We start from the raw sequence: 264,743 nt of genomic DNA on the forward strand, positions 1-264,743 counted from the left end.
AGTCCCATGAACATGACAGCCTATTATACATAGACTATATATAATAAGCTATACACAGCCTATTATTGACTTTTAAAAAAAACAAAACAAAACACCAATGGCTGAAAACACATGACCTTTCTTTGAGTGCACTGTCACATTCATGCTTCTAATTGTCAATAAGTAAAGTCCAGTCCCTCTTTCAAATAGCCCATAGAAAGACTTTAAGCTTCTCTGCATGCATAATCAATAAGCAATGTAATTTCTAATGGTTTAAATGTGTGCAATGTAACTTTTCTGGTGGGAGACTTGCCTCCATGAAGATGGCCAGGCTTTGCATGGAATGTTCCAGAGTACTGCATTAAATTCAGCCAGTGGTCAGTCAAGCAAAAGGTGAGGGAACAAAATGTGGTGTGGGGTGGTGGTCCCTCATCTTTGTGATGCTACAACAAAACTTGAGGTGTTATTATGTGTGAAAATGGGTTAACTAATCATTTGTTTTGGTCAAAAAGGTGGGAGATAGATAGGGTGCACGAAGTAGATTAGTTCTAACCAATGATAAACACAGAAAATACCAAAAGGTTTACAGTAGGCTAAATTAATAAGATTCTTGACCATGGAAGTATATTGTAGATCCATGATTACAACACTGGCAGAGGATCCCTACTACTGAGTGTCACACTTTGAGAACTATTGGTCCAGATATGGCTGTTTTATATTGGTCTTGAAAATAAATCTTCAATTGATCAAGTGGAGACATCTGGATTCTTGTTAGAATGTATGAGGGTGCGAATATAGACATAAAAACAGACATGCTCTCATGAGGTCTCTCTAGCTTTGCATCGAGGGATCCAGTCTCTTCTTAAATTGTATAAAGTAGTGCGCCCTGGTTGATTTAATCATCACATTCCACAGAGCTCAAGAAACAGACAGTAAAGGTTTAAGTTTTGTTTTGTTATGTTTTGTTGAAAGTCTAAGACTTGTGCACCGCACACTGATTAAATTAATGCTTCTCAGTTAGAGGTAATGCAGTAGATTTTCAGATTAGGAAACAACAAAAGCCAACAACATCTCGTCCGCAAAGCACCATCGAGAGGAAATGGCGTACATCCGCCATAGCAGCTCAGTCAGCCTTCTTCCACCTACGCTCAAAGACACACACGTTCAACTCTCTGACATCCAGGTGCCTAAGCACTACATGCTTCCTATAACTGCGTCAGTATCACACTGCACCTCACTGTTAAATAAAGTAGTTATTGTTGGGCATTACTTTATGTTCTTGGGACTAGTTTGGTATTGGAGTAGAACTCCATATTCATCCGCCGGTGCTTGAGTGTAGCACGACAGTACCCGGATGAAGTGTCATGGCCGCCGTCGCTGTGGTTCCACAGAGAGGAGAGGAGCAAGGCGAATGTCTCAGCTGGAGATTTTTCCGTGCTCAACATTGTTTTTACAATGTAGGACGACAGCGCCACACTACCTAGACCTACATCGAGTTCTTCGTAAGATTTGCTTGTTGTTCCATAACTTTAAACATGTTGGTGTGGGCGGGGGGAATGTTAGGTGTAGAATAACTAACTAATAACTATCGCTTTAATAAATGCCTGTCTTCATGATAAAGCCACTTCCTCTTTCGGGACGCGTCTCTATTTCTCTATTACTCATTGATGCAATGTCTGTCACCATTATCAAACTCAGGCATAAACTATGTAACCAAGAGTACATAAAGTGCTATCAAACAGCATTCAGACGATACGTGAAACAGTTTTAAGTTTTTGTCCGCATCAGGGAGGCATCTTCACCTTTAGTTGAGAAAGCTTCAATAGTGTTTCTGCCAGGGTAGCCCCTGTCTCACTGTCCCATCTGGGCTGTCCCAGTAAATCCTACCTGTGTGTTGACCCACACAGAGTTGCCATGTGAATTTAATCAGTCATTACTGTGTTATTATTTTACATGTGGCCCTTATGGCCATGTCTACCATTATTTTAGATGTCAGTCAATGAATGTGAATAAGATCCAAGTACTTGATTATGTAATTACATTTGTAGAGTTCAGTATACAGGCTGAAGTGGTTAAAGCCTAAAATCATGGCAGCCATTTTTTTCCATCCAATATGGCTGCCGCTCCACAGAGCTCACAGCTGACAGCAGACAAGAGACTCGATCCAACTCATTTTCTAAAAGCAGGATCCACAGTTGCTGCTATAGGTAGGTGTAATATCTCATTAACCTCAGAGAATACAATATTTTTACAAGTGTTTACATTGTGTCCCCATCAACTGAGGAAGTGCACCAGTGACTAGATTACAGAGACCCTGAATAGCATCCTGCAATCTTGTATATGTGCAGTTGGAAAAATAGTCATAACCATCAACAAAACATTCTGAAGGCCTATAATAAAAAAGAAAGTGGAGGGGATGCAAAATGATTACTAATAAGTATATGTTTTGTTGTATTATAGTAAGTTAAAGATGAAACTGTTGAGTTTGAACAAAATTTTTGGTTTTGTGTATTTTTTACTGAAATAACACATAATCAATAGGAAAATCTTGCTTTTGCCCGCCATTTAGGACTATGATTGACATAATCATATTATAGCATCTAGATCTCAACAGATTTAGAGTCAGACTTTCCTCAACAAACTTAAAATTATATATGTGTGAATTTAAGTGGGATTGAGATAAATCTGACATGTTGCTTTATTTATGTCACTACATTTTTCTGTGATCTGATCCAGTTGTTCTTGTTCATAGGTGCAGGTCCGGGGTCTGCAAAATATTTGAGATCTGTTGTCTGAAAATACAGGTAACGACTTCCAAATATTTTTTGTATATCTCTTTGATGCTAAAAAGTCTGCTGTTGACTCTTTTCTGCTGTTGGATTTCTTCTCTCCAGGATTTATCCCAAGGAAATGTAAAACCGTATTAATGAACATTAAACCTAATCTACCCTTCATGGGTTCAGTAATAATCAGAAATGGTTTTTTTTATTAAAAGAGCTACTGTTTCTATTGAGTTTTATTTTTTATTTTGTGAGTTTGATGACAATACTAAATTCCATATAATTATATAGTATAAGAGTAAAAAAGCAAGTTTAACATATCCTTTAAGAACAAATGTTATATGCTGATATTTTATTCATGCTGTTTCAGATATCTGTGGATCTAATAGTATGGAGGATCACATAATAACTCAGGATTCTGTCAAAAGCTGTGGGATTCTTTCAAAGGAGGACGAACGGGAAAAGATGAAGGACTTTGTCTACAAGCATTTCCGAGAGGTTACGGATCACCCTGTGCTGATGGAGGATGGAAGTGCTCGGAACGACAGGATAGTGCGGAGCAAAAGCCACTGTAGGGTTCAGCAGGGGGCATTTTTCTCTGGAAAGATTCTCAGTTTTGGATGTTCTGTGTGTAAAGACTGTTTTACTTACAGCCCCAATGACCTTCTAAAACACTTCCGATTAGCTCATAGAGGCGCCCTTCCCACTTACCCGTGTGATCTGTGTGGCTTTGTCACCAATGAGTTCTCCGTCCTGCAGCGCCATCGCATTGAGCATAGGAATACTCTGGTGACCTGTGAGCTGTGCCAGGATGGCGTTCAGTACTCTCTGCTCCTCCTCACCAGACACTACACCATGTGTCACAGCCTAAACGGACACTTCACCTGTGACTGGTGCCACTTCTCCACCGTGGACGCAGGCACGTTTGTGCAGCACATCCATCACCATAAAGAGACCTCCTGGAAGTGTTCAAAGTGTACACACTTGAGCACGAGTGAAGCAGAACACCAAAAGCATTTGAAAGGCCACTCTGGTACATTTCCTTTCACCTGTGACGTCTGTGGATATGGAACTGCAAAAAAGGAATACCTCAAGAACCACATAGCAGCTATTCACAAATCAGAGAAAAAGAGTGTCTGGACTGCTATTGAAGACAATGGGGATGTAAATTCACCTGCAAGTCTCAAACTTCTACTTAAAAAGACCTCGCCTCCATCTGAAGAGTCAAAGGAAGATAATCAAATGTCTAAAGTGAACATAGTTTCTGGTTGTAAAGCTCACACAAATGACAAGCTACTATCAACTGTGTCTTCTGATGAAGCAAGCCAGCTATCTCAAGATGCATTGGCAAAAAAGGACAATAGAAACACCAAAAACTGCAATAATAAACTAGAAACATCAGTAGTAGATGTGTTACATGAGGCAGAGCACTCTCAGAGCTCTGACTCAAGTCAAACCAGCCCCAATGGCATGACTGTTGTCAGAGTGAAAAACAAACTGTCTCTTCCTCCTAACTGCACCACCAAAGTCATTGGTTTTAAAATGGTAGATGGTAAAAAGCACTTAGTTCTTAAAGTGATACAGGCATCAACAGCCTCAGATTCTTGTGCCCAGCAAGATCACGGAGAGTTCCCCAATGGTAGAAATTCAACACTAGACAGCCTTCAGGCAGATGATATAATGACTGTAAAGGTAAAAGTAGAAGAGGAAGAAACATTGGTTTCCAATTTAGATTCAAGTTCAAATGATACATATTTTAGTAATCATGCATGTAGTAGTTCCATTTCAGAGGAACATCATATAACAAAAAATCAAGATCAGGATACCAGTCGTTGTCAACCACCCGCTTGCAGTAAAATAACCATTAAAGACATAAATTCTGTTACCACTCAGCTGCTTAGCAATGCTACAAATTCCTGTGTTTCTCCAACTATAGCATCAAAGAATTCTCATCTTGAAAATGGTGACTGTATAAATGCATTGTTGTCTCATACATTAGCAACAGACAAACATGTCTTTGCAGGAGACTCATCCCTAGACACTACTGCTACAGAAAGAGACCAACATTTAGTTTCAGCTTCTTCCAGTTCCTGCAGAGATACAGGAAATAGTTCTATTCCAACACAAGAGGTCTTCACATTTCATAATTATTCAAAGGAGACCACTAGCTCTTCGCCCGATTTTGGCCCCAGCAGTCACAGTTTATTTGAGCTTTCAGCTGAAAAGGAAGTGTCACCACAATTTAGGTTGGCATTGACTGAGTCGTGTGAGACAGAGCAGGCCAGAGTGGAGGCAGATGTAGATGTGAATAGGTGTGAAGAAAGGAACAGAGGGGGCAGTAGTGATATAGAAATAGATGGGTGCATTGCTGATGTAGAACTGGAGGAAAACCCAGAGTCTGTACTGCAAGATTTTAACATTATTAAAATTGAAGAAGATAACATTCCCATATCTAACCCACCATTAAACCATCTCAGTCCAGCAGCAGATGAACATTCTGATACTGTTTCAACCCAACAACCCAATAAAGAAAAAAATGATTCTGCAGGTTGTTCAGAAAACACTGACATAAAGCAAAACAAAACAACATTAAGAATCCTTCAGTTGCCAGAGGGCAAGCAATCAGTGTTGTTGAGGACTGCAGAAAGTCGCTTTGCTGTGCCAGTGCATGTCAAAGCATCACCAGGGTTTAAACTCATCACAAATTCAACAAATCCCCAGATCAATGTGTCCTACATGAAATCAGCAGGTGACAAAACGGCTAACTCTGGGATTGTGCTAGGTTCAAACAGCAAAATAATAGGTGTTCCTTCAGGGAAAGGTGCAGCACTTCTAACTGCATCTAAACAAGGCATTGCCAGTTCCTCAAACCACTACCTAATCACATCAGACTTGAAGCGCCCTTTACTCCTTCCTAGAACATTAAATAACACACCTGCTGACAAAACTACAAAGACTTGCTATGTGCTGCAAAGGTCATCATTACCGGTGGCTCAAACCTCCCCTGCTCCAGGACTTAGACTTGCCAGTACACAACTTTCTCTTAACTCTCGGCCGCTTCTGGCTATGCCAGCAAGTTCAGCAGAAAGCACTGGCAATCTGCAAAGTGGTCGGCAAACATTCTTGCTTCGATATGTTTCTCCTAATAAATCAGGCTTACCGGTGTCCAATGAGGAAATAAAGGGGACAAAACCTGCTGGACCACGTACTCAACCAAATGACAATGCAGGGAACAAATTATTTTTTAAAATTGTAAGTCCTCCAAATAGTCTTCTTTCTAATGCCTCCCCTGTGTCTCGCAGTCACCCTCTACTTTTGGCCACAAGACCTCAGACACAGTGTTTCTTGCTGTCCCCAAACAGTCATTCTGCTGGTATAAAGAAATTTATTGCAGTACAAAATGCTTCACAGGGCATTGTTAGAAAGGCAAGTGTTTTTCACTCTCCAGTGAAGGTTCAGCCTAGTGAAGCTGATAAACCTATTCTAGCGCCTCGTCCAATTCGACCACCAAGTCAAAGGAAGAGACGTCGGAAACTGCTATTTGATGAATTGCCTGCGACTAGCCATAAAGTACGAAAGCTCTCCAACAAAGCTTTGCCCGAGAAGGAGCCTGTTGTTTTGTGGAGCCCTGTAGCCAAAGACCAAGAGAGGACCCTGAGGCTCTCTCCCCTGAGCTCTGAGCAGCACGTTAAATGGCCTAGACGATGCCAGCCTGTGGTGGTGCTCAATCATCCGGACGCGGACATTCCTGAGGTAGCTAGCATCATGAAGGTGGTTCAGCGGCATAGAGGGGCTGTCACCAAAGTCAGCCTCTCTCAAAAAACTATCCAAGCTCTCATTGATCTTTCAGCCACAAAATCCTCAACCAAAGATAACTCATCTCAAAGTGACTGCCCTCAGCCGCGCACAGTGCAGAGCTCTGTCCGTGAGCGGTATCTTCTCAAGCTAAAGTTGAGGAGAAAAAGCAGAAAGAAGTATCGCCTTGTGCGCACGGTTCCGGACCCACAGCTCTCTGTAGTGTTTACCTGTTGGTTCTGTGGCCGCCTGTTCAACAGTCAGGAGGCTTGGATTGGCCACGGCCAGCGCCACTTGTTGGAGGCCACAAGAGACTGGAACACTCTAGTGTAAACACAGACATTTGTAAGGACCTAAAATTGTCAAATATCCTGTACTGTAAATACTGATTTTTATTTGATTTTCATCTTTTCAACAGTGCATATTCCAGTAAATTATAATGCAAATGAAAAGTGTGGATGTTGCATGCATGCACAGGTCAGATTTAACTGAAATCATGCCCTCTTTTCAGAGCACTGTTAAAGAGGGACACATTGTTAATATGCACATCAATACACTGCTCAGGTAACTTCAAATTCCGGTCTATTTTTGCTAAACGTGGCTCTACACCATGAGTGTTACAAACAATGTGTAGGTCCTGTTTAATTTACATTCCCATGTCCTGCCCCTCAAGTGGCCACATGGACCACACACTCTGATTGCAGGGTACAGACTCCATGATCTGTTATTTATTCACTCACTCTATTTTACCTTTTCTTTATAGTAACTGTAAAATCTACTTGCTGTAACGCCCTGTAGCTGTTCAGTAAATGTATAATTTTATAGTATTTGTTTAGTGGCAAGATGCTTATTTCTCATTATTTCATGGTTGTTTACCAAAAAGGTGCTGTTGTAATGAATGTGTCATTCCCCAATATGCAAAAGTGTACTAAGCAGTGGGAAACACTGCAGCCAATGCTCTCCCCAATCTTCCGAACACTATCCTCTATTGTCATTTCAAAGAGACATCCAGGGCTCCAAAAATCCCTCCTCAAACCCTCAGCATTGTTTGTTGGCGTTGTTTGTTGAGGTAATTTCCAAATGTAACAGACACGCAAATAGACACTGCTTAAATTCTAAAAACAGTGTGATGTGTCCTCCACCCCGCTCCTTACTGACTTTTATTCCTCACTGTTTTGTAAGGTGATTCTGCATCAGAGGGGGTTTACCATACTCATGACAGCTGTCAATCACTGTTGCACTGTAACTGCATGTTATCTGCCCACTTTTCCAGTTTACTATTGATCTTTTAAGAAGCAAACCTCCAATTGTTAATCATCATGCTTTTTTTTTTGAACTAGGTTTGGTTTATGGCAGTGTCCCTAATGGCAACGCATACCACCCAACTCTCCACTGGAACTATAAATTAATAATGCACAATCACTATTTGAGTAATATGTCATGGTCACCACTTCTTTTAATTCAGTTATTTAAAAATATTTCGTAGCCTAAACCTAAGCCCAGATATTTTATTTAAAAGTCGAAGAACTGGGACAAACATGACAACTATGGGACTATGTTCTATTGCTCATCTTCTATCTGTGAACATGCACTCGAAGAACATCACTCAAAACCAAGACATTACTTATTCTGCAGTGCTGTTTAGTTTGGTGAAATCAAAAAAGTTAATTAAAATATTATTCTGTATTTTGTATACATTTTTTGTTTGTTTGCCTAAATCATTTTGGAATTCTTTGTTGAATTTGAATGGCCAGTCATACATAATACATTGTATATATTGTTCAGTACAAAATCTTTTGATTTTTAAATTACTCCACTAAATGAGAGTTTATCAGGCATGGTGAGCAGGTTCTTTAAAAAGCAGCCTTTGACTTCTGAATGGATGTACGTGTTTGTGTCCACTCTGAGGTGTAGCTTGTCCTTCTTTGTGCAGGTACCTCTGTCCTCTCCAAGTGCCTCTGCGTCCCCTGGACTGGTCGACATGTGTTCTGTATTTTGTCTGACCTTATGCTCTTGTTTAATAAATGTACAGATCTCCCTACGTTTTTGTCCAGTTTCATGATATACCTAAAATTTTCAACTTTATAATACAGATGGTTTTCCTCTTCTTGTGACTAGAAATGTCACAATATCAAATTTTAATCTAGCAATAATTGTGAGAAGAAACTTTTAAATCAGGAATTAGTGACGCCATGACTAAGTAACAGCGAAATCCGTTTATCACTATAATACTGTATATATGTGGGTTGCTCTGTAAATCTCACTTTCTTAAATTAATGCAACATAAACAGCCAGATATAAAAGCCATTAACCTTTTTACAGTGTAGACTGAGTTGAAATTAAGCATTTGTTTCTAAAATTCTCATGCTAATTTTTATTTTGTACTCTTATAGTTATTTTATGGTCTGACTATATTTAACAGCTCCATCTTCCACAAAATTAAGACCTATACATCTTTAGTGGAAGATTATTTAGCCACCAGAGGGCAGCGCTTGAATTTAAAATATTAAAATCAGGGGCACAATCTGGGTGCGTGGTCATCTGCAACGTCACGGGGGCCCGGGGCAGGTGCAGGCAGAGGACCCTGTGTGGAGGCCTCTGACTTTAAATGGGTCATATCAGAGACACGGGCCTGATTTTTCTGACTGCTGATGGACGGGTTTAAACCAGGAGAGTGCATGTCTGTGCACAATGTGTATACATAACATACTCAGTCCTTCAGGCCCTTACATTGTAATGAGTGTATGTCTATATATTACCTACTGAATGTAGGATGCAAAATGAACACTTAATTTGCCTATAATATTTTGTTTTCCTGTTTCATATAAATGAATCAGTACACCAATAGTATCACTCTTGTCAAATTTCATTTAAATTTAAATCATTGTCAGATAACCGTAGGCCATAAATCTTAAAAGCTACATTATAGAACACAAATGAGACAATAATTCAAGTTGGTCACAGTGTGCTTTATTATTTTATATAAAAGTTGTGTTCCAACTGATCAAACAGCTGTTTTGCATAGAACCAGCCTTCAGGTGACCTCAGAGCTTTCTTATGATACACAAATTGTAGTATATATATATGTGTGTGTGTGTGTATGTGTGTGTGGGGGTGTGTGTGTGTGTGCGTTTTACACAACATGTAACATGGGTCTAGAGAAGTACCACTACAGCACAAGCCATGGACTCTGACCTGCTCCCTTTACATGACCAGTGACAATGGTAAGAACAGCTGCTGGATGTGGGCCTTCACACATTTGTGCTATAAACCTGAGTTTAGGGATTGTATATCGCATCAGTGTATTGTGTATCGGCACAGAACAGGGGTGGTGCACAGTGCACAGCAGCGGCGGATCCAGACCAAACTGTCTAAGGGTGCATTTGACTTTCAAAGGGGTACTGTTCCATTAAGTGTCATTATTTATCCCACCTCAAATGAGGGTGCAAACTTTCATAAATAAGGTTGAAATGCACCCTTTTGCATCCCTGTAGACCTGAGCCTGGCGCATAGTGAAAGTAAGCTGTGAGGTACAGTTCAGAAACACTGGGGACAATGGGATGTCACTGTTAGCATCAGGAAAGTGTACAAAAATTACTATTTAAATTTTTATGTTCAGAAACAGATGCAACACCTCATTAAACAGTATTAAATATGCAGACCACAGAATGCACATCACATTAATATGCTACTAGACGCATGCTCTGACTGACACATGTGCATGTCATAAACACAGAGAACCACTACAATGTCACAGAACAGAATGACCTGCACTCACCCAAGGCTCTCCTCACTGCTGTTTTGTGAACATTATAGTTGAATATGTGCAGCCTTTGATTAATATTTAAATTTGGGAGTTGAAGTAAAATATAGATGAAAAACATGAACCTTTTAGATAAAGCTAAGACTATTTTTAGCAGCATGAGTGCTGGCTCTATTTTGGTTTATCTAAGTGCAAAGAGAAAAAGACCATTGCAGGTCAGTGCACTCGAGCATTTCTCACAAATGCACTGGCTGTCCCAATTTCATGAACTATCCTTAGATCTGTGTTTCAGTGAAAGGAAAGTTTAGATGTAAATATGTCAGCATACAAATGTCAATACATATGTTAATATATTGTATGCATTAGATGAGATGAAAAGATCTGGTTGCACAAATTATTCTAAAAGAGCTAAAAGTAGTTGAGAGAGGGAACTTGGTGCCTGGGGGCTTTAACTTTTAATTTTTCAAAGTCAACAGCCTTTCTGTAACCAATCTGATGGAGATGTGTGGATAGATGGACCTGTTCTGTAAAGATTTCTTCCAAGTTTACACTGTTGATGATCTGCTTAACAGCATCTCACACTTCACTGTCCAATAATAAAGGAATAGAACAGTAGCAAAGGACAAATGTGGCGTTCCATGTGCACTATAGAAACATGCCTTGTGATGTCGGTTCACTAGAGTCTTTTACCTTTGCTTCCATTATGTTTTGCATGTCTGACAACAGCACCACTCGAGGTCAACAGCACCCACCTCCACTGTAAACAATGTTGGTGACGTACTCTCTATGTTATATTTCTCATAGAATCCCATCTAGGCATATGTAGTATAAACAAGATCTAGTTATCTTATGATGTACATGGGACTGCCTTTTTCTGTTGCAACTTTACACAGAAAAGCCTTTTAATTTGGACCACTTATGGTTTATGGCTGATGGTTACTTGAATTTGCATTAGTAGAATAGCACAACTTGAGTGTTCAGCAAATGAACTGGGCTCAGGGAGGCAGAGGTGTAAGGTCTTTAGTGTATAATGACCACTGCAGTTTACTATACAGTAGTCTCGTTCTTCCACGGCCCTGTTCTTATGTTCCCCGTGGAGTCTGATCCAAAAAGTCCATCTTCCTGTAGACTGCGGTTCCGGCCAATGGGTCCACGCCTGCTCATGGTACCATGCTGCCGTGGAAGTGTATTTCTAGGAAAAGATTTTGGTTCAACTTCTACACAGAGGCGGTTCTGTTTGTCTGAGTTCTGTGGTATGCTGCTGTAGGGCTCCATGTCCTCTGAACAGGGCTCCTGTGGTCCATACAGGTGCCACTGACATGTGTGTGGGCTGTGAGAGGGCAGCAAGAGGCTGGCACAGGACGTGATGCTGTCGGCCATATTGGGACCATGGCTGTGGAAGGATGTGGTGCTGTCAGCCATGTTATGGGCATGGCTATGGCAGGAAGTGACTGAATCCTGTCTCTGCAGCAGCAGACTGGGGTCGGGGGCACTCAAGAGTGAGTTGTCCATGCTGGTGGAGTTGAAGTGAGAGCGGTAATCCTGTAAGTACGGCCGGGGGCGATTAAAGGAGCGAGATTTGGTGCGGTCCATGAGGCAACTCTGTAGGGGCAGCACAGGTCGTGGGAGGTCATCCTGAAGTGTGTCTGGGCTGAGAATGGTCCCACAGCACTGAGGGGAATGGTTAAGTTTGGGACTAGGTGGAGAGTAGACGGTCTGTATGAGGGGAGGAGGGCAAGAGGAGCTGATCTGACAGATGGGCTGATGTACCTCATCTGCAGGACCCAAAACTGCTCCATTTTTACCACTATCCTTGTCCTTGGTGGGGCAGCAGGCCCACCAGCGGTGCCACACATCATCCCGTTTAGCACAGTGCTGGATGAGGAGGAAGAGGCCCAGTGTGACACAGAAGGCTCCATACAGACAGCTGAAGACCATATCCAGGAAGTGTCCCAAGGACACAGCCAGTGCCCCAAGCGCCCACGTGGACAGGAACAGAAAAAGAGTGAAGGCTGTGGCTCGCAGCTGGGATTTAAAGGAGTGCTCGTTAGCCAGCATGGAGATACCCGGAGAGAAGGGCAGAGGGTCCCCTGTGATCCCTCTGGAGTCCGCCTGCTGTTGCTCCTCGTTCAGGAGACACAGCTCATACTTCCTTTCAGGGTGACGTTTGAGCTGAATATAAGTGCACAGAAAGTACACACACATGACCAGAACCACCAATGCCACTGGACAGAAGAACCCTCCCAGGCTGGGCTCCCAGGCCATCCAACAACTGAATTAAAACAAGAACAGAGACACTCACTAAACAAGTAGTGTGGTAATGCGGCAGCAGGCTCAACGGTTAGAGCACTCATTCACCAACACACAAGTTGGCGGACCCCTTTCTATAAGACACTTTATCTAGTATGAATGAGGTGAGTGAGTAAATGATTGTTGGTGGTCAGAGGGGCCAACGGCACAAATTGGCTGCCTCGCTTCCAGCAGTCTTTTCCAGGGCAGCTGTGACTACGGGGGTACTTTACCACCACTGAGTATGGAATGAATTAAAGTGTAAGTGTAAGGGCTTTGAGAGGCTTACAAGTACATTGCAATGCATTATTTATTAATATTATTCTAAAATATTAAGATAACAAAAATAAGTTTTATATTTCCTGTGTGAATAGTCACTTACTATTGAGCACCATCACGGCTTCCATAGTTGTTGAGATCAAAAGCAGCTGTCACTCCTACAATTATCAAGGGGAACCCATCACTCACAATGTAGAATCTGAAACACATAGTGATGTGTATTTTAACACAGGTTGAAATATTGTCTGCTCCAAAAAAATACATGATTATGATGTATAATGAAAGAAAGCTGTCCTTCCTTATCTTACCTAAGTATTGTGGGTTTTGAGTGGGCTTTGGCTGTACCAGTCCTGTCTGCAGCCTTCAGAGGGTCTTTAGAAACATCTTTATAAATGTTTCGAGCAGTAAACATCAGCCACAGCATGGTGGATAGAGATGCATACTGCAAGAGAATGCCCACCTGACAGAGACCAAACAGACATTAGAGTTCACAAATATTATCCGAGCTGTTTCAAAAAGATAGGGGATATTTTTATGTTACTGGTCTCACCATCTGACAGACAAAGGGCATGTTGATCTGATTGATGCCTCCAGTGAAGATTCCAAACGTAAGACCAGTGTGGAAGAGGAAGTTTAACAGCATGTGCCACCCATTTCTGTTGATGCGGATCACACTGTGGAATATACAGTGGAGACGATGTGTGACAACAGGCCACAATTTACACTATTCACTCATAAAAACATGGCAAATAATAATAATAACCAATATTTAAAAGCAGTAGCATTAGACTGTCATATGAGTGAACGACCTATATCTGAAATTCGCGAGTGCTTTCCCTTAGGTCGTTGTAGTCTTGAACCAATAAAATAATAATAGCCTCCCTCTTTGGCAAACATCTTTGTTTTGCTGTATTGGACTATTAATCATTGATAAATACTTCAGTAAAACAGTTGAGCAAAAGTGACTTACAGCAGGGATGGGCAGAGCCAGTTTTTTCTAGTCCTGATACCTGTTATTAACTGATTATGTATGACATTATGTATAAACATAAGTGCAAACTACAAACTATGACATATATAGAGTAAACAGTGTCCAGCTTTTAGAACATAACAGAATGTATCAGTCTTGGGGCATCTCTTTGTGTGTCCAAAACATTAGTGGCTGAACATCGTTTTATTACTTTTGACAGTTACTACACTCACCACTGTGATCTGCACAGCAAGGTTGGCTAGCCCTCACTGCAAACCCACAGACTTAAACACACTCACATCTTCATTTACAAAGCTATACTGGCAAACCTTCCACAGTTTCTCACCTCCCTGTTTCAATCATCATCATCATCATTATCACCAGGTCTCAGGAAAGACTGACCATAGCAGTATCACAAATCTACACGGAGCAAGGGAAAACTGTTTTTAGATTTTAACTGTACATTTTACTATGCATTTTATTAATTGATTTTTTTAATGTTTTAATTGTATTCAGGACTCCCTTGAAAATGAAACGCAATCTCAATAGGACTTCCTGATAAAATAAATAAACATGGTCTTAGAGTCTGGGGCTGGCCTTCAAAGGAGTGGGTGGTGTCTTACCTGTGATGCACAATATAGGTGAAGATGGACACGAGCAAACACAGCAGCATAACAGCGGTGCAGGCGTATACCACCGGGTGCAGGTAGTCCCCGGGGTATGGCGGGAAAGAAAGCACCCGCTTTAGGTCCTGCAGGAGAAAAACATTAAACAGGCTGTAGTGGAGTGGCTCACTCCACACTCCACATATGAGCTTTAGAATCTCTGATTTGCATTTAAAGATGACACACGCAGACAGACATAATGAGGCCACACGCGTGTGCAGGTCCTCAGCTGATGCTGTGCACTGTAAGTGTGGTGTTGACATCAGGGCCTTAAAATAACTCTATGCACATCATTAAACATGGAAAAGGCTCTGACGGGTCTCTGAGACTGCCACAAGCACCATCTCAGAGCCAGAGCAGCCCTTTCAGAGTTAGAGGCATTACATTTTCAAAAAGGTCAACTGAAAGTCCGCTTTTGTTTAAAACTAATCATGTGAGTTATTTTTTTTATTTATAAAGCTTGACAGACTTCCTACAGTAGTCACAAACTCACACACTACACAATACAAAAAACGTCTGTCTCCTGAAGGCTAACTGATCAGTCCAAGCCAGTTTATGGTAGATGATACATGCTCAGACAAGACAAGCTCTGACAATATTATGTTACAATTGATGAAAGTTGCTTTAGTATGTGTTTTGATAGTAAGGCCACAAGTTCTCCATGCATTTCTTTAACTCACTTTCTCCTGTTTTAAGGTCTTTCTCACACACCTGTTCCACGCACCCCTGTCAGACAGCGTGCACGTGAGTACTATGAACTCTGAATGATGAGCGGGGACAGTGGTAGGGTGCAGACCCAGGGGCTGAAGAGTTTCATGTAAAGCTGACCTGAATATAGTTGGCGTCCTAAGCGCGTGCATTCCGTGTGTGCGTTTGTGTGCGCGCGCGTGGGGGGGAGGGCGTGTGTGTGTGTGTGTGTGTGTGTGTAGGGGTGGGTGTGTGTGTGTGGGGGTGTGTGTGTGTGTGTGGCAGCCAGGCCGCGTGTGGGGGCAGCAGGCTGACTCAGAGGCTTCGAGTGCCCACAGCCAACTCTGCTCCGGAGCTCTGTGTGGAGATGCCTCTACAGAACACATATCTCATTGCGCTCCACTGAACCACTATCTATTAGACACAGCATGGCTGACTAACTCTGAGCTCCTCCACGCACTGAAAGCCCACTGCTCCAGCCGCCACCATGTCCTCATAAATAATACGGAAAAGGCAGAGGAGTATATGACTTGTTGATGTTAATAACCATTGTTACAAGAGGCCAAGAGGCTTGTCACATGATGGCTGAAATAGTTGAGTCTAATTGCTATATTACAGTGTTTACAAATTCAAATTGAGAAAAAAGCTCCCACCACTGCAATCTCAGCAAGAGCTTGTGAAGCCTGACAGGCTGGAGGCTGTTGTTAGCTTATAAGCTTTTAGTCTTTGCATCATGCTCTGTCCACCCCCACTGTACAGACATTTAGGGCCTCATATCAGTGACAAATAGCGGGAACATACGGGCGCACACAGAGGGGTCTCCACCAGTCACACCCTGAGTGGGACAGTACATGTGCCTCCTATGCACCTCATGATGAGGGAATATAACCTGCAGCAAAGGTCACCGCATTGAACTGCATGGTTTGACACAAGCACACACACAAGAAAGAACAGATTTAAGCAGAACAGCAGACAACACTACACTCACCATCTGTGTTAATGGATTCAGTTCAGCTCTGGAAAACTATGTCTTGGACCATCCATGGGGGGCTGGAGCAGCAGATTCCCGCTGCCTCCATCCTAAAAGCACAAATATACAATCAGAATTGTGATCAAATCATAGGCTCATATAAATGGGCTATCTGAACTTAGAGCATGGACAATGTAAATAATGCAGCTTAAATGCAGGACGATGCTGTGTGTATTCAATTGTGTAGAGAATGTGCCAAAATAACATAAAATAAAAGACAACATAACTTTCACATTGATAGTGTACTGAGGTATGTGAAATAAACATAACCGGAGATGAACCCTCACGGGCGTTTAGTTTTACGCGCCAACATGATGCTCGCGGAATGTCAGCAGCCGCAGACCATCTCATGAATATTGTCCAAGCATTCACAAATGGAACTTGAGAGAGAAGGCACTTACCTGCGCGGCAGGACTGCTCTGGTCCAGCGGAGACAGTGGAATGACGCTCCTCCGCTCTGCCGCGCGCACAGCATCTTATGACGTAGCTGTTACCCACGCGGCACGTGGGACAGCCTCGACGCCACCAGGATGCTCCCATCACCCGCCCATTTAGGCTATTATTCAGAAAAAATACTAGGAACTATTGAACTGCTATAACTGCTTGATCAAATCTCCACAAACGGGCATTGAGAAGCAGTGAATGTTCGGGACCTAAGTAACCAAGAAAAAAAGAGTTGTAATCTATCCACGCTCACAACAGCGCGCCACATAAAAACAAACACCAAGACGAAAAAAGGTGTGTGTAGTGTGCGTAATTAGCGCTTGTGTGTAATGCAAGAGTTTTGCAACATGATTATTTATGTTCTAGGCCTATAGGCTACACTCGCAATAATAAGGACACACACCAGGGGCCACTGTCCACCTGATTTATCCGCCTGTTTATCGAGCCTATTCATTCGATGATAAATTGGGCAGTACGACAATAAAACACCATTACAGATGAAACGATGGGCCAGTAGTAACCGCCCGGTCCCGTCTCCATCGTCCTAGATCCGACTGGGGAGATGTTGTCATGGCAACGCGTACACAACAGCCACAGCATGGACAAGTCTGCTGCAGCGAGACGCACTAATAAACATCTGTCAAAAGAAAGTGATACAAGGATGAATGTAAGTCATCTCAAGAACAGTCATTTTATCTGCTTAAGTTAGCCGTATTTCATAAAAGAATCCTCGTCACTTTGTCTAGAAAGAAGAGTCCTTTCCGTTTATCCAGTGGGGCGTGATGTCGCTGGAGCAGCTTGAAGTCGCGCTGGGACAGAGCGAGGAGGAGCTGCACTTGTGAGCAGGCTGCAACACATCTCCCACTGCGGAATACAGTTTAGGACTTTAGTCATTAACCATAGACCATTTAGGGTAATGCAGCTAATACAAAGCCTTTGGCAATACAAAACTAAATCAATTCAGTCGTAGGGTCGTGAGGTCAGTTATTTGCTTGAGAAGAGTAGCAGCCTAAATGGACCTATTTCACTTTTTAAAAGTAGCTATAGCCAGTATATCACATTTGTATTGTACTAGACTGACCTAATAACTTCATGTGTAGTAACGTGTTTCTTTGGTCTATTGTTGAGGCTTTGACATATTGTTCGGGCCAACTCAAATTAGAGATTTATATGACAGTTTGTAAAATACATTGTGCCTATCCACAGACTTCTGTCAGACAAGCTGGACCTGGCCAACTCACATGTCTGTATGAGGGAGGCTGCCCTGCTGCAGTACTACCTCCAAGGCATGTGCTGGGCCCAGGACGCTCACCTCAGCCCCCTCCAGACCTCTTTCACTATGGCAGTGTTGGATACACTGCTGCACAATGTCACAGGTCAGACAACCTTCGTCTCAAGCCTTAACCTTGAGGAATATGATTCAGGGTTCTTGCATGATCTGTCTTAAGCTAAATGCTTGATCTCTGAAATGCTTATGGATAATCCTAGATGGGAATGTGTTTTTGGGTCAGACATGAATCTTGAAACAACAAAAACTGTTTGTGTGGAACAGAGAAGGGTATGGATTTTGTCGACAATGTGTTGGAGTTTGCTAAAGCATTGGCTGTAGCCTGTCATTGCCCCCCTGGCGCTGAGGGTCCCTCTTCTTTCCTGAGCCCAGAGGAGGTGCAGAGCCTCATCAGATTCATCAGAGACAGGTGTGTATCAGCTGCTCCTTCTGAGAGTGTAGCCATGTACTGTAGGTTCATGGAGCCACCTGATAATCACAGACTAACAAACATTTGACTCTGGTTAAAGCACTACCGCATAAGACTCTTGGTGGAAAAATGTGGAACATTCTCTATGGTGATAGATCCATTTTTTCCATTATTAGGAACATTCCAGGCAAAGCAAACTCCATGCAGTGGGGCTTTAATCACAAACATTGTTGTGAATAAGTATAAAAAAATTTATATTTGTGGGATTGTTTGTTATTGGAAACATTAGCAAGTGTCTTCAGGTCAATATTGGTTGTTATCATTTAATTAAAGTTATTGTTTTGTTTTGTTTTTTTATTCAAATAAAAGTTAATTAATTAAAGCAACATCATGCAACTCTCTGGAGGTGGCACTTGCATGTGTCCATGGAAATGGCTAAAATTATACTTTGGAAATTAAAATCACACTTCCGAACTTTCTCCATGCAGATAGATGAGTTTTATGCCATACTATGGACGGTTATAGCCAAAGGAACATAATTTTTATGGAGACAAGGTAGATGAGGCCTCCTCCAGGCCAAGTGAGAGGCAAGTTCTTCAGTGCAAAATAATATTTAAATGTTTTTACTGTAATCTATTTTTTTTGGCAAAAAAGTTACATGGTGGGTCTTAATATTTGTTAGGGGAAAGACATTGTTCTGGATTATATTTGTGTCGACTCCTCCCACGTCTACAGTTTGTTTCAGAAGTACCAGTTGTTCAAGGCTCTGAGCTCAGGGCAAGAGGAGCTGCTGCTGAGCATTGAGGTCAGACCCATGTCACTCTGAACTGAACTTAAGTTGAGATTTATTGTTGTTGGGATATTACTGATGATCATAGAGTATGTACATTTTTTGATATCTTTGTTATATTATGAATAATGATGTCATGTTTACAGGAGACAGTGGATGTACTCTGCATTCAGGATGCTCTTACAGCACTGGAGGACGGTACCGCCACACACCTGGTTACCCCTGAGTCTGACATTAACCAATAGCAATAACTATTTTCAGATGACATTGCTGATTTTTAGGTATACTGACAAAAAGCTATGTATTTGTGTCCAAGAGAAATTTATTAAAAACATATTTTTCTGATGACAGTCAAAAAAATTCTTTATGGACATTTAGCTTGTTATTTGCATTACAGTTTAACAAGCCACATCTCGATGATATGACTCACAGTTTACTGACACATACAGTTAAATTTAGTACACACCTCCAAAATCTTTTATAATTTTCCACATTTTCACACTAAAATATATTGATGATAAATTCTTTTTATACTGTATTTGGCAACAGCTACACAGCCGGTATTTTAAGTTGTAAACTTAAAATACATGCATTTGGGGGTAAAAGGCCATCTGATCTGAAACTACATGGACTCTCTCAAAAATATGGGCAGACTCTGTTCAAAGAAACATAACCTTTAATTGACCACACTTTCTCGATGTTACAAAGTAATAGGTCATCCTCTATCTGTAATCGTTCACAAATGAAGGTTTTCTTATCCAGTGTACCCAGGCCTTATCTCTTATTAATCCAATTCTCTTATGATTCACAAAATTGTGTTAAAATTTTCACATAGTTCCTTGTAATAAATATATAGACTGGTTCATTTAGTAAGCTGGATACAAGTCTTTCTCCACTGTACACAATTAACCTTTACCGAATAACCCACACAGTACCTTCTGCTTTATGCTCCCATGTAAATCTTGCAAAATAAGGCAAAAAACACAAAATTGGGTTGACTGGAGTGACCAAAACCTTAGAGTACCACTAAATGGCACTTATTCATATGCTTCTCCATGCTCCTCTTGTGTGAGAATGTCTCTGGGCAAAGCTGGCAGTGGAAGGGCCTCTCTCCAGTGTGTACGCGCATATGGCTCACCAAGTGGGACTTCTGACAGAAGCATTTCCCACACACACTGCACTGGTACGACTCTGCGTGCACCTTCATGTGTCGGATCAGAGTCTTGGTCAAAGAGAAGGCCCTGGGGCAGCAGGGGCACTTGTAGGGCTTCAGCTCTGTGCCTGCCCTAAGATGGCTGATCTTTTTAGACAAATTCTGCGAATGACTTGATGGTTGGTTGGACCCTGCACAACGCGCTGCTTTGGACTTTTTGAGAGTTAGATGTCTGTGTTCAGGAGAGATTGGCTGGACTCTGAAGAGACATAGTGGTCGTGGAGATTCACACGTCAGAGCCGCAGAAGGTCTGGGCTCACCTCTCCTATCTGCTCCACAGTCTGTATGCACAAGGCTGCTCTCTGTGGTTCTGTGGGACTTAGAGGTGCTCTTTAACTCATGTTTTTCAGGGAGTGTGTCTGTAGAAGCTGCAAATTGGTCCTCTACATGGAGCTCCCAACACACTTTCAGATCTTCCACATTGGATTGAGGTCCCACAGGCTCTGAAACACATTTAAAACAGCTATTTCTTCATATGAGACATAAGTATGGGGTAGTCACAGAGTGGCGGTCCACAAATGAGTCTGTATTACCTCCATGCACTGCATCCAGCTGCTGACTGTCCACCACCCATTTGGTACAGGGCTGTCCATCCGGCAGCAGAGTCTTGTGCACCAGCCGCAGGATCTCCTCTGCTGCTGCTGACAGACACTCAGTGACCAGAGCACGGAGCAAATCCATCTGCACTGCACTGCTCATCCTGCAGGGGGCGGCCGTCACTGATACTCCAAAGGTTTGTACTCTGAACTGGCCTTAGAAACAGAAGAAAAAACTTGCAATTTAAATAAACTGAACTATTTTAAATTGTTGTGATATAAATAAGGTATCTAATTTAGCAATAGGCTATATTGTTGTGTGAATTAGGGCCAAAAAATACAGTGACTGCCTTCACTTCACAGACGCATATTAACGCAACGCCAGGTAGACAAGCAGTACATTTTAAAGTGCATAAAATACATAAGGAACACGTGTGCTTTTCCGATTTTGTTCCCCAAAGTCAGAATCCTTACGTTGCCTCTCCGCGTGTGTAGCCTATGATCACTCCGAGGTTTACAGAGCAGCGCAGTCCCACGGATTCCCTTGTCCTGCGTCTATAAAGACTGACTGACTTTACGCTCTAGCAACAACCAATTATATTACTGATCCATGGCAGGTTGACAACAACAAAGCCAACGTTCTTCTTCTTGATTTACGACAGATGAAGCATGTTCAATGCAATGCTGCCCTCCACTGGATACAGAAAGAGGATAATAATCTATTTATTTTTAAGGACACTCAAAGCACTCGCCAGCCAGAACGTCTGCCTGATAAACAACCCAAATTACAACCTAGATAGGTACAATAGCACACCGAATATAGGCATCATTAAACACCATCATACAGCCTAATCCTTGCTTTCTTGTGTAAAGATGTGTAGAGTGGTGTTATTTTCTGTCACCTAAAAGATGACAGTCTTGCATCACATGTTTCATTCACTCAGCCGCTTCATTGGCATGCTGGGTGAAGTGTCTTGTCCATGGGCCCTCTTTGTCAGGGCTTTGAAACGGTTTAACAGTGCATGCGGAGAGCATATCCAAGTTAACATGCAGATATGTGGTGGGGTTACATACTATAAATATAGTCTGTAAGGTACTGTGTGCGTCTGCCATGCACTGATTACGGATCTGTCTTCAGCTGAGTCGTCCTCGGTCAGAAGGAACAGGGAAACTCCACTTGAACAGTTCAGAGATGTTTATTTAGGAGGAGGGAGCAGGTGACATCAAGGTAGTGATTATTACCCCCCCAGTGAAATGAGTAGAGAAAAAATGGCATGCTATTACACAAAAGAACCATAGTTGGGCGCTCCAACACAATAAATTAACTTACACGCAAACCTGGAGTGTTCGTAAAAATGCAATAATGGCCGAATGGGCAAAACTGTCCAAAATGAGTCAATACATTATATACGAATAGCTGCAGAGGAGAATATTGGGTGTTTTTGCAAATAAACTGTCAATATACAACATTCATATTCAATTAGAAATAATACTTGCACCGTATGACCACACAGTACTCGTACACACAAGATAAAGCAGGATGACCTGCGAACAGTACGAGGCTCCGCTCCTAACACCGTGACAACACTGCACGGCACACCGAATAACAGGTGCATCATGGGTAATGTAGTCCACCGGACTTTTTAACAGCCGCTCCTGTATTTGTAGGGCAAATACACACATGCAAAAGTCCACTAGTTTGGAGAAGTGCTTCCCATGTTCTCAGGCACTTCTGGAAGCTCCACTAGGTTGGTTACATGGCAAACATAAGTACTGTCTTTAACTTTCACCTCTGTGGCTTGAACAACACCATCTGATCCTGGGAAAACCTTGGTGATCATGCCAACAGGCTACAGTCCTCTGAGATTTGCAATTACATTAACATAACAACCTGTCCCACAGCAACATTGTCAGTAGATTTCTTCCATTTCTGTCTCAGCTGAAGTCCAGGCAGATAGTTCTGGACTAAGTGCTTCCAGAAATGGTCGCTGACCACTTGACTGTGTCACCATCTCCTGTTAGACAGAGCATCAATAAGAGCGCAATAAACCTGTGTAAAGACATAAGAAAAGAGTCAAGGCAAAGCAGGAGATCCAAGTGCACGCATCAGTTGGTGAGGCACTTGTAGACGGCCAATCTTAATCATGTGTGGGCCAAGGAGTCTACACCTGTTGACCAGAATGGAGGATTGTAAAGTCACAGCCACGACGGAGGTCAGCCATTTTGGAAGTGAAGGAGAAGCACGCCATCTTCTGCAGTGCACACACTGGTACTGATGTTTCTTGATGGCCTGACGTCCTCTGATAATCCAATAGGTGCGGTGTATCTCTGCATACAGTCTTTCTGCACCACGGTGAAAGAGCTGAGCATCATAATGCTTTGTGATGAGTTTAGGCAGAGGGTGATCTGCTGCCAGCACAATCGGGTGAATGCTGTCTGTCTGGGTTCCTGGGACATCCTGACACAGATGGCTTCCACCTCTGATCAGACCACTGAGGCTGTCATACTCATTAAAGAGAGCACTCAGACGGCTGCTTGAGTGAACAGGGTGGCCTGCTTGGAGGGCTTGGATCTCCTCTGGGCAACTGTTGGTCTGTGCGGCATGGAGGAGCTGTATCTTTGCCTCTAGACGTTCTGCTGCAGTGAGAGGAGTGGCCGCCCCATGCAGGGACTGCTGAATGGCCAGGACCAGGTTGTCCAGTGATGTGTATTGTGCTGCATGGCCGCAGAATGTTGCCTTCCTAAGCTCCTCACTGTCATTTTCTGCAGGATCTGTTGGGGGCTTTGGCTACGTGTCCTTGGTCCGAGCCAGGAAGTGTGGGCCTTGTGACCAGCGGACGGGGACAGTTAACTCTCCCAGAGACTTGCCTCTAGTGATATCATCAGCAGGGTTATTGTCAGAATTTACATAATACCATAATACAAGAGCTGACGGTCAGCTCTTGGATCTCACAGATTCGAGTTCCCACAAATACTTTGTAGTGGCAGGAGTTAGACTGCATCCACTGCAGCACCGTAGTGGAATCTGTCCACAGGAAGACAGACTGTAGGGGGATGGTGAGCTCTGTTTGGAGCACCTTGGCCAGTTGGGTTCCAGTAAGCGCAGCACACAGCTCCAGTCGGAGCACTGACACCTGTTTGCGGGGCGTAACCTGGACCATGCCATGACAAAGGAGGTGAAGATGTGCACTAGCTATCACCCTGAGATAGACTACAGCTCCATAAGCCCTCTCAGAGGCGTCACAGAAGATGTGAGCCACATATGTCACACTGTTGCTATTGGGAGGATGAGCATAACAGCGGAGCATGGTGGTGTGCTGGACATGTGACAGTTCACTCTCCCATTCAAGCCAGGAGTGGAGCAGGGTGCCTTGTAAGGGATGTCCATTCCTCTCTCCGTGCTCTACAATCAATTTACTTTTGTGATGTAGGGGCAGATATAACCCAGTGGGTCATGTTGATGGGCCAATATTTTGTACACATTATGCAGTGTAACAGTGGTGTAAGACACCAGTTCTTGTATCCCAGAACATCAGTTGAGCAGTGCCAGCTGAGGCCAAATGTTGACTCTTGAAGTTCAACCACAATTCACAACTGTCTGACCTGGTGGTACTGTGCAGATGAGCAACCACATCAGGGATGTTGCTTGACCATTGGCGTATCTCAAATCCACCACGGAGGAGAAGCTCTCTCACCCTGTCAATGAGTTCCTTAGCCTCTTGTGGGTCAAAAAGGGACTGCAGGCAGTACATATATAAGCTGTACTTGAATATAAGATGCAGGTTTTCTTGTTGTAACATGAGATATTTATACAGAAAGTTGGTAAATTATAGGTATTCAGATTAATTTGTGGTTGTTGTAAAACCATGCACCGCTGCTAGAAAGCTGTGCAATCAGCTCTGCAAAATGCTATTCAGCTAGCGCTAACCTAGCGATAGCAAAGTTGACACAAACACATACCATTATTCATACAAATCCAAACTAACACAATAGTTTATTTCATAAGGTATGATACTTATGATGGATATTTTCGGCTCAAGTTCGGCAAACAAAGCAGGATGGTTGTATCACAAACTTGCATGTAAGTTGCTCGTGTTCGCCCTCGGGGGCCACGACTTTTTTTCAGCAGGCTCTGCAGATTAGTGTCTCATCACCTTCATGGTCTTGTTTTTCAAAGCCATAATAATTCAACACATGAAACTTCACCTTCTTGAGTGGAGGATATGTCATTGGGATCCAGATACACTGCCTGCCTAGCCATGATGGTGACGAAGAACCATTCCCAAATCAGAATAAGCACAGAAGCTCACAAGTTTCATTGCTATGATAGAAGGCCCCTTTGTGGACAAACACCAGAACTAACATCCAAATATTGTATTAAAACCATAAAAATTAGGCAGCCTGGTGCTGCAAAGGTGATTATTATCATGTGCGATGATCACGAGTATTAAAAAATGCCACGAACGATTAATTGCGGACCTTTTTATCGCGATTAGCAATATTATCATATGTCGTCCCATCCCTAGTTCACATAGAAGGCTGTGTGCACAGAGTTATAAAACATCCTGGTAAGTGTCTTTGTGCCCCCTCACATGGCTCTATAGTGCAAAAATAGCACAGCAGGGGCTACACATGGTCCCAAATGGCAGAAGTCTCCACTCAAACACGTCTGGAGGCCACTTTGTTTCACCATCTCGCCACAGGAAGCGGCTGTCCGGAAGCAGTTGGACCTGGTGAAACACAGCTTTGATGTCTCTGCTCACAACCACAGGACACTACCGTAAGTGAAGTAGTACACTAAGTAGTGTGGGCCCCAGTGTAGGCCCTGGCAGGAGTGGTTGAGGATAGTCCCTTGGAACTCAAAGGAGAAGTTAAAAAAACACTCTACCCTTGTTGTTATGATGTACTATGTGGTATAGCACATACCAGGATTCAGTAGAGTTATGAATCTTTTCTAGAATCAGTTTAACCAGCTGGAGTCCACTAACCTCTTGATCTTCTGGTTGTATGTGATTGCTAGATCAGGGGGGTCCTAGCTAGTTTACAATCTATGGATCTCAGAAGGCCTTTAACTACTTCGGGAGAGATCTCCAGCTGTGGGAAATCTTTCCTCCGGAGCATATCGAGAGTGGCATATCTCTCTACTCCATATAGGGACTCTGATGGTTTTCCGTCTTCTTTAGACTGTGACCTCTTTCTTTGGCCTGTGGAGGGGAGTGTCTAGTTGTACACACATTTCAGGTTCTCACAGAGGGACTCAGTAGGAGAAAGGCATGACAGGTTCAGGCAGTGCACCTCTCCTTGCTGTGTGGGCAGATTGCTGTGTGGGCAGCTAGGACCCTGGATGGCCCATCCAAGCTTGGCGCAGATTGGCACAGGCCCATGGGCTGGCTCACACAGCAGGACAGGAGTGATGGTCAAAGGCAATTAACACCAAAGGCTGTACTTGTGAGAAGCCCTCGAGCTGCACACACTGTAGGTTTTGGTACTTCTTCTTTAAGAGCTCTACTGGGCATGACTTTTCAGTTAGACAGAACAGTGTGGCTGTGAAGGCACATGTAGTCTTGTAACGTGTTCTTAGCTTGGCCTCTGGACAGAGCTGAAATGAGACGTAGGCTCCCTTTACCTGGATCATCTCATGGCAGATAGTTCTCAATGAGAGTGTCTCCTCCTCCAACTTGAGGCCCAGTGAATCGACTGCAGCTGGGAGGATGATAGTATTCTCTGAACCATCATCTAAGAGAGCAAATGTGTCCGAGGACTCCCTTGCGTGGTGCAGCTGGATGGGCACAACTTTGAGCATAACACGGCCTGAGTGACTGAGAGGACCCAGGAACACTCTGCTAGTGCTCACTGTCGGGAAATTAGGGTCCTGTTTCTTGGCCTCTGCCAGGACATATAGTACTAATAAGTGCTGGCCTATACAGCTTCTTGAGCATGCACTGCTCAGGAGTGTGTTTACTGCCCGAGCACCAGCATCTGGATTTCTCCTTTATCCAGGAGGCTTAAAGTCTACACAGCCACTGATGTAATGCTCTGTCCCTTCACAGTAAGGGAAATAGGGCTTAAACTTCAGCTTCTGTTTAGAGGAGGCTGAATGAGGAGCTTGTGCCTTCACCTCTGTTTTGAATTGTACTTGTGCAGGGTCTGAGCCATAATAGATGGAGGTTGACTTACTCTGTGACATGGGCCCTGCGGTGGCTCTAGGATGGCTCCTCTCTTGGCGTGGCCTGTCTGCATGCTGAAGCTGTGTGGTTTGTCTTCACAGCAGCAATACTTGTGATTTACTCTCCACCCATTCAGAGAGGTCATACATGTACATGCAACTGACGCCACTCCAGATGATGCCATGTGTGATAGGAGGGAGCTTAGTGAGTACTCTGTCCACATGTAAACCACACTAGAGCTCAGTGGCTGCCACATCATCCATGGAACTGAGGAGGCCAACCAGGCTAGATATTGCAAGGGAGAAATCTTCAAAGGCTTGAAGGCTTTAATATGAGAGCAGTTAAGGATGGCACTCAGATCACTCTGGACTAACTGCCTCAGCTGTCCATACCTCTGCTCCAGAGCTCTCACAGCAGTGCTGTAGGGAGTGAGGTCGTGAATGTTAACGACTGCCCACCTGTAAAGCACATGGATGGTCCAAGTGATCCAGCAGGATGTGATATTTATACTCCTCTGTGAGATGAGCATGTGGCCCTAGTAAACTGTCCAGCCCCTTCTTCCACAATGGAAAGTCATTCTCTCTGCCCAATTTGAATGTCACCATCTTAAATTTGGGGATGCCATATGAAGAAGCTACTATCATCTCCATCAGATTAGCGTGGGTTACATCTGCTGGAGAAGGATGATAGGCAGCAGGCTGTGGTGTGGAGACAAAGGCCAATGGATATGTAGAATAGTAGTGACTGGCTGCATCAGTACAAGGAGCTACATTTGACAGGTTATAGGTAATAGGCTGCTGTGCCTCTTCCTCCAGTTGTGGATAATATAGGGATATAGATTGGTCTACTTGGGTGACAGGTTGATGCTCAGGATGGATAACATGACTCACCCCAGCGGGTGGCCACAGCTGTGGTGCAGGCTGAAGCATATGCTGAATCACTAAAGGTGCTCTGGGCTGAGGAGCAGGCAGAGTAACAGGCTGAGGAGCAGGAAGAAGAGCAGTTTGCAGTGTGGTCGAGGCAATGACCGAAACACACTGGGCTGATATGCAGGCTGTGGAACAGGTTGGATCACTGGATTAACCCCGGCTGGACTACAGGACAGGCAGTGAAGCTGGTACAATAGCAGGGCTCATAGGGATAGGGGCAGGCTAATTGACAGGAGTTGCCCTTGGTCACACTGTAGGCTGCACTATGGGACTCAATGGAGGAGCTAACAGGAATGCAGTCTGGGCAAGGCTCATACTTACAGCAGCAGGTTCAACTTGCCTTAAGAGATTCAGAAGAGTTCTGGTATCCTGCCTGGGGGCTGGTACCGGTACATTCAGTGGTGCTGGTTTGAGTACAAGAGGAAGAGAAGCACGAAGGTAGTGATTATTACACTGGTAGTTGTGTGTGCGGGTTTGTGAGTGTGTATGCGTGTATATATGTATGTGTGTGTGTGTGTGTGTGTGTGTGTGCTTATCTGAAAAGAAAAGACAAAAATATATATGCATTAGAAACACCAATAAACTACACAGTTTGAAATGAGTAGAGAAAAAATGGCATGCTATTACACAAAAGAACCACAGTTGGGCGCTCCAACACAATAAATTAACTTATACGCAAACCTGGAGTGTTAATAATGGCCGAATGGGCAAAACTGTCCAAAATGGGTCAATACACTATGTACGAATAGCTGCAGAGGAGAATATTTCCTGTTGCAAAAGGATGGACAGTGGATGGACACAATTGAAGCGTTGATACGAGGTACGTGCAAGTGGAGCACTGCACTAAACCGATAGCATCGAACGAAAAAAAAAAAAAAAAAAAAACATTTTTAAAAAAAAAAAAAAAAAAAAAAAGATTAGGCAGTGTGTACGAGGCTCCGCTCCTAACGCCGTAATAACACTGCACGGTACACTGAATAACAGGTGCATCATGGGTAATGTAGTCCACCGGACTTTTTTAACATAGTCAGATAATTTAGTTATTACGTTAAACATTTGTCATTTTTGGGTTATTCTTCTGGATATTTGTTTTTATAAAATACCAATTGTAGTACCATCCTTGAAACAGAAATGCTGGTGCCTGCCCCTCAGAGTGGGTCATCAACACACATACTTAACTCTAACCTTGATCCACACAGTTAGAGCCAGAATAGAATCATGTTTTGAGACAATGGGGGATCCTGTTCACCACCATACCAATGTATTATACTTTCCATTTTCCTTTTCCATGTTGATATAATCATAATTTCAATTGTTATGTGAACTTTCTTCAGTCATGAGTCATGAAACAAACAAAACAAAATCTGACTCTAGATACTCAAAAATTCAAAAATGTCACTGCAGGGAATTGCTAGGCCTATTTAGGCTGATATACTTAATGATACAATGTCTGTTCTAACAAGATTTTTTTTTTTATGTTTGAAACATTTAACTTTTGCAAGAGGTGAGAATTCACGCTTCACAAGGAATGAGGAAAAGGACATCCTGTGGAGCCACAACAACAGGAAGAGTTAACACCACCCACATCCAGTGCTGTGACCATGCCTATGCTTATACAGAACCATACTTTCCCTCCTCTGCCCAGAGGGAGGCATCTCAGTGGAGGGGTTGATGCCATCACAGTTGTAAATCTGTAAATATAAGGTCTAACTATCTATTTGCTCATGATAAAACACTGCTGGGAGCTGAAGACACATACTCAACAATGCTCTGCCCCAGGGGTGAGCAATTCTCAAGGCACTTGCTCCCTAAAACAAGGAGAGATGGAACCCACATGAACAATTATCACACTGTAATGACGCAGGAACTCAGTCTGAGGCCAGTGTGACATGAAGGTACTAAACGGAACGTTTGGGAAATTAATCTTATGGCATATCCCATCCCTCATTCCCAGAGCAGTACTTGGGTCACCTCTCTGCAGTGTCCAGAGACCTATCTCCAGGTCTTGAGCTGGTCAGTTGTCAGTTTTGCCTTCCATAGATGTTTAAGCTTGATGAGATAAATTAAAGCAGTGGTTCTCAACCTGGGGGCCGCAAAATTAATTCGTGGGGTCCCCAGATTATATGGGGAAAAATTTAGATTGTATGCAATAGCCTCAAGGAATAGTACCCTTCAAATGCAGTGGTAAATCTTGATTCCTCAGTGTTGGTCTCATATCTATGCCTTTGTGCTGAAAATAAAATATTAGGGTAGGGTAACCTATTTTTTGGGTTTGAGAATGCCAGTGGATGTCATTATGGGGGTTGCCACTGAAAATGGTTGAGGACCTCTGAATTACAATACTAGAAGGGAACACAGATACAAGGAAGAACATGCAAAGTCGAATCTGTAAGCTCCCCTGTTTTATTCTTATTTTAAAGCCGTTGGGTTGGGGGCATGGAGGAATCATTGAGAAGCCTCCTGGATCAGTGTGTGGAAGCGACAGCTGCTGATTGTACTACAGTGGGTCACATGACCACCTCTGATCCTCCCTCCGCTCCAGCTCTAATGCTGCATACAGCCCACAGAGCAGATTAGAGCAGGCTCACGTTCAAGCAGCACATGAGCTCAACACAACAAGCTCAGCGTTAGAACCAGAAGAAACAGACACAAGAGAGCCAGGAGAGAGGCAGGAGACAGGCTGGGGCAGAGGAGCCATGCACTGGTCCTGAGCATCATGAAGCAGGTGACACTCTTTCTCACATCCACCTCAAAACTGTTACTATTTATTGTGTATGTGGTGCATTGCATGTTATTATTGTGCTAATGTTTACAAAGGAGTTCTTTTTGGGGTTATTGGATGGGGTCTTGCACCTTGGGTATTGTACTGTACATAAAAAAAAACTATTAAGTGTTTCATGCTCTAATAGTTTCATTGTTTTTTATATGACAATAATATCTTGATTCTTGAATCTCACATGTTAAAGTAGTGAGGCCACACACATCAGATGTGGGCCCTGCTCTACATGGTTGGTGCTATGGTGTATGTAAATATTTTCTGAATTTTCATGTTTTTCAGGTTCTAATTTTAATGTCTTATTTTGAGGACTTTTGCCCATTCAAAAGATATAGTATTTTGTTTTGATTTATCAATTGCTCTGGCAGCAGTGCTAGATTTTCATCATTCTGAAACCCATGGATAGTTTTGTGGTCAGTTGTTTAGCGGCAGTGAGCTGTGTGCATGTACGCGTGAAGGGGTTCTCGGTGGCAAAGCTGGTGAATGAGAGGATATCCTGCTACACACTGGAAGGAGGGGGCTGTGGAGGGGGGGGGGTCTTACTCTTTAGGGACACCTTTTTGCCCATTGATTTATCCCAGTTTAACATACACTCACCATGTTTCTATCTTTAACAGCTCACTGTTATCTGCAACATTTTGAGGGCTTTTCTCTGTTCAAAACATAAAATATTTTTTTATCATTCTAAAATCCATGGATAGCCTGTCCTCTGTTCCTATATCCTTTGCTTCTTTCTCCTCTGAAACCATTTCTTGCGTGAAAAACAGATTGAAAGTGAACCAGAGAGGATCCCCCATCTAAATATAATGTCATCAAACGACTCATTAGAAAGACATGTGCTGGTAGTGAGAGTATAGAACCAAAAGCAGTAGTCTTCAGTATACCTGCATGACATGACAGATCAAATGCATTAACTTAAAGATTTGATTACATTTGTTCACTAATGATATGCTTAAAAGGAGCAGAACCAATTACTGGGTTTCACTATTTAGATGATATGGAGGTTAGGCTAAATAACATGAATGTTCTTATTAAACCCATTCCAGTCAGTCCATTCCATCAGATAGAGGGACATCATTACATCACAGATTATGCAAACAAGGATCACAAGGTTACACTTGTCCCTACTGCTTTTCATTTTAGGCTCTACCAGAAACATAAACCCAATAGATCTTAGCATTTCATTTTATTTATTTATTTGCAGGATGGATTTTGGTTTAACAAACTTTGTGAGAGTTAGAAGTAACTAGAAGTAACTGTCCATCCTATTATCTTTGGGCGTCCATCTTTTTCTTCAAATCTTCTGTTTTGAACTATGAATGTAAAATGGCCAAATAATAGCAGAAAAGATGCTGGGTTAAGGTTGCACAGAAAACAAACAATAACAAAAAAGAATGATATCATATTGGTTATTGTCCAGGTTTATTGTAAAACTGTTCTATGCTTTTCTTCAATTAAGCAATTTTTAGCTGTACCACTGTATGTGCCAAGAGCAGCAGAATGGGTCTATGAAGCCTGTGCACTAATTGTCTTTTTTCAGTGCAATCTTTGTGTGTGATATCTTTGTTCTTGGTGTTTTAGTTGTAAGTGCATTAATAAAGGAGGATGTAATGAGCAGTACAACTCTATAGTGAACAATGTGTCTGTATGGCACAGCTGCACCATGGCTGTGGTGCCACGGCTCTGCTGGTTCTTTTTCTTTTATTACAGTTAAAGCATTGACTTGTGTCTCTTTGTGAGAGCTGTGGATCCAATTATACTTCTGTGTTTACTATAAGTCTTGGGCACCGTTTAGGAAGGGAGAGGTATTCTGTGTTGTCATTAATTCTAATCTGTGAGCTAAGGCTGTAGTCCTTTAGTTGTTTAGTTGATTAATCGGCCATTGGTGTTTTAGTCTACCAAATATTTTACGACTTATTATTTTATTAGAATTGTAAGAATTTTTATGGACAACAGCAAAAATCGGAAGGCAAGGAGTAAGTTACCTAGAGTTTTGAGAGTGACTGGAAAGTTCAATGTACTTTTTCACAGCACAAGATCCAACATAATTTCAAGAACTTTTGTCAGTGCAACGCTGCACATTCTTCTAGATAAATAATCATTGCACAAGGTGTATCTAATGTCGATGAAAATCACAGTGGCTTTTTTAAAATATATGAAATCATACATTTTTTTGAGAAACTAGTATTGAGAATGGGTTTTGAGTAATCAGAAATGAAATGTAATTTATCAGGCTTTCAGAATTACTCAGCAGCCAATCGTAGTGAGTATTGTATGACATCATCACATTGTGGCCCATGTGCAGCTCTGGGGAGATGTATGTGCCATTTTCTGCTCTGCTTGTTTGAGCTTTAAATAGGACAGTTTAGCCTTGTTCCAGCTCCGTGTGAGTTTGGGTCTCTGGCTCCTGAGCATTGTAATGCGGGGTTGTATGCACATGTGGGCAGTTGTGTAACACCCTTGGGACTGTGCTGAACTGTGACAAACACTGCTGCATGATCAGAAGTGCTCCATGTCCCCACTCAGTCCACTCACTGGTTTGAGACTAAGTACATCCAAAAGCCAAAACAAGGGTAAAATTCTACAAAGCACATTTTTCAACTCTGACCAAGAGAACACAGAAAACTTGGGTTAAGGTTAAATGCATGACTTCTTTATCATCGGGATTATTGTCATTATTAATGGGTGTGCAGTGAGCAGTGAAATAAATGGGAGGTAGACGTTGATTCATTCAGTAGGCTGGTCTGGTCTAGGCAGCACCCTCTAGTGTCTGATTGTGTTTCTGCGGGCCACAGCAGATTACATGGATTAGACAAATCTCTGTAGTGCCGTAAATAGATAAGGGTGAGTGTTGCCTCCCCCACATGCACGCAGCACATACCCTCTCTGGTGAGGTCGACAGATGTTTGACAGTTTAAGACTTTAAATCCAAAAATGAAAGATTCCACTCTTCACAAACATAACACAGCCCCGTTGCCCTGGATATAAAACATATATATCACAGAATAAAAACATTGTGCGCACACATTTACTCTACATCTATTACACAGTTCAGTTGACAGAATCGGGCTGACACGGGGCGATCTGTGTTTTCATTGTTCATGGCTTCCTGATGATGGGTCACACACCGCGTGTATTAGGAGAGTGATGGGCTGACACTGTCAGTGTACCCTGCTGTGGGATCACAGAAGGATTAATTTATTCCGTTAAGGGCTGGTTAGCCTAATGTGTTCACCAACACATAATCACTGTCCTGTCCCAAAAACATGCGGGTCATGTGACTATGTCTTTGTTTGGAGCAGTGGCAGCAGCGCGAGCAGTGGATTGTTGTAGCTGATAATTAACAATATGCGTGCGCGCGGAGGGGATGGAGCAAATCATAAGAAAGAATGCTGTTGTTGGGTTACTCCACCGGATACTTTATCAGTAAATGTACCCTTGCCTTTCTCTATGTGTGGGTTTGACAAGAGCGTCGTGACGCGCTGTGATGACTGAGCGCACTGACGCGACACGTCGCGGGGAGGTAAGGACGCTGCAGCGCAGAGCGGTCCGTGTGAACCTTTACAAAAGTGTCAGGACGTCTAGCCTTTGTGACAATGCTCTGGTTCTTTTGAAGGGTTTCTGTGTCCGCTCTACTACTGCGAATCCAATGAGTGGAGATGGAGTTGTTTTTTGTCTTGTTGGGATCCCACCTGTCTCTGAAGTAAGTCCGATAACAACGCGCGCACGGGGCACAATATGAACATAACATTTACCGTCCACCTTAAACATTTCGACCAGGTTCACGTGGAATCAGAACAGGCCTACTCATGTTTACTCTGAACAAAAACAAACCACAGGACGTGTTCTAGATGGGCTATTTTCTTCTGTGGAAATGATTGGTAAAGTGAAGTGTTATGTTTTCTTTGAGAAAGAATGAGCTCGTATAAAGACGTATTCGATTCAGTATACTTATAATACTATTATATTATATTGTGATATACCTTTTTTTTAAAATTCGCTGCAGAAGTACTGTAATGTTGTGTGAGTGCTGGGAAAGGCGTGCCCTGGAGAGCAGCCCACACAATGATGGTTATACATTCCTCACATCAGGGGAAGACTTCTTCAGGATCTGGGGCCATGGCAGAGTCAGTGCTCTGAGTGTGGTGGCAGAGGGGTGCGGCTGAGTGGGCACTGGGCACTGAGACAATGAGAATTCAGAATGGAATGCATGGACCTCCAAACTGCAGCCCACACGCACTCCTCACAGAGTGACCATTATGGAGCACTGCTGCCTCCTGCTTGGCTCCACTGCACATCTCTGATACACCCACTGCTACTGGGGCTCTGAGAGGGTTCTACTTCTGTGTCTTTATAGTGAAAACATATGCTGTTTACAGGTGGCACTGGTGTTTTGACTCTAGCGAATTGTGACAAGAGGCACATGTTTGAAACTCAAGTGATACTGTGACAGAGCATCACTTTTCACATCTTCTAATATCACTTTCATCTAATTGTAAACAGGGACTGGATCAACTTATCTTGGCATGTTATGACACTGTAATGATGGGTTTATTGTTCATGTTCATTTACTCATTATTGGTCCTGAGAAACAGCTTGAACAATGGGCAGTGTATTTTACGTTGAAATTATGAAGTAATGTAACATGAGGGCTGTCCCACTGTGGACCGCTTAGTTTTACTAGACCTTGGCCTTAGACTGTCATAATATTACTTTAGTACTGTTTTAGTATGATGCATGATGATTTTTTTGTTACTCAAGTATTCTTGGGTCTCGTCTGAAGAGCTGTGGTGTGCTGTTATTGCTTTAGTTTTTTCATTGTTTTACTTTGTTGGCTGCTTTTGCTCAAACTCATCCCTAACCAAAAGTAGATCTAGACTCATTTGTGTTTGTCAGAGCGTAGCAAAATGCACTGAGGCTGTGCATATTTTTAGCTCCATCTTCACAGCTGACTAAAAATAGGTCGTTCTCTCGGTTTCCCTCAGCATCAGCAAATGTTCTCACAATCTGTCATATTTGACGATAAATGGTTATAAATGGTTTGATTTTATGTAAGAATTATGTTACCAGCACAGTGGTAACATCATTAGTCCATAAATTTATCTGTGTGCGTAAAAAATGGATAAAGGTGTTAGGCCTAGAATTACCCAGATCTGTTTTTTTAATGAGAAAAGCTCCATATCACAAGAATAATAAACACTTGATTCAGTTAATTCAAATGTTGTTTGATGACATGGATGTAAGCTGTTATGCACACAGTGGTCATGTGGTGGCCCTGAGCACAGGCACTGAGAGAGGGAAGAATCAGGGCAGAAGAGATGTGAGTCAGTGTACTTATTTTTACCCCAACACAACATCTATGCCCTCATACATTTGGCAGAATTTATTCAGCAGCAGAGAATAACAGTAGTGTTTTCCTTGCGCTCCTGTGTTAAGCAAAGTGTTTTTTTGTTTTTTTTCTTTATTTTCTATATCCTGATGGACCAAGGTATTATAGATGTCTAGTGTGACAGAGTGGGGAATGTTCCTCAGCTGTGACATTTGGCTGAGTGTAAGTGGAGGTGACAGGCGATGCTCTGGAGAGAAAAGGACAGAGTGAGCGCTGAAACAAGCAACAGAGAGGGGGAGATTTCACCCATGGGAGAAGGAGCATGCTCTGCAACATTACCAACAAAGCACCAAGATGTCTTCTCCTGCAGCCTACCCACAGCTCAGACCGATAACAGCATCATCCAGAGGCAGCGCCACTGATTCGTGACAAAGGTGTGTGAAGACTCAACATACTCAGTGGAGTGTATTGTGGACACAAAGAACTCACCACTCGCATGGCTGAAAGAGTGATTTCCTGTTGCATAACGACATGCTGGATTTCTCAGGACTGCTGTGGAGCAATTCAAGAAAACCCACCTATGTTTTAAAATGTTTTTCTTGAAGAACATTAAAATAAACCAAGATATTTTCTTTACTTTATGCATGGTCATGTCCGGTCTTCATGACAGAAACAAGTCAGAAACAGAAGATCATGTCCTCAACCTCCTGTGGAGAAGGAGCTGAGCCTTTCAGACAGTTGTTTTGTACTTTGTAACTCCAGGATCAGTTGGATTTTACATGATAACCCACATAACAACTAAGGATGGTATACGTTTGTTCAGATGTTTGTGAAAGTGTCCAGACTGGTATGTGAGTGCATAGACTGGACTGGTACTTGTGAGTATGCTGGCGGGTGACCTGGCCCCAGCTTCTTTGGGACCACAGTGGAGCTTCCAGTGCTCAGTGGGAGTGGACTGTAGTGATGTAGAACCACGCTGCATTTGGTTGGCTGCTCTGAGCGCCTCACCATGTTTTGAGCCCACTCCTCCAAAGTCATATCAACTACAGAGGTCCCGCAGACTATTACCAAGCCATCACATCACAGGGGTGAGTTAGGGCTGCAAATAATCATTTCAAGATCTTTTCTGTCTTTGCTTATATCCTAGAATGGTGTAATAAACTGTTTACATTTAGCAATTTAGCACCACCTGAAAATTCTACACTCTAATATACTGTCTTTACATCTAAGTAACTAAAATAATGAATTAAGAAAATGTATCCAATGCAGATTTGTCCCTGGTTCTCTAGTATTATGAATGTGTGGTCCAGCTCTCACATTTTCTTTGCTTTTGAAATATTTGGTCATTTTGGCCCTGGCTCTCTGTACAACAGTCCCACATCTTGGTCTCTTTTTCAGTTATTTAATTACAGGCGATTATTGTCTTTGTCTGAGTAGAAATATGAATACTGGTCTTGTTTGATGTGGTGAAGAGGAAAAGTCTTCCTTTGGTAAATCTTGGTCCAACCATCATGCATCTGTTCTCTGTGCTCTGTGTGAACACAGTGTCTAAATAAAAGCACTGGAGCTTTGAGCCTGGTGGGTGCTGGTGTGTGTGCCTTTTATAGTAGCACTTCAGCACTTATTTGTTTTTCTTAGTGCACTGCACATTACCAAGGTCCAAAGTGAACTAGAAACCTAAGCTCTTAAAAGTACCCTCTGAGCTCTCCTTAATGGGCAGGGCCCTACACTTCCTATGTGCACAAACACACTTCCTGTTATTTCACCTATGCATAGATGTGAGTGTGCATTGTTTTATATACAGCTCAGTACTAGTGCTAAATCATTCCTTGTGCTCAGCTCAACATTTGGTGGTTCCCTGCTTTCATTGTCTTGCTAAAGTCTCAATCAAACCAGTATACACCAATAATACAGATTATGAGGCTTGATTCCTGTTGTTATTAATAGGTATCATATTTATAACTCAATGTTGGTCAATAAATGAATAGTTCCAGACAATGCTCTTTGGAGAGAGGAACTGAGTCATATGCATGACTTTGGTGCTATTCTGCTCACATTGGGCATACACCCATTTCCTTTTTTCTCCTTCTTTTGTTTCCACACAGGTTAAGGGGGAGAGAGATGGCATTACACTCTCCAATAAGAACCGACGGCGCCCCCTGTCTTCAGGCGAGGTAGAGGGCTTTTCATGGCGAGCACCCAGGACCGTTGTGCTCCAGAAAAACTCCCAGGGCTTTGGCTTCACTCTGCGCCATTTTATTGTCTATCCACCGGAGTCATCCCTCCACTCTCTCAAGGTACATACTGTCCTGATTTATAGTGATTAAACAAATAAACACTAAATTAACATCAAATTAACAAATTAAGACAATCAGCCCAGTTTATTTGACAGTTTCTTAAATGGTGGGTTTCAACATTCTATAGGCCGACGTGACTTAATACAGGTGGAAGGGTTTCAATACAAAGCAGACCAAAGATGTGAAGCAAAATTATTGCTCTGTGATATAAGTAACATTAATATCTAACTGTCTGTGTGTCTGGACAGGACAAAGAGAACGGGAACACATCAGTAAAAGGTGAGAGTTTCTGGTCATACTGAGGAAGAATGAATGTTTAAATACTAATTATTGAGACATTTGTAGGATGTGCACACTCACGCCTGGAGCCCATGGACACCATCTTTGTGAAGAGTGTTCGGGAGAATGGTCCAGCTCAGACGGCGGGACTGTGCACAGGTGAAAGACAGAGGCAGCATTATACTGTACTATTTATATAACTGTATAATATATTTGAAAATATATTTGTGCTTTTAGGGGACCGCCTGGTTAAAGTCAATGGAGAGAGCATTTTGGGCAAAACTTACTCTCAAGTCATTGCACTCATTCAGAACAGGTAGCTTAAAACCACATGCAAAATAAATTATATTAGAACATAAAATAAGAGGGTTGGCCACAGTTCTTTGGCTTTGGGTGTACACTGATAAATGCAATTTTTCTGTTGCAGTGACAGTGTTCTGGAGCTGTCCATTGTGCCCAAAGACCAAGACATTCTACAGCTGGTAAGTGTGACTTAGCAATGCACACACAACAGACTCAAAATAGTTATCCCTCTTGATATTAAATTAGGAAAATATTACTGTAGATACTAAATTTACAATCATTTTAACTGAATACACGTATAGTACTGTGTGCCGTCTCTCTACAGGCTTGCTCACAGGACTCCTATCACAGGAGAAATCATCCCCACAGTGGAGAGGTGCACATCCAGCAGGGACCCCCACCTCTCTGTGACTCCTGCTCTAGGCCCCGCCCCCTCAGCACACTGGACAACTGCCCCTGTCGAGCCACCTTCTCTCCCCTGGACAACTCAGACACTGGTCAGGACTATGCAAAAAGTACAAACAAGATCCGCTCTTCCTCTACTTTGAACGCTTTGGAGTTTCACTTTGCAAACCACCATGCAGCCATTGCCTCAGCAACCCTCCCACCCCCTCGTAAAAGTAGTCTGCCTGCCTCTACACGGGCTGAGGCCCTGTGCCGACAGGCTCTGTCTGAATGGTACTACAGTCAGGCGCAAGCGGCTGAGCACTTGTCCCCTCGCAGCCGTGGAGTGTCCCAGGACCGGCTGGCCGGGCTGGGCATAGCACTAGGAGTGGAGCCTGGTTTTGGCGAGCCACACCACACAGAAAGCTTACAGCACCATCGTCAGGTGGCTGCAGCTGCATTTCAAGACCCCTATAGACTAGGAGGTGGTGGAGATGTTCCTGATACAAGAGGTAAAGCATGCTCCCAAAATCTGTTAGCTGCCTATGCAGACTATGAGCACAACTATGGCCGCTCTGTGGAAACACTGAAACACGCCACCACATTAGTATCATCCCACAGCCAGCTCCCCCAGCAAAAAGATCCAGAGTTCCAGAGAGAACTGTCCACCTCTGTGGCCCCCACAGGCCGACAGGGGCGTCAGCAGGTAGCAGAGCCCCAGACTCCACGCACAAATGAGGTTGGCTACAGTAGCTACAGCCCATCCTTCAGCACAAAGAGCACGTATCTGCTCCAACATGCCCATACTTTCAGAGAGGACAACCACAATACAGCTCACCTGAGTCCCTGTGACAGTGAGGGGTCCCAGAGGCCTCTCTCCTCCCCTGTCCTGTCGCCTGCAGAGGAGGAGTGGACAAGACCCCTAAAGCAGGAAGTCATCATGAGGAAGAAGCCCTCTGCCACGCAGAGCTGCAGGACTAATGGCAGTCTGGCACAGCAGGCTTTCGACTCATTGTCCTCCATCCCTTTCATTGGTATGTCCCCTCTGTACCCTGTTCCGTCAGACCACCATAGCACTGTAGGATCCTCACTTCTCATAAACTGTGTTGTTTCTATGTTTATATGAAACTGTTGCTTCCTTCCCATCGCTTTTAGGCCTAAAATCAGTTTGTCTGTTCAATCCTTCGCATGAAGGGACTCTAAACATGTTCCTTCTTGTTTGTTCTTGTATATGGTGCTCAGCCAGTATGAAAAATCGCCGCTCGTCATACCTCCTAGCCGTCACCACAGAGAGATCCAAGTCCTGCGATGAAGGGCTCAACATTTTCAAAGACGAAGGCCGAGTTTTCTCGTAAGACACCTGTACAATATTTAAAATTACAATAATAGAAATTTCATTCTGTCTAATAAATGGTATTGTGCTTCTTTTTAGAAAACTTCCAAAAAGAGTGAAGAGTTTTTTCCTGGATGGGGTGAGTTGGAACGATGTACCTAAATTGTTCAAGTGGATTGAAACTGTGGGTTAAATGGGTTAAACCTTTGTTTGTGCAGTCTCTGGACAGCCTGCGTGCTCAGGAGGAAGCCCGTTCCAAGCGCCATTCCACCTCTGAGCTTGGCACCACTGTGGTCAGCAATGTCCGCAAAGAGGGCTGGCTGCACTGCAAACAGGTGCTCAGTGAGAAGGGCAAGGTATGACTGTGTCACTATAAAAAAAGTTTTTTACCAGTACAAGTAGTGCCATATTACTTACTAAAATGTTCCTTATGGTTTTTGTAGAAGTTGGGGGGTGGTATTCGGCCATGGAAGCGTGTTTTCTCAGTGCTGCGTTCACACTCACTGTTCCTCTACAAAGACAAGAGAGAGGCAGTCCTTCACGGGGCAGGGGCCGTCCCAGGACAAGAGGAACATTCTCCAATCAGCGTCCGTGGCTGCCTGATCGACATTGCTTACAGCGAGACCAAACGCAAAAATGCGCTGCGCCTCACCACTCAGGACTTCTGTGAATACCTCCTGCAGGCCGAGAGCCGCGAGGACATGCTCAGCTGGATCAAAGCCATCCGAGACAACAGCAAGAGTGACAGTGAGGTGAGGTGTTATATGTCTAATGTATATGGTGAATATATTGGCCCATAACCAACTTTAAATCATTGGTCATTTCTGTGGTTCAGGAGATTGGATTCTCGAGACAAGCTCTGATTAACAAGAAGCTGAATGACTACAGAAAACACAGGTCAGTCTGTAGCATAGAAGTAAGCCTCTAGAATGGGGATACAATTTATATTGTAATTGTTCATGATAAAAGATTTGGCATCATCATTTACACTTGAATGTCCGTAACAGTTTTTGTTCTATCTCTGTGTAAATAGTTCCATAGCATTTCCAAAAACTTCCAGATTTGTTATGAAACTTTTAGTGTAGATCTTGCCTCAACCATTAACTACTTTTTAAAAGTATGGAAGTCAGGTGTAATTACTGCATAATATTTGAATGAGCTGGGCTAATGTGTACTTGTGTGTGCAGTCTGACAGGTCACAGGCAAGACTCCTCTCCCAAAAGCCATCGAATTGTGCCGCCTTCGCTTCTTTCCAAAACAGACAACAAATCAGGTAAAAGTGTGGTGAACATTGATCGGGGGGTTGGACCCTAGATCATGTGAGGGTGGGCGGGGCCTCTAGATCAGGTGGGGCATGGTCTGTGACTGAGTCAGCATCCCACTGAGTTCTCGTCACTTGTCTCTGTTGCAGATGACAAGACCCCATGGGGCATCAACCTCATGAAGAGAAGCAAGAAGAGCAGTAATCCCAAGGCTTTTGGAGTGCGGCTGGAGGACTGTCAGCCTGCTGTCAACCATAAAGTGAGCACTCATATAAATGCATACAACTATATCTTGCACTGTTGTTGGTACATAAAGTCACATAGTTTATATTGTGCAAGTGAAAAAACTTGCAAAAAAAAAAAAAAAAACTAACAATGGGAAATGTTCTGTGTTTCTCATGCTCATATTACTTACATACCTGTCTGTGTATTTGACCTTTAATTTAAAATCCTCTTTTCCTCTCATTTTCTCAGTTTGTGCCTCTGATTGTGGAGATGTGTTGTGCTGTGGTAGAGGCCATGGGTCTAGAGTACACCGGGATCTACAGAGTCCCAGGAAACAATGCGCTGGTGTCCAGTTTGCAAGAGCACCTCAACAAAGGGCTGGATATCAACACGGGAGATGAGGTGTGGACAGTTAGAACCAACAGAAAAATTACACCAACATTAGACACAGTTTTAAAATGTGAGATTTTCTCTGTCCATCAACACTAGCACAGTCGCATCACAGTATCCTCATAAAGCCCACTCGAAAGTTGTAGAATATGTTTTGGCGGTGTAGCAACATGTTTATCTTATCTTGGTAAATGTACACAAATGTACAAATGTAAACACATTTGAGACAATAATCTGTCCTGCCCTTTGTTTTAGAGATTCCAGGACCTGAACGTCATCAGCAGTCTGCTAAAATCATTTTTCAGGAAAATTCCAGAGCCACTATTCACAGATGGTAGGTGCAAAACTAACTCTATGCAACTTCAGATGCACATTTTGGATGTTTAGTTAGTTTTTTTTTGTTTTGTTTTTTTACTCTAATACAATGGGTACTGAGGCCTATAACACATGCACAGTAATGCTCTGAATTATGTGAAAACTGTGTGCACTTATTTGATATATTTATATAAGCTAACTGTATAGAGTCACAGGGCTTACAATAATCAATGAACTTGAGAATATGACACACTCACAAGGTTCAGGCGCATTTCCTATTCATTTAAATAAACGTTAAACCATACCAGTGATTGTGTCTGTGCTGTCCTCTTATCTAGTTTATTAACTTAATAACTGCACATCCAATGTGCCTGCACCTAATATATAACTGTAAATACTTTAATATTTCATTATTCTTTTTGAGTATAGATAAGTACAGTTCCTTCATTGAAGCCAATCGGATAGAAGACGCAGACAGCAGACTCAAAACTATGAAGACCCTGGTCAGTGTAATTTACAACCCTAAGCCCTAGCCCTTTTTAAAAAATCTCTCTTAGTATATTCACCTCAGTCTGCTTTATTTAAATCAAATACATTTTTGTTCTAGATCCACAGTCTCCCAGATCATTACTTTCATACTCTCAAATTTTTGGTGGAACACCTCAAAAGAGTGGCTGATTATTCAGAAAAGAATAAGGTACGGCTTCAATGGTCACTAACTAATTATGGAGTGAATAACCTGTGTGAATGGTTTACAAATACCTGGTGGTCTTGAAATCATGTTAATGATGTTAAGGAATGCAAGTGTAAAACATAAAAAGTATGTGTGCCATTAAAAAGACACTTATTTATTCATGTCTTAAACCCTAACATAAATGGAATAGATTCTATGTAGCCATAAATACAAGGGTCCAAAATTAATTTTGTGTGTGTGACCACTTTTGAGATGGAGCCCCGGAACCTGGCCCTGGTGTTTGGACCCACTCTGGTCAGGACGTCCGAGGACAACATGATGGACATGGTGACGCACATGCCTGACCGCTACAAGATCATAGAGACTCTCATTCTGCATGTAAGAAACTGTCTTATATATATATACCAATGTGTGTGTGTGTGTATATATGTGTGTGTGTATATATGTGTATATATGTGTGTGTGTGTATATATATATATAATATATATATATATACACACACACACACACATATATATATATACATATATCTATATATATGTGTGTGTGTGTGTATATATATATATATATATATATATATACACACACACACACACATATATATATATACATATATCTATATATATGTGTGTGTGTGTGTGTGTGTGTATATAAAATATGTTGATATCTTGACCTTGGATGAGTGCATTGTGTCCCCTCTCTCTATGTTTGTGTTCTGAGACAGCAATACTTTAAGACAATTTATGTTTACGATGTATGATGGTGATGTATAATGAGCATTGTCACACTGCAAACAAAGTGTGTCTTTTTATATAGAGTATGTAAAGTTCTAGTTTCAACTGTATAGGCGTGTGTATTTATTCAGTGCAACTGTGAATTCAATAAAGTCTGCCACCCCTTTCCTCCTACCTCATCCACTTATATTGTTGGTATCTGTGTTAATATATGTGCATTTGAGTCCCTGTAAGTTATTTGTGATATTGTGTCTAGAAATTTAAAAAAAGAATACTGGGGAATATTCTTTTTGATTTTGATTGGAGTTCATAATAACTGTTGACAATTGGAATACACTTTCATCCAGTCTGTTAAAATGTTGCTTTGTGTTTCAGTGTGACTGGTTCTTCTCGGACGGACCTATGGAAAAAGAGGAGAAGGTAAATGTGACAGAATAAGCCCAGACCTTTAGTGCTGTTTGGCGTCTCACTGTTCTTTTGTTTGTGAAGGCCCCTGATCACGAGAGCGACTCTTCACCAGTGCCCAACATCGATCACCTGCTGTGTAACATCGGCCGCACAGGGGGGCCAGGAGACTGCCCAGGTGAGGGTCTGCCCTACACACACTCTGCTTTGTGAGAACAGCACACACTGGCACAGTGTTCAGAGGAATGAGACAGTTGTGTATCTTTAATGGTTTGTGTCCTTTTCTGTGCGCTGCAGCTGAAAAAGTGGAGGCACCACTGCGGTAGGACCTCTGTGTTTGTGATTCTGTGCCCCCACCTGAGTGTTTTTACATTGTTGTCCTGTCCTGAAGTCAAATGTGAATTCTGACCATTTTATCCAATGGGTGTAATATTGATAGACATGGAAAGCTTCAATTATAAATAATACATATTATATTATGTCTTCTTTAGTTTGAACAAGACAATCATTTGTAAACCTTATAATTTGTTCAATTACATTTTCTTCATGTATTTTAATTTTATAGGGAAAAACAAAAGGTGATAAAAGTTGAGTGGAACAATGAAGTTGTTGTTGAAGTGAACAATTTCAATATATTCTGGAGGTTTAGACCTCTAATCATTGACATCACTTGTTCCTGATTAGAAGGACATTTTGAGGGCCTCTATCCATTAAAAATATATATGTTTTTATTTGAAACTGTTAACTGCTATGACAACTTTCCTCACTTGAAACCCATATTTTAAACGGGAATAGTGTCTATCAATAGTTTACCATAACCTATGCTGTGAGTGATAAATATACTGAATAGTCTCTTGGATCTAATATGTTTGTATCTTTCTTCTAGATTCCACCATCGATTCACTTAAACTAAAGGTAATCAAAACTTTGGTGCAACTCAGCAGTACATATAGAAAAGTTCTGTAATACAAACATGTTTTACAGATTTCTTTGAGCCCTAAGAAGGACCCAAATGCCAAGGAATTAATCTCTGCCATGACCCGCAAACGCAAGATATCACCTGACCATCTTCCAGGAATCAGCTCAGAGGAAAACTTGGAGCATGAGCCAGTCAAATCCAGCAATTTGAGGAGACAGAATGGAGAAGAGAGAGACAGCATTGAATCCAAGAGTGAGGTCCAAGGAGGAGGAGGAGAGGAAGGTCAAACCTTACAAGAGGGCAAGGATCTGGAAGAGGTTTCCAACAAAGAAGAGGTGGAAACCGAAATCAAAGTAAAGTATGAAAAAACTGACATAGCACAGCTGGAGGCACTGACAGTGCCCAGGCCACTGAGGCCAATTGTGGGTGTGAGGAGGGGGCACAGACTTCTCCGTCCTCACAGTTTCCACCTCCTCCAGGCTCCACCTGAGGCTCCTGCCCCATTGCACACATATCCCTCCAGAGCAGGGGGCCCAGCCTGGGTATCTCGCTCCAGGATCCCTCCTGCTCACACCTCTAGTTTCTATGGGACCCAGTCGGGCAACTGGGCTCCAGCAGTTCCACTGCGCTGTAAGAAAAGCTTCACTGCTCGAACGAGGGCTTTGTCCATGACCCTAGAGCTAGAGGGTAGAGCCAGAGGCTGGAGAACGGACAAGGTGGAGGTCATACGGGTCAATGAGAGCGGAGTTCCACAGGGATCAGCTATTGCAACAGTGTCTTATCAGGAGACCCCTCCAGTTCCTTGGATGGTTGTAGGGACTTGTCCTTGGTCAGACCCCAGCCCCTCCAGGTCCTCAGTGGTTCTAAGAAGACTCTCAAAACCACAAGAGCAGAACCAGAGATGGCGGCGCCACACAGTGATGGTATGAGCTGCTGCAATACAACACACCAAGATTTTAATCCAGGTTTGAACTAAAACAGCCAAATTTGAACTTTAAAACTCTCTGTCTCTTTTACACAAATAGTACTGTCAGTGACCAGGTTAGCCACAGAACAGTAACAACAACCTGCCCACTCTTGTATAGTGGCAAACTCCCTCTGTTCTGGTCCTGCCATGGCCTAGCAGAGTCCAGGTCTGGGGCTTCTGGAAGCATGTTGTAAACATCCTGTGATCCTCTATTGGCCTGAGACTCTGTAATATTTGTCTGGTTATATACCTGCATAGGCCAATTACAGCATTATATTTAAATTAAAGAAACATTGTACAAGATGTTTTACATGACTATGCTTAATTGTTTTGGCTTCTCAGAGTAATGATTCAATATCTTTAGTTGATCTACTTTTCCAACATCTTTCCAAAATGTCTGCAGCTAGTTCAAACTATGACCATGGCTAGTCTAACTAAATCTATGCAGGCCGTCAGGCTCATCAGTGTGTTGTTGCTGCCCACAGTAGCTTTCTTCCCATGTGTTCTGGACATAACCCTCAGATCATCCCAGTGGAGTTAACCTAATGCCGTCTGCCCAAAGGTTGGGGTCAGTAATAGATGTACTAAATATTTGGGACAGTAAGGACACGAGGCAGCTATGTGAAGTCATGCCAAATCAGTTTTCTATCCTTTGTACAATCACTGTGCAATGCCAATGCAAGCCCCAGTGACCAGTGCTCCTTCCATGTGCTGAACAGTGTCTGAATATTGTGCTCTGTGCCTGGGCCTGTTTTGTAACCCTTGTAGAAAGCCTTGAGAAATTAACCTATTGTACTATGTAAATGTTATACCTGTATATAAATATTAAATTATTATTATCTTTGGCTTTTTCAAATTATTATTGTTATGACTGTTTTTTTGTTTTAATTTGTCAAGTTACCGAATGCTCACCAAACCAATAACACAAAATGTCTTTAAAAGGCAAACCTAAATTAAGTTGAACATTATTTGTTATATTTTTTCAAATTAACATTTATTCAGCAGTGCTGAATACTTCAAAATTACACACACAGTGTGTAATTTTGAAATATTCATGGAAATGTTGTAATGAGTATTCTTAGAATATACTGTGCTTGTTGACACAAATCAGAGATATTACAGAACTACCAGCCACATTCAGCTTATTGCAATGGCCCTTTTTAAAACTTCAATGGTCAGTGATATAAATGTCCAAAAGTTATGACTCAATCATTCATTACCTATAATGGTGAACATACACAGACTGTTTAAATGGACCAGTCCTTTCAGATTAATGATAATATGACTGTTTCATGAAGAGATTCTTCTTCTGTGATTGCCTTTTCTGAGAAGGGAGAGCAGCCCTTGAGCGACGAAGGGCCACACCAGGAAGGCCAGCAGTGTTGGGAGGGACACATCAAAAGGCCACCACTTCTCCTGATTTAAACCAAATCATAAATCAGAAGAGCAAAGAAAAGAGAAAAAACATAAAATAAAAGCATAAAATAAAACGTGAACTTTGCCTAAAATGTACTATGAAAACCGTGATAAGACATAAAGAAACCAAAAGATGCACTGTGTAACTTTTTCTAGTCTGGTGTCTGCCACCCACTTGTCTCCATGGAGATCTTATTGCTTTGCCCGGAATGTTACACAGTATGGCAGTTACTTCTACATGCATTTTTTTCAATTACAGGTGATATTATTGCTAAGAAAATCACTTGGAAAAACAAGACTGGGGCCATTTCTAAACAGATCTAACTTGGCCCGGAGGCATCACCTGTTTGTCTCCACTAAGGTACTTTAATGCCATATTGTGGAACATTCTAGGCAAAGCAATAACATCTCCACTGGAAAGGTTACATAATGTGCCTTTTTTCTTTTAATTTAAGATGATTTAAACTAGTACAGAAAAACAATATTTTCATTTAGACTACTATCATTACATGTGGCAGAAATACTGTTACATGGCAAGAGCAAGGTTTCAAGACATCAAGGATAAACTACTGACTGCACAATCAATATGAACAAGTTGTAAGATATAAATAGAAAGTCTTACCTCACACATACAGCCTGGACAGTGCCAACATGGAGTCTCCTCTGACCCCAGGGCCTAAAACAGTCAGTACGTTAAGTTAAGTCAATATATCAGTTGACAACATCACAGTCAAGCAAATGTATGCGATTCTCACATTTGATGCTGCCAGCCGCTCCAACATCTCTAGACGCTGCCCCACACTCTTCATGTCTTCTCTAAGCCTGTGCAGGGCCAGTACAATCTGCTGCTGGAGCTGAGCCTCATGGCTGCCCCAGGATCCTCTGCGGTCCCCTCCATCGCCTCCATCACCCCCTCCATGCCCTCCACCCACGCCCCTGTTGCCATGGGGACCCAGACGCCTCATACCGCCCTCTGCCAGTCCACCTGCAAAGACCACAGAGGGTTAGTTACATACACATAGCTACTAACTATACCCTCACTACTGATGTGTAATGTTTTCACTGATTCTTTACATTGCTGATATGGCTGAACGATTTTGGAGAAAGGGTTAGCTGCAAGTTGTGATTAGATTTGCAAACTATGCATTAATACTAAGATTCAGTTCACATTTTAAAATTGTCCAAGATCATTAACATTTTTAGAGAAGATAAAGTTGAAACCAGAAGTTTACATACACTATAAAAAAGTGTATACGCTACACTTTTTTCTCACTGTCTGACATGAAATCAGACTAAACTTTGCCTGTTTTAGGTCAATTAGGATTACCAATATTATTTCTATTTACTAAATGCCAGAATAATGAGAAGGATTTTTCTAGTTTCTTCAAAGTCAGAAGTTTACATGCATTTCATTAGTATTTAGTACCATTGCCAACTATATGACTTGGGTCAAATGTTTGAGATTTCCTTCCACAAGCTTCTCACTGTAGTTGGCATGAATTTTGGCTCATTCCTCCTGACAGAACTGGTGTAACTGAGCAAAGCCTTGCTCTCACAGGTCTTTTCAGGTCTGTCCATAAATTTCCCATACAACTGAGATCAGGGCTTTGTGATGGCAACTCTGAAACATTGACTTTGTTATCCTTAAGCCACTTTGTAACCAGTTTGGCAGTATGCTTCTGATCATCCTGGCTGATGTCTTGACATGTGTTAATCTTTCCTCAAGAAATCTGTTCTGTAAAGTGCACCAGTCCCTCCTGCAGCAAAACAACCCCACAACATGATGCTGCCACCCCTGTATTTCACAGTTGGGATGGTGAGCTCAGGCTTGCAAGTTTACCCCTTTTTCCTCCAAATGTAATGATGCTCATTAAGGCCAAACAGTTCAATTTTATGTTTGTTAGACCACAGGACACGTCTCCAATAATTAAGGTCTTTGTCTTTGTGTGCATTTGCAAACAATCTCTTTCTTTTGGAGTAATTCCTGGCAGAGTGGCCTTTCAGCCCATGTTTGCACAGTACTCGTTTCACTGTGGATAATGACACTTATCAGATTCAGCCAGTATCTTCACAAGGTCTTTTGCTTTTGTTCTTGGTTTGATTTGCACATTTTGGACCAAAGCAGTTTCATCTCTGCTACACAGAACCCGTGTCCTTCCTGAGCAGTTTGGTGGCTGGATATTCCCATATTGTTTATACTTGTGTATAATTGTTTGAACAGATGAACGTGGCACCTTCAGGCATCTGGAAATTGCACCCAAGGATGAACCAGACTCGTGCAGGTCCACAATTCTCTTCCTGATATCTTGGCTGATTTCTTTTGACTTTCCCATATGTTACACAAAGAAGCAGTGTGTTTCAGGTGTTCCTTCAAATATATCCACAGGTGTGTCTCTAATTAGCTCAAATGTTGTCACTAAACCTGTCATTAGCTTCCAAAGACATGGCATCATCATCTGAGTTTTCCCAAATAGTTTAAAGGCATAGTAATCTTACTGTATGTAAACTTCTGACTTTGAAGAAAGTAATAAAACAATTGTCTTAAAAATCCTTCACTAATTATTCTGGCATTTAGCAAATAGAATTAATTTGGGCAATGCTAATTTTCCTAAAACAGGAAAAGTTTAGTCTGATATCATGTCAAGCAGAAAGAAAAAAGCATATGTGTCTTTTTATATAGTGTATGTAAACTTCTGGTTTCCAGTATAAATAAATTGCTTAACTGATTAAAGCAAATCAATTCAGAAAAACGGCAGGATTACAGTGAAGACATGCGATTTAATTGCAAATGAAATTCTATTATTTTTAAATGTTTGCAATTGCACCCAATCATAAATTGTGATTCCAACTTTTTCCACTTGTTACAATTATGGTTCCCCCCCTTCTTTTTTAGATTAGTAAGAAAGAAAGTGTAATTCTGAAATTCTATCCTTTGCACAAAACATTCAATCACCTATCTAAGAATGGAGGATAACCTAATAGGAACACTTTTATTTCATTGGATCTGTCTTTTCTTGGTATTTCCTGAAAATAATTCACAGGAGACATGGCCTATTTCCTCTGAGCACGTAGCCTGACTTCACAAACCCTGTCTGATCAGCCTAGTTAAGTACATCTACGTCCCGTTTGCTTCAGTAACATCCCTCTGCAGCTTACGTTCTCTCCAGTGAGAAGCATCTCGTCCACCATCCCGGCTTCTCATTGGTCCTCTTTTGTCCCGGGCACCCTCTCCTCCCTCACCAGCCCCTGCCTGTCGACCGTCTGCTTTCTTCTCCACTAGGCTCTTAGGGTGGCTCTCATAGAAGCCATTTAAGACCTGCAAAAATAGGGACATTTAGTACATGATGTTCAGGTGATACACATTTCAATGTTGACCAATACGTTAAATACATAATATCACATTTTTTTAGAGCCTAGCTTACAATCTTGATTTTATCACAATTTATGAGCATGACAGGCTGACCAATAGGAGCTGGCGTAGAAAAGAGTCTGTGTTTGAGTATAATGCTGCATTAAACAGAAGCACTATATCACAATATGAAAAAAAAAATATTGTCACAGAAGGTGAGAGATATAAACTATAGCAATTGTTGTTTTGGTAAAATGCTAAATTATATTATTGGGTTTATAGTCACCTGATTAAACAAAAAATATACATAAAACATATTAATCATTCAAATAAGTCTCTCAAGTTATCAAACTGCCTAGCCTACACTTTTGTTACCTTGGTGTCTAGCTGCTCCACTGAGTCACAGAAAATCTCACTCTCAGAGTCGCTCGTTAGGACCAGAGGCTCGGACAGGCCCGAGTCTGCAGCACACAGGAGTACAGGTGAGAGTGGTCCTTCTACTGATAAGACTTATGAACATTAAGAATAAAACAAAAACGGATGTTTTAGACACATCCTTCTCTGCTTTATTATAAAAGCACCACTGAGTGACAAAATCTGACCACTGCACACTGTCAAACATCTAATAATTAGCAGCTTTCATCTTTGGTTTGTTTTTACTTCATCAACATGATGACCTATCCTAAGCCGCGCATACTCCCAAAAATGTATGCATTAACAATGTAAGGGTTTGTGAGACAGTGTCCCCAAGATAAACTGTCATAAAACTAACCCTAGCTCATGGGATTCAGACACCTGAGGAGATGAGCTGGCAAATCTTACCATGGCACACACTGTCAATAAGAGGTGCAGTTTCAGACTCATCTTTGGCTCTGTTTTTTTCCGTCAGTTCTGTAGAGACACAAATCCATAAAGTTCATAATCATTATGTAATTTTTGTGTATGCTGTATGAATTGTACTAAAGCTGAAGTTATGTAATCATTGTACAGTTGTGACCTTCTCGTAACACAAGAAGAGACTGTGGGGGCCTGGGCATGTCGTGGATCACGTGGTAGAGCGGCTCAAAGTGGTGGAAGAGAGAGGCTGTCTTCTCATCCATTGGCATTGTGTCAATGACCTGAGTCAGCAGATGCACAGTTAACACACCTCTCCTATTTACTGCATTTTTAATTTAAATGTTCATGAATATTTTAGAATATTTAACAACAAATAAAATACAAAATAAACAGACCAACAAGACAAACAAATGTCACAAACAATAATACAAACCAAAACTATGCCCCTGCTCAACTAGCTGTTTACTGCACTATTAATACACTTTTATCATGACAAATACCTCCTGAGCAACATTTTTCATCTCATCCACGTATGCCGCCATGGCACTTTCTCTCTCCATCTCGCCCAATTTGTTCCATGCATCCCTGCACAAACATAATGGAGAGGACCTCATGAGCTTGTTGCATAATTGAGACTGGGAAATTATGAAAGGGGCTCTTGGCAAACCAACCATTTGTATCGACCAACAGGGTCCCAGAAGCCTGGGCGAGGTACTTCGCATGGTCCACACACAGCCTGCTTGTACAGACTGTAGAAGCGCAGCATTACCTCGTATGATGGCCGGTAGCAACCTGAACAACAGCAACAAACAGTATTGGGCCTTACTCTCATACTTTATAATATACAGCAGTAATGTTTAAGCTCACACGCAGAACATTTACTTAGGGTAATTTATTTGAGAAACTATTTAAAATGTCCTTCAGAGTAGTTTCCAGTCACTTTACTGTTACTTCTGCAATAGTTTTGAAAGAAGAGTTATATTTTTCCACACACTGCAAGTCTATAAGTGAACAAAGCTATATGTTTACACCAACATCTTTTTTTTTTTTTTTCTTTTGAAAATCCCATATTCGAAGTATTATGCAACGTTTTGATTATCTGACTATAGAGATCAACAACTGATATTACATAAAGACATACCCTGAGAACAGACTCTAAGGGCAGAACTGAGCAAATACCATTTTTGGGGAGGTTGTGGATGACATCCACGGCAGCCTGGAAGCGCCGCTCGTGGTCGAGTACAGGCTCCGCCATAGTTGGTACAGGCATGACACAGGGGAGGCCTGAATGGAGCAACTCATTAGGCCCTAAAAGTAAACAAACAAGATAAAATGATACAGTTGATATGTGTAACCGAGTGATCAGTAAATTGTAAAATTGCGGTAAGCCGATGTGTATGCAATCATTAACAGACTGTACACGAACCATGCAGTAAAAGAGTAATAAGAGGTAATAAGCATAAAATTAATTCTAATCAAACACCTAACAATACAATGACTCTAAAGGGATTTAGAGAGGTAATGTCAAAGAGCAATGAGTTGTCCTTCATTTGCTGCCCTCCAGAATGCAGTAACTCGTCTTAAGTCCACAACTACCATTAACATCAGCCTGACTCACTGTCTGACGATTTCTTTAAAAACGGATGGAGGTAAAAAGTAATTGCACAATACACAATTGCACAATATTAAAATCTCTTGACTCGGTGTTTAGCGTATGGTTTTAGCTTGTGTGAGTAATAATCACTGACATTATCTCACCTTACTCGCTGCAGGGTTTGTTTCCAGTCATAGCTGCTCAACCCCACAGTTATAAGCTCTAAATAAGCAGAATGAATACACAGGGAGGTGGACGGCCTAACTTACACTTTGAAAACTGTTTGAACTTCAGCTGATTGATTCTGTTTACGCGTTTATAGTCGACACTTCCGTGTCTGTCGCGTCACGTGACCACCACGTGACTCAAACTCTCATTACAAAGTTATAACATAGGTTAATGGTCAGACTCTATTTAACATGACCATAAAATGCAACTACAGGATTATTTTTATGAATGAACAACATTTTTTTTTTTTTGTAGGTTTAGGGGTTAGTGCCAGTAAATGTAATATAGTGAGCTGAAAAGATTAGTCTATAATGGAATGAGAAGAAGAGACAGACCATGCACCATGGATGCGCCTCAGTTAATCCGTTTTGCATTTGGTCCACGCTAGAAAACAGGAAATACTTCAGAATAAAATACTAATATACACTGTTCAATGGCCTGTCCAGGAGCCACGAACCTTTTACATAAATCTGTGTCAATGATGTAACCACAGATGATGTTGATGATGATGATGATGACGACGACGATTATTATTATTATTATTATTATTGTTGTTGTTGTTGTTGTTGTTTTTGTTGTTGTTGTTGTTATTATTATTATTATTATTATTATTAGTAGTAGTAGTAGTAGTAGTAGTAGTAGTAGTAGTAGTAGTAGTAGTAGTAGTAGTAGTAGTAGTAATATTGAGTATAGCTGAATAAATGAACAATTGCAGAAAGATTGGCCTAGAACACTCGAGATCGTTAGGCTGATATTATTAAATAAGGCTCTTTACTTTCAAGGATATATATTTTTAATTACCGGTAACCCTAACGTTTACCGTTAGGGTTAACGGTAATTCGTTTAGGCTAAGTTGTTATTGTATATTTTTCAATCTTTAATAAAGGCGCAATCTGTTAAAATAAATCAAGTTTGCCTCTCGTTCTCTTGGATTATATTATTGTGAAAGCCCAGTTCCGGATGCGCTGAGTTGTTGAGGTTGATCTAGTGGCTGTGCGTAAATCTTTGACATCAGCTGTGGGTTTGGCTTCTATAATAAAACCCAGGGCCCCTACACAAGAGTCGGGGTTCCGCGGGGACCTCATGCGCTAGCTCCAGCACACCGGACCTCAGCGAGGCTGCATGGTTTTCAACGGCGCTTTCTCTACAAACAGACACGCAACCAGGAATAATGCTGGGAAACAAAAAGAAAGCATCAGCCCTTAAAGACGGCACCGGGACGTCCCAGAAGGCCATTGATCCTCTACGAAACCTGGGTGAGTGTTCGCAGTGACGGGGCCCGTGGAGCGGAGAAGAGCTGAGTTTAGTCCCGTTATCTTCCCCGCCCCCTTGTTCCAGTGCCTCTGATAAGAATAGGAGCAAAAGACGACAATTGTTTGAGATATTCACATCCAGATTGGAAATGCATTCTAGTTTATTGTGAGTGAGTGGCCCTTAATGTAATTTAAGACTGTACGCTGTATGCACAACCGTTCTGTAGAAATGGGGCGTCATTGGGTAGAATAACTGTTGATTAATTTATTATTTTGGCTATGGCTTTCTCCAGTAGGAGTATTATAAATAATGCTTGTCTGATTAAAAAAAAAAGCATACAGAAATGAATGCAACAGAGTAGAAAGAAGAGCGACCTTTCCTGACAATATCTTAACACTGATAGTCACTTTAAAACATTTCCCAATACATTTATATCACATAATTATCTTATTCATTTACTGGAAACAGCTAGTTGGGTTTGGAAACAGCTTAAAGCCAGAACAATATCATAATTTGATTGGAGTTTCCTATTTACTTTTTAAACTACAAACTACAGTGTGCTCCTTACATGAGTTTTCTTGATGAAAGCGTTTAGTTTGACCTAATGAGATGGTTCTTTGTGGTCTCTCAGAACTCCCTGTTCTGTTTTAGCCTCTGGTCTAAACCTTGTCATCAACGGCAGCAGAACCCCACCCCTCAATATATGAAGTGGAGCAGGCGCTGTAAGGGACCCCTCCTGCCCCCCTTCACCCATGTGTCTAAATCTTATGGAGAGCTCTGCCACATGAGAAAAAGTTGCAACATTTGATTTGAGTATTTGTTTTGTATTGGGAGTTTATTGTTTATTGTGATATTTGAATATACTTTTTGGCACAATAAGTTCAGTTAAATGCCAAAAAAACAACAAAACTAAAAATGTACATGGCCTCATTTACTACTTAAACTAAGTCAAAGTAAAAAAGGAAAATCATGAATAATAATAATAATAATTTTGTCCTACTTTCTAAAAACGTACATTTCTGTAACATCTGCAATATGTCTATTTTCTTGTGATATTGAGTACTGTGTCAACCAATATTGCAAAATTAATATTTTTTCAATATATTGTGCATTCTTACTCTTGTGTGTCCGTGTGTAGGAGTCCAGGATGATGAAGATGTGAAGCACATGCTCCAGGGGTCTAGTCTGATCAAGGTAACTGATATTAGGAGGTGCACTTTAAGACAATGCAAGTTTATGACTGTTACATATTTTCTGCATTCACACATTCAATTACACTTTAGGAACCTGCTGCTAATACCAAAATATGGCGTCATGTACCAATCATAGATGAAACATTCTGCACGTCCATGTGGAATCCCACACTCAGAACTAGTCAAGTGAAATCATTTTGCAGTTATTTCTGGATTCAAGTGACCTACATTTAACCAGAAGACAAATTTACTGTGGATGCATTTACATGGCCAATAAAAAGCTGATAAAAATAGGTCAGATAAACCCAATAATTACACCTGATTACTGGTATGTATTTACAACTGCAAAAGAGATCTGATAATGAAAAACACATGTGTTGGTTGATCAGTGGATTTTTAAAGTCATGTACTTGGAAGTGCAATGAATTTTAAGATAACTTTTTTGTATAATTTTCCTTGTCAAAACCTGTTCAGGTGTGAACGATTAGCAAGAAATCCAATTACTCACATAAGATGTCATTTATTTAAATTTCAAAAATCTCATCTCCATAAATTAGACAATGATCAGATTTTGGTGTGCACTGTTATGAATTCTTATGTAGAGTATGTTAAAATGTACAGTATATATGTCAGGTGCGGTCGCCTCACTGGCAGAAGCACAGGAGTCTTCGGCTGCTTGAGGATGGGGTCACGGTTTGGTGCCAGTCCCATAAAACGTCCAGTCGAGCCAAAGAGCAGCAGTCCTGTGAGTAATAATCATTGTTATTGTTACTTTGCTCTTTTCTGCACGGTCAACCATGCCATCCAACAGACTGTGTGAGGTCCGAGCCACAAAACCATCTATAAAATTAGAATTTCTCTGTTTTTAGAAAGTGCACTGAGAGACTGGGTGTGTAAACTAAAGCTGCTACTTAGAGCTAGTGCAGACCCGGCCAGGGTTAACTCTTGATTACAGAGGCAGAGTGGCTATTTCCAGCATAAGTCCCGAGTGATGCTTTGGCTTGATCGGGTAGATTATAGGAGATGCTGCAGGGAGTGGTTGGTGGTTGTGGCAGACGTAATGAGCAGATGTCACTGTGGTTCATGTACCGGCCCTGGAGTTCTGCTGCCTTCACTTTCTGCAAGTTTTCCTGACTACATCCTACATACGTACAGTTAAATGTAAAAGAACAATTTCAACAGTGCATATCAAATCAAGACCCGCTGATAACAAACATACACTACCTAACCCACAAACTTTAAGAAGCCTGCCAAGTTGAACAATAGGCCACTGTCTACATTTTCAGATATGTTTTCGTTAATGTAGTATAACTGAAAACAACATGGGTGTTCTGCACTCAGAAATGCTAAAAAACAACAATGTAAATTGCTACAGTCACATCAAATACAAACTGACATTATGAATATGTTATTACACACCTGTTGAACCTGAAGTAAAGCTAAAGTACCCAACTTTTACTCATAAATTTTTTTTTTCCTCACCACAATGTATATTGTAATATCAGAACTTTGTGACAAAAATCAGACCTCTACACTTTATCTAATTAGAAAATATTTTGTCTATTGAAAACTTGTAAAGAGCCATGGGAGTCCCATCTTTTTATCTCCATCTGCATAGCTATACTTGTGGCCAGCAAATTCATTCATACATATACTAGGGATGTGCCAAAAGTTTTGTAAAAGCTAGGAACAGGTTAAATAGATTTAAATATCTTGGAAAATAATTCACCCCAATGTTATGAGCATTAACAATGATATTTGTGACCAAAAAGATTTTCTTCCATCTTCAGTCTCTGTCTTGGAGGTAGAGTGTGTCCGTGAAGGCTGTCAGTCTGAAGTCCTGCGTCGCATGGTTGACTCTGTCCCTGAAAACCACTGCCTTACCGTGGTTTTCAAAGGGCCACGTAAAAGTCTGGACCTGCTGTGTGCCAGTCAAGAGGAGGCCCAGCGCTGGGCTCGGGGCATCCGCACTCTGCAAGAACGAGTGGAGAACATGACACAGAAGGAGAAACTCGACCAATATCCTTTACAACTCACTTGTTTGTGATAATCACAAAACATCTCGAATAGTTAATACTTTTTTTTATACCAGAAGCACCAAAAGCTCAGTTGGTAGAGAGTTTGTCCTCTGATCCAAACGTTATTGTTTCCAATTTCCACATAAAAATCATTGGTTGAGTGGTCAGATGGTCAGTGGTTGGTGGTGCGATTCCAGCTTCTACAGATAAATGCTGTTGTTGTGTCCTTGGGCAAGACCTAACCCTCCTAGACCCCAGTGTCATGCTTACACTGGTGTGTGCAAGTGTGTGTGAATGGGTGAGTGGTTCCTTGATGTACAGCACTTTGCGTGCCTTGAAGGTGGAAAAGCGCTATATAAAATTTCGACCATTTACCATGGCCATGACCAATATCCAGACCTCTGTATTTTTCAGTCATGACTTGACTATAAAATAAACACCTTAATGCCTTTTCCACCTGGATCCATGCTTACTTGAACCGAGCTGACCAGAACCATGATGATAAGATGAGCTATGATGAAGTGCAAAACCTACTGCAGATGATCAACATTGACCTCAATGAACAGTATGCACGTAGCCTCTTTCAGGTATTCACTCACACACTCTGTTGGGTTCTTTCTATACTAAAAAAGCACTTTCTGTAATGTTTGTTTAATGTTTGTGTTCTGCAGAAGTGTGATCGCTCGGCTGACGGGCGCCTGGACCATGGGGAGATCGAAATCTTCTGCAGGGAGCTGCTCAGGAGACCGGAGCTGGACGCGGTTTTCATTCAGTACTCTGCAAATGGCTGTGTGCTCTCCACTGTGGACCTGCGAGAGTTCCTCAAGGACCAAGAGGAGGACGCCTCTGTGACTCACGCTCAGAGCCTCATCCTCACCTACGAGCTCAACCCCTGGGGTAGGGCCATTTAAATGCAGTCCATAGGAAGGGCCCATGAGAATATGTGCAACAGGCAATTAAACTAATGATGGTAAAATGATATAATGTAGATTTATAGTTCTCTCACTAACTTTAGTAAATCATTCTTCATTCATCACGTGATCTGCTGTGATTTGTGTGATGTTATGTAATTCTGAAACAAGAAGTTTCAGTTCATGACCTTTCTACCCAGACTGTTCCCTTTTGAACAGTTTGCTTCATTGACAGGATCAGGAAGGTCATTTACAAAAGTAGATATATATTTGTGTTGTTTCATTTTTCATATTAACACTCAAGACAACAACTTTCAGACTTGTGGTCACGGACACATAAAAATAGCACTTGAACTAAAAATTTACATCTCATACAATCGAACTGCTAGATGAGTTTCACCACAAGAGGGCACTCTTTAACTCTTGCATTATTAAGTGTACCATTAACGTAATTACATTAAAAAATATATATATCTATTTATGTCTATTTACCCTTCTTTACTGGAAATATGAAACATGTATTTTGCTTTGACAGCTCAGAAGAACCACTTCATGACCCCTAATGGCTTCACCATGTACATGCTGTCCAAAGAGAACTGTGTGTTTGACCCAGCCCACGCTCGGGTCTACCAGGACATGAACCACCCTCTGTCCCACTACTTTATCTCCTCCTCACACAACACCTACCTCACCAAGGACCAGCTGACCGGAGACAGCAGTACTGAGCCTTATATTCGGTCAGTTAGAGACAGTTTGATCAGCACTTTCATATCCTTTTTTCTATTGTAAGTCTGTAAATCATATATGTTTAACAGAGCTTTGAACCAAGGCTGTCGTTGTGTGGAGCTGGACTGTTGGGATGGAGAGAAGGGAGAGCCTGTCATTTACCATGGACACACACTGACCTCCAAAGTGCCCTTTGATGAAGTTATTGAAACTATCAATGAGTATGCCTTCAAAGTGAGTGGAGGACATCAGTAAAAACTCTATCCATACTTCAGAGCATGTAAGAGACCCCTTATGTGTCACACAGGCCTCGCCTTACCCTGTGATTCTGTCACTGGAGAACCACTGCAGTGTGGAGCAGCAGACTGTGATGGCCCGACAACTGCGCACCATCCTGGGAGACAAACTGCTCACCAAGCCCCTAAAGGGCTGGGACACCCGCTACCTGCCCGCCCCTGAGGTAACTGTGCCCGTGCAGACATAGTCCCCACTGGTGTAACATTTATAATTATGTAACTATTGATTGCAAAAATCTTACTCACTTTTACATGTTTTCATTTGTAATACTCACAGTTATGTTTTTGCATTCCAGGATCTTAAAGGGAAAGTCTTGATTAAAGGGAAAAGGGAGAGTTCAGGAGAGGACCACTACAGTGCCTCAGACTTCAGCTCCTCAGATGAAGAGAGTCAGAAGGATGCCAGGTCTAAAACACAGAGAGTGGAGCGGAAGGTAAAAGCCTGTGTGTGGTACTAGGGCGCGACCTGTAGAATATCACAGTGTTTTTGTTTGTGACCTCAGCCAGCAGCCTCCAAACTGAGCCCAGAGCTGTCGGAGCTGGTGCTGTACACCCGGAGTGTTCCCTTTAAAGGCTTTGATCAGGCCGCCAGAGACCCCGAGAGCCATGTGTCCTCTTTCTCCGAGAGCGAGGCCTTAAGACTCATCAAAGAAACAGGTCTGACACATTTGAATCTCACATAAAGGTGCACCTGCTTGTCTGTATGGTGATGTTATTGCTTTTTAAAGGTATATTTGAGCAATAAAATTGTAAATAAATAAATGCAAGATAGATAAGTTTAGTGTCCTTCTGTGGAAGATTCCAAGCAGGTGGCAGACTACTACTACTCAGTCCAAATTTTAAATAAGGAAAATCATATTAATAATAAACCTTTTACAGGGATGCACTTTGTTCGTCACAACAGTCACCAGCTCAGCAGAATTTACCCTTCAGGCCAGCGCCTCCAGTCGTCCAACTACAACCCCCAGGACATGTGGAACGGAGGCTGTCACATGGGTTAGTAAAATACATATTATGTACATCATTTACAGACCTGTCGCAAATTTAAAAGTGCGATATATTGCTACAAAAAAAAACAACAACAACAGAAAACTACAAATAACAATGAAGATGATAACTACTACTTACTTCAAAATAATATTGTTCATCACACATTTATTGAACATGATATTGAAGTAATATAATGTAATTGTAACAGACTTTTTTTAGTATATTTTTGGTATATGAAAACATTTTGTGTGTGTTTTGTAGTGGCTCTAAACTTCCAGACTCCTGGTGAGCAGATGGACTTGAACCGGGGCAGGTTTCTCCAGAACGGTCAGTGTGGATACATCCTGAAGCCCCCCTTCATGTGCCAGCCAGACACGACCTTTAACCCTGAGAATGTGGGGGGTGGTCCGGGCCATAAACCATTCCTGCTCACTGTCCGGGTAAGATTTCTTGCTGTAACATAGTGTGTAATAACTGAATTATTAAATTTGAAAACCTACAAGGGAAATTACTTGGATACAGTAGCTCAAAAATACAATTCAAAAGCCCTTTGCTACCACTTTTATATTTACTACACTTTAATGAGTCTTGATAAAATATGAACAAAGATTTAAGACTTGTAATGAACATATAGTTTATTAAGAATGATTCAGTAACTACTTAATTAAAGGATTAGGGCTAGGAGTTAAAAATCAGGGGTTTAATTAAGTCAAAAGTTCAGGGGTTTAATTAAGTAGTTCAGGGGTTTAATTAAGTAGTTACTAAGATAATAAGCTTACTAATTCTTAATAAACCATTTGTTCATTATGAATTGAGTCTTTGTTCATGCTTTATTAAGGCTACTCTAAATAATAATAGTGATCAATAGTTAAAAATGTGTCAAATAAGGACAAATATACAGAAATATTTACACAGATTGTTATATATACACTTTGTCATTTGTGTTTTTTGTTGTTTTTTTTTAACTCCAGATTATTTCAGCTCAACAACTGCCTAAACCTGAATGGGATAAACCAACATCTATAGTGGATCCGCAGGTGTGGGTTGAAATACACGGCCTTCCAATCGACAACAATAAGAAAAAGACTACTTATGTTGAGAATAATGGTATGTATTAATACTGATGATTTTTTTAGCTACAACTTGATCTTACTTAACAATGTTTAAAAGAAATAAAAGTCTGAATTAATTTCTTCTGGAAATGAAATTACTTTTAAAATGCATCAATAAGACATCAACATGAACCAACAAATTTCCCAGTGACACGCACAATTTATTTTCCAGTCCTTGATCGGTGATATTTATTTATTTATTTGATTTATTTATTATTTTGCATACCCCGCCCCGAATTTACAATCACACATAATGACCCATAAGGCTGTTTTAGTTCATTAATTTTGTTTGTTATCTATTATGTTATGTAAATATCAGCTTTGGAGTAGGTTAAAATACTTCCTTTTCCAAACATTCCTCCAGGTTTTAATCCTCGCTGGGACTGTACCTTTAACTTCACGGTTCACGCTCCAGACTTGGCCTTGGTTCGCTTCATGGTGGAGGACCACGATTACACTTCAGCCAATGACTTCTTAGGACAATTCACTCTGCCCTTCATGAGTCTACGTACAGGTCTGTGTCAAAACTACAAACGGGAAGATTAATACTGGAAAAATATATATTAAATAAATTGTCTTAAATTCGGAATTGTAATGTTTTGAGAATTTTTGTCTAAATTGATTTAAATTGATTTAGATTTATTAAGACTGCATACACACTTGCCTTGATTTAATTAGGATATAGACCTGGTTTTGTCCTCTTCTAATCCCGATTTAGTCCTTGTCTAGTCTGGGTTTAGTCCGAGTTTATTCCCCCTTCTGAGGGAGTGTCTTAGCTACTTGGTGTGGATCTTTAGAATAGTATTTTAGACTGGTTTCATTGTGATTTCAAGAAAAAAAATGTCAGTAGGAAATATGAAAAAATACTTAAATGGGTCAACAAAACAAATAAAAAAATAATCCTGAACAACATGGACAAATATTTTTTTCTTAAAGAAAAAGTGAGTCATGAATAACAAAAAAAAATATTGTGTGTTTGATGTTCACCAGGTTACCGCCATGTACGCCTGCTGAAGTCGGATGGGTCCAGTCTGTCCCCTGCCTCTCTCTTCATTCACGCTAAAATCTCCCCGTGCAACATCAGCAGCACAAGAAGCCCCTGCAGATCCCCCATCAGGTCTCCATCCAAGAGCTCTGCGGCTAAGTCCTAAAGAGCAAAAGGACTTAGCAAAGGACATAACAGGCTCTGTGATGGATGTGATACACTGTGAGTACCAGTCCTGAACACAGGCCTGGCCAGCCAAAAATCTACACTTCTCCATAACTTGGAATATGTGTAGTATGGGCACAGATTTTATCTCTCCTCTTACGGTTCACCGGTGGATTAAACAAACAAACAAACAAACAAAAACAAACAAATCCAAATAAAACAAAATAAGGGGGACTGAAAAAGGAAAAAAAAAAGTATTTCAGCAGAATCAATGAGTGAAGTGCTAAATACTGTGAATCTAAAGTGAGAGAAGTTTGATTTTATTCTAACTGGCAGATGACCAAAGTGATCCTTCGTTCTCCATGCATCAATGAGAGAACGGAGAATGAGACATAGAGGAGGGGGTGTTGACCAGACTGAAGATCTCCTGTATAGAATATATAGAGAGAACAATTCTGGACCCAGACTACCTTAGCACTTCACCAAAGAAGATATTAATACTCTCTATGCCCATTTTACAGTAGTGGCCAATAACACTGATGTAATGAAAGAGGCAGGTCTGAACCAGGCACTGGCTTCAACTTGACCAGTTTAGAAAAACATGGCATGGTGCACTTTTCCATTTTTTCTTAAATTTCATTGAATATGAATTATCCAGAACATCTGATGAAAATTGTATTTTATTTATTTTAAAGGGATAAAAAAGGGATTATTTTATTTATTTTAAAGGGATAAAAAAACTATGAAGCCTAACACTGTCAGGTCATACCAGCTGTTTCCTGCTCTTAACTTGAAGGTCAGACACTTCACATACTCCAGTACGAAAGTGAAGCCATACAAACACACAGATAATGCAGTGTTAGGAGGAGGCTGTTATATAAGCATGATATTAATATTAATATGACTGTATTTTAAAAAATGACTATGAAGCAAGCATGACTCTAACTTTTACACTTGAACAAGTTGAATTCCAAGTAAAACAAACCACTAAAAGAGGCAGCTTCAGTGTTAAATCAATGGTTTACAATGTTAATATCTGACCTTTTAAGCTTTTAAACTAACTCTTTAGGATCCTGTTGCTGGTTTGAAATGCGCAGCTTATTGCATATTTGTCTTGTCATGTCCCTTTCCCTTTAATGGTCTGCTCTGTCGAGCTGTTGTAGAGATCTTTCAGCATAAAGTAGCAATTAGTAATTAGCTTTGTGGTGTTATGTGGGACCACAGCATGACAGAGGTAGCTATATTCTTTTAAAACTCAGTGCTAATGCTATAAGTATTTAGCAACTAACAAAGTATAATTTTTTAACCAGTACATTTGTCTATTGTATTCTATTCTTAATCTATCAATTATTAACTTTTCTAATGTTTGTAGTAGTTAGTTTTTTTTCCAATCAATAAATTGTAAATAGTCAAATATTAATAAAGATTAAATTAATATACAATGCAAATAATATAAAATAAAAATGTCTTGCAATGAGTTAATATAAGCAGTTTACATTAAAAATCTTTGCCAGTTTTTTAATACTTAGAGGCTAAGTGCATTTATAGTTATAGTTATAGTCTATAGAAATAAAGAAAATAAACCATCACACTGATAATCAGTGATATATCTGTACGGTCCAGTGCTGTCACATGTGTACTGAAAAAAAATCAACCGTATCACCTTTTAAGAGCCAAACTCTCATGAAATTATTTGATACTGATATGAAATGATCACAAAATTAAGCGATAAAGTTTTGATGGGCTTTGTGTTACATTTTTTGCATCAAAAGCTCTTTGTAAATAATTTAACATGTTGTTATGAGAGTTTTCCTGTTGCAAGGTGATACTGATGATTTTATATTTACACCAATGACAGCTTTACACTGTATGTATATGGACATATCTTGAGAAGAATAATTTATATATGTTTTATGTTTTCATCAATGGTAATGTTTCATCTGAATTACTGTATGGAGGTTAGAGAAAAGAAAGCACTTAGCAGGGAAGGAATACAATGTACTTTGGCTATTTAAAAGAAGTATTTTAGCTTTTATGAATATGTTTGAAATAAAGACAATCAACAGTCATGAAGCTGTCATCATCTGTTTATGGCAAAAATGTTGTTTGCACTTGCGTTTTATCTTCAAATAAAGATTATTTTCACTCATGTGTGGCTAATCTGGTTTTCTGTACTTGAGGCATTAGTCTAGAGTAAGTTCAGTTGCATTAATAAACAGCGTCATAACCCATAAATACATAAACACATGAACATTTAATTTATTATAAAATATCATTAACTTAGCCATAATTGTACTGTACTTATTTTATATCTAGCCGATGCATTACAAAAGGCACTTGAAATATTCTCACTGCTTATCAGAGTTTGTATGTACTTCCAATGAAAGTTTTAGGAAAGTGTTTTGCCCAAAAGGAAGTCCGCATACTCTTTCCTTCGAATAACTCTATGCATTTTGAAAGTGTTTGGTGTTGTCTTTGAAAAGGACATCATTTTCTTGGAGAGTTCATTAAAGGATCCAGGTGCCACCAGCTGCACCCGCATTGGTCCAATACTTCCTTTAATACGGAAAGACTTGTACACTGCAGAGTCCTGTTGCAGGCAAATGTCCAACTAGATATAAAAAGTGAGAAAATACATATATTGTTATTTAAAATATATTAATTTATAGAAATATTTAAACTGATTTGTTGTTAACCTTATAGCGCTGTTCTTCTGTGAGATTACGAACTCCTTTGAGCTCCAAAAACACCTGGTAATGAGGGTCTGAGCCACCACTGGAGTCACCTATAAAAATATACATACTATGAATGAATTCTTCAAAACTAGCAAATAATAATAATGCCTTTATGAGCTACTCAAAGTGCTACACTTATCCATTCATTCTTAACTAGTGGTAAGCTACATGAATGCTAACTTGAATGGCTCATTAATAAAAATACCAGGTGAGAGGAGCCAAGGACATAGTGACAGTCCATGGTCAGAATCACATACCTAAACTACTAAACTAAATGCTTAGAGGAAAAATGTCTTTACCCATAATTCCACTCTCAGCACAGCAGTAGTCGACCAGCTGAGCCCCAGGCCACTGAGAGAGCACCTTCTTTAAAGCTCCAAGGAACAAATGTTCAGACACTTTCTCCCCTCGCACATTCAACATCTGACCACGCCTGACAAATAGAGAGAAAGGAAATATAACTCTCGCTGTGTTTTGTAACTGTGTGTTTTAAACTGATCAAATAATTCATGTGTTTCATACCTGTACTGAAACTCAATGATAGGGCACTGATTATGGAATCCAACAACCTTCACAATGTCGCCAATGCGGTATCTGCAACAATGTAAAATTAAACAGTGCCAATCCTAAATGTACATTATTCATATGTGATATGTTTGCAAAAAACTAATGAACCTTACTTTTTATTTTATTCTACAATTCCAAATATAACAAAAATACAATTCTTCTGTATTTTGTATATTACAATACAAGAAGCAATAGCTATTTGAAAGACAAACATAAAAAAAATGTCATTCATAAACATATTTAAATATTATCTAACCGTAGTCACAGGCACTGGAGGATGGACTGTGGATCACTGAATACAAAACTGAAACTAATATTGTGACATCACATACTAAAATACACCTTTTATTGTATTTTGTTTCCACTTAATATGAAAGAAAAATGCAATAGTTATTAAAAAAAATATCTCTAACCTGTATAGCCCAGAGGCATTAGTGATGACCAGCTCATAGTTGTGGCTCTCTTTCACCTCCTGCATTAACAGACTGGGTGGGTTGTCCTGATCCAGACTGCTTTCAGGGAGAAACTCACAGAACATGGAGCGTGGGCACAGAAGGTAGTGTCTGCTGGGCTTCTCTGGCCACAGGTTCACCCCTATGAGGCCTGCACGAGAATTCATTCACAAAACAAGAGTAGATGCCTGTTATGTAATTTTCTTGCTAATCTGTCCCCATGGATATGTTATTGGTTTAGAATATTCCATAGTATAGTATAACATTAAACCCATCTATCTCCATCAAGACCAGCAGATGACACCAAGTTACAGGCCAGATCTGTGAAGCTGTGACCCTATTCACAATAACAATGTTTTTTTTCAGGGAATATCTTTAGCCAAAAATGTTGGTTACTGAATAAATTTCGTAAAGCTAAGTTTAAAGCCATTCTGTGAAACATTCCCGGCACTGGAATAACCCCAAGAAGGTAGTACACGGCCCCAAAAGAATAGTTAGTGCCCTTATAAATAGACAAGCTTTGAAAAATATAATATTATCTGTCACACACAAGTCTTCCTGTCTGTCACTAAGCAAATGTCTTACCTCTGAGCACACTAGTTACTGGGAGATTGTAACTGTAAAAAAATTCCATTTAGTATCATGACATCATAGTAGTGGCTTTTGTAAGCGTGTTCGCCAGATTCTTGAGAGTCAAGAATATGTTGTATTTTTTATAGTAATGACAAAGTTGACAATGCCTTTATATTCATCCCACCACTCCAAGAGCTACAGATTTTTATAGTAATTTTACCTGCTCCCATTTCTATTAAACAAATCCAACAGTTCAACACCTTCTGTAGCAGCGTAAAAAGGCGAGTAGAAGGGCACTCCTTGGCAGTAGCTGTCTCGCAGCATCTCTCCGTATATCTGATTGGAGCCAGAGTCCACTGCCAGCACCAGGTTAAGGTTGGGCCACAGGCGTTTTGCGATGCCCCTGATTCCATCCTGGATCTCCGCCTGGATCTGGGACGCCCTTTTTGGGTTCGGCTTCATCAGAGCCTCCAGTCTGGACCGCACTTTGGGATCCAAAGCCAGAGCTTTACTGACTGTCCCGCGCTCTATGTCCTCCACCAGCTCCTGCCAACGCTCCTACAGGAAAGCCAGGAGGAATTAGTTTGTTAATTCGCAGTTCATCAGGCAAAATAAAGTTAATTTTGGTCTATCAGTCACATCTTGGATTCTGTATTTCCCAAGTAGACAAAATGTGAGGTAACAGAAGAACCAAGAAAACAATATGTTATCAGCAATAGTTTGATCATTAAAAACATGTTGTATTAATAAATTTTGTTGTAAATTTAGAAAACTTAAGGTGATAAAGGTATTGCATAGTTCACACTAGCTACAGCGATTTAGGTCAGTGCTATAATACCAGTACTTGATATAGAGCAAAAGAAAAATTCAGTTATGAACAAAAGTTTTAAAGTGAAATATCTAAATACTTGATGTAATAATTTGAATATAGACGTTTCTGACATGTAACCACCAAATACTATCAAAAATTTAACTAAAGTCATTGTGGAAAATAGTGTATCAAATTGCTTTACCTGTAATGCAACACATGCATAAAAGATTGTTGAAGCAAAGTTGGACTCCAGAGTTCCTATGGTGGGGTCTTTCAAGGCAAACAGAAGGTGAAGATATAGTGTGTCCTTTTCACTGGGAACCTACGAAACAAAATGTGATGCCATACTTTTATAATGAGACTGTCTGTTGCCATTGTACTATATACAATAGTAAGTGTGTACGTATTTGATAAAATCCAACTCAAAGACCTCAATTTATATAGTGATATTTTGGAATAGGTGTGCAACTAAAATGTAACCTTGCACAGCAAGAAGGATTCTTGCAATATTTATGAATTCACAAACTCACAAAAGTCCATCTTGGTGTGCCCCCGCTGGTGCAATAGGGTCCAACAGGTGGTTGGTGCACCAGTCACAGAGCAGCACTGAGGTTTGTGTGGAAGTCAAAGACAAAGCTCTCAAGCAAACCAAAACAAACAGGCAACGCCGACAGACATACTTCAGCCTATTTTACTGTCAATACAGACTATTTTGTTTGTGAAAATCGTGCAGAAGGTAAATGGTAAATGGTCACATTTTTCTATAGCGCTTTTCCACCTTCAAGGCACTCAAAGCGCTTTACAACAAGGAACCATTCACCCATTCACACACACATTCATACACCAGTGTATGCAGACACTGAGGGCGAGGTGGGTTGAGTGTCTTGCCCAAGGACACAACGACAGCATTCATCTGTGTGAGTTAGAATCGCACCACCAACCTATGGATCAGTGGATCTGACCGCTCAACCAATGATGTTTAGGTAAGGTAAGGTAAGAGCTTTGTGCATTTTTGGATAGGGAAGATGCCTGTGCTTTTCTCTCAATTGGATGTAACAAAAGTTTGATTGATTTTTCATTCTGTTCTGCCATTGTGACACTTCAACCAATCAGGTTCAAATAATCTTTATGACATTCCGTGTTTTCCAGTCAATTTCAGTGAGTGTTATCCCAGATTGATAATGTGTAGAACTCAATTTGTGAGTGGTATGAGTGACACACATGACACACATATCAATCTGGCATGAGTCAGGTTAACTAAAATGTCCTAATGGAGTCTTTAAGTGTGTAATCATGTGTCACATTTCAAATTATAATGGCTTACTAGAGAAAACATTTAACAGAATTTCTTGTTTGCTATATTGAAAAGAAACAAAAGATGTATGCGTGTGGACTATATCTGGCACATAGCTATTTTATTACTATATTGTAAATGGTAAATGCTCATTGTAATTATTATTGCCTTATTACTGTACAGCATACGTTTTCTTGTATGGGCTGATGTGTGGGAACATAAATGTCAATGGCCTAGAAAGGTTTCCAATACAAGTGAACAATTAGTGATGTTTTTACTCTTACCTCAAAAGCAGGAGCTGGAGTTGAATATAAGTTGAGCATGTGGCGAGAGGAGGCGGGTGTTGAGGAGTTTGGACCAATAGGGAGACCAGCTTCTGACTGGCGCAGGGTAGGAGTGTAAAAAAACTTGGTGGTTCGCTGAAGGCTTTCTGTGGCAGGGAACGCTTTTCGCATGGCATCTAAACACACCGTCACTCCCTGATGGAAAGAAGTAGGATTAAATCTTATGTTTTGCTTAAAGATGATATCAATACAATTATAGAAAAAGGGGACATGAACTTTACATTACTATTTCACCCAGTCAACCATAAAGGTGTACTAGTTTCCACCAGAAAAATAATACAGTAACACGATAAACTATATATATATATATATAAAAAAAAAAAAGCAAAAAAAAAAAAAAAAGCATAGAATAAAAAACAAATGAAATGGCAAAAATTAAATTTGTAATTGAACTTACTTGTAGGAAGAACTCAGTATTGGTGTCCTTGGTGCTGAGGAGCATGGCACTGGCCCCTGATGTCCCAGAGGTCATGGCTAAAATGAGGGGCTTCCCAGAGATGACTACCTTTTCCTCTCCAGCTGCAATCCTCTGTATGAGCTCCCTGTAGTGCTCATATGTGGTGATGGGGTGACGGGCGCGAAACTCAGCAGAGTCTGGGTAGTGAAGTTAATTCACACAGTCATCTGAAAATGTCTTACAGTTTGGTGAAATCTTTTGTTTTTTCAGTTCAATAATTTCATGAAAAGAATGTGATTTCCAAATTGCAAGTTTGTTTAAACTTTGCAAAATTGGGAAGAGACAGAGGCCTGATTCAAACTGTTCAGTGAAGGGAGTGTATTTCATGTGTATATAAGGTTTTCTGCACATGTGCTGCTCCTCTACCACTGAGCGAATGTTAATGTAATAGAACATGTATGTTTTAGGTGATTTTTCTCATCATACACACAATATTATGTCTATATTTTAAAACTGCATGTCATGAATCAAAGAGCCAAAATTGAGTGAGTCAGTGTGTTTTCATTCTACTATGACTTTAGTAGCCAAACACACAATGACATTACTCAAAAGATTCCCACAAATATGAATCAAATCACACTTTTCTCTCACCTCTAATTGACTTAAAATCGTACTGCTTTCCATAAGTAGTGTCGCCGTGTTTACGCAGGCGCTTGAGCAGGGTCTCCTCCTGAACCTGCTCCACATTGCGCGTATCCTCCTCCATTTTTCTCCTCTGTCTTCTGCCCAACCAGCCCACGACCTTCAGCGCCAAATACTGACTCAGCACACTCCCCACAGGCCGCTTTTCAGCTCCTAATTTCGAGCTGATCTCTTTCAAAACCAATGTCATTCCGGCAGTGGCGCTCAGGGCGACAGCCGCAACAAGAGACGGTATGACTGAAGTTACACAAGGACATGACAAGTATTGGACAGAAGAGGGCGCTGTTAGTCAACATTTCATTTGCTCATAACTTTCTGTTCATCTTGCCATGCAGTGTTACAAAACGTCAAATATCTCAAACTATATTTATTATCAAAAACAATATTTCCTTTGTATACAGTATTTGGTGTACTTACTTTGGCCCTGGCCCGCAATAGCAATCCCAAAAGATATAATAGCGCAACAAAGAGCCAGAACAATATAAAACCAACTCAACGCCATTACAAAAACACTTCGAAACGAGAGTAGCAACTTTACTTTCTCACATGTTCAATCAAACGCACAAGCAGTTAAATTATAGGTTAAAATCGCTAAGGAAGTTACAGTCTCGTATCCATGGTTTAGTAGTCTACTTCCGTGTTTGGGTCACAACGACTTCACTGATTGGTTTAGAGAAGGATGACGTAAGCCGTATAAAGTTGTCCACAAAAATAAATTTGTTTTCATTAGGTAACATACAAGGTGTTTTTTGTTTTGTTTTTTTGTTTTTGTTTTTTTGCAATAAGCTAAATAAAACAACCTAGACCAAGCTTCACCATTAAGATGATTAATTACTGAAAATGAATGGTCTTTTATAATATTACATGTATCAAAATACAAATAGATTTATTGATGGACAAGCTCCTTCCCCGTCTTAGTCCACAGAAATTCCAATGTCAGATTTTTTTTTCAAAACCTGCAAGACCAAAAATTACATTAACATTGGTATCCATTTTGTCACATTAATACAAAGTATCTGTGCACTAACCTGCTTCATTTCCATAGTGACGGCTGCAACAAAAATCAAACAGATGATTATCAAAGCTGAGTATAATCAAATGTCAGATTATTAATAAGCCTAACCAGTCCAAGCCGATGTGGGTAACACTAAAGGTCCATCCACAGAGACTTCAGAAAGCAGCTCGGCCAGCCACAACACGTCATCTGGACTATCAACAAAAACCTCCTCTGACTCCTGCACACTCAAGTCCTCTGCAAAAAGATTAAAATGGCACATCATGTTTAATTTAAGTTTAAAAGTGAATAGAAAAGTTGATAAGCATTCAAGCTTCAACATCAAATCATCTCTGCCCATGTTCACAGTGATTTGCATATTGATTTGGCATTTATTTATGCCAGATGCCCTTCCTGATATAACTCACTATGCCAGCTTGGGACTGGCACGATACTAGTGAGTCCTTATAGTAAAATCATACTTTTTCACAATGCACCTCATTTATTTACCTAAACTTGGATTTATTTGTGAGTAGTGATTACAGTACGTATATTTTTGCTTGAATTCTAGTTTTAACATCACTGTATTTCTCTGTCAGAGGAGCCTACCTTCACAGTTCTGCTCCTCTTCCTCTTCTGTGACTGTTTCCAGTTCAATGGAGCCGTCGGTGGAGGAGGGCATTGAACAGTGAAGTTTCTGCATCAGAAGAGCTGTGTCACAGATGTAAGCCTCCCTGTACAAACAACAGGCTGAACAGAAAAAAATCATAAATGTTATGAGTGCATAATTCAGTCCAATTGTTAATAATTTTGTATGCTGTTAAGTGAGTATCTTTGGCCCTATCTTAAAATTGTTAAAATCATACATAACCTTATAGGATATTCTCCAGTCCAGAATAAAAAAAAAAAAAAAAAAAGTTGTGGGTTCTTGCTTCTTGCGTACCCCTTTTTTGGTAAAAATTTTCAACCCCCATGCATAATATACTAAATAAACAAATACAGAACTAGACACTTATATAGATATGCTATTCATTTCTAAAATTTCAAAATAAAATAAACTATTACCAAACTTGTTGACCCTTTAAATTCCTAATATGTTACTAATAAAGACACACTAAACATTCTATTCTAAACCAATTTATTTATAATTAATGCCCTGTAATAGGCATACAATTTGTCCATCTGCTTAGCTTGCTTATGCCTGGAAATAAATTTGTATTTTTATGATTTTACACTTTCATGTTTTAACCACAAGCAATTAAAGGCCTTATTTTGGTTTAAAAACATTTCATTTGTGACAGGCCTACAGCTTGTCATTGCATATTCCTGTGAGTTTTGTCTCCTTGGTTGGTGCTAACCTTGGATCTGCTCCATCTGTCGGACGTGGCTCAGTGCGTCTCTGACTGAGATGGTGAAGCGGTGACTGTTTCTGAGGTGCTTTAGGACGAGTGCGCTGTGGAGGGCAGACTGACTGTGAAACACCAACTTAGGCAGGCACAGGGAGCCCACTGCATGGATCTCAAACCGGCAGCCCTGGTGACAGACAAAGAAGTCCCAGTATTACCAATATTAGGGATGGCAATTTACAGGTCTGATTTAAAGGTGCATTATATAACTATTTAAAATGCCCATATTACACTATTTTTTGATCGATGTTATAATGTAGTTTCCTCATCAAAAAACATACATGGACCATACCTGTGTTTTGTTTCATTCACACACGTTTAACATACAAACTGTGTAAATTAAGGCTGGGTTCTTCTCTCAAACAGAAAACACCCTGTTCCACCTTGTGATGTCATGTGATAAATTAGGAAGTGCTCCACTGTGTTTTTAAACTCCAGTGGTGGAAGGGCACAAAGTATAAGTAGCAGTACTATACGTAATTAGTAATATATTAGGTACATTTTCAAGTGGATACTTTTCAGTTTTACTTAATCACATTTGAGAGAAAGTATCTGTACTTTCTACTCCACTACAATGTTTAACTGGGCTGAAAAGTATTTTTCATCATTGTCAGCACAAATCTTTATCAAAATCACTACATTTGAAGCCTTATAAGACCTCAAAATGTGCAAAACAGGCTCTTCAATACTTTTACTTAAGTCGTTTTTTTCATGTGATACTTTTACTTTTTCTTGCTCCAGTATATGTACTTTTACTTAGGTAACAAAACTAAGTACTTGTTCCATCACTGACCAACGCTGACAAATAGTAAATTTTCTTATTACAATAATAAAATCTGAAATCGGGTTCACCCCATACAGTCAGTGCTCGAATATGATGGACAGAACAAGCTCTTCTATGAATGTAGATAGCACTGAGACTCACTTGGAAAGAGACATGCTCCAAATCTGTCCAAGTAAACTCATGCAACAAACACTGTTTCCCCTCCACGTTCTGATCAAGAAATAAATTCAGTGTTAGCAGAAAAAAAACTTCATATCAAAGTGGAATTGCCTATAGCTTACCTGATAAAGGCAGACTCCATTTGACCATACACCAAAAATGATGGAAAATTTCTGTTCTTTCTTGTTCTGTGCATTCATACACAATTATTTCAATTTCACAAATCAATATCTTGCAAATGTCGGTACCTGTCTCATCTTGTATAGAGTCACTGGCACGTCCTCTACTGTGTTGGCCAGCTTCACAAACTCCAGAAGAGCCTCTCTTTTTGGCAATCCTCTCAGTTCTTCGTGCAACTTTGGACTGTGCTGCAGCAGGTAGTTTCTTCCTCTTTTTTTTATAAGCTTTCAACAAACCACAAAAATCAAATTACTTTTATCATCTCAGTGGCCCAAAAGATGTACGGTTTAGACACACAGGTACGATATTGTGACAATACTCATGGAAAGTCTACTATTCTATCAAAATCCCTGCAGATGAAAGTTTTGTTTAGTGTAACAATTATCTGCACAATTCAATAGACTAAAATAAATGTCATTTTTGTATCCATTTTATACCTTGCAAATGTAACAAAAAACAATGCAACAGTTGCTCAAACACCACATTCCTATAGGGTATTCATTCCCAACCTTGGGATTTCTCAGGGGCTCCTCAGGGGTTCTTAGAAAAGCTACATTATGAGAATTTTAATGAAAGCATGACATTTTAATTGCCTCTATGAAGTATTTTATAATCATTACTATTCTATACTATCTTTATTAGCAAGTTGTTTTGTCTTACGAGACTGTAGTTTATCAAGTAAGAGTATGATGTGGGGGTCGCCAAAGTATTCATGGATAAAATAAGGATGGCTGGGAGAAAAATGTTAGGAACCACTGATAAAGGGTATGCAAAGTGTTCTGTCAAAGGACACACCAGCAGGTACTGGTCAGAGCTAAAGTTTAACCCCAAACTTCTCTACCACATAAGCCACTGTCCTCCAAACTTTTGATATCACAGTATTGTCATACAGCCAATATATTTACGCCTGTAGTAATGAACTGACTTAACCAGGATTATGTAGTGGTTTTTACCCAAGAGGGGAAATAATCTTCAGGAAGAAAGTAATGTTTGTGTTTTCCTTGGATCTCGAAATCTCCGACTTCAGCCTGGAGCGCATGAGATGCCAGCTGGAAGAAGAGGTCCTCCTGCTGGCGGCTCTGTGAACGCAGCACCTTCTGTCGCAGAGCAGTGTAGTAAAGCCGCAGCTCCCTCCCGCTTCTGAAAATATATCAAATCAATCAACTCTACGGCACTAAAGCTGTGTTTGTTTTGAAATATTACATTTGTTTAGGCACAGATCCATTTGGAGTATATAGGAGTTTGGGTATACAGTTAGCCAATGAGGTAATAATACAAGAAAGCTAAATTTACTTTGAAAACAATACGAGGATTTTTTGTCTTCAGTATTCTATGCAAGCCAGTAAAATACATAGATGTTTTTTCTTTCTTTCTCTGACTCAAGGGATCTGTGAAAAAGTAGGCTACCATGTGTCTGTAGTATCTAAGCTACTCAAAATTCAAAAGTATTTGTTCACATTTCCATATAAGCCTACACCACCTCAAAATTGGGACTAAACCCGTGACTAAACCTGGAGTACACCTGGACTCATTCAGAAAGAGAACCAGACCAAACCATGTCGACACCAGACCAAGTATGAACACACCTCATGTCAGTTAATCTCACAATATTTCAATAATGAGCTAAAACTCGTGCATCTTCAGACCATTGGTGATAAAACTTACTGTATCAGTCGTCCACTGTCTAAATAGTACTGAACCCGCAGAAACAAGATGGAAGGGCCCTGATATAATAGAGTAGAGTTGAATGTTAATATAATGTATGTGTAATAAATAGTCAGTTGTTAAATTTCTGAAGCAATATTCACTCACCATTTTAGGCGCTTTTGTCCACCTTTGCCCTAAATACTTTGATAACTTTTGCTCCAAATCAATGAAGAGGTATTCATTATCTAAAAGCAGATACAAGCTTATTGATGTGTAGGGCTGTTGAAAATGCTTTGTTTGGTCAGCATTTAGATTAACTGAAAACATTTGCTTTAACCCTCCCACTGATTAGGCCTGGTCTCCCTCTCACCTCTGAGAATAGCCAAGCCAAAGATCTGCAGTCCACTGATTTCCAGCTGCTCCAGCACTTCAGACAACAGATCCTGGCCTCGACTTTTCAACTAAATATACACAAAAATGCAACTCAGTGCTTAAAATTCATCAATTAATTCATTAATTTTCTGCAAGGAATCAAACCGTTAATGGCCTGCAATGATTCAATGTCCAGCTGCTTATATGAAGACAGAATCATGTGTTCTGTGCTTTAATTACATTTTTGTTATTGAAAACATTAACTCTTAGTTTTTTAAAATATACTTATTTCATTTACATTGCTTGATAATTTACAGCTATTTCAAGCTAAAAAAACAAAACAAAACACCACCAAACTGATAATCAAATCTAACTGAACTGCACAAGAATAATTATGGATTTCTCACACCTTCCAAGTTGAGCCCTACTGTTTGGTTCTAATGCAATTTTACCAAAAAATCTCCAAATGAGCACACATACACTGTGCTTGAATAGTTGCAATAACAAACACTAAGGTTGCTGTTTTGAAAGTCAAAACTTACAGTCCACCAAATCCACCATCTTGCTTTATGATAAAAATATGCTACTCACCCCAGAGCTACAGTCCAGACGCTGCTTATTGGGTAAGAAGACACACACTTGATGCTTTGCCTTAGACTTCATTTTGTCATTCACCTCAATGGTTCACGGTCCTCATTTTATTCACTAGTGTCCTCCTACAGACTGGAAAAACAAGCCTACCTTTTATTATCAAAACAATGTTGAATTACACCAAATAAAGACGTAAGCCACATAATGTTGTTAGTCTGCTGTTCATTTATTTAAAAACTACATGTTGTAATGCCAATTGTGCTTTGCTTTGAAAAAGCAAAAACAAAACAATGACTGAAGCTGGTGATTCTTTTCAGTGTTACAAGTCTTTCTTCGTGTCTATTTCTTTTAATTTAAAAACTACAGCGATTTCCACACGAGATTAACTGCAACATGCACAACAAAAAATATGAAAAAAACAAAGAAAAATAACACTACAGTGCATTATAAAGGCACCTGCTTCACAAAACACAGGCATTAGTACTATACAGTAGTTACATATCATGATGTCAGTAATGTAAATAATAAGCATTTCATTGTAAATCTAGATCAAATTGTACCATCAGTATCCAACAATATTACATTGACCTGTAGAGGGCGTTATACATTCAAGAGGTAACAACAAACTGCTATCTTTCTGCTCACTATTCACTCTATAGACTGCAAAATACATGTACATACAAAAACCTCTAACTAAAGGCAGTCCACTGTAAAACATGCTGTACTTGGTGGTACAAGTGGTTGGGGGGCGCGATAGGGACATAGGCTCAGAAATGCGTTTACGCTCTTTACATTGTCTCTTCACTTCAGCATAAAAAAAAGCTTTGTGCGTAAGTTTGCTGCATTTAAATAACATACGTTTCATTTCATCAACATGCTATTCTTTTTATCATTTTGCTTCATAAATAGATGAGAAACTGCATTGAAAATATGCAGGAATATTAAATTAAATTTGAGAAACTTCAAGCAGTGTTTTGACCAGTTTTAACATAAATATATATATTTTTTAATCACTTATTGCCAGAAATCTTTTCAGTCCATCATTACTTCTTACCCTCAATAGACATACAATTTGCCAACACAATAAACCTCAAAGCTGTCTTGGATTGGGTACTGTACAATCACAATGTGAGTGTTTTCCACCTCCAGTTCATCTGTTAAACTGCTCTTCATGTCATAATGTTATGCTAGGACCTTCTCCTATATATAATCTGCAGCTGTGTATCAAGAAGTAAACATGTAAAAAAGGAAGGCATACAGTTAACTGTAAATGTCTGGAGAGTGTATCATATAGACAACCTCTTATTGACCTCAAATGGCCTTAACAAACCTCCACTCTTCACGTACCTGCCTTATTCAGTCTAAATGGTGAAGGCGTTTGCTGAAGGTGTTGTGAGAGAAAATGCTTCCCCTGAAAGGCAGGACCAAACAGTTTTGGATTATGACATTTTCTGAATGGTGTAGAAAACTTATGAGAAAAGGTGCACTTCTATATGTTTTGAATGCACTTTGAAATAACTTGACTTTTGAAGATTAAACAGAGTTTACAAAGCAGCACTGGCAAATTTTGTATCAAAATATTAGTTTTCCCATGACCTATAATTGTACACATGAATTAAATTGAAAACATTGTTCATATTTAAACACAATTATTTTATACAGTACTAGAGTGAATAAAATATTTAACTACTTGTGTTTCTTTCAGTATGCATATTTTATATTCATCTTGTATTCATGGGTTTCAATCTCCTGTTTCTAGGCAACATTTTGAAAACTTTTTATCATTGAGATGATATCATTTTTTGTTTTTAAATTGTTAATTGCCATCGAAACCTTCCTCATTTTTCGTCATTCTGAAACCCATGGATAGCCAGGAGGCATCTTGCTGTGTTGATTAGGCTAGAAAAGTGATACAGTTGACCTGCTCGAGTACATTTGTGATATTAAAACCTTATGACTAACCGCTTCAGCTCTACATCTGTTTTTTGACTGGAACAAAAAAGGAAGACAGCTTCAAGTCCTTCTGCTAACAGCGGAGAGGTGTTAGCATGTCGCTTAAAGGCACTTCCTGGTAAAGCTTTCCAGAGTAGCACCTGGGATTGTTTCAGGAGGAACCAGAAGAAGCCCTTGATTGAAGATCAGGAGGACCATGTCCCATTCACAGTAAGGTGAAGGCTAAGATGTACTGAAGGAGTTTGTTACGGTTGGCCTGAGGTAGGAAGGTGTTGCTCAGCTCCAAAGTCGTAATCTTGTTCTCTTTACGCTCCTTTAGGACCTAGAACAGAACATAGTAGATTTTAGACAGGGTTTCAGATGACACCACAATATTTAACATTTAATGGAGATGGGGACGGGTAAAATTGAGATTGCTAATATGCAGACTTTTGTTGGTTAAAAAAGTTCAAGGAATGGAAGTGAAGCACTTTCCAATCATGTTATGAAATGTGAAATATAAATATTATAATTAATTATAATATATAATAAATATATAATATAATTATTTTTACACCCCAACCAAAAACCCTATACAATTCGATAAATTCACCCCAAGTTCCTTGAATGTCTTCACTGTATTCTTCACCAGATAGTGAGTTGCACTTTCACCTGCACAGGACAAAACAATGTTATTTTATACAATTTCTAGAAAGTCTAATCTAATAATTGTGAGATCCTAACTCACCGTAAGCTGCCACCCCCCTCTCGGTGCGTGTGAGCAGGTATTTGAAGAGCCGCAGCGTGTACTCAGATTCGGCCATGGGCTGACTCAGACTGTGGACAAAGATGGCCGCTCCACCGTAGGCCTCCAGGACGGGACTGAGGAGGCGCTGGAGGAACAAGAAGAACTCCTGATGCTCTGCCGAAATGCTCACCTGTTCACAGGAGAATAGAGAGGTTAGAGTGATAAGAGTATGCTCAAATTGAAGAGAAAATGACATGATAGAGTGTCTACAAGATTATATTAGATTTGTTGTTTTGAAAGTATGCAAAATTAGAAGATTGAGTATAAAGTTTATATAATTAAAATGAATACAGAAAAATGTAACAAACAAACTTGCTGTGTAATCTTCCAAACAAAGATATAGGTCAAGGCCTGCACTTTTTTGTTTTGGTTGCTATATTTATTTTAGCACAATACTTAAACTTGAACCAAGACATCTAGAGTACTATTTTAACACATTTCTTATTATTTTTCTTATAATTTTCTTACCATTATAAGTTAATTTAAAGATTTCTTTTTTCATTCACCTAATTGAAACTGTAACATAATGATTTGAGTCTCTGACCTTTAGGTAGCGTATTCTCTGCTCTTCACCAAAATCGCTGTCTTCATCTTCCTCGTCACTTCTCCAAGAAAGAGGCTCAGGAAATTTCTTGGGCCACGGCTCCTCGGTGGGACTTGGGCTCAGTTCTTCTTGATCCTCCTGAAAGATAAACATTAATTTAGCTTACATGTTTTTTTAATGGAAATGTTTGTTTCCGTTTTGACTGACCTCTGCCACGTACAGAACTCCATACTGGATGAGTCTATTCACGGCATCAAGGAAAACCTGGTAAATGGTCACACACGGCTGTGGGACAAGACACGGAAAATGTCATAGTTATGCTTGAAAAAATTACATATTACACAGTTAAATAATTACAAGCATTCACAATTTAATTGATTAGGCAATTCATGTGTAATTGTTATAAGCATTCTTTTAGCCTTTTTTTGCGGCCATCAAGTTTGTAATTAGCATACATACACACATACACACATACATATATTTTATAACACAATCAGATATAGAGATTTGCAGCTACAGTCACATGACATACAGTTTCACAACTTGAATTTGGTTTTGTATCTACCTTAATTTACCTAATTTAATCAGAACAGAAGGAAAAACTCACCGGTGCCACATTGACTTCATTGATGAGGAAGTGGGACAGTCCGGCAGCTTTTCGGATCAGTCGCTCCTGACTCAAGAGGAGGTTAAATGGGCTGTCCTGTATCTGAGACTCGGACTCCACCAAAAGCTCCCTCTGCAATGCCAGGATACTGCAGGCTGCATGAAAGAAGGATTTTATTTAGTACCATTTTGCCTGACTCATAGCATACCTGACCATGCCATTTTCTTAGTCAAATTAATTGAGCAAATCAAAAAGATTTCTACAGCCAAGAAAACACAAACCGCTCTGTCTTCTTATCAATATTTTTGTTTTTTTTAATGTGTTTTTCCAGAAATCTTGAAAAATCACTTAGGTAGACGTTACTATCCGAATGAAAGTATTTACCAATGATTGCATCGGGAATGAAGACATGAAACAGGCCATTGCTGTAGAAGTTGAGCTCAAAGAGGGCATTGACGGTTTGGCTGGGTGCAATAGTGAACTCTCCATTACGGTTTGAAGCACTGGTGACATTCACACAGTTGCCCAGCAGGTGAAGCGCTCTCATCACCACATCCTCTGAGTTCCCTGAAAAGCCGAGGTCAAAGTCCCGGGACAGGATCTCCTCCTTCATGTTAAAGAAGTCCTCCACCAGTTTGGACAGCACCACCCCCTGAGGAAGAATACATCTCATAAGTGTTATTACACATGGGCAGATGTGGAGTGGCTTGATGCTGTGTGTTTAAATAGTGTCACTACAACAAAATGTACTTGACCTATACACTTTTGCTTTTGGGTTTTTTCTTTTCTGATCCTCACTGTTTTTATTTTGTATTTTGTGCTGTGTTGTGCCATTGTGCCATTGTTATTTTTTTTTTATGTTCTATAAAAATAAATATAAATAAATCTATAAATGATAAAAAGCAATAGCTGTATTAACAATGGTGGTAGTAAAAGGAGTAAGGGTAGCAGCATAAGGTTAATTTGGTAAACTTCTAATAAATTTATAATGTTTGCACAAGGAACAACTAGGCTGGAGAATGATTTATTTAAAAAGAGTACATCCTGCATTTGGAGTACACAAGTAACCTATTGAGTTTTGAACTGTCCCATATTTTTCACTAATCCTGTAGGGGGCAGTAGCTCACTAGATTCTGTCTGTAGCAGGTGGAGTAGTCTGTCACACTGAGCCTAAAATATAAAACAGAACAAAGAATGTGTGGTTAATGTGGGCTTACCTGTCTGTGTCTGTAGAGCAGCAGACAGGCGACGATGTGTGTGGACATGATGGCAGATGATTTATTCGCCGCTGCAGAAGACAAGAGCCAGAGGATATCTTGTCAGTGAACAGATGGACTTTCATATTAGGATTAAGTCCCAAACACTGGGGACAAATTAAAAAATAAGATCAAAAACTTTAGATTTGACATTTACAGATGTAAAGGTTGAGCTAAAGTACAGGTGCATAAAAATTATAATGACCCAAATTCAGCTTTCTTCATTGTCATTACAGTTATTACTGCTAAAATGTTACTGTAATGTATTTTAATTATACATGTTTCCCATTTCATTAAAAACAATGCATTGTATGTTATCAATTGGACTGAAATGTAAACGGTACTGCAGTTATTATCTTCAGAGTTTCAGATTCTGTGCAAAAATGCATAACATGGTTGTTTGCATTAATCCTATTATATATATATATATATATATATATATATATATATATATATATATATATATATATATATATATATATATATATATATATATATATATATATATATATATATATATATATTACCTAAGGCACATCTAGAGTGTCCTTATGTTAGTACAATATTTCTAATTAACTTCTTTAATATGAATCTAAAGCATCTCAAGTATGTGTCACCGTTACCGAGGTTACTAGAGTTCATCCTCCTCCCTTGTCGTACAGGTTTGGGGTGTTCTACATTAGTGAACACTGGTGCTGCATTCCACCCCTGTCCTGCTTCCCCGTCCTCCCCTGCCTCCCATTGGCTAAAAACAACATGCCATCCTTCAGGAGGCTCTGTGATTGGTTCAGGGGTAAAAAAAAATGAAAATGTGGGAGAATGCAGTGGAGAGAGCTGGGGAGAACCGGTTTGTGTTGTGCTTTAAGTGATTAAAGGGATGCGAGGGGAGAAGACTGATGCAGAGATCAATTTCAATCAATGATTACATTGACAAACCACTGTGGTAGTGGTATGTGAAAGCTAATAAAAATTTAATCATAAACAAAAAGCTAGGGATGGTCCATTATAGATTTTTTTAAGCCAATATCCAATGTTTGTCTTGCTGCTATGGCTAATTATTGCTCCAATCAATTTTAAAAATGGTGTAATCAAAAGAGCATTTGATACAGTTTTGTTATGAATATAGGTGCTTGCTTTGGCCTACAAAACTGAAAACAAAGCCACAAAAATACAGTGGCTTTATAAATATGTAACCCAAAATATAACTATAACTAATGCACTAACATTAATGTCTATTTTTTACAGTGTTTAAATAAATGTACATTTTAAAGATCTTTTTCCATGATCAAGCAGCCCTGATACAAACATGTATAATGCATAATAGGCTGGTAAATGCTTATCACTAGAATAATGCATGGATTCAATGACAAAATGCATTTAGGTGTATCTTAATCTTACTGTAGAGAACATGCTTGGCCAGGTTAGTGATCAAGTGCCGTCTAAAGATCTCATCAGGCAGCTCTCTGTTGTCCTGCTCGTCACCTTCACCATCGAATGGCACCGCATCCGGTCTGAAAACAAAAATGGACACTCAGCACGGCCGCTACAGAGGCACTGTGCAAGCTTCTCATATTTTCACCGCTTCCAACAACTGACAATGCATTTCAGGTTTGTCCTTTATGCCGTCATTTGGGTAAAAAGTAAGTAAAATTGTTTGTTTTTGTTAATACATTTTTATATTCCCAACCAGGAAAGGCAAAAATTTTTTTTTTACTTATTTATCCTTCAAATAAAACAACTAAATTGATCTTTTTAAAACTTGATCTTAGTTTAAAAAATGACAAATAATGAACTATAACATTGTCAGGTTGTACTATGTATTTTACAATAAGATGCGCTACAAATAGAAATTGCATTTGTCAGCAGTATTGGTATTCAGTATCTGCTGAATGACATAACTGACTCCAGCTGCTGCAAATTCCTTATTGACTAAAAGCATTGAGTGACAATCAGTTGAAATAGATCCAGTTAAACTAGATTAGCCCTTGTTATAATAGATTCCCTGATGTTTATCGAGTTATCTGATGCGTTATTAGTATGTCAACTTTGAAAACAGTGCTTTCATCATAATACAAGACACAAGACACATGCAGGCATTAGAGACAGACGTCTAGATGGGCAGTGAATGTTTAAACATACTGGGCTGATATGATACTGGGCATCAGGGTGTGTTCCAGGGACATAGGAGGAGGGACATGCCGGCTGGTGTGAGTCTCCAGGTATTCCTAAAATGAACAAAAATACACACATTTAAGCCAATGTTATCATGTAAATTAAACGGTAAAATTCTCCTATATTTTTTTGCAAGTTACATTTCACTACATAAAACTTTGCTAAAATGTAGAACGTATTTCAAAATGACCTTGAGGGAGAATGGCTGAATGAAATCCACTCTGACACATCCATAGTTTTTCCTCAGCATCCTGAACACACCACACGCTATTCCCCACAAGCTCTCATTCTTTTTGGGTTTGCCCTGGAGAAAGAGAAAAGATAGGATAAATTAAGATGTTTATGATTATGAAGTTGTTACATTGCAAATTTAACGTCAAATTTTTGTTGAATTAAGTCCAAAAAGTAAAAATAAATCCTATCATTCTGCACACAATAACAGTGTCAAAGGTCTTACCAGCTGCTCACTGTTGTAGTTGCCTTCGATGATGCGGTCGTAAGAAATGCCCACCGGGACCACTAGCACGTCTGGGATGGTCCCTTTGCACAGAGTGTCCACCACGATGGACAACATGCCGGCCCGAGCTGGTAACACTTTACCACTGCGAGATCGAGTCCCCTCCAGGAAGACCTCCAAAAACTGCTGTTGCCTCAGTAACTCCTCTGTGTACTACGGACACACATAGTTATTCATAGGAGAATATAGAAGAGACCGTGCCTTTTTAAACTCAACACAAATAAACATCATATATTCTACAGACTATAGTAGGGCTGGGTGATATAGTGAGAAAAAATAATTGTAATCTCATTCCTGTCACAATCTCAAATATCCTTGTATTTTTCTCTTCAACGTAGATCTATTTTCAAAATAAGACACTTTCTCCCACAGCTATTGGTCAGCCTCAACTAAGCTCTAAGCGAGTGACATTTCTGAACTTTCACAAGAAGGCAGATGACTTTAGTTACCTCTTAGATATATACTTATACTATCATAAGTTTACAAAATCAAAATGTTGATCGGCTCCAAGAAAATGGTTATATAAGCATATTAACTTAACATATTGCCCACCCTTAGACTATATTCAGACTGGATACAAGTCTACAGTGAGTGAACTATTTGACCCTCATAAAAGAACTGGGCTCAGGCCAAAAGCCGTGCTGCCTGACACCTCAGGTGGCTCGGAAAATACACACAGCTGCTCTTTGCTTAGACAATTTTTACAAAACAACATCCTGAAATAACTTGTTGGTTAGAACAGTTTAGTTTGAGCATTGGATTGGATTTGAGCTGGTGTTAAATGATTTGTCTATTTATCTTTGAGCTAGTCTTTTTTAAACTATTTAAAACAGAAAAAAACAAACTACACTTCTTGTTTTTGAAGATGACAAGCTACTGCGTGAAGAAAACCACTCGTGTTTAGTAAAAACTAGAATGTTCGGTTCCTCTATTTATATTTGACAAAGTAACAAAGTCATACAAACTTACTGCATGTAAAAGAGACCTGTACAAAACATCTTTCTTCCCATTATTTGTCTCCTCCATTCTCCTACGAATGAAAAATCCTCCCAGTTTACGAATAAGGGTGCTGAAAGTAAATTAATTAATCATAGCATCATCATATTAAATTAAATTGATATAAATATCATAAAATGCACTATGTATTTTGCTGGCTGCGTCTGCTACTATCACTTTGCCTGGAATGTTCCACAGTGTGCCAGTAAAATGATCTCCATGGAGACAAGCAAGTGACATCAAGGAAAGTTACGGCTCAGATATATGGTGAGACAAGCCTGTCTACAGTTAAACTGCTAGATGAATGTTTGTTACTGTATTTTTTGGCAATAAAATCAATTAAGCTTAATGTCTGACACATTAACATTTCAGACAACGTGATAACATCTTAGACCCCTCACCAGAAACGTTACATGGTGCACCAATATCACATGGACTCTGGGATTTTCAGGTGACTCTCAGTACTGTATTGACAGCTTAGTACATATTAAACCAAATGTGATAATTTTACCTGAGAATGGGCATGCTCAAGTTGTTGCCAGCTGCGATGTGTGGAGCTTTAACGTTATGACAGAATAGGATCAGCGTTATGAGCAGGTAGTCGATGTGCGATTTGTGCACCGGGAGGAAGACCATGGGCACGTTCTGCTGTAAGGACAAAACCACATCATTTAATTCAGAAATTGAATAGATCAAAGTGAGTAAATATAACTCAGAAATATGTAATTTATTAACATATTGAGTGACCTCTGAAGCAGCTTTCTTGACCATTTCTAGTTGGCCCTTGTGGATCTGAATGCTCCAGAAGAAACCATTGAAGAGCCTTAGTAGCACCCATCCAGTCAGCCTAAACAAAAATTGATGCTATCAGTAGAATGTAAAATGGTGTGATTTTTGTGTTTGTCAATTTGTGAAATACCTGATAAAAACAGGTGAAACATTGGCCACCATTTCTTGGAGGAAAGAACGGGCTTTTTGCTTCACTTTTTTGGCAGCTGCAGATGAGTTAGCAGCATCCATCTCTGAAGCTACCTCCACGATAGCACTCTCCACTCTAAAGACACAAAACAACAACAACAAATATATACAAATGGCAATAATTCAGCACTCGGTATGTAAATATGGGCCAATGGTAGGATACATGAGTATTAACTAGATAACACATTTTTTTAATGTAATATGTGATGATCCTTCATAGTATGTATACTGATGGTATACCTCTAGTCACCAGAGACCAGAGAATTTGATCAAGCTCTGACCTTCATTTGCATCATACCAGTTATCCACATAATTTACATGTATTTTGACTACAAAGTAACCAAAGAAACAAAACCATGATTGAAAAAAATGGGAGGGATTCACTTTTCGCTATATAACACCAAATTGACTCTTATGAACTTTAAGTCATGTTAGAATGGTGTTACCTCCTAAAAAACATACCTGGAGTTGTGTTTTGTTTCATAGATAACCCTGTATTATATGTCTGTCTACATCCAAAGCTCAGAATGCTCTGTTCCACCTGGTGCTGTCATGAACCAGTAGTTTTCAAGTTAACAGCTACCTTTTACCTTTGATTCAGTAGAGACGGGCAATTCCAGGGCTGAACTCATCCAAATGATTCTAGTGAAGGTGTATAGAGTTTAAAAACATATTGGAGTACTTGAGAAGGTGGAACAGAGAAGAACTCCGCCTACAAAACACAACTCCAAGTATGTTTTGAAACAACATTATAACATAGATGAGAAAATTGCCTAATATGGGCCGTTTCAATGTCATTCGTTGCTGTGTTTTGTCTGTACTTATGCGAAGTTTTTTTTCTAAATTGTGTTTTTATTTTTTAATGCTCTGTTAACAGGTGTACAATTATAAGAATACAAATTAACTCAACTAAATTTCGGCTACACCATCATAAAATTGAATGAATTAATGGGAACTTTTTGAACCCATGTATGTTTAGTATATAGGTAACATGTAAAGCCAGGCCTTTGTGACATGTATTGGGTTACACTGACACGTACCTGCTGTTGTTGAGCACATTGTCCACCACATTTCTGGGGAACATGTCCTTATTCACATCTCTTTCCATGACAAACAGCACATAGCTCAGCCTGCGTGCTAACCAGCCCCTCTGCCTATACACAAAGAAAATACGACATTACATTATATTAACAACCCTGGTCTAACATAGCTTAAAATGCTGAAGCCATCTTGTTTGGCCTCTTGAATTCAGTGACTGGTGTCATCTAACAAACAGTTTGAATAATTCAGACGTCTAGCTTTCCACTGAACAAGAGGCATTTATTATACACAGGTCAGGTTGTTGGGTAGACTTGTTCCTTCAAGCACCTAAATGACTGACTGGGCCGTGTAATTTTACAGCTGTCAGAAGCAGAGGTGTGAGAGAGAAGTGGAAGACAACCATGAACAGGAAGTTTGAAAATTTTAGACAGACAGTTTATTCCCTGTGTTTGGTTTATAGTGATGGGACAAGATTTTGTGTCACATTGAATTATCGCGCAAGATAAAATTGCCAGAAGGTAGTGCTTGTCCCATCCCTACTGGTTTATTATTAGCCCAGTGTCAAGTTTGTTCTAGAGAGATGATCTAATAATCTGTATATAAGGTAACAGACCGTAAACAGAACAATGAACTGAGAAATCGTCATCTATAAAAAACATCACACAACAATTGCTTCATGGGACTAACACCAAGCCACCGATTGCAATGATAAAGACGTGGTGCCTGTATTAACCTTAAACTCATATAATCTCCTACTGTTACTGCAGAGGTACCGTAAATTTCGGACTACAGAGCGCACCTTGATATAAGCCGCACCAGCTAAATTTGAAGAGAAAATCAATTTTGTACATATATAAGCCGCACCTGAATAAAAGCCGCAGGTTTTCATATTGTAACATGAGATATTTACACAGAAAGACGGTGCACCGACACGCTTTTTTTAAACTGTGCCTGAAAATTGGAACCAACACGACAACAACACGGGATGAACACATCTGCAGGTTTAGAAAATAAAGCTGCACCAACACGGAAAATCTGCTTTTATTTCCTCTGAAAACTTTTGCCGTCTTTTTACATTGACCAAGTTGGATTCATTGATGTCGAGCTTACGTGCAGTGGCTCTATTTCAGGGGTCGGCAACTCGCGGCTCCGGAGCCGTATGCGCCTCTTTCAGCCTTATACTGCGGCTCTGCGTGGCTTGGGAACTGACACACACACAGCTCACAGTCCTGCGTAAAGAGCCCTGATTTTCAGACGCTGTGCACAGGGGTCAGGAGCAACTTTGGCCCGTCCCTAATGACACACTAATAAGCTCGTCCGTAGATGTATCATGAAAATCCTGCTGGAAGTCGCCACAGAAATCTATTTGATGTAGTGATAAGTTTATTATCTGCTCTTGTCTCCGCGGTGACGTATCACGTATAACACATCAGACACGACGCACAAAAGTAGAGCCACAAGCGAGTGAAAATGAGCCAAAACAAAAGTCTTTGGAGATCTTTTTAACAAAGGGGAAAAGGACAACTGAGGAGCCAGAAGAGGAGACTACGACCTCCAAGAAAAAGAAAGATAAATTTAACAGACAATGCCTACTTAAAATCTGGGTTTGTCGCTACAGGTGACTCACGCACAGAGTCCGCTCTACGTAACATACGGGAAAAGCAAATAAGGCAATGAAACCTTCAAAACTGCTTTGGCACATGGAGAATAAGCACCTGGGATTAAATGATACGCTACGAGTTTTTTTGTTGTTTTTTTAAAGAAACTGCGGAGTAGAGTAGACATAATCACATAATCAGCGCGATGCATGATGCAGCGGTTTGGTGAGTTGTATTTTTTTAATGCACTTAAGTTGTTTTTGCCATATTTATCTGCCACGTGTAGAAGGCTTGTCCGTGAAAGTAAAACCTACATTATTCCGTTACATTATTGTTATTATACAGTGTTATCTTCATTTTAGATGTCAAAAAGTATTTGCGGCTCCCAGTGTTTTATTTTATGTGGAAAGTGGGTCCAAATGGCTCTTTGCGTGTTAAAGGCCGACCCCTGCTCTGTTTCCTTTCTGTTTCTTTATCTTAAAAACTGCATCATATCCATTTCATGATGCGCAAAATGATCGTTCAAAATCAAAACTAGTGAATTCTTCAGAGCAGAATCTTTCCCCACGTCTGTCTCACTTTTACGTTTACAGCTAGAGAGCGCCCCCCAGGGGCCGTTATCCAGTAAAATTCCATATATAAGCCGCACTGCTGTAAAAGCCGCAGGGTTCAAAGCGTGGAAAAAAAGTAGCGGCTTATAATCCGAAATTTACGGTATATACTCATTCACAAAACAATTTCACCTACACTGATAAACTGTGCTCGTTATTTCAATATAACACAAAATACCTGTCTGTACACGGCCATCTGAATTCACACCTAAATTATAAAACATTCAACATCTCTTTCATAGGTCAGTTTTGTACCTGGTGTGTGTCTCGTTGATGTAGATGACATTACGCAGCCCCAGAGAAGGAATGCTCGTGTTGAACAGTCTCTCCTATAACACAAACAGAAAGAACATTAGGATCAATCAATGTTAACTTTGATTGTCTGAAGGTGAACTGTACATTCATATAAACAGTCAAAATATTAAAATCCTTATGAGTATAATGAGTGAAGAGGTTTTACTGAGACTAAAAACAATTATCAAAAAGAGCCTGGTGAAAGTGCAAGGAATATCAGTCTAGAAGAATGTCATTTTGGCATTAACTTTGTAGATGGACAATGTGCTCCTGTAAAGATCATTTACATAATATTGAGTAATTCATACAGTATTTGTCATGTTAATCTTTTAATCAAATATGGTATTGTCACTTTTATTGATCTTTAATAAAAGGAAAATAATAGATTTAAATAGGGTGAACATTTCTTTTTTTAGTGTTGAGGTGCAGGGCCTGTTTCAGATGCGATTTCTATCTCTACTGTTATCCGAGCTAGGTATTAATGCACAAGGAGTACACATGTAACACTTTATAACTTTTAATTTGGATACAACACAAGCGGCACAAATATTCACTTTATCTTGCAGCTATCAGTTCCCATGACAGACTGAGCTCAAGGAAGCACATATCCTCATGTTAAAGTTAATTAGTTTTGGTGTAACTTTACCCAGCTCTGTGGTGTACAGGAGTGGCAGCAGCGTCCTACAAAGGGCCTCTTTCTGTTGAGTAGACCCTCCTTCCACGTGCTCGTCACACAGCGCAAAACAGATGGGCTGGTGCTACGGTCCTGTTACACACACAACACTATTACTAAGGGCTGAAATTTATATCAACATAAGACTAGACAAGGATGAGCTATTTTAGTTAAGCTGGAACATTTTTTTTGCTAATATTCAATTGTGACTTTTCTAAATAATATTGATCTTGAAGGAAGTCTGACGTATGAATTGCTCAACTAATAGAGGAATCTCATGCATTTCAGAACATGTTTGTAGCCTTGCAGGGTTAATGGGCTTATTCAAATTAGGACAGCTTGATATTTTGTTATCAGAGTGTTACTCTAAAGGCAATTTGCTAACTGCATAGTATTGTCTGATTAATAATCTCACAATGGGTAAATTGTACTCTCTTAATAGCACTTAATATACAATAAAATGCAAGAGGCAAGAACATCATATGTGCATGCAATTGCTATCAAAAGTATAAATCAGGGAAAAGATAAAATAAAAGCCATCACTGCCAAAACACTGAGAATACGTTACACAATAATAAGCAGGGCAATGATTATTCGACCCAAAGTCTGACACTGACCGAGTCCTCATTGGGGTGCTTCCAGTGGTTGCACCACTGCTCGCCGCTGTTCACCTGCAGCAGGAGGCCGTCTGACAGCTCCATGACTCCAGAGAGCAGGCCCCACTAACTGCTCAGCTGAAAATATAAAACAAACGTAATTATTCATGCTTTGTTTTTAATCAAGTTTAAGTAATTTTGCTATACAGCTTAGTTTTCTGAAGCATTCTTTTTTTATGTTAATCATTTTTGACAAGATGCGTAATGAACCATTTATACAGGCCGAGCAAAACATATTGCATTCAAACTTAAAATATCTTGAGTCCATTTTGGCAAAACCCATTTCTTTACACAATAGTGCCTCATTGTTAGTTTTATTTATTTTAAGCCGGATGCCCTACCAGATATGACGTTCTCTCTTATGTTGACTATTTAACGTCACTTGGAGCTTTGGTTATAAGTTTGATGTTTTGTAAAGCCAAGAGAGATTAACCATCTTGAATACATTAAGGGTAAGGTTGCATTGTTTTACCAAGAACTGGCATAGTCCTGACCAAACCTGCCAAGGATGGCTCTTTACACGCCCAAATACTGAAAGAGTAAAGTCACTCCTTTCTTTCTTAATGCCAATTGAGCAACACAGATATTAACACTGAATACAGTATTTCTTTGTGTTTCCTGCAGCAGTACATCAGGCATGTCCAAACTGTGACCCGGGGGCCAAATGCAGCCAAATCTTGGCCCTCAAGCTTCCAGTTGAATCGACCCATGTTACCTTTAAACAGTACTTTTTACTGTATTCTTCTGAAAATCTACTTTAACTAGCATATCAAATATTTAATGTGTCCCATTGAGGATGTAAGTATGAATAAAGATCTAGTGGTTCAGTCTAACTTGTAATAATAACACAGTATTCACTATATTGGCGACGAGTCTATGGCCCTCAACGTGCCCTCAGCTTTGTCTGTATTTTTATATGTGGCTCTTTATGAGAAAAGTTTGGACACCCCTGCAGTACATGAATCAGTTGAGTATTTTAATATATATTTTGAATAACCTACTGCTGTTAAATTAGGTTATTGATTTATCGACTTCTGATTTGAAGAATACTTATCTTCCCATCAACGTTCTAGGAAACAGCACTCCCATGAATTTGGAGTGACTCACATTTATGAATGAAAGTGCTCACACCCAATGCAGTGCGTCTGTTGGATAATGGACTGCACGCAACAGCTTTTCAGGAACATGCAGCGAGGGGGCATTCATGTTTTTAGACACACATATACCTGGCTCAGTGTGAGTAGTGGTCTTTATGAATGGATGCCCTTTGAGCCATTGTCCCGTTGTTGAACTGATGCTAATAGGTGAAACGCACACTGATGAGGCTTCTGGGTTTTCAACGGGTCAGTGACCGAAAGTACCTCTCAGTGGAGTGATCACGGCGGGGCAAATGGGGAGAGTTTAAACCTTTGTACTTTCTAATCTTAGACTGGAAAATGTGTTGATAATAATGCAGATTAGGACTTGCTTTTGTTGCAGTTCTGACGATAACCAAGTATACAGTCAATGGTTTTGCCCTCCACTGTTTAAAGCCAGTAAAAGGCAATGAGCATCCATGTAATACCCAAATAAGATAACGAATATTTCACCAAAACACGGGCAGTAGGTTAATCCGTCTCATACACACAGCCTTGTCTGCGGTAAGCGGGTCATACACTACTAGAGTGACAGATGGCCGCGCAGACAACAATAGCGCACTGACCGAGCAATCTGGCCAGCGTGTTGTGTTTGTCCAGTGGGGATTCTCATCACTTACACTACCACAATTATAAGCCTCAGTGATGAATAAACACAGCTGAATGGCGCTGCACTTAACAAGCACATGAGGAAATGGAAAATTGGACTACAATCAGTGACCCGAACGCGCCTTTACGCAGCGCTCACGCTTTCAATGAAACCCAATTTAGCCTGACCTTATGCGCAAGGGGCTAGTGCTTAACATTGAATGAGGACCACTCGAACTTCAATGTCACTGCACTGCCGTATAAACGATGTAATTAGAGCTATATTGTGTGGTTAAATGAGGCGAATAGTGTCGATATCACGACCGCAAGCCTCTTAACACAAATCCACGTCTTTCAACTAAAACACAAGGCGGAATAGTCGTTTATTTAGCACAGATCGAGTCGCATTTAGCATTAGCTTTGCGGCTTGTTCGAGTTAGATCGTCATCGCTTACCTCTAATATAGTGTTACGCTGACTCATATCTCAGAAATCACAAAGTCCACACGAATGTTCGGTACTGCAGCACGGGCCCGGTTTCATTCACCGGTGCCTGGTCGTGTTGAGTGGACTGGACACGGCTCCTCCATGCAGCAGAGGAGTGTGACAGACCAGGAGAGAGCGCTGATGTTTTGGTCGGCAGGCGGCAACGGAAAGACGTTGGCACAGTTACATCTTCGGCCAGCAGAGAGCGCTAGAGACGGATAAAAGCCAAAATCATGTACAGTATGTCAGTCGATTTTTATAACAGATCCACCACACCACCCTTGGAAGTATAATAAGATCATATTATAGATACATTATAGAGCTAAAACACAGATACATTTTACTTAAACAGTAGACATGAGCAATATAGAATCTTCTGATGCTTTGTTTCCATGTGGATATGTATACCCCATATATGAACAGTAGTCTCAGACAACTCTTACCCGTTTTCATTTTTTCTCTAAATCATTTTGAATTGGTTGCAAAAAAGTGGCATGAAAATAACATAATAGTATAATTATTTGAGTATTGTAATATTAACAGCTGAAAAAAAAAACAACAATCGTGAAGACTGAGCGTCACCTAACGGACATTTTTAGCATTACACTATTGTGGACCGTACTACTATATTTCCAGATGGGGGGGGCATGGATTTACTTTTTATGTTCAGGCCTATATTTCCGTGCTTCTAACATTATCTTTAAAGCCGTTTTCACATTCTGAATAACTTTATCCAATTAAGCATTAAATTACAGCTAAAATAAGTTAAAATAACACTAATTGGTGTGCGTTCACCTACCACAAACTAACTGTAATGGTAGCGCCTCTTTCTTTCTATTTCGTCTCTCTTCGTCAAGCTACTAGCTGCAGCCATGAGGTGAGCTAAATGTCTAACATTTACAGTGCTGTTTTTTCTTTAATACGACACTTCACTGCTGTTGTGTTTCGCAGGCGAAAAACAGAACTAAAATGGTCAGAATTTCACACATTTCAGTAAGATTAGTCGTCTACACTGTCGTAGATTAGCGGGTAAGCTAATGTGAGACATGTCAGAGCATAACACCGCAGTTCGGCCTCAGTGCAATCCAATATATTGGCGTTGTTTCATTGCACACGTGAAAGTACGCCAGCCTTTGATTACCAAAAACGTTTGTTGGTGATCTAACCTCCCAATCCATTCAGCCAATACTTGTATCATGTCATATTGTTAAGGTGTTACTAATGGTGTTTGTATGCACGCATTTTCCCTTGTCTTCTAATAAACATCTGAAATGATACCTCCTCAGACCATGGGCTCACCTGTCATTTTTCTTGTGTTCCCAGCATGCTCAGGCTCCAGAAACGCTTGGCGTCCAGCGTCCTTCGCTGTGGCAAGAAGAAAGTCTGGTTGGATCCAAATGAAACTAATGAGATTGCCAATGCAAACTCCCGTGAGTGATTATAATTGTAAGAAATGTATCTTTGATGGCATTTCTGAATGGCTGAATTTCCCATTTTGTTTGTGTTCAGGCCAGCAGATCCGTAAACTGGTGAAAGATGGTCTTATCATCAGAAAACCAGTGACAGTTCATTCACGCGCACGCTGCCGCAAGAACACCCTGGCTCGTCGCAAGGGCCGTCACACAGGTTATGGTGGGTGTCATGTTTTTCTTTCAAAACGTTATGGATAACGTGATTAGATCTCCTGTTTGTCATGCAAGTTTCATAAATTACGTTCTCTGCAGGTAAGAGGAAGGGTACTGCTAATGCCCGTATGCCTGAGAAGCTCTCCTGGATGCGCCGCATGAGGATCCTTCGCCGTCTTCTCCGTCGCTACAGGGAGTCAAAGAAAATTGACAGGCACATGTAGGAATAAAAAATTTACTTTAATCAAAAACATTCCTTAAACAGCAGACTCTTCAATCCACAATTAATGTGTGTACTTCTAGGTACCACAGTCTGTACCTGAAAGCCAAAGGTAATGTCTTCAAAAACAAACGCATTTTGATGGAGCACATTCACAAGCTGAAGGCTGACAAGGCTCGCAAGAAGCTCCTTGCGTGAGTTTTTTTTTCTATTTGCATTATCTAGGCCTTTAGCACATTATGCCCAATGTTTAAATTATTATTTTGACCTCATTACAGTGACCAGGCAGAGGCTCGTCGTACTAAGACGAAAGAAGCTCGCAAACGCAGAGAAGAACGTCTTCAGGCCAAGAAAGAAGAAATGATCAAGAACTTGTCAAAGGAGGAGGAAACCACAAAGAAGTAATTACATGGTGTATATTCTTGTGATACTCCTTTTGTTAAATAAATTAAGTAAAAAATATTGTTTGGTTCGTCATTTCTCTCCTTCATAGACTGACTTTAACTTAATAATATAGATTCCTCACAGTGACTCAGAAAAAGATTTGTAGTAAAATTTTTGAATGATGAATATTCTTACTTTGATGTACTGTACTCCCTTTATATTATATTGTTACTGTTGCAGAATGACTGTCTCGCTGTACAATCATGTACAGTGTGTTCTCAGTTTCCAGTGTGTGTTTGTTTACATTTTGAAGTGTGTGTGTGTTGATTGTTTGCAGTGTGTGGTTTGTAAATATTTATTTTGACCCATAGCACTTGTTTTGACTGTATTTTATATACAAATATACATTTTATATTGTGTTTTGATATGATCTATAAATGTACAGTAATAGAGCAGCTGGGTGTGCAGATACAGATTTCTCTCAGTGTGAGTTTTCAGTAAAGCCCTCGTTGATGTCTGTGGGTTGAAACATTCAAAAGTTATTGCATTTTTTCCAAACGTTCTCCAAATGTCTTCATTCGGATATGTTTGGAGAGGCCTGGACTTACTCATGATAAAATGATTGTAAAACTCATTTTTGTAGGTATTGACTTCAAATTTGAAATGTAAATGGTCAACAATCTTGTCAGTTGAGGTATGGTGTATTTTTGTCCCCAGCTCCCTACTGCAGCTTTCTACACCTTCATTTTCACAAATGTTTTTTGGTGAGGATGAGAAAACATTTTTTTATGTGTGTTCCCAAGTGTATAAATGCTCAGCAGACAAACTTACAGTGATTCTGACACCTGTGGGTAAAACTATAGGGTGTTACCTTTACAAAGACCCCAAACTTGTGCATTTACTACTGAGGGTTCAATAATGGTGATTATTTTAATTTGGAGAGGTCAGAACAAAGGCAATTTCACCAAAATGACCCGGAATGCTAAGGGGTTAATAATATAGATTCCTCACAGTGACTCAGAAAAAGATTTGTAGTAAAAGTTTTGAATGATGAATATTCTTACTTTGATGTACTGTACTCCCTTTATATTGGAACTATTCATCGAGACCACCAGTTCTCCCAACATTTGAAACCTCAACACTTAAAACTTTAATATGCATTCAACAGAGGAAATATCTCTAGCAAATTTTTGAGAAAACATTTCCATTACAATAACAAAAAAATGGTTATATTAATAACATGTTAACCTTCACATCAATTTTTTCTTGCCTTTTCCCTTTTTACCCTTCTTCTTGGCCTTGTTTTTCATGGCTTTGCGGATACAGTACCCTCTCCACCAGGCCTGGATCATGATGGCAGCTTTAGTTTTGAGCTGTAGTATCCTCCGCTCCTCTATCATATTCTCCTCTGCCAGCAGCCGTTTGGCCACTATCTCATTGTACTCTCCCTCCAATGCAGTGAGCAGTTTCTCCAGACTCCTCTGCTCCTCCTCAATCTTATGCAGCTCGGCCTCTTTCGCCTCCAGATCAGCCTGAAATGTCATAAGAGTAGATTTCATAACATCCCAGTTCATAATTTTAAAATGTTTGGCAATTTGGATAACCCCATGTTTTAAAACTTGGAATATAGTTTGAGTGTCCCACCTGGCTATGGATTTTTAATTTACCTGCATCTCTTCCATTTTCTCATCAAATTCCTCAATGATATATTCAATTTCTCCTTCTATCATATCAGTTCCCTGAGGAATAAAAGTGTGATAAAACAGTAAGGGGTATTATGTAACTTTTGGATGCAGGGTCTACCACCTGCTTGTCTTCATGGACATGTTATTGCTTTGCCTCAAATGTTCCACAGTGGTATTATCAAGAACTATGGAGACAAGCAGTTGATGTCACCAGGCCAAGTTACTAGTTAACTCCACAGAGAGGTTAACTTGCTCTGGTGAATATGTTTTTTCGTGGTATTTCTTTAGAGATAAAAACACCTTTAATTGATTCAAAGCTATATTTAACACCATACAGTGGAACATTCTCAGTAAAGTAATAAAATCTTCATGGTGGCAAACCCCCTTTAGAAAAGTTACACAGTGGACTTTTAAATTACCTCCTGAATGTCTCTCTCTTCCTCTCTGTCCTCCAAAAACAGCTTATTGAGCTGGGCATCGAGTTGTTCCAGTTCTTGTTGAAGGCTTAGCTGCTCTGGTGTGTTCAAGTAAGACTGGTATTGTTGATCTGTGAGAGGGGTCTCAGACATTTGTGGTATTTTCAACTTATCCATACTGGCTTTGCAGTCTTCTATCTGAAAAGCAAAGATGTAATTGCAGTTAGTCAATAGTAGTACATTACGAAACCTATTTAAGTACAGTTAAAAAGCTTTTACCTTTTCATCAATTCTGCTTATCTGTTTGGTGACACTTGCTATTCTCTCGTCAAGTGCTGCCTCACTTTTAGGATCTTGGAAAGGTTTGATCTTCAAAAGGGCTTCTTCTTGTTTCTCTTCTTCAAGTGTACAATGAATAATTGTTTTGAGATTTTCATATAACACCTGCTCCGCTTTCCCCATTTCTCCATCTAATCCTTGTTTTATCTGGGCAAAATCAACAGGAGCATCTCGAAAGCACCTTAACAGTTTTTTGTAGGACTTCTTAAATTCACTTTTAAACTGTGCATCACTACCTCCTTTTACTACCTTACGACCTTGCTCCTCTGCTCTCTCTAATCTGTCACATAGTAACTGATGCGTTTGAAGTGCTCTACACAGTGAAATGTCCTTGATGTCAGCCACGCGGTCCGGCTGAAAAGTCAATGCCACTTCCACTTGATTTAAGCCCTTTTCCAATATGCTTAAAAGCTGTTGTTCTTGTTTTAAGTGCACAATTTCTTTGGGCTTCTGGTTGAAAATTATTGAAGTCTTCCTCAAGTTGGAGTTTTGAGAGCCTGAAGGCAATAGATTTGGCTTCATAGGTTGTGTTATCACATCCCTAGACATGATAGGAGGTGGCTATAGCAAAAGAAAAAAAAAACATGGTTAAAATCTACAAAAAAATATTATATTACCACTACTATCTAATTCACCTAAGTACCACCCCACAAGAGGTAGTGATGTCTCTAAGTTATGTGGACAAAACCTTAAGTAAAGTTTTGAAACTGTTTTCAATTGTAACTTAGGTTAAATGGGCACTTCCCCATGTAGCTTGTAAGTTTGTAAGTGGAGGATTCAAAACTGTTTATTCTCCATGAAGATGTTGTTTTGCCTGGAATATTAAAATAAATAAATAAATAAAAAATAAACATAAAACTAAGCAATCTCCATGGAGACAAGTATCAGACTCCACCAAATCTAGGCTAATTTTTGGCCATTAAACTCCCTTTGTTCAATAAATGCAAAATAGATAAGTTAATAACATATTGTTGAATATTCCAAACAAAGAAATGAATGAAATGATTTTATGAGGCAGGCACGTGGTGGACCCCTCCACCTGAAAACTTGGCTACAGATCACACCTTTAGGCTAGGCTTGCTTATCCTCCTCACTCAGTTATTTAACAGTAATGCACAAATAAATATTTTAACATTAACAACCTGCATAAATTACCAAGTAAAAATACAACATTGACACGCTCACTTCCCTTACAGACCTTAGATTATCTCCGCTTGTCCAAACTTGCTGTTCAAATACCGATGCTAACCTGATGTGTGACCGTGTGTGCGCGTTGCTAGGATACCTACAACGGAAGAGTCTCGAAAAGCGTTGTCAAATCTAAAAATAAAATATAATAAACATTAAAAAAATAAGAAATAAATAAGAAAAACTGAACAATCATACCGTGTATCTTTATATAATTTTTATGTATGTTATTGGCCAAGTAAGAAAATATGCAGGACTCAGGAAGAGAAGACCCTGGCTTTTATTGTGAAATGTGGTCTGCTAATTTATTTACATTATTGAGTAGCATGTGCAGTTAAATCTAATAAAATGATAAAATTAAGAAGCTGAAAATGAACGAATCGACTTAAATACTCGGTAGACTTATTAAATCGCATATGAATAAATGAGAAAATAGAGGAAAGTACCGCTAGAGGGCAATGTCTTACAACTGCAAATTATGTTTTTTGTTGCTCTGCACAGTCACAGTTAAAAGCACATTCATTCATATGTGCAGTTATAAAATAGCAACTTTAATAGGAAAGTAATATGTTGCAGATTTATTATGTTGCAGATTTATTAGCCTTAAATTAATTAAGCAAGTAAGCTGGAAGTAAAATCCTGCAGATACAAGCCAAACTTTTCATAGGTCCAAAGTAAGTGCCCTCACAGTTTTGCCCATAAATTAGTTTTCAAAAGCCCTGAGGAGCAGAGCTGACAGCTTATGTCGCATAATGCTCTGTTTATCCTGACACCCTGAATTAATTTTCACACACTGTTTCCCATGCAGCACTTAGCTCATAATAAAATAGGCCATTCAAGTGGATGTAATGATTATATATGTGGAAGACAAAACCAATCTTTGGATATACAGTGTGGGAGCTCAGCGGGAAGGAGAAAACTGGCCATTTCACTGCCCTGTTAATGTATTTCTTCATTACCGGGAGGCACACTATTTCCTGAACCGTGAGTCTTAATGGCTTGAGATAGGGACTTTTATTATAGCTGGCTTTCAACCTAAAGAAAAAGACTATGCTGCAAAGTTAAAAATCTGTTCAGACTATAAGTTACAATTTCAGATTCCTTCACTAACTTCACTGGTTTCATATTGCATGTTTTTATTATAGGCTTTATTATCTTTCTGAATGACACTTTACTTGTACTTCTTTATAATAAAAGCTTTTAGAATTTTCAATGACAGACCTTATGCTGCAGACTAAAGGCTTAACCTAAACAGACAGAGACATATTCACTTCACATTATCAGCCTCTTTTGTTGAATTCTGTCTAAATGATGTTTTGGTTGGAGTGCACACGTGAGCAGGACCAGGAAGACAGATTTCTCTCCTTTGTCATAATTGTATTGCAGATGGCTATATAAAGAAACAGTTGCACCAACAATGGTACAAAAGCAAAAGCAACACACCTGCACACTCACTATACATACAGTTAGAGAGCATGTTTCTCACATCATGACCATGTTGCTTATGCATATTGTGTTCATTTGTTGTGCATTTATATGTCTTCACTGCAGTAGGCCTTAGTGGAGCTTACATATAAATGAACACTGTGTACACTGTGTCTGAACAAAAGGTGATAGAGCAGTGGTCACATGTCCCTGTGTACATTCAAGTAGGTATATGTCAGAACTTCTACATCATTTAAATGCCAATGTAAAACAAGTGTTTTGAATCACCTCAGTATTTACGATATTCTAAAATAATAATACAATTTTGCTTCTTATGTAGGAATTGTCAGATATGGATAATTCCCATCAATATTCGTCTCGCTGATGAGGCTGATATAGATTTTAAAATTAAGGCCCACAAATTGAAATGAAGTAGTTATGTTAAAAAAAGTAACTTTTCACTTTTGTAAAACATAATTAGGAATGTGTTATTAGGCTGAATCATACAGGTCTTACTGAGGTTTTAGCTGTCTAAAGAAAGGAAGTATCACATTATGCCGATGTGCTGATGTGTAATATAAGACAAAAATACCATTTTTATTAAGTCTCTGCATATTTCTATAGCTACATTTTAGTTATACTTTTTATTTACTTATTATTCTCACTGGTCAACACTAAACTTATTGTCTACGATTTTTTAGCTGATTTAGGATAATTTTGATGTGCTGAATCCAAAAATCACATTGGTTTTGCTCAATCAGGCCAACGATCTGAGCTACATATTCTAAGCTACATATTTGTTTTTGGACGATTTTGTTTACATGTATGAGTATTTTCACATCATATGATGCAAAATTCTGTTATATTTCTCGCTATAAACAAATTCTGAAGATTTTGCATGTGCCAATTTATGACTAATTGTTGTTGTTTTTTTTATATTACAAGTGAATGAAATGGCTTCGACTAGAAGATCTTGCAAAAATAAGCCTGACATATTTTGTTACATCTGCGGTGAATACACCAATGTTCCTAACAGGAATCAAGTCACAAGTTTCATAAAGCGTGCTTACCATGCTTATTTTGGGATTAAACTTGGTGACCAAGATGAAGCTTGGGCGCCACACATGGCACGCAAGTCATGCACCGAGTATCTACGTCAGTGGATTAAAGGCAAGAAGAGTTGTCTGAAGTTTGGAATTCCTATGGTTTGGAGGGAGCCGACATCAATAGCTACTTCTGGGCTATTGATGTGACTGGGATCAACAGAAAGAACCGAAGCAGCCTCAAGTATCCTGACCGTGAATCAGCACGTCGTCCTGTAGCTCATTGTGATGAAATTCCAGTACCTGTCTTTGTAGAAGTTCCTGACATCAGTGACAAAGATTCCTCCAGTGTGGTTTTAATGATGATGCTCCACATCCTTTTTCCCAAAAGGAGCTAAATGTTCAGGTTTCCTGAGAATCTGGGATCACTGAGTGATGAGCAGGTGGAGAGATTCCATCAGGACATAAAAGAGATGGAGACCAGGTATCAGGGACGCTGGGATGCAGTCATGATGGCTGATTAGTGTTGGACTCTGAAGAGAGACATCCCTGCTGCTGAGCATTCAAGGGGTTCATAAAAACAGAAGTTCATGTCCTGAATTTTGCACAATGATAACGTAACGTTCCAATTTACATGTACTTACCTTTATCAATTAACATAACGTAACATTTAATTAATACATTCTGTTAGAAAACTATTTTTTATCTCCTAAAACATTTTTTTTGGATGAGAAATATTAAAGAAAATCAACTGATAATGTCACAAAATTGTAATCAATTTAGTCAGAAGATCGGATTTTTCAAAATCAAATTAGCATAAAATCCTGACCTGACTGAGAAAAATGGATATCATTTTTGGATTCAGCGGTGCTAAATGGTCCTAATTCAGTTGAAAAAACACAGACAACTTTCAAAAATGTTTTGTTTTTTTTGTAACCCAGGGTAATGAGGTAAAAGTAGTAGTACTGTTATTAAGTAAAAAAAAAAAAAAAGGAATCTGGAATTACTTAATTAAATTCTTAAATGGATATTTTTTTACTTTTACTTGAATACATTTCAGAGGAGATATCTGTAGGTTTTACTCCACTACATTTTTGAACTGGACTGAAAGATAAATGTATTTTTATTACAGTTTGAGAGCTGCAGAAAAGACTGAGAAGTTTATTTGAAATATTTGACCAACCAAAACTATAACAACAACAGATACAACAACTACAAATAAACAAATATAAACAGCTAGAACAAAAAGATTGATTCAATTGTTTCTGTTGAGCAAAATTCAGCACAAATCTTTATCAAAATCACTACATTGGAACCTTTATTACATCTCAGAATCTGCATGAAATACTTTTACTTTGTACTCTTTCTGTACATTTTTAAATAGATACTTTAATTACTTTTTAAAGTTTTTTGAGTATTTCTTCCACCACTGGCTTCTAAAATCAAGCAACGACATGAAAAGTACTATACTACGCCTTATTACATGTATTTTTAGCTATGTTTTATTTCATCTGTTTAAGTTAATATGTGGTTGCTTTATATTTCTGTAATTGAGCTCATTTACTCTTGTCAGATTGGATTTTGAAAAACACACTCACAATTTCACTCCAACCCCCCAAAAAATCAATTTATGTAATTACGGCCACAGCACACACAGCGGCAAACTGAGCTGCACTAAACACTTCATTTCAAAATAAATGAGTCAGCGACGCCCAATTCATCAAAAGTCAATTAGTCCAGTTTTCTGCAGAGATGCATTTTCACACTGCAATTTCTTATATATTTCATACATTATATACGCAATATTTAGTTAAAAGCTGAGTTTCTAAAGGCGAATTGTCAAATCATGAGCCTTGGATGAGTGAGGAGGTGAAGAGAAGGTCAAAGAAGCGCCACTTGAATGAAGACGACGATGATGATTGTTTGTTTTTATTGTTAGTCATTTCCTGCACGTAAAAAAAAAAATAATTGCACTGTCTTTGAAAGCACAATCATTTACAATTATGAGAACTATTAACTTCAAAAGTATAACAAAGAAAAAGCAAGTTAGATCTTATCATTGTATTAACTATAAGCACTTTTCTAAAACTTAATTAACTGATTACTCTTTTATGCAGATTCTGGTTGGTTTGTTGGCAGTAGTCAAAGCAGAGACGTCAGACATTGGCATCGTGACAGCTGAGAGGTTAGTACATTTGATTCACAGCGATCCGGTGCTTGGTTTTCTATTGGCTATTACTCAAATGAGGTGCTACTGGTCATAAATCTATAGCTCAAGATTTAGACAGGCTGGAGAAGGATGGGTCAAATGCAAATATCAAACATGTATGTCAAATGCAAACATCAAAAACACGTGCTCTGCGCCATACATATGAAATTACAATCATTAAAACGTGGCTGACAGGCTCAGGATAATCTCTCACCATACAGCAGTGATCTATGCCAGTTTTCACACTGTACTTTTTGTGAGTCGCTTTGAAGATTTATAACCAAGCCTTCTTTAGTGCATTCTGCTGATTCTACAGTATTTTGTGCCTCTTCGTCTCTGTTTGTCATAACAGAGTACAGAGTTTTTGTTTGCTTGAGCAGTGCATGATAAAAATCTCCATTAAGAGCAAGCCACGCATCTTTTTCAAAACAGAATAGACCAATTATTTTGACAGCCTCGCGAATCTTAAAAGACAACGCAGGTAAAAATGGATTTCTTTACGTTTTTTGTTAGTATTACAAACATCTGACTCTAAAATAAGTCAATAAAATAAAGAATTCATTTACAACTGTACTTATTATTGTTATATAAATCTAAATTTACCATTCTGGATACATGCCTCTTAACCTTCATTGTAACATTGTCTAGACTAGGAGTGGCCTAACTAACAAATACGTTTTTTCCTTGATTGCAAGTTCTTCTTAAGGACGACTTTAAAGCTCAATCATCAGAGGAGCTAGAGTCATCAAATCACCCTCACACTCCTTTTTGATCACATAAATGTCCCATGTAGACAAGAGGCTCTTACAAACTCTAGCACTTAAGTTGAGAGGCGTGTCCTTGTACCTTTGTCCTAAACAGTAATTGTGTGGTTTGACCTTTCTGCAGTGAAGCCAATGGGTCATCAATAACATGCAGGTTTCATTATGGCTGTAAAAAATAAAAAAATGAAGCGTTGCAAGAGTCAAAAACATCCTTGCTCCCACTAGTGCCTGCTGCTGTTGTTGTGCCACTGGGCAGGACACGTCACCCTTGCCTGTGAGTGAATGGTCGTCGGAGGGGCTTATTCGCCTCTGAGTGCGGGAGAGTGAATGAATAATGCAGAATTGTAAAATTGAACAGTGACTTTGAGAAGTTTTGTCTGGTCAAAAAGACGTGTATTATGCAACAGTAACTCAATTGGTAGGAATTTGAACCACTGATACTAAGGTTGGTGGTTCAAATCCCGTTCTCGTCATAAATATCATTGGTAAAGCGTTATGGCCCATGGACACAGAGGTTGGTGGTGTGATTCTGGGTCCTACAGACGAAAGCTGTTATTGTGTTCTTGGGCAAGACACTTAACCCACCTTGCCCCTAGTGTCGGCGTATGAATGGGTGAGTAGTTCTTTGATTTAAAATGCCTTGAACATGGAAAAGTGCTATAAAAAACTGGACCATTTATCATTTACCATTAGTATAGTCTTGTGGAAAGTGATTACACACCCTTTTGCATTTTGGAGTTGAAAATTACTTTGTCTCTTCTAATTCCAATTTATAAGATGTTGGCTGTCCAGGAAAGTGCTAATGTTATACCTACAGGATATAGGAGTCTGTTTGTTACCTTCTTTCTTGGTGAAGTTGGCTGGAGCTGTTGAGGAATGTAAACAGAAACATCAGACAGCTCTTCTAAACCCGTGCACAGGTTTAGTTGTGGGGACCCTGAGGCAGAGCAGTGGCTGTGACAGACCTTGTGTTTCATTATTCATAAACCCCAGTGGATTTAGGAGTGTTTTTGTTAATTAAAAGAAACCAGCAGCAGCAGCAGCCTCACAGCAGCTCAGTGACGCTGCAGTTAAGACTGGAGCTTATGGAGCTGAATCAGGACTGAGGCAAAAGAAAAGCAGATGATACAGAAACATACTGTGCTTACCTTTTAAGTCGTCCTAAATATTCATCGCTCTAACTGAGTCACTGTATGGTGTTGTACTTGAAATTACACTTTTTCTGGTGGCGGTAGTAAGCAAGCAAGTAAGTGTGTAATATTGTTTCTTATTTGGTAGTCATATTTGAATTTAAATCTACATAGAATACAGAATACACTGGCTAGTTAAGGTTAAGGTTAGTGTGTACTTTATTGATCTTGTAGGGAAATGTGTCCTCTGCATTTGATCCATCCTTCAATGTCACTGAGCAACCTGTCAGGTGCAAGGAGTGCTATAACGCAGTGCCAGGGATCATCTCCAGGTCTTGAGCGAGGCTTGGTGTATTACATAACATTATATATAGACATAGCTTCATTCTGCTATTTCAATCTATACATATTTACAAGATTAGGCCCAGTAGATTTCTCCATATAAACAATTTGCATCTGACTTCTTCTTCAAGGTGCTGCTCCTTTTGTTTTCTAGCCCCACACAACTGTTCTCTGGTGACAGCCTCTTCCTCGCCTGTGTAATCAACTGCTATTTCCAGCATGTTTTTTTTCTTTCATGGGTTTGAATAGTTGCTGTGTTAACACCCTGTACACTGATCGCTCACCCCCCTATGAGTCTGTCCAGCTGCTGCAGAGGAGAAAACGCACACAAAACATCACATGACAGAGAGGCAACGTGCAACTAATCACACGTTTAATGATTTGTTATAGTCCATCTTCTGCTGCAGCGGTGATATGATGCTGGAGTTTGAGGAGCTAATCTAATCACTGACAAAAAGATTGTCTAGATGCATATTTCAACATGAGAAATCTTTAAATTGGCATATTCGGGATTTACTCTAACACACAAACTCTGTGTCTTGTCACTCACAAGTCAGCATTTCGTGAGTAAGTGAGGGCATCTAGTGTAATGTGATAAACCAGGATGGAAAAAGCCCCAAAAAACAAATAAATAACAGAATATTTATTTTTTTTAGGGATTTGTGTGACACTGCTGGGCCGGAGGCAGGTTTAACATAAATAGTAGGCCTGGGACATACAAAGATATATACTAATAGACAACAATATTGTCCAAAAAAATACAAAAATGCATGCTATTTCAACCATGACTTAAAGGTACACTTCCATCACAGACTTTTCTGTTGGAGGTCTGCCATCTGCTTGTCTTTGAGATGTTCCAACATGACTTTAATACCATATTGTGGAACATTCTGTGCAAAGCAATAACACCTCTGAGACAAGCAGGTGACGGACCCCCCACCAGAAGAGTTACACGTTGGACCCTTTATGGTTCGTGTATTGATTTATAAAGGACAATGCAAATTTGAGCTTCAAAGTCTGAATTTCACTGGAAGCTGTATCCTTCTCTGCCCATTTCTTCCGAGGCCCAAAAATCACATTAGATCTGATGTGATAACAGAACTGGGTCATGATTTGAGAAATGCTCATCTCTGCACAGAGCACACATAAACCACTCAGTACCAGTGTAGTTTATGGGCTGCCAGTAGTAGCTATTCTGCTGCCAATTAATCTTACGAATACTTAATCTCATTATTTACGGTCATTAGGAACGTGCGCGCTTCTCTGCAATGGCTGTGAAAGATCTCATGAATGTTTTTGGCTGCAATCGGAGACCATTTCTGTTTGGAGGGAAATTATGAATTTAAGTGTGAAATGACACAGTGGTAATAGGGTTAGTGAGGAGCCTGCACTTTGCCAAGCTCCAGTACAATTTGGTCTGATCCAAGAGAAAAGATGTGAATTCTTTTATTTTCTTCTTGTGCCATAGCCACTTTTGTTGAGTTGTTATTGCCTGTAAAAAGTATTTTAAAACATCTGTCCATCTGATCAACAGTTTTCCTACACTCTTGTATTGTATTTCAATGACTTAGGTGTGTTTAACCATGAAGAGCATTAACCTGCCTTTTAAATACAGAATACAGTAAATGGATCTGTTTCAAGCTTCTAAAAAATGATCATTAAATAAAGGAGTTGGACCTAAGACCTTTGGCTAAGAGACAAATAAACACTCAGAAATCAACAAAAAACAGAATACTGTAAGACACACATAGTTGATTTGACTTTATTGACTGGTGAGCATAACAGAGCAGCTAGCCATGCAGTGAACTAGCCTGATGGTGTGTACTGAGGTGAGCAAAGACCTGAGCCAATCTTCATTCTAGTCACTGAAGGAAATGTCTAAGATTAAACATACTCAGATCCAAGATGGCCGTTCATGTATATGTCTATTATGTCATAAGCACAGATAAATGCAGATAATGTCCATGTGCGTCTTTATTGGGAATACAAAATAAAGTGTGACTAGAACTGTGCATAGTATTTTGCCTTTTGTGCTGATGTTAATTGAAATGCATACATTTTAAGTGGATATGGAGCCTATTGTACTTTCAGAGAATGTAATGCCCTTATATGGCTCTGGAACAGCAATCTGTGATCAGAGCGCTACCAAGAGCCGAGTGCGTACAGTCTATGTACAAAGCGTTGTCATATTTACATTTATTGCCATGGGAAAAGCAGTCTATCTGACACTGTCTCATGTTTTATACCAAACCAAATGATGAGTGGTGCTTTTCCCATAAAGTTGCATTGTGTAACTTTTCTAGGGGAGGGTCCGTCACTTAATAATCTCCATATAACTGCTTTGCGAGGTATGTTCCGCAGTATAGCATTTAACTTATCTATCTCCATGGTGACAAAAAAGTGATGCAGCCTCGCAAAAAATGCAGGTCAGATCTGTAGAGAGGTAAGCTTTAAAAGAAAAAGCAAGACAGATAAGATTAACGCCATACTGTAGAACATTTCAGGCAGAGCACAAACATCTCCATGGAGACAAGCACCTGGCAGAACCCTCGTCTGAAAAGTTATAGTCCGCCTTTAAAATAATGCTGACTTTTTGCAAGCATCTGAGGGGTTGTTCCAAGAGTCATTCCGAGATTTGCCAGACTTGATAAAACTTGGCAAAATTCGGAATGACAAAGCAACTCCACAGTCTGCTGACATAGTATCAGTCCATAATGCCTTTCAGTGGAGCATTTCGATTTGATAAAAGAACCAGCACCAACAAAGCTAAGCATTATTATTATAGGAAAACAACGCAACAAAAAATAATATTTTTCTGTCAAAAAAGTGAGTGCTGGCCATCATATATTACAGTAGGACAAGAATTATTTGAGCCCACAAATACTGCAACAATCCAACTTGTGCAGGATTACTGACTTTTCATCTGGAGGAGCAGACATATGGCATCATAATAACATGTGGAATAACTGTGGAACAACCCCAGATGTGGAATGTCAACAGAAAAGAGCAAACGTCCACTGAAGTAATTCAAGCACATCAGAGATCCTAGATAACTGCCATCCTCATTCTGCTGTACACAATTAGACATGATAGGAGTATTACGGGACATTACATAGAGACAAACAGTGTTAGATAGATAGGGCTATAATGACAGGAAGCTGTTTCTACTGAAGCAGGGAGAGAGGGAGGGCTGTGAAGTTGGAGTGTGACTGAAGGGCACACTGAGGGTAAAATGCAGTCCCCAGGCTCTGGAGCTGTGAAGAGCAGAGTGGAACATCATATAATCACCAGAGATTTGAACAAAACGATGCATTTGTGTTGACTTTCATTTGACCATAGAGTTAAAGACATATGCACACGTTTCCTTATGTAGACATACATTAAGTACAAGCAAGAGCAAAAAACAACATACATGCTGGAAATCTTCTCAAACTGCGGTGTGAGGGCCTCATGTGATAAGCAGGCTCCCTCTGGTAAGGGATTAAATTTGAAATGTGGAGCTGATTTTTGGTCTTTCAGAGAATACCTGGTTTAGTGTCTGTTTAGTCCCTGTTTTATCATTTTTAAGGAAGTATTTCCATTATTCAATTATATTATGTATGCTTTGAATGCCAAACATCTTAGAAATATCTTCGCACTTGGTGTTAAAACTTTGAGGCCCACTGACATAAAAATACATAAATAAATACATGACAGTTTGATGAGATACAGTGAAATGCAGACTAACAAAGTCTCCACATCTCTTTAGTAACAACAGATTGACATCATTTAAGTCTTACGCAGGCCACTGGAGATGGCTATTGAGGTAGCCAGACTGTCCACTGTTCACGTGCTACATTTCTGTTGAGAATGCTACAAGAGAAGTAGCTTGAAAACACTGAAAATAAATCCCTTGGCCGACTGCGCTATTAAGTCTTCAGGCAGAGATAACAAACTTGTGGGCGGAGCTACGCTTTTGTCCACTCAAGCTGACGATGTTGAAATAGCTGGCTTCAGTGAGGTTTTCGGCTAAAAGCTCCTGAGGGGAGTGACCTTATCCGGGGTCATGGAGAGAGGTGTGCGCTGACAAAGTTTCATATCTCCATTACGTTCTTGACTGGGACCATGCCTCGCTTTTTCCCACTGCTCAGTCGCACAAAGCCTTCGATTTCCTCATTTTTCCCCACACAGATCTGCACACATCAGGGGGGACAAATAACATGATCATATTTTAACTCAAGACACAGTTTAACAAGCACTACACAAGATGACTGTTAACGTAATAAGCATTTACAGTAAGTACATTTGACCAATTAGCATCCAATAAACTATTGCTAAAATGACATGTTTAAAAAGTCAGTTGTAAGCAGAAAATGTAATATTGTATCAATTTACAATATTGTACATCTACATAGTATTATTTTGATCTATAGCCATTTTTGTCAGTAGCAATATATGTGTGGATACCGAGTGTGGGTATCAGGAACAAATACTTTAAGTAATATTTTTTGTTTCCTCTAACTTATGCAGATTTATTCATTTTGTACAGTGTAAAGTTTAAATTGGTCCTCAATACTACAGTTAATAAAGTGGCAACCTTTGGTAAATATAAAATATGCTCAATTATAGCATTTGGACTGAGGGTAAACGCTCTGAACACTGCACTCTATCCTCTGTAATTTCAGCATTTTCCTGCATCTATTTGCATCACATTACCTTTATGTAAGCAAGACAGCGAAAGAGAGAGAGAAATAAGGAGCAAGAGAAAGGGAAAAAGGTACATGTGTACATTGTGTACATTTTGGTTGAGGTGCAACATTTACACGAAGGAACAACTTTATAATATGGTAGAAAGATTAGTTATTAAAACGATTAAATAACGCATGTTTATTTGACTCTTCATACTAAGCAAACACTTTACCTTACTGACAGAAGCGTGACTACCATTTTGGGATAACTAACTCTCCAACCACCACCAATTATTCATTCACAAACCATATTCATACATAGACAAGTTGAGCAATGTGTCTTGTCCAATGACAAAACAACAGTATGTTCTGGCTGAAGTTGGGTTTGAACCACCACAATACTCTGTACCACTGTCACCTCTTAAATAAGGTACAGAGAGATAGATAGAGAGAGGCTGTTAGTGTTAGTGTGCACATTTTACCTGAGCTTCTTTGACACTCATCTGGCCTTTGTCTCGGTTGCCATGGAAACCAGCAGTGACCTTCCACACCCTCTCTCCGGGACGCACCCGCTGCACAAAGTTGGCTGGGAAAAAGCCCACCCTGTCCCTAATTTTCCCCTGGTAAACACAAACAAACGTGGAGACAACAGTTAGTCCTTGAGAGTTATAAGAATATGATTCGTAATGAGATGTTTAAAAACCCTTTGTACACAATCCATAACATTGACCTATTTAGTGAGTACACATCGTCTGAGGAGTGAAGCCCTTGACAACCTATAGTTCACTGTAATTTGCCTAATCAAATCTGAACTAGGCACCAATACCAATGCTGGTATCGAATACTGACGCTGATACTGAAAAATCTGATGATCGGGTATTGGTTCTATGATATCAGTTAAGCCGATATCCTGGTTTGGCCTTTAATTCTCCTTAATGAGACTATTTACAGGCTGATTTTGGCCCCCGGAACATCCTGTAATGTTTGAACCTTTGTTCATATGAATGTGTTCAGTAGTAATTTGAAACATAAATATCTCTTGTGCAATAAGTTAACTGTGTTTTAAGGAAGTGCCATTTTCCATCCCTACATTGGTAACAATTGGTATCTGGTATCGTCAGATACTTAAAATCAAAGTATCGATATCATATCAGAACAGAAAAAGCTGGATTGAGACATGACTTTTTTTTTTTTTCATCTTTCTACAACACTGCTCCATAAAGAAATTTTGCGTATTTGTGGAGCTATAATCCCCGGTATTGTTTGTTGAGACTATGGCGGACAGGAAAACAAAGCCCACGGGTACAGTGCCCACAACTGTACAGCTCCACATAATGCGGAGCTGTACAGTTGTGAGCAGATGCTTGTGGCTTGAGCCAAGAGCAATTTTGTTTGTAAATGTCTGTAAGTGTCATGTCTAGTGTATTTTTCTGTAGGTTGCTTCAATTTTTTAGGCATTCAGTTTAACTCTACTGTGTAAGCCTTTCATTGATGTTATAGCAATTTTTTCTTATTCATTCTGTAAGCAAACTGAAACCAGTGCTAATATCAGTAAGACTTTTTAATAACTGCACTATTGACTGGCTTAATAAAGCATGAAGAAAGACATAATTCATAATGAACAATTTATTAAGAACTATTTAGGGTTAGGTAAGGGGTTAGGCTGTAGGGCACTAATTAAGCAGTAACAAACCCTGAATCATTCTTGATAAACTGTTGTGCTTGGAGCTTATAAGATTTTTCTGGACATATTTTTGTCAGTAAGCAATATGTATATATTTTAGGAACATATAAATACATCCTATACATGTGTTTTTGCATCATCAATAATTTGTGGGTGGTTGTAACTGATATATTCAAGTCATTTTTCTTACAGCATTTAATACAGACACTATTTGACAGACAGGTGAAGGCTGAGCTCTCATCTCATTAAATGCAGTTTATGATGTGTCTTCTCTCTTTTCTATGGTAACCAGCTCAAACACCCACACGGCCGTCCTTCAGTACGGCTCTTGTCATATTGTTACTTAAGGGCTGCGTAATACATAAAAATGACTATAACTGTGAGTGGGAAGTCAATGGATGTATATTAAAGGTACTTGAAACAAACCCACCTTCCACCAGTCCTCATTGGAGTCGTCTGTGACTTGTATTCTATCACCAGGCCTGGAACAACAACATTTTTTTATGCAAGTGATATTTAGAAATTGCTCACATTTGTTTTCAATGTTTCTATATTGCACTGTATAAACTAAAGCAGTGGTTCCCAAAGTGGAGTTCGGAGGCCCCCCAAACGTTTTTATAGTGCACCTTTAAATATCACGTGCTAGTTTAACATATACATTTTTAGTAGTATTTGGATTCAATCTGTTAAAAGTAGGTAGGTTTATCCAAAAATGTTGATGAAAAACACATTAAAGTCGCAGTAAAACAGTCTAAAAATTGTAAAAATGCAAATCGTACTCTCTTTCTCTGCACACTCCATAATCATATAAATCAGCCAGTTCAAACACTAATTTAAATTTCATTATATCATTACAGGGAGTGCATAACTGTGTTGACTAAAGGCATGCTGCAGTCTAGATTAGCTCCGGACGTCCCACCGTGCTGCTGCCTCCCACAGACATACAAGTATAGAGTCTTTTGGTCAAACACAGCATGGCCATTTGTCCTTCTGGGCCCTCCTATCAGGCATACCCCCCCGTTCTCCCAACACTGCACCCCCCCCTCCACTGTCCCGCTGGGGGACAGATGGTGTGTGAATGTCAGTGAAAATGTGCCCAGGTAAGGTAGAATAATAGGATATTTGATTTTAAATTGTTAATTGCTATGGCAATGGTGCAAATTTTCATTCTCTATGGGTATCATTCTGATACCCATAGAGTCAGTTTTTTTCTTTTAAAGTGCAATGTGTAGTTTTTCTGGTGGAGGGTTTGCCACCTGCCTGAAATATTACACAGAGTAATTATTACATGTACTAAATTACATCTGTTTTATTGCTCATATATACCTTGAAAAACATGCAATCTTAATATGAGTGGGCTCGCCTCTCCACAGATTTGTAACTTGGCCGAGTGGTGTCATCTGGTTGTCTCAATGGAGATAGAAAAGTTTAACGCTGTGGAATATTCTATCTAAAGCAATAATTTCTTAGTTGGGACAAGAAGGCGGACGCTCCACCATAAATATTACATAGTGCATCTTTATCTTTGATTCTCTATGTTTCTCTAAACTAATAATTGGTGAGTACCCTATGTTAAATATTGTACTTACTGTAGCTCCAGGTCGTTCTTCTCTTGGGGCAGAAACTTGTACAGGGCTACATAGGTGTGGATGGAGTGGATCTCAACACGTTTAGGCGTCTGTAAACAGAAGCAGAACAATAATATAAAAACGCTCTCTATAATGCTTAAATGTACTTAAGCAAATTGTGGAAACACACATTTCAAGTATGTTTCAGTTATTCAGCTATTTACAAGTAGGCTATTTAGGTATTTGGTAACGCTTTGTCTAATGTTTATACTATCGTCAATGGGAAATTATTTATAATGGCTAATGGCAAGTTGAAGAAGTTAATTATATGCTATTTGTGGGATAACTATGCTAATTTGGACTTTAGTTAGTGAATTATAAATGCGCTCTAAATTATAGAAGTTGGAAAAGTCGTAGTGGTTGGGCTGACTGTAGTTTTTAATTTTACAATATACTTCAACTTTTTTAGATTTTACACCACTCCGCAGGCAGAGGATAGAGATGTTATAACAAGAGTCAGTGTCCGTTTAATCAAGAAAAAGCTGAAAGCGGAGACAGAGATGCTGACTACACACCTTCAGACTGACCCTGTCTTCTGAATCAGCCTTCTCACTTTCAGGCGGCGTGAGCACTGGAACATCAGATAGATAAAATAACACAGAAGAGAGAAAGAGAGAGGGATTATTGGACAAAAATGAGAGGAAAAGATAAAAAGCGATAGAGGACACACAAAGGACACAGACTGCAGCGGGGCAGTGGACAAGGTCATGTGAGGAGCAGAACAAACAGAGCGTCCCATCTCCGGGGGCGAGGGGACTGAGGGCACATTACTCGTGTGAAATTAGCTGAGACTGCACATTGTAAAAATAGGGATTAGATGTAATTGATTAAATGTGAGCCTGTACTGTCCAATCAATATAAAATGCAGTATAATTATTTTATGAATTTTACGCTTAAGATGGTCATTTTTTGTCATTACATGTATGTGCCATTAAAAGTACGTTCCACATTGAAATCGGGATTAAACTGGGACTTAATTTTAAACAAATTCTGGACTAAATTAGGACAGTACCAAACCAAGTCTTGGCCATAGTAGAGTTTGGAGTCTGACTGTTTGAAGTTGTGGACAGGTGTCTTTTATACCGATAACGAGTTCAAACAGGTGCCATTAATACAGGTAATGAGTGGAGGGCAGAGGACCTTCTTAAGGAAGAAGTTACAGGTCTGTGAAAGCCAGAAATCTTGCGTGTTTGTAGGTGACTAAATGCTAATTTCACCGAGAAATTTGCCAGTTAATGCATAAAAAAATCCTAAAATGTGATTTCCTGGATTCTTTCGCTCCATTCTGTCTCTCATAGTTGAAGTGTTACCTATGATAAAAATTACAGGGCTCTCTTATCTTTTTTAGTGGGAGAACTTGCACAATTGGTGGCTGACTAAATACTTTTTGCCCCATTGTATATTCTTGTCATGATGCGTGTATTTCTATTCCTGTTGTGCCTCCCTGTGTGCTCTCCCCCCTCCCTCACCTGCCTGAACCTGGAGCTGGGCGGAACTCTCGGCTCCTCCCGCGCGCACCTGTGTCCCATCAGGGTAATCATCACCACCTGGAAGGAGCTGGGAGAAGACACTCGGGGCCAGATTGTCCGTGTGTCAACGTGATGCTCCAGCTTAGTTTTTGCAATTTTGTTACCGGTCTGTCTGTTACTCATTGGATTTTTGCCACCTTCCAGATTCCTGCTCTCGCTCGTTCCTGCTCCTGCCTCTGCGCTCCGGTACAGTCCACCCCTCTGCCTTGCCTCCTGTCCCGTCTTGGTCTCTGGCTTGCTTCCCGCCTCCTGCCCTGTCTCCCGCTCTCTGGATTACTCCTGCTGGGTCTTCCCTGGCTCTGTCCCTGGTCCCGTCGCACTCTGGCCCTGGCTGTCTCCGTGCCCACTCTGGACATCCCTGCTTGGCTTGCCCTGGTCTCGTCCTGATCCTGTCCTCGTTCTGGTCCTGGTTTCCCGTCCCTGCTCTGCACTACTCCCGCCTGGTCTGCCTCTCGCTCCCTGCTCCCCGTGTGTGTTAAAGAGTGAATTTCACCATTTTGTAAATAAACACTGTAAATCTACCCTGCACATCTTTGTTCCTCCCAACCCCACCCGTTAAGATAATTCTATAAAACACAGACTAATATAATTTAAAACTAATTGAAAAAAATGATTCCAAGGATCCCAGATCAGATGACAAATTAGGTGTAGATTAGTAAACTAGATGTTATTTGGTTTTCTTTCCTCATGATTGGGATAAAATATTTAAGAATTGTCTTAAAGATTTATCACAGAATATGATAGTCACAATGAAAAGGATCTGGGGCATTTTCTATATACATTATGACAAATCACACACAATGTTCACTCCTGACTTACTTCCTGGTATAGACTCCTCTTCAGCAATTGGTTGGTTTTCTAGTTTGTCCAAAGCTTTTCCCTTGAATAAAATAAAGCATAAATCAGAATAATACAGTTACACTACAGTGATATATCGATGAGGATTTGATATTACACTAGCATCTTTACCTCGTGGTACGGAGACTCAGAGATGCTGCTGAAGCTCGATCGACTCATTTGTGCCAGAGACGTCCCGTAGCGCAGAGCCTCATATACAGGGTCAACAACACTGGTTTCTCCTTCTACACATAGAAAAGATATAAAATTATTTTATTATGACCACATACAAGTAAAGTGTACAGCTGTTATTAGTGGATCAATGGTGGACTATTCGTTTTTTTGACTATATTGAATAATCAGATGATGTCTTTTCAGTCCTTCAGAAAAGTACTAAAACGTGCCTGTTAATATTCAAATACTGTGCAAATCTGAACACCTATTTTTATATTATCTTGCAACAGTAATAATAATGCAATGGATTTATAGTGCCTATCAAGATACCCAAAACACTGCAAGAATTATTCATTCAGCTCAAACTCAGTAGTGGTACGAGTGAAGCCACAGCTGCCCTGGGGTAGACTGACGAAAGCAAGGCTGCCAATCTGCGTCAATGGCCCCTTTTGACCACTATCAAACACTCACACGTCACTGTCATACATAGGCACAGTGGGTGGAAAGTCTTGCCCAAGGACACAAAAACAATCAGCTAATGTCAGGTTGGTGTACAAGTACTCTAACCCACACGGGACCCCACAGCTGCACATGGAAGTAGTCTCCCATTCCAGAAATAAACAAGTCCAATCTTACTTGGCTTCCCAGATCAGTCGTTATTTCTTTATCAATATATTGCCCATTTCTCATCAAAAATGGTCTACAGTAGGGAGTAGGATCATGGGTTTGCCTATGTGGTCTGACCCAGCAGATAACATAACACATCCTGTAGGTTGTCTTCATTATGGCTGATCCCGGTCTGTGCAGTTTTCCAGGTCACACAGTTTCAAGTCAGTATCCAAGGCCATGGGCATAGTCATCAGTCATCAGTCATACCCGGACTCATATATTTATATATATTTTATTTTGTTGCTGGTGATAAATCTAGTTTTGGGGTCTATCACTCACCTTGGGCAGCAGGAGCCTCTCGGACCACGCCCAGAGGATCGATGCTGAGCAGAGGAGAGCTGAAGTTTCTTTTAAAAGCGCCACTCTGGTGGATTCAAATACAAGGACACAGAGGAGAATGTTACTCCAAGCAGAAAGAGGACAAACTGAAATCAATCAATCTGTTTTCACAAAGGCTGACAGAAATCTCTGTAGAGCTGGTCTTAACATGGGAGTTTCACTATTTTGGTATTTTAAAAAAGATGCTGTGTGTAGGAGGGAAAATGCATGTATATACGCAAAATTCTGAGTACAAACACTTGCATTAGCAGATGTATTTCAGCAATTATTTCAACATTTGTACTTTAACACAAATACTCAAATGCCTCTTTTCCAATATACACCCATTCATGGGTTTTAAATTTAAGTTTCAGGGGACATTTTGAGGACTTTTCACAATTTTTTATTTGTATTTTTATTTATGTATTTATTGATTGACCATGTAAAATTAGAACACAATGTTGCCATTTGATGCATTGTACCAGAGTTAGCCTTGGACTAATTTACATCTGCAGTACCCTGGCAGCAAAAAGAACAATCCACAAATCCACAATCCAACAAAACAAATGAACAAAACACAGGCAAGTGACAATGGGTTGAAACACAAAAATTATATATGCCTTAAAAACTTACACACACAGAGACACACTCACATTCATACATACAGAGCCAGAACCATTGGAGTGTAGACCCTGAAGAGATGAATGGTTACAGTTTTAGATGCTCTTTAAGTGCTTTTCAGATCTTAAAACCTTTGACTTTATGGAGTCCAGCAGCATGTTCCACTGTGTAGTGTAAAAAAGACCTTCACTGAAAAAGACCATGGTCCAAAGGTGGAGTGACGGAAAGGTATGATTCAGTCATGCAAAGAGGCTATTCTTTGTAGCACGATTTTGTTTAAATTGTTAATTACTATGCAAACCGTCCTCCTTTTTCATAATTCTGAAATCTATGGATATCCTATACTCTTCACAGCTTTCTTCCAGCCATTCATTTATAGTCAGGACATCCCATATTAGAGTAAGACAGAGTAAAACGTGTATTGCTTTCTATACACATATGCCAGACTTTGTCAGTGTCCCAGCTGTTACCAGGCAAATGACATTTCCAGTAAAGACATTATTTCTGCATTATTACACTAACCGCATTACATAATATAAAGTGCTGCCAATAATGCACTCTCCATTAGTTTTCACATTAGCTTAAACACCATTTCCCCAGGCTCCACTGTGTGCACACAACTTTTTATAGATGCAAGGAAACGCAAAACTGTCCGTCAATGTATTTTAATCATGTTGACACAGATATTTATAAGTGCCATAGATGTATTTTTAGGTGTTTATGTTAATGATGCATGTTTTAAAGATCTAATTTTAGCAGCTCTGAAGTTCCATTTTTCTCTTCATTTAACTTTTTTTTTATCTTTATTTGGAAACTGTCCTAAAAATAACAACAAAAATACTCAAACATGGTGAAAATAAAGTACCACTTTGGGGACAAAGACCACCACAAAGGCTTTGACAGATTCTTGCAATGGTAGGAAATAAAGCCCTGAATTTTCTAAAAGCAGAGATCTTATGTATCAGGGGTAAATGGCCTTTGGTGATTTCTTCAAAGTTTGTCTGCAGATTAGTTGGAATTACAATATGTAGCCTCATTGTGCACCAGTGACTCTGAAATCTTCCATGATTTTTAATAATTTAATCTCTTAAAATGACCAAATAATGCAATCAGTATTAAGAAGTATATTTTTAAAGGTTCTATATTACGCAAAATTGACCCCTGTGAGACTTAAGCCATGTTATAATGTTGTTACGTCCTCAAAAACATACCTGGAGTTGTGTTTTGTTTCATTCACACATGTTTGAGTAACACTTTTTGTTTTCAAATATTAAAATGCTCTGTTCCACCTTGTGATGTCATGAAGCAGTAGCTGGGCCCTTTAAGTATTCAAGTAATCTTATTTATTACATATAATCAACATTTAACATTTCCAATTGCTGCAAAATGAAATGTAATCTTTGTAGAAAGAAATGACCGCAAGACGTCATAACTCTTACATAACATAAATCTTACTAAAAGTCAAAACAATACAAAAGTCATTCAAAAGTGAAAGATGGCTTTAAGGTATTATGGCTACGTGTTGTACTGACAGACAAGCACTAGCCTGGGGTCTCTTTTTATCTTACCCTTAACACAACACCCTTCTGCTCCTTTATAGAACAAGAACTTCAGATATTATAATATATATGGGGCTAGAAAGTTTTTGTGACGGTGAAATATGTATAAAAAGTTTAGTTAGTCCTAATCTAGCTTATTTTGGTCATAGGTTGGTCTTGGTTAAGTTCTGAATTTGACACGGTTTAACAAACTGAAAAGTATACTGCGTCTCATATTGTGGATCTCTATAACACAGATCAGTGGACTGTGATGTATGACTAAATAAAGGTGAAAGACAAAGCCAGTTGAAGGTGACACAAGCTAAATTAGCCTGAGTAATTAAACCTGATGTCCCGCAGTGAGGGCGATGTGTGGACAATTTCCTGCAAAACCAATTATTTAGTGCAGACCTCAGCTGCCCACTGCTGTAATCAAAGTGCGATACATTTTTACATTTAATTATATCGATCCAGAGATGTTTGTCAGGTTTCCAAAGCAATCTAAGCACTTGGATTTGGAGCGTATTTAAAACAAATTGGTCATAAACAGGTGCACTCAGCAAATAGACTGAACGTGAGCCAGGATGCAGGAAATGCACTCATCATAACTCAGGTTTTTCTGTTTGTTGGCTTGGTAATCTGTTATCGGCAAGATAAATTTAAAAGTAACAAGAAATTCTGAATTCACAGGATAGATGGTATGACTATATAAAATCTACTGGTGTAGGCCGTTTAGTTGTTTAATCGATTAATCGTTTAGTTGATGGTGTCTTAGTCAGCCAAAATTTGTATTAGTCAACTAATAATTTTATTTAGATTATAAGGATTTATATAGGACAACAACAGAAATGAGAAGTTAGTGAGTGAGTTGGCTTAAGGTTTGGTATTTTGGTATTTATATTTAAAAAATCAGAGCAAAGATTCACAAGTAATTTTTTTTAACATATAAATACATTGTTTCCAAGTACTTTTTTGGATAAACAGTTGTTTTTGCATAAACTCCTGTGCAGCTGAAGTCTTGTGAGTGAGTTTGGGTCAGATACATGGAGATACGTAGTACTTTGTTGCGATGGTCAAAATTTAAAATAATGTTCCACGTTCATATATTATAACTACACGTTCTACTATATAGGTTTTATAGCTTTAATAAATCAAAATCCTAAACATTCCCTCTTCTTTGTCTGATTCGTGCTCCGATGAGTGCGCACTGAGGGAAAAGGGACATTGCTCTGTGGCGCCTCCTCTGGGGATTGTGTGCGCCCCAAACACACCGAATTTCACAGTGAATTAGCCGACCAGCTGCTACAGACAGATATTGATTTTCCTACTGAGTTTAGAGAAGAGGAAGGAAATGTAGCACCGGAGCAGAGAGCAGAGGGAGGGTGATATGTGAGAAGAACAGCACATGCCAGGAAAAGGACATAAAGGCAACACTTGGCAATGAACTTTTATCAGTGTCAGACTTCCCAGATTTGATGGTATTTTTAGCCATTGGACAATCTGATCCCACTGCTCACCCCTTCGCTCATATCTCCCTCTGCTCAGATGTTTGGCTCCATGGTAGAGGAGCACCTCACAAAAGGGCTTTATCCTCTTTTAGAAAACGGGGGATTTTAGGTTTAGGTGAAAAGTTAAGGCTATTTCAAAACTGAAGACATCACAGGGTCTAGATGCTCTTTGAGTGTATGCCTTTGTGCGGTTGTGCATTCCAGTCCAAGTTAGGAGTCTAGTGCCTTAGATAGTACACATGTACGCTGTTGTTTTCTTTATTTAGTTTTCAAATATATTAATTCAAACCAAGTTTCTTCAAGTATCTTGTGCAGTTCTAAAGAACAACTTGAGATTTGTATTATATTGTACCCCTCACCATAAAGTGATTATGACTTGAGAGCCTGCCGCCATATGGTTGCCTCAGTGTGGGCAGTAATGTATAGCTCTTAAGTACTTGGAGGAGCATATTGAAATGTGGTGCTACAATAACTTACCTTCCCATTACAAGGAAGCTGAGAGAGCTCAGAGGAGCACCAAAGGTGGGCAGCCAGCTTACAGGCTTTACACCGCAGCCCCTGCTTCGAGTTTCCTGCACAAATGAACCATTAACTAAAGTGAAAAACACACTTACATTGGCTTGACACCCATTAAATTCCACATTTGTTAAACCGCGCAATCGTTTATATATATCCTTGCCCATTTTCTCCCACAATCGTTAAGAAAGTAAATGTTTTATTGGCTGGTTCATGTATCAGTCTTATTTATTGTCTCTCCACCACAGCAATAGCAGTGAATTGCATATTACAGTCATTGATATTACATTTATTCAGGATTGTATAATCTTTTATAATCTATGAAGTTGCATAATATTGTGAAGAAAAATATAGTACATATTACACATATACACATTAGTTTGGGGGCCTGCATTATGTCATTATGTCCAGCCGGGCATCACAAATTGGAAAACAATCTCTCAGCCAATAATACATAATTGAAATCAAAACTGCACAATTTATCATAAGTGTGTAATGAGCCTCACCTTGGATGACGTGTTTGCATCGCTGACAGTTGGTGGCTCTGCGAAATACGTGCTCCTGGAAACAGTGGGTCTTCATGGGCTGCACTTTGACCTGGGACCCAATGGACGGGCTAATGGAGGGGGAGTGCGAGGAGAGGGAGGGGTTTGGGCTGGCGGAGGGGGACAGAGAGGGTGAGCGTTCATAACCCAGAGGAGAGTCCGAGGAGGGGGCAAGAGGAGAAGAGGCAGGGCAGGCCGTGGTGATGAGGGCAGAGGGAGGCCGTGTGTCTCCATTTCTCTGGAAGAAGTTGTCCACACTTTTGCTGCGCATAACCGACTTAAAGGACAGTGATCTCTTCAGCCTCTGCAACTGTGAAGAGAAAGTGGGAACAAATTAGGTGACTTTTATATGCTAACTTTTCTAATGTTAAAGCGTACTCGATTTTTGAAGCACAGACAAAGACACACATAGGCACAGACACCTTCATATAATTCTCACTTAAGTTAACTCCCACAAAATAACTGACCTCTTCTCACTTAACTACTTACTATTATGGTGACACCTGCTTGCCTCTATGGAGCTGTTATTGCTTTATATTTATCTACGATTTATTTCATGATCATGTGTTTATTGCTCTAAAACACCTTTTTTATTTATTCATTTAAAACAAGGACAGTGCACAGAAAACATTAATCTCAAAGAGGAAAGATGCTCTGTGCCAGATTTTGCTAAAAGCTATTTTCCATTTGCGGTCCTTGGGCAGGTACAGAAGAAATTAAAGAGTCTATTTACATAACAACATTACAACATTTCATCAATAGCAATGTTTCCTTAAAATAACCACTATCCAATTCATCATTAAACATTTAAAACAGTCAAAATTCATTAAGACAGTTCCCATAAATACAAAAATATATACCTTGAAAGAACTGTGAATGGGCTTGCACCGACATAACATGGCCTGGCGTTGTACTTTTCCTACTTGTTTCCATGAAAATAGATATATTTAATGCTGTATTGTGAAACATTCCAGTCCATGCGATAACACCTAAGAAAAGCAGGTGGTGGACCTTCTCATCTAGAGCACCTTTAGCGCTATTTCACAACAGACCTTGCGAATATTCAAATTAAATGTATTTCATTAATTTATAATGTAATGATTTGTGTTCTGAGTTGACAACTTCTTGGAACTCTTTATGTGTTGTGCTTAATGCAACTGCTTTTGTATGTGACACTTGGTTGCTCTGCCATGTTAATGTTAAGGTTCTATTCGTCTACTATAATATCTTCAGCTTCACTTCAGGGTCTCAAAATTAGTTATATTAAATTGATTGAGATGAAACCTAGCAACGCATATCGTGCTAACAAACATTTAAACATGTTAGCCTGTACTGAATGGTGCCACAGCTACAAAATGAACAACAAGTAAGTGTTAAACTGTTTGAAACCTTGAAGATTAGCTGATAGCATCCACCTCTGGCTGCCCTTGGCCTGCTTTGGCTCAATCCCTCTTTTCTCAGATCTCAACATTCTTCATCTCAGTCGATAGCTCTTAAAATTCATGTGTGATGACTTATTGAGCCCACCACATCTTTTCAGTGATGCAGCTGTATTTCTCTCTTCTTGTCTAACACTTCCTCCGCTGCTCCTGGGTACAGTAAATTGGGACTGATGATGACAAACAGTTAGTAGGTGAAGCCGGATCTGATATATGGGAATAATTACTATTGTGAGCTCATACATCAAGAGAATGGCCTGAAGAATGAGGCCAAGGATGTAACAGCTTCCTAAGATCCACCATTCAATTTACAAAGAGCTTGTTAGCTGTCGGAGAAGGGGTGTGGTCTTGAGAAGCTATTCTGCATAAAAAAGCACTATATGTAATATTTAAACATTTATGCTTGTAGTCATTTCTTTGGTTTGAACAGTTAGGCATAAATAAAGGGCGTTGTTCACTAATCAGCAGGGAGTATTTATCGGTTGTAAAAAAAATGCCATTGTGTCCTTGGGCAAGGTCCTTCAACCTCGCCTTAAGTGTCTAACTGGAGCAACAATATGAGTAACTATTGTGTTTCTAGTAGGGCTGAGCCATATGGTGATAAAAGGCAAATTGTGATCTAATCCCTGTAACAAATCTGCTATTTTGGTCATAATGTCAGTCATACCATGATTAACTATTTCTCTATTTAATGCAGCTGTCTGCTCACACACACTTTTCTCCACCCACTCCTCCTACTGGGTGGCCTCTTTCATGTTCTGAGTGATTGACACCTGGATTTAACCAATCACAGTGAAGTGTGAAAGTTCAGAAGAAAAAGACTTCATTTACCTCTTAAAGAAAATAGAAAAATACAACATGAATTGTGATAAAATAAAAATTCTGATCTTCTCCCAAGACAATATTAATGATACAAGTTTGCCATCCGCTCGTCTCTAGAAGCTGCTGCTTGCCGAAAACAACGTATTAAAACGCTCTGAGTCTCCTCTTCCTTCACTCTCCACGTAAAGTCACACCCTCTTCAGAGTGCTATCAAACACAATCAGCACGCATCCTGAAAAATACTACACTTTGCAGAATATATATGTGTGTGTGTGTGTGTGTGTGTGTATCCACTCAATGTATTCTCAATGGTTAATTTACTTCCTAATGCTACTATTTATTCCTTATTATTCATTAAGTGTGATCTATACCCTCCCAAAAACACAGCAGAGTCTTAATTGATTTGGTTGAAGACAACCTCTCTGCCATGATGCTTATTGCCCCTTTGAGCTCTGGAGTCACTCGTGCACTGCTCCTTGGACGTACATTCAATCAATAGCATTGAGCAGGTCCCCGCTTTTTCCCTATTTAAGGCACAGATTCACAGATACCAATTAGTTTGAGTGATGAAAAGAGTCCTCTTGGCTGACCCATTAGAGAGAGGCACATGTAAAGGTTTTCTACAGGGAGCAGACGCCTGCTCTGCTTAATAGCCCTCTGCTGATCGAGCCGTGGCCCATTCTGTAATGGAGGTACCTTTGATTTTTTACTTCCCCAACTTTGGAATGTTGTCTACAGCAGAGTTTTAAACCCATTAAGAAACTTAACAATACTTGTTTTGGTTGGAGAATGCAAACAACTACAACAGTTCTAACAAGTTTGAACTAAGAATTTTATAGGGCCTGCACACTTGCTCATGACTGTAAAGATTTCTATGGCTGTTACCTTAGAATGATTCCAACAGTATTCATATACAACCCTATTCATGTACAGGAGCTAGTGACAGGTGAGTCCATTCACTTTATTACTAACTATTATAATTATAAACTTACTTTTCGTAGTTTAGCCAACAGTTTTACCATGTTGTTCAAAAACGTGCCTTTCATATAAACCACTTGACAGTCTGGCACTGGCTGCCTTACATTCACTTCTCTTTAATAAATATTTGATGTTTTAACACACTCTGTAGAGTCACCCTCTCATTTGTCAGTGTTGCATAATAAATAAGAAACTGCTCCACAGGGAGTGTCAAACTGTGAGACCACAGGAATCAACAGTCTAATCTTCAGTTTGGTTAGTCTTATACACAGTAAACCCAGACAACATGAATGCCAGGGGTACAGCTTTTGACTGTCTTCTATGCTGACATATCCATAGATTATATTATGTTGTGCGTTGTGTAGATTATTCAGTAAGGGTTCAAAAAGGATGTGCTCTAAGTATTAGTTAAAAAGGGTTTGCTCTCAGTATTAGTTAATTAAGAGGTTTTAGTCAAAAGATGTCAAGTGATCTTAGGAACACACTTAAGGAAACACATGGGCCTCATATAGTGTAATATATTGTTTATCACCATGTATGAATTGATGCCATATGTGCTAGGTATAATTATTTGGATAAAATATACCTGCTGCTCATAAAAAAATGAGCACACACAGTGTGTGTGTGTTTTTTATAAATTGGTGATTACATTCACTGACAGCTAACAACAGTAATAAGAAGTATATGGTGATAGTTAATTTGATGATTCCTGGTGTTTATGAAATAAATAGAAGCTGTTCTATATAAGCTTTGTACTTTGTGCTTTGTACAGGTGTACAAAGCAGTAATATGAGGCCAAAAATACATTTCTGCATTCACACTGTCTAAAATAAGCTCACATTCAATCCTGTGCATTAGCCTATACCACTTCTCCTTCTCTTCTGTGGGCTTTGAACTATTTATGACCACCAGCTCTGCACTACTGTCACACTGAACTACTGACTTCAATTAGCTCAAACCAGCAAAGATACTATACTGACAACATAACCTGTGTTTGACCCTGAAATGAAAAGAGGCCTTTAATATCACAATAATTTTGCATCTTGGCCAGTTGAAACTAAGATGTGTAGTGGAAGCTTCTATAAATAGTCTATTGTGAAGAAGTGGATAAATTAATGATTAGCAAGCAGGGAGTGGTACTCGCCCATGTGTGCCCACAACCACAATGATGTTTTCTGACACACTTGGCTTTTGTAGTGAGGACTATGTGCACTTAGCTGTATGTTGAGGGTTGGTATGCGAAAAGAACATTATCTTCAGTGCTTGTACGACCATAATCCACTAAAGAAATTCTTAAATTAAACACATGTTCTGCTGATCGATTAGTTGACTAAAAAGGAGGCACGACAAAAGCTCTCAAAAGTCAACAATTACGCATCTCTATGTATCTGACCGAAATTGCACACACAAGATTCCAACTGCACAGAAGTTCATGCAAAAATACATAAAACAATGTATTTATATAAAGACAAAATAAAATTGTGAATTCTGAGTTTAATCTGCTTTTTTACATATAAATACCAAATCTTTAGCTAACTAACTCACTCATTAATTTCCTTTCTGCTGTTGTCCCAACATAAATCCTTATGTGCAAATGGTGTAGATTTGCAGTCTTGCTTCTGTCACTCTACCCTGGGCAGCAATGGCTACAATATGAGTTTATTACCACCCAGTGTGGAGTGAATGAATTATATAGTGTAAGGAACATTAAACTTTTGTCCATATCTCTACTCTGAAAGAAGACACGTTCAATCAGATGTTGTCAATAATGATGCCAAAATTCCTACATGCCGACATGCAGACAGAGGAATTGTAGCTCGAAGAAATATAGATCTTTTATGGTTAAAACAAAGTTAACATAGACTCTCTTCATTTCTCAGCATTGTCATGTGACTAGAACAGCTCAAGCCCAGTGAGAGCAGAGGCTCTTGCAGCTGTCTGGTCTGGGTCTGAGCAGAAGAGGCTTGCTTTTCTAAATCCGCCCGTTTAAGGGCTTAGCCACACAATAAGACTCAGCATAAGGTGACTGCCACAGAGGCCCTTTGATGTTTGGGACAGTCAGAGAACAAGTGGGGATAATGTGTGACGGTTTCACTATGGGAATGTGTTTTATGAACAACTTTTCAACTCATTACATTGTTAGTCATGATAATAGAGCTGAAACAAGTTGATTAATCACAGCTAATCCAAAATTGAAATAATTGATAAATAATTTAGTGATTGAATAATTGTTACCTGTTCCATACACAAACACCAAAACATGCCATGGTCTGAGAGAAATGATTGTGTGCCTCGGACAGAGCAGTACATTTATTGAAATGGGAAAATGTTGTGTTTTTGATTATGAACCTATTTTGTCAGTACAGCATCAGCTTTATATTATCAGGTCTTTCGCTAAACAAAATATAAACAAAAACAATTAATCGTCACTAGATGTGTCAGTTAACATTAATTATTAGTCCATCCATCCATTTTCTTCCTCTTATCCGGGGCCGGGTTGCTAATTATTAGTTGCAGGCCTATATGATATGACCCTTTAAAATACTTTTTAAAGAACAAAGAAAAGTCCCCACGATAAATCAGAGGAATATTGTCTAAACCAGACTTGGAGAGACGTATACATGCATTTGTCACCAGTAGGTTAGACTGTACTATACTGTTACTTACTGTCTCCAAGGACAGCTGCAGTACATCCAGAATGCCGCTGCTCGCGTCCTGACTAGAACCAGGAACTACGAGCATATAAGTCCTGTGCTCAGGTCTCCGCACTGGCTCCTGTGGCTCAGAGAATAGACTTTAAAGCAGCTCTGCTTGTGCACAAGTCTCTCCATGGCCTAGCACCAAGTACATCTCTAACACTTCTCACACTCTGAGGACCTCAGGGACCGGCCTCCTGCTGGTGCCCAGAGTCAGGACTAAACATGGAGAGTCAGCATTTCAGTTTTAGGCAGCTAAAATCTGGAGCAATCTTCCTGAAGATGTGAGACAGGCCTCTACTTTGACAATGTTTAAATCCAGGCTCAAAACGGTTCTGTTAAGCTGTGCATATGACGGACAGGTTTTTATTCTGCACTCTTCCCTTTTATTTATGTTTTGATTTGGTTGTATTGTGATGTGTTTCTTATTCTGTAAAACACTTTGAATCACTTTGTGTACAAATTGTGCTATACAAGTAAACTTGCCTTGCCTTAATTATTGTGACAGGCCTAATGTTTAGTGAAAAAGTAAAAGCTATAGACTTAACCACTTACTAAATGTAATTAAAAATATCAATCCAGATTAAAGGACAGCTAACACCTTTGACAGAGGTTTCACAAAGGAACTGTGAGTCACAACCATGGCCTGCCTCATGATATATTTAAAGGATATTGAAAAATAATTGAATTTCTTTAGTCTCAAGACAGGTGAATATAAAATTTCCCACATAGACAGTAAAACTCATTAGCCCACTGCCTTTGTGTGAAGGGACTTGCAGTATAGGTACATTATATTAAGGTCAGTAAAACAAGTTATTCCCCAAAGACCATGCTCTCCCCCTGACACCACACTGCCCTCTGCTTCCTCAGCACAACCTCCTCCAACTCAATCAAGGACAGTCATTAGAGCCCTCATCATTCATCAAAACAACGCTTGGTCAACACTGGACCTAAGTGGCCCCCCCTGTAAGAACATGTTATTTCTGCTGTTTCCATATAGAGTCGGGTCTCCCCTGTACATTCTGCACTGTTCTTCATCAGACTTTGATCAGTGGTCCAACCCAGCGCAATGACAGAGAAGAAAAAACACGATCACCTGCAACCTTTCTTGTGGACAGTCTGCAACCTTCAGGTCTCCACGGAGATGTTATTGCTTTGCTTGCGATGTTCCACACTATGACTTGTCTATCTTGCATTTATTTAATCACAGTTGTTTTTATTCCTGAACTTGGAAAAAATGCATTCTACATTCAGAAACATCTCCACAGATCTGCCCTGTAACTTGACCTGGTGGCGTTACCTGCTTGTCCCCATGGAGCTAGAAATGTTTAATGCCATACTGTGGAATATTTCAGGAAAAGCAATAACACTTTCATGTATTCGGCCTCTGCTTTGAAACCACTGGCTCCATTTTCACTCTGCCCTTCATTTCATTACAGATGATGGATCTGAAACCCATCACTGTGTTCGCTATGAAAAAGTGGTTTGTCCATCACTCTCTGTTAGAAGAGAACAGCACTGTATGAAATGTATCTATAAGAGACTACTTCAAAAACTGCAAGAATACCTCACATGCTTGTTCCATTTAATACCAGATCACATGACTATATAAGGCTAAGGACTATCTGCACCAAAACTGAAACGGGAAAGAGCGTTTTCAGCTATGTTTCTTCACAAAAATGGAATACACTCCAAGGAAAAGCAAAACTGGATGTCGGTGACACAATCGTAATTGAATAATCTGGTAACAAACTTTTATACACACCTGCACCTGTTTTTAACGTTTCATATGGACCTATATACTTGTTTGTTTTATATTTTGAACAGGACACAGAACAAGATAAAGAAAAAAGACAAGTATTCCACCACTTTCTACCAGAAAAGTTGCATACTGCACCTTTAAGTAGACTTTCTAATGCATGAAAACTACTATTGATTAAAAAACCTTTTCAAATGACTGTTAATATGACTATGCCAAATGTTATTATAAGAAATGGTTACTAAAAAACGACAATTGTAATGTGGACCAGTTTCTTAAATGTATGACTTTAAAGTTGCATCAGACTTTGAAGAGTAAAAATAGGCTGTTTGTTCACCTGCCTCTTTTTATAGCACTTCTAAAATTGGTCCCCTCTGTTCTTGCTACTTCGTCTCTGCATCACTCTAGTAATCTTGGATTTTCAAATGATTTTTATTGTATCTTGGCTTGTATCACAGATCAATCTTGAGAATCTAAAGTGTAGAGAAGATATAACTGTAAAAAACAGCTAAATATACTTGAAATGAAGGCGTTTTGTAAATGGATTTTTGAATTTCTGAGTGGGTTTCTGAGTGTTGCATGTAAAAAGAAAGCATTTAGGATAATTAAGTCGTTACATCTTTGAAAATTGTTGCTTTTACAGATTTGACTTATCTTGTCTTCATTGTGGCCTGCTTTTAACAGAAGAACAAACTTATTGCCTGGTGTATTTTAAACTGTGATTCATATTTAGGCTGAAAATAAGCTGAACATTGAAAATATTTCCGGCCTCACAGTGACCCACTTCTGGTTCCTGACCCACTATTTGGAAAACAGTGATTTATTGTATTTGTGCTAAATGCGGTAGCTTCATTTATCATTACACCCTTACCCTGTACCAGCCACACAAAGCTCTCTGCTTTGGACATGGTAGGACTAACATGTAGAAACCAGTAGAAAAACACATGTTTTGACAAATTTGTCTCAAGCCGAAGGTTGTGAGTATGATTCCCATTGTGGTTAGCAACAACTTACAAGTTGAACTTTACCCTGATCTATGCCAATGTCTTCCCAAAGATAAATATAAGTTTGTTGTTATTACTCAATTAGTCTTTACCAAATAAATACATAAATGATTTTGTCCATTATTGCTATTTAAATAATCACATTGTGCCCACATTGTGCCTGTCCCGAAAGGAGCATTACATAAGGTAGGGCATCTGGCTTCATTATTTGATGCGGTAATTCCTTTAAAAAGAAATAGAGCCTGAACCTTAGGAATGAAGGGCACGAGAAGCATGTGATTGACTCATAAAAACTCCTTTACCCTGAGTTTTTATGGCTGTGGTCCAAGACCTCTCCTACAGCAATGCACCATATATCATAATCATCTTTTACAACCTTATCAAAAGTTAATGCTGCAGTTAGTTTATATTTCCAACTACATTAAACTTAAAAACTTTACTGTGTAGAACTTTGTGTTAAACCAAAGCGATCAAGGAGGACTCCATCTGCTGATGCACTGAAGCAGTATGAATCTGGCAAGAAGGCTTAGCTGCTAACATCAAAGTTGGTTAGCTACAGCTAAGAACAAAATGTGTGTAATTCCTCAGTTGTGCAGATAAAGGGTCCATAACAAAAGTTAACTGTCAACTGGACAAAGGCTTTTTTTCAACTCATAAGAACTTTGATGAGTGGCAAAATATATTAACTTTAAAAGCTTGAATCCAGTCAAGAGAATGCAACCTTATTGTAATATCACCAGATAATATCAAGACATAAGGGACACATGTTCTGAGCTGTCAAGAGGGAGTATGGTCTAATTTACAAGATTAATCAAAATAGGCACATCAGAATACATAAAAACGGTGCATTATGTGTTTAAATGGGGGGAAAACAAGTTCAAACAAGTTCAGTTTTCTATATCGTTAGGCCTTTTATATGCTTTCACCTTGCCCACAGGTACAGAGGAATAATAGCCATTGTTTCCCATTGCTGCCTCCTGGTTCAGAGGTTGCTGTTCTAAATATACTGGGGAGCTATAAGAGAGATTAGAGTACAGAACTAAGACAAAGGTGCTGACAGAAGCAAGAAATGACCTCATCAATTGTTTAGTCTGGTGTAATGAAACCATTGTCGTCAGTAAGGGCTTTAACAAACGCTGGTTACACACACGTGACGCAGCTAGGATTTTTTTTCTTTTTACATGGCCATTTGCTTGAATTATGAGCCAGCCTATTGCAAGACACAGCAAACATCTGCTAACTGATTGGCTCCATAAATCCACCCTCCCCATTGTGTGCTGTTGTCTGTTCTCACATAGATACAACAAGAAACCGCTCCAGCCAGCCTTGTTGTCCAGGCTCCCTATGGTCACCCCAGATGACAAAGGCAAAGAGGAAGATTTGTGATGGTAGAAGAAGGCTGCTGCAGCAATTATAGGGCTGCTCTATGTGCTCAATTAGACACAGGCCAGAGAAGGGATTTGGGTCATGTCTTTGGTAAAATTACGTCCAAAATTTCATCAGGAGGGATCGATGAGGAGCAGTGTGGAGTCTATCACTGGGCTACAGTTTTACAACCCATGGGAGGTTGCTGCGTGTCATAAAATGTGTTGATTAGCGCTACGGGGTTTTGGCAAAAATACCATTATAATTCTACTATATAATCTGCTATAACTATATATAATTGTGCCCTAATACCATATCATATTACTATAGGTTATTATCATCATATAGGTTCCTTTCAGATGTGAAGATGTTATACTCTCAGGTGGGGAGCAAAAACAGATTTCCCTATTGATTATATGGTATTAGTAAAATAAATCTAACAAAAATGTCAATCTTATAGGAACCTCATCGTTAATCACTAAGCTCTAGAACTCTTTTACAACAAAACATTATAACAGTAGTCATATTGGTCTATACATTGCTCTGATGTTATCTAAAACCCACTGAAATATACTGAAAATTCTGTAAAACTTAACTTTTTTCTAATCTAATTTTTCTGTCTTTGATATACTTTCTGACACTGAAAGGCAGTAATGGTCTTCCTGTAAATTGATACATGTAGACAAATTGACAATATTTAATCTCCACACCATGTAAGATACTATACTTCTGTAGCAGCTGCCCTGGATGCCCTGGATGGAAGCTCGCCTGCCAATCATGCGCACTTCCCTTGATATCTTTGCACCTCCTGGCACAAAAAGTACTCTGTAGTGTGTGGTGGGTTTAACTTGTGCCAGTGTGAGAATGAAAACTGTAACATGATCTGACATGCTTTATATGATCGTACAATACTCATTTCACACTTAAACACTGTCTGCAACTTTAAATGTGTAGTTGTGCTTGTATCCTTAATCCAGTAATTGATGAAGCAAAAAAGATCTGGCAGAACAAAATGCCAAGGAACTGTCAGATTCAGTTTGGGTCTTATAAATACATAGAGTCTAATCCAATTGGCTTTTTCACTAAAGTATGTAACTGTACATTATACAGATTACATAAATATAGTAATCATTTTAATTATTTGAATTCTGACAAATAATCCAAACTGATTGATGATGATGAATGTACAGTTGTCATAACATATGAGTATCAATTTTTGCCACACAACACACCTTGGTTAAATCTCTTGGCCTCTAACTTTAGGTCAGTGTAATACAACAAGTAAGAGGATTATGACTCTTATGTAAGTCCTGTAACCACAAAGCACTCAAGCTTACTGTATGGGAATGGCTTGAAAATAAATGCTTTCCAGTACACACAGTCGTAATGGGATTTTTCACAGAAATATTGGCAGTAAAAAACTAAAAGTTGTCCATGTAAAAACAAAATGCCGGGTTTATTTTCTTTACCTTGGACTCGGGTTGACTGGGGACAGTAGCCTGCGCTCTCTGGAGGTCCCGTGTCTGCGATGGTTCATTCTCTTTTTCATTTATTTCCGTCATTTTGGCATGAAACTGCTTGTGAATTGCAGCACTAGTACAAAAATAAGTCCACACTAGAGACGATCTGATCTAACTGCTCACAACAGGGGTCCAAAACGCGCTACAACAGCATATTTTTCAGACGGAGCATGCTGGGTAAGTGAAGTCATTTTTTTCGTCAAGTCCACATCGGATCACAGCTACGTTTTCTCTTAAACTTAACCTAAATTATAGCCAGTCCAAAGCAAAAAGCACACACACAACAGCGAACAGCATCCTCTTCATGTTGTCCCAGTTCTTTCAGTGCTCCGTCCGTTGCCTCCCGTCGCGTTCATTCCTCCGCGCTCCTACACTAACTTTGATTTCACCGTGGCAAGTGCACAGCGCTCTCTGATTGGTCGAGACGTCTTACAGCAAACAATGAGCGCTTCCTGATTGGCTGAAATGTGAAACGTAGAGCTAAAAGTGGGCGGGACTACAGGCAGCCAGGTAACGGATAGACTGATATGCTAAAGTAGTGTCGAAAATGTTTACAACGGGATTTAGAGAGAAAAGACAGTAATGTAAACTGTAAACATTGTCAAAGCAAGTAAACAGCCTACAAAACTCACAAAAGATTGAATAGCAGCCTCTTCCAATATTATCTTAAGCTTAAATCCACCAAAGAAGGTATCAAAATATTGTATACCCTTTTGGCTAATAGAGTTGGCTAGCGTTAAATAGATGTTGACACGTACACATGTTGTCACTATTTTCTTGTTTTTCGACAAAATACATTCATCAACACGCTATAAAAGCTAATGTTTAGTATTGAAATTATTCACTGGAAATTAATTAGGAGTTTTTACAGACTATTGTAATGTGCTGGTGGTGTTATATCAACTTCAGCAAATAAAAAAGACTATTTTTGTAAAGAATATTATTAACTCGTCTTGAGTAATAAAAAGTGAATTGTCTGGGCGCTTTAGTGAAGTCGACAGACAGAAGAGTCCCTGTACAGTTGTAGAGCCCATAGCCAAAACATGGGCGGCTGATTCAGCACCAAGGACAGCTCCCCTCCTCTGTGCTCTGCCTGCTTGGATTTCATGAAGTACTTCCCATCGTTGAATGAAAAACTACATTGCTTATTCTCATCTAATTAGGTTTACTTTCAGCATCGAGGCTTGAATTGAATTTTCATTATCAGGTCAGGTCATGTTACTTTAATGGCTTGTGTGCTATGTATTGTGCTACGCTGTTCTGGACTAAGAATAGCACAGGAGAACAATGAAATCATACCAGCTGCCAATTACTTCTGCGTCAAAGCCAAACGCATACATTTATAAATAAATAGGGTATTAAAATAGATTGATGTTTAAGTCAAATCGATTTTCCATTTTTAAAAATTCATTGTAGAGTACATAGTGTTCCAGTTTTACAGTGGGTGGCCTTGAGAAGCAGGAATGCTCTCAAAGCTATTTAATTGTTGTAACATTAGCTCCAAAGTAATTATGTAAATGGAAAACGATTGTATTGTTTTATCATAACCTCATAGACACACTGATAAGATGCCTGCCTAGAGCTTAATCACAATTATAGGACAAGTGATTTTTTGACCTTACTCAAATTATACTACACAATTACTATCACCACCTGCTTGTACTAAACATAATTTGATAGTTGTTCAAATGGTTTCCGGTTTTATAACTCTGACGTCAAACCCCATTCAATTTACACAACAGACCCATAACATCAGATAAGAGAGCTACATGTTTATGTTAAGTCATGTCCTCGCTGCTACTCGTATCTGTTTTTGCAGCATCATGTTTTATTAAACTTTTAAAGAGATCCTTTTTCACTCTACTTATCATATACAACCCTTCCTGGGGCTGAAAGTCTGTCATGTGTATTTGCACTCAAATCTACCTAGGGTACAGTATCCATTACGCTTTCAGAAATGTGCTCTAAAAGGTATTACGTCATATTTCCTGATCTTGTTCTTTTTTCCTTGTGCAGCTTGCAGGTGTCACACTGGATTTCTTAAACTGTCATTTAAAATACACACTGCAAGGAAATCAGTGACAGAGAGCTAAGTAAAAATGACAAGGATTAGGCTTCTGTCTTCGCAATGCAAGAAACCTGGTATGTTATCATCAATCCTTTCAAATTAGCTTATCCACTGTCCTATTTTTCTCAATTGTAACTCAGTTTGAAGAGCATCACTGCACTTTTAGTTACTTGTTATCACGCACCATCTCTGTTGCTTTTGTTTTTCATCTATTTAGAGAGGAAACTGAGCCTTGTATCTCAACGAGCGGTGGTGGTGTAGTGAGGGGGGGAGAGGGGAGCTGACATCAGCATTTTTACAGTGCAGGGGAGGCAGAGATTTTTGCCATTATGAAATGCATTGGTAAGACTTGTTGTTTTCTTGGAACATGACAGATATGGGGGGTTGGGGTGTATGTCAAAATCTGAGAAACACAGAGCTCTCAGGATCGTAATAATAATGTGAAGGGCAAATATCTAACAAAATAACATTATGGTTGGAAACAATATAAAGTGTTTCTTGAACATTTATAATAGCAACATATATGGGGTACATTATTATATAGCATTCAAACCTATTACTGCTGATGGTGGAAACTTACAAAAGGTCTCTTGAGAAAAAGCTCAGTATGTTGTATCGAAAGGCATTATCAATATGAGAATGTAGCAAATTCCTGTTGTGTCATAAAGGCCATTAGTTCATTGAGGATTTCTGCAGCATTTCAATAGGCAATCATGTTTGATTGTTCACACAGTCCGTTTCGAGTATTTCTGCAACATTCTGTTCATTTCCAATTTTTTCCCCCCAATTGACTGATATGTTTACATAGCTTTTATTGCTTTTACTGATGTACTTTTAAATCTGACTTTTCTGCTTCTGTAAACCTCTTTTGTAACAAAAAGATTAATTCCATAACAACACAAAGTCTTGTTCATTCAGTCCATTCTTCTGATGTAATAGTTTTGTCAGAACTGTGCAGGTCTCAGAGGATGGTCTCAGAGGTCGCTACGTTATTTGGTCATGCAGCTGGGTTTAGGAGAAAAGTGGGATCAAGCTGACTCCTGACACAGTTAAACACATGTAACTTTCATGTCTATGTGCATGGAAATGTGGAGGACTATTAGCATTGTTAGACTGAGTTGTTTTTCATGTACTTAACTTTAAAGTTCAATGAAGCATATAACAGTCCTGGATGGAGTCACTCAGAAACCTGTCAAGCACAACATGCTTATTAAGATTAGAGTGACCAAACCAGTCTGAGGGAGAAAGACTTCCCCAAGAGCACCAACAAACGTCCCATCACACATTATAGATAAAAGCTTTAAACCAAAGCAAGAGGACATATAAAAATGCAAGAGTCTTCACTCAAAAGTGTTTGTTTTAAAGAACAGTGTCTGTATCTGGGTCTAATACTAATTATTTGTGATAGAAGGACAAATCTCTTTCATGATGCAACATGCAAATGTTAGCTTGTGTGTGAAACAGCCCTTGTTTTTTATTTATCACTTTGAAGAGTTTTTCTGCGTACACCCGTCTCCGCCTGGAATACATGCCCCACTTTCCCATGCGTTCGCCATAGTCTGGGTAGTGTAGAAGCTCATATGAGGATTTCTGTATGAACATAGTAGGCTACATTTTTCACAAGTTTTGCTGTGAATTATAGAATTAAAATAGCTTTGTGAGACATTTCTAAAAATTTGTTGAATGAGGTAGAGGATTTTCTGTGATATTAAAACCAGCAAAAGGATCTACAAAAGATAGAGACAAGCTTTTGTTCTTGTGGTGTTAATAAAAGGTTGAGACAATAACAGTTGGTGTTGTGTTTATTCTGCTGAAATAGAATTCTGCCACATGAGACACGAGGCAGTGCAAACATTGAGTCATGTAATATGTACATTATTGTCCTTAAACATACTGTGAACATTTCAACACTGGCATTGACAGGTGGACCGAACCAAACCAAATGTATTTATAGTTATGAAATATAATGTTGTTAAAACTCAGTAAAAAGACAAAGTAACTGCATCATCTTGCACTGAACAGCATAATGACCTGCCCAATTTGAGAAAAATACATAAACATAATGTATAAATCTTTTGGGAGTTTTTGCTGATGTGATACTTAATTAGGGAATGGATCTCTATACTATAAAACGCACTTGCTCTTTCAAGACATTTTACTGCTATACGGAACAGTAGTTAGTCCCATGGGTGAATGAGAATAAGGAACATTGAGTAAATTCACACAGGAGCAGCCCTCTCATATATTTCTCCCTTCCTTCTCCACAGTGGTAATGCAGTGACATTATTACACATTAGGGGAAGATGGATGGTGAGCTGCAGTGTTGGTGAAGGAGAGAAAGAGGAAGTGGAGGATGACAGACGGAGAGATAGAGTGAGGTGCAGGCACAGGGCCAATATAACACCGGAGTTTGTGTTCAATGCTGCCATTCGCTGACTCACACCACTGGGATTCAAGTCACAATGGACTTTTTAATAATGAGTCCAGCAGTGTGCCTTACTGACGTACTACCACAGTCGCAAGCAACTATAGGGATGGGAGACAGGACTAAAATAATGATATTTTCTTAGAGCCGTATGGTTCTAAAAGCAGTATTACAATAATACTCATTTAAACATACTTTGAAAAATAACAAATTTGCTTTCCAAATAATTTGATATGGTCTATATCAGGACGATTTTAAGGTTACATAGTAATATTAAAGAAACAACTAATATTTGGTATTAAAAATTACATTCTCTTCCGTTTTTCTTATGATTGTTAAGTGCTGAGCCTGAGCATTATCCTCAAATTACTCAAATGAATTTGACTAAATTCTTCTAAAATTAGCTTTACATATTGTGTCTTTTGAGAGTTCACACTCTCCAGTAGGAGAAGTGGGTGAAGAAAAGTAGATGGATGTGTATGTGCTTGGGCATCTATTACGTTTTCCTTTTCAAGCCTAAAAGAGAAAGAAATAAGAATTCTTTGTTAAATGTTCTCAAGGCATTAAGTTTATTTAATTGCTCAAAATAAATAAACAAATGAAATGAAATAGCTGCATTACAGAACAACATTGATCCATTGCAAACTCCTGGGGATTGAACCCACAACCTGTTACAGTGTAGCCCATATATGTTATATTAGTTTCATGTTGTGTACCAGTCAGACGAGCTACAGTAAAAGTAACAGCATACGTTCCATAAGATGCTTAAGTAAAGTCATGGATATTAACCTGAGCTCAGTCACTTCCCTTCACTTTTATTGATGTTTTGCCCACACCACGGCTTTACAGCTCTTTACAGCAGTCAGTCAGCCTCAGCAACTCTGATAAAATACGCTCTGGGTAAGCATTTTGAAATAATACACCACAACAAATCATGCACTCAAAAACCCGCTAGTAAAACAACTTTCTAAAAACACTATTCTTACCCTCGAGGGAACTACATTTCATGACTCACTTTATGGCAGAAAGTTCAAATGCAGTTGAAACCAGAAGTTTACATACAATATAGAAAAAGACGCATACACTTTTTTCTCATTGTCTGATATGAAATTAGACTAAACTTTTCCTATTTCAGGTCAGTTAGGATTATCAGAATAATTTCTATTTGCTAAATGCCAGAATAATAAAAGAAGAAATAAATTAGACAATTTTTCATTACTTTAGTTAGAAATGTACATACAGTAGGATTACTATACCTTTAAACTATTTGGGAAATCCCAGATGATGATTTCATGTCTTTAGAAGCTTCTGATAGGTTTATTGGTTTATTTACATTTGAGTTAATTAGAGACACAACTGTGGATGTATTTGAAGGGACACACGAAACAATCAGCCAAGATATCAGGAAGAGAGTTGGGGACTTGCACAAGTCTGGCTCATCCTTGGATGCAATTTCCAGATGCCGGAAGGTGCCACGTTTATCTGTTCAAACAATTATACTTAAGTAAAAACCCCTTGGGCATGTCCAGCCATCATACTGCTGAGGAAGGAGACGGGTTCTGTGTAGCAGAGGTCCAAAATGTGCAAACCAAACCAAGAACAAAAGCAAAAAACCTTGTGAAGATGCTGCAGATGCTGTTATTATCCACAGTGAAACAAGTACTGTACCGACATGGGCTGGAAGGCCACTCTGCAGGAAGAAGCCTTTACATAAAAAAGGCAGATTACAGTTTGCAACTGCAGACAGGAACAAAGACTTTAATTTCTGGAGACATGTCCTGTGGTCTGACAAAGCTGAAATTGAACAGTTTTGCCAGCATTGTTACATTTGGAGGAAAAAGGGGAAGCTTGCAGGCCCGAGACGACCATCCCAACTGTGAAATATGGGGGTGGCATCATGTTGTGCGGTTGTTTTGCTGCAGGTGGGACTGGTGCACTTCACAAAATAGATGGCATCATGAGGAAAGGACATTATGTGGAAATACTAAAGCAACATCTCAAGACATCAGCCAGGAAGTTCAAGTTTGGGGGCAAATGGGTCTTTCAAATGGACAATGACCTGAAGCATACTGCCAAACTGGTTACAAAGTGGCTTAAGGATAACAAATTCAGTGTTTTGGAGTGGCCATCACAAAGCCCTGTTCTCAATTCTCGTGAAAATTTATGGGCAGACGTGAAAAGGTATGTGCGAGCAAGTCGGCCTACAAACTTGGCTCAGTTACACCAGTTCTGTCATGAGGAATGGGCCAAAATTCCTGCCAACTATTGTGAGAAGCTTGTGGAAATCCAAAACATTTGATCAAAGTCATAAAGTTTAAAGGCAATGGTACCAAATACTAATGAAATGTAAGTAAACTTTTGACTTTGAAGAAAGTAATGAAAAATTGTCTAAAAAAATCTTTTGGCATTCAGCAAATAGAAATCATTTTGGTAATCCTAATTGAGCTAAAACAGGAGAAAGTTTAGTCTGAGAAAAAAAAAGAGCATGTGTATGTAAACGTCTGCTTTCGACTGTATATTGCACTCACAGTCTATCCATTTGTGCTATTTTGGACAGTGATCACTATGCTCTGGGCTGGCTCTGGTCTACATTACCAGACATGCACACAAACAAGTGGCACACTAACACTATTAGTCTGGACTCAAAGCAAAAGTACTCTCAATCTCTTTCCTGTAATCTTGTCCAATTAACTTAATGCAAGGTGTTCGATCATCAATATGGAAGTAAAGCCAAAACAAAATGCTTTTAAGTGGGTATAGACGGAGTAAGAGAGTGGTAGGATCTAAGTATTATAATGATACTTGAATACCTTTCCTTCACTTCTCTCTCATCACTTCTCTCTCCCCTTCTCCAAAAGCGGACTACATTAGTGCCATAAAACTTAACTATGTGGCAAATGGCCGGCTCTTATTCCTTGCATATCAGCTGGATAGGCTCAGGGGTGTTTTCATTGGAGAGAGCTCTTCAGAAGTCATGACTGTGCAAAAGCAGCACTGGGTTATTGCTCCAGGTGTCAATTACAATGTACTGAACTCAATGAACTCGCAACCAGCATCCTATATTGTAACTTCCTCTGAAAATAATTGTATATTGTGGTAGCACTTTTTAACAAGTACACCTTAATAAAGACTTATTCATAATACTTCATAATAGTTTATTAATGAATCAGGCTTAGTAACTACTTAATTAGGGTTAGGAGTAGAGTATTAAAGAAGTGCTTGTGTCTGCTATATATGTTAATAATCTATGACAACCATGGATCATTATGTTATCATTCGCACATTTTAAATCACAATATTCCCCTAAAACAACTTAATAAAAGAAAAAAGTCTGCCCTATGGGAGCTGACGTTGCTATAAGCGTCATCACAACAAAGAGCAGTGTGGCTGTCAACCCCTCCTATGGATACCTGCAGATCGCACAGGTAGCAGATTGTTGTTGTTTTTTCCATTTGCACCAAAAGGACAATGCAACGCTGCCAAATTCTGCACATATCACAGACTGAAAAAATAAAACTGAAGAACGAACTAAGTAGAGTGGGCGTACGCCGGTGATGGTGAAAACGGGGGTTGATCGGCAATATGGCATCTTGAAAATAAGTGATGATGCATAAGCATTCACAAATCACTCCAACTTCTAGGGGGGAAATGAGAAGGGAAACAACTATAACATGGTTAAAAGCTCTGAAGAGTAGATTTTGCATAATAGGTCTGCTTTAAGATAAATAGTTACTAAGCCTGAATCATTCTTAATGCTTTATTAATGCTATTAAATGTGTACTGTGGTGTGTTCTTAAGGTGGCTCTTTTTACTTGTTAAAGATTCTGGTGGCAAATTTCTCCTCTTCTCCTCCTTTATCATCTAGAAAATCATATATAGTCTCTAGTCCATCTTTACTACATTCATAGCTCTCCATACAGTTCTTATTGGCAGCTGACCTACTTTAGACAGAACTGTAAGGAACCAATCATCTTGGCCACAGTGAAGAACCCCTCAGCATCCACTATTGGGCCACTCTCAGGCTTTAATCTAAGACATTAGTACTCAGTTTTGAAAAGGTACAGATACCAGAGCAAAAAGTACTCAAGTAAAAGCAAAAGTATTGCATGAAAAAATCTATCTAAGTAAAAGTATCAAAGTACCTGTTTAAAACATGTAAAAAGTAAAAGTGTGCATGGCAAGTACTTTGCACCAATTTTGTGATCTAATAAAGCTTCAAATGTAGTGATTTGATCTTGATTTGAGAAGATTTCTGCTCAAACAATAATAAAAATACTTTTACTTTTCAGTCCAATTCAAAAATGTAGTGGAGTAGAAAGTACAGATACCTGCTCTGAAACGTAATGAAGTAAAAGTATCCACTTTAAAATCTACTTAAGTAAAGTACAGATACCTAAAATGTATACTTAAGTAGAGTACTTAACTACTTTTACTTTTCCACCACTGGATAAGATATAATTATGTCTTATTTTAATTAGTGAGAAAAGGTTTTGCCTTACAGTTTTCTGACATTGATTCACTGCCCTGCACTGTCCAAGGGATTTGAGCTGCAGCATGCATACTTGGCTCTATATTATCCCTAGCAATGTGAAATCAACTCCAAAAATTTGCTGAATGTCTCTTCCCACTCTTCACCCCCATTAAGGCTTACATCTGACTTGATAGATAAAGTCTACAGACAAATCACCTTCGGTCAAATTGTCCAAGACCTATTACATAACTCTATAGAGCTACAATCCCAAATCTTGGCTCATGTGGCTTTGTGCATTATACAAGAAGCAATAAGTTTAAAATGGAGGGAGGAGGAAAAGTCACGATTGTAAAAAATCCTCCTCACATCACAGACCTGCAGTGGGACTTGGCTGTGTGTTTGAAGAACGATAAAAGAGGAAATGGGAGATGAAAAGAAGAGAGGAGGGACCACCATGGATCTACTCCCGGCATTAGCGAGTCCTATAGGGGCCAGGCTGAAGTTTTGAGTGGCGGGACACACAATGAACAAATTAGCCATGCTTGTGAGAAAGAGCCCATCAGCACTTTGAAAAGGTTGACGGAAGAAGAAGAGAGAATCGGAGGCAGGAGGAACTTGCACTTTCAGGGTTTCTTTTATTTTGTTTGGCATTTGACAAATTGGTTGGGAAGGCCTGGCACAAGTGAACACACCGACTGTAATGAAGTGGTTGGCAATCTCTGAATGTGAGCCGGCTGGATGGAGAAGAATGTAAAATGGCTGCAATCCCCACACTGGGGAGTACAATAAGATATTTCTGGTCTGAAAGCGTGGAGGAATTAATTTGTTAAATGAGGTTTCAAATGGACAAATAAACAAAACAGATCACTCGGAGAGCACAGACCACTACCAATGCATTGTCCCTCATCTTACTTCAAACTTTCAGACATAAGTTGCTAGACCCTTTCATACTATAAAAGCTTAAATGCATCAAATTAATATCAAGCTTTTTGGGCAGCTTTTCCAGTATATAATAGATTATAAATCACATTATAAGGGGAAACATTCTTATAGTTTCTTGCCCAAAATAAAGTAAGATTTGGCTTAACAAAATGAAACCAAGATTACTTAAAAGTGCACTATGTAACTTTTCTGGCAGAAGGTCTACCATCTGCTTGTTTCATAGTTCATAGAGTTGTTATTCCTTTTCCTGGAATGTTCCACAGTACAGAATTAAACATGTCTATTTCCCCTAGAGATAAGCAGATGACAAAACCAGGTCAAGTTACAAGTGAAATCTGTGGAGCTGCGAGCCGGTCCATAGTAAGAATGCATATTTCATAACCATCATTTTTCAAACCCATAATTAACTGAATTGCAGACAGATATGCATTCCTTGGAACATTTCAGATAAAGCAATAACTCCTTGGAGAGAAGCAGGTGTCAGACCGTCCACCATAAATGGCACGTAGGGCACATTTAATTAGACCATGAAATCCACTTAACGATGTACTTGATATCAGATCATACTTCTGAAAGTTACCTCAGGCCCTGTATATGTAACAAGGGCATTCACATACTTTATATATCCCCTTCACCTAATACAGAGCAGCAAGTTTGTTGAATATGACAATTTTCAGCAACCTTTGGAAAATGAGTACAATGACCTCTTATAAAGTAGCTTGATGTCTTTGGGAATACATTTACAATAGGACACCTCCCAAACACTGTAACAACCAGCTGCAGTGAACAGATGCCAGCCAATATAGTGAAAATAGTTGATGACACACCATTCACGAAGCAGTTTGTATCCTGTAGAGATTCAATGTATTTGTGAGCTGAGAGGTATGACATGGCCTATGGGAAAATAAAATGCAGAGTCAGCTGAACTGGAGAGGGGCTAAATAAGGCAATACATTTGACATTTACATAAGGTTTCATATGTTCTCACCAGGGAAGGAATATACAATACCATCTAGATTTTCTGTTATGAGATACTGTTATGTATGGGCCAATATGGACAACAGCAATGCCCAGAATACGTCCTTGTTGTTGTAGATGAAAAGTGACAGCCACTGCCCCAAAGGAATGAATAATTGAAAAGGTGAGCCATCTTGAATTAATATGGCTGTCTCCCCATAACGACCCATACCAATAATACAACATGAAAGGTTTATTGTCTTTATGAATGTCCATAAATCACCCCTAAGATGATGTTTAATTGCTCTCTCCCTGCTGATAATTCCAATCATACCAGTAATACAGCTACCAAATTGTTTCTAGTATGACTGGTATCCTTCCGCTACTGTCTTCTACTCATCAGTATAACACTACCAAGTTACTGCTAATACAACTTCAACTATAGCACAAAAAATATTGATTTCTAAATGTTTAAATGCCTATGATCCACCTTGGCTGATCACTACTCTAGTAAATTTTGTGTGCATTATGCAATACTGCTGCCATCTGGTGGTAAGAGGTAAGACATCAGAAATTATCATCTTGGCAACTTCAGTGTTGATATAGTACCTGTACATAATGTGAACAAAGTCGTTTTAGCATTGAAATATTTATTTCAAGCTTTGATCATTTTAACATTTAAAATTAACAATTGTAACATCAGCATCATCTATTCATCAAAAGTAATTTACATATAAAATGTGCAAGTATAAAAATCCTCTTTGTTTCTGCAAAACAATGCAAACATGGAATCTTCCTAGCTGTACAATACTTTAAAAACAGTTATTTTGACAACATACAGTGGAGATGGAACATTATCCAATATGAGTATGAAAACTAGTAATAGCAAAAAAATACAAATTACTAGACAGAAATATACTGTTTTATATTGAAACTGAGATGGTTGTAAGGGTTCGGTGACATACTTCAAAAAATGCCATGGCAGTCTCCAATGACATTATACAATGTTATTCAGATGAGTCTGTTAAATATTTAAAATCACATGTCAATGATTCCTTGAACAATCCTATTTGCTAGATTCTAGATTTTGGCCAATATTGAATAAATAAAAGCTTGAGTAAAAGATGGTAACAGAAATAATATACAGAACAGACAAGATGTTTTTTGACATAAAAAAAATCACAGGTTTCCAGTAAGAGCTGAGTCCATGAGGTCGTCGTCTTCATTTCTCATGTACATTGGGCTGGGTCTGGAGGGGCGGTCAGATCCCATCATCGACATACTAGAATCGGACACGGAGATCGGGGAGCGGGACCAACTGTCAGCTTTAATGGGGTGAGAAGAGGAGCTTATAGATATAGAGGACTTCTTTTTCTCCTTGTCCCTTTCTCGCTCTCTGTCTCTGTCCCTCTCTCGCTCCCTCTCTTTTTGTTTCTTTTTCTCCTTCTTATGCTTCTTGTGCTTCTCTCCTGAACTCATTGAGCTCATGTAATCCTGTGGAGGAAGGGGTCTCATGGTTTGGTCGTCATCTGAACTGGGGCTGTTTTGATGGGACTTTTCTGCCACCGAGCTGCTCCCGGACTCACTCTCACTGTCGTGGTTGAGTGGGGTGTACCCTGGGGAGCGGCTGTGGCTGGGTGACGAGCGATCATGTTTGGGTGTCGATCCACTGAACAAGGGAGAAGCTTTGAGGCTTGAAATCTGAGGGCGCATCGAATCCCCAGACCCTTCGCTAGTTTTCTGGAGGGATACTTTAGCCTTGATGCTAGGCGAGCCACCATCAGGTTTGCTAATAATTATCTTCGCCAAACCAGTCCCACTAACTCCTCCGCTTTTTGAGTCCATCATCTTTTTATCCCCTCTGTTTCCATCTGACACAGAAACTTTAGCTTTAGCTTCTTTATCGGATTTCTCACGCTTGTATTCTCCACTCTGGGACGAGGGACCATGTTTGGAAGGGCCTATGTTTGGAGCTCCACCACTAGGGGCACTTCCAGGTCCGCTCCCAGGGGTGGACCCAGGACCGGTTGCCCCTCCTTGTGGTCCAATCTCGCACCCATCCTCTCCCACTCCTCCAACACTCTTCAGTTTGTCAATGACGGCTGTCAGGGAGGGCTTCTTGTTGCGACTTGGGGACTTTCCTTTAGCGTTGGGGTTGTTCGTGTTGTTTTGATTGTTCGCTCCACTGCTCGAGCTTCCACTGCTGCTGCCACTGCCCCCACTCCCTCCACCTCCACCACTCCCCCCTCCGCTGCCTCCATACTGAGTCTGTGAGCCTCCAGGGAAAGGGCCGGCACTAGATGAAGAGGAAGAGCTGGAGGAGGATGCTGACCCACCCGAAGAGCCCCCTCCCATAGGTTTTTGAGAGCCCATGCCTGAACTTGAGGAAGATTTTGACCCACCAGAGCCACTGCTCCCTGAGCCTATGGGGGATTTTGCCTTTGATGATGGAGGTGTTCCTGGCACTTGGGACTTCATTGGGGAGGACATTTTGTCACCTGAACCACTAGAGCGAGAGTGAGACGGGGAGATGTTGGGCTTTATGCCTGGGTTCATGAGAGACCCAGAGGGCTTTCCACCCTGTGTTTTGATTTTACTGCTACTGCCCATACTGCTGCCACTGCCCCCTGGTCCTGACAGTCCATGTTTGGTGATGGGAGAAGAGCCAGGTTTCCCCACTCCCATTCCCTGAGAGGAGCTTTTGGACTGGGATGACCCACTTCCTCCTCCTGAGCCTGTACTTCCTGGTTTGGAACTGCTACCCTGTGTAGACCCTTCCTTAGTCTTGATCTTTCCCGAGGAGGAGGAGTGAGAGTGGTGGCTTTTGCTGCTTCCTGTCGCCCCTCCTCCCCCACTGCTGCTTGTGGTGGAGCTACTGGAGCTATCGCCACTGTGAGAGGAGCTTTTCCTACCGGTTATTGTCCCTTTTCCGATCTGGATAGTTAAGATAGGAATCCGTGGAGGTGTTTGTGAGCGCCCTGAGCTACCAGGTGACTTAGAGCCTCCTCCACTTCCCCCAGAGCCTGGACCTCCACTTGGAGGGGTGTAAGGCCGGCCCCCTGAGCTGTGGGATGGGGACTTTCCATCTGTATCAAGTTTTTTGCGCTTAGGGGGTTTGTCTTTAGATTTCCCCTCACTGGAGGGTGTCCGGCTACGTTTCACTTGTTTGCCCTCTGATGAGCTACTCCCCATCACTGAACTGCTGTTTCCACTGCCTCCATTCTCATCCTTTGGCCGGGTCACCCCAGGTGGCTGCGGTTTCACTTTAGCTTCACCACTTTTAAAATCACTGCTTGTACCTATTCCCATCATTATAGGGCTCTGGGAACCACCACTGTGAGTGTCTCCTAAATCTGGGGCACCTAAAGGTGGTTTACCTCCACCACTATTGCCTACAAAAACAATCCCACCCATGTCAAAGGGATCTTTGAGGGAAGGGTCTGGGGTGCTGTGTCCATGGGGAGTTGGATTCTGGGGGGTTCCAGATGGTGTATTCTGCTGGCTACCTCCACCAAAACCTTTGACTAAATCCATGTCTCCATCAGCACTTGGTGAACTGTCATCAAAGTAGTTTTGGGAAAAACCATGGCCAGATGCCAAGAGATCAGGGTTAAAGTCGGCAGCGTCTGGAAAGAAATTTGTGGAGGAGGAGTCACTAGTGGGAGTGGCTGCTGTTGCTGTTGCCTCGGCAATCAGGTCTGCAGCATCAGTGAATGGATTTTCATTGCTGTTTGTGTTGAAAAGATCTGAATCAAAGACTGCACTTCCTTGACCTGAACTAGACGAATCACGAATGGGGGTACCGAGGGGGCCCGCATCTTCCCCACCGCCCAATGGAAGCTGAGTCCCTCCACTACTTTTTCCTGTCTGGTCAGGTAAATCCGATAATATTTCTGTGATATCAGGTCCAATACTGTCAGAGCTGGAGAGGCGCACTATACGTGGAGGCACAGCACCTGGGGGTGGCTGCTGTTGGGACTGAACATGAGATTGTGGGTAGGGTATACTGGGGCCAGAGGGAGGAGTTTCACACTGGCTGGGTGCTGGTGTGATGCTGTGGGGAGTATCCAATCCATCACCAGCAAGATTCACATCAAATATAGAATTTTGAGAAGCGTCCACATCCATGGACAGCAGCTCACGGTGGAAGTCGTCTTCATGTGTGACCTGATGGTGTTGAAGATGTGGAGGCAGTGGACCCTTGATGCTTAAACCTGTCGTTCCCCCTGCCCCTGGAGCAGCTGCTGCACCTGGCATCACCCCACCCTTTTCTGTTGGTCGACGCTTTTTCTTAAATTTGGTTCCACTTCCAGGGCAGTTTGCACCCACTCCTTCTGTGCGGGGAGAGCCAGAGGAATTCTGCCTCTCCAACGGACTTGAGCCATACAGTGCAGCAAAGTCCTGTGTTGGGTTGTCTTTGAGCAAATTCATGAGCATAGGATGATTCTTAGTATTGCTCGCTGGGGAGGATGTGGGGGGAGGAGTTTGATGAGGTTGTGGTGCATTCTGGGAACTGGGACTAGAGCCTACATTTCCTGATATCTGTAACAAGCTTGTGAGTATTGGATTCTGGGTAACTTTGTTGTAGTCATCTGAATGTACTTGACCTGCCTGTTGTTGCAACTGCTGCTGTGCAGCTGCCCCACCTGGGGTCATACACTCTCCTCCTTGACTCTGTCTCTCAGACCGGGGCATCGAAAATAAAGTTGTAATGGGACCGGAAAAGTTAGGCCCTCCAGCAGGTCCTCCTCCAGTCGGTGTGTTCCCTTCTGTGAGTCCTGATAGTCCCATGGGATCTCCTGCTGCCATGTTGTAGGTGGGGCTGCCTGAAGGTGGCAGGTTGTTTTTCACCATAGTTTCCACAGTCTGTGCAATCAGAGAAAGAGCCGGAGTGTCTGCCTGAATGGTCTCGGCCTTCCTTCTTATGGCTCTCATGGTTACAGGAATAGACATACATCTAAAAAAAAAAAGAATTGAAAATATTTAGCTAACTGCATTGAATTGAGTAATTAACTGCACACTGCACAAGTAGAAAACATTGCTTTCTTACCTTTGTACAACTTTGGTGATGAATTCATCTGTGCATATAAGGGCATCTGACAGGCCTTTATAAAGTTTACAGGATACTTGGCGCGAGTCGATGACCTCCATTACAACTAGAGAAAAAGAATGTAGATGTCAGATTAACAAGAAACACCATATTTTATGGTTTCAACTGTAAGTATTTGACTTACCACAGACCAAAGACTCATTCACTGGATGTTGGAATGAAACGCTAAAACTAGAGTCAGTGAGAGGGCAAACTTCAAACTGTAAAAGCCCTGCCGTGTCTTAAAAAAAAATTACAGAAATACACTATCACAACAACATCTTTATATATACATTTTACTCAATATAAGTTATACTACTGACCTTCTTTGAGAGATGTCTGTTTGACACAGCTACCAATCAGAGTGTTGTAAGCTGCCTGGTGCCGGATGATGTCCAGGAGGAGGGGTACCTGTGCTGGGTGTCGAAAAGGGATCTTGGTCACCAGTGCCCCTTGGAGACAATGGCCATCCTGCACTGGGGCATCTCCATTTAAGAAGTAACAATGCTGTTGATCTGGCAAAACCTGTACTCAAAGAAAGCAAAAGAAAAATATAAAATCTGTCAAATGGATAGATTGTAGGAGTGAAGACGTTTTTCTTTTGCTATGGATCAGACCTGGAGGACTGAGGGATTACACAGATATCTGTTCTCAAAGAATTTAGCAGCTTAGTATCAGGTGACTACAAACCTTTCTAAAAATAAAATTAATTTCCTTGGAATGTAGAAATTACCGAGTAAAAATGCATGCTGTGTGGTACTGATGAGGCATTTCCTTCTTCTAGGAGCTGAAGCTGGCTTTGGACAATTAGCTGGTAGAGAGGAGACAGGCTCGGAGGGCTTTCGAACACAGGAATTGCTATAAAAAGGAAAAATAATTAAACCTACCAACAGTGGTATTTATTTTAACTTTTGATTATAATACTACTAAACTTACATGTAGCATTGCCTAATCTTTGAATAAAGGACAAAGAGAAAGGCATCGGCTGGTTCATCTTTAGAAAAAAGCAAGCAGGCAAGTCCACACTGTTGGAGTTTGATACATTTGAAAAGGATGGGGTCCTACAACAACATTTTCAGGTTAGGCTTGTCTTGTTTACTCAAACCTGTGTTTATAAAATAAACAGAAATGTATTTATAATTTGTGTGCTTACCCTTTATTGTCTACTGGGTGGGATCCAGTAATGAGAGGAGCAATTGGAAGTTTGTATATAGCAGATGTTCCTTCAATTGTCACAGACACACTAATACCCAAAGATCGCGGAACTGCAATATCAAGGGTTACAATGCATACAAATACATAACAAGTAAAGGTATACTATTTTGTGCATTAATTTGTGTAATCTTTACCACTGCTGTCTGTTAGGTCCAGGTCCTCCTCGAATATGTCATAAGGAGATACATAACACTGAAGGGTAACAAGGTGTCCTCCACTTCTGGCCGTTAGAAGTCCAACACTGCCATGAAGAATAGTCTCCACTGTAGTAGCATTAGTTGCCAACCTAAAAAAAAAAAGACTTTAGAATTTCCTATAATGCTAAGCTAAAAACTTAATATTAATTTTAAAAATGTACCTGAACATGTGCATCATCTTAGTGAGATCAAGCTCCAACGACTGCAGTGCAATATACATCTTGGTTTTTAATTTACTGAAAAAAATAATGATAATTGTAAGAGAGAGATACCACACTTCAATGCAACATTTACAAACTTTTAAAACTTTTAACTTACTTATCTCCAGGCAGTTTATATAACTCAACTAGTCCCTTGAGATGTTTTGAAAATTCTTCAAAGTTCTTCTCTCTAGTGCAAAAATCATAAATGTAATACATAAAAGGAAAGACACATTCTTCAGATTAAGAATGCTATATTTTACTCACCTCAGATGTCTAATCAGTTCAGGACAACTCTAAGAACATTAGCACATGTCAATTGTCTGCTGTTTACTGTCAATTGTACACTTGTTGTAATTACAATATCATAAATTGTACTAACCGTTGGATTTTCTCCCTGATGAGCCACCTTGACGTCCACTAGTTGACCTGCGGTGTCTAACTGGACTTCCACATAAAACATATCTGATGTGATGTAACACTCTGTCCCTGATGGACTGAGATGGGAGCCCAGCCTGCAAAAATTAGACACAATACATTGGAAATAGTTAGGTCTTAAGTACAAATTACATAAAAAAAACATACTATGGAAAAAGAAGGTTAAATTATGTCATTTGGACAAAGTTTTTAGAGTGAAAACTTATTGAGTTCTGACACAGCTCTGATAGAGAGCCAGTTCCTATCACTCTAAAAACCTTGTCCAGTTAACAATATTTACCCTATTTCACGATGGAACTGACTTAGACGACAGGGGGATTACACAGCATTAAGACATTTTAAAATGAGATAGAAATATTTACTCACATATTTTGTCTGGCTATCGATTCTAATCGATCAGTCATAGAAGACAGAGATGTCACTGAGAAAAGAGTCAACATGTATTGTTAAAATCTCATGGTATTTTTGATAATACATATTCACGTACAAAAAGAATGAAAATAAATAGTTGCTGTTGAGCTGCCTCACCCTTCAAAGCCTTTTGGAGCGTCTCCAGACAGGTAAGCAGGAGCTGATGACCTGCAGCATTCATCACACCACGCTTTTCCTGTCAAACAGTAACCAGCACAATGAGCATAGGGCTGTAAGTCTTTAGTCATTCAGTCAATGAATCGCTTAATGCTTGATCAACATTTGTATTAGTTACCTAATCATTTTATTTAGATTCTAAGAATTTGTATGGGAAGAAGAGGTTAGTGAGTGAGTTAGCTGAAGATTTGGTATTTTTTAGTATTAATATGTAAAAAGGTAGATTAAGTTGAAAAAACTAATCACAAACTAATCAACACTATTACTAGGTATGTTTATTTTTATGCTTTGATTCTAAAAGGGTCAAATAAACTAGTTTTTACCATTGCTTGCCGGACCACTTTGGATGTCTCTTGCCAAGGTCGGGAGGCATTGTGTTTGGCATGAAGCCTCTCCAACAACGCAGTGACTCGGCTCTGCTTCTCTGCTTCTACACAGATATATATATAAAAGATAAGACATACTTACATCTTATGACATACAGTATTGTAATAGAAATACAACTGCTTATAAATATACAATTCTCTATTCTGTTGAGCTCTTCATTTGATTTTATTATTCTAAGGTTTTTCAAAGGTGTATGGTAAAGTCCTGTATAGTGACGTATGGGGGCGTTTGTGACCAGTGCAAAATTTTGAGTAAACAAATGTGAGACGTGAGAAAGTGACAAGATGATTGCTCCTGACTTTATTTAGAGAAATGTTATGGAAAATGTAACGTAACTGTTATGCCCAAAAGTTAGTGACAACAATGACACAATACTACATGTAAGAAGTCTATTTAACAACAGCACTTACTTTTTATTACAGTTGTTACGATTGATTGTTATGTTAGCACCCTATGCTACATGGAAATCGCTGCTACTTAAAAAAATAAAGCTTTTTGACAGGCATAAAACTTAATATGACTAGACTGTTTAAAGGCATAAAATAACCTAACACATTCTACAGCCCAGGTATAACAGTGTAATAAACAAATGTGATCGTAGAAATAGGAAACATTAGCTATTAGCCTGGGCTGTTTGCCGAACCCTGGCAGATCGCTGAATTCTGTGAAAAACAAACCTAAGATGCTCTTACCTGAAACATCCTCGAGTTTTATCCGATCTATGTGAGTTTGAAAGCCCCCTTGTGAGCCAGAGAGACTTAGTTCTCTCGCAGGACTGTTACTTTGAACTGAAACTCCAGGCCCCGCCGCCATTGTCCCTCGACTCCCGTTCCGGCTTCGCGTAACTCTCCGGGCTTCCGTAGTCCCGCCGATCAAGTGGGTTGTCTTTACTTTATTATTCACATACTATTAACTGTATTTTTTAACAAGTATATCGAACTTTATGCAGCAAAAACACATTTTACCGTACAACTTTTGAAATATGACCGAATAACCTGTCAGCCGCTTTCAGTCAGCAAACCAGACCTTGCATTTCAAAAGTAGCTAAATGATTGCTTTTTCGTTCACAGGGCTCAAGATTTTGGTGAAAATAGTACTAAAACATAGCTTTAGTCATGATCTAACTCAAACAGATGTCTTTTAATTTCTTAATTGTGTTAGGTGCTTATAAATGTTATTACGTAGGGCCTAAGCCATCATACTTTTTTATTTTAAATCTCTCTCTCTCTAGTTACATATATATATATATATACCCCTGGTTAGAAAGCTAAATTTTTGTTGGCATTATAATCATTGGAATTACTACTACTATATGGTTTATCATCTCAGCTTCATTTACGCTGCGTAGAGGAGACAATGGTCCAATAAATACTCCAGATGGCGTTGCATCGCCGCGAGTAAATGATTCATGTTTCGCCAAAAGCAATGGAGCGCCAAAATCCACTGCACAATTAGAATAATTGTGTTAAATCACTTAAAAAGAACGACTATGCCTTATTATAACCTTAATAGTGTTTTCTTTGGAAATTGCACTGTTTATTCCTAATTCATAAAACAGCCATAAGGAAAAATAGTAGAACATTTAGGCTTTAACCATATATTTTTTCTTGCCTTGTTCTTAGTGCGCACACCTGAGCCTTCTACACAGCTGGGCCTGGATTGAGTGAGGGCTCTCTGGGGAGGATTTTCCCACCAAGCTTGACCTGCTCATGAGAGGAGCTTTGTGCATTTATTCCTGCATTAGTGAAATCATGATATATACAGTAAGTGAGCATGCGCATCAGACACAGCAGTGGGGATGGAGAGGGACCAGATTGGCACCGTCTGAGTCAGTCCAGACCCGCAGATAGACATGAGGAAAAGAGGGGAGGTGCCGCTATGTAATTGATGTGCCCACCAGGAGTTTTAGCTGGCTGCCTGGCATCAAGAGGAGGTGGGCACCGCTGCCAAGACTTCAGTAGGAGAAAGGCAAAGGGAGGCCTTAGGGAGTGCAGTAGCAGGGCTGAAACAGTGCCCATCAATCAGAGGCTAGTTCACCTTGCCATGCCAAAAGGGACCCTCTGTGCCCAGGGAAGGGGTGGCACTGGGAGTGAGGTTGGCACTAAACCCCTCTCTAATCCTCCCGGTGGGTGCATCAGTGCCATGTCTGTACAGTGGGCAGAGCCGAACACGAACACAAGAAAGGAAAGTTCAGAGCCGGTCTCATTGTGATGCAGAACAGCGATGGTCTGACAGTCAGTGATTTTGTTTTGGTCATTTTCACATTTGCACCCAGACAACATTAAAACTGAGACTAAACCCACAACTAAACATTGACTAGCCCAGGACCACCCCAAGACTAGAACAGGACCAAACCAAATCTGCATCAGGACTAAACAGGGCTCAAACCAGGATCAATCATGACTAGTGTGAACACAACCTTAACCAACCTCAAGTGGTTCTGAAACTCTGCTACAGAAGGTATTTGGTTTAAGAAACTCACCCTAAGTCAGAACAACAGCTACCAAACTAGCAATAAGATGGCTGAACTTCTATTGTAAAAAGGCCTCGACACAGGACCAGACCCTAAGATTTACATCAGGCAAAAATCAGGATTAAACTTGGACTAAACCAGTCTGTTATTATCTAATGACTGCTCACCAGCATTAAGATAAGAACATAATTGATCTCACATTGGAGAAAAAAATTTGTCACAGCAACTCTTAATGCACGATCAAGAGCAGGTAGTGAGATAAGAAAAACGTGCTTGCCGCCAAAATTATAAGACTGGCCCAGGGATACCCACTGTTTACAAACAACAGACCTAGTAGCGTCATAAATATCTTAAGTATAGAATATTTTGTATATAAGTTAACAATGAATTCTATATTTTCTAAACACACACATGCTAGATTCAAAAAGTCTGTTCTCTATTGTCAGTAGAGTTTTCCAATATCTTTGTTGTAGTCCTAAAAGTGAAATGAGTTTGATTTTATTCATGCATTCATAGTTTAAACACAAGAGGCGTCTAACAGCTTGGCAAGTGCATTGAGCGCTTTGAAGTAACCTACCCTCCTCTTTCTAGCATCTCTCTTGGTGAAAAATGCAAAGATATCAGCCAAATTATTCAGACAGTAAACAACAAATTAGTTCTGAATTGGTGGTTGTGATTTGAATAGACTTTTGCTTTGTACCTACAGTTTCGTACAAGTTTGAGACCAGGGATGTTGGACTCGCTCCATCGAACAGTGCAGCGTTATTGGGACACAGTTTCTGCTTCTTTGGCACACATCGTCTTGGAAGTGCGAGGGCAGCTGGGAAAGACTGGCGGCTGCCGGTGGAAGACGGAGGAAGCGTGGAGAGAAGAGGAGGGGTGAGCCCTATAGGACCATTTGTGATGAGGCTCATTTGCACAACGGCACTTAATTGGCTACAACAATTAATTAATGTGTTGGAAAGTTGGCACAAAAAGTTCATTTAAGGGGGTTTTAATAAGCAATTAGGGAGAAGTAACCAGTGAGGTAGAATGGGAGAGAATAAAACGGGTAACTCCAGCTTTTTGGGAATAATGTGCCATATCCTGAAAGCGGGATGTGGCTTCCCTATAACGGCTTTGCATCCCATCGCGACATAAAAAATACATTATTTTTTACCCCCGTACTTTTACAACCCCAACTGTTCCCCCACTTTCTAAAAGCAGCATTGTCTCCTCTCTCCCCTTCAATCTCCCTCCCACTGTATGAAATATCGCATGACTAATGAGCAGAGCAGGTTGAAATCCTGGGGAAGATGTCCTTGGAAGACGAATGCATTTTCAGCAGAATAATTAACTTAATTAACAAATTCACATGCATATTCATCAGCCTATTAATGTCTCCTCTGCGCGGCTTGATGAGCAGTGGGGTAATAACCATCTCATTTGCATAGAGTGTTCACACGAATCCCTGTTTTTTTAAAAGCAGGATAGGATGAGAGGTAAAAAAAAAAAAAAAGAGTGGGGGGCGATCATGGCTGGCGTGTAGAGGTGAGAGAATGACGTGCTTGTAAATAGCCTTAACTGACTGATGGCTGAGGTTTCATAGGTACATAGGCCCCTTTGGAGCAGATTGGCTTTTGCCTCCCAAACATCTCCCGCTGTTCCCTCATCACCATCTCCTCCTTTAAAATACTGATCCTTAATGACCTCCTCAATGCTCCATATAGTCTAATAGCAGCCTGCTCCTGTGGTAAACACCCCATCACAGCTATCCTTTTCTGACTGTCTCGCTGCGTCCCCTCTCTCCTGGGACCATCTTCTTGGCATTGCTCCACTTCTTTCTTCTCCTCTTCCATCGCTCCCGTTTTCTCCTGATCTACGCGCAACCTGGTGCTCCCTAGCAACGCCACCTCTCTCACACACACTCTCCACATGGCAAACGGTCCGAATGTGTCGCTCCAAAGCACAGATCTTATATTTATACAAGCTTCATTGCCACTTTTACACATATCCCAATAGAAGCCTTGTATCAACATAAAACCCAATGGGTATTTACTTTCAAAATTCAATAAGAAAGTCAAATTTAGCTGACAGGAGCTCCGAGTTTACCGTCTCCAAAGAGTGCACCTTTGTTTGAAATAGTCCAAACGTTACTTGGCAGACAATTATTATGCTTCTCATCTCATTTTATTACCCAAGGCTATTTTGGAGAGCCTTAATCATGTATTCACGAGACATGTTAAGATTATAGCTTCATTCAACTTATTACGCATTAATGTGCTTCTAATTGGCCACAGTTGGATTTTAAAACACACATTTAACCAGTGGTAAGATGTTTGACTTTAAACGGTGAAGTCAGGAGCATGGGTTCACAGAGGGTAACAAGGTCTGGGCATTCATTGCATGCTAATATGAGTGAAAGAATACAAAGCAGAGCAGTGAACAGGAGCTATGAGGAAAGTGTATTGTTATTTCTACCAGCATATTCACTATATTATTCAAATTAGTCATTGTATGCAAATGAGCATGCATTTATTATGATATAAGTCAAAATGAATATGTTGTGAGAATTAAATTATCACCCACATGTTGTTGTTTGAGAGTTGAAAATAGAGTTTAAAATAAGAAATAAATGGAATATGCTGAAGAAATACTAGAGTTACATCAGCTTTAAGTATTAAAATGCACAGAAAGCACATATATTTCTTTTCTTAAAACACAAATAATTCACCATAACTCTAATCCGAATCTTATAGAATTGTTATTTATTCTGAAAATAAATGAGTAATAGTATTTTAAATATACAATTTAATAAAAACAGTGATGAACCAATTATTTTCTGGATCAAAGCCAATACCTGTTACCAGACATCCCCCGAAACACTGAGAAGGTTTTGTGAGAAATTCCAGTAAAAGCTTGTCCCAAACAACTTTACCAGAAGAAAAATCACAGTGTTTCAGTAGTTTCTTTCCCATAGTGAGTTAAGGCTTTTGAGGCTCAAGAAGCTAAAAAAAAAAATTCCAGCTCAGTTCTATATCTTTACCATTACAAGATAAGGTCACTGCATTGGGGAGGTCCGTGCTCTCCAAGTGCTTTCAAGTTAAGTAAATTAGCTGTCAGTGTCTTGTTCTATCTGCTGAACCAGCCTTATTCTGTCCATATGGCACCAGATTGCTGAAATATAGTGAACCATTGGTCATTTCGGATAAGAAAATACCTAAGGGCACCACGTTCCTCAACCTCAAAATAGTATTTTGTAGAAAAAAAATGGGACCTGACCCATTTGTCGCTTACACATCTATATACTGTAATCCAAAATATGTTAAAATAAAAAGAGTTTGCCCCAATTTCCATAACATAATTCCCCCTAATTATAAGGTTGCTACCATATATTCAAAGATATTTTTCATCTTTCTGCTGCGTATACTGATTTAGAAATACCACCAACTGCCGTTCCTAATGTTGTTATCCGTCATGCCAAAATCACTGCTGCGTCCCTGACACTGTTTTGTCATCTGCTGGGATAGCTGTGAAAATCATTTGCTCTTCGTTTTATGTGTCATTGTTTTTGATAGATTTTTTTCTCACACAATGATCCAGGTATTTTCATTCAGTCCATCTTTGTTGTACAGGTTGCCTTGTCGCCATTTGGTCTTAGGAGGGAGCGGAGAGGCGATTGAGATACACAGCATTAGCCAGTGTCAGGAGGAAATGAAAGGCCGGATCGCTTTCTTAATCAGAGCACAAGCGCCGTGTTAAGAAGGAATTAGGTCGACAGCTGCTGCGTCGCTCTACACCTAGGGCCCTCTCCTCCCTCATTACGCTTATTGGCTTAGGCCGCAAACTGCACCAAACTTCTAACTTTATCAAAACTTTTCAGTATTAGCCAAATGACGCACACTGTAAACTCAAGATTAAATTACTTTATTTTTAAATACCATAATGCAGTTTAATTTGGCACTGGTTTTGCTTCTTGGCCTGTTTTGATTGGATTTAGCAAGATTACGGAAGGGTTAAGGAGTAGTTTTCAGTGTGTAATTAGAAAATAATCTGCGATATGACTAAAGTTACTTAAAAAGGTAGTCTGCAATAAAAGTAGGAGTAATAAATTGCTTTTAATTGACACCGTATCATTCTAATCTGGTTCAGTGTTAATACCATTTTAATTGCTATACATAACCACATGAAACAAATACTGGCTTAAATCTCAGTGTCTTCTCATTCAGCTAAAAAAGGGTATTTTTTTGTCTCTGTACAACCAAAAGGTTGTCATTTTTTCTGAAAACTTATGAATGACTTAAGATGTAAGATTGATCTGGCAAGTTAGTGGAGCCAATCCATAACAAAAGTCAAGAAGAGTACATATGTGAGATTATCAGATTATTTTCAAATGTTATGACTGGCACCCATTTTTAGTTTCCTTTTTCCTCATTGAAGTGAAGTGTGGGCAAAAAAACATTGTTGCATTTTTGAACAAAAAAAAAAAAAAAGATCCTTGTTCGTTTCCAGGGTATTAAATCTACAATGTGAGGTATCGGGAAAATGTCTTGGGAGTTTGTTTTCGCAGCTCCCAACCCCATACATTACATGCATTTATATTTACATTTATAATTTTCACACTGTTTTGGCCAGAGCCCTTCACACCAAAGATGTGATCTCACCTCAATCCCATATAGAATTACTGGCAACAATATATACAGTACATAGCGTACAAAGACGCTTTTCATATGAACGCAAACTGCCCGACATTATTGCTCATTACAAAGTTGCATTCATATAGTTTTCTCTACAAGTGGTAAGCAAAATGGATGAACACTAAAATGTATTCAAAATGTGTTTGTTGAAAGCAGGTCATGTGATTGGGTGAGCAGTTATCACAATGTGTGGAGTAAAATATGTACATGCTCAAATCATGGGGACCTGCCTCACTTATGAACACAAAAATCAGGTCTCTCTGATGTAAATCCATTATTATTAGATCAACAACATGATTTAAAGTTCAGATATGGGTCAAAATAGGTTAAGGTTGGGGGTTAAGGTTTGGCAAGTAGTCACTATGATTAAGCTTAAAATCAGTCTTCAGGAAATGAATGTAAATCTATGTAGAGCATGAAAACCCAACGTGTATGTGTGTGTTCATGTGTGTGCGCGTGTGAGAGTGATGTTTATTTTTAATCATTTTGAAGTTGTCTTCCTTTTGGCTGGAGCTTGTGTTTGGGTGCAAATGAGACTTGAATCTTTATAAGGGCAACCGTCTCACGTATCAATCCTGAACTAAACTTTGAACACTAACTTTGCTGTTAGACAATCAAACAATGAAATAACAGAGAAGTAAGTGGAACTCTATAGGAAAAAAAACACATAGAGACACGCAGACAGGGACAAAATGATGAACTGAAATATGGGATTGATATACAGCCAACAACATTTAGGTTGGTCAGATTTAGCTAATTGCTCGACCAGGTAAAAGTGAAGGTACCCAATGCAGCGTTTTCAATGTGTTTCAATGTAAATGAGTTTGCATAAGATTGTATTGATATATTAAGTATGCATAGCGTTCACACCTAAAAAGAGAGTGTTAGCTGTGCCATACTGTAAAATCTGCCTATGTAACCTATTACTGTATCATGTCAACACTTCACCATATTCTTTCTATTGTTGTGTATTAAATATAGACCCATATCATAGCCAGTGTATTTTGCAGGATACTCTTCTAAGTCATGATACCTTCACTTTTCTTTTCTTAAACTGCAGATTTGAGCGGTGGGAGAACAGAGGGGCCCTTGATGGATATATCCCGTTTTTTGGTCCGGTTCCAGGACTCGCTGCTTCCCCCGGTGGCTGATGGATGAGCTGTCATGCTTGAGCTCTTTGGGCGAATACCTGAGATGAATGGGCAAACAGCAGTGGCCCTTTCCTTGTCTATCCATCTCTCCTCTGTTTAGCTACAATCTGCTTTGTCCCACCCACGCGCACACGCCAACACACTCCCACATGACGAGCTTTTACTTTCCGATATCATTATTTTAAAACCAAAGAGATGCCAGTAACGGGATCCTTTTGTGCCAGAATGAAGTGCATTTTAATGTGAGCGTTTATTATCGCCAAAACGTGGCACTAGTTCAACATTTTGAACATTGGTATTGTTGCTGGAACACTTTATCTCCTTATCCTCCAGTGAGAATTAACTGGCAGTTGTTCATTTGTTTTAAAAGTCGAACAAAGGCTTGTCCATTTTGAAGAAATGGAATCTCTCAGTGTTTTAAATAGAAAGTAATCATCTCTATTTTGTTGGATGGACAGTATGATTGTTGAGAATGGTCAGTTTGAGGTCAAGAACTTTTTTTAATTTATTTTGGTTTGGATTCAGAACTTGTGGGTCCTTAAAAGATTTAATTATTACAAGACAAAAATACTAACTGGAAATTCTTGAATACTTATATTCATTTGACCAATTAGGTTAAATTAATTTTGTCCTCTGCATTTGACCCATGCTTCAGTGCCTCTATGGTGCACAGGCAGGAGCAGTGGACTACTGCAGCACTGCACCGATGTCCCATCTCCAGATCTTGAGCTAGGCTTGGGTAAAATGACCTTAGCAGGTGGATTCACCTGTTGTTCATGTTTAGTTTAGGTTAAGGGCTCTGCTTCACAGTGGAAAAAGTAGTTTTCTTTTAAAGATCCACTATGGTAGAGAGTCCACCACCTGGTTGACTCATGTTTTGCCAGGAATGTTCCACAATATGCCATTAAAAATATCTAGTATATATATATATATATATATATATATATATATATATATATATATATATCTTGCGTTTGTTTCAATTACAGGTGTTTATAACACAATCAAAAACATGCACTGTTGCTGTAAGGATTACCTCTCCATAGATCTGATCTGTATTTGGCCTATTTGCATCACCTGCATGTCTCTATGCAGAAGGATATTTTAATGCTTTACTGTCAAATAATTCTGGCAAAGCAACTGGAGACAAGCGCGTGGTGGACCCTCCACCAGAAAAGTTGCATAGTGCACCTTTATGTAAGACCTTTTTCACCATTATTCATCATTGTGTGATACCCTATACAACATATTTTTGTCCTGTCTATCTGAAGACTGTCCGCTAAGGTCAGGGCACTTTCTAATTTGCCCAATGTGGCGTATAAATTTTAATTTGTTGCTTTAATCAGTTGAATCAAGTGGAATGACCCTGAGCTTCAGTTGCCAGCATCTCTCCTACTCTCCTTGCAAGTTTTTTTCCCTGCACTGCCATATTGTGCAGGTCGTGACTTGGTGTAGGACCCAAGTTTTTAATATTCAATCTTGATTTTAACGTTGGATTCATTTTGCTTCCACAAACGAGCAAACATCCAATTTCTAAAAGGCTAAATGTTATTAAAGGTAAAATAAGTTATGATCCAATTGATTCCAAGTGCGTCCAGTTTTGCATTTGGCTGAAGGTGCATGCGTTAACCCACCTCTCGCTTGCTTCTATGGGGGAGACTACTCTATGTCCTCTCCAAGGGGAAAGGTTTAAAAACATTTAATTAGGCTTTTGGCAGTGCCTCCTTTTTAGCCTGGAGGTGCTGGAGGAGCTTTAACAGACTTACATCCCTATTAGAAGCCCACGGATTAAACATTTATGAATGCAGTTTGCCTATCTCATCCACCAATATGCAACGTGACATTTTAGACACTGAAAACATGTTAAACTTTAGATTTTGTTATATTTAAGTTACAAATTAGCGTATAGTTTCACATTAGGGGCCAGATCAGTAGAAGTGTGCAGTGCTGATGATGCTTGTTGTTGTGGGATGGGGGGTGGAGGGGTAGGGGGCAGATTGCGAGGAGGAGGGGGGGCAACAGATGGTACGCCACGCTGCGAGGGCCGTCGACTGCCACGGGTATAGGATGGTACAGGGTTAGGGAGGGGGTAACACTGGAGACCGGGCAGATACATGTGCGAAGGGCGGGGTACTTTCTTTCCCTTCACTTGTCGATCCCAGAAGTGCCGGCAGGGATGGCATGGAGGGTTTAAAAAATGGTTCACTGATTTCATAGATCATACATATACTTATACTGCCTCTTTATATATACACTAACATTAGTTTATATCCATTGTAAATGAATGAAACAAAACTAGCCACTTGTACACTTTTATGTCAAGAAATGTGATCGATATCAGGAATTACCATAACTTTGTGACTATATTTTCACCCAGATTAAAGTTTAGTTATATTTTGCCTTTAGAAATTATAGTCCAGTGTCTTTAATACAAACTACATATTATATTTTACCAATACTATTACCAATGAATTATTATTAAAAGAGCAATTATAACTGGTGCAGTATATACTTTCTTATTTGCTTTCCTATTTTTCTTTACACTTTGACATACCATCTGGCTTCAAGTATGCAGTTTATAGTTTTCACATAGTAATGCCAGATGCCCTTCCAGATAAAGCCCATTAGTCCTGATGGAGACTGGGTTTTGGTGCTGGTCTAATCCTAGTATAGTCCTAGTTTAATCACAGTTTGGATATGTTTACTTATGTGTATGTGTGTGTGTGTGTGTGTTTATTTGGGTTTGGGACAGGCACAAATAACACACAAATGATGTCTGTCAGTCATTCAAATATTCTTTTTCCACAGTTGCGTACCTATAAATGCCATCCAGACACAGGGTAAAAGCTGCTCTTAGATCTATGGAGAACCTGAGGACTCCCCACAATCCCAGTCTGCAGTTTGCCAAACGAGTTGACGCTGGAATCACTCCTAACCCAGTTGTTGTGATGAAGCACAAATTGTGATCCTCACGTCAGATGCCATAAATCAGCCCGGAGCAAAACGGCCATATGTGATGGGAATTCAATCTCTCCCATTTGAGCCTTTTCCTTTTGTCTTCCCCCCCAAAACCATTGCTGTATTTCATATTTCATGCATTGGGCACTGCTGAGCCAAGAGTAGCGAAATTGAAAGTTAGCTAGCCTACAATCTCCCGCATCACCCCCCACCTTGCTTACATACAAGACCCCCTTAACCATTTTTCTTCTTCTTCTACACCTTTACGGGCACACACATGCACACCCTTCCAATTACACCGACTCCTGTAAGCAGACCATCCACCAGCCTATATGAACAGATGTTGTGGAATTTAAGATGCAAAAAGCCCGGCACGCACGTACACACATAACTGCCAGCGCGTAGACTTTTTTTTTTTTTTTCCCTGCGCAATCTGGCCCCTCCCCATCCCCCACCCTCCCCCAGCTGGCCTCGGCATCAACGTGCCATGTGGCGCCGCATTCCCCCTGGCGCTACCACTCTGGCTGTGCCAACTCTGCCGCGTCTGACCGCCAATCTGGAAAAAGGAAGATTTAAAGTGTCCCGAGTCTTTTGTGTCTGGGAGGAGAGTAGCCCTATACCTGCGATATGCCTCAAAATCTTAACTGTCTGTCGTTGGGCCATTTTCAAATCAGATAACACAAATACTAGATCAGATTTTTTTGTGTGTTCATATGCGCAAAAAATATCCAAAACACCTGGTGACGTGTGTTAGTGTTAGTTAATATTTTTAGAGTAACTGTATTTGGAAAACAAAGTAAAATGCTATTTCAAATATCTCTTCTTTACCCCTTTCTCTTTCATTTTTGTCTTTGCAACATTCATTTGGGCTTTTTTGCATGATTTCCCTTGTCAAAACCTGCGCAGATGTGAACAGTCACAAAGAAATCAGATTACTCTCAACAGATGTAGGCCTAACTGTTCACATTCCAATAATCTGATAGCTCCAGAAATCTGATAATGATCAAATTTTAGGTGTGCATGTAAACATTACCAGTGTCAAAAATAAATTAAATAATGCAGCTTTAAAATGTGGAAAAATTTCCTTTATTTTCTTTTTAGGTAGATGACAGTGATCAGTGGAGATGGTGCAAAGCGTTGTCATGCTGTCAGAACATAGAGAGCTGGTTCCCGGAATTCTCGTGGGAACGGCGATGGTGGAATTCCTGTTACCATGGCGATGTCCAAGCTCATCGGTGATCAAATTTCAACTTGAGAGAGATTAATTCAGGGGAATGTGTTGATTTATTCATCCTGGTGGATAGTGATGCACTCGCTCATTCACTCTGATGTTTTTGGCTCCGGTGGTCAGCCATTTTGACTTTTATAATGTCACTTTAATAATCCTCTTGTTTTTTAATAAGATAGACATGGCCATATAAAAGTTTAAAATGTATTATAAGCTGCTAGTGAATGTGAGAGGAAATGGGTTTTTGCACCAGACATGCCCCATTCAAGGCCCATAGTTGCGATCATATGGTTTTATGCTAGAAAACAAGGTAATTAAGCATGTCATAAAATGCTATTCATGATTCACTTGTTTTTGTGATGACATCCACATCTGTCCACATTTCACTTATTTTCCTATTTATGATCAAATTCTTTAGAGTCAAGCCACTAATTCAGAAAACTGATATTAGATTAGGTAGGGCATCCAGGTCGCAGCAGCGGGAGCCCAGCCAAATGGATTCTAATGAACTCACGAATATTGGAAAAATTCATCTTTTTTCATGCATATATTTTGCTTTTATTTAAGTGCAATTTTGGCAGCAGTATGTGTATTTTTTTATTTAGTTTATTTTTAATCACACCACCACAGAGAATGTTTTTTTCAAGTCCAATTAGATACCTTTTTTTTTATTCATTTACATTTTAGATTGCCTGTCAAATATGACCTTTCCTAATACACTTATAGTAACGTTTATAAAATCACACATACATTCTTTGTTTTAATTGGATCAAAGCTAATTGTTTCCCCATAACCTTCTATCCCATCTTGAGTTAATATTTGCACGTACACATCCATGCATTCAAGTGTCCATATGCGTGAACATCTGCTAAATACCAGCACGCTCCCTATGTTCCCTCTTTAATTCAATCGATAGGCCCTCTCTGCCCCCCCCACACCCCCCTCCAAGCTGCACTCAGGGCCGTCCCATGTGGAGAGGGAGAGTGAGACCTCCTGCGTGCCTGCCTCTTATGGTAATCTCCTTTAATCTGTCAGTGCCCGCTGGTCCTCAGGTTGGGTTTGTTTACGTTTCTCCTCTTCACCGGGTCAAGAGAGGCGGATGACAGGAGGAGAGGGGCAGAGGACAGATGCAAAGTGGAAATATGGAGATTAACTATACGCAAGTGGAGAGGACAGTGAGGTGCTTTAAGTGTTGTTGTGTTTTATGAAGTACTTGACAAAGTTGGAGAAAAGTGGTGAGTCAGTATTTAGATTCAAGTAGATGGATAAAGACCTATCTAAAAAAACAAAACAAAACTATCTAATCAAAACATATATTTATTCAAGAGGACCTTTGATTGTCCTCACAGTAGGGACATTTTGTGTGTCTTTTATTACCAAAAAATGTGCAAAGTTTAATGCCACACTGTGAAGAATTCCAGTTAAAACAAAAGCAAATCCATGGAGACAAGCAGGTGCCAAACCCTCCACCAGAAAAGTGACTGTGTTAATTGGACACAACATACTGAATAAACATTTTTGTCCTACAACTCTACAATATTTTCCTCTTGATACCAAACATTTTTAACTTTACCATCTGACCCTTTCCTCCAAACCGTCCACCCCAGTGATGACACACACTCGAGGTAGAGGTCATCGCCGCACAAAGTCGAACACAGCGGGAGGCGGCAGAGTCAAGGCCAGAGAGTAATCAGTATGTAGTGTGCATTTGTCGTATGTGTATGTATGTGTGTGTGTGTGTTACATCTGCAGGCACGCTCCTCATGTTTGTGTGCGCTTGAGTGTTTAAATTCAGTGACAGCTGTTCATTAGTCCATTACAACCCCTCACTGCTGATCCACTGCACACTGAAAACACCGGCAGGAGGAGACGCTGGTGGAACACACTCTGGATGCAGATTTCAAATGCATAGCCTGGTTAAGACAGGTAAAGCTAAATATATAGTAGCTTTACTAACGAACAGAGTCTGCTTGCTTCATAGACTGTGTAGAATGTTCCACGTGGTGTTTCATTTTATTTTAATTTTGTGTGAAATTGATTTAACCAGGCTCAATGAGATGAACAGTAATTGCTTGAAAAAAGCTGCAAACGTGCTTGTCTCATTGAAGATAAACGGCTTATACCATACTGTGGAACCTTTCAAGCAAAGCAATAATGTCCATAGTGACAAGAAGGTGACAGACTCTCCACCAGAAAATTTTCATAGTGCATCTTTAAACCAAAACCTTTCTAAAGAAAAAGTCAAATGGTGAATTGTCAAACAGGGCCTGTCGCCATGATACAAAAAAACTGGCACCAACTTTATGTCTTACCTCAGTTCAAATGAACTAAGGTGAAATGATTTGATCACAATAACATCAAAGCACGGTAGCTTAGTAACATGCATCAATGAAACACATTGGCACAATTTGCAAGTTTGTGAACCTAAATTCTGATAAGTTTCAACATCTGTGGATTTTCTGTGTAGATATTTCTTTCAAAAACAGTGACACACACACAGTTTCAGACACACAACCCCCTGCACTCCATCTGAAATTTTGACATCAAATATAAAGGGCTGATTTTTGATTTTAGAATAAAAAATCAGCCCAGAATTTCCTACCTTGTTGCGAAAAATATAACATAATAACCCCTGCCACAAGGGGTCAGTAAATGAACTAATGATGGCTTTTTATGACATTTAAATTCTTGTTTTGAATCCAGGACACCCAATCCAGTGTGCACGACATTCAGTGTGTTTGCCAGCTCATTTCCTCCCTTTTGTCCCTGTACGTTGAATCATTACCGTCACAACTCCGCACCATCCTTATAAATATTTGAAGATGTGAAAGATGTCTTGAGCTCTAATTACAGGCTAATTAGTAACAAATGAAATGCCCATGCAAAGGTCATGTGTATTAGTTTCTCTTCCTGCCTGTAATCTGCAGATTTAACACATGTACATCTGGGGGCTGTCTGGCTGTTGTCTGAGTGGATCTTATTGAGACATATGGACAGTGACCAGCCCAGCTCCGTCTCGCTGATGTTTAAATGAAACACACACACCTGGCAGAGACTAGCAAATGAGTGGATCACCGCAGAACCAGGATTAGACCAGTGGTAATACTCCTTGGCAGATGTTCGTGCTGTATTTGTGTATCTGTTCGTTTTATTATAGGTGTCTAGGTGAATTCAAATGGCTTGGTTGTTGTGTTAAGATTACAGCTCCCTATTTTCAAAGAGCAATTTTGCCGCCATGTTTTAAGGAATCAATATAAAAAGAAAAATGGAATATTGTGGCATTGTCAGTATGAGAAGATTTGTTTTAAATAGCTTTCTTACAGATGTGACGGTTTACAAGGCTTTAGGGACGCCTTACAAGGACAAGCAGGCAAGACCTAGATTTATTTCCAAAGCCAAGTGGGTCTGAATATCTTCACATAAGAATAGAAAACAGATCGTTCTAGTTAAAGGTGTACTATGTAATTTTTCTGGTCTGAAATGGTGCACAATATGGATTTAAAGTAGTATATCTGGAGAGAAGAAAGTGTGGCATGTGAGGTCAGATCTGTGGAAATGCGATCCCTGTTTTTTGACATATTATTGCACAATAAAAACACCTGTACTTGAATAAATGCATGAAGGATATGTTAATGTCATACTGTGGAATTTTCCAGGTTAAGCAATAACATTTCCTTGGAGACTAACAAACTGTGGACTCCCAAACGGAAAAGTTACATAGTGGACTTTTAAATAAAGGTCAAAAGAAAACATCACTAAACCCTAATCGTTTATCCAGCTTTACACAGTCTTACTTTTTTATTTTGAAAAGCAAATTTACTTCACTCATGTCGCGTCTCGCCCATGTGGACCTTGTTGATATCTCTAGAGAGGAGTGAAATCATTTTGAAGAAACTTTATTAATCTTTAAAAAAAAAAAACGTTTTACTATATGCTTGCAATAACACCTCTCGACCCTGTGTTTCTTATATGCGTCCAAAAATATCTCTTGCGTGTTGACGGGCTGACCTCTCTCTCTGATGTTCCTGGGATTTGGCTTTGTGTTGCCGTGTTGTGCGGACATGAGAGGGCGCTCCGGGTTTACACGTGGGTGACCGGCGATGGTAGATCTCCTCGAGAGTGTGATGTACTTTAAGAAGCTCCAAATGTGTTAGAGCCAAGTGACCGCGCGCTCCCATCTTAGTGTGAAAAACTGCAGCAGAAGAACGCGAGGAACATAGGAAGTGTGAGGAGATGCTAAAGATCAGAGGTGTGCAAAACTTTTCAAATATTCAGCAGTTTAGTAGAGTTATTGGAGTTATTTTATTTGAACATACCTGCAACGTTTTGAAGGACACACAACTTCTATAATGCAACAGTTAAAGATGCACTATGGAACTTTTTTGCTAGAGGGTCTACGAGATGGCTTTAAACATGTCCACGTCTACAATAATATAAGCAGGTCACCGTAGCCAGGCTGAGTTACAAGTCAGATCTGGAGAGAGGCGAGCCCGCTAATAGAATATATGTTTTTGAGGGATCTTTTATCTATAAAAACACTTGTTGTGATTAACATTCCTGGCATATTCCTTTAAATTCATGAAAAATCCAACTTTTAAATCCATGGATCCTACCTGGACGACTGAGGGATTACATAAACAAAATATTAAGTAAACTAAAATAGAGCAAATGATTTCTGTCTGTGTAGTCCCCTCTGTTTTTATGCTACTGCAACCACTAATCTCATTTAGGCAGAAGCATTCAACTCCATAGTATTACTGTGTTTTTTTTTATCATGGTTGTTTACATATCTACTTTGGACCGGAGCATACTCATCCTCAGTACTCAAACACATATTTGGATGAGAAAATCGAGGAGGCGTGTGAGTGTGTGGGAACCTTTTTGTTGTGTTCAGGCAGAATACAGGAGATGCATGGCGTTATAAATAGTTGCTGAGACCTTTCCTGTTCAGTTCTACTTGTATTAGCACAATTGCGGTCCATGGCTTTCTCTTCACGTCCAGGCAACCTCAGAATGATCCAGTCTAATCCTTTGGTCAGTCTATACTTGAAATAAACCAGCGTCAGGTGTGAAAAATACTCAAATGTACATGCACTACTGGATCATTTTCACATGCAAAAGGTGATCTATCCCAGTGTTGATTTGTTTATTTGAAAAGATTGCTCAGTTTAATGCAGCCCTGTGCTCAAACACTTTTCCCCACTGCCTCGTCCTGCTGGTCAGCCTTTGTCGTGATTAAAGTGACAGGCAGATTTAACCAAGGATAGTGAGGTGCAGTGGTGGAAGGAATACTCAGTAAAAGTAAAAGTATTAAAGTACCTGTTTAAAAATGTACTTAAAGAGTCAAAAGTAAACTAATTTTGCACAGATTTTTCAGATCTAATGAAGCTTCAAATGTAGTTACTTTGATAAAGAAACAAATGAATTTACTTTTTTGTAGCCGTTTTTCTTTGTATATTTTTGTTTGCTTAAACTGCGAACATGTTAAAAAATAAACCCCTCACTACTTTTCAGTCTAGTTAAAAAATGTAGTAGAATATAGCCTAGTAAGTAAAGCATAGACTATTGGACTTTAACAACATGGTCAACCTTAAAAGAGCTTGCCTAATTTATAAGGTCCTACACTCCCTCCCACCACCTTTAAAGGAGTTCACATTAAATATAAAGACAATTTAGCAAAGACCACATGTGCCACCACCAGAGGTGACCTGCTGATCCCCCACAGATGGACCACCTTTGGTCAGAATGTATTATCTGTCCAAGGTGGAAACCTGTGGAATAGTCTCCCGGTAACCCTGAGAGAATGTCCCATGTACAGTTCTTTTAAAGCTCAAATGAAAAACTGGTCGTGGTCAAATCAAACATACATCATCTGGAGTGACAGTGTGATTTTATGTTTTCTATAGGGACCTATTTTTATGTATGGACAAAATATGAAGGGGCGGGAATAAAATAATGGGGACTGTGTAATGAATGGAATGTGCAATATTTTGGATGGTGCAATAATCGGAACTGTGCAATGAGTGTAATGTGCAATTAAGAGAATTGTGCAATAAGTGGAATGTGCAATTATGGGAATTGTGAAATGAGTGTAGTGTGAATTTTTCTTTTGTGACCCCAGCCCTTGGGACAATGGATGGAAATGTACCTTTGCCTATAATCTGGTGTGTTTACTTTCATATTGAATCATGTCTCTTCATTAACATGCATTGTCCCAAACAAACAAACAAACAAATAAATAAAAGTAGAAAATACAGATACCTGCTCTCACCCACTTTACCCACTACCTACTTTAAAATCTACTTAAGTACAGATATCTAAAATTTATACTTAAATACAATACTTTTACTTCATTGAGTTTGAATACTGGTGAGGTGTGAACTCACAGAAAATGCCATAAGCTTTAGTTATCTCTTTAAAGCAATGTAGCTAATAGGTATACATTGATCTATAAAAAATGTGTTATGACTTGTTGCCATATTCCTTACCCTAAATGCTCCTTATTCCTTAGATGACTTTGAAGATAAGGACCTCTGAAATTCTTACCATGTGCCGTGGACGGTCCCGGGACCACACTTTGGACCTGGTAAAGCCTGGTGCAAAGGTGAATGGAGAGAACAAAAAGGAGTTGGTGTGCCAGAGGAAGGAGAGGAGGCAAAGAGAGGCGAGGGCAATGAGCTGGATTCAATGCCATCTGACAGGTCCAGCTGGGAGTGTGCCCACCCTGCAGCACCGCAAAACCCCTCAATATGGACGCCAATTACTGCTGCCCGCGCGACCGTGACATGCGACATCACCGGACCTCCTCTCTCTCTCCGCCATCTTCCCTCAAACCCTCCCACCAAACTTAGAAATAAATAAATATACATCAAATTTTCCCACCATCTGTGCGAGAGTGACAGCAACCTATTTACCCTACCATGCAAAACACATACACAAGCAATGGGGCCAATATATGAAATAAAGGACTTCATTGTCAGACTTGGATGGCATGAAATAGTAGACTACAAGCATAGGCTATTGTTCGACAGATGCGGAGGAATTCGGTCCATGTCTTTATGCAGAATTGGGCGTGGTATATTGGAGTTGGCAGTGTTAGAAAGAGAGGCAGCAGCATGGCACACAGGAAGTATATTGGCACCTCCGCACAACGCTGCTGCAGAGGAGGTGGGCCCAAATTTAGCAAAATCGGCTTTGATATTTCCGTACGTGTGTTGTCTTTAATGATCACAAGCAAAGCCCAAATGAAAATGAAGGTAACATCTGAGTGTGGTTTGGAGACTGGCTGACAACGCAATGGAGCCAAAATGGACAATGAATAATAGAAATGAGCAAATAAAACACAAACTGCTTCAATGCTGACTCAAGTCATTTTGAATAAATAACCAAAGAAAGCCTAAAATGTCCAGTGACCAAAGTGAGGTGCTCTTGCGTTCTCTGTAATGGACTTGCACCTGATCAAAAATAAATAAATTAATAAATAAAGATTGGTAACTTTTACATTATTTGCTCTTTTTATTCATTATCCCAAATTAAATTCATGATGTATCCTAAATTATGTTCCGTCTCTGATTGTTTCTCAACATAATACTGCAAAAGTTGGGTATTAAAATGTATTTTTTCTAAAAGATCTAGCCAAAAATATAACTGTTTTGATTTGCTCTTCAAACGCCCATGTAATTATTTTAAATGAATAATGTGAAATTATGTTATTGAGTTAATCCACAAATAATGAATCCCATAAATGTTTTCTCAGATTAGAGACACTACAACTGTCCAGATGGTGAGAGGGATTTCGGCCTGGCTCCATGGGGCCTTATGGCACTTGTTGTGTGTGCAACTTTAGTGGATCATTTCATTATTTGTACTGCAGCAAGAATGCCATACTGGATTATTTTATTACTGTCATAGCACGGTTTTTAAAATTTTAAATCAGAGATTTCAAATGAAGTAATTTATTTTGTAGGATTAGATACATTAATTGGTTCTCTATATGCACTCCCAATCTTGGCCAAATAATAATAATAATAATAATAATAATAATAATAATAATAATAATAATAATAATAATAATAATAATAATAATAATAATAATAATAATAATAATAATAATAATAATAACATACAACAATACATTTTAAGTATAAAATAGGCTACCTCATGTTTTGTACGACATGATAAAAGCTAAATCTAAAGCTTTTACAGTCGGTCGCTGGACATTGAGTTTTCTAACCGCGCGATGTAATGAACAGATGCTGGGTGAATTAGGAAAGAAATACCGGGTCCCTCCCACAAGGGCCACTTTGGCAGGGGCCGCCTGGCTCCACGTGCCGCAGCTGGCACCAGGCTCGCGCTGCAGGTTTCACTCGTGCTGCGTTATGGCTCTGTGGTTATAGGAGCTTTAGCTCCAAGTCTGTATAGGCTCTCCACGTTTAGTGACTTGGCACGGCCCCTTGTCCTTCACCTGCGGGTCTTCTGTCGCGGGACATGCTGGGAAGGTCACGCAGAAATCTAATTCTCTTTTAATAGGGCTGAAATTGACACGCGCACAAGTGTGTCAAAATCAACAACCAAATATAACACAAAAACATTATCACATATCATCAATGCTATTCAAAAACAATAAAAACAAAATAAAACAAAACTGCTTTATCTTTGGTAAATTTAACAAATGAAAGAAGTTTTGATGCCACTTAAATAAAAATCCTAAAAAGGCAAAGGTGACTGCACATTTATTTTGCCATGCACATTATTATTAGACCTATTCTTTTGCCTTCTCTAATTCTTTCACTTCCGAAGTTTGCATCAAAAGTTGTTCTTGAAATTACTTCTTAGAGTCAGATTAATGAAATAATCTTTGTTAAAGGTAAGACAAGATTCAACACTTTTTCATGGGTTCTTTTTGGCCCTTCGTTGGAAACTGAAATAAGTCTAATGTCTTCTCAAAACAAAACAGGTTGTCGATTCCTATCCTTTTTTTTATGCTAGCCTAAATACCACTATAGTCATATTTATATTTTATTTATTTACATCAGTGTGTTTACATTTTCTTTGTCACCTATAGTATTCTGCTGCAGGAGCCTGAGTGTCCAGACGCGCAGAGCGCGGGTGAGTGTGTGCGCTGCAGCATATGGGCCCAGGGCAGGGCTCCAAAGACTCTGGTCAGAGAAACAGCCACCAGCACCATCATTTTATTTGTTCAAATCACACAGGTTTTTGTAGTATTAAGAGGCTTTAAATCAAACACAGTAGACTGTTTTTAAACTGTTTAGTGTTTAATGTTGGTCTATGCCTCGGGACATATTTATACTTTGACTTGATATTATAGTCTATATATTTTTTATTAGGGTATTTGTCTATACAACCTCAACCGTGAATTTCAGTCAAAACCATTATTTACAAATTGGCAGTCGGATACACACCGCAACAGGTTGTTAAACTTTGTCTATTCACGTTTTAACAAGGTTTATCAAAACGTTAGGCTTTTTAGTTTTCTTTTTTCTTTTCTTTTGTTTTTTCTTCATGGCTGACTTTGTTATTTTACATAGGCCCAAGTCCCTGAGAGTACTGCACATACACCACATGTACATGCAGAGTTCGTGTTTTTATTTTGGGGGTTTATTTAAATGTTTCACTCTGGTGTCACGCATTGATTTATTTATTTAACCACTAGACTACTTTATAAATTAAATAAATTATTTTGGTCTGAATTCAGTTCGTTGCTTTACAGTTTAGCTTGTGTCGGGGAAAATCACTTTTTGTGATTTTTATTTCATTAAACATAAGTGCATTTGCGTTTGGCCAGTTCAAAGCCTGTGTTCAGTGGACAATATTTTTATTTAGGTGAAACTGTCCGTGTGTCGGGCCATATTATTGTCTGCTGTTGGGATTCTTGCTTGAAAAAAGTAAATGACAAAAGACCATTATAAAACATTTTATTTGTTTCGGATCCGGTACATTGCACTGTTCATAGACAGATAGAACGGACAGACTGTACAGGGTTGACACACACCTTCATTCAAACTATGAACACAGAGGACTGTCATTGATCCACGTGCCTCGTGTCACGCTCAGTTGTGGAAAAACGCATTGAGATCCTCATACTGTGCGCCACGATCATGATGCAGGTGCACGTCGTGGAAAGGTGGGATGTTTTCCGCGTGTGCACCACTGTTGCGCGCTCCAGATGACCCAAAGGATATGTTGTTCCTGGACGTGGTAAGTCCAGAGTAATGCATAGAATAATGGTAATTCCTGTCTGAGTCCGAGGACTCATGCTGCCGGCTCGAGCACACGGGGCTGTGCGCGGCCTCGTAGTCCGGGCTGCTGTACTCCGAGGCCTCATAGGCAGAGCTGTAGCTTTGGGCGCGCAGGCTCAAGGGGCCCGCTCCAGGCTGGTAGTGCGGGCTGGAAAGTCGTGAGCATCGGTAGGAGTAGGGCACAGAGAAAGGCGAACCTGCCATGTGAAAGCGCGCACCGTCCGCGCACTGCTCCGTCAGGTAATTCCGGGTGTTGAGCTGCATGCAACCCGCGACCAGGTTTGTGGTGGGCTGAGACAGTCCTTTGCACAGCATTTGCACGTACGTCACCACGTCAGGTCGTTTACCATTGCGCAAGATCTCCCCCAGAGCCAGGATGTAGTTCTTGGCGAGACGTAGAGTCTCTATCTTTGACAGTTTCTGAGTTTTAGAATAACACGGGACGACTTTGCGCAGATTGTCCAGTGCTGAATTCAAGTCGTGCATGCGCGTGCGTTCCCGCGCGTTTGCCTTCATGCGCCGCACTTTGGACCGTTCCACGCGCTCCGCGGTCATCTTACGTTTTTTAGGTCCGCGCTTCTTGGGCTTTCCACCTAAACCGTTCTCGTCCCCACAGTCCTCTTCCTCGGCTTCCTCCTCTTCCTCCTCGTCCTCGTCGTCTCCCGCGAGCTCAGACTCGGCCCTGCTGCTGCCCTCCTGCGCATCATCCAGGTCGTTCTCCATTAGTGCGCTCGTGTCATTATCATCTTCTTTCGCCTTCTCGTGCTCGTGCTCCTCTGCCCAGTCCGCCGCGAGCCGCTGAACGTCCGGCAGCACCTCGCTGAAGAGACGACTCAACATCGTGCAGCAGTCTGCAACAGACACAAGTGTTGGAGTTCAATTCCGTCCTCTATAAGAACATTCCTGCACTGTAGTCTGATCCAGGGCCTCACAGCCTATCTCCCTCAGCCAGTGTCAGTAATATGTTACGCATATGTTTAGACATTTTTTCAAAGACTGTCAATGTCACATGGAAAAAGACAAAAAATGTTGTCACAGTTATTGAAAATTGTGTTGTAATTCTAACCATTTCAAAACATCAGAGGGATTGGCACCTCGCTCATTCAAAGAGTTTATTTAATGTGACTTTGGTATTAATTACAGTCAATCTAAAAATAAAATATGATTATTTAATGGCACACAGCAACAGTGTGTGGCCCGGTCTGTCCCCTGCAGCGGTGCGGTGCACAGTCGTGGCCTCCTCTCGCGCCTCTCGGGACACATTACAGCGGCGTGTGGAGGTGCGCGAGCCTAGTCCTGTCCCAGATCATAAATTAGCTCTGCAAGGGACACTGTCAGGCCAGAGGCCACCGTCTAGTTTACTGCAACATTATGAACTGTGGAAAATACAAAAGTACAACATCAGGGCAGTGGCTGAAAAACATTTTAAAAAGGCCTACACGGCAATAGGGTTTTAATCATGGCTGAAATTGAAAGGTCATATTAACACACTTTATTGATCATAACCGTTGTTGCTAAATCTGGCAGCTTCGTTTTTCTGTTTATATTCTGTTACCAATTGAATAAATGTAGTTATTAATCTTATACGAGCAATTCCAATCCAATAAAATTTGTCATATGTCACACACTTCGCTGGTGTTCCGCGCTCAGCTGTGCGTAAAGTGGCTATAGACACACTCCTCTTGATAATCTTGTAAACACAATGTAATTAATGCCAACCAATACCTTGTCAATTAGTGTCCTCTAAGGATAACTCAACCCCCACTCGTGCGCGCACACATGAACGGTTATGGTATTGTGTTTCATGATTTTCATATTAAATGGATAATATTGTAATTCACAAAGCAGATTTACGCAGCGATCTGGGCACTTGCGTTAATCCTACTTTGGGGATTATATTGGATTTTGCTAAAATAAAATCCTTTCAGAACCCGTGCAGATAGATCGATGTGCTCGAAAATAAAGATGGTATCGAAAACAGGTTGAATGCTTGCTTCAAAAACAACGAGAAAGCCAAAGCTGTAAACATACAAAACAAAGAGAAAAAGCCTACGGGCTTTATGTGTAAGAGCAGTTATTGCATGCACGTACCTCCGCGGTGATGGAACTCGTTGACGGGGTAAAAGCAGGTTTGTTTACACCATGTCTCTCCAGGTGGGCATCACATCCGCGTGCCTTGCGACAGGACAGGATCGTTGTATGTTGTCCTCTAAACACCTCTCCTCTCTGCGTCTGTTCCTGTGTCTGCGCCGCTGCCTGACTACTTCTGCTGCTGCAGCTCTCCCCAGCCCAGACGCGTGGAGGGAGCCGTGTGGCACCTCACAGACACGACTGGGTGGGTTACATACCAGCTCTTGATGCCAGGCCCATATGGCTGGCACGTCATTGGCAAGAGCCATCACATGAGAGCCCCGTGATTGACATGCGGCCGCATTCACAGAGACTGGCTTCCCCTGGGGGAGAAGGACTCGCCATCTGTCACTGTGCTGAAAGAGAAAATGGAATAAGGAGTGAATGGCGCACGCACAAACGCACTGGATTGAAAACGTTTTATTGAGGGAAAGAGGGTTAATCCATATAGGAAGTTTGTCAGATAATCCTGCACAAGCAAATGATGCCACTTGCGTATTATGTTTACGAGCTATTTTTCTTTGGAACGGGATAACAATGTGTAAATTATGATCTACAAAATGAGGAGACAACGGGAAATATATATTTCAAGACAAATTTGTAAACATCCTTTTGATAATGTAATTTATCTAATGTCACCTCTAACAAAGGCCTGGCCCCAAAATACGCAACCGTAAAGATCAGAGTCAGAGAGCAATTGCCTAAACGAGTCATTTGAAAGGGCTAAGCAGTGCGTCTGCACGGGCTGCCAGGCCTGGCACATGTGCCACTGGGCGACTGGTGGGCGTGATGATGCCAAAGGTGGCACACGCACATGGAAGCCAAATGATGAGACAAGACAAGGAAGAGGCTCAGACTAATCAGTGTGTGAGGAGATGGTTGGTGGGGCGTTAATGAAATTATTCAAAATTAAATTTGTCATTAGACTATTATTATTGTTACCATTATTAGTCGTGGTAGACGTATGGGCCTACGTGTAGCATTATGTATTATTTAATAATAATCAGCTCTATTTTTTATTAATAATGATCTACCAATAGGCCTAATTGATGAGAGCCAGTAGCATTCTTCAGTTGGATATGAGTGACATCTAGTGATCAGAATACGCCAGTACAGAAAGAATGCACTATTTAGTGCGCTCAAAGCACGGCCATGCAGTCTTTTTCAAATTTCTAAAATATGGCCTATCTAAATTATTGGTGAATTTAAGCCATTCATTTTTAAGAAAATAATAACTTTGTCTTTAGGTGACGGTGAAAAGTGTCATAAAGGCCTACCAAACTCAACGCTTAATGGTTGGTAGCCTTACGTGGACACTGGTGACATCTGGTGGATAGTTTGCGTTGTTGCAGTTTTTATGCACGTGAGAGGTGATTGTGACTGGCCAGTTTCTACAGAAGCAAAAAATAAAAGTGACCCATATGATCCCTTGGTGAAGTTTGGTCGGTTGAAGAGCCTTGTTTTGACCCTGACACTAAAAGGCGAAAGGTGAAACTCATCCATCAACACGTCGAAAATTAATTATTGTTTGAATTTAATCCGTTCTATTTTTATACATTTAATTCCTCCTCATACCTCCCCAGGCCTGGACATACTATAGAATGTTATCAGGAGTAGGTGCACATTTTTACGCAAGAACCACGCGCTCATCATGGTTATTGCTTTACCAAATCTCCATGTTTTCCAGAACCCGTTTCCATGGCAATGCACTTCTCAACTCGAGGAATATCGTTCAGAATTTCAGTGGACACACAATGAAGGGAAAGACCAAAACCAGTTTATATCCCACCATGGATGTTATTTATTATGTGATTTTTCGGAGATGCGTCAAAGCACTACATACTACATTTCCCTCCAAAATAAATGTACACTTCTAGACTGCATTAGGTTTGAAAGTCCGGGATTATGGTCAAGGGAGGTGTAGTTGAATATCGAGAGAGATTGAAGTACCATAATCCCTAGCGCCACTGAACGCACCACACATCTTCTGGTACGCGCTCCAGCCTACCTTCACTCAATCCCGCCACATCTTCATCACTCCTCACTCCGACACAGGGGAGAACACAGGGTATTTGAAAGAAACAAAACAAACTTAATCTGCACATTAGATACAAGTAACCGTAGAATAACACGACGCGTTAAATTATAGGTTGTTTTGGTACTTTTCTATTGGAACTTTCTCAGCTGTTGCCCCCTGGATGTGACCATGGATCCTCTGCTGCCCTTAAACCCGGAGCTCACTGACCCAGAGGCGGATCTGGAGGAGGACGAGAGGAAGAAGATTCAGTTCTCTGTACCGTCCACTGGGCCGCCACAACTGGACCCTCGGCAAGTGGAGATGGTGAGACAACATTTAAAGGATTTATCTGTTCATATATCGAGCAGAACATTCAGGACTGGCTGAAATCTGGCTAAAAAATGGATAAAACTGAAAAATCAGGGCTTCTTAGAAATGGCTTATTAAACTTCTCTTGTGTGTGCGTAAACATTTGAGTTTTGAATCCTGTATAACTTCAAAAACTTGGCCCAATTAACATATAATTCACATTGGGGATACTAGATGTTCTTATAAAAAGGTAGAATTATGATTGTCAAAACCTAAAAGTCCACATTGTAACTGTTCTGGATGGGGTTGTCCACTTGCTTATTTCTACTGAATGTTACTGTTTGCTTAGAGTGTTCCTCATTATGGTATTAAACTTGTCTATTTCCACGGAGACAAGCAAATTACACTGCTAATCCAAGTTCCAGTTCAGATTTGTGGAGAGGTGACCCTAACAGTAAGAATGCACGATTTTCAATAATATTTTGCATCAGTAAAAACGTAATTGAATACATGCAAAATAGATCAATTTAATTCCATTCTGTGGTGCATTACAGGTAGAGAAATAACATCTCCATGAAAACAAACAGGTGGCAGACCCTCCACCAAAGTCAAATCAGACTTGTAAATCGTGTATAAGAATAGCATGGGTTTATCAGTCATTTTGGTATTTGTGTGTGACCACTACTTTGGTCCTGTATGTCATTACTGAAGTGGGTTACTCCAAATGAGTGAGATTTACAAGGGCATGAGTTTGACAGACTGTTACGTAAGAGATGTCTAGCACGACTTTGTGTGTAGATGTGCTTTCGAGCTCCAGGATTAACCCCAGCCCTGAGTGCCACTAGAGTCCTTTAAAATGTTTTGAAAAAGTGGGCATAACCTACCTTCTCTGAGTGTCAATGGAATATAGAAAGGTATTGTTATGAGTAATATACACGATAGCCTCTTACCTGCAGCCTTGTGTTAGTCACTTGTTGCAGGCGGTGAGTGCGTTATGTAAAATACGAACCCACATAAGAGGAAAAAAAAAGTATTTATGTAAGTATGATTTGTGAATTTTTGTTTTCAACTTTCTTTTTTAATACTTGAGTGAGTGGTAAGGCTAAGCAGCGATAGTCTTGTTCATAAATTGTTTGAATAATATTATCAGTAGTAATGGTACCACTTCATAACTACACTTTAATTAGTCTTAAGAACAAAGACTTAGTTCATGCTTTATTAAGGCTAATTAAGGCTGTCAATAAATCGACTTATCATTTTTGGAGGTAATATTTATCGTAGATGCTTCTGCTTTGAATCTTTTGCTATTTTTTTTATACTACAATAAGATTTGAGCTGTGGAAAGTTTAGTAAATATAACTTCTATGACTAATTATAGATACAAACTAACTACGAAAGTGTTTCATTCAGCTATTTCTTCTTTGTAGCTCATGTTTTTAACGATATTGTACATTTAGAATCATTTTTTAAGACATAGTTGATTTCAGTATTATTGTTTATCGTCTATATTTTCTTCAGCCATATATCACAGTTCAGAACGTGTTATCGTGACAGGGCTAAGCAGTAATAGCATTCTGTTGGTAACCATGGTGATATTTGTTGTATTATTTTGATAGCCAACATTGACGTGTGTACAGATTTGGACTTTTCTTCCTCTAGCCCACACGACTCCATTTTTGTAACTTGTCCTGAAGAATCCTGAAGGAATCACAGCAATAACAATAACAATACTCTAGTGACGTTGAGCGCTGGAATGCATTGTAAAAAAGAGACAATAGGGGCTTTAGCTTCAGCCTGAGAAACTCCATTACAACCTCTGGCCGTGGTTCATCCTAGAAATGACCTCAAGTTTATGACCTCCTGCTGCACGGCCCCTGCGTGAGATGCCAGGTGCGCCGATGTAGCTGGCATTTCCTTCACATTTACTCAATTTCACACAACATCTGCCCGAGATCATATTTCTGCGTTGAAACAAATAAATCAAGAAACATCTAGCCACTTAAATATTTTTGGTACACATCTGCTGTTTACCCAAAACTGGATCTCTGGAGTTACGCGCCCTATTTTTAGTTTACTACTACATTTGTCTAATCAGACCTATGAAATTATCAAGGGTCTTAACAAATTAGGGCTTTTAGCAGTCAACTAGTCAGCAAATATTATTTTTCTATTGTACATTTTTTAAGACTTTAAATACATTTTTACAATGGAAATAGTGTTGCCACGATACTTACATTTTGAATTCGATTTTGATATTAAGGAATAGACTCGATACTCAATATGATCATAGCAAACACTCTTTAAACAACAGAATGAACCATATTTCAACATTAAATCGTAATACTTTTATATTTCCATGTGGCCTTATATCTGTGTCCAGGTGTGTTTCATAGTGGTCCATGAGTGTATACTAGTCTATGTGTCTTATACTTGCTCTGAAACAGCTCCAGATCATTATAAAACTATTCAGGAAAGATTCATTTCTGTCCTATGAATGCGGCTTTTTTTAGTATCAATACTTGCTAAGTGACTATCTAGTTTCGAGACTAGTTTTTCAATACTTATGACCTTCGTAGATTGAAATATGGTAACTGAAAAATTGTAGAGAGAGAATATTTCAGTTAAGTAAAGTTTAAGTTTATTTGTAAAACAGTAATTACAAATTAAATCTATCTTTTTTTGTCACGATAACAAATTTTGAAGCACGATATATTGCTACAGAGATATACTGCGATAAATGATAGTATTGAAAGTTATACCTGTGACACAATAACCTTAAAGCAAAGATAAAGAGTGAATGTTTAAACAGACAGTATCTTTAAAAGACACGAGCAGCAACAAATAACTGCAGAATGATGTAATACTTAGCCATAGAACCCGCTGCAGCTCAAATCTTATCGCATTACAACAAAAATAACTAAAAATCTCACCATTATTGGAAAAAAACAGTACACGTGATAAATACTGAGCCCCAAAATATATTATTCCAACTCTCATATATTGAATGATAAGTCAGTGTAGTAATTATGAGTATCTTTTGGCTTTTCTGTATAGTCCAGTTAACAATTCTGATTATCAAAATACGATTAAGATTATATGAATAGTCGACTAGTCACAGTTACTCCAATGAATAGTTGCAGCCTTATTATAAATCCTAATTCATATCTGTAAGTGAGTCATTACTAGCACACATTCTGGCGTTTGAAGACCTCTCTGCCGTATGTACTACTTACAGGCTCACACATTCTGCAGAGCATAAGCTGATTCTCGTCTCCATAAGACTCATTGGCTTTTTACCAGCTCATCAGCAGATCACTGTGATGAAGTAAATATTCACCATTGCCTACATAGTTATACACGCTGCAGAAGAGACACTTACAGAGATAATCAGTTACTTTATACTTGTGGGTGTCTTATAAGCTTTACTGTAGTTTGCTCTGTCTTTGTGCCACTGTCCAACGTGTGAGCGAGTGATGGACGTCAGAATGAGATGGCAGCTATGTCTCTTTCAGTAATGACCTTCTACAGTGTAAGTAATAGTCTGAAATAATCTTGATTTTAATTACGAGCCATAGACAGTATCATTAAAAGGCATGAGCTGTAATAAATAACAGAATGTGCCAATAATTATTCATTGACGTCACTTATTCAAGCTTGTACAGTTCAAAAGGTATTACAACAAAAATACCGTAGATCTCCCAGTTTTTACTAAGAAATTGTACACATGATAAATATTGAGCCCCAAAATATATTGTTGTCGATATAGTAATTATTAGTACAAGTCTATGACCAGAATAATGTGTAACTCCATGTTAGCTGCTGATAATGGGGAGGGATGTGAAGATATTTTTGTTCTACTTCATGACTTCTGTTAAAAAGCATTACACAAACAAGTTTTTCGAGTGACGTCACTTGTGATGTACAGCTGTGGGAATGTGTAGTTTCTCAAGGTCACACTGAGGATCACTTGCACTTCTGTGTCAGTGTGAGTGTTACCAAGAGCCGTAGCATCAGCATAACATGGCGCAGCACTGGGGACAGGTGAGTGCTTTGTTAGGAGAGGCATGGGAGGAGAAAGTTGCTGGAAAAGATTAAAATCTTCATCCGTCAAGGAGCCAACTGATTAAACGCAAAGAGCTTAGCCGCCGTTGGACTCGAGCTTTAGTAAAAACACTTCATGCCAAGAACACATTTGCACCCAATCGCGTCCAAAAGTTACTCACTGCTAGATTTTATTCATCAAACAATTCACACTTGTTATTTACACAGAGTGGGATGAAAAATAAAAAGGATTTCATTCAATGAGACCGGTGACCAGCTGTGAGGACCGGAAATGGAAAGTGCACTTGTGATTGAGAGCATTTGAGCTGACAAATTTACCTTTAAAAGTGGGTGTATTGTTGTTGAATCAAGTCTAACGTCTCAAATAAGACATGGGGGAGAGAGTAAGATTCAACCCTGGGACACGTCACGATGAAAGGAAACCTCACAAAGGATTTTCTCATCAGCTAAATTAAAGCTTAGTGTGAAAGTACTTGTCTATGGCAAAAGGGATTTCCACTTTCTTATTTGATGAGCTCTTGCTGTATAAAGGGCTCTTGAGGACAGGGGACCTACTCTATTCACACACAACTAACACACTTAAGTTTCTCATTAGGGAACCATGAAATACACTCTCCGGCAATGTTTAAAAATAAAATAATCAAATTGTATTATCATTCCAGCTTAACTTTGGCTTACAGGTCCTATGTCAGGCTAAATGGACCCTTGTGAACTTTAAGTCATTTTATAATGTTGTTACCTCATCAAAAATGTACCTGGAGTTATGTTTTGTTTCATTCATACTTTATTATCAGTCTGTGTACATCTCCAAAGCTCAAAATCCTCTGCTCCACCTTGTGATGTCATGAAGTGGTAGTTTCCAAGTTAACAGCTCCTTTTATCTTTTGGTCAGTAGAGACAGGCAACTCCAGAGCTGAAATGATGCAAATTATTCTAGTGGAGGTGTATGGGATTTAGAACACAGTAGAGCACTTCCTGTATTACCACATGATGACATCACAAGGTGGTACAGAGTGTTTTCAGTTTAAGAGAAAAACTCAGCCTAAATATGGGGTTTGTGTGTTAAACATGTGCGAATGAAATAAAAACACAACTCCAGGTCTGTTTGTGATGAGGAAACAATATTATAACAAATCAGAAACTAGCATAACATGGGCCCTTTAAACTGTTTTGGATTAACTGACATACAAACACACAGGATACACTTTAGTTCAGTAGTAGGATTTAGTTTCTCAATATAACGGCTTAAATTGCACATTGCATTTGGCACCTGGTTCAGTCCAGATGTCCTTTCCCTTTCGCTTGTGTTTCGTAATTGGAATATGACCTTATTTTTAATCCACGCTTGAGTCAGTTTAATAGTATTTCCGTGTATATGGGCAGCAGAACTGTGGAGTACAGAGAATAGACGAGTGTATTCTAGTGTTGCAAATGGAGCAGGAGGACAGGACGGAATTCTATGGTACAATTTGCCATTTAACTTTCAGATCACCTGGCACAAAGTTGTCTGTCAAGCAAGTATGAAGTGAAATACGTATAAATCGGCGTATGCGTACATCCTGGATCTTAAATTTGGATATTTCCTTCAAAACAATGACCAGCCAATATAGTTAAGCCCCTGCCCTCCCTCTGGAATTATGACATAATCAAATAAAAGCATGTGAACACCCATTTCCTAAAAACAACCACCACAGCTAAATAAAAAAAATCTGTATAAATGATTCCGTCTCAGGGTAACAATATCTATTTTTCCCATCAGCAATAAAACAAGACAAATGCAATGAAAACAATAGGTCCTCTTGTACGTGAGATAATCAGTTACATACAGTAGGTTTGTGGGCAGCTCTCCACTAGAGAAGCTTAACCTTCTCCAGTCTGTATCAACACAATACACAAAACCAAGGTTAGACCTGCTCTGAACACGACTGCACTTGTTTTTTTCACTTCACCTCTACCCTTTAATAAATTCTGTTAGTATGCCGCCTGATACACGGTCCCAGTACAAGCATTAACCTCAAATGAAATGTCTTTAATTCATATTTTAATCTCGACCCTTGTATTGACAGAGTGGTGAATATTTATGAGAGCTGCCTGCGGACTGATACACAAGAGTGGAAGTCGCCCACGCGTTCAAAGCCCACGCGCTCTGCTGGGATTGGCTGAGTGGACACTTATCAACAAGAATCTTATCACCATAACACATCACGGACAGAGATAGTAACAAGCATGTTCAGTTTTACAGCAGGAAATATCAACACAGATCGAATAGTTGGTCAAATAAGTAACACGGCATTTGGTAACCGTAGTTGAGCTGTTTTTGTACAACACCAACTAAAAATCTGCAAACAAAACAACTGTAAATGAGAAGTATAGGCAATGTAAGGCTGGTTTATCGCACAATTTATGCACATAGTAACACCCACACAGCGCTTGAAGAGGAATCATGTAACAATGCTGCTTTTATGGAAATAGTGTCACTTTCTATTGTCTATTAAAATGGCGCCGCGCCCTACTGTCGTCAGGGACGGCGCCTGGGGGGAGGGGCTTGAGGGGGCACAGGCCTCCCCTAGAATGACCAATGCACCCTCATAGCTTCCCCAAAGATTTTTCACTTTCATACCACATTCAGTTTCTACTAAAAATGTTCAAATGAGAGTAAAATTAAGAATTCCGCTACAACATTTCAACGTGTTTAAAACAGAGAAACGAACATGTTAGAGGGCGGGGGTTCGCTTCATTAGCTTTTTAACTGAGCACCCACTTTGACAACCTTAGCACCCCATTAGCTCCTTCTACCAAAAGTGTCTGGCACAGCCCTTGACTCTAGTGTATTTTGGAATAACTTTCAAATACGCTCTGGGCACAGCAATCCGCTAGCTAGCTCACGCTCTCTCAAAGCTTACAATCACTTTTATTGCAATCGAAAAACAGAAAATAAACAACTTATTCAAATAGACGACCCACTTATTTTTATATTCGGAATGCCTCAGTTTGTAGCATTGTTTTAACACTTACAATGCCTCAAAATTAGCATTAGCGTTAGCACTGAGACACAAACACCTCTCTTTCTAAATACAGAAGTGCCCTCCGGTGCAGGATTTATTTAATTTGTGTAGTCTTTAACATGCTTTCAGTGACATCCACCCTCAGGTCCCGGTCCACCGCCTCATCCTTAAACATTTATTCATTTTAGCATGACTCAGCGATATTGGACAGGAAGTAGTGACGCTAACAGTGAGGTCGCCAGGTGCCTCTTTACCATCAGTGGCTCCAAAAATACCTCCACGTATGACATCATGACTAAACAGTGCAATCCAAGTGTAATTAAGTTAATATGAAAACAGTACAGATGGAATTGAAATGATTAATCAAAATGTAGGCATTACGATCAATTTCAACGATGTATACCTATGAAACAAAAAGAAGAATGAAAGAAAGAAATATGGCTAAAGATTCAGTGCTCCGTCCAGTGCACCTCCTCCTCACTGTAACACGGAGGAAGCCAAGAACACTCTCCTACACCATGGACACGGCTCATAATAAAGCCCATGTTAAAATATATCATATCAACATTCAATAAATCCATGAAAAATCCAATCACAAATCACTGTCGTTGTCAAGGTTACGTAATGTTAACCCAAAGGAAATCCTCTGGAGATTATGACAAGCACAAACGTATTGATGAGCAGTGGAACATACTTTCAGTGTTAGTTGGTTTTAAAACACAGAAAGTGCACATTTTTCACATTTTTATTGATTCAATTTAATTTATTCTATTAGACCTCATTTGTAGCATTTAAACCTTGAATATACATAAACAATTGAGTCATGAAGGAGTTACGTAATGAAGAAAAAACTGGCATTTGTTAGATGTACTGGGACGCAGACTTAAGTGGTGGTGAAGAGGAGATGGAGAGGCTTAGGTGGCTAATTGTTCTCTGCTGCTGCGGTGGAGATGAGGAAAGTGGAAACGTTTTTCAGATTCTATAATGTGATGATGTTATACTCTCAGATGGGGGCCACTTTTCCTATTATTTACATTGTACTTCGCCATGAAATATCCAAAAGGCAAATTCACAAATGTTGAGCCTGATCATTTCTATTACTGACTAGACCCAAAAACCCATTATATAACTATTGAAATCTACTTTTTAACTATATAAATTTTAGCTACCCCCATCTGTATTAAATATTATTGGCCTATAAAATGTGATGTTACCTGAAACTCAACAATATGATAAAGGCTCCTCGTTCCAACTGAGTGTCAGATTTATGGGCAGCACAACACTCAAAATTAATTTCTTTTCTTCTTTTGGCCTTATTTTTGTCCATGGAGCAATTTTTTTCACCCGACATTAATATTTCTTTGACACACAGACTCAGAAACATCTCATTTAAGAAGAAAAAGGTGGTGAATGTGCGTTTAGTCTGTAGTGTCTCTGTTGTTTAGCTTCTTTTAGATGTCAGGTACAAACTAGATATTTAGCAGAGTTGTAGCATTTTATATTTGTTATTAAACTGTTTCAGCTCTTTCACATTTCAGATGTCTCATGCACCTTTTCCCCTCACCAATAACGTTCCAAAGGCTGTGATGTCATCTGCGTAGCCTCTATTGGTAATTTTCAGATTATAGAAAGTGATGATGTCATACTCGCAGATTAGGGGCATGAGCCAGATTTCCCTATTGATTATACTGTACTTTAACATGAAATATCCACAAAGTGAATTTGCGAATGTTGAATCTGTTATTTTCAACTACTGACTAAACCGAAAAACGTAACTTTGCATTTAACACTATTTTTAGCTGCCCCCCATCTGTATTAATTAATATTGACCTATACAAAGCTGTGATGTCATCTGAAACCCAGCAATTGGTTGAGAAGCGAAGGTGACAAGGGATAGAGGATTCAAATCACATTCTCTCAGTGATTTTTAAAACTTACAATGTTGTTTCTTGTCTCTAAGATTCGTCGTCGGAGGCCCACTCCTGCCACTCTCTTCAGATTAACAGACCCACCTTCACCAGATGAAGACGCACAGCAGGTACATCTCCGCTCTGCATTTATTTATTCACTCCTGTTCATTATATTTCATCACAGCACTTGTTTAACACATGGCAATAGCAGTTCAATCAAATGCACTGTACAATGTGTTGGACATATTCACCACTTTGATCCAGCATTTAAAGGAGTACGAGGAGAAGGAGCAAATCATTTTGGCTAATTTTAACTCTGTGGAACTGCTGCCTACTTGCAAAAAGAGATGGCACATTGTGAGTTCTGTGGGTTGTGGGCCTTTTCCAATAGTGACTGTTCATACATTGTTCTGATCAAGGCTTGAATAGACCTCTTGTCTTTGCACATGGCATGTTTGGCAGTCACTGTGTACAGATAACGATTAGTCATAAAAATTATTAATTGACAATTCTGTAGAGAAGATTTCAAGGGTGGTCATCTGGACACTGTTTTTGCAATCAAGATGTTTTGGCTCCCATCCGCAAACCATTTTCAAGTTGATAGTTTTGGCTTGAATAGGGTGAGTTTCAAAATTAAAAACTAGGGCAGACCTGGGTTGGGATGGGTGGTATAAATCAAATTGTAAAAAGAGCACATAACATTGTCCATAACAGTGTCATAATCTGTGTGACTTTTGCCTTATGGTCATTTTAGCTAAACAAATGGCAATATATGGGCCCCTTTACTGTTGGCGGGGATCAGGTTGGTCAAAAATAGGGACACTTGGGACATGTCTTATATATAATTGGAACAAATTAGTGGTTTTGGTTAAATCTGCCGGGACGAAGGACACAGGGCTCAAAAGTGAGACTGTCCCATGTAAATAGAGACGTTTGGTCACCCTAGGTTTGAGGCACTGAGTTAACTAAGTCCAGCCCCAGAATTGACCAAAACAAATAGATTAGTTACGCTTAACTGACTAACCTGCTTCAGCCCTAGTCACAGCTAATCTTCAAGCGTCACCAGTTGAGAACATATTTAAACGCCCCTTCTGTGTTTAATAAGTATCGCTGTGATCTGATAAACAGTGATATTTTTTCTCTTTAGTGGATGTTCACAGACAATGGAGTCTTAAAGTCCAGAGTGACCCACACTTACCAGCCACCGTCTCTCAAAGGTTTGTTCAAGTTGCTTCAATGTATCTCTAATAATAATTAATCAGTCAGTCAATGCTATCAAGAAGAAATGTACAAAACTGTGCCCATAACTGTCTTCACTGAGGTTTAAATTTCGCACAAAGTGAATGGATCTCATGCTCATTCTTTTATTTTAATATACTCATTATCTTTTGGGAAGTTCTATTAGCCAGTATTATAATTTTGCATCCCTTAAAGCTAAAATGACTATAGATTATACATTGGCTTTATTCAGTATACCCAGCTCTTTTCAGACAGTGGACATGTGTTTGTTTGGACTGCCCAAAAACCCTGTGAGTGGTGTGACAGTGAGATTAGGAGACAGACAGCTGTGGGCCACTCCTGGATGATCCTGGATTATGAGATGGACACACAGCTGCAACAAGGGAGGCTTTTCTCACACTGTTAAAACCGTTTACAAAAGCAGCACAAAAAAATGAATTTAATACAACGGTACAGTCGGTGTGCCTTATGAAAGTGAAAGATGTATCGAAAAAATGAATGTGTTGTAATTGTGGTTTTGAAGACCATTGGATTAGAATATCAACTATATTGTCATGATGTTTTGTGTAAGAATTTAATCTCAGCACAAACATCTACAGGCACATTTATGATGGATTGTTAAAATATAATCTGAAAATTGCAATTAAGATAGTTAAGAAAGAAGAAAAAAACCCATCACATTAGTACTTTAGAGACATCAACAGGTTGGATCTTTTGAAAGTTGTAGGAGCGGTTCAGCATATTACAAACAAAATAACAAGAATATGTATGGAATTAGGGCTGCAAGATTAACCGCAATCAAATTTAAATCACAATGTGAATGGACACTTTTAGCAAATTGCAAAAACTGCCATTTTTGAAGTACCATAATAATCACTAACAGCATCTTATTCTGCATGAAAACTGCTAACCTTGAAACATAAATCACACATCTAAACCCAATCCCAATGCTTGTCAGAAAGATCATTAGATATTTTAGAACACAGCTGTATATCTAATTATAAAAAATGAAATTCAAATGATGTATTTTCCATTGCAGTTGTGCAGAAGATGGCTCAGGCCCACCTTGCCTGTTTACCATCTATGGACAAAGATGATTCTGATGAAGAGGTTGACAAAGGCTGTGAAATACACCAGACGACTAAAGGTATTTTATATTTAACTTGTGTGAATTTATATTGAAAATGTAATCATCTTTCTTTATAGAACTACAGGGGGATGTACAGAGACTCCAGGACAGCTCTGAAGAAAGCCATGAGCCAACTGGTGAAAAAGAGCCATGGGACAATGGAAGTTTCTAGGTTGAAAAAACACCAATAACGAGGAGGTACCTTAAAAAGAGGCTATTGTAAAGAAACCTGTCCTGTGCTAAGGGTCACTTGGCCTGTTTTCCACATATATGAAAGCAGCACCAACATATAGACTTTGGTGAAGACAAGTTATGCATTGTGATGTCATATACTCAGCATGCTCATTGGACCATTGGGCAGTTTTATTAGGCTAGTTATATCTTATGCTGTGACTGATAATGTCAGTATTTCCTGCTTTGACACTACCGCAATAGAAAGCCAAATAATCTCACTCTATGTCTGCAGTTCTGTGTATTTTCTAAATTCACTTGTAATCGGGTGCTTTATGTACGCTCTCATCTTGGCAGGCTAAATTTTAATGAAAGCATGTTTTGGCTTTGTTTGTTTTTATTTGCATCTTTTAATTACATAAATCTTTATATCAGTTATGTATACAAACATGTGTGATTTTTATATTTAGAGCTTTGTAGAATTTGTTGTCAAATTTTGCATGCCAAATGACTAAAGTAATTTCCAGATTTCTCCATTTCATCAATAGGTCAAATATTGTGGCCATACCAGTTTGTCCAAGTCTGATCTCGTCTGATTTCAGAAGCACTTGAATGGGAGACTGTTGGGAATAGTAGGTGCCAGTGTGGGGCACCAGTGGCAAAAACTGTTGTAATCTTAGGCAAGACACTTCACCCACATTGCCCAGTATGAATATGGAGAGTGTGTAAATGTTGATGGTGGTTGGAGGGGCCAGTGGCACTGGGGAATAGTAATAGTACAATAGTAGCTTACCATCACTGACTATTGAGTGAATGAATAATACACAGTAAAGCGCTTTGGGTGTCTTGAAAGGTGCTATGTAAATCCAAAGATTAATTAATAATTAAATAATCATCATAATAGCAATCATTTTGACAGATATTTAGACAATTTCACTATGCTGGTTTGAAAAGATAGAGGCAGTTGTCAAAGCTATAGATTTTTAGCTAAACATCAATGCTGTTGTTTATTTGAGCTCTAGATGGCAGTGTAAACTCACAGTTGTTTCAGTTGCCAAGTTGGAAAGTACTTTCTTTAATAGAGCATGTGCTGCTCTTATACAATATAATTCAATTCGCTGAATCGCTGAATATACAATATTAAACCGATAACATTACATGACATCTATTCAGAATAAAACAATCATCACGTTTTTACATGATCCTTATTTTTTAAACAAGAACTTTCATTCATGATGTCTGCCATTCTTTTATGAATATGAAATGATCAAATGATAGGATATGTGATTATCATGAAATAATCTCACATTCTGCACCCTCACTCTACAATTCCTCCAGCTTGTTGTGACCAAGACTATCTAAAAGAATCATTTCCACTCAGGGACAATAAAGTACTATAATAACCAAAGTAACATTTAGTTTGGATGTCCATTTAAGTTTAGACAAAGAATATAGCGCAGAACTAAACAGAGTAAAATCATTCTTTATTTCATCTGAGATCACAGTGAAACAGAAGTACATTTCTGTACAGTCATTATAAACTGTAATATTTAAGTTAATAGTATAATTAAGTTTACTGTGATTATCATAGACAACTCTTTAATTCTTTTTTGCTTTGACAAAAAACACCCCGCAGACATCGTCCACACCCACCTTCATGTCCTGGGGCAGAGTGTAGACCTCCAGCCGTATGAGGGTGTAGCCCTGCTCCTGCAGAGCAGCACAGACCTGTGCCTCGTTCAGGGGGACCACCGGTATCTTCACCCCTGGTCCCCCAAAGTAATAACTCTCCTGCAGCGCCCCAATGAGCAGCAGGTGTCCTTCAGAACGTAGCAGTGTGCCGATGTGTCCCAGAGCCTTCGTGAAAGTGTCTAGATCAGGACTGACACTCTCCAGGCAGAAGCATGACACCAGGCAGTCGGCCCCCTCTGATGGGAGGGCATCTGAGGCCATGGGCTGAGCGCGATGCACATCAATGGGAAGGACGTCAGACACCACCTCACGCAGGCGAGCTGCCTTCTCTTTCCATTCAGAGGGGCTAACATGAAAAAGGGAAAAGAAATCAGTATTCAATATTTAGTAGTGCATTTTCTGTTTATAAATATTCATGTCAGCTTCATGTTGAAGGTTTTGAAACTTTTTATGCACTCATAATCCATGCAAACAGAGTGGAGTTCCAAATCCATGAACTGCACCTTCGTCCCTCCAGTTTGCACACATATTGTATGTACGGGGTCCAGTCAAGGCTGCCCCCTTCTCCTTTCAGCCACTTCTTCAGCTCCTGTCTATTGACCTCCAGAAAGTCCGTGAGGAGCACTTTGCTGAAGACCTCACAGCCGCTCAGCACCTGGTACAGTGTGGGACCTGAGCCCACATCGATCAGAAGATCACCTCCTATGTCTCCTGGAGGGACAGAGTCTCAGTACACAAATACAATATGTGTAGAGTACTTTGTTACTGCTTAAAGTCTTACCCTCAGTGAATGCTCGGTGTAGACATGCCAGTTTCCACGGCACAATGCTGTCTTTTCTCTCAAAATCAGCTCTGGGTGCTATGTAGTTATACTGCAGGTAGGCTGCAGGGTCAAACTTCTGGTAGGTCACTGCCATCGCTGCCACTCCACTCTCCCCCATGTTTCTTTTTGAGCTTGTTTGGTCTCTTTTCTGAACACTGATGCTTGACTGCTTTTATAGAAACACCAAACAATGAAACTTGTCACTCTTGTTTAGTTTTCTGTGTTTGATCTTAGGATGTCTTGTCTAATTAAAACACAATTTAGGGTTGAAATGAACTAACAAGTTATATTAAATTATATTAAGTTAAATTGATGACATGCTGTTTTTACACATTAGTAAGACAAATATCCTCTCTGTTTACAGTACAAAACTCTATGGCATTATCTATCCATCTAGTTTCTAACGGATTCACTAAACTTGTTTGGAAACAGAATTAAGTAATACAATTTCAGTAATAAATATGTTTACTCACCTGCTGCTGTCCCCAACACCTCTGTTTGGTCCTTTGCAGCACCTCATCCATCTGGTCTCATTTATACCTGTGCGCCTCCCTGGATGTGAGTGCTTTTTCCTTAGGCCAGTTCTCTGACTTTCAGAGATACAGATCTATGTCTTCTGAGCATTTGTTCTGTTCATACCATCAGCCCTGAGGCACTGATGATCAGAACAAGGGGTTTCCTCTATCACTAATGGACTCTGCATCGCTCTCAGGTACCTGCCTACCTATGTGCTGGCCTGGTCATTGAATTCATTTAGAGGTGTGTATTTTATCCCAATCAGACCAGTCCTGTAATAAAAAATGTCTTGCAGTTATATAGTTGTATTGTTGTTATAGTATGCAGCCTTTCTCTAAACTTATTCTTTGGTTCGCCATCCACCCAAAACAAAATAGGCAATCCTCCAGCTAGGTGCTTCTGACAAAACCGAGCTCAAAATGGAGAGGTAACCTCAACAACACTGATGTATGGGTCAAATATGCAGCATGAACGTAAGTATAAATGTTTAAGTATACCTTAACTTTAACCTTATGTTTGCATCAAGAGTGAGGGTTTGTGTCAGCTTTGGTGAAGACACTGCAACCAACCCCCACCAAAAATACACATTAAACTGTTTTTGAACATTGGCAAAGCCTGGATTATGTCAAAAAACAGTTCTAAATGTTCCCATGGTCCATTATACAAACCTATGCCCGTGAATTGCAGAAAAGCATAACGACTAAGGAAAGTCACAGTGAAGTAGTGGCCTATTTTCCTGCCTGAAGACTAGGGACGGTGCTCTTGCTCCTGGGTCAGACTGATAGATAAAAGAGCTAAGTGTAGGAGGATAACAGAGAGGGCCAGATAAGGGAAAACACAAACAACAGCGAAAAGAACAGGGCAGATATAATGAAATAAGGCACATTCGGACTGAGCTTCTGGAACCAATTTTGTTATCTGTGGTCCTAGGGGCAGCCAATGGATGTCCAGGTGTGTCAACTCTGCTTTGGTTTAGAGTAGATCCACTTTTTATATGCTCACAGGTACAATGGCCAAACATAACTTACAGTACACAATTATTAAAAAGATATTTATCATATTTTATACAGAAAGTAAAAATACAATTAAAATATAAATTAAAATGAGCACATTTACTAAAGAGCGACAGAAGAACAGCAGGAGTTTTCTGTTTTAACTAAGAAGTTTATGTGATTCATGAGGAAAATACTCAGTTATGTCAATATTATTTAAATGATACTTATAAATAATCATTTTATTTTGAAATGCAAACCCCGACTAACTTCCGCCTTTCTTCCGGGTTTTGCCGGTCGGTTTTGCATCATATCCGGCCACTACAGCGCCAATTTAGGAGGCTTTTTCGTGGCAAATAAACATACATTTTGGTGACTGTCTATGTGTCTTCGTGCCAGTAAGTATCTTTTTGCGTGTAGTACCTGATGTTTCTTTAGATTAGGTCAAATATATAAAAGCATGGCGATTAGTTGCACTTGAGATGTCAGTTTCATCAGCAGCTTCGGGGAGGAGTCCACATTGCCATCCCTCCCCCGATTTCTACAAACTCTTATCAATTTAGGAAACACCTTGTAAATTTTAAAAAACTGACTTGAAGGAAAGGCAAAGACACGGGTCAATATAAATCAGGCTGGGAGTCATCGCAAGAGCTTGCTTTTATTTGCTAACATTTCTACTGGTCCTGGACACTTGTAAATATAGTATTACGGATTAATGACATCTCACATTACTTTTGTGGTTTAACTTGTCTTTTGCTTAAATATTTTCTAGAGCAAATAACAACATTAACCATGCTGCTTCCGAGGCTGACAGTGTGTTCAAAGATCCCAGAGCAAACTAAAGTATGCTGCTTTTTCAAAAGATCTCTGATGCAAGGTAAGACCTGTCATTTCTCTTTGTCTATAACGTAAACTTATTTTAAGTAACCTATGCGCACGAAGATATAATGGATCGTGATTGGGATTACAGTCATTAATATAGCACTTTATAATTCATTCGTTAGTTGTAATAATTTCATTGCATCATCTTTATAGAATGATGCAATATTTTGGGGAAATTGACTTTCCTTCTCCTTTTATTTTTCTTTCTCTTTTTGTTTGTTGTTTCTAAAGTACAAGGCCATTATGCCCTAACAGACCAAACATTGTCTCTAAAGTACAAGGCCATTAGTTTATCCACTTTGGTGCTACTGTGTGTTTTTGGGGGCTCCTTTGTAGCATTTTATAATTCATTCGTAGGTTGCAATAATTTGATTGCATCATCTTCATAGAATGATGTACGGTAATATTTTCCAGAAAGTGCTATGATTTAGCAATCTGAGGAATTGCTGTAATTGTATGTATCTGTGTGTAGATAGATACATAGATAGATAGATAGATACATAGATAGATAGAATGTATATAATGTGTGTGTGTGTGTGTGTGTGTATATATATATATAAAAAAAAACTAACATTGTAATGTGTTTTACAGTTTATCTTGCAGGACTTCCTTTATCCTTTTATTTTATCTTTTTGTGTGATTATGCCCTAACAGACCAAACATTGTCTCTAAAGTACAAGGCCATTAGTTTATCCACTTTACTGCTACTGTGTATTTTTGTGGGGCTCCTCTTCTTGCACTCTCATGCGCCTCATTGCTCCACAGAGATGTGTAATGTCAGCATGGGCTTTGCTGCTTGGCCTGCTGATGTGGCAGTTTAAAGGCTGCGATTATCTGTTTCCCTGGTTACAAATGGATGTACTACTGGATCTATGTGTTTTTCTAAATCGTGTAATCAATTAAACCAAAACCCAGAAAAACAAACTTCTTTCCATGCTGATGTTTTCAAATTATTCTTGTGATCCAATATATCGATGTTGCTTTAAATGACTAGACACAGCTCTTATGCAACCAAAACAGTATTTTAACTATTTCAAATACAGGCTAAAATTAACTAAATAATCCCGCATTATAGTTATAGTTATAAGTTATACCTGCATATACAAGATGACAACCCTCTCACATGCAATTTTCTTTATAGAAACTCACAACTGCATCTGCCTTGGTTAAATCTGTTGAGGAATTAATGCCATATCAAAACTACCCACCAAGTCCAAATTTTATACAAATTACAGTGAAACTTGGGAGCCGCTAATTAAGAAAAAAAAATCAATTAACAATCATTTATCATCCCAATTTAGGATACGCCCATGGGACGTCCATTGCTCATCGCAGTGAGCTTCGTCACGCCAAAAGGATAGTTGTGAAGTTGGGCAGTGCAGTGGTCACCCGAGGAGATGAGTGTGGCCTGGCTCTGGGCAGACTTGCCTCCATTGTGGAACAGGTATAACATTTTTTTAATCATATATTACAAAGAAAATGACATATTATGATTTTCTCATATATTGTATAGTGAAACATTTTGTGTAACAAATTCTTCTTTTTAGTTGTTATAATAATATATATTCATAGTTGTAGCAATTTGACTTTTCCTAAGATTCATTATTGAACAGGTGTTAAGAAACCATCAAAAAATTGAATAAAAATGTGCTTAACTTCAAAAATCTAAAAAGCAACAATGGTTCAAATAAAGTCCCAAATATAGTATAGTGATCTGTTTGTAATGTGATCATACAGACTCAGGGACTGAGTGAAGCCTGGCCGCCCACTGCAGAAACAAAGTCAGAATACGCTTTATTGTCGTGCAGGTGGCCATGCTGCAGAATCAAGGCCGAGAGATGATGATAGTCACCAGTGGAGCCGTGGCCTTTGGAAAACAAAGATTAAGACATGAAATCCTGCTTTCTCAGAGTGTGCGTCAGGCGCTACACACGGGACACAACCAGCTCAAAGACATGGTAACGCATACGCACACAGGTCTGTGGGAGTCAAAAGAACTGTCTGATATATGATTTGGGAAGGACAAAAGCATTCCATAGGGCTTCTGCTTTCTGTAAAAGTAGATCAAGAACTTCAAATAGTTATTATTTATTTATAATTCCAGTTACAACAAGCATCTGTCAGAAATGTGTTTTATTTCTGTTTTATCCAATCACAATCAGTCTCTCCCCACATACTATTACCTGAACATCTAGGCTATAAGAATTTCTCTTTAAATCTTTAAATATTGTACCCTTGTTTAAATGTTGTTAGACTGGCTTTTATGTACTATTCCTTATTCAGGCACAAAAGTTAAAAAGTACATTGTGCAACTTTTCCGATGGAGGGACAGCCACTGGCTTGTCTCCATGGAGATGTTATCGTTTTGTTTGGAAAGTTCCACAATATAGCTTTAAACTGATCTATGTAGCACTTAGTTGCTAAAAATTCTAAAACATTCATTCTTACTGTGAGTGGGGACATCACTTCACAGATTAACTTGTAACTTGACCTAATGGTGTCAGTTTCTTACCTCCATGGAGATTGACAAGTTTAATGCCATTTTGTGGAACATTCTAGGCAAAACAATAACATCTCCATGGAGAGAAAAGCGGTTGGCAGGCCCTCCACCAGAAAAGTGACATACTATATTCCGTTCTGTAAACCCCCCAAAATCAAGAAAATTTAGCCTGGAAGGGCATCCAGCATACAACCAATATCTAGTCTGCATTTCATGTGCTGTGGTATCTTTAAAGTGCTGCTTATTCACATATTGTTTATTATTATTCTAGTCACTCCCAGTTCTAGAGGCCCGTGCCTGTGCTGCTGCTGGACAGAGTGGCCTGATGGCTCTGTATGAAGCCATGTTCACGCAGTACAGCACATGCACTGCACAGGTATTCTCATATTTAACATTGTTTACTGTGGTTGGTGTCTTCTCTTTACCTCACTCTTTTCTCTCTGTCCTCTCCAGGTCCTTGTCACTAACCTTGATTTCCATGACGACCAGAAGAGACAGAATCTGAACAGTACTCTACAGGAGCTGCTGAGGATGAACATTGTGCCCATCATCAATACTAATGACGCCGTGGTGCCCCCTCCGGAGCCCAACAGCGACCTGCATGGGGTAAATGTGGGTACAGACAGCAGGAGGGGCGAGGCTGGTGCTGGGGGCGGCACAACCAGCAGGGGGCCTCATAACTCTGTCAAAGGCATTACATTGTAGTCTGTGTGGAGACTGCAAAAGTTTTTTTCAGTAGTGAACAAAGGAAAGACTTAGTATAGCTCTATGCTCATTAACCAGTTCTTATTAGAAAGTTATATCTTTGTGAAAGGGTGGGCTATCCCTCTTATTCTGGAAGTCACTGTGGGCGCCGCTATCGTCATTCGGGTTGTGTTATTTTGCATGGGGCTGCTGATCTGGACCGCAGATAAGTTCTATATGGACTACAAAGCCATTTTAAAGCCTCCCAGAAAATCTTGTTGACTTGTTGGTCACATAAACATGGAACATTTTACACAAATCAACATACTTTTTATCAACTTTTCTCAAATTCTCCACTGAAATGAATAGGATCCTCTCTTAACTGAAAGTGCTGTCACAAAGAAGGCATGGTTTATTAGTATTTAGAGGTGGGGAAAAGTGGGCCAAGCAGAATAAGGTCAATATTGACAAAATTAAATATCACATTAATTTTGGAGATTCTCCCAATAGCATTTATTAGGTCATATTTTTGCCGCTCATCAAAAATTTACAAGCTAAAATATGCCTGTAAATGTCAGGATTGAGGATAAAGTGAATAAACAGTAAAATACAAATATCAGAATTTACACCTTTTATACCCTTCTTTATAAGATTACAGTTATACAGATTACAGTTTCTTTTTCAAATATTTTCATATTATTTGGCAACTGTTCTGACTCCATATTCTTATCTAAAACCTTGATAAGACCTTTTGCACAGTAGTCTACATGAGTACCAATATTATTTGTGGTTCCCTGCTCCACTGCTCTGCTTCACCAGCCCGACCCTTTATTTAAGCTCTATGCATGAAAAGGCAGAGCATGCAGTCACTGGGGTGGAATTGCTCTCTGGAGGTAACAACACTAAACATTTCAACCTGGAGTATCTTTTCCACTATAAATCATTAACAAGAGCATTAACAAACAACATAAAGTGTACTTATTATTTTATTAAGTTTTTTTTTTTTTGGTCTCTACTCTCTTTTTTTTATATGACTTTAGTTCAAAAGCTCAGAGATCTCATTTATAAAGCATGTGCACATACAAAAAGGCGTGGTTCATACTTTTCATGTGCTTCCTGTGTTCATGTGACATTTTTATGACCTTTTTCCATTCAAAATCATATAAGTCATATTTTGTTATAAATTATTAATTGGTATGGCAATCCTGTTTTCATCATTATGAAATCCATTGATAAAACGATAACATGGCGTGGAAATGTGTGGCCTGGTTCAAAAATGCTGAACTTTCTCTTGTTTCAGTTTTTTAAATGGGACAATAGATCTTTACCATTTGAGTATTTGCTCAAGTCTCTGTGTCTGTAGGTGATCAGCATTAAGGATAATGACAGTCTGGCAGCACGCCTGGCTGTGGAGATGAAGGCTGACCTCCTCATCGCCCTCTCTGATGTTGAAGGTTTGTGTGTTAATATGGAAACGTGTCTTTAAGGTGACATGCCATCTGTCCAGCACCATCTATGTCAAAACAGTCCTCTAAAGTTAAACTTTAACAAAAACACTCATCTTTCTGATGTGTTAATCATTAGTATCAACTAGACCTGAACCTGAGGGATTTGTATCTGTTTTGTAAAAAAAAGGAATGTGAATGTACATTTTTGTTATCTTCGCTCCACGTGTTATTTCTACATAACATGAACATTTTGGGAAACAGCTAAAAAAATACATCCTGATGCCATCAACACCTCCATTATCTCTTATGCGATTGTGTTAATAAGATTCCTGACAATTTAGATTGAGTCAACTAATTCAGTATTACCCATTATTTAAGATATTTATCGTGGGTAAAGTAAAGTCTTTTTCAGGTCTCTATAACAGCCCCCCTGGGACAGATGACGCTAAGCTTATTGACATCTTTTACCCTGGAGACCAACAGTCGATCACCTACGGTACCAAGTCACGAGTGGGCATTGGAGGCATGGAGGCTAAGGTAGTTTTGTTTGAAGCAAAACCAAAGATTTAATTAAACAAAGCCTTGTCACTTAAGATTATTGAAATGATTCTTGTCATCCTCGCAGGTGAAAGCTGCTCTCTGGGCTCTGCAGGGTGGCACCTCAGTGGTCATAGCCAATGGCACCCATCCTAAAGTGACGGGTCATGTGATCACAGACATTGTAGAGGGGAAAAAAGTGGGCACGTTCTTCTCAGAGATCAAGCCGGCAGGTAATTTTTGTCTTAGATACAGTATTCCCGGAGGTGTGGGATTGATAATATTACATCAAACCCAACTTTTTCTGTTAACTGACTTTAATGTGTCGTCTTTGAATAGGACCAACTGTGGAGCAACAGGCTGAAATAGCACGTAACTCAGGAAGAAATCTGGCCTCTTTGCATCCAGACCAGGTACATAAAGAAATACCGTCTCTTTTATATAGTGTGATATTTTCAGTATACAGTCCCACTGATATTATATAGAAACTTCCCTAACTTTTCCACTATGTTTGTAGCAAGTAATATACCAAACATGAATATATTTTTTATTGCAGCAGACTACACTGTGTTCCAAATTATTATGCAAATTATATCTTTCTCTGATTTTGCCAAATTGTCAATATAAAAATAATTTAAGTCATCAACCTTTAGAGCACAATTCAAATGTTATTGAACAAATCTCCCAATGATAACAGTATTTTTTTCAAAAAAAACTAAAATATTTTGTTCCAAATTATTATGCACAGAGTTTCAAACCATGTTTTTGTTGTAAAGAACTGAAAATGGTCATTTGTTTATTTTTCAATTAGAAGCATATATAAAAGCCATTTCACTCAAAACATCTTAACAGATCAAGTTACATTTTAACAAAGGACCCCTTATTTGAGAGGAGCTTCACAATTCTTGCATCCATTGAACTTGTGAGTTTGTGGAGAGTTTCTGCTTGAATTTTTTTTGCTGGATGTCAGAAAAACCTCCCAGAGCTGCTGTTTGGATGTGAACTGCCTCCTGCCCTTATAGATCTTTCACTTGAGGATGCTTCAAAGGTTCTAATAGGGTTGAGGTCAGGGGAGGATGGGGGAGGATGGGGGCCACACCATGAGTTTTTTCTTTTATGCCCATAGCAGCCATTGATGCAGAGGTATTCCTTGCAGCATGAGATGGTGCATTGTCATGCAAGAAGATGATTTTGCTATGGAAAGCATGATTCTTTTTGTACCATGGAAGAACGTGGTCAGTCAGAAACTCCACATACTTTACAGAGGTCATTTTCACACCTTCAAGGACCCTAAAGGAGCAAAACAGCTCTCTCCCCATGATTCCGGTTGAAAACATGACTCCGCCACCTCCTTGTTGACATAGCAGCCTTGTTGGGACGTGGTGGCCTCCACCAACCATCCACCACTCCATCCATCTGGACCATCCACGGTTGCACAGCACTCATCTGTGAACAGGACTGTTTGAAAATTAGTCTTCATGCATTTCTGGTCCCACTGGAGCCGTTTCTGCTTGTGAGCATTGGTTAAGGGTGGCTGAATAGAAGGTTTATGCATAACTGCAGCCTGTGGAGGATACACCTTGATGGTTGTTGGACTCCAGAGGCACCAGCAGCTTCAGATACCGGTCTTCTACTTTTTTTAATGACATTTAAGCAGCTGCTCTCTTAATCCAATGTATTTGTCTGGCAGAAACCTTCCTCACTCTGCCTTTATCTGGATGAATCCGTGTGTGCTTTGAATCAGCTACAAATCTCTTATTAGTACAATGATCATGCTTAAGTTTTTGCGAAATATTTAAGGTTTTCATACCTTGTCCAAGGTATTCAACTATTTCATGCTTTTCAGCACTAGAGAGGTCCTTTTTCTTTCCCTTATTGCTTGAAGATGGTGGTCTGCTTAATAATGTGGAACATTCATTCTCAAGTAGTTTTTCCTTTAATTGGACTTCTGAGATTGATTTCACTGACCCAAAAAGCCGTGAGACACAATTTGTTTTCACTGGAAAACAAAACATTTTACCTTTTATGACACTTACTAACACAATTTGCATAATAATTTGGAACACAGTGTAAAGATGAACAATATGTTGTTTCTTATATCTGTATATTTTGTCGATATCTGTTTGTTTGTCCTTATTACATCAGATGTGTTTTTTTAAACAGACTAGTGAATTTCAATGGGAATAGAAGAGAAATTAAAGTATAGAGGTGTCAATATGTTTACACTAGTGATAATGCAGGCACTATAATTAAATTGAAAGTGATAATCAGTAATATTAAATTAGTTGAGCGAAATCTGATTAACACAATGTGATTACACGTATATTCCCCGTGTAGTGAGTACAAAGAGAAACTGTGCCCTCTTGTGGATGGACTGGCACATTACTGACTTGTTAACTTGCACTTGTGCTGTCAGCGGAGTGAGATCATCTGCCAGTTAGCCGAGCTGTTGACAGAGAGGAAGGACGAGATCCTGGCTGCCAACAAAATGGACGTGGAGCTGGCTGTCACTGCAGGTGCCTGTCCCTCTCTCTCTGTGTGACAGGTGTGCACAGATAGACTGGCACCGAGCACTCAAGTCCAACTGTGCCAAAGTAGTTCTGCAAAGTACTTTAAGTTTAGTCCTATACTATAGCTCTAATTGGAAAAAAATGTTAAACTAGAAGCGGCATTTATATTTTATTACAATTCAGCAAAATCAACAAATAAGCATATAGTTTAGTCTAATTTAATTTAGTTATTTGGGCACTTTAACATTGTGTTTACATTACATGTATACATTATCATTAAATAGAAGCATAAATGACCCAAAAGGAGTAGGCTAAACTAATTGATTATGAACATGAACGCCTACCTCATTAAAAACAAAACTGACAGTCATTATCAAAAGGTAATACAAGGTCCAACTAAACTATAAAATGAGTTTTTGATATACTGGTATATTGTGTATTATTTTGTATGTAAATAATTAAGGCTGAACCAGACTAGATTACAGCATTTGAATTGTTTATTATTTATTGTAAACAAGGAATGTCCAAACAAAACTAGAAGATTATGTTAAAGTGATTGTGAATAATCTTAAAATTGTGAAGTTTCTTCTCACAATTATTGATTATACAGTTCCCCCAGCATGGGAGTAGCTTTATGAAACTTTACTCCAAAAAATAAACCTAAATGTTATAGAATATTGAATGTTGAATTGATTCATTTTTACTTCTAAGATTGTCCTGATTATTATTTTTTAATTTGTACAATTATATTATGACCTGGATATTCACAATTGTCAAATAACCAAATAATCTTGATATCCCTAATTGTAAATAGTGATTTGATATTATTTCTACACTCTACTCAAATGTTCCTTTTCTAGAATGTTGTTTTGACTTTATTCTTTCCCTCAGAGCACATGGCCCCTGCCATGCTGAACCGCTTGAGCCTGTCTCCAGCCAAACTCAACAGTCTGGCAATAGGTCTGCGGCAGATCGCAGTGGCGGCCCAGGACAGTGTGGGGCGGGTGCTGCGTCGGACCAGAGTCGCCCATAATTTGGAGCTGGAGCAGATCACCGTTCCCATCGGAGTCCTGCTCGTCATCTTTGAGGCCCGGCCCGACTGTTTGCCACAGGTTTGCACTCAGTACCTGCAGTGTAAAGAATCATGCAGTGTGTCAAATATGGTGCTAACATGGGTCTTTGTGTAGGTGGCTGCGTTAGCCATAGCTAGTGGCAATGCCCTCTTGTTGAAGGGAGGAAAAGAAGCTGCCAATACAAATCGTGTCCTGCACCAGCTCACACAGGAAGCTTTGTGTATACATGGAGTCACAGAGGCTGTACAATTGGTATATATATATATTTTTTTTGGTTCTACATATACTCAATATAAACACACTTAAGACATACTTGTTCAGGTTTGAGGCCAGTTTAATCCTGCTGTAGACTTGGTTTTGTTTTGTTCTAGTCCTGGTCTAGTTGCAATGTAGTTACAGTAATGATGTTGTTTGTGTACCAGAGTAAATGCACACAAAATTAAAATTGACAAATCAGCTTCCTGTAACTCAGACAGTTAAACTCGTAAAAAGTAAAAGCATTAAAAATTGTTTATCATAGGTGAGTACTCGTGAAGAGGTAGAGGACCTGTGTCGACTGGACAAATTGATAGACCTGATTATCCCGCGGGGGTCATCCCAGCTGGTGCGGGACATCCAGTACGCAGCTAAAGGCATCCCAGTGCTCGGGCACAGCGAGGGAGTCTGCCATGTTTATGTGGATGCAGATGCCAGTGCGGATAAAGTCCTCAAAATTGGTGAGAAATGTCAGAATTAATATCTCAGCCATCACTATATGACCACTGGGCAAGCATTAGGACAAAGACACGAATATGAAATATGAAAGTTGTCATTGTGAGACAAATGAATCAGATTTCTAAGTCTATAACTGGTTATTGTTGTATAAAGGAGTCCATATTAAGCACATGGTAATATTGTAATAGAGTACTGTAAATGTAAATATACCTCTGTAGCTAATTACACCTTTTACTTTTCTCAGTTCAAGATTCAAAATGCGATTACCCAGCTGCCTGTAATGCAATGGAGACTTTGCTGATCCACCGAGACCTTCTGAGGACCCCAGTTTTTGACCAGATTATTGGTACTCTGCGAACAGAAAGCGTAAGACGAATACAAGCTATCCTATGAAAAGAAGAGACTCGTGGCCCTCAATAGCCTAATTTTCTCCTTCATAGTCTAAAAGCAATAATATTACAAAGACAAATTCTGTTTATTAGCTTTTTGGACACTTTACAAAAGGTTAAAAACACAATTCCATAGAAAAGCCTGTTAGTAAGAATGTGTGTTTTTCAAGGTATTTTTCAGCCATAAAGATGTATAAATAAAAAAAAAGTTGAATGCCATACCATTAAGCATTCCAAGTAAAGTAGTAACATCTCCATGGAGCAGGTAGCGCTCCCCCAAACAAGTTACATAGTCCTTTTTAATATTTAAAAGAAGCTGTCAGTGACAGTCTGTGGGACACATTGTTTACACATTCTGATGTTATGTTTTATGTCTATGATTTTAGGTGAAGATCCATGCAGGGCCACGGTTTGCCTCGTACTTGACATTCAGTCCGTCTGAAGCCAAATCCCTGAGAACAGAATACGGAGACCTGGAGTGCTGTGTGGAGGTGGTGGACAGCATGCAGGAGGCAGTGGACCATATTCACAAATACGGCAGCTCCCACACTGATGTCATAATTACAGAAAATGGTACGTCACTCTAAATATTACAGGTAAATGGGTGTGTGATTATTTGTAATTCACCAAAGTAACATTGCGGTTTTGAGAATTTTTGCATTATGAAAGTGCGCTCTGTTGTGATGATCCGGTGCAGAAGAAGTGAGTACTATTTCAGGACAAACTCAGAAAAAGTTCTAATTTTAGTGCAGATAATTTTGGATGCAGTGAAGAGCATACAGCTGCCATCTAGTGACCACACAAGGTACACTCATGATCATCATGAAATGTACAAAGGCCTGTGACTGACGGTGTAGACTTATAAAGAGACACTTGTTTTGACTGTATACCAGTTTGTTCTCAGTGTAGAGCTGTGAAGCACCTTAAATTGACTTATTTATTGCATCATTATTTTAAAGTTTCATAACACTTGCATAATAATTAGTACAATTAGCTGTATTTTTGGGTAGGATATTTGATTGTTGTTTAATTTATCTTCAGTGTAAGATGTTTTTAATCTTCCAGAGGACACAGCAGAGCAGTTTCTGCAGCAAGTTGACAGTGCTTGTGTTTTCTGGAACGCTAGCTCCAGATTTGCTGATGGTTATCGCTTTGGACTGGGTTTGTTACATCATTTCTCTCACCATTTGTCTTTTAAACATAAAAATATTTCAAAACTGTCTGACTAGCCTGTGTTCATGCAGGAGCTGAGGTGGGCATCAGCACGGCCCGTATTCACGCCCGGGGCCCTGTGGGGCTGGAGGGACTGCTCACCACTAAGTGGGTGCTGAGGGGGGAGGGACACACGGCCGCAGACTTCTCTGAACAGGGCACTATGGAGTACCTGCATGAAAATCTGCCCGTCAGCCCCCCGCTGGCCAGTCATAGGGACAGCAACTAAACACACAGTGGACTCCCAGTGGGACAGGTTTACAGCAGAAGGTATGGGCCCTGTGGGGCTTGTTAAAAGAACTGTTTAGAACAGTCTAAGCACAACACAGGACAAGATTTAGGTGGAACATTGTTAAAACAAGTTCTTACTGTTAGATTCTACCTCATACAACAATACATTTAAATAACTGCTATCAATAATGAGCAAGGAAATGTTTACAGTTAAATTGCACAGAGGTAGAAGCAAATTTTGGAGACTATTTTGAATAATTTCTTATCACCAAAAGACGGTATTGAAACTGCATTTTTATTAAAATAAGTAGTTTGCTTTATTTTACTTGAGATTTTTCTGTTTGCTTTATTTTACTTTAACGTATTTGTTTTTTTAACAGTTGTTTTTGTTAAGGTGAAATTGTTACTGTATTATGCCTTGGCCTATATGATAAATTATTTTTCAGTTTTTGTCATCCATGCAGTTTCCTATCATTTATAATTGTGCATTCAATAATTGAATACTTTTTGAGAAAAATATCTAAACGCACTCCCATTTTATTTATTGTTATTCTCATCTTCTTGTTCCTTGTGGCGCCCAAAGCTTGTGTCAGAGCCAAAGTGTAATTGACAAGCTGCCTCCTTGGAGCTCGGGGCTACAACACAACTGCTTTTAAATGAACTCTGTGCCAGTCTGTCTATCTGATGCACTTGTGTTCAGCTTGTTTAAAACCACCATTGCTCAATAAAAGCGTTTGAAAAGAAATGTACAGTATGTAAAGTTGCTTTGATTTTTCAGATATTCCTCACTTAAATTTATCCTTTTGTCCTGAGTCTTTCTACTTCCACAAAGAAACACAAATTAGCAGGAAAAAGTTGTCCTGATTTGAAAACCAGACATCTAAAAATTGTCTTTTTTACTGTTGCCCATGGGGAATTTTGTGTTCGCTGGAAGTGGGGCATGCGAGCTGGAAGACAATACTATAGAGGTTTAATTATCCAGCCATCACAAATGAAAGAGGGATCCAGATTGCACACTAATAATGCTATCACAGACTGGTGTAGACGCAGCCTTCTTTTCCTACGTCTTCGAAACCTCTAAAGTCACGACTCGACATCTTTAAAAATGTACAACTTACACTTGAATCAGCTGGTCCGAAGGGTTCAAACACAGATCTGACTCTTTGGTCCTTTTCATGTGAGAACGATGGAGGAAGCGCAGTTAAATGGCTTGAGGTAGCGAAGGATCATTTTAGGGACAGGACTGTTTGATGCTTAAAACGGCAGGATCACAAACCAGTGATTCAGGTGCAACTGTGTTTTACTATGAAAGAGTATTTTATTTTAAAATGTCTCTGTGGACCCAGTTTAAAGGTGCAGTTTAGTTTGTTAAATGTTTATGGTTGTAAGATTTTCTTGTGAAGGTTTTTGAAGGTGTGATCTTATTTGCGATGCTGAGTGTTACGAAGGTAATCTTTGGTCATAACTTAAAAGGGCACTATGTAACATGTGTCTCCAATTCAGTTCAGTTTTATTTATAAAGCAGTTTTAAATAGATTACAACTTCAGCTGCCCAAAGCGCTTCACATAAAAAGTCAACAAAAAACAAATATACAGCTACTACAATACAAGGGCAAAGAACAATAAAACACCAGTTTTGTTTGCCAAGATCTACTCTCTGGTTAGTATTAAATGCCAGGGAGAAGAGGTGGGTTTTCAGTCTAGTCTTAAAGTGCATTAAAGACTAAGAGAATATACTTTGACTGATAAGTTACTATGGGTGTACAAAAATATTGATATATCGTATTGTTTAACTTAATGACACAGTATTGATGTTGTGGACTGCTGTATAGATTTTTAAAATATAAATATATATTTTACCAAATTATTCTGTGACAGTGCTACAATTGTGTGACTTGTTTACAGGAAAGAAACTTGTTTATGCAGAACATTTGACATTTGATTCACTGCTTTGATGATTAAAATAGGTGTTTTTCATATTAGCTTTGCACAGGTAATGGTTTAACAAAAACATTTAGTATCACAGTTGTGTTTTAGTTAAAATGTTGTGATCCTTTAGAGGTCTTAAACTGCACCCGTCCTTGTATAAGTGTAAATGTGGAGCTCGTATAAGCTGTGGATGAATGATATTGACCAACAGTTTGATTTCTAGTTAGTCACATGCACTAAACAAAATGCACTTCATGTTCATTCATCTTCAGTGAACAGAAGAGAAATGCTACATTAAATGTTTATTTCTTGTGAAAATGGGATTGATCATTAAGGTTTTTCACTGAATCGTATTGAACCAATTTGAAAAAGTACTGTATCGAGATATGTATAGTATCGTGGCCTATTTATCGAGGTTTGTATCGTATCGTAAACTCTTAACGATACCCAGCCATGTTACATAGTATGGCATTAAACCCACCAATGTCACATTTATTGAATTATATGTGTTTTTATTTTTAAAAAAAATGTTTTCTTGCTATAATAGTTCTTTAGCTATTGAATCAGAGATTTGTTGTGTGTATCCAGGGCTTTGGTCTCTTACTCTTACTCTCTGTATCTTAATGTTGCGTATTAGACATAAAACTTTGGCACATCTGCAAATCAACAGTTGCAATACTCTTCATTTCTCAATATATCTGTGGTGAGTTGTCAAGACTTCACAATGCTAATGGCTCAGCTCATTGTGTCATTACTGAATGAAACCAGGTTGAGTGACAAATTGTTTTCAGGTATTGAAAAATAAACTTGGCCAGGTCAGTGTTTGGCCTTGGATTAATTTATAGTTGCCATGTTTCTTCTGGCTCCCACAGTTAAGCTCCAGCTCATGATGCCACTATTGCACGCTGTCTTCAAGGTATTGTTGTAATATAAAAACCACGACAAGGGTGAATCTCTGCTCTGACAGCCTTTAATTGGACATAACTCAAGGCTAAAAACACATATCTTTCTCCACTTTTCATCTTAAGAGACTCCATCGTACTCCCCACTGGGCTTCAAATTTTTCACAATCAATAATTAATAATAAGCGGGTTATTTATTCATGTAGATCTTTGCCAATTACGCGATCTCTAATTAACAAGTTCAATAATTGATATTTATTTCTGAAAGGGCTGCGGTATCTTGGGCTGGATGAATTATGCATGACCAGGGATCAGATTTTTTTTTTGTTTTTTGTTCTGAGAGAGTACGATGCTTGGGGCGAACCAGACCACTTTGACTGGAACCCTTTGAGTTGCCACTAGCCCTGTGATGTGCATCTAACATGGGCATAAAGACTCGTACATGCCATCCTTAGATACCCTCTTTCACACTTTAATATAGCGCTTCAAAGAATACGCCAGTGTTCTTGATAATTTCCCTTTGTGTATCTGGACTATAAAGTGTACGGAAATTCTTGTCTTGCTTGGCGCGCCTTTGTGCCACTGAACGTAACTCCGCTGGTGTAAAAGTTCAAATGCCCAAACTACAATGCGAGGAAAAAAAAACTCATTTTTGAAAGCCTATCCCCCTGATTGCTTGATAGTGACAGTTTAACACTCAGTTAAAATTAAATTAACATAGGCCTCGCTTTCATCACTTTTATTATGATTTTAGTAGGACAGGAGGTTAGAGACCTGAAACCATTTTGCTTTGGAATGAATGAAAGAAAATTAAAAGGATCAATTTAATATTTATGGAGATGCCACCTTGGTCAAAAAGTACACCCTCATGTTTAGCAAAATGGTGGAAAAGATCTTAACAAAATAGAAAAGTTGAAAAATCTAATTGAAATGTATAAGTTGTATTTAACATTGCGTATTTCATTTGTGGTGAGGTTCACAATAAATGAAGCATATTTATTCTTTTTTCAGGCAAAGTTTTAGTTAGTTTTTGTAACTGACAGGTCACGTGATGCTGCTACGACATGTCCAGGCAGCTGATTTTAACAGGTTTTGGCGCTGTCTTCCTATCGGACGATGCAGAGGGCAATGAAAAACACAATATAAACACACCAGTAAAACCGTACAGAAAACTCAGGCAACTATTTGTTCACCCAAAAGATAAAATAGAACCTGTCTTGCAATAAAACATACATCGAGGAAACAGGGAGGACTTTCAGTACACAGAAAAAGGAACATAGAACAGAATATGAGAAGAAAACAGCTAAGGCGTGTACACGAGCAACAAAACGGCAAACATCATTGGCACAGAGGACAACAAACATCGTTGCTGGATTAAGGAGGCAATCAAAATATGGAAGAAAGCCCACTGGACTATAAACCGGGATGAAGGGCAATGTTCCCTCTAATTTTTCACGAGTCTGAGCAAACACACAAACTCCCTGAGTGTCCCATGGACCACTGTGAGCAACATCAGACCTGTGCACTGTGGTCATGCTGCATCGCATCCATCCAAGTTAAATGGTTTATTAAAATAATCAAATTACAGCATTTACATTTCTGTTATAAGACTTTTAATTAAGTGCTTTAGCCACTTATACAATGAAAATGACAAAAATCTTGCTCATGACCTGTGTAGTATGTTAATGCTATTGGAAGTATAAATATTTTATTTTAACTATGGAAAAACATGAGCTTCCATCCAAACCAAGACAACTGTAAACTCCAATGTTGAAAACACACTTCACATTTTCATTATAAAGCTCTGACTTGTATTATGAGTAAAAGCCATTGTGTGAAGCTTTTGCTGTGACTGAGTGAGATTGTCCTAATGTGTCTGTGAGACAGTCCGGTAACTCTTTTTCAGTATATGACATGATCATTTGATTTTTACAACTCATAAACTAGTGACAGTCAATGACCAACACACACTGAGAGGAATCTGTATCTGCACAGCTCCTCTATTACTGTACATTTACATATCATATCAAAACACAATATAAAATGTGTATTTGTATATAAAATATATTCAAAACAAGTTGTATGGGTCAAAATAAATATATATTTACAAACCACACACTGCAAACAGTGAACAAACACACACACTTCAAAATGTAAATAAACACACACTGGAAACTAAGAACACACTGGACATGTGACAGTGTGACACTCATTCTGTGACAGTGGCTCAGTGGTTAGGGGTTGGAGAATCGAGTCTCGCTCGGACCAACTTCTGTCATTGTGTCCTTAGGCAGGACACTTCGCCCAAGTGGTGTGTGTGTGATGATTGGTGGTGGTCGGGGGGCGCAGATTGGCATTAGCTAATGCTAATGATTACACATGATACACATTTGACCCACAATTAAGTCAATAGCAGAATAAACCACGCTTACCGATCAGGAACAGCATCCAGTCCATCAGCACATAAGGTCCTCTGCTCCTGAGTCCATCATGAGATCTTCACTCGGTTCCACGAACCGCTCCGGGTCCGAGATGTCTCTAGTTTAACTTGTACAAACATCCACAGTGTCCTCGGTCGCGTACTTCTTTTGTTTTGTCCGTTTCCTCATGTTTTAAACGCAAAACTGCTACAAAACAGAGCGTAACAGTGCGACCAAGGGCGGGCCGTCGGGACGTTAAGGGGTTCAACACTTAGCATCATTAGCATCATTAGCATCATTAGCATCATTAGCGAGTCTTCACTCCACGTCGGCCACATCGGCTAAAACTCTGGTAGCGGCGCATGAGGACGCCTCTCTATGACGTAGATAAGCTGCGCAAATACGTATGTGAATCACGTAATTGTCTGGAGCAGCTCGTCCCCGGCCACACTCACTGACTCACATTGAAAAATAGCGCAGAATTAATTGTTGTGTGTTTATTTTATTTTCAATTCCGGTTCGATTTTTTTGTGCGCAGCACAGATTTTCTGTGCGCGGAGACGCGCAGTTTAGAGGGAACAGTGACGAAGGCGCTTTTTTACTCTCACACACCGGGGATACTGTCCTGAAAAAGTCGGATTGCAGATGGCGCTGTCATCCTGTCTCCACCGGTAGGAAAACCTGTTTGAATGGACACGTCACAGCAACATCACGTGACTACTCGGAGGAAGAACGCCAGTGAGCAGTCAAAACTGTCAGGTATGAACACAAACTAAACCTTGGTCTGAAAAACGAATCTATTAAAAATAAATTCAGGGAAAACCAGATAAATCTCACTGAAGTAATGAAGCATATTGTTGTACATTAACATTTATTTATATTTATTTAGACTTATGATCTCTGTAAAGCTTCTGTGCCTGAAATCTCATCAAAATGACACCTGATGCCCTTCTTGATGCAGTCAGCCACATATGGACTGATGTATTGTCCTATCACGTCGTCAGTGCTCAATATTGCCTGATCTCAGTCGTGCCTGGTTAGTCCGCGGATGGGAGACCAGTTGCCATAGTGGGGCAGCAGTGGTTCTATTGTTTAGTGTCATTGTGAGTGAGCAGAGGACTGATGGTGCAGATTTGCAGCCTTGCTTCTGTCAATCTAACCCAGGGCAGGTGTGGCTTCAACTGTAACTTCACACCACCAAGTAGGAAGTGATTTTAGTCACAAAATTGTAACTAAAAATGTGTCTTGCCCAAGGACAAATTCAACCACTATCCTAGAGGTATTATCATCACAATTAAAACAAACAAACAAACCAAATAATTTTCCACTCTTTTTTTATTGAACTACTGCAGTTTATCCACTTATCCACCATATTGTAATCATTGATGTAGGACTTTGTATAAAACCCAATCACTAAATATCCATAATTGGACACTACCACATGTAAACAAAAGGGTTAAAATGTATATGGTCTATGTAAAAACCATTAGCATCAGTTAGCTTCAGTAACCCTTCTAAGAGACCCGATAGTGGGAGTGGCACTGCCCCATTCGCTGTGCCTCCTGTACTCGCCAGGACGCAGGAAGTACTGGCGCCCCCTGTAGTTGGGATGCTCATGCAGCATCCAGTAGCCCTCCATGACGTTGACTGAGGAGATGTCCCGGGTGTGGAAGCGCTCGTGAAGGTTGGGACAGTCATCACTAAGCTCCATGTTCTGGCCTCCAAAGTCGGAGCGCTCAAAGATCTTCATCCTGTAGCTCCCATTGTACTGGAAAAAACATTTGGAGCAAGGCCAAGTTTATTTTATAGAGTTAAATATCAAGATGGGTTTGTAGACAAGGATGTAGAGCTGGGGTGTCCAGATTTTTGTCACTACGGGCCATATACTGAAACTTACGAAGAGGAGGGACACATGAATCGTAGGCAATGCAGTAAATCATTCAGATGGATGACTTTGACAGAGCCACTGTTCCTTTAATAAGACTTAGGACATACATTTCACGTCTGTATCAAAGTGCTATGTTTTTTATTGAGGTTATGATTGTAAAGTTACTTAAAACTGCAGTAAATGCCCATTCAGCAGGAGGCCTTATAGACGCATTTGGCCTCCAGACTATTCTGTAGAAAATAGGGTCATAGTTGAAACTGGCTAAAAATGTAGTTTAGCATATGTAAGAAAATGAGTTAAACCTTTATTACACTATCTGTCCAACACGAGTCATTCAAATGAAGGAAGCCTTTTCTCTAAAGGGTCAACTACAAAAATGACCAATTTTACTTTAAGCCCTATGCTCTAAATCACTTAGGACAAGTTAATGTCAAAATGTATTAGTATTAAAAATATACATGGTATTTAATATAAATACAGGTGAGAAAAAGTGCCAAGCCTGGATGGAGTGAACTTTAATACAATCCTAGATGGAATAGACAATGGATGTAGAAGACATTGTTGTTTTGAAGGTTGATGACTTACTGGAGGCACCATGCGGCAGGAGCGGATGCAGTCGTTGAAGCCAGCCCAGCGTTGGTACTCGGGGTACTCCCCCTTGTGCAGCATGTACTGGTACCCAGAGTAGTTGGACTTCTCATAGGCCACCCAGCAGCCGCTGTCCACACGGATGGAGTTACAGCGGCTGAAGTGGCTGTGCATCTCGGGACAGTCACTAGTGCACTCATAGTGACGGCCCTGGAAGTTTTTGTCCTCGTAAAACACAATCTGGAAGAAGAGCACGGTAATTCTCTAATCAAATCTGCAGCTGATTTGTTTTGTGCTGATATACAAACCAAAAATACAAAAAGAAAATGACAAATGAGGCAGGTATTTGAGAATTGAATAGATGCAACAAGTATATGAAAATAAAATTTAAAAAGTATAGTAGTAGAGTTAAGTTTAAGTGTCAATTTAGATTATTTGTATTAAGTCATGGCAAAAAACACCGATATGCTGAGTGATAAATATATGTAGAAACCATAATTACATACTATCAATTGGTTTGATACTAGTATAATGGTAATAAAGCACATTTTCAGCTGTATCCAAAATAATGCAGTTCGACATATAGGCTGAGCTATTTGCTGTATGAAATATAAAAATGTTCTGTCTTTTAACAAATCTGGATCAAAATTGGGTTTTTGAATACAGTAAAATCAAGTAATAGCTTTTCATAATCTATTTCTTGTTGATACCTTCTTTCTCCTAGTGTCGGTTTGCTATAGCACAGATAAAAGGTCAGAATGTGTCCCTTACCTTGCCCATTGTAAGAGTTGAACAGTGTGGAGCAGACCAGAACCGTCCCGTTTGAACCCGGGGTCTTTATAGAGCCTGCTGGGATCAGGGCCTTTTGCAAAGCTTTGTGGAGTCAGCACACTGCGCTCTATAGAGGCCACAGCCACACACTATAGGACAGTCTAAAGCTTTGTCTTTGTCTGTGTATAGAAAAGGCTGTACGGCTGCACTTTCTGAACCAGGTGACAAAAAGAGTGCCACATATGCCTTTACTGCGATCAATGCCAAAGACTCAGAGTCGAGACGTTTGTTTCAGCTTTGTGTTCAGGTAAATCTAAACCTGGGTTAAAAGAAATATACAATTCTATATCCCCACATATAGACACAGATCTGTTTTATGTTTGTAGTTAATAATTAATAACAAATCATATTAAATATACTTCTCAAATTTCAAATCAAAGAATAATTCCACACAAAAATGAAAAGTGACCCATGATTTATTTTGAAAGCAGTTTAATAATGATTTATACATTTCACATAGTCCTCATCCTCCTGAAGGAGCCCACCATGGGGTTGTGGCAGCCCCAGTCCCCACAGGCCCTGTACTCTCCGGGCCGCAGGATGTATTGGCGCCCCCTGTAGTTGGGGTGCTCGTAGAAGATCCAGTATCCCTCCATGATGTTGCAGGAGTAGATGTCCCTGAAGCGGAAACGGTCGTAGACGTTGGGGCAGTCGTCCATGAACTCCATACTCTGGCCCATCATGTCAGGCCTGTTGTAGATCCTCATTCTGTAGGAGCCTCTGTACTGTAGTGGGAAACAGGAATCACACATTACATCTCCTTTTATTACTACTACTAGCACTACTACTGATTGTTGAAAGATACAGAGGCATTAGATGGAAATTAGGGCCTAACATTGAGCATTTTACTCTGTGTAATCTTCTTCTCAGGTGTTATGTTTTTGTGTAAAATTTGAATATGAAATGAAGCCCCCAAAAATGTTACTTTCTATACTTTATTTGGGCATTTTAAAATAAGAAACTAAAACACAACCATGTCACTTGTCACACACCCTACCCTCGCCTGTTGTGTAAATTTTACCTTTGTCACTGAGGAATATCACATTCCTTAGAAAATCTACTTCTGCCCTTTTTGGCTTATATGACTGCACTTGTATATTTCATGTAAATCTGAATGAATGATACTTCCACTATTTGACCCGTGTTTTGCGTCTACCTAAAGTTGACCGACTTACGGGAGGGAACATCTGACAGGAGCGGATGCAGTTGTTGAAGCCCATCCAGCAGTGGTAGTCGGGGTACTCTCCGGGCCCCATGATATACTGGTACCCCATGTAGTTGGGCTTCTCATAGGCCACCCAGTGTCCTCCGCTCACCCTGATGGAGTTACAGCAGTTGAAGTGCCTGAAAGTGTCCATGCAGTCATTACCGCACTCCCAGTGACGACCCTGGAAGTTACGGCCTTCGTAGAAAATTATCTTGAATAAAAAAAAGACAAATACAACATATCAGTTCAAGCTGCATTACTTCTGATTGGCCAGTAGGGGACACTGCACTCAAGCTTAAACATCACAGCTTCCTCTCGCTGTGGCTCTGTGAAGTGATAGAGTGCTTGACAGTTGAAAAGCAAGATTTTAATTTAAAGAACATTGTGTTGTTTTGGCCCTTCAAATTTAACACAATTGCTGTCACACTTGTCCGTGCCAAATGCTATAGACTAGAGAAATTTCAAATCTTATTGCTGAGGGATTGTCACCTAAAACAAGCTTTTAATCTGTCACTTCAAGTAATTCCCCTGCCTCTGTGCTTCAATGTCAGTGTCGTTCAATTCAAAAAACACCTATTCTAACTTTGTCCAATAATTCGTCCATACCTTTCCCATGGTTGCAGGGTTGAGAATCTAGCGACACCAAAGCTCAAAAAGCCTTGTGACCCTATTTATACAATTTCCCTGTCCACGAGGCCTCCGCAATGCGTCACAAACTGCCTCTTTCTACCTTTCGCCTATCTACTAGTGTTTACCTATAGAAATGAAATGAACCCCATGCATGCGCTATTTTGTGTTTGGATGACCTTCGACCTTGTTATGCCTCCTTTTCAAACGCCACACAAAAGCCCTTTGGAGATGCGGCCCCCCGTCAACAAAGCATTTTTAAAAAAGTGTACATTTTATTTTTTTTAGAACCGTCAAACTGGGCTGTTTCATGTTTGGGAAAAGTTAGAGCGTTTGCTAACTGCCATGCTTCTAATTGGACTTGATATTGTGGACACTGATGTAATCTACACTGATAGCTCGTCTCTTTTTAGCTTCCATAGCCCGCAGTTGTTGCTATGATGCCAGACGGGGCCAGCTTGTTCGCACTTTTGTGTTTGTGTATTTGATAGATATGAAAGCGAGGATCTGGGGCATGCGTTTTGTCTGTCTGTAAAGTCATAGACCTGCTTGGACTCTTTGGAGGTGTAGCCCACAGCACTAACATTATGGTGAAAGGCCAGAATAGGTTGGGGTCATGCATTGTTTTTCCTGGAGCCAGCTGATGCCAGAAAGGTCATCTTTTGAGTCTTTTCATCGGGATGCCCTCTCAACATTTTTGTTTGCTTTTTCACCTCCCGTTACATGTTTTCAGAAAAGCACAATAGCCCTTTATTTCATTGTTAAAACACTATAGCCGCGGCCATACGCAACTGTGTTTTTGCATTAAGGAAAAGCGTTGATAAACCTCCATATCTTTGATCATTCATTGACTCAAAACTTCAGTAGTTGTTTGAAGCCACCATGTTTTTTTTATGACATAAGTAGATCATTGATATCCTTTCATCGCTCTGTATCTTATAATTGTGAAAGATTATTTTTGTTGTTTTGCCACTTTGGGGTGCAAATATTTATACTCCCAGATGTTTTTAACGAGAACATATAAAGAACAACTGTTTTCAACTGGCTCAGATGTATAGTAGAAATTTGTCACTTTTTATGTTGATGTTTAATCTTTATTATTGGTGCAACTTTACAGTGTAATGTGATTTGGCCAAGTACTGGTCCAATCCTCTGGTATAGCATTTACAGTATTATAATTGTTCGACAAAAGCTTGACAAAATGATTTAGATTTTTGAAGGTTTTTTTTGTTTCTTTACAGTTTTTTTTTTTTTTTTTGGTGTGCTTTGAGTTTCATTATATTAAAGATACACTATGACACTTTTATGGTAGAAGGTACGCCACCTGCCTGTCTCCATGGAGTTAATGTCATTTTGCCTGGAATGTTCCACTGTATGACATTAACATATCAAACTACAATTTATTTAATTTGACTAAGTTTATTGTTCAAACATATAAAATACCTTGAAAAACATATTATTGTGAACAGTCATCTCCAAAGTTTGACTCAATTTTGTCACTTGCTTGTCTTCTTGGAGGTAGATAAAGTTAATGCCATACTGTGAAACATTTCAGGCAAAGCTATAACATCTCCAAAGCATAAAAATGTGTTAAATCCTTTAGAAATAACGTGGAGTGTTAGGTGTGTAGGAACTTGTATTTTATTTATATATCATAGTGTGAAGGGTTATGGCAAAACTGTCATGATAAAAAAAAAATTAAAAAAGTGAAATCTATTTGACCTTTGACCTCTCATTTTCATTTTATTCATGTCAAATTTCTTAGACTTACATTCCTCCATCTTCCACATGTGGTAACTTCACCCATCTTCTCCAATGATCATCTTTAGCTCTTCTACACCTCGTCCTCTCCCCACCCTGAAGGGAAGGGAACATTACAAAGACTCTCGCCTGCTTCCTTGGTTCCCCCCGGAGCAGAAGAAAGCCCCGCTGTGGAGCATTCCCATCTCTATCTCACATGGGTAGAAGAAAGGGGAAGGGGAGAGCGTGGAGGGGGGGCTGTGTAGCTTCATTGTGTCCGAGGATGCGGTGGTACAGTTGGGGTAATGGCGCAGGAGATGGGCCGTGTTTGACTGCTGTGTGGGGATCTAAGTGATTCATGTGGCTTCATACAGAGAAACAGAGAAACGGACAGTTGAACTTGACTTGTCTTATGATCATAATGCAGCACGGGTTAGCTGAAACACGGGCGCTAACATGTATAAGACGGTAAGATGGAAGTTTAGAGGTTGAAATAGACTGTTAATAGGTACAGAAAGAATTTGACAATTTATATCACCTAGATCTCAAACAGTGTAACGTTGCAGTAGTCGAGGTGAACTTATTCTCGCCTCTCGCCGTCAAAAAGTAAATGTATGAAAAGTTGTAGTAAAAGTAGTAGCAGCAGCAATAACCGAACTGACAGTGAAATGTGGTTGTTAAGGAGTTGACTGTAGACCAGCAGCCGAATGTAGTTGTGGTACTAGATCTTGTAGTAGCAGTAGTCGTGGTGGCAGATGTACTTCTCTAGAATGAGTGTTGTGAAGATGTGCAAAATTTGACAAATGAAGTATATCGTTAATAATGAAAAAGAGTTGACTTAATTAGGCCTGTCAAGAAAATGACTATATCAACTAAATACCCAAAATCTTCTGACTTTTACAAAATGTATAATGTCTTTGTAAAAGTGGGAAGATTTTGGGTATTTTTGTTGTTAAATGATAAGATTTGAGCTATAGCGTTTTGAAAAAGTAACTCTAGGGCAAATTATTTTTTTATTCTGCTATTAATTTGTTACAGCTTATGCCATTTAATAATACTGCCTATTTACAATAAGTTTACTAGGAGTATCTTGCATTAGTGTTATTGTATCAGTGTCTTAAAATAGTTTCAATATCATCGTTTATCATTATATTTCTCTGTAGTGATATATCGTGCTTCAAAATGTGTTAGCGTGACAGGTCTGGTAGTTAACATTACCCACCCCTTGATGCAAATAACATTTTATACATTTATTCGTAGTAATTGTTGTACTGGTAAAAGCTGTAAAGTAAGCTACACATGTTACGCATTTGACATGTCCTTCAATGTCGCCGGGGCAACCAACCACATCGCATGTACTGGTAGAAACAATAGCGTTTTCTATAAAGTTAATGTATGTGATACTGGTAGCAGCAGCATTATGATACTGCATTTTTAATTACTTTACTCCAACTTTGAAGTAGTCTTACGTTTAGACTTCTTCATGGCCTTTTCTGATTGTTTTTGGCCTCGTAACTTTGTAAGTCGAGATAGTGAAGCATCTGGAATGTGCTCTTTTCACTCTACAGCCATCATAACAAGACCTGCTGTTTGGGAGGTGATGTGTTTGCTCCTGAGAACCGGCTAATCTGGTGCTGAAAACATGGCATAATCGGAAAAAAGAAAAACACCAAAACAACAAGAAAAATGGGAATGGGAATGAGGAGCGGTCTTTATGCTGAGCGATCATCCTCTCCATTCTCTGTCAGAAAATCTCCCGGCGTTGTAGCAGCTCTAGTCTTTGCCAGTCCTCGCACACTCGCCTCTATCGGGACCACCAGACGCATGCAGCCGCTATGAGCCGCTGCCAGGCCCGGGATTTACCGCCATGCCTCTGATGTCCGCCATCTTTCTTTGCCGAAGGATAATTAAAAGAGGAAATGGTATTGGAAGAACATAGTAGTGGTAGGAGGAGGGGAGGAAGGGGGAGACTGGACTGTGCAAATAGATGTGGCTGTCAATTATGCACACTTGTTTATGTGTTCTGTGGCAGCGCTGATTTTTATGTTCCACTGTCCCCGACCGACGGCATCAGAATGGAGTTGAAAGTTTGTTGTAAAGCCTGAGTTTGTGGATGTAATGCAGTGTATGTAATTAAAAACACTTATAGGCTAACGAAGGACGGCTAAGCGATGAAAAAGCAAGAAGTTCTTTCTCTGTTTTGGCAGTAACATCTTATGAGATATTGATAATTGACAACAAAAACAGGACTGAGATTTTAAATTTAAACACAACTGCCTTTATACAACTATAGATGATGTGGACGGTGGCTCAGAATGTAGAGCGGTTGGACTATACCTCGAAGGTTGAAATCCAGCGCTCCTTGATTCATCCGTTTGTCTTTTCCCGGAGAATGTGTAGTCTGTGCGTATTCGATGGAGGTCAAGAGTCCAGAGGCGCAGTCTGGTTGCCACTTCCCTGTCAGTCTGCCCCATAACCATAAGGTTTTCAGTAATATTAATTTCCAGATACAGTTTTGGAATGGTCTCGCTCTATTTCAGAACTATTTTGAGACAACATGGTAAGATCAACAACATGGGAAGATGATTTTTTTGGTGTTAAAACACATTGTCATTGTGGTATTACAAAGTTGTCAAGAAAATAAAAACTTAAATCAGATCCTACAACTAGTATCAATTCTAGATACTCAAATTGAAATGTTAGTATCGTAACAACAGCACTTAGTCGAGTTAAACTGTAAATATACTGTAAATTCTCGTTCTTTTGCAAAACTTGAATTATTGCTTTGGGATGGTGAACTCCTATTATCTTTTGCCACTTGTCATTTTGCCAGTTTCACATGATGCCTGTTCTCAGTTTGACTAAAACTATTTGAGATTCTGCGGCGCACATGACCCAGAGTGACAGCGGGTCCCCTCTTGTTTCCTCTGACTCTCTCTGCTCCTGTGAATGATGCTTTCACGTTGATCTCTTCTCACTGTTTTGACGTGGCACGCCTCCCCTGCTCCCCAACGCTCCTCTGCTTTTCAAGGCTCCGCTCCCCCTCCTTCTCCTAATAAATCCAGGTGCCTTTTAAGCCCCTGTTTACTGACACATGACAAAAAGTTCAGCCGCCCTGCCTCTCATCTGTGTTTTAGCGCACTGTACCTCCCTGCTCCGGAGCGCCCTCCACAAACAGGAAAAACAGGGGGAGCACTTGTTTCACTTTTTTACTAAATTTGTAATTAGATGTGATTCAGTGATTGGCAATTTCAAATTAATCATGAAAGCAAATGATAGTTAATTGGGATGAGCGCAACAGTGGAGGTATTTTATTCAAAAACACAAGGCAGTCATATTTAAGTTACTTTTTTCCATTAATTCATCTGATTTTCCGATATAAATTGTTTCAGTAATAAAACGTAGGCTTGTCAAAAGTGTCAAAAATAACATACTAATCGAGACTAAAACCTGTATTTAAGTCGATACTCATTTGGGCAAGTATCAATACTAAAAAGTCACGTTCAGATGACAGAAACAAACCTTTCCTGAACAGCTTTAGAATGATTTTGAGCTGCATCAGAACAAGTATAAGACACATAGCGTAGGACTACTATGGAACATGCCTGGAGGACTACACAGATATAAGAAAGTATTATTATTTAATGTTGAAAATCACATTCTGTTGTCTAAATAAAGAGTGGTATCGGAATCGGTATTGAGTATTGAGTCTAGTTCTTAGTATCCATATTGAGTTTCAAGTTTTGTTATCGCGACAACAGCAATCAGGACAACTCACAGCTTAAGAACAAAGTGTTTTTTTTTGTCTCCAGGAAATAGGAATCCACAGGCCACTGCATTTCAACTGTGTTAAACTATTGCAAACATTGTGAACTTATCCTCATATCATCTGGGAACCTCTTGAAATCACTTTGAGAGAACCACTGCCTTAGACTAGCACTCATAGAATAGCAGTAGTAGTAGTAGTAGTAGTAGTAACTGTACTAGAAGTAAAACATGCTATCCTCCCCATGATCCGTGTTCCTTTCAAACCACTATTTACCGACACCTGACAAAAAGTGCAGCCTTTATCACCTTTCGCTAAATTTGTAATCAGACGTGATGCTGTTGTCGGCGTCTTCAAATCTCTCATCAAAGCAAATGCGTTCTGACAACAACTAGTGACAAGCTCCTCTGCAAATCAGCCCTATAAATTATTGATCACCCCCCCCCCCCACCACCACCACCCCTCACCCCCACCCCTCTCACTCTCTCCCTCTCTCTCTCTGTCTCTTTCTCTCTTTCTCTCTCTCCACACCCCTGCTGCCCCTCGCTCTGGTACACCTTGTGATAATGAAATACATCACTTTAAGAAATAAATAATAGAGGCGCAGCAGTCTACCATTGTCACGTGACGGGCGTGATTGACTGCGCGCGCATGTGGCTCGTTGGCAGTAGTCTGCGCACATCAAAGTAGCAGTTCCTCTTATTGCCCAAGGCCAGTGGCAATTTATTTAGAGCGCGCGCCGCACCGTCCCAGCAGGTAACTGTATCGTGCACGGGACACTCAGGATAATCACAAGCTTTGAGGTGCGTCTCCGATCCCCCCGCCTCCTGTTTCCCCCGGCAACAAAACACGCATATGATTTACAAAAAGTCCGTCCTGATTGTATTAAATTAAGATGATAGGCGCAGCACTAAAGGCAATGACCTCAATAGTGTTGTAGTGCCTCTCGTACTTTTCAAAATGGACACAGTATCTTGGCTGCAACACATTTAATAAAATATATTATAATTTGCTGTTTATCCATGGGTTTCAGAATGATGATAAATTAGGACTGTTGCCTTAGAGATTAACAATTTAAAACAAAATATATCTTTTGAATAAGACATGAAGCCGTAAGTTTGCGGAGAATCTGAATAGGCTTAAAATAAAATGTACTTAAAAATAAAAAATACAGTATACATAAACATTGTACACTGTCTCCGGTCTGTTGGACTGTTGACATTTTTCTCATAAAATAACCGTTTTCCCTTGATAATTATCTCTGTACAGTTCATGCAACATTTTAAGATGCAATAACTCAACGCAAATCTAATTAAAAACAAGCCAAAATGTTAGTTTCAAACGACTTGTACGCTGATTCAAACACATTTATTGAATCATTTTACCAAATTCATTTTCATCAGATTTGCCATCCACCCCAATCCCACAATGCAGTGGGGCAGTGTATGTTAATTGGACTAGTGTTTGTCTTATAGCAGTTTAAGTCATCCTCCATCCCCATACAACACAATTAGGGGCCCGTTGATCTCGGAGCTGGATCTAGATTGGGTCTCGCCGCTGCAGTTCTTTGTGCTGTCTCTGAATATAAAATAAAAGCCGTGTTTTTATGTAAATGAGGCTGATTGATCCCATTAGAAAGCAATTTGATGGGAGTCGGCAGATAAGACATGCTGGTAATGTAATATGGAATAAGCCCCAGTGTGTTATTGAGAAAGAGCTGCTCAAACTACTGCTTCTGACGGATACAGTACTGGCTTAAACCTTATTAAAACATATACGTGTAAAACCTAAAACCTATAATTACAACATTCAATATGGGACTAGGCACGTCGACATTTTGTGAAAGGCGTTAACATTTGCAATTGAGTTTGTCACAATAGGAATCACATTTTAGTGTAACGATTATTGTGAGAAGAAACATCATGGTTTTACATTTAGGCCTGTCACGATAACAAATTTTGAAGTACGATATTCAGGAATATATCACGATACACGATAATATTGAAACTACTTTATGCCACTGAAAGTACTTTGCTTCACTGACACAGTACCACCAAAATAGGATTATACCACTAAATGTTTTTTCTAAGTAAACCATATTGTTAAAATGTGGCCAGCAACACTCAGGCAAAGAAAAAGTACACGCCATAATTATAGAGTCTGACAAAATACTACCGTATATTGAGTGATAAGTTGATATAGTGATTTATTATTGTGACAGACCTTTTTACAGTTATGCCCAGAATAATCAAAGAACTGTGAAGTGAGTATTTTATTTTCATTCACGATACACGTTAAACTCTTTACATAGGTTGACATTTTCGGAGTTGGATGTTGGATTAATATTAGTTCATTTTGCCTCTAAAAATCTCATGTTTATATTGTTTTAGCTGCTGCAGTTTATTGTGACCTGAATGATAACAATTAACGCTAAACAGAAGAGTCTTATCTTTTAATTAAAATATATAACCAACATGGGATAAGTGTTTTAAAATGTTTATACTTTTAGTTTTCGTTGAGTATATTGAGATACAAGTCATTTGGGAGCAGTTATTCAGACCAAAATGAATCCAGATGAAGCGACCAAAATTAAAGTTAAAATCTTATTTGGATTTTTATTGCAGTACAAAACTTCAAAAATATTCAAGAAAGTAATAAGATGCTTCTGATAAATTGTTATTGCTTTTGTTATTTATTTATTTATTTATTTGAAGAATTTGATTGAGGCGTCATCAATGTTGAATCTCTGTGTGAATCCTTGTTCACAGGCACTAGAGGGCACTAGAAGCCAAATCATTGCCTTAAGCTGATGAGCTGAACTTCTCTCCAGCCTTGTTTGTGTGTGTCCTCTCCCAATGCATACATATGGACCCACGTTGGACTGGAAATATATGCATTTGTTTTAAGTCTTTGCCATTTCACAATCTGTCTGTACTTAAGCCTATCACACACTTGCATAGTTTCACCGGGGGAGAAGTTATCCACCAAACGCTAAGGGGGCTACATCCATAAACACAAACAGCATGGTGGGACAATGACATGTTAGCTTTGTAGTAGCCACCAACACACTACAGTCATTTGAACTCTCTGCAGAGGAGACTGCAGTTCTCTCATAGGATCTGTCATAGTGGGGCCCTTATAGTCAAATACATTTTTTCAGTGTTCATGTAAGGCCCTCTGAGGTGTCCAAGCTAAACATTTTAATAAGTAAGAAAATGTACAGTCATTTACATTTTGTTGACTTGGATTGTGTCATGAATAGGACACACTTTATACTAACTAAACCTTAATTAGACTCTAAGGCCCTGTACCTGATTTTTTATATATTTGAACAAAGTCTGTCTTGTCCCAGTACAGATATATTGTATAAGCAGCTCTTGTTTTATTGTCCAATAATAAGGAGGTGCATATTAGGATGCTAGTTTGTCTCTGAAAGCTGTCATGATGATTAATTTGGATGCTCTGAATTTATAAGGTGCATTACATACATTCCCTTTATTAAAGCATTAAAAAAAATAATCAGGAATTCAAAATTAATCAATAGTTTACTAAGAATTATTATATATGACCCAACCCCAATCAACAAAATTTAAATTATTACTATTATAAGTAACTATTTTAATTAAGTTTTCATATTACAATGTTTATATGTTTTAGTTTAGACAGCTCCGAGGGCCTTAAATGAACACTGTAATAAATGTATTTGTCTAAAATGGCCTCGCTATAACAGATCCTGTGAGAGAACTGCCACGTCTGAACATATTTGAGATATAAAAAGGGGTCAAAGTATTCTTTACCAAAACATAGCACCACCAACTTCTTTTTTGTATATTTCTGTCATTATGGTGTAGCTGCAGTATTTTTATTACAATGTGTGATTTTCCAGCTGTATTTGAACATTTTCTAAAACACTTTCCTCATTTGATTAGACCCAAATTGAGTTGTCTACATTGGGTCAGTAATGCATGTGTGATTTATGTGGCTTATCTTATGGCGAGTGCAGGTTTCCATTTCCAGTGGGAATTAATTGCACAAAAAGGTAGATAGAATCAGAAATCTTATTAAGAGTTGTTGTTGGGGGAAGTGGTTGGCGGCTTCAGTTGTTTTCTGGATCTCTGAAGAGCGCTGGTGGTCCACAGGCTTATATATACATATATATGTGCTTCACAAACCACAATCCCTGGAAGACCTGAGCTCTACTCGTGGGACTTTCAACCAAATTAAAAAACAATGATCCACCAAGGGAGAATCTTAATGCCAATTCACATCATCAAGACCCACATTCTTCGTGCTTTTAACTTTTCTTCTCCAGCACCACCGAACCTCCCTCTCCCCCGCCAACTCCCTCACTCTCTCTTGTTGTTTATAGTTTGTTTTGTGCAGCCCGCGCTCCTCTCCTCTGCCTGTCGCTTAAGCAAGCTACAGCCACTTTCAAAGGCACGGCTGTCACGCGGCGTCTTTGAGTCCCGTTTGAAATTTTAACGTACACGTTGTCACGGCGATGTCACGAGTGATTGACAGGTCCGTCCCAGAGCACCGGCGGCGGAGGGGTTTGGCAGGCTAGCTGGTTTTCTTTTGTCAGAGGCAGCAACAAAGGCGTGGATGGGAGCAGGGGAAGAAAGGAGAAAAAAACATGCATAAATAAAACAAAACTGCACTTTCTCAATAAAGACCAAATTAGATTAATCTTACAGTACGAGAAAAACGCAGCGGTTAATATTTTTGATAGTTTTTCAGGCTTTGTTCGGTCTCATTGATGGCACAGGGCTCAGACACCCTCTCACCAGGACACCAAAGATAGCACAGCGAGAGGCAGTGGTACATATTAATGTTATTATCGGCTGCTTTCAATGCAGAGACAGAGCAGGCGCACAGCTTGTCCCGGGCCCACCTCCTATTTGAATAGACATGTGGTCTTCAGAGGCAAGAGATCATTACACTGGACACATTAAATGAGGTGACTAACATCTAAGTTTGTTTTGGATCCTTATGAAGTTCTTAAGGTGACCGCGTAGTGACTTTTAAGTCGCTGTACCTAATTTTTACTGTCTTGAAAAACAGAACTAGTTAATTTGAAACGGTTTGCAGCGATCCAAACTTATTCTTCACTTTCATAACGCATTCTTAGCGACCTTTCCGTAATTTTATAAGTGCTTTTCACAACTTTTAGAGCAGAGTTTTGCTGTATTGCTACCAACAACTAGCATGCTAATAGCGTACCAGCATTACTTCCTGGATCGCAGATGATAAAAATACTTTGTAATTGGACGGATACAAGCAGCACACATTGGTCTTAGTCAGGCACAGCCCCTTTAACTCAATTTTTAGCTGTGTATAACATGTTTAAATACTGTTTTATAAAGTGTTTCGCCGTAAAAGCACATAGAAAGTCCAAAGATACATCCCTTATATGTTAGTCTTTCCCTCAAAGTACATATTATTATTCCATCAAAGCATTCTGATTATATTTTCTATATAACCTGAGAAAAATCACTTAAAATACACAAAAATAGCAATGACACAGATATACAGTTCATGTTTATGTAACTGAAACCAGCATCAGAATGTCTAAAATCAGGACAGTCCCAACACCAGCCTCTTGTCCCCTTGTTTCCCTTTAAATCTCATATTAATGTTTAGCTTAATAAATTCTCAAATCTACACGTGTTAAAGCGTTTTTAATCCAGTCGTTCTGTCACTCAGCGGATTTGACGTGTGTGTGATCCTTATTGAGATGTGAACACACTAGCAGAGCAATGGCCTTCACATATTTCCATCACAGTGACCATCAGCTGTGGGAACTGTCCGTTTCGCCGGTTCCATTTTCGATCTTAAATGCTGCGAGCGAATCATTCAGTTGGATTATTTTTACAGATGTTACTATTTTCTCCATCGATTTGAAGTAAAGAGCTTGCGTGGATGGGATGAGTGACTTCCAGTCCCACTAAAGGTTACGGTTTTGCTTTTCTGCGCAGGTCTTTTTAAGGCAAACATGTCGGCGGTTTGATAACTGCTTGACATTTGACAGTCCGTTCAGACCAATCTCGTGTTTTCTGCCGTCTTGAGGAGTAGGTGAAAAACACACGCATTTGTCACTTTTCCTCCGGCTTTTCAAAGGTGGAGTTCGCACCACAGCTATCAACATCAGATACGGCTCTCCTCTGCCCTCTTGTCTCTTGTTGTGTTTATTTGTGCAGCTCTTTCAGGCCTTACCCGCTCTGCAGAGACCTCAGGCTTCCCAGTGAAAAAGTCAACAGCCACATGAACCTGTACATCCAAAGCTTCTCCTGTGGTCTGGTTTATTTCTCTTTATATAATTCCAATAAGATCTGTGTAGTCATATATCAAGTATTTTTATATTTATACACTAGTCCTCCTGACACTTTTGGGATAATGTGGGTAAACAAGCGCAAGGACTACGCAGGTGACGTAACAATTTTGGAAATATATCAAAATGTATTATATATTTTTTGACATTTTATATATATTTTTTTTAGATTTTAGATTTTTTAAGATCCACATTTTAAAGTAAATCCAGGAACACGACATTTACAAGAAGACGGAATGAGGCAAATGAGGGCAGTTTACCTCATTTTAAAGCTACATATTCAAATCGTTAATGAAATGCTTCTGACTTTTTAATTGCCAGGTCCACAGCCCACCCTCCATTTTGTCTACGTTTAAAATAAGACAATATTAGAATATATATCAAATTGAAAATCATTGATCAATATGATGAAAAAATGCAATATTGATTCAGTGGACCCAAATCTTTGCAGTCCTAGTATGAATGTCATTAGAATAGTTAACCAGGCAGACTATCTCGCACCAACAAATCCTATTTTTGTTAAGTTAAAACTAGTAAAAAATTTTGATCTTGTTGATTTGAGCACAGCCGTAATGATGTACAAGGTATATAATCATAAGCTCCCCCCTTGATGTTATTAAAACAGAGAGAGTCAATATCACCTTAGAAGAACAGATATATTTTAAAAAAAAATTAAGACTAGAACCAATAAAAAATGTCATTTTATTTCTGTTTGAGGGGTTAGTGTGTGGAACAACCTCGATGATAAATTAAAAAGCTACACAACAGAAGCATTTAAAAAGACGTATAAAACATTACTTTTTGAAACTTACAGGACTGCTGCTTTTCTTTGAATTATTGTGTTGTTATTATTAAAATGGGTGAGGCATTATAAGTATTTTTTTTTTAATTCAGCCTAAACGCTTTCGGTCATGATAGAAATGTTATGTACAACCTTATACAAGTTGAATAATGTTTGATTTGAAGGTAATGACTGAATATTTCTCTGCCAGTATTTAAGCCAACCACCAACTTTTCCTTTAAACTAGCTCTACCTTTAACTGTGTACTTTTACTTAACTTCAATAGTAATATTTTGGAGTAGCAGTACTTTCGATTTCTCTCTCACTGCGTCACTGCTCCCTCGTCTGTTGGGCCTTGTTGCTATACCCGGCTTCCTCCTTCCTCCATGTCTCTCCTACTGTAAATTACCAGCTGTATATGTTATGGTAGAGGAGAAGTGCGCGAGAGGGATCCAACAAAGCCACCACCAGTCTCTGCGGTTACATAATTCATGCCAGCCATATTCAAATACAATTTATCACATTGTCAATCATTGCTCTGCCCTTGTGTGAGCGCCACTGAAAAATCTGAAGTAATAAATTAATAACACAGTGCCCTGGGAGCGTGTGAATGAGCATGTTTAGTGATTCTGTTTGACAACACAAGAAAAGGCCTAGTCCACGGGGTAGGAATAACATTTTTCCACCAATATTGTTCCCAACTTATGTTTAAAAGATGGAGCCGGCATGAGAAGAAGTGGCTCCAACTGCACTACTTTGCTCAACTTTTGTTTGGCCCTAAACCGTAAGATAGAAGGAGACAGAAGACAGGACTGGCCTTGGTTTGAGATGGTATTGTTACTGAAGCGAACGGAGCTGAGTCAATGCTGGACCTTGGACAAAAGAGTATGTACCGTATACATCCAGTTTATGATAAAGTACCGTTGAAACATGTCCTTGAAGTATAGCTTATTTAGTGGGTAAGGTAAAGACATGGTGGAATATGAACATATCAAATAAAACTGTAGTAACACAATAGCTTATTGACATCATACAGAAATGCTACAGAATCACTTATTTTTGTTGGGATTTTTTGATTGTCATATGGCTACTGAAAAGGTTTAATACAAATAAAAAGTTAAGGCATTTCAAAGCACAATTTGTACATAGTAATAGTAAATCAAAGTGCTTTACAGAACAAGAAAGACACGTTAATATCACCATACAAACAAATGAAACATGCATCATTTTAAAACAGCATGGATTTGATTATTGTCAGAGAAAAGGCCTATCTACTATTACTATTTCAGATGTATAAAACTCATCATTAATTCCCCATGTTTAATCCTGCCCTGTCCAATGGGATAAACCATAAACATTTGGAGTGACACAAATCTGCCGTTATAACTCATCTATACCTCTGATATTCCAGCACACTCATCTTCACTTCTTTATAATTTTCACTCTGTATTTTGCCATACTCTGAAACAAACCTGCCCCTTACCCCGGCACACCTGCTTCCTTCCCCCTTTAAGATCTGTCTATAGTGAGGCTCTCCCAATGCAAAGATGTGACTGAATGACTGATTAAAAACACAAACGACAGCCCAAACGCACACAGAGGCGCACGAGCCGACTTCTCCCATGATTTGAGCTGTGAAGTCAGGCAGCCAGGTGTCGAGTGTTTGAAAAAAGAAAACATTAAAAACGTAGTGAGCAGCACATACAGAGAGTGACTGATTGAGACTCCAGAGCGTTTTATGAGCAAGAACAACAGATAAACAAGCCCTCACATCTCGTAGTGGAAGTCGAAAAGTGTTTGAAACATTTAAAAGCGGAATAAGACAAGCCCCTCTCTCATATGGCCATGAAAAGTCTGTTTTTTCCTCTTCACAGCCGCTCCGCCATATGCACCACTCACGCAAACTATACTTCACAATCTGTAGCCACGGCAACAGTTCATATAAAGTACGTCCACAAGTAACTAAATGTTTCCCAATATTTCTTCTAGCCCCAATATCACACACTGTCACAGGAAATACAAGTGAGTTTAATCTCATCACTTTTTATTTTCATATTTTAATATTTTGTGTTAAAATGACTTAGTGTAAAGTATTCACACTGGTTTATATTTCTTTGTGTAATTTCAATAACATCTGTGTAGCCATAGAATATTCAACTATTTATACACTTATATTTATACTCTAGTCCTCCTGACACTTTTGGGATAAGATGCGTAAACAAGTTCAAGGACAAAGGTATAAAGGTGTCGTAACATACTTTTTTTGTGTTAAAATGACATACGTGTAAAGAATTGTTGAGATCAAAATATGTCTGAAGTGCCATTATTAAACGTTTTTGTTGTTACTGTTATCCAAGAATAAGGAAGTGTATGTTAGCATGCTAGTTGCTGTGAAATGCACTTATAAACTCCTTACGGTGAATACTTACTTAGGATGCTCAGAATGCTCAGAAGTACATGAGGAATACTTTACTTTCCACCACTGTGAACTGTTTAAAATGATCTAGTTGTTTTTCATGTTTTTAAGATGTAAAAATCAGGTACAGCACCTTTAAATGTAATGTGTTATGGGAAATTTGTAAAAACATTTGTATCTTTTAAAAATACATGTGATGCTGTGTGGCTCAGTGGTAGAGCAGGATGTACTACAACGGCAATTTGCAACTAAGCAGTGACTCATCAAACTAAACGGACAAAAAAAAAAAGAAAGAAAAAAGGATGATTTAAATGTTAATTGGCTATTCACAGATTGGACAAGAGTATTATAAACCAAAGGCATAAACTAAACCATGAATATCTGCTTTAAAAACACTTTTTAAACTTGTAGCAGATGTTTCCAAAAGTATAAATATTTTCCAAAATCTTGAGTCAGATTTGAAAGTTAACTTCACTTTAACCTTAGTTTTGAGTAACAACCCCAAAAATTCAAGTTCATATTTTAAAACATTGTGTTCTCCTATGACTATGCACGGCCTGTTTTCTCTCCCTGCCCCACGACCACTTGCACTACCTGCCGTACACTCCACTACAGCACAGCAATAGCAAGAATCTAAATGCAGCCACAGCCAGCATCTCACTCTCTCCTCCCCTTCTCCATTCCTTTAGTGTGGGGCCAATCTGACCCCTTAGTTGCACCAGGTGTTCCTTGATGCCTCTCTCCTTGCACCCTCTCCTTCATATTTACACCCCTGCCGCCCGCAATGAATCATTCACTCTCTCCTCTCCCCATCCTCCCTGTGAAACAAGCCTGCCGTTCTGTGATCTGTGTTGTGTAACGCTTGAAAAACCCTTGCGTTCTCATTCTCGGCGTTTTTTCTCCTTCTCCTCTTTCTCTGAGTTACATTCGGTATTGACTGTTTATGCTTTTTAATGTTTTCGCGCGGATAGGGCCCGGGGCGTGCGGATGGGGCGAACATAGAGCTCTTCTTGACACACTTAACGCCCCCGTAGTGAACTCTAGCTCGGAGCACTCCAAGCAAGCACACAAGACCTTTTCTACTTTTTTCCTCCAACAACTAGGGATCCTCTTCTGAACGTCGGCACCCCTTGACTACACTCTCAAAGATCACCTTACGGAAGATTAAGACGCTGAAATTCGCAAGCAAAATATTTACACAATAACCCCCTTGTCTTCTGCTTTGGTGCATCAAAAAGCTCAGAGTCGAGCGTTCTCAAGGGGAAGTGCTAGGGGGCGCCGAATCGTGCTGCAGTCACCTTTAAAGCCGTTAATGCCTCGGTCAAAAAGAAGAAACGTGACCCCGGCATGTTTTGGTCCTGGAAGTGCCAGTCCACCTTCAAATCTCCCTTTTGACTTGACTTTTACTGATCGATTGACTGTAAATCTTTCTCTTGTGATGCGTAGTGACTAGTTCTTTAATACTTGAATAGTAACTTGTTCGTTGGTGTATATTTAACATGCTTTCCTCTCATCTGCCTGCCAGAGTACATTTCCTGGATCGTCAAAGATGGTTCATTTGTGTGGGTATTCTCTGTTGAATGTTGTGGAAATAAAATGGTGTATAAGAAGCCAGACCATGGAGGTTTAAATGATGACTGATGTAGGCAGAAGGGGCAGTCTCAGAGTCTGGACGTCTCACAGTAAACAAAAGCAGAAGCTTATGCCACAGTGGTATATAGTGTCTGCAGAAAGAACACAATAACATTAAAAATCCATAGAGAGGTCATTATGCTGTTGGTGTCGATGTATTGATTTTTTGTCTTGGTTGGTCACTTGGGGTCATAGGTCAAGTTCCTCATTCTTCTCTTTAAGCCAGTAGCATCTTCACTACCCCAATGTGTCTTCACAGTTCAGCCTTTTAGCCTGTAAGTTTCTTCTTGACTTTTTGATCTTAAATGAATGCTGCATAAATTTTCATCTGTACATCAAAAGTAGTCGGTCTTATATAATTGTGCAACATCTCCCTCAAATACCTTTTGTTCTATGACAGAGTCTTTCCATTATATTACCCTTGACAAAGAAACAGGCAAATGTTCAAATCCAGCATTATTGTTTCCAAAATCCAACAGTGAAATAGCATCCGTACATTTGGTTCATACCAATTACAATATCAAACATCAAAATTGGGATTAAACTGGGACTAAACCCAGAACTAAACCTGGACTAGACCAAACTGGGTCCAAACCAGAACCAAAAGAGTGAGACAAAAGTGTGACACAGCCTTAAAGGCCTGTTATTTGCTGGTGTAAATACAGCTGTTGTCCTCAGCTTGTATATTACTCCTGTATATTCTCTTCAGCTTTGATTTCCAGTGATTGACTCCACACTGGCATTTTCCTGAAGAAAAGAAAAACTTCAAATCATGTTCATCTTTCATGTGGCGTTCGTGTGCTTAGAGAGCATTTCATGGTCAAAAACGTCCTCTTGTTCTGGAGGCAGTCACTAATGGAGCGGGTTTGAAGCCTGTTTAGAGTGTGTTTAATGAACACTCGTACCCCGTCAGATCCATCACTGCAGCGCTTTGGCGCTGACAACCAGATCTGTAACATCCATGTTTGGAAATAACGCAACAAATTAAACAAACACAACCTGTCCTGTTATAGGTCCACAGGGAATATATGCTGCTGTGTAAAACCATACAGCAGAACAAGGACGTTATCCATATTACTTAGGTAATATTAAAAGATGCACTATGTCACTTTCCTGGTTTCACAGTATGGCATTAAACTTGTGCAACAAATGCAACACTGTGGAACATTCCAGGCAAAGCCATGACATGGAGACCAGCAGGTCGTAGGCACTCTACCAGAAAAGTGACATAGGCACTTTTAAATAATGTCTTACAGTCAATTGCATTTTTTTTCCTTATACAAAAAACCTCCTTTTTATGCAGTTGCCACAGATTAAACTGGATGTGCTCCCTAATGCAATGTGCATTTATCTCATATAAGGACTCGCACAAAAGGAGGTTTTGTGGTTGCCATTGTTATAGTGTTTGCAAATCCCTACAATTTCCCTATTGTGGGACAAATAAAGGTCATCTTATCACCTCAGTATATTCTGCAAAGGGATTGTCTTGGGTTTACAGTGAAATTGCAGCGTCTAGATAAGATAGATAAGATATATTTCTTGATGCTTTCACTATGAAGAAATATCAGCAGCTCAACGTGGTGCCCCCCGCTGCCCCTCCCTCACTGAACTAAAGGAAGACATCATTATGAGTAAATGACATGAGACGCCCCCCAAGGACTCTCCCATAGCCCCACTGTGAGGCCTGTTCCCATCATGCTTTGCTGCTGGCCACAGTTCTTCAGAAGGCCAGGCTCAAAGACACAGACGTTCGCACACTATCGATTGGACACTCGATAAAAGGTCAAGAGGTCACAGGAGCGCTCCTGTGCAGTGGGGGCCAGGGCGCTGAATGTGGCTCTATAGTGTCCTCTCATTTAGCCACATGGGGATAAGCTTTGCTAGCAAACAAGCTAATTATGATGTGGCTCCCCTCTGCCCCATGATTTACTGTCACTATTTTCTATTTAAAAAGGTCAAACACGTTGTAAAAATTTGGATTATTTTCATTCTGTTTGAATTTGGAAACATCTTGCAGGAAACAATTAGCTGTTAAATTGAAGATCAAGTTCAAATCTGTTTATGCTGCAATAAACCAACATTTACCTAACGGAAGATAACGTCTAAAGATCTTCCTTCATGGTTTATCTGTGATTCTAAAACCTTTCAACAAACATCTTTTTAGATTTGTCTTTTCAATAACCAATTAATGACTAAAAGCAGTGTTAGACTCATTGAACGCTCAGAAGGTCAGAGCACCTTTCCGTATGGTCCAGTGTCTAAATGAGGCGTTTCACTGGTTTGTTTTTAGCCACCTGGGGATAAGCACTGCTAGCAAACAAGCTAATCATTCTTTAGCTCTTTTTTCCTCATTCCTCTCTCAGCGCACATAACAGCTCCTGAGTGGCTGACAAATGTCACAATGGCTCGTATGAGGATTTTTAAAGAAAATTATTTATTAATTGAAGCGGTTAATTAGGTCCCTAAGGCTTGTGCACTAATTGAGAGCTGCAGAGCTGGCGAGGCAAGAAAGCCCAAACAAAAGCACTGGCTCAAACAAACAGACAAGCGCTGAAGAAGCAAGCGCTCTGCTCGCTCTCCGCACACATCCACACACATCCACACACATCCACACACCGCCACCACCCATAAATTAACGAAAAATAAACAAACAACTGTTTACATTTTTTCTTTTTCTCGGGCTTTCCCCTTTTCTCGCATAATTTTGTGACCTGCCAAATGTTCGCCTCTTCTTGATGTTCCAGCGCCGGAGAAAGAGACGCGAAGCCACTAAAAATCTGCCACATTGCACAAAGCATCTGTCTCAGCAGCACCCCGCATTCATTAAGTTTGTACCAATTAGCAGCCATAGCTTATAGCACATAACAAGATTTTCATTTTTACTTTGAAAAATCTTCCTAAAGTGAAACGTGTCCCTCAATGTGCCCTTGTGTCACCCAACTTTATCTTCACAAAGTCTTCGTCTCCTCGCATAATTAGAGGAAGGAAACCATTTCTTCTTTGCCATCTTCTCCGGGGCTCTTGTCTTTGTCCCCTTTTTAACGTGGCGTTCGAGTGCACCTTGAGAGCAAGCGTTCTTTTGTCGAGGAATCACACCAAGGTTGTCTGAAAGACTTGAGGAGCCGGAGTCATAGGCGGAGGTAGGTTCAGGGACCAGAACAAAGACGAGCTGTGACACTTCGACAGTTACACCTGTTTCAACAATTATCCCGCTCTGTGATAAGAACTTCTGTTGCGTGTGCGCTCGCCGAAGTTTCTCATTGGTGCCAAAGTCTTGTGTATATGCCAACTTCCAAAGCCCCAGTTTCCTATCACTTGAAGCGTAACAATAAAAATAGATCTATAAAAGCCTTTTGTATTTTAATTTAAAGTAAGGAATGTTTTCATCTTTGCATTTAAAAGAGACTCCAGGTTTAATTGGTAACATCACTTCACTATTGATTCAAACGTGTCAAACTTTGGATGGTTTAGTGACTTAGGTAAACACCAGTGTTGACAGCCAATGCGTGGGTTCAACTTTAGGAATATATTTCATTTTTCATTTTTAAGTTTGGGATTTTTGTTTGAAAACTTTGCATGGGAGCATTTGCGCCTTTACACTTCATACTACACGTTAGCATGTTTGTAAAACTAATGATCATCCCCCTTTTGTTGTTTCATTTTTCACCAATGAATGCATTTGGAACAGACGCACTGAACGGTACTTTCTAAATAAATTACTGCTTCTTCAGGATTTGTTAAAAACTTTTATTACTTGATTTTTTGAAAATACTTTTAAGATAACTTTGGTCATTTTGCGTATAATTTTTTATAGGTTATGACCAACATTTATTTCTTTTTTTTTTTACCGGTAACACATTCACACCAGCAACTTCAAAATGGAATTTATAATCTCACACTTTGTTAAACTGCACTATCCAACAAAAGTCCTTGTCTGATATTCATTAATATTCAGAAGTAAATAATAGAAAATATAGTTGATCATTATTTCTTAAAGAGCACCACAGGCACTAAACAACAAACTTGACAAATCAGTGTTGCATTTTTATTCCATTTGTACTATTAGATCTACAAATTAATGAAAATCAAAGTGAATTTTAGGGAAAACTATTTTTAAAGTACAAAAAAATCAACAATTTCCACTTTCTTAAATGATTCTACTGATTTTTTATGATTTTTTTTCCCCTTTCAAACCTTTTTATATTTCATGTGTTTTGAGTCTGAAAACTTACTCACCCGACCTCACTTTTCGATCCTTGTTAGCATGTTTTTACTTGTAATGCTAATGATGGTAGCATGTTGCTGCACACTACAAAGGTCAAACTTTTGAAATGGGGGCTAATTTCTGAGGCACTTTTTGATCTGCTTCTTTAACATTCATAAACATACGTGACCCCGGCAGCAGCGAGAGCCCTATTGCGTTCTTATGCACTTGCCCCCTCCCTTTGCAGAGGTGCAGATTCCGCCTCTGACCCACGTTCTCCATGGGATCTTCTGGGAACGCTCTCTCTCCGTCCCGGGAACGCCAGAGTCGGAATAACGGGGCAAAAGGGTCAGGTTTGCTATCGAGCGATGCTTCAAATAAACGTATGAATAAATTCCTTGATAACTGGATTGAAATCACAAGAGAGGCAGAGAAGTGTACACATTTGAATTTGACCAACCAGTAGTCAGTAGAAAGAAAAATACAGTTTAGATATTTACTATTTCAATTTCAGAGGAGAAAAAAGCTCTAAGGATTAAAGTTATGTTAAATAGGAAGGTGAGAGTTGGAGATCTGTAAACTATTGGCCTGTAGTTCTAGAAATAAAAAAAAATCAATAAATGAAATCAAGGGAACAAAAACTTCACAGCTGAAATAAAGATTACACTGTACTACTTGACAAAACTTGCTACAAATGTGTGAAATTACATATTCCTTAAACACACTATAACAGATAACACGATTTAAAACATGTTCTTGCTACTTGCTACTTCTCCATAATCCATTTTCACGCCCAACTGATGTTTTACTTTAGTTTTTTTTTTAAATAATCTTCTTTATGTTCCTCTTACAACCAAGTCTAACAGAACAATTCACTGACTGCTAACTAAATTCTAACTACATTTCCTTTGAGAATAAAACCCCTTGCCCATACAGTAACTGCCAATCTTCTCATGAATTTTAAAGTTCCATAATAATAAATAACAAAAATATGAATCAAAACATGTACGCACTTTTGGGTATACATTGACATACAGTTGTATCTTTCATGACCGTGAGTCTTTCTGATGTTACATAAACAATAGAAATCTTACTTTAAAATGAATTCCCACCATCGTGTTCTTCCCCCTTCTCTTTATAATACTTATGTGACTTTATACTTGAGTGTCCAGTGCGTACTTTGTGCTTGAGGCGGTGCTTTGGCCCCCCCACCCGTGTCCCGTTCCCTCCAGACTGGCACCGGTCGATGGCTGCTTGTTATTGACATGACACCTGCCGAGTGCGGCTTTAAGCTATCGAAAACCGATGTGCTAGATCAAAAATGGGACCGGGGCTTTCATGTTTGTAAACAGTATCGATTTGCATAATAACCTTAAAAAATTAGTTCCCCCGGATTAGGCAAGGACAAACCTGCTTCGCTGTTTGTTGTAGCGTCAACCTAATTAGAAGGAAAAAAAAAGTTTGAAGTATTGTCGTATTCGTTGTGATATAGGCCTGACATTTGGGTGCACGGCTGTCGAACACCTTTAACTTCTGTAGACGGTAATGACAGACGTTTTGCATAAAATAATGAAATAAAAGCCTCCAGACAAAAGCGCTGATGCGTCATTTTTATACAGATTCAAATGATAATGTGTGTCACTATTACTTATTCATGAAGAGGCCTTTTGAGCGTTACCTGTGCGATCAAGGCGCTCCTGCCTCAGCTGAGAAACACGTACCCACCTAAGGCAAGTCGTATGTCCCAGGCCTGTGTACTGAATCCATTTATTTTCAAACTATAATGTTGTCAAAAGAACAGCTTTTTTTTTTTTTTTTTTTTTTTTAAGCCAATGGGGTTTATTCAGCAATCTATGGACGCCTTTGAGATAATGAGAATACCAAATAGAAGCAAGTGAATTTTAAGTGATTTTTAAGTCTGGTCAGTAAAACTTGGATAAATGAAAAGACTTTGATCTGGAAAGGTTTATTTTTTTATAATTTTTTTTTTTTTTCTAACACTGTATTCTCTCAATTAAATTCACTCTGTAAGGCCCAAACAACTGCAGTTGCATTGCAAGACGTACCAAAAATGTTGATTTAACTAACATTTGATAATTGTTTTGTCACTATCATGTAAAACTAATGAAATATAGTGAATGTCTTTGGATATTTCTGTATGACAAATCCATAGGACTCCATTTCTACATACTTTTAGCTATACATAAAGACGCACTTACCTGTCATATTCTTTTCATGTTGAGAGTCTTTCGTATCATCTGAATTAGACACTATACGGAGCCCTATTACCCCATTGTCTGTAATCACTTCATATTACTTCACTTTGGCATTCTTCTTCAGCGACAAGCCTCACTACAGACAACATGCTCCGGGCCAAAGACGACAAGTCCCAGTTGTGGACATTTTTGCTCTAATTCGTCGCAACAGCAGTCCTCACTTGTAAACTCCCTTGTGTAAAACGCTACAAGATTAAAAACAAATCACAAGTTTATGAAAAAAATAACTGGTCTCCAAGCGCTTGACAAGTCTTTAAATCTGGGGCAGTCAACCCAAAGAAAGTTAAGATTGGAGTTGTAACTATTCTGCATTGGACATAGTGATGCAGGACTATTAGTGAGACACAATTCTTTTGGAGACATGAAGACAGCTTAACAAAGTCCACTATACAGTTAAGGTTAGGGTTGAAGGCGCATTCATATTTTCAGAGTTGAAGTAAAAAGGATCGACGAAAATTTACGCCCGTCATGTTTTTATGTTGTTTCTGAACATTGTATTTGCTTTAAATCCAAGGTCGAGTCCCTATACATCGCTTTGGCAAGGATGAATAGATTGCTTTTACATGTAAACAGGAGGCAAAGATAGAAGAGAATGAAAAGAGTTTAAGTAAAAACAGCCATAATGAAAAAAAAAAATCTCTTGTGTGTTTGTCGTGGATTAGCACAGCCATCTTAAGGAAACAATAACTCTGACATTGGGTAGCTTGTATGAATTAGTATTCAGGGGTTATATCATTTCATTTTGGGTACACTGTTTCCAGATGTGCCTGACGATGTGAGAATGTGCAGTGTGAATGGTAAAAACAACAAAAAAGACTATTTTATGTCACTGACTTTTGCACTCGACGTACGCAGGGGCTTTGATTTCGTTATATTTATCAAATTTGTTGAAGCGTATACAGCAAAACGTCCTATTTTTCTTTATACTTCCTATTAAGGATGGGACTTATCTTGCCTAGAGGCCAAAAAGTCTATTGAAAACTCTGAAACGAAGCATTACAAATAAAAATACATAAAAACGACAAAGTCAAATCCAGTTGCCAAATTTGATGTAACTAATGTGAAAATATTAAAAATTGTGTCCTGTTTTCAGTTGAAGTTGTAATTATAGACTAATTATCTAGCAAATTAGCTTATCTTGGACAGTGACATTATAATGTATTTTACAACAAAATCTAATTCACAAAACGTACAGGATATGTTTCATAAAAATCCCCGTCTGTGCTCAGTTCATGTAACGTGTTTATGCACAAATGATGAAGCTCCCATCCTCTTTCCCAGGCAGCCAGTGTGTTTCTTCTCGTCTCAAACACAAAACACAAGTGCTACATCTTGTTTACAGCGAGTGGCAGCGAACCAACATCAACTCCTATTTAGCAACGGGCTGAGGGGGGGCACTGTTATCAGCGGACCAGATAAAACCCCTCAGAGGTACCACGATAGAGAGGCTGAACGCTGCCGGCCAAATACAAAGATCCTATCTCATCCACCAATCAGACGCCTGCGTTTCTCTCCACCGGTCACATGTCTTTTTGGTCACATCTTCTCATAGCCTTTTGCTGCTGATTTGGGGTCAAAGTTCAAAACCGTTGCCCAAAGTTCACATTTTGAAAAAAAAGGGGAGGCTTTGCTTTATCTTTGTTTTAATACTTTTCATGCTTTTGCTGATTTGGTTATTCCGTCCAATCGATTACGCCGATCAATATTTACTGCGTGTCAGTCAAATTTCTTATCGACCCTAAGCCTTGTTCAATGGCTCAATTTACAAGAAAAACACGTATGCACTCACTGTAAGACCACGCTTATAATCTTTAAAGTACTTTGACCTTGACCGCGGCAATCTCCTAAAACTTCGGTTACAAGTAGCAGCAGCCATTGACGAGATCTGAAATGACTTCAAATCCATATATTTTATCATCACTCCTGCAGACTCCTTTAAATACTTAGCACTTTTTAATTCACTGCAACAAAACCATCTTAGTTCTTTTCCCCCGTAATTTGCGCCACTTAAAATTACCTTAATGTTTAATTGCACTGGATCCAAACACTAAAGTAAGTATTTTGGTACGGCATTTTAGGATCTTTTAAAACTTCCGTTAGCTTGCTCACCTTTCATAACATCCTCTTTGACGCCCATCCCCAGATGTACTCAACACTAGAGGTAGGAATTAAGCATTTACGCCGTGTCTTAAGTAGATATTTATCCGCATTGCGACCTTGAACCTCTCCATATGATTTCATTTGAACGTTTAGCGCGCTACCGTTGGCGACAGTGCCACTTAGCATTGCGGCGCTGCTCTCAAATATTTCTCTATCTATTGAGCCATACGTTTTCCTTTTTCTTCAAGTGCAGATGAGGGCGACGGGGGTGAAGAGGCTACAGCTGCCATTGCACACAAATAGAATAGATTCAGAAAAAAAAAAGAAAAAAGAAAAAACTTGGCTGGCGCACACACGTATACGCTAAATCAAAAAATGTCCAGGAAATGAGGCGTCTTTGAATGTATAAAATGATTGCATAGATTCACAGCGTTTCAAATGGGGCCCCAAACACACACATGCTTATGGCTGGAACGCATCTCGGAAATGTCGTCCCTTTGTGTTCCGCTCTACACATCGGTGGCACACATATAGGCCTAGCTTTGCCTTTCGACAGATGTTAGCAAGAAAAAAGCCTTCTGAGCCCTTTTATTATTATTTTTGGCATCGCTGTACTAACTATGGCCATGTCACCCTATTCTCCCAAGTCTTTTCTCTTTCGCAGGGTAAAATTGAAGAGGGTTTTAAGCCAAGTGAGATCATACGCAAACCAGGGACATTAGCGAGGATATTTTTAACGGTAATGAGCTAAAATGTTTGGTATGCGCCTGGCTAAGGAGGTCTTAATAATGACGATTGTATATAGAGGAGAAATCCAAGTCTCTGGAGTCCACTTGCTTGCAGCCAATTCGTAACTTATGCAGATGAGGCTCTATAGCATTGGTCCGTCACTTTAATGATGACGTGGGTAAATAGGCATTGCTTTAAAAGTCCTCCCACCCTCCCCCCGCTCCACAAACCTTTTTCCCTTATTTTGCACCCACCAGAAAGTTAATTGTCTAAGTCATTAAAAAGGTATCAACTGTCACGCCACTGACAAAGACATAAAAAGCATAGGGATGTGAGGAAGACGGAGTTAACAGAGGTTTATTTTTTGCCTTCCAGCGTGATGGTAAAAAATCTCCTAAGATGCAATCAGGGTATTTTTGATGCCGGGATGAGGGCTGGTACTGAACCTCTCTCCCAGGCAGAGAGATGTGAAGTGCGTGTGCTGTGATATCCCACGTGCCCACCGGGTGGCACAAGAGCACAAGGAAAATACAGGGCTTTGAAAAGAGCAGCTTGACTTGGTGCAGAGGTTGGAGTCTTCAGATGCTTCACTGCAAATAAACGACAAAACACTGAACATGAGCTGCCCCGCCATGAGACCACTGGCTTTCACTTAGAGGCATCCTGCACTAGTACTACCACAGATTTAAAGCTTCTGCATGGACAAAATGACTCTGGAATAATGTTCAAGATTATAAACATGTGTATTTCATGTATTTATTCAGTAGTATACTAAAGTCATTTTGTTTAACATGGAATTTGAGTGTTATAAAATTCAAAGTAGACTAGATTTATACATTGTAAGTTTATTTTTATTTTGAGCTGCATTTGAGGATTTGAACTGGAGGCTACTTGATAACATCACATCTGGCACATATAGGACCAGACAAATGGGACACAAAATGTAGAATTTCTATATTAAAAGTGATTTATACTCTGAAGAACAAGATAACAACAACATAAGAAAAAAACAACAACACATATACGCTTGTTTTTTAACCTTCTCATCGCCCATACTTTGTTATATTTACAAAACACACAACCCTCCACATAACATATAGCAGTAAGTAAATATTTTCTTGATTCCAACAAAGCTCAAGTGTCGATGCTTATACCTATTCGAGCCATCACATATTCTATTTGTGTGTATCCACTGATCTGATACAAGTGTTGACTAAAGCTCTTTGACAAACTGCGCACATTGGTGAAGTCGTTCTTTTGTGCGGTGAGCCCTGGCCTTGATCCCGGCCGCTGGAGAGAAGACGCGTCTCGGAGAGGTGTTGTCTGAGCCGGCCTGACCCGAGCTGCTCTAGGCACAACTCAACAATAGCATCATATATAAAGAGCAGGCTGAGAAAGTGCTCATTCTGTATCAGGAGACTTGTTCATGTGCGGAGGGCAGGAGTGTGGCCTTTGTGCCCACATTGGTGAATTAAAGGCAGAAGAAAGTGGGACTTTGATGCCGAGCGCTGCAGTTAATTTGACTTGAGTCACAGGGGCTGCAGGCGGCGATGAGCAATCACAGCAAACAAAGAAACACTACAGGAAAGTGTTGTATGGTCGAGCCTCAGCACCTACAGTAACAGTCAACATCTTTAAAGCACAGTACAACTCAAGCGCTCATTTCGTTTGTTCATTCAGATGCTTCGTGTTGCTGTCGTCAGGGGGTCGAGGGCACATGAACCTATTCACTTTGGGTCTTAGATGTTTATAACAGCAACATGAGTAAATAATAGAAAGTAATGTGTGTGCTCTTAATCAGTGATAATTATTAATATGTTAGATAGATTTTGTATTGATTGCACCCTTTACATGCAACTCTATTGATTGAACTACTTTTAATTATGTTTCATCTTAATGTTTGAAGTCAAGTCAGTACATGTGATCACAGCTACTCCTAATTGTCCAGTAACCCTAAAGTATTATCGACGTCTTATACATGACAGGCCACTGATCCTTTACGCTCATATTTACTATAGTGTCAAAATAATAAGCGAGTTTACAACTGCGTAGAACTGGAGCAAAAGAAGCAGAATAAAAAAAAGACTCATCTTAACTCCATTTTTGAAGTTTTCATCTCCGATAAGTTTTCTGAGTTTTGAAATATACTGGTGGAGAAGTGTTTCGGTTTCTTTTTGCCAAGTTTATCATCTCTCCATGGGTTTCAGAATGATGAAAAATAGAACCATTGCCACATCATTTGACAATTAAAAACAAAATATATGTTTGGATTTTTAAAAGTTGTCAAAATGTCACCTATAACAGGAAGCTGAAATCCACAAATACCCATAAAGGCTATAGTTCAAAGCTCAACTTCAAAACAATGAAATTACTGCTATAATAAAATATCGATAGTACACTTTTTTTCTTTTTTTTTTCTTTTTTTTTTTTTTTTTAACTTGGGGAATCAGTGCGCCATTTTACTAACATTCCTTCAAATATTTCAGTATAATATGAATCATGATATGTAAAAGTCTCACACATATTCTGAACATGTCACACACTAAATCGCCCATATCACCATTTACACCAAAACACAATCTGTCCTGGTCTTGTCAACTGCCTCTGTTTCACCAAACAAGCCTCCTGGGAGCTTGGTGAAATTGCAGGTAAAGTGAGACAAAGCATGTCCACTGCGCACTCTCGTTGTTGTGATGTGACAGGGGGGTCCGACTGCAGGGTGGGGGCCCAGCGGGGGGCCAGCGTTCCCCTCTGTCCCGCTCTCCGTTGCAGTCGTCTCTGCTCAGGTGCTCCGCTAATCATTTAAACAGTCCAATCAAAGGCGCCGCCATGTTGTGTACAACAGAGAAGAAAGCAGAGGAGGAGAGACTGGTTATTAGTGTTTGGGAGAGAAAGCCAGACTTGATTGAGACTTTGATTTTGGGCTGGTGATGTTTTTTTTTTTCCTCCCCACAATGCCGTTGGGTTTCAGAATCTGGTGAGCTGTTAGCAGAATGGTTGGGCCTCTGACGCTCGTCTGAAGTGTAGACGTAGTTATTTTATTTTTTTATGTTGTTGTTTTTCTAGAGAGGAATTTTGGGAATGACATGAAAGCCAGAAGCCACTTTAAAACAAATTCTAAAAGTAGTTTTAAAATGGCAGTACACCAATAAGGAATAATATTATGTCCACCTGCCACTACTTCATTTGTACAATTTGACCACATGGGACAACCACAACTTCCTTTATTCCTTCACCTGATGCTGATTCTGCTGTGCCCATCTTGAATCAACTGGGAGCATAAAATGTTTAAGGTCCTATATTACTCTTTTATTACTCTTGAGAGCATTAACTCCTAAGGCAGAGTCCACCAGTAATCTGACCAGAACTGAAGAAGCCAGCATAAATGAGCAGTGAAACATCTTCACTCCAACAACTTTTTGTCCAGTTGACAGATTTAACTTTGGCTTTTACTATGGATCAGACCTGGACGACTGAGGGATTACACAGATGCTTGAGTAACCCTTTATTATTAGTCTGTCTACATCTCCAAAGCTCTAAATCCTCTGTTCCACCTTGTGATGTCATGAAGCGTTTAACAGCTACCTTTAGTTCAAAAGAGATTGACAATTTCAAAGCTGAAATTATCCAAATGATTCTATTGAAGGTGTATGGAGTTTAAAACACAATGCAGCACTTCCTGTATTACATGACATCACAAGTTGGACCAGAGTGTTTCAGCGAAGAACACAGCCTAAATATGCAGGATTTGTGCGTTAAACGTGTTTGAAACAAAACACAACTCCAGGTTTGTTTGTGATAAGGAAACAACAGTGAAATATGGGCCCTGTAAAGACCTTGTACACAATTTCAAACATGTACCTGGATTTTAATTTTTATTGACATTGTGAACCATTAGAGTTCTTAAATAGTGATTAAAAATACAGTGTTCTCCTACGTCCAGGCTATGTCAGTAATGCTTTATAAATAGATGCAGACAACACACACAGGACTGATTTTAGTAGGCGTACTGTACTGGGACATAACGTTTTTTTCTACCTGAATAAACTGGGTGCAGGGCCTTGAACTCGCTGTCAATCCATGCGTTTCAAAATGATGAGAAATTAGAACTGTCGCCATAGCAATTCACAATTTAAAACAATCTTTTGAATGGGAAACAATCTTCAGAAAGTTCTAACAGGACTCAGAAACCCATGAATATCTGTATGGTCACATGATATTATTAGCATGTACTTACTGTAGTGATTCACCTTGCCCTAACAGACACACACACGATGCACCTGAATCCCAATAGTGTTGAAAGGCCTTTTTGTTGGTGTGTTGATATCAAGCCCTGTGCATAAAGCCCCACTTAAAACAATAAACAGCAATGAGCGCATCCAAAAGCCCCCGCAGTTTCAACTCTGTGTTTGATATGGGATCCCCATTACTGCAGGCTTTATCTAATGGATTGGATTCCCGCACCTCATCCCGGCGCCATTTCAAAGCCACCAAACCTTCAAATGTAACGTGTTATCTGCACATTAGCCGCTCCACAGCCACTTATCAATGCATAATGATCCAGTGGGGAGTTTTAACACTATTTTAAAAAACAGGGAGAAACCTTTAAACTTGGAACAGAACCTCCAATGACGAGCGGTGAATGGATATAGAGACGTAAAGGCAGGAACAGGGATCTAATGACCTAAAAATGCATAGGTGGTGCATTCAAAGACATTCCGGTTGTTTATGAGGTCTTCAGCTTCACGTTAGCTTTCTTTGTTCGAGCTTATGTGCACGCTCTATATATTTATGCTTTTATATAGAAAAAGGCACCAAACATATAACAAGATTTTAGTTAATGTTGCCATAGTAAACTAGTTTGTGTATGGGCTTAAATTAATTTTGAGGTGAGAAGTTGCCAACCCAGAGTCCATCAGTCACCTCACTGACCTTAATGAGCTAAATTATATCTTTAACAACAAACACTGCGCACAATGACATTTTATTTTAGTCAAATATTGGTTACACACCGCACATAGAACGAAGAATTGGCAGAAAAGTCTTACATACCCAGGTTCAACGTAAATTTCTAATACCATCAAATAAAGATTCTTAATATCGCAGCCGTGTGGAAAGACGACGGTGACAATGACTTTCTACGATTGATGATTACAACACCATAAAAATACCATATACAGTATACATAATTGTTCAGAAGTTTATGTTTTGCCTTATACATAATTTCCTCAGAAGCATGATTTGTTCTGCCTCTGACTGACAGTTCCAAATGTAGCTTTGGTTAACCACAGTAATCCACTTTGACACGGTTCAATTAAAATAAGGAGCTAATTGTTAGTTACCTTAACAACTTTTCTGAAGGAATGTGCTACACTTGAACACACCGGTCTAGCAGCTAAAATAACATGCTGTGTGTCAGTACGTATGGCTCGTATACGTTTATTCCTATAGTCTGCAGTGCTGCCAGTGCATGTGAGGTCTTGTGTGATAACAGGGTTGACGCTCTCTGCACTTCTACAGCGCGACACGAGAGCTAGCAGATGTTTGTTTTTGGAAATTCAACGTATAATTTTGACTGAGAGACCTGCCAATGTGCGAGCAGATACAAGCATATTGCCATCTGCTGGTACTTTTTATAACTGCGTGTCATAACACAGAGGAAATAAAGGCTTTTGGGTGCAAAACATTTAAATTGAAAATGCACAAAATAGGCTCTTTTCATTCTTCTGTTATTCATTTTAGTGTTCAGTTTATAATATTTTTTCTAGAGCTGCATTTTTAGGTGGAAAGTGAAGACTAAGCATCGCAAACAAACAGGTGTATATATATTTTTTTCCTTTTTTAAGTTTTGAATTTTGGAAATGTCTGAACACACTGACAGTATTTGGCCCAGGTCGCTTCGGATTTCTGCTTATGACACAAACTGTATGTAAATGGCCTATTCCTGTAGAACTCGCTGGTGTCCCTCATTTGCCATTCATAAGCCATTGTGACAAACTCATCAGAACAGACTGCAAGACAGAAAACCGCAGAAACCCCCAAAACTTCAAACTCAACCTCTCTCTCGCTAGTTTAAAGTTGTCCTGGCTTTTATTTTGAGCAATATTAATTTGGTAGAAAGGCGGGTGTTGGATGTGGGATACAACACAGAGAAAAAAGCGGATAGGAAGAGAAGTGAGGAAGAAAGCTTGCACATTTCTAGCGCATTGACGTTTTGCTGAAGTTTGTACGCCGCTTGAGCCCCTCCGTTCTCTCTGCGCTAATGATACCAGCCTTGCGTCTCTCGGGAATCGCGTCGGTCGCCGTGGAGCCTGCTTCTGTTTCCCAGCGTTCCGAACACCAGGTATTTTGGGAAGCGAGGGACTACACTACTACACTATGCGGTATTCCAAAGAGCCCATTCCGTGCCATCCGCTCTTTTTTCCTTCTTGTTGCTCGCCGTATTCTCCATCTTCCTCTATAGTTCCTTTGGTGGATTTCGAGTTGTAAAAAAAAAGCATGCAGAAATCTTTTTATTAACTTATTCATTGTGTGAGAATCAAGACGTCCCCCCCTTGCGCCCCGCTCCCCCCCCAAATGAATGTTTAAAGAGGTAATTTACTCGGTCTAGCAGGATCTACATTGTGCGTTACAACAAACACGGGTCTACAAAAGGAAATCCTAATCTAGACGGTAACATGGCGGCACAGAAGGGGGCCCTGGATGAATTATACAACAATCTGTGTTTCGTTTAATTTAGCCGCACGTTTTCAAGGCTACAGAAGCCGTCTCACTACATAGGAAAGACGGGAGCCCGCTGAGGTCAAACTAGCAGATATCAAGAGGAAAAAGACTGGCCAAAACACATGTATGAATAAGTAAAGGCATAAACACAAAGAGGTAGACGGATATATACAACGGGGTGATAAATAGGGAATAATGGTGTGTTTGATTGCGTGGCGTTCAGGGTCCTGATGTTTTACTAGAAAAATATGTACTTGCCAGTGTCTGACCCCGAAGAGCACAAAAGAGGTATTCTGAGGGTTAGATGGATGGCCCGCGGTGCTACATGAATTGGATTTGGTTTCATAATGATAGTGGTGGAAATTGGTGTTGGTTATTGAATTATACATATATTTAAAAGGAATAAATGTTACACAAAATCTTCGGAGTCGTTAAACAGTCTACTTTTCATGGTTCAGTGTTTTATGGCAAGTAAAAAGCAGGGGTGCAAACTGTGTTACATCCAGAAGGTGGTGTAAAATCTAAATTATAGCTCCAAAGCATTGTAATTTAACACATTTACAACTGTTTTAATTGACAAAAATACTCTGAAAAACATGCATTCTTACTGTCCATGGGCTCGTCTCTCCGCAGATCTAACCTGTAATGTGCCTTTTTTGGCCTCCGGGCTTTAGAAAACTGTTAAGCATGGAGAGACATTCAACAAATAGTCCAAAATAATGTGCCCCACGTGTTTTGAAACCTGCAGTTTTTTACGTAGTCCCTCTCCTTCGTCAGTCTCCGTGTAGCGCCCCCTGCTGTCCACCTGCTCTTCCTGTTCCCTCTGTGACAGGCCCGTGACAGGATCGCCCGGTCAGCCACACTCACCTCGCGTCTCCAATCATTTCCTTCAATGTGATCGACCCCCACGTCGGACAGTCAACAACCCCCCCATCCCCATGACCCCTCCCCGCTGCCCGGCAACAGTCCGCTTCTGAGAGGATGAGTTTGACCTCTGACCCCAGACGCTGACAGCTCAATCTGCCCTTTATGGCACCTGTCATAGCAGAGAAAGTGAAACCGGAGCGGGCCACATGGCTTTAGGGCCCACAGAAAAACACTGGCGGAGCTGTGTCTGTGTTGTAAGCCGTCCACCATCACACGAGGTTAACTGCTCACCACATGCGGGCGAGATGTGATGAGCGGAAAGCGACAGGCCAAATGGGGCTAACCACAATAATTCAACACTTTAAAAACATCATTAATCATACTGCTTTTCTTTCTCAAACTTTTTTTTTTACTTCTAAGATTGAAGTAGGAGTCATGTTGTTGTTTAGTTTTTTGTTTTGTATCACATTATTAAAACTACACCTAAGTTTTTCTTCATGGTTTATTATAGACAATTATTAATTCATAATGAAGAAATAGTTTATTAAGACTTATTCAAACGTATTTGATGTGCACAACTATTTCAACTTTTATGTATCATGCACAGTTCTATACGGGGACAATTAACTTTTTGTTTTGATGTGTAAATTAGTAAAGGTTTATTTTTAATTGTAAATATATATATATATATATATTAAATACGCCCCTCACCAGACAAAAAACTGTTTTCTATTTGTGTACAAAGTAGGTCTAATATCCCTTGTGTATTACCTTTAGTGATGTTCTATTAACGTCTGCCAATAGATAATTATTATGGTTGTATCCTGTTTGGTGAATTGTTCCTGTTTTATCTAAAAGTAGACTTATTTGTTCTATTTGTGTCCAATAGCTTTCGCTCTGAATCAAAAATAGCTCTTTTAAATGGACTGTATTACGCCAGAGACTGTAGAGGCAACAGAAGGATGAATTCATCGAAGGATAATTATGCAAAAAGTACAAGTCAAAAGTAGCAGGTACAGTATGAACCACACACACACACGTACGCACACACACGCAGAGTATATAGTGCCTCCTGTTCCTAGCACTGTTCCTGTTCTTTGTCATCCTCTCTCGGTGCCGGGGAGCGCGGTGCTGGCATCCGCTCAGGCTGGGAGATCTTCTGAAAGGCCTCTTCCTCTAACTTTGTGCCAGATCGGCTCTATACCCTAGTGGGAGTGCGTTTAAGTTTCCCCCCCATCTGCTTCTGCTGCATTATCTCGCTCCAGGGCAGGCACCTCGCCCAAAATACACTCTAAAAAAACACACTTTGAGATTCATCTTTTGTGCTGATGACGCGTTTTTTTTACAGTCGTATGAAGCCCACACACGCGGCACATAGCAGGGGTGGATTTTGTATTTTATCTCTTTTACCTCGCTTTTCAGAACAGGAGATATCAAGAGGTAACCACGGCCTCTGGAGAGTGGAGGCCGCTAACTTGCTCTGAGCGCATGTGATCCAGTCCCCATAGGTTAAATCAGTGGTGGAAAGATACGGGAGAAACAAGCCAAATTTGCGTCATTTCACATTTTTGATTATCAACGCGCAATCCAATCAGGTTGTGTAATTTTGAAAGTAAATTAAGACTGAAAATACTTATTAGGGAACTTCAATGGATGCATCTATGAGGCAGACAAAGTGATTTATATAGACCTGAAGCCATCGTGCTGGGTTTACCCATTGCAAAAGCAGTTCAGTTTATATATGCAACACAAACCTACAATAGAGCAATCAGCCATAACATTATAACCACCGATCAAGTCTTCATAAACTGGTTCTGATATTATGTTATTATGATTTGTTTACTACTTTTACTGCTTCAGGGAGAAACTTGGAGGAAAATTGAAAAGTATATTGTCTATAAACACTGGCACTGCACAGATTTGTATAAGAAAATATGTCATAGATAGTACTAGTGGTGGCGATGAAGAGGAGATTGATAGGCTGAGGTGGCTAATAGTTCTGAGAGGAGAGAAGAGGCATTTGATAGGAATGGCTGGATGAATGCGGGGAGATAGAGTGAATGCATTAGCGACAAACTAACCACTACTATCACTACTACTGCATTTCACATCTTTAAAAGCATAATTCATTGCTCTTCTATTTAAGTATTTTCTTTGACACGTACGATTTACCCACTCGAACTCTGCCAGCTCTTAGTCATGTGTCAAATGCTTTGCAAATGGGCCGATTCACATGGGACCAATTGGCAGGGTCCATAAATCAGACCGGGATCGTCCCACAATGAGATGCACATGTTGCAGCCTGGTGGGTGGGTGCCGCGGGGGTCACCGGGGGTCATCAAGGGTAATAATGAGGTGAACTTGATCTACTCCAGACCTCCAGACAAAAATCCTTTTCCCCCCCTGAGGTAAGATTAGCCTGTTATCTCCGCAGTGATAAGAAAACTGAAGTATTTGAACGTATATGCTTTATATATTTTTATCATTTAAATGTTGATTGATCGCTATGAAACTGAAATACTATAAATGGGTAGAAACAAGTACAATAGAAAATGAACAACTCAAAAGAAATGATCCAAACTCAAAAATTCAAACAGTTGTAAACCAATATATGTCTATATTAACTGCACCTTAATTAGGTTTAATAAAACATGGAGACTAATTAAGGGTCAGTTATTATAAAGTGATACTGAACGTGTATTTGAGTAACAGTCTAAAGACCCACCTCTTCACTAACCTCTGTGTTGACATGGGATTCCCAGCGGCGTGTTTGTGTTATGACTAGTGCTATGCTCAGGCTATAGTTAGACTGAGCCATTGGGCAGAGGTGATCTAAGAGAGGAGCTGCTTTTTGTGGAAAGAAAGGTCGTGACCTCCTCAAACGCAGCGTTACAAAGCACAGGGCCCAGACACAAAGAACAGTTAATACCAGTCTGCACTCTGTCTCCTACCTACCCTAAAATACAAGTATATGACATAGGCCTCGTTTTCTCTTCTGAGGTTTACACTTCAAATGTTTATCTCCTCGTTTGTAGAAATCAGCATATTGTATTTGCACAGTTCACTTAGTTGTTCATTTGACTAATTAACAGGTGCCTCAGTTTAAACTTTGAGCAGGTTTTACAGTATATATCTTTGCGTTCAATAGCGTTTGATAACAATTGTTTAGGCCCGACCCAAATGTATTTAGAAGTGCTTTACTGTAGATAGCATCTTGTGGTCAGTCTGATGCTCTCATATGAAGTATTGAATTTAAAAGCCAGAAGGTGCTCTAAGTTCAAAACAGCAGCAGTGTTGTGAAGTTTCTGATAGGAGGCACCTCGGAGAGCGCTCACAAACACGATTTTTAAAAAGCAGGCTGCCTCTTAGTCACGGTGTATATCAGGCTATGGGGGAGTACTTCTACACAAATGTTTTACAGTTAATGTATTTTTGTGTTCTTATTCCCCGTAGAGCCATACCTCACGCACAATATGAAATACAGTCAGGATTTGTTTATCCTAAATGCGCATTTACTCAGGATATGAGCCCTGTCCTACGATGATAAAAATGTACAGCCCACAATAGTTAAGGGGTGAATGATATGAACTGAATACAGAGCTTGTGTGTTTTATAATGTATGTGCTGTTTATATCTTAACTTACCTCTTGAAGCTAGAGAACATTTTACAATGATCCAGACAAGCTAACTTTTTAAAATGTAAGGGGAAAAAGAAATTAAATCGAATTACATTATCTCAAATTTTTCCTTTGAATAATTTCATGTTCATCAAAATACGATGATTTAATTAAAAAGGTATTTGTTCATTTAACATAAAAAGATGGAAAAAAGTTGTAATGTATCTTAATACCTTGGGAGGAGGACCTGCAGGACATGTCTGGGGTGAGGGAAGTCTGGGAGTCCCTGGTCAGACCGCTGCACCCGCGACCAGCCCCGGATAAGTGGAAGAAAATGGATGGATATCTTAATAGGCCTATCATTTTATTTTATTCTATTCTATTATTTTAAGTGTACGATCAAACCGTACTTCATGATCACGGCAAATTTTGTATTTATTTGCTGTTAGTCCCCTAAAAAGTCCAAAGTTTTCTCTTATGCACTGCTTAAAAGAGGTGAGAAAGACTATTTTGGGATATGCTGAACCAAATCACTGTCATTCCTCTCTGTCTGCAGCGGGCACACATACATAAACGCATACCCGAGCCTTGTTAGACCACTCCAGTTTGATTGATGAGGAAAACCATGGCAAATTGCTGTGTCCGTTCTGATGGATGACATGGTTTGTGCTGATCACGAAATGCCCAATACCGCTCCTCCTCACTCATCTCCCCTCCTGCCATATTTGTCCACATTTTTGTTTACAATTGATCAGGGCGACTTTTTGCCTTTGAATTGAATGCATGAGCTCGCAGAGTGGTTGACAGCGGTCCCCTAAGCCCCTCCCCCGCCCATCTTTGGACTTGAACATCCATCTTTATCTAGCGTAGCGTGAGGCGTGACAGATCCGGTGGCACTGTTTGTTTAGCCTCACATGCAGACAGTCGTGTTAAATAGGCCGACCGCGTTAGATTGATTATTGTTTACCCAAGAACAATTAAAGCCACTGTCTGAATGAGTGAATATGGAGGGAGAGAGGGGCACTCAAACACAATACTTTAATTTGGTAATACTCACGAACAGTTACTCAAGTGTTTTGAGTAAAATGAGAAAGTTGTTTTTAAGGCAATATTGGTATAAAAGTAAGAGTAACAGCAGTACTATCTGGTATTGGTAAAGTGTCCTTCAAGGTGTCTCTTAGTGAACAACAACTGCTTCATCCAGAATATTTGAATATATATTTTTAGTACGTAGTAATTGTAGTTGGATTGTTTTGTATAGGTTAATTGTTGTTGTTACATTAAAGCTGTAACTTTTCTGGAGAATGACCCACCAACTACGTGTCTCCATGTTATTCCTTTAACTGAAACGATCCACAGTATGGCATTTAACTTATCCATCACCATGGATACAAGCAGGTGACACCGCCATGAAGATCTGTGGAGAGATGATCCTGCTCACAGTGAGAACGCAGGTTTTTAAGGTTTTTATAGCAAATAAAATGCAATTGAATAAATGTAAGTTAGATAAGTTTAATTCCATACTGAGGAACATTTTAAGTAAATAATATCTCATTTCTTTTCAAGATTAGTGATGGATGAAGTATTCAGTTTTATTTAAGTAAAAGTGCAGATATAGAGGTAAAAAGTTAAGTATCCATTTAAATGTACTTTAAGAGTAAAAAGTATATGAAAGATATGAAAAGTACTTTTTACTTTTCTGTCCAGTTCAAAAATGTAGTGGAGAAAAAGTACAGTCAAATGTAGTGAATTATGAATGAATGAATAAGTTTATTTGAGCAGGTACAAGAAAGAAAGTAAGCAGTCACAAACGATCACATCCATCATATAAGATTTGCACAGAGCTCAAAAGGAGTAAGCAGAAGTAGATACTTATTTTAGCTTACCCCCTACTTTATCTACAACTAAGCAACACAGCAGTTGATAACCAAAGTAAAAGTAAAAAGTATCAATTTTAAAATTTACTCAAGTAAATTCAGATACCAAAAAATCTACTTTACTACTTTTACTTTGGTACCTAAAATATACTCAATAGTTTAAGTTGGTATTTTATTTTTTATATTTTGTAGTAACAGTACTTCAGTTTTGTCTTGTAGCTTTGGAGACGTTGCACTTGATATTTTCTCTCACTATTTGTTCTCACTATCAAACCAAATTGTCAAGTCTTTCATTAAGAGCCACGGTGTTTGCCAAGAAACAGCACATCTCTGTTCAAACAATACAAGTCAACACAGTCTTCAAGATTATACACATTTTACTACAAATAACGCAATACGCTTTGTAATGTTTGACCAGGAGCGAGAGACGCTGTCAAAAAATGGAATAACAACGCACACAAATTACTCAGGCCAAATTTGTACACATGTAAACCGCGTATTCCAACTCCCAAAGGTACATTTTGTGAGAGCCATCCAAGCATCCAGCCCATATTCAAATAGGCTGACAGGTGCAAAAGGAAGGCTCGGGTTTGGGGCCAGTCTTGATTGATGGGACATGGCACACGGTGGACGCCCGAGTTTACGAACCACGGCGAATCTGAATATTGAGAATGCTCTTGTCAAACCGAGCATATTAAGAATTATTTGACAATGCATTATGTTGGAGATGTGTCACGTAAAAAAGATGAGATGCTCTCCCCTGTGGCTGGAATTACAACCTGTGGTGCGGTGAGGAGTGCAAAACACACTGGACAAATGTGGCGTGAGCCGTCTTCAGCTTATTCACACTTACAGGAGAAATGACATGTAACAGTATTATGCATAGGCCCGACTGAGGGAGAGGCGCTGTCACAGATTGATTGATACATTTTTATCTTTACTGAACTTAAACCGTAGTAAAAGTACAATCCACCACAATAGCAGTAAACTCAGTATTCCCAAAAGTGATATGTAAAAGTGACAGTTGAAGGTGAGTGATTTTGTCAACTTAGCCTGTCCTCATGTTAACTTTTCTTTTTAATTTGCTGAACTAAAACTTAAAGGAGACATATTATGCAAAATCGACAGTGTTCCCTCATTATTAGTTAGATTTATCAGAGATTTATTCATATTGTCCAACATTTGAGGGTCGAGAGCTCAGAAAATTCCCGTTTTCACCTACCTCATATCCCTGCCCATATCCCTGCAAATTAAGACCTACTTATGTTATACTTCAATACTAAATATCTGAAATAAATAAACATGTTTAGTTTATGTAGTAAAAGGAAAGAAACATCCCACATCATTGGCCTTATCTTCTTGTTCAAGGATAAATGTGCTGTCCACTAAAAATTCATAGTGGCCCATGTTAACAAATTCTCTAAAACTATTTTTTCCTGAACTTTTCCTGCAAACTATAACCTGCATCAAGCAAACATCTTTGTACAATCACTTAAAGTCCATCTCTGATTATGTTAAATGACTTGTCTTGGGGAGACGGTAAATTTCCATCAATTTTGCAAAAAGAAATCTGTCTAACGTAAACTGAACTGTGCATACCATTTTTGTGTGTTTATATCTCATTATAGTTTATTTAACAATCCCTTGATTTAACCCCGAGGCAGCTGCTTTTAAACTCCAGCCGTTGAAAATCCCACGTTTTAACCTGTTTTCCGGCTCGTTCCAAACATAACATTGTCGATAGCGGTTTAACGACTTCATCTGCCGTTAATTTAGATGTGGGTCACGTTAGGAAAAAGTAGAGGAAACAAATTATTGGCCCTTTAATGATAATCAATGCCGCCCCCCTAGCAGTAGCGCCCCCTACCCTACACGCCCCACCCCTCCCCATCCCGGTGCATCATCTGTTGTACTTTCTATGCTGCGCGCTGTTTGTAGGTGTACTCGATGAGCCATGCATTTTGTCCTCTAGGGGGGGTCTGTCTCTGCCTGACCCTGCGACCCAGGCGTTCTCAAAGGACACCCGTGCAACATATCAAAGAGCAGGGCCATTGGGTTTCTGGCAAAATCATCTCAATAAATAAATATCACAAGACACCGCTGCAGGGGAACGCTTTGAAGTGAGGGGGGGTTGTGCCCAATTCTTTCTATTCCGCCTCACCATTGCTCAACCTTGATACCGGCGCTTCTTGCCAAAAATCTCGACCACTTGCTCTGACAAAATGGCTCCTCTATAGTCATCGCAACAGCAAAACATATGAAGGTTTTCACTGTGAATCTCTGAGGAGGAGGAGGTTGGATAGCAGTTTTTATTCGTCTACTCCATGTCAGGACGCACAGGTGGAAGAAAGAAGGAGAGCTTTGAAATACTGTTTGATAGAGTAAGGTAAAAGCAGGGATCAAAACGTCCCGTCATTGGCCTGTGATTCAGTGTTTTGACTGAGCACTACAGGATCACAGCGTTCATTCAGTCTCCTCTCTATTATTTATTCCTCTCTTCTCTTCGTTTTTATGCTCGATGCCAAAATGTGTCTGAGGAAACAACCCGGGAAACTTCAGTTGTATTTAAAGTATTTTGGTATTTAAATCCTGATCATTGTCAAGTTAAATCAGACATAACGCACGTATGCCCCTTAAACTGGAACAGGCCTAGGTTAGTACTAAACATCGACCGATATGGGTTTTTTCATGGCCGATGCCGATTCCACTTGGCAACTGGTGGCCGATATTTTTGGCCAATATGTAGATCATTTTCCCCAAATTATGTGGTTTAAATTTACTACAAAATCACCCCAAGCTCTTTTTTTTACTATAAACCTATAAGAGAGATGTGCGGTCATGTTTTTGTTTTAAAGTGTTAATATAAAACTTTTTGTGTATTTTTTGGGCAGCAGATCGACCAAAACAAAATATCGGCCTATGCTGGAGATTTAAAACTGATAGCCGATATGTTAAAAACTCAAAATATTGGCCAGATATATTGGCCAACCTATATATCAGTTTATCTCTAGTGAACACGACAGGGTTGTCCACTCTGTCCATATTTGTTTATGTACATTTGTTTATATTAACTTAACAGTGACCCAAAACATGCACAATTAGTAAAATCATCTAAGTTAGTCCTGGCCAAACTTATAGAACCTCGTGTGATTTTGTTTTGCCACTGTAAAAGTCAGTTGTCTACAGGGGTCAAGGTCAGAATATGCAGGGCCACCATAGACTAATTAACAACAAAATATAAAAAAAACAGTGCAACTGATAGCGTGTTTTTATAAGTAACTCAATGGATATTGTTCAAACCAGGATTAGTAGCAGAGTTGTGGTTTTGATTGGCCCTTGTATCTTTGGCCCCTGGTCGACAGAAGGCAGTTTGTGTCGCTGGAGACTGTTTTGGTCCGAGCCGAAAACTGTCCGAAGAAAACCTCCTGATGTAAGTGCCTTTAATTTGTTCAAGGCCGTTGCAGCACACTCCACAGCTGTTGCCTCAGTCTGTCACTACACTGATACTTCTCACTGGGCGACCCTCGGGGATGATTCTGGAGTTGACTTTTGGGAAGAAATAAATGTACTGGGTGGACAGGGCCAGTATTGTGTTGCTCTTTTGCGGAGTTGCCTCATGCTTGTGTCTGAACATTGAAAATAGCTGACTCCTCTAAAGATGTGTGCGGCCCTGATGTGAGGAGCAGTGTTTTTGTGCAAGTGTCCGAGCTCAGCACACACAGGTGCTTGTTTGTCTGATTTAAAATGAAAATACAGCAGCCGCCGCATCAACAGAGAGTGGTTTGGGGGGCTGCAGGTCAGACCACTGTTTACTGCTCTCACAGTCTCTCCAGTGCCCAGATTTCTCTACAAAAACACCAAACTTTAGCCACTGCAATAAATCAGCTCACAGTAAGAAAATCAGCAACACTTGACTTTATAGGATCACTTTATGAATATATATTTTGACTTTTAATAGTGTTACACAACCATCAGTAAGATATAGGACACACACATTGATAAACATGAATATAAAGATGTAATTATTCTGGTGGAGAGTGTGTCAGCTGCTTGCTTCTATGGAGATGTTATTGCTTTGCCTGGAATATTCCACAGCCCGGAATTAAACATAATTATCATTTATTTATTCAATTGCAGGTCTAAAAATTGAAAAAAAAACATGCATTTTTACTGTGGTCATGGTTTTCTCTTAGACATGGTGGTGCCATGGAGACAAACCGGTTTCTTTTAAAGTCTTACTGTGGTGTTTATGGAACATTTCAGGCAAAGCTATAACATCTCCACCCTTCATCAAAAAAAATAAAATTAAAATAGTGCAACTTTAACACACTGTATATCGAATATATAATTACTTTCTATTGTATAACTGGCAGGGCAATAATATAACACCACATTGCAAACAACGAAGTTAAATCTGTCAACTGGACAAATCTTGTAGGAATCTTGTCCAGTTGACAGATTTAACTTCGTTGTTTGCTATGGATCAGACCTGGACGACTGAGGGTCTACACAGACATAACACCACATTACTCTTTTACTACTGTGGTGGATGAAGTACTCAATTTAGATAAAGGATTAGGTAAAAAAGACACTCAAGTAAAAGTAAAAGTATCACATGGAAAAATCTGCTTAATTAAAAGTATTTAAAAATGTACTTTAAGAGGCAAAAGTAAAAGTATTTCGCACAAGTGTTCATTTATATTAAAGTGTTAAATGTAGTGATATTGATTAAAATTCTGCATATTTTGGTCAACAGTAACAATATGAATCAACTTCTTAATTTTTCTCATGAATTTTGTGTATTTATTTTTGTTTTGCTCGAAAACTTCAGTCAGGATGTTTCCATGAACATGGTCAAAATAACACCCCAAATCATATGAAAATGTAGTGGACTAGAAAGTACAGATCCTGCTCTCAAATGTAGTGAAGTAAAAGTAAAAAGCATCCACTGTAAAATGTAAAAATCCTACTTACGTTACAGTACTTTATTACCTTCCAGCGCTGTTCACAGTTAACTTTACCTACACGAGTCCACATGTGCGTTTACTCCTTTCACCCAAGCGCCGCTCTAAAGGTGCAACGTGATTAAAAGACATGGCAACACAAAAACATGACAAGTGGATGAAAGCAGAGGAGGAGGTGCCAGCCCATTGCCCCCGGGTGAATTGGAGCTACATTAACCTCACAAAATTGGTCAATAATACTTCACTATTGAGAGGCTGTGAATGCAGACTGGAGTGTTTGTGCGTCTGTGCTGCCTGCGCGCTTCTATTGGGGTTAAACTGTGTCTCTAGGGAGGATGCTATTGACTGCTGACCAGCCCAAATTAATTTTCAACGAGCCTCTTCAGGGAACAATGGCGGCCTATTATCGCTCCAAGGTCCCCATGTACAACGAGATAACTGCTCCATCTGAGTTGAACCCCAGAATCTTATTTACAAAAGCATCAACAAAACAAACTTTATTTACTTATTTGCGCAGATTTTCCCGAGTGCAGTTATTGTACCCAAAAATCTATCTATCTATGTATCGTATGGCTTTAAATTTACCGTGGTAGCGCAGGAAGTCAAGAGTTAAACAAGGCCTCATTGTTAATTTGAGCATCCCGGCTTATTAGTTTAGGTTTGATCTATCGGAGGCGTCTTCTCTCACTTTGAATGGTACAAGTGACACAGAGGCCCTCCCACACGCGCAGTCGATATGTGATCACCGCACGCAACCACGCAGGGAGGTGTCAACGCTAATCTGCTTTTCAAATGGCTCTCTTGTCTCAGCCTGGCGCTTACTGCAATGTTTTCGGGTAATTGTGTCTGCTCCGTACAGAATCACTGATACACTTTGAGGTGACGGAGATGCGCGGAAGAAGTCACGGAAATGTTTGCTAACTGTTGACGCGGCGGAGGCTTTTTTATCTCGCGTTGCTAAAAAAGCTAATAGGAAGTAATAGTACAAATCCAAACAATAAGTGTCTATTGTGCATAAAACGGTTGTATGTATGCTTAGGTAAAGTAGGTTTTACGAGGGGCTACGTCGCGTTAGTCACTGTTTTCTTTTCAGGTCATTGTTGTTAGCACCTTAAGGAGGATTTCAAGTTTTCTTTAGGGAAGTTTTACAGCGTTAGAAAAAACAAAGATGTCTTCCGTTTTACTTGATTACTGAGGCTTGTATTTTGTTTACCCACGATCAGTGTTAGAGTGCATTTGTTCATTGTT

At 39.5% G+C, this 264,743-nt stretch overlaps 18 protein-coding genes across 30 annotated transcripts; 7 read left to right on the forward strand and 11 right to left on the reverse strand.

Moving 5' to 3' along the window:
* Positions 1 to 1,305: 1,305 nt before the first annotated feature.
* si:ch211-214e3.5 (zinc finger protein 518A) lies at positions 1,306 to 8,595 on the forward strand. Its single transcript, XM_033984811.2, has 3 exons — positions 1,306 to 1,481; positions 2,732 to 2,783; positions 3,130 to 8,595. Exon 3 carries the CDS (start codon positions 3,150 to 3,152, stop codon positions 6,885 to 6,887), a length of 3,738 nt encoding a protein of 1,245 aa, XP_033840702.1. The 5' UTR covers positions 1,306 to 1,481; positions 2,732 to 2,783; positions 3,130 to 3,149; the 3' UTR covers positions 6,888 to 8,595.
* A 2,755-nt stretch (positions 8,596 to 11,350) lies between these two features.
* Positions 11,351 to 14,609, reverse strand: adgra1a (adhesion G protein-coupled receptor A1a). The gene is made up of 5 exons (XM_033984800.2): positions 14,479 to 14,609; positions 13,436 to 13,559; positions 13,194 to 13,345; positions 12,989 to 13,084; positions 11,351 to 12,589 (listed from the first exon to the last, which is right to left on the reverse strand). The coding sequence occupies exons 1-5, from the start codon at positions 14,526 to 14,528 to the stop codon at positions 11,365 to 11,367; spliced, it is 1,647 nt and encodes a 548-aa protein (XP_033840691.1). The 5' UTR covers positions 14,529 to 14,609; the 3' UTR covers positions 11,351 to 11,364.
* Positions 14,610 to 17,463: 2,854 nt separating this feature from the next.
* cabcoco1 (ciliary associated calcium binding coiled-coil 1) lies at positions 17,464 to 19,413 on the forward strand. The gene is made up of 5 exons (XM_055229834.1): positions 17,464 to 17,519; positions 17,888 to 18,057; positions 18,234 to 18,378; positions 19,114 to 19,183; positions 19,315 to 19,413. The coding sequence occupies exons 1-5, from the start codon at positions 17,464 to 17,466 to the stop codon at positions 19,411 to 19,413; spliced, it is 540 nt and encodes a 179-aa protein (XP_055085809.1).
* A 62-nt stretch (positions 19,414 to 19,475) lies between these two features.
* Positions 19,476 to 21,581, reverse strand: LOC129457166 (zinc finger protein 22-like). The gene is made up of 3 exons (XM_055229588.1): positions 21,392 to 21,581; positions 20,915 to 21,133; positions 19,476 to 20,824 (listed from the first exon to the last, which is right to left on the reverse strand). The coding sequence occupies exons 2-3, from the start codon at positions 21,078 to 21,080 to the stop codon at positions 20,184 to 20,186; spliced, it is 807 nt and encodes a 268-aa protein (XP_055085563.1). The 5' UTR covers positions 21,081 to 21,133; positions 21,392 to 21,581; the 3' UTR covers positions 19,476 to 20,183.
* Positions 21,582 to 30,596: 9,015 nt separating this feature from the next.
* arhgap23b (Rho GTPase activating protein 23b) lies at positions 30,597 to 47,461 on the forward strand. Of its 7 annotated transcripts, none has more exons than XM_055229613.1 (24): positions 34,286 to 34,312; positions 34,406 to 34,492; positions 38,224 to 38,415; positions 38,664 to 38,694; positions 38,761 to 38,853; positions 38,932 to 39,010; positions 39,122 to 39,176; positions 39,323 to 40,415; positions 40,624 to 40,732; positions 40,814 to 40,853; positions 40,933 to 41,070; positions 41,158 to 41,466; positions 41,550 to 41,611; positions 41,902 to 41,998; positions 42,134 to 42,235; positions 42,451 to 42,603; positions 42,847 to 42,925; positions 43,336 to 43,409; positions 43,514 to 43,603; positions 43,853 to 43,978; positions 44,710 to 44,754; positions 44,824 to 44,917; positions 45,626 to 45,654; positions 45,724 to 46,748. In XM_055229613.1, exons 2-24 carry the CDS (start codon positions 34,439 to 34,441, stop codon positions 46,585 to 46,587), a joined length of 4,008 nt encoding a protein of 1,335 aa, XP_055085588.1. In that variant the 5' UTR covers positions 34,286 to 34,312; positions 34,406 to 34,438; the 3' UTR covers positions 46,588 to 46,748. The 7 variants fall into 7 exon arrangements, with proteins under 7 accessions (XP_033840666.1, XP_055085590.1, XP_055085588.1 ...); XM_055229617.1 differs by lacking the exon at positions 34,286 to 34,312 and adding an exon at positions 45,037 to 45,061 and having other exon boundaries at positions 34,323 to 34,492; positions 45,724 to 45,862; XM_033984775.2 differs by lacking the exons at positions 34,286 to 34,312; positions 34,406 to 34,492 and adding an exon at positions 30,597 to 30,738 and having other exon boundaries at positions 41,902 to 41,987; positions 42,126 to 42,235; positions 45,724 to 47,461.
* Positions 47,462 to 47,613: 152 nt separating this feature from the next.
* Positions 47,614 to 54,399, reverse strand: acbd4 (acyl-CoA binding domain containing 4). 3 transcript variants are annotated; one of them, XM_055229542.1, is made up of 11 exons: positions 54,091 to 54,157; positions 53,407 to 53,535; positions 52,899 to 53,019; positions 52,728 to 52,812; positions 52,388 to 52,508; positions 52,213 to 52,281; positions 51,766 to 51,851; positions 51,198 to 51,357; positions 48,797 to 49,026; positions 48,664 to 48,717; positions 47,614 to 48,041 (listed from the first exon to the last, which is right to left on the reverse strand). In XM_055229542.1, exons 2-11 carry the CDS (start codon positions 53,495 to 53,497, stop codon positions 47,916 to 47,918), a joined length of 1,143 nt encoding a protein of 380 aa, XP_055085517.1. In that variant the 5' UTR covers positions 53,498 to 53,535; positions 54,091 to 54,157; the 3' UTR covers positions 47,614 to 47,915. The 3 variants fall into 3 exon arrangements, with proteins under 3 accessions (XP_055085517.1, XP_055085516.1, XP_033840689.1); XM_055229541.1 differs by lacking the exon at positions 54,091 to 54,157 and adding an exon at positions 54,385 to 54,399 and having other exon boundaries at positions 47,634 to 48,041; XM_033984798.2 differs by having other exon boundaries at positions 47,634 to 48,041; positions 53,986 to 54,151.
* A 642-nt stretch (positions 54,400 to 55,041) lies between these two features.
* Positions 55,042 to 63,875, forward strand: plcd3b (phospholipase C, delta 3b). The gene is made up of 16 exons (XM_033984812.2): positions 55,042 to 55,305; positions 56,442 to 56,497; positions 57,130 to 57,241; positions 58,287 to 58,515; positions 58,972 to 59,101; positions 59,186 to 59,411; positions 59,961 to 60,162; positions 60,241 to 60,385; positions 60,459 to 60,611; positions 60,744 to 60,881; positions 60,951 to 61,104; positions 61,327 to 61,443; positions 61,699 to 61,877; positions 62,409 to 62,544; positions 62,914 to 63,063; positions 63,540 to 63,875. Exons 1-16 carry the CDS (start codon positions 55,221 to 55,223, stop codon positions 63,698 to 63,700), a joined length of 2,373 nt encoding a protein of 790 aa, XP_033840703.1. The 5' UTR covers positions 55,042 to 55,220; the 3' UTR covers positions 63,701 to 63,875.
* Positions 63,876 to 65,769: 1,894 nt separating this feature from the next.
* On the reverse strand, positions 65,770 to 72,237 carry ghdc (GH3 domain containing). The gene is made up of 11 exons (XM_033984792.2): positions 71,992 to 72,237; positions 71,524 to 71,811; positions 70,873 to 71,069; positions 70,416 to 70,610; positions 69,040 to 69,159; positions 68,287 to 68,584; positions 67,415 to 67,604; positions 66,957 to 67,028; positions 66,734 to 66,867; positions 66,396 to 66,484; positions 65,770 to 66,310 (listed from the first exon to the last, which is right to left on the reverse strand). Exons 1-11 carry the CDS (start codon positions 72,074 to 72,076, stop codon positions 66,089 to 66,091), a joined length of 1,890 nt encoding a protein of 629 aa, XP_033840683.1. The 5' UTR covers positions 72,077 to 72,237; the 3' UTR covers positions 65,770 to 66,088.
* Positions 72,238 to 72,477: 240 nt separating this feature from the next.
* Positions 72,478 to 77,779, reverse strand: LOC117387693 (FERM domain-containing protein 6). Of its 2 annotated transcripts, XM_055229590.1 has the most exons (13): positions 77,708 to 77,779; positions 77,115 to 77,205; positions 76,910 to 76,989; positions 76,763 to 76,821; positions 76,051 to 76,237; positions 75,166 to 75,321; positions 75,040 to 75,105; positions 74,900 to 74,968; positions 73,927 to 74,101; positions 73,178 to 73,318; positions 72,698 to 72,826; positions 72,603 to 72,625; positions 72,478 to 72,530 (listed from the first exon to the last, which is right to left on the reverse strand). In XM_055229590.1, exons 1-13 carry the CDS (start codon positions 77,777 to 77,779, stop codon positions 72,489 to 72,491), a joined length of 1,290 nt encoding a protein of 429 aa, XP_055085565.1. In that variant the 3' UTR covers positions 72,478 to 72,488. The 2 variants fall into 2 exon arrangements, with proteins under 2 accessions (XP_055085565.1, XP_055085566.1); XM_055229591.1 differs by lacking the exon at positions 74,900 to 74,968.
* Positions 77,780 to 77,912: 133 nt separating this feature from the next.
* On the reverse strand, positions 77,913 to 94,806 carry gpam (glycerol-3-phosphate acyltransferase, mitochondrial). Of its 2 annotated transcripts, none has more exons than XM_033984777.2 (21): positions 94,570 to 94,806; positions 92,352 to 92,468; positions 91,708 to 91,827; positions 91,023 to 91,096; positions 88,558 to 88,671; positions 87,459 to 87,593; positions 87,287 to 87,386; positions 87,051 to 87,187; positions 86,513 to 86,612; positions 85,484 to 85,696; positions 85,217 to 85,330; positions 84,994 to 85,079; positions 84,253 to 84,365; positions 82,816 to 82,886; positions 81,983 to 82,250; positions 81,599 to 81,753; positions 81,199 to 81,276; positions 80,992 to 81,129; positions 80,388 to 80,577; positions 80,253 to 80,311; positions 77,913 to 79,982 (listed from the first exon to the last, which is right to left on the reverse strand). In XM_033984777.2, exons 2-21 carry the CDS (start codon positions 92,433 to 92,435, stop codon positions 79,866 to 79,868), a joined length of 2,466 nt encoding a protein of 821 aa, XP_033840668.1. In that variant the 5' UTR covers positions 92,436 to 92,468; positions 94,570 to 94,806; the 3' UTR covers positions 77,913 to 79,865. The 2 variants fall into 2 exon arrangements, with proteins under 2 accessions (XP_033840668.1, XP_033840670.1); XM_033984779.2 differs by having other exon boundaries at positions 87,051 to 87,184; positions 94,570 to 94,768.
* A 591-nt stretch (positions 94,807 to 95,397) lies between these two features.
* On the forward strand, positions 95,398 to 96,893 carry LOC117387314 (60S ribosomal protein L19). The gene is made up of 6 exons (XM_033984807.2): positions 95,398 to 95,476; positions 95,923 to 96,029; positions 96,109 to 96,231; positions 96,324 to 96,444; positions 96,528 to 96,638; positions 96,723 to 96,893. Exons 1-6 carry the CDS (start codon positions 95,472 to 95,474, stop codon positions 96,847 to 96,849), a joined length of 594 nt encoding a protein of 197 aa, XP_033840698.1. The 5' UTR covers positions 95,398 to 95,471; the 3' UTR covers positions 96,850 to 96,893.
* Positions 96,894 to 109,123: 12,230 nt separating this feature from the next.
* Positions 109,124 to 135,228, reverse strand: LOC117387307 (SH3 and cysteine-rich domain-containing protein 2-like). Its single transcript, XM_033984797.2, has 11 exons — positions 135,136 to 135,228; positions 123,565 to 123,913; positions 123,020 to 123,114; positions 118,837 to 118,921; positions 117,847 to 117,959; positions 117,697 to 117,757; positions 115,864 to 115,919; positions 115,310 to 115,398; positions 114,151 to 114,202; positions 112,519 to 112,656; positions 109,124 to 111,541 (listed from the first exon to the last, which is right to left on the reverse strand). Exons 1-11 carry the CDS (start codon positions 135,226 to 135,228, stop codon positions 111,443 to 111,445), a joined length of 1,230 nt encoding a protein of 409 aa, XP_033840688.1. The 3' UTR covers positions 109,124 to 111,442.
* Positions 135,229 to 146,686: 11,458 nt separating this feature from the next.
* On the reverse strand, positions 146,687 to 154,984 carry med1 (mediator complex subunit 1). Its single transcript, XM_033984773.2, has 16 exons — positions 154,856 to 154,984; positions 154,100 to 154,206; positions 153,717 to 153,795; positions 153,555 to 153,609; positions 153,133 to 153,265; positions 153,018 to 153,046; positions 152,869 to 152,940; positions 152,712 to 152,786; positions 152,488 to 152,639; positions 152,292 to 152,403; positions 152,075 to 152,199; positions 151,872 to 151,996; positions 151,462 to 151,663; positions 151,284 to 151,379; positions 151,100 to 151,205; positions 146,687 to 151,006 (listed from the first exon to the last, which is right to left on the reverse strand). The coding sequence occupies exons 1-16, from the start codon at positions 154,974 to 154,976 to the stop codon at positions 147,229 to 147,231; spliced, it is 5,367 nt and encodes a 1,788-aa protein (XP_033840664.1). The 5' UTR covers positions 154,977 to 154,984; the 3' UTR covers positions 146,687 to 147,228.
* Positions 154,985 to 176,567: 21,583 nt separating this feature from the next.
* Positions 176,568 to 179,205, reverse strand: neurod2 (neuronal differentiation 2). Its single transcript, XM_033984801.2, has 2 exons — positions 179,000 to 179,205; positions 176,568 to 177,759 (listed from the first exon to the last, which is right to left on the reverse strand). The coding sequence occupies exon 2, from the start codon at positions 177,746 to 177,748 to the stop codon at positions 176,720 to 176,722; it is 1,029 nt and encodes a 342-aa protein (XP_033840692.1). The 5' UTR covers positions 177,749 to 177,759; positions 179,000 to 179,205; the 3' UTR covers positions 176,568 to 176,719.
* A 1,845-nt stretch (positions 179,206 to 181,050) lies between these two features.
* Positions 181,051 to 193,264, forward strand: LOC117387695 (protein phosphatase 1 regulatory subunit 1B-like). Its single transcript, XM_033985233.2, has 6 exons — positions 181,051 to 181,106; positions 181,223 to 181,379; positions 190,392 to 190,469; positions 191,489 to 191,558; positions 192,620 to 192,727; positions 192,787 to 193,264. The coding sequence occupies exons 2-6, from the start codon at positions 181,245 to 181,247 to the stop codon at positions 192,879 to 192,881; spliced, it is 486 nt and encodes a 161-aa protein (XP_033841124.1). The 5' UTR covers positions 181,051 to 181,106; positions 181,223 to 181,244; the 3' UTR covers positions 192,882 to 193,264.
* Positions 193,265 to 194,363: 1,099 nt separating this feature from the next.
* LOC117387312 (phenylethanolamine N-methyltransferase) lies at positions 194,364 to 195,934 on the reverse strand. The gene is made up of 4 exons (XM_033984802.2): positions 195,869 to 195,934; positions 195,354 to 195,561; positions 195,076 to 195,283; positions 194,364 to 194,918 (listed from the first exon to the last, which is right to left on the reverse strand). Exons 1-4 carry the CDS (start codon positions 195,917 to 195,919, stop codon positions 194,480 to 194,482), a joined length of 906 nt encoding a protein of 301 aa, XP_033840693.2. The 5' UTR covers positions 195,920 to 195,934; the 3' UTR covers positions 194,364 to 194,479.
* Positions 195,935 to 197,246: 1,312 nt separating this feature from the next.
* On the forward strand, positions 197,247 to 209,363 carry aldh18a1 (aldehyde dehydrogenase 18 family, member A1). Of its 3 annotated transcripts, none has more exons than XM_055229645.1 (18): positions 197,247 to 197,301; positions 197,676 to 197,780; positions 199,087 to 199,229; positions 199,594 to 199,743; positions 200,557 to 200,661; positions 200,739 to 200,897; positions 202,333 to 202,423; positions 202,830 to 202,954; positions 203,043 to 203,187; positions 203,294 to 203,367; positions 205,371 to 205,470; positions 206,356 to 206,576; positions 206,652 to 206,789; positions 207,058 to 207,253; positions 207,496 to 207,617; positions 208,027 to 208,213; positions 208,706 to 208,801; positions 208,885 to 209,363. In XM_055229645.1, the coding sequence occupies exons 1-18, from the start codon at positions 197,286 to 197,288 to the stop codon at positions 209,079 to 209,081; spliced, it is 2,370 nt and encodes a 789-aa protein (XP_055085620.1). In that variant the 5' UTR covers positions 197,247 to 197,285; the 3' UTR covers positions 209,082 to 209,363. The 3 variants fall into 3 exon arrangements, with proteins under 3 accessions (XP_055085620.1, XP_033840671.2, XP_055085621.1); XM_033984780.2 differs by having other exon boundaries at positions 200,739 to 200,891; positions 208,885 to 209,362; XM_055229646.1 differs by lacking the exon at positions 197,247 to 197,301 and adding an exon at positions 197,451 to 197,596.
* Positions 209,364 to 215,662: 6,299 nt separating this feature from the next.
* On the reverse strand, positions 215,663 to 219,533 carry crygmxl2 (crystallin, gamma MX, like 2). The gene is made up of 7 exons (XM_033984809.2): positions 219,455 to 219,533; positions 218,817 to 219,059; positions 218,097 to 218,366; positions 217,783 to 217,793; positions 217,582 to 217,645; positions 216,808 to 217,050; positions 215,663 to 216,102 (listed from the first exon to the last, which is right to left on the reverse strand). Exons 1-7 carry the CDS (start codon positions 219,461 to 219,463, stop codon positions 215,827 to 215,829), a joined length of 1,116 nt encoding a protein of 371 aa, XP_033840700.2. The 5' UTR covers positions 219,464 to 219,533; the 3' UTR covers positions 215,663 to 215,826.
* Positions 219,534 to 264,743: the final 45,210 nt, after the last annotated feature.

Source organism: Periophthalmus magnuspinnatus, chromosome 19 (genome assembly GCF_009829125.3).
Source record: "Periophthalmus magnuspinnatus isolate fPerMag1 chromosome 19, fPerMag1.2.pri, whole genome shotgun sequence".
Lineage (NCBI taxonomy): Eukaryota > Metazoa > Chordata > Actinopteri > Gobiiformes > Gobiidae > Periophthalmus > Periophthalmus magnuspinnatus.

Coding starts and splice junctions, on each gene's coding strand:
- si:ch211-214e3.5 (XM_033984811.2), top strand. CDS start 3,150: ATGGAGGATCACATAATAACTCAGGATTCTGTCAAAAGCTGTGGGATT.
- adgra1a (XM_033984800.2), bottom strand. CDS start 14,528: ATGCTGCTGTGTTTGCTCGTGTCCATCTTCACCTATATTGTGCATCAC. Junction 13,560..14,478: donor ACCTATATTGTGCATCACAG/GTAAGACACCAC, acceptor TATATTCCACAG/TGTGATCCGCATCAACAGAA. Junction 13,346..13,435: donor TGCCCTTTGTCTGTCAGATG/GTGAGACCAGTA, acceptor GGTCTCTGTCAG/GTGGGCATTCTCTTGCAGTA.
- cabcoco1 (XM_055229834.1), top strand. CDS start 17,464: ATGTCGCTGGAGCAGCTTGAAGTCGCGCTGGGACAGAGCGAGGAGGAG. Junction 17,520..17,887: donor AGCGAGGAGGAGCTGCACTT/GTGAGCAGGCTG, acceptor GCCTATCCACAG/ACTTCTGTCAGACAAGCTGG. Junction 18,058..18,233: donor ACTGCTGCACAATGTCACAG/GTCAGACAACCT, acceptor TGTGTGGAACAG/AGAAGGGTATGGATTTTGTC.
- LOC129457166 (XM_055229588.1), bottom strand. CDS start 21,080: ATGAGCAGTGCAGTGCAGATGGATTTGCTCCGTGCTCTGGTCACTGAG. Junction 20,825..20,914: donor GCTGGATGCAGTGCATGGAG/GTAATACAGACT, acceptor AATGTGTTTCAG/AGCCTGTGGGACCTCAATCC.
- arhgap23b (XM_055229613.1), top strand. CDS start 34,439: ATGAGTGGAGATGGAGTTGTTTTTTGTCTTGTTGGGATCCCACCTGTC. Junction 39,177..39,322: donor ACCAAGACATTCTACAGCTG/GTAAGTGTGACT, acceptor GTCTCTCTACAG/GCTTGCTCACAGGACTCCTA. Junction 44,755..44,823: donor CTATGGAAAAAGAGGAGAAG/GTAAATGTGACA, acceptor TTGTTTGTGAAG/GCCCCTGATCACGAGAGCGA.
- acbd4 (XM_055229541.1), bottom strand. Junction 52,813..52,898: donor CCTGTTGGTCGATACAAATG/GTTGGTTTGCCA, acceptor ATGTTTGTGCAG/GGATGCATGGAACAAATTGG. Junction 49,027..51,197: donor TGCTTCTCACTGGAGAGAAC/GTAAGCTGCAGA, acceptor TGGTCTTTGCAG/GTGGACTGGCAGAGGGCGGT.
- plcd3b (XM_033984812.2), top strand. CDS start 55,221: ATGCTGGGAAACAAAAAGAAAGCATCAGCCCTTAAAGACGGCACCGGG. Junction 60,163..60,240: donor AGTACTGAGCCTTATATTCG/GTCAGTTAGAGA, acceptor TATGTTTAACAG/AGCTTTGAACCAAGGCTGTC. Junction 61,878..62,408: donor CATTCCTGCTCACTGTCCGG/GTAAGATTTCTT, acceptor TTTTAACTCCAG/ATTATTTCAGCTCAACAACT.
- ghdc (XM_033984792.2), bottom strand. CDS start 72,076: ATGGCGTTGAGTTGGTTTTATATTGTTCTGGCTCTTTGTTGCGCTATT. Junction 70,611..70,872: donor ATACTGAGTTCTTCCTACAA/GTAAGTTCAATT, acceptor TCTTTCCATCAG/GGAGTGACGGTGTGTTTAGA. Junction 66,311..66,395: donor CAGAAGAACAGCGCTATAAG/GTTAACAACAAA, acceptor TTTTATATCTAG/TTGGACATTTGCCTGCAACA.
- LOC117387693 (XM_055229590.1), bottom strand. CDS start 77,779: ATGAAGTCTAAGGCAAAGCATCAAGTGTGTGTCTTCTTACCCAATAAG. Junction 77,206..77,707: donor GTCTGGACTGTAGCTCTGGG/GTGAGTAGCATA, acceptor GTGTATATTTAG/TTGAAAAGTCGAGGCCAGGA. Junction 72,827..73,177: donor AGAGGAGCAGAACTGTGAAG/GTAGGCTCCTCT, acceptor ATCTTTTTGCAG/AGGACTTGAGTGTGCAGGAG.
- gpam (XM_033984777.2), bottom strand. CDS start 92,435: ATGGAGCTGTCAGACGGCCTCCTGCTGCAGGTGAACAGCGGCGAGCAG. Junction 82,887..84,252: donor GGCCAAGCATGTTCTCTACA/GTAAGATTAAGA, acceptor TGTCTTCTGCAG/CGGCGAATAAATCATCTGCC. Junction 79,983..80,252: donor AGACATTCAAGGAACTTGGG/GTGAATTTATCG, acceptor GTTCTGTTCTAG/GTCCTAAAGGAGCGTAAAGA.
- LOC117387314 (XM_033984807.2), top strand. Junction 96,030..96,108: donor GATTGCCAATGCAAACTCCC/GTGAGTGATTAT, acceptor GTTTGTGTTCAG/GCCAGCAGATCCGTAAACTG. Junction 96,445..96,527: donor AAGAAAATTGACAGGCACAT/GTAGGAATAAAA, acceptor GTGTACTTCTAG/GTACCACAGTCTGTACCTGA.
- LOC117387307 (XM_033984797.2), bottom strand. CDS start 135,228: ATGACGGAAATAAATGAAAAAGAGAATGAACCATCGCAGACACGGGAC. Junction 118,922..123,019: donor AGCTTCCTTGTAATGGGAAG/GTAAGTTATTGT, acceptor TGAATCCACCAG/AGTGGCGCTTTTAAAAGAAA. Junction 117,758..117,846: donor CTGAGTCTCCGTACCACGAG/GTAAAGATGCTA, acceptor ATTTTATTCAAG/GGAAAAGCTTTGGACAAACT.
- med1 (XM_033984773.2), bottom strand. CDS start 154,976: ATGGCGGCGGGGCCTGGAGTTTCAGTTCAAAGTAACAGTCCTGCGAGA. Junction 153,610..153,716: donor GCTCCAAAAGGCTTTGAAGG/GTGAGGCAGCTC, acceptor CTCTTTTCTCAG/TGACATCTCTGTCTTCTATG. Junction 152,640..152,711: donor AAGATGATGCACATGTTCAG/GTACATTTTTAA, acceptor TTTTTTTTTTAG/GTTGGCAACTAATGCTACTA.
- neurod2 (XM_033984801.2), bottom strand. CDS start 177,748: ATGTTGAGTCGTCTCTTCAGCGAGGTGCTGCCGGACGTTCAGCGGCTC.
- LOC117387695 (XM_033985233.2), top strand. CDS start 181,245: ATGGATCCTCTGCTGCCCTTAAACCCGGAGCTCACTGACCCAGAGGCG. Junction 190,470..191,488: donor CAGATGAAGACGCACAGCAG/GTACATCTCCGC, acceptor TTTTCTCTTTAG/TGGATGTTCACAGACAATGG. Junction 191,559..192,619: donor CCAGCCACCGTCTCTCAAAG/GTTTGTTCAAGT, acceptor TTTCCATTGCAG/TTGTGCAGAAGATGGCTCAG.
- LOC117387312 (XM_033984802.2), bottom strand. CDS start 195,919: ATGGATGAGGTGCTGCAAAGGACCAAACAGAGGTGTTGGGGACAGCAG. Junction 195,284..195,353: donor ACACCGAGCATTCACTGAGG/GTAAGACTTTAA, acceptor CTGTCCCTCCAG/GAGACATAGGAGGTGATCTT. Junction 194,919..195,075: donor TGCAAACTGGAGGGACGAAG/GTGCAGTTCATG, acceptor TTTTCATGTTAG/CCCCTCTGAATGGAAAGAGA.
- aldh18a1 (XM_055229645.1), top strand. Junction 197,781..199,086: donor CAAAAGATCTCTGATGCAAG/GTAAGACCTGTC, acceptor ATCCCAATTTAG/GATACGCCCATGGGACGTCC. Junction 206,577..206,651: donor GGCCCGACTGTTTGCCACAG/GTTTGCACTCAG, acceptor GTCTTTGTGTAG/GTGGCTGCGTTAGCCATAGC.
- crygmxl2 (XM_033984809.2), bottom strand. Junction 217,051..217,581: donor CAACTCTTACAATGGGCAAG/GTAAGGGACACA, acceptor CTCTTCTTCCAG/ATTGTGTTTTACGAGGACAA. Junction 216,103..216,807: donor CCTGCCGCATGGTGCCTCCA/GTAAGTCATCAA, acceptor TGTTTTTTCCAG/TACAATGGGAGCTACAGGAT.